Source organism: Opisthocomus hoazin, chromosome 5 (genome assembly GCF_030867145.1).
Source record: "Opisthocomus hoazin isolate bOpiHoa1 chromosome 5, bOpiHoa1.hap1, whole genome shotgun sequence".
Classification (NCBI taxonomy): Eukaryota; Metazoa; Chordata; class Aves; order Opisthocomiformes; family Opisthocomidae; genus Opisthocomus; species Opisthocomus hoazin.
The window spans coordinates 11,492,406-11,780,763 of record NC_134418.1 but is presented as its reverse complement, the minus strand read 5'-3'; the positions used below and the strand labels follow the sequence as shown (position 1 = coordinate 11,780,763).

At 41.1% G+C, this 288,358-nt stretch overlaps 3 protein-coding genes across 7 annotated transcripts; 1 reads left to right on the top strand and 2 right to left on the bottom strand.

Moving 5' to 3' along the window:
- Positions 1 to 139,692: 139,692 nt before the first annotated feature.
- LRPAP1 (LDL receptor related protein associated protein 1) lies at positions 139,693 to 151,823 on the top strand. The gene is made up of 8 exons (XM_075420427.1): positions 139,693 to 139,910; positions 144,039 to 144,183; positions 144,523 to 144,647; positions 146,048 to 146,168; positions 147,072 to 147,230; positions 147,779 to 147,861; positions 150,616 to 150,792; positions 151,104 to 151,823. Exons 1-8 carry the CDS (start codon positions 139,731 to 139,733, stop codon positions 151,167 to 151,169), a joined length of 1,056 nt encoding a protein of 351 aa, XP_075276542.1. The 5' UTR covers positions 139,693 to 139,730; the 3' UTR covers positions 151,170 to 151,823.
- Positions 151,824 to 167,564: 15,741 nt separating this feature from the next.
- Positions 167,565 to 241,476, bottom strand: DOK7 (docking protein 7). 3 transcript variants are annotated; one of them, XM_075420425.1, is made up of 12 exons: positions 241,271 to 241,476; positions 241,082 to 241,127; positions 238,324 to 238,554; positions 234,332 to 234,532; positions 216,349 to 216,468; positions 209,150 to 209,257; positions 205,976 to 206,847; positions 183,819 to 183,861; positions 175,176 to 175,241; positions 174,049 to 174,120; positions 170,950 to 171,102; positions 167,565 to 169,280 (listed from the first exon to the last, which is right to left on the bottom strand). In XM_075420425.1, the coding sequence occupies exons 1-12, from the start codon at positions 241,322 to 241,324 to the stop codon at positions 169,144 to 169,146; spliced, it is 2,103 nt and encodes a 700-aa protein (XP_075276540.1). In that variant the 5' UTR covers positions 241,325 to 241,476; the 3' UTR covers positions 167,565 to 169,143. The 3 variants fall into 3 exon arrangements, with proteins under 3 accessions (XP_075276540.1, XP_075276541.1, XP_075276539.1); XM_075420424.1 differs by having other exon boundaries at positions 167,566 to 169,280; positions 205,976 to 206,850; XM_075420426.1 differs by lacking the exon at positions 216,349 to 216,468 and having other exon boundaries at positions 205,976 to 206,850.
- Positions 241,477 to 244,154: 2,678 nt separating this feature from the next.
- HGFAC (HGF activator) lies at positions 244,155 to 287,616 on the bottom strand. Of its 3 annotated transcripts, XM_009940915.2 has the most exons (14): positions 287,448 to 287,616; positions 285,839 to 285,893; positions 283,862 to 283,958; positions 278,194 to 278,267; positions 273,206 to 273,319; positions 272,037 to 272,168; positions 270,482 to 270,592; positions 258,043 to 258,217; positions 255,708 to 255,793; positions 254,517 to 254,757; positions 251,796 to 251,935; positions 249,541 to 249,681; positions 248,387 to 248,535; positions 244,155 to 245,831 (listed from the first exon to the last, which is right to left on the bottom strand). In XM_009940915.2, the coding sequence occupies exons 1-14, from the start codon at positions 287,511 to 287,513 to the stop codon at positions 245,661 to 245,663; spliced, it is 1,752 nt and encodes a 583-aa protein (XP_009939217.1). In that variant the 5' UTR covers positions 287,514 to 287,616; the 3' UTR covers positions 244,155 to 245,660. The 3 variants fall into 3 exon arrangements, with proteins under 3 accessions (XP_009939217.1, XP_075276536.1, XP_075276537.1); XM_075420421.1 differs by lacking the exon at positions 270,482 to 270,592; XM_075420422.1 differs by lacking the exons at positions 270,482 to 270,592; positions 272,037 to 272,168.
- Between the last annotated feature and the right edge of the window lie 742 nt (positions 287,617 to 288,358).

The window sequence follows — 288,358 nt, the reverse complement described above, 5'->3', positions numbered from 1 at the left end:
TCTGCGTATATTATATGAAGCCCTTCTTTTGATAACCCTGTGGCTTCTGTTAAATTGTCAGTTTACTGTACTCATGCCAAACCGCATCATACCAAGCGCATGGAGGGTTCATAGGCTTGTGATATCTAAAAGTCAGTAACATCAGACATGGCAGTGAAATTTAGAAACAGGGCTGTAACTTTCATGGCAGAGACAGTAATCCTTCCACACTGCTCAGCCCGAAACAACTGCTGGGTAAGAACTAAAGAGAAAGGAGAGAGTCCAGAGGACAGTAACGGCAAACAAAAAATGTGGAAAAATTTTTCCCTTGAAAAAATCTGTATAACATTGGGGTGGTTTAAATGTGAGAAACCTGTGAAGGGGGCACTGCAGGAGTGTTTTAGCAAAAATATTGTTTAAGTCCCTTCTGGATTGGTTGCGAAGAAAATTATGTATTTAAATAACTTCCTGGTGAAGATAGTCAGGCTCTGAATGCACTGCCTTGCAAGATCATGAAATAGCCATCGTTAATCCCACCTGTCAACAGGAAATGAATGGGATTATAAAAACTAGTTCTTCCCTTGGCTAGTTCTTTGCTCAGTTTATAATCCTTGACTTATTCACTGTTTTCTCCAACCGAATTATATTTTCTCTTGCAATTTAAATATACCAGCTTTCACACACTCATCTACTAAAGCCACTTTTTTAAAAAATGGGATACCATCTGGGTGAATATTTCCCAGTTTATCTTTGGTGCAACCATGCAACTCAGCCCAGAGTAGAGTAAAGACCAGTTCTATAGCAGCAAACACCACAGATCACCTCTCCCCTCAGTGGTATTACTGGAGGCATTTCTTGCAAGATGAAGAGTACCAGCAGTAGTTCTTAAGTAGTAAAGGAGAAAGGATTTTTCCCTGTCAACAGGAGGTGTGATTATTAAGTGGTTCAGAACAGATACCAGTAAGCCAAGCCCCGAAGCTGCAGCATATGCTATTCAGCCATTAACCAGTTGTCTTCCCATCTGGCTGATTCTGCCTGCAGACCTCAGAAACCTGCCACCCAAACCCCTGCTGTCTAACTTACCAAATTTATCTGAAGGATGAGCAACTGAGGAGAAACCTGTCAGCTTGAGGCAGTCTGGGTAGGAGGTTGGCTGTCCTTAGAAAGGCTATGAATGATGATGGAGCTAAATCTGGAGAGGTAAATTCTTCTGATGTGACAAGTAATCATGCGTGAGGTATGTATTGTTGGCTCTCAACTGAGAATGAAAACAAAATGTAGTGGGAGTGTTGTGATTAGAGATGCACTGAGCCAGGTGCCTGAAAACTCCACCATGTCAGCTGGATTAGAGTCAGTCCTCCACAGGCAAAGCGGTGGTTTTCATTCTTTGCATACAGGAGGCTTCTAGCTCTTTTTTGTCTCATCGTCAGCATCACCAAGGTTGCAAGAGAGATACTCAGAAGACAGGAGACAGTGGCCAGTTGCCTTTAGCCCTGCGGTGTGAGAGTCTTTCATTTACGACCATCTATTGTTGCCATGATGACTTGCAGTCTTCCTCTTGCCTTAACATTTATAGGGTAAGACTCATTTGCCTTGATGCTCATACAACAGTAAATTGAGATCTTCATAGTTTGGCACAATTTCTCACACTTCTCAGAAGTCCCAGAGATGTTTAGCAAGTGAAAATTTTGAAAAATGCATAAAACAGAGAATTTGTCCCATTACTTTATATTCCTTCCACACCTCAATTCGAGTGCAACACAGCTAAGCATCACTCCATACCCTCAAACACCTTCTGCTAACATTCCTGAACAGTACTGGCATGCACTGCTGGCTTGTTGGCAGTGCACACTTGCGACAGCTTCTAAAAACCCCTTCACAGAGTCATGATCCAACAATTCACTTAGGTCTTTGTTGACATCTATCAGAGTACTGTGCTGCTTAGGTGCATGTTCCACACGGTACAATCCCATGCCTCTCTAGGCAAGCACACGCCTCTTTGAGGGATCATATGCTGCCACTGTGTTATGCCTTAGTATCTTTCTTTCTTCTGAGGCTTCGGGAGTTAAAACATCTTCTCTTTTGCTTGCACAGCATGCAGTTCTTCCAGTTTTACTCTCCACATAACACACCTACATCTGGCTACCTTGAACAAATTCTGAGGGTTACGTGTGCTTCAATGTAAGGTGGTTTAATATGTTCTGCTCAGCTCTTCTCATCCTTAGAGATTCCTGTTCTGCTACTTTAATTCTCTCTCAGCACCTCTATCTCTTCCTTTGCTTTTATTTACTTAAAAATACAGTCTGTACAGCGTGACCCAGTTCAGGCTAGCTACTAGCATCAGTTTTTGGACATCCTGTGAAAAATCCAGCCCTAATAAGTCCTCTAAATTCATGATACGGCTGCCTTGTATATCATGATGTTGTTTTCTAGCCTTTCTGGGGGAAACGTCCTGTCCTTGTGAATTATGGCTAGTTCCTTTAGAAAACAAAACAATTCCCCAAATTTTCCTTTATAATGCTTTACACCCTTCTCCTGTTCAAGCAAAAAGGATTTGACCATTTTTTTCTGTCTCCTTTCCAAGAAGTGCAAGCAAGCAAATACTTATTATCTAATAAAGGGCCAGTTTACCCTTCTCAGCTAGGATAATAGGAAGGTCTGTCTCCAGATATTAAATTTCACTAAAATTGTAGGGATTTAGATTTTACCCTTTTATTATATTCAGCTAATATTCACCATCAATTCTAAAAATTAATAGGGAGACAGTTCTATCCACACACAGAGATCTCATTTCCTTAGGAAACCAGGCTAAGTACACAGTTCCCGCCCCAAGAGCGGAGCTGATGAAAGAGAAGATGAGTAGGAAATTAAGTAATGGGGAGGAGACCACAGCCATAACATTAAATTGTTTGAGGGATTATTATTTTCTGCATTTCCCTTGGTTAGTTGATCTTTTTCCCCTTTATTACCGACTTGCCATAAATGAGAGGTGATGCCACCTTTTCTGTGTTACGAGCAGCAATCCCAGCACACAAACTCTGTGACAGGTAGATCTTAAGAGTAGACAGACTGCCACAGAAAACTAAGACATTTTGATAACCATTTTCTTCCCCCAAAGTTGACCCTTAGAAGAAAACCCTTGGCACTTTTGACCTACAATGGCACAAGTTCTCAACAGGGAGACCAAACAAGCTACAGTATCTTTCAGGAGAGCAAGAACTGCTTCCCACTATGGAAAGACCAAGAGTCCCACATCAAACTTGCCTTCCACTCCTTCCAGTGTACTCAGGGAACCACCCCTGCCCGAACACTTCCCATATGTGCCATCCCTAGTCCTTCATCCCCATAGGTACCTACAGAGCCTGCTTGAGCCCCACTTCTTGGCAAGACCTGTCACATTCTAGCCAGCACAACCTCTCTGGCACAGCACTAATACATGACACAGCAAGAAACTTTCTATGTGCTAACTGCCTTCACTCCTCTCCGCTCCTCTCCTCCCTTCTTTAATTCTTCACCAAAATACCTTCAGGCCCCTCAGCCCCTTAACAATCATCTAAAAAAGAGAGTAGTTAAAGGTTTTGCAGTGAAAACTGGCAAAATGTAATTAAGCAGCTGCCAGTGATGCCTGCTTCCTATACTCCCAGCAGCTGCATCACGCTTCCTCGTTTTTCTCCCTCTGTCCTTCCTTTGATGCCCTATAATCTGCTGTGATCAGGCTGAAAATTGTGGTCATCATTCCTCATAAAGGCAGAGCCTGTTGGCTGTATGCTTAAGTGTTGCTGAACCCACTCAAACTGTCCCCGTGAACATGTAGTGTGTGGCTCTCTTTCGGGTCCCACACACAGGGGAAGGTCAAGCCTCCTGTCCTATTACACCGCAGTACACCTGTAGCTAGCTGACTAAGTCAGGTGGTATAAAGGTATGGGTTTTTTTTTTAAGCATCACAGATTTTACCTTTTTTCTTCATGTGTTAACAGGTATTCTTTTGTCTCTAAGGTTATCATTAATTTGTAATTTCAATATTATATTGTGTTCCTTGTTCATCTAATTGGATTCATCTTGTTTAGCTGTCTTCTCTCTGCTTCTAATAGTAACTTGTTATTTTTAACATTAGAGCAGCCTTTCCTACAGCCAAATTGCCCACTTCACATAATCTCTACTCTTCTTTTTCCACTGTTATCTGTTGCACCTTAATTATGATGGTTGAAGAGAACATATCATATAATTACATCAAATATGGGTTATCTCAACAAGGTGTTGTTCTAATTGTGGTCTTTGAACTATGCAGAGTCCATCAGATATTGTACTGGGTATTTGCCTAAGCCTTTCTCTGTGTTGACAAAGTAAAGTTACAACATTGCAGTGCACAAAGCACTGCTCTATACCACAGCATCATATTATAAAGCACAGATAGTAAATTGAAGAAAACTCTAAGAAAGCCTTCTCTTGTGCCGTAGGGTGTGCTGATATTTATTGACTTCTTAATTCTGTAGTTCAACAAAGCATTAGGGAATCCAAGCACCACAGAGCATTTATGTGTTTTTCTTTCATTAGTTGACTACAAAAAAAAAAAATGCTTGGTTTACATAAAACTGTAGATACAAAAACTTCAGACGTCTATAATTATCCCCACAGCTATTTTCAGTTGAGGTAAACAACTGATGAACTGCAAAATCTAAAGAGCTCCTACATATTCTAATCTTTGCTTTGAGAAAGTGGATAAATCTGCTCAGAATCCAGGGTTGGAGTACTCAGGTTGGAAAGGGAGAGATTTAGATTTGGGTCTTCCATCTTATATTCTTCTCATGTCATTGAAGAACTTAGTGCCAAAGGATGGTTTCCTCTTTGTGTAAGGGGGACTGTTAATTTCCACCATGGAAATGACCATGATACAAAATTTGTTCCTTTCTGAGCACAGTCAGAGGAATATCAGAGGTTCACAGAGTTTGTTAAAAGAAGAGGCAAAAAACATGTAACTTCAGATTATCTTGGTCCTTGCAACCCTGAATACAATGGGGACAGACATGCTAATAGCCTCATTAGTTGTCATGCATTTCCCTTCTGAGCAGCTGTATACAGCAGAAAGCATGAAGTTATCCATCTTCCTCTCAAAGCTCTGATTTACTTGGATCCCATTCTACTCTCTGCTTTCTTCCACCTCAAATAGTTCTTGCTGCTCCACTCCATGGGTAACTGTCTTGTTGAGATGAGATTAATGCATTGCATTTTGGCTTCGAACTTTTTTTTTTTCTCAACCCATTTCTGCAGTCAACACTAATGACACTCCCTTAGGTGCCAGCTGCGATGGTTTCTACTCATTTCACCTGTCCTGAAAGGTGATTCTTCCAGGGAAAGATTTCATATGACCAGAAGATGAGTATGGAATTGGCAGTGACAATCACTCCTTATCAAAATCTACATCTCCTCCCTCTCCTCCTAAAATTGTAGCTGACTTTCATACGATCCGCATGTGATGCTTGAAGCCCAGTGCCTCAAATCACCACAAACAATGGGCATCAGAGATGCTCTGAGACTTTTGTTCAGAAATCACAAACTTGGTTAGATGTTCTGTGGAGTTGTTTCTGTCAAACCCCAAAGTACCCCAAGGCACAGCAGCAACTGCCTGGTTGACTGCGTGTGTTAAAGTATGCTATGACTTTCAGGAAGGTAAATCCAGCAACACACCATCCAGACTGAAAAGTGCTTTAGGGTGGGTTGCCCAGGTTTACAGTACCTGCCAGGCAGCCACCTGCATGTTTAGTCACACTAGTACTTGACAGGCAGGTTGTCATCCTGTTACTTCTATTGAAACAGTCCTAAGTTTCCCATTCACTTGATAATTCTGAGACTGAGTAAAAGGAAGACATTGCCATGGGTTACAGTCACAGACAAGCACACAAGTTAGAAAAGGGAACTTAGGAGAATGGCATGCTGTCCACTGTCCTTATCCCTCAGTACCATTGCATTTTAATGGAGATCTACAGCTGAAGGAAATCAGATTAAGATGGACATACCTGTTATGAAATCCATGAGAGATGAGGTAGAACCATGGCTATAGGTACTACAAAGGCAAGGCAGTCCCCCGCACTTGAGAGCCTGCAGTATATATGAGATACGAACAAAAAACTGAACAGCAAACCATCAAAAGCTGTTGCTGATAACTGACCCTCTTTTCTGAGGAGTCATGGGTATGACTGTAGATTTAGAATATAAGCCTATTGCTTTCTATTTTATCTTTTTCAGACCAGAGATTAAGCATGTAATATCTGACCATTAGAACTGATTTCACACTAGGGTTATAACATATATAAACAATAACATTACAATCCCAGACGACTCATTGTCCTCTGTTTTGTGCTCTGAAGAATAACAGCGAGATAATGGCTTCTCGTATCTCTTTCTACAGCGAAAGACTCTCTGAATAAGCAGGCTGCTGGAAAATGTAAAATCAAGCAGCTGCATACTAAATACCAACAGCTGCAGAAGCACCCTGCTGAGCCATTGGTAGTACGTGCCACTCATGTTATGTAGACTTGCTTGGGAAGGAGATTTGTTAGACAGGCAGGCTACGAACAGAAAGAGAAACACTTTCCTTCCTGGTGCTGTTTTTAAATCCCCTCTTCCCCATCCTTTCATGGCTCAATTTGCTTTTTCATGTTAAACAATGGCAGAAATTTATATGATAATACTACTGACATAAAATCTATAGACATAGTTTCTCAAGTCATCCCTTGTCTGGAAAATCCCTCTCTCCTCAAAAGCAGAAATATATAGAGTTTCATCTTTTGATACAGTCTCTCTGTGACAGTGGTGGCTGTCCTGCATATAAGGATTTGTCAGGGCCAGCAGAAACTCTTCCCCCATGGCTGGTGGGGAGGACATGCAGGGGCCACCTGCAAAGGACAGGATTGTCCATGCAAAGTCCAGGTACAGTCCAGGGTTCCAAATAGCAGCAGCTCAAAAGTGGTGAACAGGACTTACCATTGCTGAAATGGAATATGAGAAACAGCAGTTGTTTCAGGCCCCACTGCTTTATTGTCCATCAAAGAACTCCCTGACTAATAGCAACCACTGGAGGACTCTGAGAGACCTGCTACTTACACAGAATCACATCTTTTGGATATTTGCAATGATCTGGGGATCTGAGCCCTTGCTAATATTTCCCAATCTCAAGAGTATAGGGAATGTCAAACCTGTTATAGGTGAGTTATCTTGAATCATCTTCAACTCGAGGTAGGTTATGAAACAAGGACTTCCCGAATTCAAAACAGGACAATGTAAGACAAAAAGGATGACAGAGACACAGGCACACAGAATCAAAAAGAAATAAGTTTCTGAAGGTTTAGATCAGATTTAAGGGAATGTCTTGCCTTGGGTGGTTCAGGTAACAAGCTGACAGGCTCCTCATAATCTTCCCAGCTCAAGATTTCTCACACGACTTGCATTCTTTTTGTTGAAGGGATTCAGCATCTGAGAAAACCACTGGCTAAACTGCTGTTCAAACTTTGAGAAGATCTTCTCCATATACCAGTCCTCACATTTTATAAAAACCTGTCAAGTGTCTACCTGACTTTAGATGCTGGCATGCCCTCCAGCACCAAAGAAGACACTCTGCTACACAAATTTTATATGATAACGTATTAATCCAAATCAGGAAGGTGGGAGCGATGAACTCACTGAATCCCGCAGACCCCAAGCAAAGGTAATGCCAGATTTGGTCCTTTTGTTCCTTAGGTTTTCAGTGAAGTAGGCTCTTGCCAGATCTGTCAGAAGGCCACTTCCTCTCTGTGCCATAGAAGTGCTCCTAACTGGTTCATGGTGGAAGGACTGGGAAGCTGGTACTACAATGTCCAGAGTGCCACAGTGGAGAACACCGCTGCAGCTGTGTGCTAGCCCGGGCTAAGGTGAGCGCACCGGATGACTGATGAACTGTGCTGAACTCAGATTATTAACAGATTAAAAACTCTCTAATTCCCAGACCATCCAAATCAAATTCTTATGACTGGAAAGCATAATGTGAGTCCAAAGTATGGTACACATCTACTGATCCAGACCTGGTGAATGATTTCCACAGTGTCGTGCTCTTATCTGGCCAAAGTGGAAGAGATGCATAAGTAGGAGAGAGAGATACAATACCAGGGAGTAACAGGAAAAAATTTGTTGAAGGTATCAATTTGCCTCCCCAGTTTACCAGACATCATGCTTTGCCCTAGAACAAGAAGATGCAATCAAGACAGTTTTGCCTGATATATTTGTCCAAACATCTTCTGAAGTGATGACACTGAACTCCTCTACCCAACTAGCCTTAACAAATAGGCCTTTAAAATGAACGAAGCATTTTGTTCTTGAGCTCCTGAGAGGGATTAAACATGACAGACATATTTAATAAGAAGAAGTCTAATAGGTTTATTCCTGTAATACAGAAATCTCTGCTAATTTCTGTGTACTTTCCCAAGGAGAGTAAAAAGATACATATTGAAAAAATCCACTGGTATAATCAGAGATACAGAAGTAGAGAATTTGGCTTAATATTTCCCACACAAGGATTGATTCTTGAGAACCTTTGACAGCCTCAATACTCCCACCTGAACTCTCAGGGTGGATCATCCCCAGACCCTTGGTTCTGGCATACAGTGAAAGCCCACTTAGAAGACTTTATTTAAGTGAAATGAGCACTAAGTAATAAACGTAAAGAGGAAATTCAGGTGGTACAAGTGCTTTAAAAGACATCTGTAAAAGAACAAAAACTGGATGTGTTTGCCTCTAAACTTCCGCCTCACAATAAACTTTCCCCCTCACAATGTGTACCAATATCTGTCTTCTATACTGGTATATAAATGGAATTGATTTTGGTACACCACAGCGTAATGAAATCATATTACAAGAATGTACACTCCAAGAACTCAAGGTTATTAAAGACTGACATTTCTAACATAGGCAACCTGGCTATCCTTTAAGGAAAAGCCAGAGTGCCATTTTTAATCCAGAAGTTTCCTGCCTGTCGTCAGTAATATTGCTACTAGCAGGAAATCTAATCTTCTAACAATTTTTACAATTCTTCCAAATATTTCTTGTCCATTAATCCACCTTATACAATCTAAAAATGTCACACTCTTTCGGGGCCTTGCTAGTGTTCATCTTCATTAGTGCCTTATTTGCAATATTCTTCATTCGGATAAATAGTTATATTCCAAAAAGAGTTTGAAAAAATCATCTCAGCATGCAAATAGGAAGTCTGACCACTGTTTCTGTCAAGAAAGACTCCAATTACCTGGTTGCTGTACCAGATTAAAGAATACCATTTTTAATCTTAGATTTTAGTCTTCTGCCAGCCAAAGAAGAGGAAATGTTCTGGATTTATAGAAGTACAAATCTGATCAAAACCAGGCCCTTCTGTCTATTCATACTCCATTTACTCTCCACAGTTGTACCACATCCAAGCCAAGCTCTACCTACAGTCATTTCAAGACTGTAAACTGACAAGCAGCAAGCAGTTTGCGCTGTTATGCTTTTCCCCGTATCCTAAAGTGGAGTTTCTGTGCAATATTAATTCCAGAGTTTTACTGCAATTAAGTAAAACCTGCTATGCTAAGGAGAATGGCAGGGACAAAATGTTCATAGATAGAGACAGATGTAATCTGAGCTTCACAATCGTGTCAAGCTGAATTATAGCATTTACCTGACAGTGATGTCTGCTGAGTAGTAACAGACAATAGTGTAAGTCTGCCAAAAAGGACCCCATTAAATGGGCTCCTCCCCAAGTTCTGTTTGCTCCACGATCTCTCTTTCTGCTTGTCAAGTCTTGTAAATGTCACATTTGTTAACTTAAGAAGGTATAGAAATCATATAACATTCAGCTATGAAAGCAATAATGAAAATAATGATATTACTTGATAATGCCCAGAAGAAAAGGCTCAGGTAAAATGCAATGATTCAGGGAAGAGTATGAGCTGGAGCCAGATATTCACTATAATTCAATGTTCAATGAATAAACAAATGGTATTCCTACCACAGTCATCACCTGAGGAGTAGCAACACAGAGACTGTTCAAGAGACTTGCCTTACCCAAGCGTTACCATGCCCTTTTCAGGATCTTTTGTCCTCCACCTATGAATAAAAAGAAGCATTTCATTGTGCTGCTTTAATCTTCTCCTGGAAGTTCTCATCACCAGGGGAACTGAATAAGTATGTGTAACCTAAGGTTGACTTTAAACCATCATATACATCACCTGAAGTTTTGACAAGGCGTCGTCAAACTGATCTAGTGGAGTATCCTCCCCCCAACCCCATCCCATTGCTGACCAGACGGACAAAGAGCTTTTTCCTGAATATGGAGACAAACACTAAATCTCTGCACTCTACACTACACTATAAAAATGAAAAGATAAAATTCACCTGCAAAGGTGCATTAGCCTTGTCTACTTCCAGAAAACACATTAACTATCCCCAGCCAATTCTTCCTTCTCTGATCAGAGGCACATGTGCACTTTCTGCTTCGGTCTGGCTCATTAAGGCCATCTCTTTTTCCTCCTTCTTTTTCCCAAATGCTGTGAAATTTAGAAATTTGTAAACTTCTGTCCAATTAGAGTGTAAGAACACAAAGAATGACATATGAATTCTGCTTTTAAAGAAAGCAACACCTTGAAATGTCAGCCACTTTTCTCTGCACAGTTGCTATGAGAATATCAAGACATCTTCCCCACGTCCATTCTCCTGGCCAAGGCATCACATTTAACGAAGTGCAGTGTTTGTTTGTTAAAACTCAGGAGTGCTAAACACTTTTTTATTCTTCTGATAAAGCCCTGACAAATAGCTGAATGATATACTCAAAGGTGAGAGAACCTGAACAGAAGAGAGGTGCAAATAAAGGGAGGTTGTGAGGTTGTCTTTTCTGCTATCTTTGCCTCCTTAGTAGAGAGCCCCACTCATGAATATGATTCCTCTTAAATTCCAGCTGTCACAGAGCCATCAGTGTCTTCATGCTGAATATGAATTTCCTGCTAAACCACTCACTCAACTCCATATTCTGTTCATGTCAGTAAATGGCTGTATAAAACAGCTTCTTTAATACTTGTGAATTAATTGCTACGTGTGAAGCAGTATTCCCACAGAGAAGATCTGAAGTTTGTTACCTTAGCAACAAAAGTATCTTAATTTAATATGTATGTGTGTTTATTTTCACATATTTCTTTAGATGTTTTACAGAAATTAAGATATACTGAGACATATTCCCAGTTTCTAACCCTAGGATTTTAGATTACGTGAATAAGAGTCAGAGTAGTTAATATCATGAGCAGGTCATACTGTTATTCACCTCCAGCTCACCTAAGCAGAACCTTCTCAAACTGAGACAGCCAGAGGTTGTTATAATTCTCAGCCAGCACAAATGGGCTTTGTCCTTCATTGTGATTTCTAGATTATCTGTTTCAGATAAGGCTAGTTCTGTGCTGGACCAGTTTTCCACAAGCTACACTGGTTGGTTGTCCACCAAATGCACTAAAATGCCACTTCCAACTGTGTGGTCTTCCAGAACCTATAAAATGAACTTAATTAAAAAACTATGTAAATTAACATTTCTATTTCGGACTTGGATTAATAATAAAGGAAATACACTAAGGGCTTTATATCTTTCACACCACCCGTAGGGTGTCTGGGAGTTCATTTTACCCAACAACATAACTCAGCTCAGCCTACAGTTTATCTAAGGATTCCTCCTAGAGGAGAAATCCTCATGTATATCAATAGTTTAAGCTATATCTTAAATTAGAACTCACCTAGTATTCTAAGACGTGGAATAATACAACATATTTTAGCAGAAATGATTAAGTTTCAAACAAATCAACATGTTATAAAGAATGTTGAACTTCTGTTTACAGCCCCGGTCAATGCAAACTATCCCTTCTGTACTCTATATTTTTCAGAATTTGGCACACTACTTTTTAATGTAAAAGTGTACCAAGACGATCAGGATGTTGCAGATATCTCAATAAACATCTGTTATCACTCAAAGAGAAGAAGAAGATGTGACGCTGAAAGCAGAAGCAGCAAGTTGTCACCCACAGCCAAAACTAAGTAAAATACAGCTGAGCCCCAAGGCTCACTTCTGCGAAGCGGAAGTTAGTGGCCTTTGGACAACTCTCTTGGAAAAATGTCGCTGGGCTGTGAGAGAGAGTGCATAGAATCACAGAATCATAGCATAGTTTGGGTTGGAAGGGACATTTAAAGGTCATCTACTCCAACCCCCCTGCAATGAGGAGGGACATTTTCAACTAGACCAGGTTGCTCAGAGCCCCATCCAACCTGGCCTTGAACACTTCCAGGGAGGGGGCAGCCACAGCTTCTCTGGGTAACCTGTGCCAGTGTTTCACCACCCTCATTGTAGAAAATTTCTTCCTTATATCCAATCTAAATCTACACCCTCTCAGTTTAAAACCATTACCCTTTTTCCTATTGCAACAGGCCGCTCCCCTAAAAGGTTTGTCCTCATCTTTCTCATAAGCCCCCTCCAAAGTACTGAAAGGCCACAATAAGGTCTCCCTGGACCCTTCTCTTCTCCAGGCTGAACAAACCCAACTGTCTCAGACCATCTTGACAGCAGAGGTGTTCCAGCCCTCTGATTATTTTTGTGGCCTCCTCTGGACCCACTCCAACAGGTCCAGGTCTGTCCTGTGCTGAGGGCTCCAGAGCTGGACGCAGGACTCCAGGTGGGGTCTCACCAGAGCGGGGCAGAGGGGCAGAATCCCCTCCCTCGACCTGCTGGCCACATTGCTTTTTATGCAGCCCAGAATACGGTTGGCCTGCTGGGCTGTGAGTGCGCATTGCTGGATCATGTCCAGCTTTTCATCCACCAGTACCCCCAAGTCCTCCATCCCCCAAGTCCCTTCACCCTCCAGCCTGTATTGATACTTACATAAGCTAAGCCACATAGGAAAATAAAAGGAAAAAAGACAAAACAAGAAAGAAGGGAAACTGCTAAGATAATAAGAGTAATTCGAGTGAGAAATAATCACGTGAAGCAGCATAAAACCCTGAGACAACATTAGCATTTCAGAAAAAGATATTCACCAGATGAACACAATGAACAGGCAATGGAGATCTATCCCCTTCCCCTCACGGCCCACCACCCAGCCCAACACAGATTCCGTGAGCACCCATACAGCAGTGAGCATTTTAGTGCTCAGCTTAGTCATATGCTAGTCCTAGCTCCTGCTATGCATATGACCCAATACGTAACTGTCAGGTGGCTGAGGTGACCCCTGCTTGCAGGTGTCTGCATGTGGTGAAGATGCCCAAAGAAGAGCGATCCAGCAGTGGGAAAGTCAGCTGCAGCACCCTGTGATAAACACTGCATGCCTGCTGTGGGGAGGGTAGGAGTCCCCCAGCGCTACTGAACGCTTCCTGTTCTGCTTGTCTTTGCTATCCTGGTCAAAGACTGTTTTATGTAAGTACATGTTATTGTTAAGAACTGTCCATTGAACTTTCAGAGGAAAAAATATTCTCAGACGAGACACCATTCCACATATTTTAGAAATGGGATAACTAGGAGCATGATGTTTGCTATGCTGGCTTTGTTGCAACTGGCATTTGAAGCCTTGGCCTCATCTGAGCCCATGGTGTTATCGCTCCTCAGTTACCAAAGTGTAATTCCACCTAGCACACTTTAATATGGTGTGTATCAGCAACTCTGCTGGGAATTAACATAACACAAAATTGATATTGGGCAATCTCTTCTTTTCTTTTTTTTGTTTTCAGGCAGCAACAAAGAGAAAAAGAAGTAGCACTCTGATGTGCAGTTAGGAACAAAGGACGATGAAACCAGAACACAGGCAAAAGGCAACAATGCTCCAGTGAGTGTCTCCAAGCCATTTAATTAAATTTCACACTGGCTTCCAATCACCTATTCCTGGTGGTGGCTTGAAGCAGCTGAAACAATGGAGCAGAATTTGTTCCTCTGTTCATTTTTTTCCACATTGAAGAAAGGAACAAAATGGTCTCAGCATGGGCAACCAAGAGGGATGTAGACTTTTGGCTTGAGCTAACTGGCAGGGAAACAAGTGGGGCTCAGGCAAGACACTCTTTCTATCAGTCTGTAAATCATCAGCTGAAAACAGCAAGGTTGCGTCACAGTCTAACTCACTTAAATGGGACAGACAGGGAAAAAGGAAGTATTACTGTTTGGCAGCAGCATTTCAGTCTGTGACAGATGGATTGTGCCACTCAGCAGGACCATGGTCCCTTTCACCCCACCGCAGAGTCAAGGAGACAAGCACACATAATCAAGCAAATGCATAAACTGTAGTCTAGCTTTCATGAGGCTGAACACTGAAGCAACGCCTCGAAAGACGGTCCTTGACTCTTATTTTCCAAAAATGTTAGATGGTGCTTGGATTTTTGTCTGTTGTTTGGTTGAGACCTTTTGGGGGTGTAGGGAAGTTTGTTTGTGTTCTTATAGATTAGGAGATGTGAAGAAAAAAAAAGATCAAAATCCCGCCCTATAGAGCAGTTGAATGCTCAGCATGGATGTACATAGCTAGAGCTCCTTGCCCCACCGTGCAGGAGGGAAGGCACTGGGATCAGAAGGAACAGAGCAGGCTCAAGGCTATTGCTCAATTAGAAGATCTTGAGCATGGGATCCCTCATTTTCATGGGTGCACGAATCAAATACACAGTTCTCTGTGCATCTACTGGCCTCATAAACTGTCCCAGAAAGGAATATTGTCACTTTGATTAAGGTTGACAAATCCAGCAAAATGCAGAGCAAAGTAACAGCTCTCTTTCAGCTCCAACAAGAAACTGTAGCATCAGCAAGTTCTTAATGCCCCATTGACTTTGCTTCTCCATGATAGCAATACAGATGGTACAGTGAAAAAACAGCATCGAGAAGAGCTACATAAAACGCAGAATTTCAGGACAATTCTGCAGAGTGTCATCCTGTTGAAACACATCTGTTCAGCTACAGAGACAAGCTGTGCTAGCTGCAGATTAAAAGAACAGTCTTAAAAAGGTGCACTAGCACTAGTGGGGGGTTAAAACAAACAGACCAAACTAGCAGTAAGTTTTTGACTTTGGACTAACTTTGACTCACATTAGAAAGAGTAAAGCAGAACAAGCAGCCTAAACTGCCTAATGGAGTGCATCTGAAAACAAGTTCAGCCATAAAGCTTTAGTCCAGTCAGGGATTATAGAGGGGTCTATCATGTTGATTTCATACCTGTGTGTATTCTGCAACCCTTTCTCTGTAGCATTTAAAGGAGTTGTTTAGCCTCACATTTACTAATGAGCCACATCCTGCCATTTATTTGTATGCTGAATTACTTACAAAAGTTCACAGAATTTTACACCTGAAACTGGCACGTTTAGGGCTCTGAATGTTATATTAGGAAAGGACCATAATGTGCATATCCCTCCTTCCAGAAGAAAGAATATAATGCACTACAGCTGGGTCTAGCAAAAATCAGCACCTATGTACCGCTGCTACAGGTGAGTGCAAACAAATATTGCAGTTCTTTGCCTTCTGTATGTGGACAACATCATATTGCATCTCTGTTCAGCAGGGTACTTCGCAGTGCTGCTCTGTAACTCCTGTGCTGCCTGCAGAGCTGGGCAGATCTATGGGCAATTCATAGGAATATCCAGGTAATGCAGCCAGCCACAGCTCAGAGTTCAAATGCTGTAAAAGGCTTGTCTTTGACACACACGAAAAATGGGGGAGAACTGAAGCCCTTTTGGAGTAAATGCTGGAGAAGAGAGAGCTGCCCAATTTTCATTTCTGTGTTGTGTTTGGTCTTGATTTTTTTAAGCGCAGAAATGCTAGAAAGAAAATAAAAGTTTTATCTAAAACGCTACACAAAAAGATCCTACTAGGCAAATCAAAAAGTGAAATCTCTCATCTCCTACCATGGATTAAAAATCATTTAGAAGCTATAGAAAATGGTAAAAAAAAAGCATTGCTTCCCATCACAGCAGGAAGTTTTTAGTGGTGTGCATTAATATAACAGTAATGGTAATGACAATGGTAGTCTAAGGGTGTTAAATTAATAGTAAATTAAAGTCATGTAATGTGTTTATAAATAATCAAGAGAATGGAAAAAATAATGAAATGTGAAATCTGTACTCAGCTGAAAATAATTTAGCGCAGCGGGGGCCAAAGGAGGGAGCAGAAGGGCTCCTGCTTCAGCTCCAAATGACAAAATATAATGCACAGAAAATGCACAGCAACCTATACGGAGAGGAGGGATGTTAAGTCCTAGGACAAGTTCGAAGAGACGTAAATGATATCAAGAAGACTAAAGCATCCTTGTGAAGAGCCAGTGAACCACTTCTCAGATGACAGTGGTACTTTAAAAAGTTAGCATGATATTAGATATCATGGGTAATATATATCTGTATACAAACATCTACAGATAACATGCTCTTATATGATGCCATTCTTTAAGCCCTTCATATAGCTCTATGCATAATCATGTGTTCAGTTCTAATCTCTTATTAGTTCAAAAAAATTTCAGGGGAAGTGGTGAAAAAATGTATAAAACCAGCTACATGTAAGACATTAAAAAAATCACGTCTGAGAGAAGCAGTGAATATTACAGAGAAGAGGTGAATCAGACACTTCCAATTTTTAAAGCAGACACTCATGTCTCCTCCTAACTTTCTGAAAAGTAGTTGGAAATCTATTTAGTCTGCAAATTTGAAAGAAATTTATTTTGAAATCAGAATAAACATACGCAATTCACTACTACAATTCAGAAAAGGTAGCTGAATTTATAGGTCAAAGGCGGCTTTGGCCTACTTAAGATTAAAAACACAACCAACCAACAAACAAAACAAAGCTTCAGAGCTTCAGACATGGGTATGATTCAGGACTGGAAAAAAAACTTTTAAATACCTATTTAATTAAAAATTGTCCAGACAGGATTTCTTACACTTTCCTCTAAAGGATCTGACTGCTTACAGAACAGGAGAGCAGAGTGACAGGTTTCCCCCAGAGTGATGTCTGCTCTTTTTGCCTGTGCTCCTAAACTGGGTAATTGGGAGATGACATAAATCTCTCTGACACTAATAATGAAGAAACATAGTGTATATGTTATTGCTTTTTCTTATAGATTAGTACAATCAGTTAGAGGTCGTGGGCAAACCTTTTTACAGAATCACTTTTTTGTACTTGATTTTTATTCCCTCCTGTTTCCAGAAGCAGAATAAACATACTGGTCCTTCACCGGACTATACCCTGCCCCTAAAAAATATTCCCCCCCCAGGGTAGTACAAAACAAGGGTAGTAGCTTGGCTCCCCCACAGCCCCACATACCACATAGGAAAAATGCCTGTTCACTAAGGAATTTTTCGCAGTCATCAGTTTCAAAGGTACCAGGAGAATACAGATGTTAATTTATAGACTGTAATAACTTGCATGATATTTCTTAGCCTTCTAATTTAACAGCCAGCTGACTTTTCAATTTTTAAAAAACTTTTTAAGAACAGTTTCTCATTTTCTCACAAAAATTGCAAGTGAAAATTGAGGGGGAAAATCATCTAGGCAATTCCAACAGGAAAAAAAATAATCATTTATCTATAGAAAAAAAATGCTATTAGTTGCTAGGTGACAACATTCTTACCTGTTCTGTCAGAGTATTTGCAAAATGCTTATAGCCAAGAACATGAATGTTTCAGGATCTCATCAACTCTGTATCAGGTGGATGTTTGCGGAAAGAAAGAAAATCGTGCTTGAGAAGTAAGACGATGCTGCAAACACCAGCAAGAACAAGGTAAATAATGAAGGAGGACCTATTAAAGTTAGAAATGCAGATGGAAGACCATGAAATGAGATTAAATTGATTAGAATGTCGTGCATATTGTGGGAGAATAATCAAAAGGAAAGGTAAAAGTGCTAGAGAGCTATCATGCCCACAGAGAAAGCTCTCTGATTGAGTTTGCAGTGCGAGATGAGAGCGGAAGAATAAAATTTCAGGTTTCACACATAAATTAAACATTGTGAAGCTGGATGCTAGCAGTATTCCAGTGCAGCAGCAGGTAAAATACAGGACTGACTTGTAGGAACTTCATCACTTGAAACAAAAAAGCAGCTGGAGGAATTCTAGAAAAGAGCAGAGAAACGGTGCCATGGATACCAAAATGTATTTATGCAAACAATTAAAATCATTATATACATCTTGATTAAGGGATTACTGAAGCGAGACACTGTGAAATGTCAACATATTAAAGCAGAGAAATGTACAGAAATAAAAATTTCACCAAGTTTTATTCTTCTAGAGGATTCTCTTAACTCTGAAAGCAAAAGCAAATAGTTTTGACATGTAAGAATCAACTAACATGCTCACTTTTTTATTAATGTACATCAAAATTAAATATGAATATTAAATGAATGAATATTAAAACAATTTTTGCTTTGATGAATTATGTGCAAAGCTAATCACCTCAAAGTTATGTTCAAACTAGTCATACAGACACCAAAAAGGGGAACAGAAAAACAAGAGGAGTGATTTCCCTGCTTCGGCAGCGGGGTTGGACTAGATAACCCACAGAGGTCCCTTCCAACCCCGATCATTCTGTGATTGTGTGATTCTGTGAAATGTGAACCGTGCTGTGGGAATTACTCTCCAGACCTTAACCTCACTTTGAGACACCGCTACCTCATTACTAAAAACTGATAGTACAGAAACCAAAGCCGGTGTAATCCTTCATCGCGGTAGGAACCCAATGGCACGACTGCCCCGGCCTGCGAGGAGGCTCCATGCGAGCCGCAGCCCTCAGCATGCGCCGGCAGCTCACCCGGCTCTGGTATCTGCTTGCAGAGGAGAAACCACCTGAGGGGTGGCAGCTCCCCTGTAGCTTTAAAAATATAGATACTAGAAAGCATATACTGAATAAATACCCCTTTCAAATAATTTAGGAAAACTACGGTAGTACAGTTCACCTATCAGTATGAGTTGTATACTTGGCGGCTGCAGGAAAATACTTGCATTCTCTCGGCCCTCCAAAGTGAGCACAAATCAGACAATCATAAACCAGGTGTTAAGTCTCATTTAAAATAGTACAGTACATTAGTTCCTGACTGCTTTCTTAATCACCTTTGTTCTGTACAGCGCATCTTTCTTAGTCATTCTATTCCCCTATACATAACAACCTCCATATAATTAGGCTGCTTTAAAGTTCTGCTATTTTGGATTAAGGAAGCTCCTCCTCTGCTCTTAGTGACAATTATTCTACTCTGTACAAGAAACTGGTTAATTTTTCCTAACAACAGAACTGACGTCCATTGTGATATCAAAAACGTTGTTTGATTAGCTAAATGGTGATCATTTCAGAAATCACTGTATGATGATTATCTATCTTTTTTAATACCATGCTTTTAATGAATTTATCTCCTTATATGGTGTCAGAGAATTCCTTGCTAGGCTTTAGGCCTAAATCTTAGTAAAATAACAGAAACTACATTGTTTCTTTAACACAAAAATCAAATATGTTTACCTTCACTGTCACTTGCCCTCTATGAAAACAGTTGGCATTGAAATGTCCGTCTTTTTCCTTCTCCATACTTGAATGTAATTTTTTTAACTCTGTAGCTGACTTCATGCTCACAAAACCTGATCTGTCTATGGCTACATAGTGGCCAAGGCAAGATGGGTCAAATGGTCTTATCATGGCTCAAGGCGGACAGACTTGCATTCTGAAAATGATTAGCATAGTGCCAATAAGAAATCCTTCTGGCAGCATCAGCAATTAAACAAACGAATAAATAGGTGATGCCGAAGCTTCTCCTGTCTTTGAAGGTTATCCGTGTCGAAAAATCAGGGATGCTGTAAAGTCTGTGTGCAGAGTAGTAAAACAGTGGAGGCTGCATTGCTACTGGCTGCAGTACTCTGCAGCTGGAGATCCTACTCTTTCTGAAGTGGTTTTACAGGAAAAAAAAGATGGAAACATACTTGCAAAAAATAAAGAAGAGTGCATGTACCGCTTACAGCAGATATTACCTAAATTGCAAGAAATATAGAATGGCAAACCATGAGGCCAATTTTCCCATGGCTCACTCAAACTTGATCTCTATAAAGTATAAAATATACTTCGATCATGTATTTCATTCAGAAGCAGGATATCTTCATTCTTTCATTGAAATATAATTGAATCAGTATATGCTGGTTTCAGTCTTTGTGTTGTGATTCCCAGGGATTTAAAACTAGCAATAATTCATGGCTGAATAGTATTGGTTCACATCAAAAGAAGTAGAGAGAGTGCCACTTTTCCATGGGAACAAACCTAGAAGTCTTGCTTGAACAGTAATATAACAGCAATGGGACATTTAATGTTGATGTCTGCAGATCATGAAATCTTAATATTCAAAGAACTGAGAGGTTATTTCAACAAACTCTAATTGCTAATGTCATCTACTCAGTGATGAGTTCAAACTCAATCTGAGAAAAGATGGAGCTGCAACACGAACCGTTTGTTCCAACATCTGTGTTGCTGTTCCGAGATTTCGTAGTAAACAAATACGCACAGTAAAATCTCTGCATGTCTAAGTAATTATTTCAGCTTTTTTTATGAATTGAGCACTAAGTGTTTCTGACTGGGTCTGCCAAACTAATCTTCAATTATACCAATTCATAAATGGAACAGAAAATATTTTCATTAATCGCAAAATAAATGTACTGAATATCAGCAAACCTCAATGTGACAGGAGTGCCTTTGGTTTTAGGTTCTCAAAGAGATAAAATTAGTGAATTTTATTGGCTTTATGTGCTACTTACCTTTTAAGTTTATCCTAAATACCTCCTCAGTATTTTTCCATGTACAGAAATTATGATGCCCCCTATACCACCTTATTTTTAACTAACATGAGCAGCAGTTTCAGGTTTATTATTCCCCCATTTGGAACATCCCTGATATTTTACTTTATCTCTCAGGAAATCCTTATACTTCCCCAATCTTTTTTGTGTCTTAATTATTTTTTTCCTTATTGGCCTCGAAGACATCAATTTTGATATCCCCTGGGTAAAGCAGCATTGCGTACAATCCATCCTCATGTCTCATGTCTCTCCATTAGCTTCTCTGTCCCATTCAACCAGAAAATAAAATTCCCAGTTGCTTTCCTGAGGCTAGAAAAATTTCTAGCTAAAAACTCCCCTTTTCCAAAGCAAAGTATGAAAAGTAACTGCAACAATCACAGAACAGTATTTGTTCCTGTCCTTAAGCTGATTTCTTCTCACTGACCCGCACCCTGCTGCAGATTTTAGGTTTCACTGTCATTGCCTCTGGTTATGTACTTCTAATCCACCAGCTGGTCTGGAGCAGCACAGCATGTGAAAGCTTTGGTCAGAACAAGGAAGCATATCAACTCCAGTAGCACACCACTTGTTTCAATTTTATGAGGGGACTAAGTCGCTTAGACTTCTCTCAGAAGAGAGGCCATTGAGCAGAAGTCAGAGAGGGCTGCTGACCTCCTCACCACTTATCATGGAGTAATAGAAACATAGAATGGTTTGGGCTGGAAGGGACATTTAGAGGTCATCTTGTTCAGAGCCCTGTCCAACCTGGGCTTGAATGTTTCCAGGGGTGGGGCATATCCCACCTCTTTGGGCAATTTGTGCCGGTGTTTCACCACACTCATCGTAAAAAATTTCTTCCTTATAGCCAGTCTAAATCTATTCCTTCTTAGTTTAAAGCTATTACGTCTTGTTCTGTCACAACAGACCCTGCTAAAAAGCCTGTCCCCATCTTTCTCATTAGCCCCCTTCAAATACTGAAAGGCTGCAATAAGGTCTCCCCAGAGCCTTCTCTTCTCCAGGCTGGAGAAACGCAGCTCTCAGCCTTTCCTCACAGCAGAGGTGTTCCCGCCCTCTGATCATTGCTGTGGCCTCCTCTGGACCCCCTCCAACAGGTCCAGGTCTGTCCTGTGCTGAGGGCTCCAGAGCTGGACGCAGGACTCCCGGGGGGGGTCTCACCAGAACGGGGCAGACGGGCAGAATCCCCTCCCTCGACCTGCTGGCCACATTGCTTTTGATGCAGCCCAGGAGATGTTTGGTCTGCTGGGCTGCGAGTGTGTATTGCTGGATCATGACCAGCTTTTCATCCACCAGTATCCCCAAGTCCTTATCAGCAGGGCTGCTCTAGTAATCTGAGTCCTCTTCCCAGGTAAACTGGGGTCAGCACTCTTCCTGTCCCTGGACAAGCAGGAGCCAATGGCAAGGATGCCCTCTTGAATCCTAGGTGTGTAGGAAGCCAAATCACTCAAAAGTGTTCATTGAAATTGGCTCAGTTTTCATTCAGCTCTTTCAAAATCCCAAGATGAGCAAAACAAATCTCTCACCCAGTTACAAGTTTCTGACAGGAACCAGTAGTGGAGGCTTAGAGAAAACAAGAAATGAATGGGGCATAGCACTGTGAAGTTTTCCCCACTGCATACTCCCACCTTCTGGCAAACTGCAGTTCAGAGACTTCCTAAACCAGAGCTTATATCTGTATCCTTTTTTTTAATGATTCATTTCTTTTGGTGAGTGTTTCTTTGAGCCTTTTTAAGCTTTGAAGGTACACTTCGTACTGTGGCAATGCAAGAATGGCAATGCTTCTGCATGGAAGCTGTGTTCTTTCTTGTATGTTCTATAAAACCATGTGTGATCACATCAGTTGCTACCCTACAGGTCTCATCCTGTGAGAAATAACAAACAGTTGTTCCTTACTCACTTTCTGTATGATATCTATGGTTTTATATGTTTCTATCTGTTCACCCTCCCTTTATCTAGCAACTGTTCTGTGCTTTTTATTATGTTCAACAACCTTCTATACCTGAGTAAGACCGACGATACACAGTATTCAAAATATGAACACACAGTGGATTTTAGAGTGCATAGTGATATTTTATGATTTTTTCACTAGAGTCTTCGTACTAATTGTTTAATACACTATCTGCCTTTTTGACCACTGCCGAACATTGAGTTGACATTTGTTTGAACTATCCACAAAAATGCCAAGATATATTTCCTGAATGGTAATATCTAATTTACAGCCCATTTTTCTGTAGTTTACTTAGGGTTGATTCCCTCCCTTCTCTCCCCTCCTCCCATTACTTGGCACAAATCATCACTGAATTTCATCTGCAAATGTATTACAGATCTTTCAGTCTCATTAGATCCTCTTGCAACTCTTCATGGCCAACTTTTGTGTTTAAAAACCAAAATAATTTCATACCTTCTGTAGATGCTTTCTTTTCTCTCATCATTGCTTTTCCAGATTCTTTACGAAATTTTATCATAGCATAAATGTTTCAGATAAGCTTCAGAGTTATATGACTGTAATTCTGAGCTTTCCTCCACCTATATTAAGATCTGTAAGTAGCAGCAGGGGGGACATAAGAAATATGGTAAATAAAAAGGAAGATTTGGAAGGAAAAGGAGTGAACAGAAATGTGTCTGAGACTGCTTATATATTAGATTATACCTGAGACTATTTTCAAATCAAATGTACCTCATTTCTTTTCCCTCTTTGCAACTCGTAATCCCAAGTATATCTAGCTGAAGCCAAAACTGTTGATAAAGGTGGGAACTGAGGGAAAAAAATGCGCCTATTCACAGGAAATTCACTGTCACCACAGTGCCATCTCCATCCCAATCAAAACCTGAGATTAAAGAGAAAGGGAAGGAATCAATGCAAATTGCTGCAGACAGCAATAAGTTTAGTCACCGGAGGCATTGCTGGTCAGGAACCCAACAACTCCTTTTGTTATCTAGCAAAAATTTTGCCACCTAAGTTTTTAATTAAGGTTAGAAAAATATTTTCCTCTTTTATTTATAGCTCCAGGTACATTGTTCAGCCTGTGGCAACACTCCTGTGAAAGTAAAGGAGTATTTCTTTGGTTTCTCTGGCACATCACTTACTCTGCTACTTGAACTCCATTCCCTCTGTGTATCCATTTTATAAAGCATACTTTATTTAAATGGTGGTAAAGCATTCCCTCCTTCTCTGGGTACCTGCTTCATTTAATAGCGAACACTTAAAAAGTTCAGCAAAGAAATGATATTCATTGAGAGGTGTCATTTTTTTCTTATCCCTCCAAAATAACATTTCATTTTTTTTCATTTTCTACTTATAGATATTTCTGTAGCATTGAATACCATAATCTGTGAGCATTTCATGAGCCATAATGAGCTCTCATAGCATCATCCTGGGAGATGCTGTAGACTTCAGACTGCTTCACCAACCAATCCCTTTCAGGCTCCTAACAAAATGAATGAGACAGAAAAATAAGGTAATTAAATGACATCGGTTCAGTACTGTGTAGCACATTGTAAAAAAGGAAAGAAAATCTATAACATTCAGCTCTTTGGTGTTATGCAGTGAAGTGCATAATATTTGCAACGCTCAAGACATGCACTGTGATGCTCTCAATACACACGTCTGGAAACTCTCCAGTTTTCACTAGTCAGAGAACATATTCACATTAAAATCCATTAATTTAATCCATTAAAGGCCATTAAAAACTCAGAGGATGCTGGACCATTCGTAACCTAAGCACTTATAGAAATCTTGTAATTGAGAAATCCTTACTTTTTACTGAAAAGCTCAGTCGTACCAGAGAAGCTTTCAACTCCACACCACATTTTATGGTTCATTTTTATGCTTTTAAAAATGAACTTCGTGAAAAAATGCCTGGCTCTAGTGTGAGTTTACAGATCAACTATATAAACTCGAGGTCAAGTCACTACAAATAACATCTTACTTGGTTCTTTTCTGGGTAACTCTTTCCTTGACATAATTTGATAAATTTATCGGTAAAGATACCAGTTGTTACTGTCTCTGTTTGTAAATGCAAGTCTGACAATATAGATCATACAGATTTTCCAGGGATTCAGTGCCTATTTCCTGCTTAAAAAATGAACAAACAAATGAAACATCTTATTTCTTCTTGTTCTCTCCTTTTTAAATCATATTCTCTGCCTACTTCTTCTGGTGCTTCCCCCCCTCACACCCTCATCTGTTAAAAGGCTCAGATCATACAGTTTCAGCCTGTAGGTCTCATTTAAGACTCAAACAAATCTTTAGGTATATAATATGTATAGAAACAGTTCATCCAAAACAAATCTTCTAGTTGTGTTACCTGTGAAAGCACTAGACTGTACGGCAGTTTTGTTAATGCAAATAACAGTGCAGTGTCCATGCAGGTAACACAGTACAAGTAACAGTAGTCAGTTCAAAAAAGATGTAGAAGAGGTCTGTTCCAAACCCTGCATCCGCCTGAGCAGTAGTCTGGGTCAGATGCACTAATATAATCAGATCTGTGCTTTTCTCCCTTGGTTACCTCCTCTCCTAGTCCCTGTGTTAGCTGTTTGTAACCATGTAAAAGTCGTTTAACTCTCCCACTCATCACTGCTTACAGGAGCATTTGCTGTTTCTCTGAGAACTTTCCTACTTGAGAGTATTTGTCAAGTAAGAGATCTCCCCTGCGTCAGTCACAGGCGAATCTTCTGGTTGGATACAAGAAGTAAAAACCTGGCTGCTTGCAGATGGCAGGAAACAAAAGATGCACATCCCTTTCTGCCCTACCTCTGCAGCTATTTGGAAAGTCCTGGGAACCCTCAGCTAGAGATTGCCTTAGCAACCACATGTTATTGTTTTATCCAAAATAATCTGTTTAGTCTTCCTAACAAATATAACTGAGATCTTGTGAAAGTCTATCAGCTGAAGCAAAATGGGAACTCTTTCCCTACAGTTATTTTCTAAGAAGTATTTCTGCTTTCCCTAGCATCAGATGACTCCACATAGAGTTTGGACTATCATTAGTTTCATATCACCCCATGAATAACAGGCTAGAAAGGTGTCACCTTGTAGGTGTCACCCCAAAAGAGACTTCTTCTGCCAAAGCAGAGCAGGCTGTTTCCCTGCTGGATAAATGACAGGGAAGGAGGATGGCATTGGATGTGAACAGTGGAAAAGATGGGTCTGCCAGCCAGGTGCACGGCTGCAGTTGAGTACAACTTCACAGCAAATGCAAAAGGGTGGTTTTTGGCAACACTTGTAGAATTCCTTTTCTCCAATTCCTTTCTTTAACCAAAGTCAAAGGCTTTTGTCTTGTGAGGTCTGCCTGTCTTTGCTCCAGACAACACTGAGGTAAGCTGTGAGTATGCTCCAGGATTTCTGGTACACTTTTAAAAGCATGATACTACTTTTATTGAAGAGTCAGAAGAAGCTGAAGAGACTAAGATGAATTCAGAATGGAAAAAGCTGATGGCTATCTGGCCGCTCAGCAGCTGCTATCACCAACTCAAAAATATCCACATCTGATATGTGTGCAGGGACATCCTACCAACATTCATTTGAATTCAGGACATTTATGTCACCTTTCCTCTCCTTTCCCACCCCTATCTAGTACCACACTAAAAGGTATGAAGCACTTCTATGTAATTAAATGCCATGTGATAAAAATTGTCCTAACCAGCATTTTCAAAAACGGGCAGCTCATAGACTGTGTTCCAAATGAAACCTTTAAGCATTTTAAAGAGATACCTGATTCGAAGAGGTTTAGTTTTTTGGTTTGGTTTGGTTTGGTTTTTCCTTAGTTGCCTATATAACAACATAAAAACCTGACGGATACTGTTGATACATTACTAATGAACTGCATTTTTCCTGTCTCTGAAAAGTCAACAGTGCAAATTCCCCGAAATTGTACTAAAGCTAAATTGAGAGAACAGAGGGGTACTGATCCTTATGAACATTAGCACACACAGTAATAACTCTATTTAATAAAGTATTATATTTTTTATTTTAAAAATGGACCCCTGTCTAGACATGTACTAGATCTCTGCAAGAGTTAATAACGTGTGAAGAGTAAATTGTATAGCTCAACCTTGACACTGGCCATTTTCCTGCTTTATTGTAATACTGTGAAGTAGAGAGATACACAGAGTAAATGTGAAACACTGTAGCAGGGGGAAAGAGCTCTGACAGCCTTATTGATTCCCTGTTTTTCTGATCCTTTTATTATCCACTGTTGAGCAGTCTAGTCAAAGGTGCTTAAAATTGTGGCAGGCTCCATAATACTGTAGATTTCTAAAATTTACACTGTAACTGCAAAACCAATTTGTTTCTCCCTCCCCATATCTGCTTTTCCGCCTCTTTCTTCCTTAGAGCACAATTGCTAGCATGGTATTTTCAGTATTCTGCACTACACAAATGAAGATGATTCCAGCTGAGTAATTTGGGGGCATTAATGAACAATACGGTAGTTTCCTTTCTTGGTTGAGCTCAGGTCTACCAAGTCCAGCAAACAAAGTCTAATGACTCCAATAAACACTGCACCTAGTTTGGGGTGTCTCAGGAAGGAGAAGAGGAGGGGAAAAAGTTAGTTGCAGTGCAAGGGGCAATCAGGCTGTGCTGTTAGAGCAAGCCCAGTACTCTCAAGCACTGCATCATGTCAGCATTGCAGGAGTGTCTTGGTAGGAGACAAAATGGATCAGAACTGGATTCTCACCGATTTTGCTTTCTGACGCTCTAATTAATCTACCTGCCCTTCAGCACAGTCCTTGCCCTCATAACCCTGTAATACGTGTACAAAAAAAACATCACTTTTTCCACGATCTGCGAGCTAAATAACTACTTAAGGGTCAACTCTATCTGTCTCAGATTTAATGTAATATTTAGAGGTCTCTCAAAGCCCTCCCACGCCTAGGCACAGGCAATCTGTGAGGCTGAGTTTGCTTAGACCTGGGTTATAGAGTAAAAATGATGATAAATCCTCATACATCTTTTTATTTCTCTGGAAATTTGAGAGAAAATAAAGATTAGAAACAGAAGCTGATTTTGTTTCTTCCTGTACATCATTGACAGAAATGCCTTTTAAGTTCAAGTCAGTCAAACCTAGATAAAACCACTGAAACAACTGAGATGATCGTGAGGGTCAAAACTGGCATGTGAAACCTTTGTTCATGCCACTGATGCCAAAGTTGTAAATCACTGACCTTGTGGAAGGCAGCGTGATGGTGAGAAGGTGAATTTTGGGAGAGAACACACTCAAACTCAGTATTTCTGTGAACACCAAGCACTTTTGATGAGGGAACCACAAAGATTTCATTAGTTTCGGACCTCAATACATTTCCATACAGCATATTTGTTCAAACTAGAAATCTCTTAGACCTTGGGTTGATTTGATGGAGAGACTTTTTGCTTTCAAAAAACCTGCTTCATGCAATAGGTCTCTATCCTGATGGTGCTGAGGGGCTCTCGCTCTTTATTACCTTTCTGTTTACCATTCAAACATGCTTGTTTGTATGAAAACTTATTAGAAGAACTGCTTATCTTTGAATATCCTATGCATATATAACCTCCAAATTAGAGATATTGCACAGCACACTCCCACCCTGCTGTCCAATTCTCACGGCTACTTACAGCTTTGTTAACCTGGAGGTTACCACCACAAAACACAACTTTCCCAGGAAAATGAAAATCAGCTTCATCCACTTCAGGGAAAATTTAAAAAATTACAGAAACAAGTCAAGGTGGCTCAAGCTAATGCTATTAGGATGGCTTAGGAGGAGGTTAGAAAACTAAACATACCTGAGAAGAGGTGATAGGAGAGGGTGCCAGTCTGTAAACTTACATCGCTTTTACTATCGCTTATATTGGGCTGATGTAATAGTCAAGAAGCTCCTGCAGCCAGCTTTGCACTAAAGCAGTTTTTGAGTAACCCACCATGCTCTGATGCTGAACTGTGGAGCAGTAACCACCTGCCAGGGGCAGCAGGAAAGCCAGAGGGAACACTTTTATCTCACGTCATTACAGCTATTTCTCTGCAGTGACTGTGCATTTTAATGACTGTTCTTTGACAAATAGCAATTAGTATGCTGAAGAGCTTGACAGACACCTAAAGAACCAGTATTTTTCTTATCTGTCTGAAGGAGAGGATGGAGTGATGAGTGAGTCGAAATCTCCCAGACAAGATGGAGAGGCAAAGGTGAGAAAGAAGGAATTTAAAAAGTCACCAGGGAATTTGAAAAGGCACCACATCTGAAAGGCAGGAAGGAAACATTGTACAGGAAAAGAAACTTCAGATGAGCTTTACTAAAGGAAAAAAAAGACAAGCAGAGGTCAGGAAAGATGGTTGTGGACGTGATCCAGGAGCTGCCTCCAAAAGGCTCATAAACCCTATCCAAAGGATGCTCCTAATCAGTATGACAGCAGTGAAAGCAAAATAAGTGTGTGCAGGCTTTTCTTTGTACACACCTCTTTCTCAGACAAAGCAAGGGGCAGTGATATTTTCAAAACCCCAGATAAATGCGTCCATTCCTCTGTTTGCCTGCATCTATCAGCAGTTCCATATCTGTTATGTTGATTTCCCAGCCTGTCTGGACTTCTGGGCAAAAGGAAACTCCGATTAGGGAAGTCCAGGAGCACCCTGTTACTGCAGCGATGAGGTAGTTTTGCTGGGTCTCCACTCCCAGGAGCTGGTGTTGGTGGTGTCACCATGCTGCCGGCCTCCTGCTCCCTCTCCACCCTTACCTTCTGTATGATTTTTTTTCACTTCTGCAATACCTTGATGTGCACATGCTTGGTGCTGGCTTCATGCTTTCAGCTGTACAGCAAAGTACAGAAAAACTTTCCAAAGCCCAGGAAACCCCAAAGACATGACATAGGAGCCCACATACAATGCTTTCTTGGCACTTCAGAGAGCCACGTGGGCCTTAAAAGCCTTCCTGGAAAATTTCTTTCCTATGATTTTTTTTCAGTTTTTTCCTCTTTATAGATTTTCTTTCTACTGTCCCTGGAGAACTCTTGTTTTCTTCAGACTTGGCAGTATAAAGAGACGACCCATCTTCTGCTACCTTTGTCGCAGTGAGGCACCTGTGACATGTGTTAGCAAGTTAATGTGTCTCCATGAGTTATATGGCTTAGAAATCCCACAGGCTGATATTGAAAACTTTTGATGCAGTCAGAACTGCATAATACTATTATCCATAGTCATTTGTAGTAAAAATTTTTATTCTAAACCTTACTTCCTGCTTTTGCAGAAACTTATGTCTGAGTCCTGCAGACACTCAAGTATGTGCCCAGCTTTACCTGGTGGATCGTCCATTAAGGTGCATCTGCACTACTACTTTAGTCCAGACTAGGAGGAAGAAGCAAATCTTCCAGGTGTCCCAGTTTCCCATGCTTTGACTCATGTGGTGGAGAGGTTTTTGAGAAGGAGGACCTCACAGAGGTCCAGCTGCAGAGCTGGTCCCAGCCACACCTCCGTCTCTGCACATGAACTTTTTGACATCCCTCGCATCAACAAAGCCTCCAGACTGCAACACAAGGATTTCATAATTCCAGTTGGAGTTTTGCTGGGATGAGGCTTGGATGGAGATGGACACCAGAATGAGCTATGCTGTGTTTCCTGCCTGGTTTATCACGGTGAAGAGCAGATTTCAAGTCCTGCCCTGGATTTCTTGGTTCTCAGGATATCAGTATTACTGTGCACACATTCCCAGGTCAGGAAGGAGAAACTCAGCACTTAAGCACTTGCACTTAATGCTGTGTTCCCTGTCACTTCCCATTCTGTGTCCTATTTGTCAGACCTGCCCACAGCTCTGCATTTTTCTTTAGGGTTGATTTTACAGCAAGCCTTACAATACTGTAAAAATATTGTTACAGAAATATTACTAGGAGGAAAATAATTATGCAGCTAAAAAGCAGCACATATATGCAAGAGTAAGGTAATTCCATAACTGACAGCATTAATTATGCAGGATTTTTTTGTTTTTTATTTTATCTTCCCTAGTGATAGATTTTATTTTCACCCTTTGCTGTCCGAGCAGAAACTCTTTTAATTCTGAATTCTCATAAGGGAGACACCCCAGCGTTCTTTTATGTAATTTTTAATGCCATTAACAATACCATTAAACTTCTTTGAACTACTCATGAAATAAGATAAAACTAAGACTAATGTTATGAAGGTCTTTTCCTTCACATACCCCTTCTTCAGTTTGTCAGGCCACAGCTGTTGTTTCTTTTAATTTCTGTCTGGGTCATAGAGGCTAAGATATGTAGGTAAAAATGAAAGTGGCAGCCTATATCATCTTCCACATATTCTATCACAGGAAGAGAATTTGGGTTTCCTGCTGTTTTCTCAAGGGCCATAACAAATTTCCATAACAGGGACAGCTTCCCAGTCTTTGCAACTTGATGGACCTGAAATGTGTGGCATTTAGGTGTAAAATTCACATTTGCCTCCTGGAATTGCACTTAGGTCCATCTCTTCAAGATCCGAGTCCTATTAAATGCTAAAGTGCCAATCACAATGCAGGAGTTAACACAGAACTAATTAACAGTAAAGGAACAAAAATAAAATCCAGCCCTGGATACTACCTTTCATTTTAGAAAAAAATAACCAGGATAAATAAACCTATACAAAATTGTTACTGATGTAGTTTCCCCCAGACAGTGGCAGCCTTAAACAACCCAACTACAAGGTGCTTTAAGGTCTGCAGCATTTCAACTCCCTTTCCCCCTAGATTCAGACAGCATATCAAATTCAACTCTTTACACAGCTTAAATTCCAAGCAATTCTTTGGACTTCTGTGGGTTTCACACCAGTATTGCACAGCTGAAATTCATTTAATAACCTGAGAGACCGCCAGTTGTCTTTTTCTCCCTCTCCAGTTTAACTGCACTAAGTCTGGACACGATAATCAAACTCCCATATCAGAGTTTTCCTTTGAGCTATTTGAGATGATGAACGACTGAAAAGTACCAGGGCATGGAGTGCCGCCATAGAACAACTAGCCTGTGAGCAATTCAGGAATAATTTCTTTACAAGAAGGGCATTATGGAATAAATTGCTTGCAGCACTCATGAAGCAAGGCAGGCAAGTACCATAAATCAGCTCTGAAATATAAACTGGGCAATTGAAAGTGGGAGTAATGTCGGAGTTTGATCTCGCTGGTTAGGTATGTCGTTTAATTTTGTGATAAATAAATGTGGTGGTCTGAAAGTGCAGAACAGCAACTGGGGTAGCAGAGGGAAAACTGGGGTTGGCAAGAAGAGGAGGAAATAGCAGTCCTCCTCGCCATGTATTGCACCCAGCTGTGAAACAATTCTGTTTAAATATCACCAGCAGCCAGCACTGCAGTCTCCAGATAAAGATAACCCAATTTTACATAATGCATTTGCAGGGGGCAGTTTTATGTTTTCTTGCTCAGTTCTCATTTTACTGGAAAGTCAAGCTGGAAGGGGAGGTTGGGTGGCTTTTTAATTGTTTTTTATTGTTGTTTTCTTTTTTCTTATTCTTTTTTTTAGACTAAGTTTGAAGGACATCATCTCTTGCCCTTTCAGCTCGGTAATCGAATCCCAGAGCATGGTACATTACCTTTCTGGCTGCACAGATAGACTGTTTGGTCGTGGTCAGATATAGTTGTCACCTCAACAATTCGGCACTCCTCAGATGAGTAATGAGTGGGTGTTAGGAAGAAATCAGGCTTTCTATTACATGTGGAGCTTTGTCCAAAGCTTCAGTAAGGAGTTGTTCAGGGAAAGACACGGGCACAGAAAGCAAATAAAATATAACTCAGAAACTATTTGAGGTATGTTCAAATATTTGAGTTCAAAATTATAAGAGGAATGTATGAACACAGAAAGGATACAACAATATTTTTATGACAATATAAAAAAATAAACTGTTATATGAGATCAGCCACGCAGCTCAACCACACTGTACTCATTTCTAAATATGGCTGAGAATGGTCTGCTTCACCCTCCCCACTGCTCAAAGGTTTGTATCTTCAGCTTCCCCTGGAGCTTTTCCACAGACACATTCCTGTTACTGAACAGAGTTCGTCCAGCACGAGGGGTTTTCTCATAGGTCACTGTCCTTTTAAGACTGCCACCATATAACACTATCACAAGAAATACAGCACATACACCTTAACTCACCATGTTCATAAAGCTCTTCCTAGAGCTGACATATTAATTAAAGAAAATCGGCAGGAACAGTGATATTCTAAATTACCTTCTCCTCCACCCACCCATGCACTCATACAATTATTGTCTGCTTGGAGGAGGGGCAGGATTGCTCCCAAACAAGGTTTTCATGCTAATAATTTATGATAAACAGCCTTACAGTGGTGTCACAGAATCTGAAATTCTTCATGTCTGCTTCCCCACCTCTCCCTCCGCTGTCCCCGGGGTGCTCTGCTAAGTGCTGGCTGCTGGATGAAGTGTAGCATTAGGGTATCAGAGTTATGATGGAAATTCATGTCTCTGGGAATTAGAAGACTCCTCTTCATTTAGCTTTGGGATGTGAGCAATAAAATGGTGATGACCGAGTCTTACCCGGGAGGACCGCGCTGCACAGTGCACACCGCCTGGCAAAGGCATTTTTTGATTACCACTGAGTTATGTCATAGATGCATAAGAGGAAATAAGTCGTCACAGCTCAAGGGCTAAAGAAACACGTTATAAATTGTTCTAATTATTTTCTATGACAGTCTGCAGAGAACAGCTTAAACGCCAGACGTATTTATGGGGCTGAGAAGAAAGCACGCAGGCTGGAACACACACTGTTCACTGAATACTCCGCTGGCTAGGAGGGATGATGAGCAGACTTCAGAGCGCCAGACAGAAGAGGTTGTTTTTGCTTTCCTCTGAGATGAAAAGCTGCCATACAGCCAGGCACTTTCTCTCTGTGACCCCACGGACATCACCTCCCTTTCTGCCCTGCGCAGAGCATCAGGCACAGAGCCCCTCTCCCGGCCTGTCTCCCGCGGCTTATGTCAAGACGTTCACGGAAGAGCTGCAAAATGTGGATCTGATCTCAGCTTACTTCTGTGTCATTTCCTTTCTGTCCTGGAGGTATTGGTACTGCCAACATGACTTCCTCCTCCTCTACATGTGATAAAAAACCCAGAACAAACCCAGAGTCATCCACATTGAAGATGCAGAAGTAGGTTTGGGGCAGGAATTCCCAGTTGCAGACTGATGCTGAGTTCATCTACCAGAGCAGACCCAGACTGTGAACTAGAATCTTCTTTTTCCCCGCTTTTTTTTTTTTCAAAATAGTAACTTTAAGGGAATAAGAGATCTATTTCCTGTGCCACCTAATCAGTTTTTAAAGCTGGATCTTCTTGTAGACTCAGTTTCAAAAAAATTTAACATTTTGGAAATACACTATTTCAGTTTTCTAAATTAATCCCTTTTTGAAAGCAATGTTTCAAAATGAAATTAAATCTCAGGACACAGTAAAATCTTATGTTTTCATGAGACCAATTTATTTTTCCTTTGGATTTTTGGTTGAAATCTATTTGTGAGATTTCAGCTTTGTCCTTCAATTTCAGACAGGGTAAACATCAACATTTTAATTATTTTTTGTTTGAAGATGTCAGGAAAATTATTTCCTTCCTGGACTTCCTGAGAAAGTCCTTATTGTAGGGCAACTGCGAAGGAAATATTTTATAGATTGTCCAGACTGGTTCATGCCCATAGTTAAGCACAGTGAACTTTATTAGGCAACAAGGTAGCTTGGAGTGATGTCTCTCCCTGGTAACATTGCAAGTGGAAAAATGAATTGCCTCTGAATCCACAGTTATTTGATATACCATGGAGTACAACAAAATGAATTAATTTTAAATCTGCAGGGTATGATTTGCTGCAGGTTTTGTTACATTAGTTCCAGATAAACAGAAATTAGCTATATATGAGTATGTGTTTTACATACCCTTAATATAAACATGCTTATATAGCTACTTTCTGTGATACATGTCTCTGCACTATGCATACAGCAAATACTTCCCAGCCCCTTAAATTACACCACTACGGAGCAAGCAGAGGTCTACATTTTTATGGTGGATTGACAGTAGGACTGATTGTACATAATTAACAGAGAAATCATACCACTGCCAGCTTAGAGGTTTTCACACTTGCAATGCAGAAAACAAGCCCATGCAGTGTACCAAAGAGCCTGGAACAAGGCAAGCAATTTGGGTGTATTGAAGAAAGAACAGCATTTATTTACATTGACAGAGATGTAGCGATCACTAACGTGCTTCCGGGCTCATGGAGGACTGCTTTGTTTGAACACCACTGTATTTTAAGGTGAGGGCAAACCAAAACAGCAGAATTTCACAGAAACAGCAGCTGAGCTTAATGGTATGGCATGCTTTGATTTGCTGCTGGGGTGAGATGGAGTCCCCTGGCTTATATCATGTACATCCTTCTTTTCTTTTTTATTTTTTGCAAGTTTTGTTTCCAATGATTGTGGACACTGGGCAAGCAAAGTTGACAGGGAAAGAAGAGCTCAGCTGATGACATTTCCCCAGATTAGTGCACGGCTGTTTGGACTGCTTCAGTATGAGTTTTATAACAGGATTGAAGAAAATTTCAAGCTAAAAGGCGAGATCCCTGCCTGAGAAGGCTGTGCTGCCATTCAGCGTGACCTGGATAGGCTGGAAAGTTGGGCAGAGAGGAACCTGATGAGGTTCAACAAAACCAAATGCAGGGTCCTGCACCTGGGGAGGAACAACCTCATGCACCAGTACAGGCTTGGGGTGGACCTGCTGGAGAGCAGCTCTGCGGAGAGGGACCTGGGCGTCCTGGTGGACGACAGGTTAACCATGAGCCAGCAGTGTGCCCTGGCTGCAAAGAAGGCCAATGGGATCCTGGGGTGCATCAAGAAGAGTGTGGCCAGCAGGACGAGGGAGGTTCTCCTTCCCCTCTACACTGCCCTAGTGAGGCCTCATCTAGAGTACTGTGTCCAGTTCTGGGCTCCCCACTTCAAGAAAGATGAAGAGCTACTGGAGAGAGTCCAGCGGAGGGCTACGAGGATGATGAGGGGACAGGAACATCTCCCCTACAAGGAGAGGTTGAGGGAGCTGGGCTTGTTCAGCCTGAAGAAGAGAAGGCTGAGAGGGGACCTTATAAATGCTTACAAATATCTAAAGGGTGGGTGTCAGGAGGATGGGGCCAAGCTCTTTTCAGTGGTGCCCAGCGACAGGACAAGGGGCAATGGGCACAAATTGAAGCACAGGAAGTTCCATCTGAACATGAGGAAGAACTTGTTCCCTCTGAGGGTGACGGAGCACTGGAACAGGCTGCCCAGGGAGGTTGTGGAGTCTCCTTCTCTGGAGATATTCAAGACCCGCCTGGACAAGGTCCTGTGCAGCCTGCTGTAGGTGACCCTGCTTCGGCAGGAGGGTTGGACTAGATGACCCACAGAGGTCCCTTCCAACCCCTACTATTATGTGATTCTGTGATTCTGTGATTCTGTGATTCTGTGAACATAAACTAATAATAATAATGATAATTACATCCAGCTGGAATTCAAATTCCCTTCTGAGCTCCATCAGTGCTGTTCATTAAGTGAGGTAGAGTTACAGCTTTTAACTTCTTCAATTCAGCAGCAAACGCCAGCACAACCTCGGGAGGATACGTGGTTACCTTTACCTCTTGAGGACAACAGCTTCTCACAACGCTCTTGAAATATGCATGTTTGCAAAAAGAATTAAAGCTTTTAATTTCTGATGTTCTTAAGGCCTAATCTCCTTTAAAATACCTGATTCTTCAAATTCCCTGTATGGCTCCCTCATGCATAACTAAGTATTACGAATGCAAAATAATCTTAATTAGCTAGTATGCTAATATTCTCATAGGCCTCTGTAGTCACTGAAAAACTCTCGTATTTGAAAAAGGGAGCTGCAAGAACATATTTTCCCCTAATACAGCACGAAAAGCTGTGTGAAACTAAGTAGGAGCTCTCAAGACAGAAGCGGTTATAGTTACATATTAATTCAATGGTTTTTCGCAAGCCAATAAAAACGTTTCATTTCTGTAAGTACATGGCAAGCTTATGAGTGTACTCGTGTGGAAAAGCTTTCCTGGTGAAAAAGACACTGCTAGCATTTCCCCATGCTCAGCAAGACAGATGAGTAGATGGACAGTCTTCCAAAGCACCCCATTGCTAATTTTCTAGCTATCCATAATATGCAGAGAGCAGGCCCAGAGGATACAGCCAAAACATAATAAACATAATCTAGAGCTTTCTTAGATGCCATCTGAGCTGCCATCGAACAGAAGAAAGGAAGCTGGTAAATACAACTTCCAGAACAGTTTCTTTGTGTTAAAACAATCATTATCTTATTATTTGTTGTGAGTTTTTTTTCTTTTATGTATTGTTTGTTCTGATTAACTTAGGTAATTGCAGTTCAGTTAAAACATATGCTTGTATTTTGAGGCATAAAAATCACACAAAAAACCCAACACATTGTTGGCTGCAATCCAGTCCTGTTTGGTCTCTATGATCTGGTGAGAAAAAATAAGGCTATGGCATTAAATTTGACAGAACTGAAAGCAATGATGAAAATTCTATGAACAATACACTTTTATTTGGATGGAAATTTAAAAAAATCTGGGAGGCAGACCCCAGGTAATTTTCTCTTGACATTTTTGTCATATTGTCAAGTTTTACTAGCTTCAACATTTTATTACACTTCTTGTTTTCTAAAAAGAAAGCAATTCCAACACTGCAGCCATTTTGCTTAAAATATTGAAATCCTTCGAAGCGTGAAATATTTTAATGTGGCTAAATTTTCCAGTAATATACACATTTGCTATATTAACTTTTGACATATTAGACACTTGGGTCTAATAATAAGGCGTACTGTAATACTAAACTCCAGAAGACACAGAGGCAAAATCCAGATCACAGAGCCATTCAGAGGGACTGCAGTCAAATTCTTCACAAACGTGCTTGCTTGGTGTAGCCTCGCTTTTAGCCATAAATCCTGACACTTTAAGCTCACATATAGATATGGACATGACGGTGGCTGCCCCACTGTGCACCACTATAGGGCACTGTCAGAGTTACTGTTCTTGCATTTCTGAGAGACATGATGGGGGAAGGAAGAGGAGCATGACGAGACTGAGCAGTGTGTTGGGTGTCAAGCCGGGAGTTGGAGGACTGGGGACTCACTGATCAGCTTCAAAGGAAGATCATAATTACAGCTCCTCTGAAAGCATATATATCTCAAAAGACCCCAAATCCTACATCAACATTTCGTACTGCTTTTGCCATATAATCAGCAACCGCTTTTCTGTAGGGAAGCAGTGCAACATGCAACAAGTGCAGTGATGCTGGGTTTTCCCCCCTTTCAGTTTGCACACACAAAAACAGATAGGAAAAATATTAACTTCGTAATCCCCACATCTAGCACACTTTTCTTCAAAATCAGAAGCAATCCACAAAAATGATTTAAAGGCTAAATAAATATCTTACTGCAGGAGATAAGGTTTAAGAAAGAGAAGTTTGGAAGGTTCCTTGACCACAGTACATAGGAAACTTTCACGGGTACTAGAGGATATTTAATCTAGGGGAGAAATGTATGACAAGAAGCACTGGCTAAACTGAAGCCAGACTCAATTTCAGATGAGGTATTAGGCACACATTTTTAACACCATGTTCATCTTCTGCCTTCAGATCAATACAAGATGCCTTTCTGGAGGATATACTTTGGACAAACAGAAGTTAATGGTTGAAAAAGGGGCATATTAGGAGAAATTCAGTTCCCAGATAAGATGAACTAAAGGTCCCTTCTGACCTTCTAACTATATTACTTGTAATATCAAAGATATCAAATAAATGTAGAATATTTAACATCATCCTTTTTGAAGGAAGGTGATCTTGTTTCCATGGTAACTTGTAGGCAAGCCAATAGTTGGTCACCACTTCTTTTTGGGATGTTGTATGTTTGTCCCCTAAATGCTGTAAATGTGGCCCTACTTTAGCTCCATCAATTTTACAAACTAGTTAATTTAAAAAAATAAACTATGTTTGTCGAACATAACAAATCTTCTGTTTGCATAAAATATAAGAAGATATATGTATTTTAATTTCTTCTGATGATTCGTTTCTCTTCTGTGATTCATAAATTCCAGCAGATGCAGCAAAAAGTTACATAAAAAGCTTTTTAGGGTAATTATGTCTTCAGCTGGAAATTTTGACATTTGTGATCTCTCTCTTTGATCGCTACTATTAATATCTCCTTAGCAGATATGAGTTGCTGCGAGTTAACTAATTGATAGAAAAAGCTGCTCGGAGTTGCAAGACTTTTCGCTTCTTTATTTCAGTTTAAGTGACAAGGCTGCACTGAACAGGATTATTATCTTTCCAGTTAATAGAATACTCAACAGACAGTGGTAAAAATATGACTATGACTAGCAAAAATCTGGGATTTTTGTCTTTTAGCTAGTATTTAGGTGTTTATTTATAGTGTACAGTATCTGCATTAACATAGTGCCTGCAGCTTCAGTGCATTTCACCTTTCTATTGCTTTAGAAGTGGACGAAGCGCAAGGTAACAGTCCTAACAAGAGATAGTTGGTGAGATAAAGAAATGGGACAGAGAATAAAAATACAGAATTTAAATTTCTGTGTTGACAGACAGAGAATTGGCAGAGGGAAGGATTCAGGCCATACAGCTGCATGTTTAGAACTGCAGTGTTATAAATGCAACAGCCACAGCTTCATGGAGCACCTACTGAGATAAGCAAATGGTACTGACCTTTGCCTATGGTTTCTTCATTGACCATACAGGAAGCCTTGGATGTTAGGTTTCTTAGGCAATTCAAAATCAGGCTGCAACAATCCACCTCAGAAAGACTAAGGGACTTTCCCAGCATCATACAAAAACTCCTTGGCTGAAGTGAGAAAATTGTCCAGCCATCATTTTGCTCCATATAATGTCCTGGGCTAAACTGCTGTCAGAAATTCTTCCTTCGATATTTTTCTCCCATCTTACACATCCAACCTGCAATTCTGTTTAACACATCACCGCCTCTTCTGATGTCAGATTTTGCAAAGCATTGTCTTCCCCAGGAAGCTACTTAGATTTTTAGGTAACTTCATTGAGAAGAAGCATTGTAGGAAATATTCTTTAGGAGAACTACATTATAAAAATGTCAACTCTTAATGTGGCACAGCATAGTTTTTCTTGTTTAGAGGACAAATTAAACTCTTTTTTGCCCTTTCTGTATGTAAACTAAAACAGACCTATTGCAGCCTTCAAACGCTGAGTCTAGCAGATGAGTACTACCTCTGACTAAATGCCATTCGCACACAGCAGACAGTTTGCTATCACACGAAGTATGCTGTTCTCTGTGTGCTGCAACTATTCCACTGGATGATTAGAACATTTCCTGATTAGCTTGAGCAAGCAGTCTTCTTCCTCTGACCATCCTAGTGAAAGAGCGTCTGTGCAGACAGCCTTCCCATGAATGCGGTACCCTTGCCTAAAACTCTGCACTTTTACTTTATCCCTGCTTGCAGCCAAGGAAAAAAAATCTTATATTTCCTACTGTTCACCCTCCACTTAGAAACAAACAAAACTTGAGGGAAGAAAACCACTGCCTCATTCAAGCACATAGGCCTAAGCATTTGTAAGTACGCTAACATGCAGATAAATGGAGTATAGACATGATGTATCACTCACTAGCATAACTGTTACAGTATGTGAATTGCTTAGATGTGACATGGCATGTCCTATTCTAGCACATAACTTTATTACTTTTTTATGGTTGAAACATCAGCTTCTTAATAGAAGTTATGCACCGTGGATACAGCTATTTATTTCCACATCCAGGAAAATTACAGATTTCAAATCTGCCCTCACTGTTGTATGTTCTTTTTTAAATAGCAGAGCATAACACTGATACCAGAGTTTCCATTTATTTACAAAACTGCTAAGCTTGTCATCACAACCCTCCTCCTTTACTTCCCACCCCTCACAAAACTGGCAAAAAAGAAAACAGAATTAGAAAAGAGAGTTTTCAGGAGTGAAAAAATAGATTCATTTTAGAGGCAAAAAAATATAGCTGTTATCAGTGTCAGAACAAAGACAGGCCTCTATTACAATCAGATGTATCAGACCGTGCTCCAGCTGGACCATGACACAAGGCTAAATCCCCTCTGATGAGTGGATGAAGCACCTTTGTCTGAGGACACCAGGCCCAGCCATGTGCTCTGAGCAGCAAAGCATCACCTACATTCTTGGTTACATTTGGGGGAGGAGAATCATCTTTTTTTCCCATATAGATTCCGCAGGAAAAATGAATGCAACTTTGGGGTGAAAAGCAGTTATTTGCTGTTTAATAAACAGAACAAACAGGCAGGAGTGAGGTGTTATGAGGCCAAGCGTTACTAGACTTCTCACCTCGACAAAGCCCCAGTGAATCGCTGCTGACTGGGCAGCTGGGCAGGGAGGAAGGTCACCCTCTGCTGCACCTCGCGTCGCTCATCTGCACCCTGCTGAATCTGCATCTTCTGAGTCTCTGCATTTCTCTTAGGTTTTAGATCTTCTCATGTGGTATTTTTGCTTCTGCATCCTTAAACTGTTAATTTTTACTGTCTCAGCACTTCCACTTTCATCTTTGTTTTCCACGTTTATTAGGGTGTGCATCCACAGCTCACAAAATTCATAACAAATTTTTCAGTAAAAGTCAGCCAAAAATCGCATGGCTCAGCTGCACCAGACCAGGTTTTGGCCCACAGACAGCTGAACTGGCTGAACCTTGGGCCAGGTGACACTCTGGCCACTTCAGTTGAAAATCCGTATGACCCTAGAGAAATCCTGATACTTATCAGTCTGTTTTCCAAAATTATTTCCTCTAGTTCATCTCCTCTAATACCAGTTAAGGCTGTGGCTGGCCAGGGCACAAGACATTTTCTGGGCCTCAGCTATTTTGAAATCCTCTTCCACCACATGTCAGGTCTGTCTGTCCCACTGTCACAACAGACATCACCTCTGACGTAAACACAGCAAAGTCCCACCGTCCCACCTGCAGGTGTCAGAAATTCAGGAAATGCAAAATCGAGGAAGTTCAGGTCAGAAAATTATTGGGTGGGAGACTAGATAAAATGTAAATCCTTCAGTACAGGATGACCAACCTGTGCCTCACCTGCACAGGGTTGAGCCCTGTTCCTTAAGGACCCACCGCTGCCTTGTCACTGCACCAGCAGGGAAATGTCTGCCTTTATTTCCATAATTGCTGCCTTGGTGCTGCTTAGCAATGCTTCTACTTTGATAGGAGAGCAATCACTCTCATTAGATGTCAGAGCAAGACAAGCAGAGTGCTTTTGTTTGGAGTACAGCGTGCGGAATGATGATTACGAGTCTGAAAGCCGGGAAGAGTGCTCCTGCAGTGAAGGGGTGCCCTCTTTGGAAATTAAGCAACAGACAGATGTTAGGACATCATTAAACATACACAAGAGCTCACGCTCTTCTTGCAAAAATCATTGCTGTACAAAAAATCAGCTAATTCAAGGAGGAATTGAAAGGAGTGTTTGCATGTTGAAATACAGGTTACTCAACCTTATCTCGTACGAAAATGCTGGACTGAAAACGAAGGTGCCAATGATGACCTTCCAGGAACACCAGCTAATTAATCTCAGCAGCAGAGACTTTTAAATGTCATCCAAATCTCATCCATGGGGGGCATGCCAAAAATGTTTTGTGCTTCTTCACAAGCTAACTCTGCTTTATAGGCAGTGCCTTCTTTCTCATGAGAGCAAGGGAGGAGTTCTGTCTTTCTGCCTTATGAAACAAGCAATTATTAATCGAGTCTGAAATTTTATTGACAAGTCATTGATGACAATGAGGTTCAAGCACACAGTTCCAGCCACAAGAGATGATGAAATTGTGTAGTTTTGTCTTCTGTGTATCTAGTGAACATAGCAAAAGATGAACTGCAAATCTAGGAAGAGGAAAGACTACTTACACAAGAAATTCAGATAGCTACAATAGTGACTGCCTCTTCAGATATGAAGTAAGAGTGGGAAAGTACAGTATTTAGACAGATGTCCCATGTAGGGGAACTAGGAGCAACTGAGAAAAAAAGATTGGGACAAAAAAAAAACTAAGGAGAAAAGACTAGGACGAGATATGTAAGGAAAACAGGACCTAGCTTCAGCAGAGGCTAAGAAGAGGCAGGAACAGATAGGAGAGGCTGCAATGATCAGAGAAACATCCCGTGATGCCAGACCTCATGTATTTTTCTCCTACTGGTGAATACTTCTGTAGCCCTTGGCAAAGTATGCAATCTTTTCCCTTATACTGCAAACTTTGACCAGGAAGCTGCAGTGGCAGCGAGAATGCATAGGCTGCCAGTTTTGTTATCACACAGCTGCATACGCACAAAAATTGCTACCCCAGGAATCTCCAGCTTTTGCACATGTAGTTACAGCATGAACGTGTTTTAGAAGCACTGTGTCCTTGCCCACAAAGTAGAGAACAAGTGTATTACCCTGTTCACTTACTTAATTGAGTACAATTATCTCTATGAAAGCAGAGGTTACTATCAAAGACACAGCAACAAAAAGTCAAACAATCATTGTAAATGTGGAAAAACACCTAAAGCAGAAAGCATTGTCCCCAGATTAAGAAAGTCATATTTATTGTTTGGATGTTTTTTTGCTATTTACTGGCTCTGCAAGTATTGTGGTATCTTCTTCCTAAGTGTTATGTTTATTGTGGTATTTTCATAGAATCATAGAATAGTTTTGGTTGGAAGGGACCATTAAAGGTCATCTAGTCCAACCCCCCTGCGATGAGCAGGGACATCTTCAACTACATCAGGCTGCTCAGAGTCACGTCCAACCTGACCTTGAGCATTTCCAGGGGTGGGACATCTAACACCTCTCTGGGCAACTTGTGCCAGTGTTTTACCACACTCATCATAAAAAATTTCTTCCTTATAGCCAGTCTAAATCTATCCTTTCTTAGTTTAAAGCCATTATGTCTTGTTCTGTCACAACAGACCCTGCTAAAAAGCCTGTCCTCAGCTTCCTTATAAGCCCCCTCTAAGTACTGGAAGGCCACAATAAGGTCTGCTTGGAGCTTTCTCTTCTCCAGGCTGGACAAACCCAACTCTCTCAACCTTTCCTCACAGCAGAGGTGTTCCAGCCCTCTGATCATTGTTGTGGCCTCCTCTGGACCCCCTCCAACAGGTCCATGTCTGTCCTGTGCTGAGGGCTCCAGAGATGGACACAGGACCCCTGGTGAGGTCTCACCAGAGTGGAGCAGAGTGGCAGAATCCCCTCCCTCAACCTGCTGGCCATGCTGCTGGGGATGCAGCCCGGGATACAGATGGCCTTCTAGGCTGTGAGCACACATTGCTGGGTCATGTCCAGCTTTTCATCCAGTAGTGTCCCCAAGTCCTTCTTGACAGAGCTGCTCTCAATTCCTTCATCTCGCAGCCTGTGTTTTGTCATAAACTTACTTTCTCACTTAGATTTAAAAAAAAAATAAAAAGCTAGTCTAGCAGTTAAGCAAACTCTTTACATCCAGGAAAACAGTAGAAGAAATCTGAATGTTCAGCTCCAATCTCTCCCTCTTGCAATGGCTGTTGTTGAGAATACAAAGCTACCTATGTAAAAGGAGTAATGACCTTACTTTATAGAGTTCATTAACAGTTACTAGGACACAAAGCAAAATTATTTTTAGTTGAAATGGCCCTTACATAGAATGTTTTTATCGTGTAAGAGGCGGGAGAAGGAAGACTTGATTCTGTGCACCCCTCTTCCCAGCAGAGTGCTGCCAGCCCGAACAGCCCATTCTCCCTTCCTCTAAAGGTGATGACAGGTTAATTTTTAGTCCCAATTACTTTTCCCCTCTCACTACCACATAGGAAAAGCTTTTTTCTTCCTCAAATAATTCAAATAATTTGACCCTCATCCCATCTTCATCAAACATCTCCTTACCAGATCAGATATCATTAAGAAGCCCCTCACCACAAAAAACCAAAGCTTTTACCAACAACCCACAAAATATCTTCCTCCACAGGAAGGAACAAACCCAATCAATATGTGTACTTAATGAAGACAAATGAGCAAGTCTAGGCCTGGCAGCAAGCAATCAGGGTGAGGACTAGGTGACAGAGGGTGAAGGATTTGGTGCAGCTGACACCAATCCAACTTCCTGAAGGGTCTGCAAGAGCCCTACAGTCTGACCGTGTGGTGTTGAGCAAGCTCCAGATGCAGAAAGCTGGGGAAGCATCATCACCTTGCAATACTCTTACCCCAGCTGAAGCACATCTGCTCAGCATCCAGTCCTTGCTCAGTTCTAGGGATGGGTTGAAACAGGACAACTGGTAAAACCTTTCTTCCACTCAAGGAAAATAACCATAGGAAACAATCAAGGAATACCAAGGAAATATCACAGAAATAGCAACGAAAGTAATCCTAGGTAGGAGGAACAAAGAAAATAAAACCTCATCTCTCAGTAAGCTAGAGTGCTTTCTGGCGACAGTCAGGAACCCCCACTGAAGGCTTTGTCCTCAACATAAGCGGTCTAAAATAACTTCTACCTCTTAGAAACTTGTCGATATGTATGCAGCATAAGAAGTCTCTTTATTTTTGTCACTACATATTTCAATGTAAATTGTAGAAAATATTTTACTACAGAGTTTAAAATGGTATATTATTAGCAAAAAGTACTAAAGAGATAAAGTATTGAGCTACACAAACTACAAACATTAGCATTACAGGGTTACCTCCCCCTGCAAGCTCAGTCTAGTCAAACAACTAAAACACTCAGTTATCTAGCATGGAATTAGCTAGTACCTAATACTCATTAGAAATAATTAAGTATGCTAACTTGATATAAAGATTTTTTTTTCCCTCAGATAGAATAGAAATAGTTCAGGCTGATGTGTTTGATAATCTGATGTTGTCATTCACCACGGAGATTTAAGCAATCTTAAAAGCCATAAGTGTGAAGCTGTAATTAACAGTAAGCTTCTGTTAAAGTCGTCCTTCCCATGGCTTTTCATGTCACTCTACTTAATAATAAGCAGTTGAAAAATTAAATTTTTAAGATTTAGATAGCAGAACTCTAGAATTAAATCTTTATAAGTAAACCTAGCACATAAAAAGACACTGCCAATTATATATTTCAGGTTAGTTCGGCTTTTGAGGTATTTCTTCACTCAGAGGCGTAAAGCTTGCTTGCTTAAAATTGAATTTTGTTAAAAAAATAGGATTTTCTTTGCCTAAAAAAAATAAAATACATGTCATTTGCAAAGGGCACAAGATGGGAAGTATAGTCAACATGGTGAAGGAGTCTAGTAATGTACAGAAGAACTATATGACCTTGAAAATGACAGTAATATTAAAAATGTCATGGTCAGGTCCATAGGGAACAGAAACAAGGAATTTTTTGCCACAGACTATAGGCTTCCTGTCTAGAAGTGACAATGAATGAGAAAAAAGTAGGTGTATCAGTCAGTCACAAGATGACTATGAACTATCAATGTGATGCAGACATGAAAAAGACAATTGTAATCCTAAAATATATCAGGCAAAGTATTTTCCATAGAGACAGGGAGTTATTAATGCCATTTTACAAAGCACTGGTTAGACTTCACTTGTTACACTCTACATAATCCTGGCCACTGATGTGGAAGAAAGATGAACCAAAATAAGTATAACACAGAAAAAAGATATTAACATGATCAGAGTAACTGGCAGCTAATCTCTGAGAGAAATCAGTGGTTTGTTTAACCTTGTAAAACAAAGGCTAAAATGTTCTCTCACTATAAATACATCAGTGAAGTAAAGACCATGCAAGAAAGAAGGTTATTTAAACTTAAGGACAATGATGGAAGAAAAAGATGACCCGACCCTACACTGATCATGCATGAGTGTAAACTGGAAATGAAAACAAGCTTTCTGAACTATTTTAAAAACACAAAACTGACTTAAATTGAATTTTTCACTAATGGGAGACTAGAACTCCTGGCATCTCAGTGTGGAAATGCCCATCATAGTTCTGCTGCTAACTTACATCTTTGAAAATCTCTATTAAGATGCTGCCATACCTTTCCTGGAGGCTACAAGTAGCTCTATAACAGCAGGAGGAAGAAGCAAGTAACTAGGAAATTCTGAGCCTGGAACTTGCCACAGCACTGGTAAATCTTTGTTTTCCTCTAACTGCCACTATCTCTTTGTCTGCCCAGGCGGCTGCCTCCAAACAAGTCAGCTCAGTCTCTCTGGAAGTCCTGCACACTGGTCCAGTTTCCAGCCTTAAGACAGCACCAGCATGGCAGCACGAGGCAGCCTGAATCAGTGGTGCTCTTCCCTTTGAGCAGCCGATCACCTCCCTTGTGCTGGCACTGGCAGTTACCTGCTCCTCATGCTGAGCTGCACAACTAGCAGAAAGCTATTCTTTTTTGTTTGTTTTAGTTGGTTTGTTTGGTTGTTTTCTTCTAGGTTAATTTTTCAGCTCCTACGTCTCCCCAGTCTAGCTCATACTGGGACCAGCCGAAACGCAGTGCTGGAGAGGGGAAATCATGTCTAGGCTAGAGTAGGAAGGGCAAAACAAAACCAGCGCCTTCTTAGGTCAACTTAAATTGTGTATTGCTACACCCAAATAGTACTGCAGTGCTAATTTGCTTTCTCTCCCACTTCTAACTCCATCATAAATTGCTGAAGCATCTTCCTGTTGGTCTTTTAAAAGTAAAAGAGATCAAATGAGAGCCATTTTGAGGCACTATGTGGACATCAAGAGTAGTTTAAGCTGTCAGCATACACAAAGCCAAACAGATATCCTTGATGTTACACACTTGCTCTTGGTTCATAGGCCCCTTTTTTCCAATCATTAACCCTTTGGGGCACTTCCTAATGATGTCCTCACTGACATCCTCGGGAGCAGAGGTTCCCCCACCATCATAGCAGACATTAAAAACTGGACCATTGTTAGGTGTTTGTCTTTTGGAAGCTGGCAATGGTTACTTGTGGATTTAGGAAGTCTGAAGCTCAGATTTTGGCTTACAGTTCTGGGCTAAAGGGCCAAATTAAAAAGTGATGAGGAAGTGGTTTTATTCTGGCAACGTTTCTTCTTCACAGCAAGTGAGCACAGCAGGGCCCTTCCAGACACCAGCAACAGAAAGCAGTCACTTCTCAGAAACCACGAGCCAACACTGCAAAGCTTAATTTCAAGATATAGCTTTAACTCTTTAGGCTGCACATACCCCTCAGCCAACAGCCAGCACAGTCCAGAAATTATTCTCTTTCCTGTCTAGAAATGATATGTGAATGTATTCATGACTTGATTATTTCACCATGTTCCAGAGATTCTCTGGCAAAAGACTATTCAGATCCCACTTAGTTTAGGCGATGAATATAGAGATACAGTGGCTGCCTTTGACCAGTCTTAGAGATTATGGCCCAATTGTAAGGCTGTCTAGTGGACTAGTTTTAATCTTACAAGCAGACTCATTTACTTCATGTGTTTATTTCCAAAGGAAAACTGGGAATATCTTTTCTCCCCGAGTGACAAATACAGTCTTGGGATATATTCATAAATTAGGTTGAAGTTTTAGCAAGTTTGAAAAAAAGGAAATAAAATAGGAGAAATTAACAAAATTCTATTTTGAAATTGCCAGAAATATTTTGCCTACATTCAGAATATTTTCTTCCCAAATTGTCTTGTTTCTATAAAATGTAGAAGTCATTAAGCAGTGTCGTCTTTCAGGTTACACAAGGCATATGAGGCCAATCCCTGTTTATGGAGGGTTTGCTCTAATTTTTGCTTCAGACATCAACGACTGGAAGGTCATTATGCATCTATCCCACACCCCAGAAGACTGACCTTGCTCAGTCCAGGATTAATCTACCCCTCCTTAAAGAGCAGACAGATGACTGGGTCATTGCACTGTCTGCATTGACAGGAGACAACCTAGAGGAACTTTGTTGTATTTGAGAGAAATGGATGACATTTATGTGAAGATAGAACAACCACAAGGGCAAAGCCCAGTCAAGTGGTAGGAACCAGAGCTGCTATGAGCTGTACTGGAAGGGGAAAAAAAACATAATTTGATTAGATGACAGCCATGGTGGGGTGAGGGAGGGCGTCTGTTTTCTTTGCACCTGTAAACCTCAGATGAGTCCCCTAGTTAGACAATTAACATAATTGGATGGATAAATCCAGTCCAAACAATTTCAGTGTTGGCTGCCCCACCAAGCAACTGCGAACCTCACAACTGATCCTTCATCCACTTTGGTCAGGCAGTCTCTCCACTAATTCTTGCAGAGAAAATAAGAAGAACTATTTAACAACAACAGTTTTCTCACGTCTATCCCATTGTAATTCCATTTGTCAGAAAACCTTATGCGAGAATTAACAAATACCATATTTCCTCGCTCCTGAGCTATGCTGCCTTGGCTTATTAATGTCAGCAGATGTTGTAGAGTATGAGCAGGAATGAAAGGCTAGTACTGCAGTCCTGCCATCCAAACAGATGGACATGAGGCAAGGCAGCCAAAAAAGCAAGCCATGGGCACCTAGGACAAGAATGCCCAGTTGTGGATGCAAAAGCTTTCAGTCCTAGATTGACTGTATGTCATGATCTGTATCACCATAACTTTGATTTCTTTTGAAGAAAGCAAACCACTGAACGGCTCTGGTGGTTTTACAAATTAATTTTTGGTCTAGTTGCACTACCTGCAATGCAGTATATTAATTATATGTTCCTTTAGCCAGACAGCCTACTAAAGATCTCTGTGAAACAAGTCATCAGCTTTCTGCAGGCTGGCTGAAATTCAAGTGTGTAAGTGACCTAGTTGCATAAACCCTGTCCAGCCGAAGAAACAGTAAGAGGCAGATAGCTTTCAACTCACTTTTAATGGCACTCAAAAACAAAAAACCATCAAAGTTTTGATACATTATATAACATTAGGGCAAAATTTCTAAAAACTATCTTTGCTTCTTCAAGGGCTTGAGGATGACAGCTAGCAGATATATTTACAGTCTTTTAAATTAATGATACCCTTCTCTGAGCGGATTTTCTTGGCCAAACATTTGTCAAGTTCAGAAAAGCCCAAACTGTGACTTGGCCTTTGTATTTCATGATCTCTCTAGTCTTCCATCAAACCAGCTCATCTTGGATTTCATATTTTCTTTTCACAGCCCTCATAATCTCTTTTGCCTACTTCAGCATTCTCTATTGTTTCCTCACTGTGGATAAACTATTAAAATAAAATCAAGATTCAGCCTTGGTCATTCAGGAGAAATTCCTTTCTGCACATGTATATATTTCAGGAAATATTTTATTTGGGCTTTTCTTTTTGAGTTAGATCTGAAACCATTAGTTTTTGCTATTTGTACCTACTCCAATACTCATTAGGCGCATCAGCTAGCGAGTTGGCAAAAGTCATGGCCACCTTATTTTTCCTCATTTGTATATTATAATTAATTTCTCAAATAAATTAAACACATTGTCTACTAAAGGTTTACAGCCTAACATAGCAACTCTAAGAATGTAGAAAAGCACCGGAAAGAAATAGATATGCTGTACAATGAAATTATTTTCTGAGAGAATAGTTGCAAACAGTGAAACAGTTAAATTGTTTAAACACCTAAACTGGTGGTTACACATCAAATAAAGACAAAAGTTCCAACCTTGTTTTGGTGAATCTATCAAAGAAAATCTACCTCCAGTGAGGAAGTCTCCACCCATCTATTTTTGCTCACATCATTACATTTTCTGATACTAACAGAACTGAGGTTACCTGTAGGTAACCAGCTAGCACAGGGCTGTTTCTTCCTCCAGTGCAAGCCAGGTATGCATTTGATCTATTTTTTCCAAGTTGCTTAGACAGCACAAACGATTGTATGCCTTACTGTCAGCTAAACTGCCACTGTTTACAGTGGCTGATGAAGCATATCACTGACAAATGTATGCTTTTATTTATTTATTTCGGTGGGGTTTCTCCCAATGGCTTTGCTCAGAGTAATTTTTATTCTCTTCCTGCTCTGAGAAACAAAATATGGTCCATAATCTTCACTCTGAACTGCTTTTAACATAAATGCATGATCTAAAGGGTGGAGGAGATGACTATGAGCTCCCTTTGCTCCTCCAGGGTTTCAGAAGTAGAATCACAAAAGCATTTGTTGGATGTTGCTTGAGGTGGGTACCCTACAGACACCTCTGGAAACCACCCGCGCAACCAGGTGTAGCAGTCCTCCATACAGAGGAAAACTTGTCAGTTATTTAACTGTAAATCTCACCATCTTTGAGTTTCCAGGTCAAACTGCACAGTCAAATGCCATGAGGAATCTATTACATCTCACTGCAGTTATAAGTCCTGTTTCCCAGAGACCAGTGTTGTTGCTGTTATTTATATTTTCTACCTTATAATTCTTTACTGAGTCATGCATCAGCCACTTTATTATTTAACTTCTATAGACTATTAAGCTATTACTTAGGCCTGAAATTACCCAAGCCTCCTCTATATAATTTTTCAACATTGATCTAACATTAATATTCTGCCTATCTTCTTAAACTTCCTTACAGACCAAAGCCCATTAAAGAGAATTCCTTGGTTGCCTGTTTAAAAACTCTTGCATTCAAGTTATTTTAGATTGCTTTTTGAAATAATTGGGTTTAATAGTAGCTGTTTTCCATTCCAGCAGTAACTGAGAAGAATAATAAGTACCTTCAAATGTACTCTGTAATACATTAAACAGAGACAAGAAATATTTGTCATTTACATCTCTGTGATCTGTATTGTTACTAACTTGACTACTTTCGCTATTTCTGTCCAATGGATGTTAGACCTAGCATTTCTTATTTGTCTTAATATATGTGTTTCTAACAGCATTCTCATTTCCTTTCCTCACTAATTTTCTTTGGTCTCCAGTGCCACATAGTTTCCCCAACTCCGAGCTCCAAGATCAACTGCATCTTTCCCCTACAGCTGGGGTAGAGTGACAATATACCTGATTTCCCAGAACCCTTTGGCCTGAGGGTTACAGAGCACCCCTGTTACACAGCGCTGGAAGGCAACGCCTGCAGTTGTACCATGAGGATCAAAAGCACTCATGAAGATCTGGTATAAGGGTGACTAAAAGTCTTAAATATCAGAGGTAGATATAATCTTGAGAGAAGAAGGTCCTAAAAAGAACACTTCTGCATTTCAGTTTAGAAAAGTTCACAATAAGTGGCACCAGAGGTTGGGGCCCCACAGCACAGAAGCACTGATATGCAGTATTTTCCTTCCTCTCCTCTGTGTCCCACCAGAAGCATACAGAGAATATTGAACCAGTATTAGGATGAAGATTCAACCTGAAGTTAATGAGTGGCTTTATTTCATCTACTTTTTCTTTACACATTTGCAGCCAGATTATGTGGCTCAAGCTGGAGGATGCAAATGTTTTTAAATTATTTTTTCCAGAAACGGAGATGATTTCAGAGGAACCAGGACAGGCCAGACTGGGAAGTATAGAGAACAAGGTACTAGGTCGATAGTCACGTTGCTACCTCGTCAAGGAAGTTCTGTAAAAAACATTTCCTTTAGATATCCTGAAAATAGCATTCTTTGCTCCATGGAGGCTGCACTCAATAGTTGCTACTACTAAACAAAAATATTTGATCTCCGCCATCTGCACTGTTAGTGAAATGGTTCTAAGTGGATACCTTTCTGTACATACCACATCTTCTTGGAAACTAAGGGTTTTCTTTCTCTGGCATTTATTTTCACTTTCAAGTCATACAAAATCATCAACAATGAAGGGAAAGTTCATATCAGAATCTACAATAATGTCCTTATGTGAAACCTCATACAGTTAAAGGCCAGGGAGAGGTGGTGGTAGTGTGTGTGACCAGAAATGATGGGAAAAATACACAAATTTAAGAAAAACTAATGCATATCTTGTATTAGTAGACTGCACACCATAAGGAAGATACAAATGTCCTTCACTTTTAGTCTAGACATCCTGGCATTCCAGATGCTCCTTAACTGATTGGAAGGACTCAATATTTTTGCCATACAAACAAGCTGGAAAAGCCACAAAGCTTTCAAATTACTTTACAATAAGAGTCCGGTTTAGTTACAAAAGAAATATGAGCTGTGTGGTAAGGTCATCATGTACATACATCCCAGTGATGCTGTTAGAGATGGCAAAATAACTTCTGACAGTGAAAATGGTGAAAAACACTATGAGGTCGCATCCTCTGAAAAATAGTTCTGTAGTACCAAGAAAACATGAAATATTCCTGTTTTTCTTGCACAGCAGGTATAATAGTGGATAAAGAAAAGCAAGGGTGAAGAAAGATGTCTGAAGATAAGCATTTCAGACAGGAATGATTCAGAAATATGTGTTCATGGTGCCCAGAGAAATTCCTGTATTTTGTAGCCTTACAGATTTGAACGGTTTATCTCTGTACATTTATGTTTTTTAGCTTATTGACTAGCCTCACAATACTTCAATGACTTTTGCAGACTAAGGGATTTGAGGTGATGAACATCACAGCAGCAAAACATGCACCAAACTCCAGTAGTGATTGTGTTTCCTATGCTCATGTTCTGAACTCCAATTACCATCTTCAAGGTTTTCCCGATGCAGCAGAACTACAGAAGAGTTTGATTTGTGCCAAATATATCCCAAATACTTCTAAAGTTCTGAATCCTCACCACTGGGGTTTTTTCCACAGAGAAGTCATTCTTTATAAGCTATGCTTTGTCAAAATTGCACAGCCACAGCTTTAGATGTAAAACAGCTTTACTGACTAACAAAGGCTTGTGGTGTTTCCAGACAGAGGACATGCCACAGCTTATTTAACTTTCTTTCTGGCTCAGGAAATGAAGATATGGATGTAAAAGATCATTCATAAAGAGTGGGGTTGTGAGGTAGCCAGAGGCGAACTAGAAGCTTAAAGCGAAGAACAGAAGTGAAATTGAAACCACTGTGCTAGAAAGATCTTGACCTCAACTGGCAAAAGAGACTCAAGTTTGGCTGAATCAGCTGAACTACATAGCAAATTATTCGTTTAAATAATATGACCATCATCCCTTCTTGGGTTTGGAGAAGCTGATAGAAAAGGTAAAGATCACAATAAAAATAAAATGTGAAAACCCAGTAAGATATATCCATATAAACATCATAAATATGGGTTTGGGCTTACCATTACAGTTTGAAGATCTGGGAATTCCAAATACTCCACTACAAAATCATTGTTTGCTGTAGTGTCTGCTAAATACAAGATGAAAAAGCTTTGAGAAGTTCACCTTCTATGGGAATAAAACAGAGGAGAGTTGATCTTGCTTTGAGTGAAGGTGTTCGGGTTACAGGCAAATGACAACTTTGCCGGCAAACCCCAGCCTGGGTTTGCTAACTGAGCGGGGCACAGAAAACTGTTCCACCCCAAGTTCAAATAAAGAGTGTAATAATAAAATTTGATCCATGCAGCAAAAAAATGAAATAAATATTCAAGTAATAAATATCATTAAAAAAAATTCCTTTCTAATCTTCTTCAATGGGAAGAGAACGATGATGGCAATGGTTCAGCTCTTTTACTAATTACCCCATTCCATATGCCTTTTAATTCATTATCATTGATCTTGCTCCACCTTGTACTGATGAAATAATGTATGGCACACACTTCCTGAATATTTTTTGAAAAGTTGTTTACATTGATACAAGTTCATATTATTTCTCTGGAATAACTAGTCTGTTGCTATTGCAATTTTCAAATAATCCAATTCAAAAGGCATTTTTCTTAAATAATCCCTTTAAATATATTATAACTCAGTATTAGGTACTGAGTATTAAGAGGACAGAATATACACAACTGAATAGACTAAACAGTCAGTAGAATAAATAGTATTATTATCACTGATATTTGAATCACTAATAAACACTTGAGTTGCTAGTTTGATGTTTAATCTAACATTTAAGTTACCAGAAATAGCTCAGCCTAAGAACAGTTTAAATGTACTTTGCTTCAGAGATCTTAGTGGAAATTTTTGCTTCCCACCATACATTGATGGAAGGTTATCTCTGTCAAATGAAATGGTTGCTCCCCTTGCAAATTTCTGTTTCTTGTCTCTCATGCAGATGGCTTTTCTACAACTTACATAATTCAACAACTCAATTTGAAAAATAGTCTTTAAAAAGTGAATCTTCTTTTTCAATCTTACATTTGTCTTGTCAGAACAAAACCTGAGAAGCCTGTAGATGTCCTGTGTGCTACTGAAAAGTTTAATGTATTTTTGAAAGTGAGCTACACAACTTCCTAAGCCTGTTTATTGTCAATTTTATTCTAAAGGTTTGCAAGTCGTTAAGGTTCCTTCGTCCTCATTGCCACAAACAGCACTGGTAAAGAGAGTCAAACCAGGAAACCTCCTTGAGTTCAGAATAATTGTCAGCTTAGTCACAAATACTCTTAAAATTAGATTTGTACAGTGCTTTCTTTGGAATATACAACTAGATGATGTGCACATTCATACAGAAATGTGCACTTAACAAGCAAGTGAATGTGGATCAGTTCTGAGTTTACTGAATTTCGTTTTCCTCTGCCACCTGGGCAGGCCAGAGGGATTATGACAGATCACAACACGTAATGATCATTTAGATAGATCAAAAACAGACCATCTATGTAATGATCTGTTATGTAAATCTGTAAGTACTCCACCTCCAGCTTTGAAATGGGGGGAAAATTTTCCACAAAATAATTTTCTGCCATTACCTGTACCATCTAGAGTGTGTGAGGCTACATTAATCTTTCTGATAATGAGGACTGGATCCTCTGACCACTGTGGCATTGCTACTGATAACTCACATTGCTAAGATGTGCTGGCGTTGAGCTCCTCTGCTGCCAGTGACCACGGCACATCTTAGAAACAGCCCATCTGGTTCTGCCTGTCAGAACACATGCAGTTCTGTAAGAATAAGGAGCTGCAGAGAAACTGTGTAGGCTACAGCTTGGCTTTTTTACTGATAGAAGAAACAATATTGAACTAACTGTGTTAAATAGATGGGCCTTTTTTCCCCTTACAACAGATGGAAAATTAAATTCCTTTAAATGCCATTTTTTTCAGTGCTGAGCTACAAGCCAGCCCTGCTCCCTGAAGATATTTGTTCATTCCCCCCCCCTTCCCCGCTGCAGAAGGATTAAACTATTTCTCAGTGCAGTGAGCTGATTCATTTCATTCAGCCAATGCCATTCCTTTCTGGGCAGGGAAGTATTACAGATTTACAGTTTTCATTACCTAAGGCTGAAACTGTTAATGAGGTTTATGCTGGCTGCAGGAGGTTGAGCGAAGGCACCACTCTGCTTTTCATAGCTGGGCTGCAAGGACCCTTTGGAGAAGACACCAGACATGACTCTAGACCCACGCACACACTATAAATGGTTGCTTCATTTGCTCGATACGAGTACTTCTCTCCTGATTCACAAACCATGGTGAAACCCTGGGGCTTTTTATTAGAGCTGCACATCCTGACCCAGGTTAGACTATTTCTTTCCCTAGCAGCCAGTTCTAAATCCCAACTTTATGGATATGGCCATAAACCCACCATGGACCTCAACCCTGCAGGCCCTCTCACATGCACTAACTGGACTAATGTCCCTTTAAACTATAGTGAGGAGTATTCTTGTTTCTTTTGGGTTTTTTTTTAATTACCTGAGGAGAAGGAAGGAATCCCTTTTATATAGCAACAAAGTCCCTTCCCAGTCTGGCTGCTTGCTGCACCACTAGGAGATCTCTTTAACCAAAAGGCTCTGAGTTGAGCTCAGTGAGAAGCATCCAGTATTTTTCCTGCTGAAGTTGTGCCACTGTGGGAAAACAGCTCACAGGACTGGACTGGGAAGTGCAAGAGAAGCTGGCATGCATGCTAAGCCTGTCCCTCTGGACCTGCATGGAGCTTGTCCATGTAGCTCTGCAAATACCAGCTACAGCTCCCCATGGATCAGCTGCTGCAGAAATGGAGCTCCTCTGGGCTTCAGATGTCTTGGAGTTGCAGAGAAAATCCAACACCTTCTTTTGAGCAGAAGATGAATGTGTCCCACTGAGAGGGAGCAGGACGTGCTCCTTTGCGTGCAGGGACAGGCATTCTTGCAGCCTTCATCCTTCTACGGGTGGAGATGCAGAAGGTCCTAGGCAGCTCTGGGGTCATGGGCTGCCCCTCCCCTGTGGTGATGGGTATCCACAGCCATCAGCAACCCACAGACACCAGGGAGTTACAGAAGCTAAGTACTTATGGCAAAAAGGACCCTGAAAATATTTACTTGAAGTGCTTCCTCTAAGGTAGGAAGTTCTTTTGAGGTACAGGAGCAGAACAGCTCTATTCAAAGGCCACGTTACAAAGTCAAACCCAACCTCTGGGCTGTTGATGTAACCACTAAGAAAAGACTAACTGCTTTATGAAATAAGGATACTGGGCAGTTTTTTTGCCAAATCCATCTAACAATACATCATATTTAATATGATTGATTAAAACCTACATGGAATAACAGTGCTGCCCTCTTTTCAGCTTTCTAGCATATGACAGGACTAAAGATCTGAAAATATTTCAGTGTTAGTTACTGTGCCTGCCTGAACAGAAAAAGAGTGACAATAATTCATTTTCTAACACACAGGAAAGAGCCATTTGGACAAGACAGATGATATTCCTGAGTGCCAGGGAAGGAACCAGCTTCTCCTGCTTTGTAGTGTAATATATAACACAAACTTCATTTTCTTGGCTCGTTAGACACAAGGCTCTTTTGGAGCAAAAGATCAGCAGATTTGGTATCTCCACTGAAGGCAACCTAAAAGCGTTCATTGAAAGACCTCAAACAAACAGCAAGCTACAGGCATGGGACTACCACTAGGAATAGCAGAGGGGACAAGGAGCACTTGGGAATCCAAGTTTTCTTTATTTATGCATCTCCATCCTGAAAATCATGTATATCTGGAAAGTCTGACTTTCACAGACTTTCAGCTGTGAAGGTTTTGCCGGCTGTTATTATTTTAATCTGACAAGTCACCTACTCAGAGAATTCAGAGCACAAAACACTGAAAACCTCTATCAACTGGTTTTGCGTTGTTCTTTTTTTCATATGAAACTGAGCCTAAAAAATACTGAGTTTGTGTAAGTCAGCTGTGCAGCAAATGTGCTCTTGGGCAAGGCACTGGGCTGAAATGCTGTGAAGTGAATTTTGCTTCAAAGGATTTAATAGCCCAGCTGTGATCAAGAAGAAAACACGGTTAGTTGTGCAAGCATAATAGATACAGTATCAACATTCCGTGAATACAGCTCTTTAGAAAATACGTTTTAATGATACAGAAAAAAAAACCCCAAACTACTCTGGGACATTTTGATATAATATAGAAACAGATGTTTTACAGTGAGTAGAGCATTAAAAAAACTCCTAACAGGTAAATTTTGTGTAGCAAAAGCATCACATTGTGCATAGTCCTGTTGACTTTCTCACGGAAAAAAATTTAGCAGATTTTTTAAACAAAAAATCAAGTAGGACTTCACTAGAGTTACACAGCATGGGAGAGTAAAGCTGAATATTGGTTGATACTACCAAGGCAAACTATCCTGGTGTGACTAGGACTTCATTTGTCCTTTCAGTAATGCATTTTCTCTCACTGAAACTGAAAATAAATCCAGTGAAACGTAATTTTTGTTTAAAGAATAGGCTTGTATTTGCTTTGTAAAAGCTCATATCTGGGTTAATTTACACACTCCCTCTGGGTTACACTTTGAAATGAACATTTAATGAAGACAAATATATTCACCCACCCAGAAAAAATATTTTAATTGCCGTATGTCTGATATTAGCATTTTCCAGAAGTATTCTAAGTACATCAAGAAAACTAGCAATGTAGCAGGCGCTTGTATTTCATGCAAGGGTAGAAGATTAAAAATGGCGGCATCTCATGGAAGAATTTTAAGTGCCAGATTAATCAGTCCCATCTGAAGTCCATGCAAACATGCCTCTTGGCTGCAACAGGTTTTGGCTGAGGCCTTAAATGGGAATGTGGTACCACACACTTGTTCCTATAACCGTATGTATCCTGCTGCCAACAGGGTTACATGCCTGAGCTGTGAAACCATCAGAACTGTGTCACGATCCGTTCAGAGTGTGTGTACACATATATTGGTGGTTTTATGTGTGTACATAAGGAGTATAGGAAACAAGAAATAGAATTGTCATACAGTATAAGCTGCTGTTTTGTCTGGATGAGTTGCATTATGGTGGTAATTTAGATACAGTGTTGTGTGTCACTACTGTCATAATGAATGGATTCACTCCTGGGTAAAGGGTGAAATGATAAAAGGGGCCATATATGCTGGAGCAATAGAGTAAGAATCCCAAAAGTTGTGATTTGATTTTCAGTCTCTGCATTTTGATGATGCAGAGATCTTACTGAAATTTAACAAACACAACTCAAAATGTGAGACATTTAAAATTTCTCCATTCTACAGAAGAAAAATAAAGAATAGAAACTATCCTAAGTACAGCTCTGAAGTATGAAATACAGCAATTCTGAGTACTTAGTTAAGATTTGGTGGTACAGAATAGATTGAAAATACTAAAAAGTTTCAGACTGAAAATACCTATCTAAACTTGAGTAAGGGATAACAAAACAGATACCTTAGATGAGGTCCAAATTCAAAATGGTAATCCTGAAGGAGCTGATCATGGTAGAGAAAGAAACGAACAAGGCAGTGGCAGTCATCCCTGAACACTTTGTAACCCAGTATCTCCTGGAAAATTATATCCTGGAGGAATTACAGCAGAAGAGGAGATGCAAAGTGTTGGGGTTCTGCTAAACTGTTTTGTTTCAGAAAAGCATAAAGAGATCAGTGGAAGAAACTGATAAGTGGCAAATAAGGACAGGTACTACCGACAGAGACTGAAAACAGTCAGTGTGAAGGTCAGGAAGGTTAGGGGAGAAGCCTTACTTTGATCTAATGCAGGGGGAGGAATGATAACAGACCCAGACAAAGGTATATATTTTTATCCCTAACTTTGATCCAAGTGATATTAAGCATCACTTAACATGAAGCTTAACCTTACAGAGTTTCTGGTACCCTCTTGGTCTTTCTTTCACAAATACATTTGTCTTTGTAATCCAGTGCTCTTTGCTCCTTCAGTGTTTAAAGAGGGTTCCAAGCCATTGCTAAGGTAGATATCAGGAAGGAATCCACCTTGCTAGTTCAAGTCTGAGCCTGAATCAATCAGCATTTCATGCAGTCTTGATTTCTGTCTTCCATCTTCACTTTACCATAAAAAAATCACAAGGGAGGAACTTCTTCAACCTGTTGGCAATCAGAGGAAAAGTCTGTAGTGAGCAGAGTGTACTGCAGTGATGCTGAGAAGACACATCCTCTGACATCCTCCTGTGTAAAATGTTTCAGTCAGTTCATTCTTGCTGCTTAATTCCTCTGTCAACTCACATCAAACACATGGGAAGAACAGTAACAAGAGTAATAAGCCTTGTACGAAGACAGATGTCTTACCTCTATGTTCTGCTTGACACATTCCTCCTGAACTATGTATAATTGCAGGTGAGTTTGGAGGAAAAAGCCAAAGACATAAAGCCACAGGATGCCAGGCTGCAGTCTTCAGACTCACTGCAACCACAACAACCAGCACCTTCCTAATTTCGTCACCTTCATATTCACAGAAAGAGAATAAGCTTTAGTGTTTTGGATGGCTCGCTTCCCTGGGATCAGCAGGATCTTGCCTTTTCACTAATGACCATTCACATCATTAACAATGACACAACTGCTTCAGACCATACTGGGAAGGTCCACCACCGCACACTTCTGATTTGGTCAGTCTCTGCAAAAGCTGTTTCAAATCCCTGTCCAAATCAGGGACAGCGCTAACTGGAAGTCAAGTTTCCCTCCTCTCAGGAGATTGCATTACCTCCAGTTGTATGTGGTGCAAATGAATCCATGCCCCACCTCACTGCATTTGGTCTTGGTGAAAGATCTGCAGAGAGGGATGCTCTCTTTGCCTTTTCTAGCATCGAAGTCCTTTGTCAAGTCAGCCCTTAATGCCTGGAAATGAAGTAGATGCTTGAAGAGCAATGTGAAGAGAAATGTCTTTTTTTTTAATAAAATAAAAGATGGTAACAGAGAGTAAAAATGACCATGGGAGGATGCTGACATCAAGGCAATATATGGGTCCCACGGTGAAAATTCACCTTTCACTGGCGGGTTCTGTTACCCAGAATCTGCACTACTGTGGAGGGCAGGGTTTTCTTGGAGCTGTGGCATCAAAGTGTGATGGCAAGAAAGCAATACACTCAGAAGAGCTCTAACTGCAACCTGGGTATAGTTCTTGTTCCTGTCTAGAGTGTGGAAACCAGAGGTCTTGCACGTTCCTGACAAAGAAAAATGCCTCATACCAAGAGAACAAAGATGGCAGTATCTCCCCAAGAAAACTGTAAAATGTTTTCAGCCTATTTCTCTACCAGATGTTTTTAATTTGTTTTTACTTCACGTTCTGAAATGCGCTGCTCAGCCACAAGCTAGAGGTCTAAATGACAGGAAAAAAGCCTAAAATCCCATATGCCTTTTCTAATTTCCACCAATCACTGTACAAATCAGGGCTATTTGTTCCAGCTTCACTTGTTCTTCTGCACACTAACTGCACCTCTGCTAAAGATCTTAAATCCAGTTCTCTGATGGAAAGGGTTTCATTAATTACAACACACAATTTTGACATCATCACTGGGACAGTGGTCCTGGTTTCTGAGCTACCACCAAGTCATCAATTTGTGTGTGAACCATTGCCCTGTCTGCATCTGCTCCTTCAGTAGTCTGCGTCTTTGTGCCCTTACTGAAATTTCTGACTATCGTACATGCAATGAGTCATCATTATTTCTTCACTTAAATTGCTTCTTCAGTCTCTATCTGCTCCTGATAAATGAAGGGAACTCAAATGGCAAAACATGTTCACTCACTGGAATGGTGGGAAAAAAAGCAATAGAGCACCTTCTTGTTGTCTTTTTCATGCAAGACGATCATACAACCCCAAACAACCATGACCTCAACCAGTCCACAACTACCATAAACCAGGCTGCTTTTACTGAAGTAGGACAGAATCTCATACTGAACCAGACTCTGAACGACTACAATTTAGTCCAACATATCTCTGTCTGCAGCCCTGTCTCTCAAAGGTCCTTTTTCCCTCTTTTCATACATGCCAACAAGTTCTTCACTTCTCAATATGGTTTTAATACTAATATCCCCATCTATCCCATTGGTAAAAACCCAGTTTTTAAGATACATTCTACCCATGATTTCTGAAGCATATTTTTCTTTTCCCTCTTTTCCCCCCTTTTGCACCTCAGCAAAAGGACTTGGCCAATTTTAAAATGAAATTAACCATTAAATTTAAAATTTTTCAGTCAGCACTATATTAAATCTACCCAGGGAACACATATCCATAAATATTTAAGTAGAAAAAAAATAGAAGTATTTTAACTATTTTCACAAAAACAATACCCCTGTGACTGCACACACGTGCAGATGCTGAAGGACTTGTTCTTCCAGATACTTTGGTGGTTTCAACATGGTTGTATCAGACTGGATGCCATCTGTAACAACTCTTACTTGACAGAAATATGAATTGGAGAATGAAACAGTAGTACCATCCCTAAGAAAGGAGGGAAAACCGTTCTACACCACTGTAAGCACAATCAGAAAACAAACCTCCTGCTGGGAACAAACTTGTCTACTTGCTAATATGCTTTATTCTTGCTGAGTTGTATGCAGAGAGGTTCTGTGTCATTAGCTAACACAAATTCATGTTCAAAGATGTCTTTGAAGTGACAAACTTAAAATGACAGGGGATGGAAAAATAAACTGTGTACCCAGGAGGGCAGAGCTCTCTTTAATGATGACTGTAACTGTAATACACAATAGAGCAGAAATATTAGCTTTAAGGTCCATTGTGCAAACAATGTTCAATGAGTAGTTAGGAGTTAATGAATGATATGTGCAGGGATAGCTCAAAAAGTGCTAAATTCTCACGACAGGGCTCCTGATGCAGCGACGCTAAAGCCTATGACTTCTAGCATTAAAGTTCTCGGATCATACAGACTGTTGTAGCTCTTTTGCCAACAATGGTGCTGTGACGATTTGTATCACTAGAGAGTATGGCTCATGGATTGTGCTGGAACATCTCATATACACATGCAACATGGGGCCTAAATTAGAAAATGTAGGTCCACAGCAGGTAGAGTACCACAGTCATAGGGAATGGTAGGAATAAAGGCTGAAAGGGTAGGAGTAACTGATGGAATTAGACTGGACAAGGTCAGGAAGGAGGAAAAAAAGTTTATATATGCAGAGAAGTTTAAGCCTAATATGATATTGAATGGGAGCCATTTGTACCCTGAGCTTGTGCAGTTGTGCAGGCAGTGACCTCCGTCCTCTCTGCTCCCGGGAACTAAGCTTCAGCAGGATTCTCACATTTAGGGTGCTTTCACAACAGCTGGTCTGTCTGGGTGTCTTAAACCAGATCTGCCCTTACACAGGATTTTCCTAAAACCTATGATGCACAGCTGGGATGCATTAGGGACAGAGCCCAGTGCCGAGGTAAAAAGAAATCTCATGGCTTCAAGGAAAGCATCCATGTCCTGAGGCTGTGGACACTGGGGTAAGTACATCCTGTCCTCAACTGTAATTGGTGTGAGGCTCAACACTGGAGAATGTCTGTGAGTCTGCTTTGAAAACCTCCTGTTCCAAGTCAGGCTCCCAGACACTCTGTGGCATCTGAATTGGGGTGTAATAATGAGTGCCAGCTGGCAGAAATGTCAGCATCTCTTGGGCCAGGCAGCAAGACCTGAGCAAGTGCTTTGAGGATTGCAGTGGCGTATGACCCATGGCTCCAGTGGCTAGCATGGCGACAAGTCCCACCAGTCCCTCTGCGGATTCAGTCCTACACACCCAAATACTTCCGTGAATCTGAGCACTGAGCTTTGATCTGCATCCTCTTTTCCTCCAGTCGTGAGTGCTTTATGATTACTCTTTCATGTAGCCTACAAGGACTACTGTCAGTTATTGTTCTGTCTTCACTGCTTTGCGCACTTTAAACTCAGAAATTAAAGAACAAGAAGAAGTTACCTAGGGCATGAACTATAAGGACACATGGTATGCACCCGAGACCCGGGAGCCAACATCAGAATCAAGTGGCTAAATAGTTAGCAAAAGCATTCATTCTCTCCTTGAAATCTCCTTCTGAAGCACCTGAGAGACAAATTCTGTGCCTACAGTAAAAGAAGTTTCAAGGCAACTGGGTTTCAAAGGTGACCTGGTCTCACTTCAGATAACAACAACTGAAGGTAGAACATTAAGACATAGTGATTAACATTACACACATTTAGGAAAACTATTTGTACTCTTTCAGTAAGGGAGAATGTAAATAACAGCAAATAGTGAATAATAGCACGACTTCCTATTGAAGTTTTCTGACCATATAAGAGCTGAAGAGCATTCGATTAAAATGTGCAGCAATGCATTTAGTCAAATCCAAAGAAAGCATTGTTGCAAGAGCTCACCAAGATTTTATAGAGGAAAATTTCTTTCATTGGATAATAGATGCTGGTGGAAAACTAAAATAGAACTTCAGGAACCTGTTTTGACAGAATTGACTTCTCAAGTCTAGAATGGAAATACTGATGAATAACAAAGAAAGAAACATCATTTTTTACATGCTGTCCCATCAAACCAGCATGCTGCGCAGTGCACCTTGTTGGCATGTACAGCATGTTCAACACCCCGCTGCCGCTTAGAATTTGAATTTTTTTCCTCCCCTTCTTAAGCGAGTAGCGTACAAAATGAGCTGTGAGCTCATTCTGTCTGACACAGAAGGAAGCCTGCAGGGATAGACAATAGCTACTAAAGGAGATACCAAGGCAGATTTGGAAGGAGAAAGGATTCAGGCCACAACTTTGCATTGAAGTGCATATTTTGGCTACAAAGAAGAGGGAGCTTTCCTCTTCACAAAATGCTCATAAAATTTTTAAAGCGTAAATTTATTTTTAAATTGCCATTTTTTCTCTTTCTCAGCTATTCATTGAACGCTCAACAATGCTGAGATGGAATTAGCCATCAAAACAGACGCAGGAACCCTTAAAAAACGTTGCATATGTTTATATGCTGCTTTAGAAAATACTACATGTACTCCAAACACAGTGGCCAAAGAAAGCAGTCTTTGGTAGCTTTTGTAATATATCCCGTGCTGATTCCCATTCACCTGCTGTTGCATCTTGTTGAAAACAGAACCAGACATCATTACAGGTCTAATCCAGCATGACCATCTGTATAGCTACAAAAAGGATACACAAAGAGGTAGTATAAACTGTCATTGTGTACCCACAGTTGCAAAATATTTATACCACTAATCAAAAAAAGAGCATAATTTTAATCCACTTTTCATAGTGATGCCATATGAAGGGTGATATATCAGGCCCTTCACTTGCTCATCAGATAGTAAAAATCATAATGAGAAACATCCACCTTATATGTACCCATGATGCTGGACAGAATACAGCATTGTGTGCGATTTGGGAAGTATTTACAGATTATGATCTCTGACATTGAACTTCCTTCATGTAGTTCATATGATGTGTAAACAAACTGAACTCAGACAACTATAATAGAGCATTTTTGATAGCACTGAAAAGATTTCTGTAAGAAAGGGGACAGATTATTTAATTGCTCTGCAGTTAAAAGAATGATCACACAGTAAATCTCCAAATAAATTAATGTTACTTCCACTATCGCTTTATAAACAGAGGTTTGGACAGTTGCTGTGCTCTTCACATGCGGACACAAGAACTGCCTTCCTGTGCACTTTAAACCATAGAAATACTGCATAGCAAGAACAGTGAATCTCACCTATTTCTAACAGGGCTGGGAAACCTTGTGTGTCCAGTCACTCAACTAAATAAACCTTTTGCTCTCAAACAGGAAAAAGCCTGTGCAGGAACAGAGACAAATTCTGGAAGCAATGCTTCTTTTCATTTATAATGGGGCTTCTGGATTACCCAAGCTCTCCCATCAGGGATGGAAATAGTGTTAAATACTGTAGGAACGCCAGATGGATTTCATTTTAGAAACAGGCAAATTTGACACACAAAATAGAAAGGCAAATGCCTTCATTGAAATATCTTTAGTATTGTGGCATTTTCTGTCTATAATTACCAACCATTTTTTCTAATTGCTTGCTAGCCATGACCAGGCTCTGATGCGCTGACACAAAATTAGTAATATTTCATTGCAGTATTTGAGTGGTTCACAAGACTTCCTGGGCAATCTTTCTTTTCCAGAAATATGTTGACTTCCTGAAGAATGATGAAAAGATCTGACTGTACAGCAGTATAGCTGCAGTTATCTTTCATGTACTTAGATGTGTCATGTGTTAAAAGAATAAACAGTCCGATAACTGCTAGATAGAACTAAAGTAGGTCTAGAAGTTGTATTATGTCACAAAAATTGTGACAAGAGATGTAAAAAAATTTCTTTAGCTCAATCATTTTCACAGTCTGGCTCAGAAAAATGAAAACCTGAAATCACTGCTCTAGATGTTGGCCACTGAATGTCTCTAACGCTTTGGGGGAAATGGACAAATGTAGGTGTGAAAATAATGCTTTAAACACTGTGTTTTCCAGGTGAGGGGCCCAAAGCTCCTCCAGGCAATCGCTCAGATGCTTTTATCTAAGGCTGTTGCTATTAGTGCTCTCAAACCGTATGTTCATTGCCTAAAACAAATGCACCCACAAAACCAAGTGTCCTTAGTAATTCAGAGTCTGATCCTACCATTCCATCTAAATTGATGGGAATGTCCCCAGCATAAGAAGTTCAGCAGTTGTTCTTTATTTTTGGCATCTAATTTGCTCTCATAATGGAATTAAATGATGGGAAGTCAAATAGGAAACTCAGAAGTACATGAAGAACTGATTTAAACTGCAAAATACTTTAACGTAGCCTGGGGCAGTGCTGTAAGCATGTCCTGCAAGGTTTTCCTGTTAAATGTGTACCAATAATCTCAGCTATGTTGCACTTTCCAGACATAAAGAAGAGAGAGGATTATTTTCTCCTAATTATCAGAAGAAAACTATGTATTTCTTTGACACAGGATCAATTTCTCCTCCTGAAGTAGAATGAAGGTATAGGCAAAGTCCTCAGGTGGTATCCAAAAAGTGACAGTGCTTCCCTCATCCCTCCAGCAATTCTCTTCAAAGCCTTTGAGAGGAAGTAGGTTGGCACTGAGTTGAAGGTATCTTTCTCTCTTCCAGATAGTTTGTAAGCAGCTGACGGAGAAGGCAGCAGCAAAGAAACTGGAGGATGACTTCAGTCCAAACCAGGAGGTAGTTCAAGCCTTGGGTAAACCTCCAGAAGAGCCCAGCATCCAGGAGCATGAAGAACTCCCTATAGTCTCAAGGTGGGTGGGGAACCACCTGGGGACTTTGCTCATTTTCACTTTTCATAGCTATCTCCTAGAAAATACTTATTTTTAAATGTGACAGAGTTGTTAAATGGCATGTTTTGTTTAGAGATACCAGCTCTTAAAGGTCTCTTAAAGATACCAGATACTAGAAACTTTTCAGCATCGTAAATTTTCCTCCATTTTCCTTCAGATTTTTTTTTTCTGTGGTTTATACCTTAATCATTTTTTAAATTCTCACATTTTCTTGGTTCCTCCCTCTGTCCCAAATCCCCGTTTCCTTTTGCCTATGGAAACACTGTAGTTTTTAGCCACCAGACAGGCTATAACACATTCTAGGTGGAAGAAACCTCCTTTCTCTTACTGGTCGACCAGGAAAGTAAGGCATGAAAACCAAAGAAAAGTAAAAGCAAAAGAGGGACCTGACCATAGCACAGAATTAGCTAGACTATATCCTGCCATTGGGAGTGTGAACACTAGTTCTGGTACATTTACCTAATCTGTGTTTTATACTACCCACCCAGTAGCTAGAAAAGATAAATAATTCCATTGGACCAGGTCCCTCAACAAATTTGCCAGCCAAAAGGCAGGATCTGTCTGTGTCACCTACTTTACAATACAGATGGCACTGGCCATTGTCATGCTGTATATGGATATAAAAAAAAAGAAAGCTTCACTGAGAGATAATATTGAGATGCCTTTGTATATGTATTTAAGTTTACCCAAGTCTGATTGTATCAGGTGGGAAAGCTGAAAAATACTTGAAAATATAATAAGCAGTGGAGTCTGGTAAGTGATGACACTTTCATATTGAAATAAAAGCATGAAACAGGATTGGGAGATGCTGTGGCGGACTTGAAAGCATCTGAATTGTGTTTGGTCCTTCCAGAAATAGGGACCCAGCAAAGGAATGCATTTCAAGTGGTGACAGGTCAATGACAAGCTCTGAATTGCAGGCCTGAGTCTGAATGTGATATTGATGTAATGGTGATACGGTCTGTGCTGCAGAGAGAGCTGGGACATAGTGAATGTCTGTGGATACACGGCAAAGCTGCATTACTGGTATACACTGACACTTAATGACTAGTTTCACCATAGGGAAAGTTAAGGGCAATACTTTGTCCAGTCATGTTTTTAACTGCTGAGATTTTGGAAAAAAAATCAAGTACAGTGCTAGTTGGAGTGGGTATGACCAATGGTGAAATCACTAGCACAGGACTTGACAAAGACCTATAGAAGAGACATGTGCAAGTACCACTGTTTATGAAGCGCCACAGCTGGCTCACCGAATTTCAATAGCACCTGAGTGCCTGATTCCTTGAAATTCTCTTGAAATCCCCAGTACACAGTCTAATAAAGTGTTACAATACAATGCATTTCCAAATTATGTCAAATTGAAATTCAAACATGGCTGGCTGCACCAATACATACTAACAGAGCAAAACACTCATACCCCTAATCCTCCCTGACACTTCTGGTTTACATTCTTCTCTCCAGTGTCTCATTATGCACACTCTCACTACTCTTCTAAATTTTCACTGATGTCTCTTCTTCTTTATTGAATGCAAACATCTGGATTAAATCAACTAAATTCATCCTGTCGGTTTTGCATATACTCAATAGTGTTTAAAACAGAGCTCCCAGCTTCTCTATATTTTCAAACCTCAATCATTAAGAAAACCTCAACTCCCAGTTGGCAGTTTCACTGTCTGGGCATGTTCCTCTGAGTGACTTGTGCCGGAATGTAAAAACAATCACTCTGATTTGGTATTTGTTAACAAGCTGCAGATTCACAAATAAGTACAGATACGTGGCTGCATAGCCTACATATTTTATTAACAACAAATTGAACTGAATTGAACCTGAGCAAGCATTTCTTGCCAGGTCTGAGGCAGGCAGATGTGATTTGTGTTCCTGTGCTGAGCCTCTGGCACTAGAGACATTGGTGGGTTAAGGCCCAGCTTAGCATGGAAAACTTTGTCCAACTGCAAGACCAGCTCCATCACAGATGTATGTAATGGTTTAACCTTCCTATATCGTTTCTTGGTGTGTTGACACCTAAACCACATTCCTGACTTGCTTTCAGAACCATGCTTTACTGAGATCTCCTCAGCAGGGCATCTACACGGCACTACCAGAGCAAACAAGCTGCGTGACAATTGGTTAGATGGGAATTATCTCAGAAGCACTAAGAAATGCAGAAACTAATTGTGGAATAAAAGCTTAATAGAAATAAAACACAGGAAAATTCCTTTCTAGCCACAGAGAAGACTGGAGCCATCCTCCAAATCAGCAAGGAAAAGTATGCCTGTCAAGCATCTTTATAAGAAAAGGTGTTACCCTTCTCCAACATCACTCCACAAAAGCAAGTCCGTGTGCCAAAGGGGACAGGTAATCCAAAACTCAATGAACAACAGACGCTACCCAGAGGTTTCTGATAGAAAATTTTTGGTAAAGCCTCACAAGCCCCAAATGTACCCTGGCTACTACATCCACTCTCCATCACACTTCCTCAGCAGCCTTCCACAACAGCTCAATACCTTGATCTGCCTCAAGGCAACAACTCTTCTTTAGGACCCTTCTATATCCCAGGGGTGTATGGCATAGAAGAGTGCATCAGAGTGGAGCTACAGCAAATCTAGCCAGGCTGTATGAGAACAGCCTGCAAGGGGTTCTCCTTGTTCAAGAGAGGCCCTGTTTTATGCTACCCTGCCATGTTGTTGGGACATGTGGCTGTGAGATGGGCCTTGGCTGTCAGTTCCTAGCTGCAGCAAGCCTTGAAATAGTATCCACTAAAATTATAATTCAAGTAGAGAAGAGAAGCAGGACTGTAATCAAAATGGCATTGTTTCTAAATCTAGTATATCACTATCCCTTCTGTCTAGAAACACGTGCTATCCATCATTGGTGGCTGGAAGCCTTCTCCTTGCATACAGCAGTATTTACTGTCCCTACAAGTACTGAGAGCATTTTTTCTCAAACTTTTTTTTTTTTTTTTTTTAGACTAAGAGGGATCTTTGGAGACATTTTTTTTTTAATCTGAAATGGAAGATGATAGCCACCAAATTCTGAAAAGCTTATTAACTGGCCATTTTCAATGCCTAAAAATATTCCTATCATGTTCTTCACTTGCCATAATGCCTTTCAAGAACTTCTAAGATGATGGTGCAAACTTTGTGAAATTTTGACTGCATATGCCATCTTTATATAATCATGGCTTCTAGCCGAAATAGACATTCATATATTCACCCAAAAGAAGTGGTCACCTGAATGGAGAATTTCTGTTCAGGCCAGACTTGTAAGAACAGCATAAAGAAGGTCATACTGCCTCTCTGCTGGGTTTCATGTGATGGCATCACACAAAAACCTCTGCAGAGCTCTTCCTTCCCTCCCCAGCTCAGACCAGACCTGTGGCAACCTTTGGCTTTGAGAGGAAGAAACATCAGAAATACAAGAAAACTAAACATTGGAAAGCAGGACCAGAACCACCACTTGGTTCATACCCTAGAAGAGGTCTGCAGATGCCTTCTTTAGACCTCTCTTTGGCCTGAACACTGATGTTGGAACAAGTATGGGGAACAAAGACCCCTTTAACTCCCACAGGGTTTCTCCTGGGGTCAGTAAATAAACTGGACATCACCAGAGGCACTGGCTTTTATCACAGATTTCCCATCCTAAAGAAAAATTAGCAAATCTGCAGCATCTGAAGTTCAGCAAGCTGCTTGGTCAAGTCAGGGTAAAGGAAAAAGTACGCACCACTCCAGAGTAGCAATCTGCATTTAAGGTTATGTTAGATGGAAGATTAGGAAAGATTTTGAGAACAGACATTGAGAAGGGACCATGATGTCCTGCTCCTTCTCCAGCTCCTCTCTCCAACTATGTAAAAGCAGACACTGGATAATGCTGGAGGGCCCTTTTGCACACAATTGTTTTACTAGTGATTTTTAGGAATCCCTGCATTTCATGCCTCCAATCATTCTTTTCTATTATTATTTCTCTCCAGTCCCTGGCTTGTTTGATCATTTGAGGGCTCAGTTCCAGGGCTTATTCACCAGTAGCCACCTAAACCCACCAGAACCTGCCCCAGCAACAGAGAAGGAGCTAAATCCTTCCACTAGAATGCGAAGAACAGCCAATACAAGCTACACAGACTGTATCAGTCAGGCTGCGATACAGAATGTCTCAGACAATGTTTATTCAAAGGCTGATTTATGCCAGATGCTGAGTTACCCAGTACAGCGGAATAAAGCCACTGAGATAGGAGGTGTCAGTCCGCTGTGAGTTGCAGACACATGGTGCCACATGTGAGCAGCAGATACAAAAGGAAAGTACCTTTCTCTGTGTTTGTTTCATTGGATTAAAGAAAATATAGAGTTTGGCTTACTTAAGAAAAGCGACACCAAGCTGCAGTGCGGCACGTTTGGGTACCATGTGCCCCAGTGTGATGTGCTCAGCAAGGTCTTCCCAAGCTACACGACCCATGCCGTGCCCTGGGAGGACGCAGCTTGCGTTCCACTCCTGCGCTTCTGATTTTCCCTGCTGTGGTGGAGCAGGTGGTAGCTGGAGAAACGTGGGCACCTCACAAGGGCCACTAACCCTCCCTCATGCACTAGTCCCTCAAACATTTGCATATGCTGCAAAAGCCCCTTTTCATCTTCGTCATAAATTGGAAATTCAGTTCCACAGTAGAATACTTTTTTAAATGTATAAAAATATGATGCAAGCTGGACCTAGAAATTAGCCTCCCCTCCTGTGAGAACACAAGCAGTTTTGAAAAAACAGGTTCTTTTGATGAGATAACAAATATTTGGACAACTTTAAGTATTTAATTTTATCCCACCTTAAAATGACTGTAAATTAATAACTTTATTTTCAAGCAGTTTTCAGCTGGCAAATAGAAATCTTTTCCAAATGCTAATAAAAGTTGCTTCTAATACTGTCAAAACTTTTTAGAAGTTAATCTACAAAAATTCACAAAATGGGTATCCTCCTACAGCCACTTTTGGTTTCAGCTGATTATTGCCAGAAAAAACAAGCAGAAATGTCCTGATTAAGACTTATTATAAAATGTCAGGGAAGTAACGTCTGCAGGGATAAGAAGCAATTAAATGTTCTAAACAATCAAATGGAGGAAACTGTGCTCTGAAAGTCAAAAGTCATGGGGCCAGCAGAGAAAATTTGGGAAAAGGACAAAGGTGACTAGAAGTTAGCAAAAAATGGAGACTTTTTGGGACACAGCAGTGTGAAAAGATGATTAGTCTCCTTTGTGAAAAGAATAAATGGAGGAGAGAACAGAATATAAATAAAATTCCCAGAATGAAGATACAAGATATTTGAAGCTGACAAGAAGTGGAAAAGACATTTAGAGACTGGGAAGAAAATATTGAAAGTATCACAGTAAGGTGTCTTTGTCTTATTTCTCTGTAAGAACACTAAAGTTAGCTGCTATTCCTGGCTTGAAGACAGAAGGAGATAGCTGCAGTCCAAATGTCTCCACGACATTTTTAAGGTTGTCATCATCAAATTTCTAAATGCTGATATTTTTAGCAAATTCATAATTTCATGTATTTAGGCCATTAAAGGTACTTTGCAATTTTTAGTGCATGCTGGAAGAAACAGATCATTTATTTGTTGATAAATTAAAAAGGATGGGATTCCTTTGTGAACAAAAAGGTTTGCTTTCATTCAGATCTCAAAATGTGGAGGTCTATAGCAATAGCTACCACTTCATAGCCAAAAGAAAACAAAATGCATGGATTTTAATGCAGGCATATTTGTCTATACAATGGGGACACCAGTCATTGACATTCAAGTAACATTTTACTCTTCAGGAAAGGAAAGCTGAATCTGTAGATCAATTGCACACTTCCAAGATGAGTTGAATCAAATCCAGTCTGCTAAATTTTTTGCCATGAGATATTAAGCAGGTGAGAGAAGTAAGAAATTAAAATAAACTCTTAAAATATTGACAAGCTCGGAGTTACTGAGATGAATATTCTTTGCTTTTTCTTTAATTTTATACAATGGTTTCTCACATACCACTGATTCTATTTGTTTGAAAATATATTCAAGTCTTACAAACACTTTTGAAAATGCATAATGAGTTCGGCAATTTGCATAAAGAAAATTGTGTACAGACATGTCTCTGCCACTCTTTTTAATGTAACAGAAAGAGGTTTCTCCTCAGCTGCACTTCTTCCTTCCATTCTCTGTGAAGGATGAAGGATTCCCTTTGATCACTCTACACCAATCTTTTTTAACACTATGCTCACTTTAGGTTTGAATGCTTTGGTTATATCTGCCCTCTCCCATAGCAACATTAGATTTCATTTCCTTAATTCTGACATCAGTTCAAAAGCTTTGGAGATCCGTAACTGCTGCAGTTCATAGGAAGCGCATGACTCCTCCTTTCCCTCCATTCTGTGCCAGGCTGGATAGGTAGCAGGAACTCCTTCAGTATTAAGCCTTCCTCAGTAACAATACCTGTGTGATTTATAGTGTTATACCTTCTAGCAAGGCAGCTGCCTTTAATCTGTTCACACAGTATGTGGGGCAGGAAAATAAGTTATTTTTCTTTTCCATTTGAATGTCATGCTAGTGAAATATGTGGAAATGGTCTTCCTTTAATGAGTATTTTACAAGAAACATGCTGTCTACTCTCAGCTGAGGCCACGAAACAGACAGATGTGAAGACGGGAGGTGACCTGGGGTGAGGAGTGACATTCACACTGAGAGCCTCATTAAGTTTCCTCCTCAGCTAATTTGCTGCAAATTGACTGGTTTCTCTTGTGAGCAGCGAGGGCGCTTTCCGGCACAGAGGGGGAACAAGCCGGATAATGCGGAGGGCAATGCGGTTCAATAGACTAATCATTTTGTGCATGTGTGTGAGTCAGGGACTCCAGCTTTTGAGTACTGGCTCTGACACCCAACTGCCTTAAGGCAAAAGTCCAGCAATTCCCAAGCCCTGAAGCCACACTGCTACACAGCTCCGGCGTGCTCCATGCGATGGGAGAGGGAAACAGACCGTACAGCCTTCCCTGGACAACACGTATCAGAGATCACGTGTGTGGATGGAAGAAGGGCTCGTCCACCTCCCGGGCAGCAGCCTGTGTTTACGGGATTAGAGGACGTGATCACTACAAGCAAAAAGCTTTCTTTCCCTGCCTCCAGTTGATACTCTGACACTCAGAGCTCCCTGGTCTGCAGTAAGATTTCCTGGCAAGAGGGCTGTGATCAGCAGGTGGTAAACACTCCGCAAACATCAGTCTTTTATTTACAGTAAATTTTCAAAGTAGAATAATGCGCTTTTGAAACTAAGATCCTAAAGACACCTGGAACTGTGTCTGTAGAATAATAAACACATCATCTATGTGATTAATGGTTCTTCATTGTTCTTCACCCCACCTAGAAAGTCCAGGTACTTTCTATGACACTCCCCAGGAGACGATGCTTAACTCGGCACAAATCATTTTGATTTATCATGAGCCAATGCAGTTTGTCAAGATCAACTATTGTCAAGAAAGGGCTAACAGAGTTTTTTCCATCTTTTTGGTTTGTGTTTTTTTGTTTTTTTTTTTTTACTTTATGAAACATTTGGTATGCTGACACAAAAGATACCTGGAGCAAAACAGAAAACATGGCTCTGTTGGACTAAAGACCGACAGAAGAGGCTTTTTTAATCCTTTCACTGAAGCTGTGCTCCTGTCTTAGTGCTATTATGTGTCCATGCTTCCTTTTCAGTTGCTTTTTATTTTACAGGTAGACACAAGTGAGTTGTAAATTTCTAAAATCATTGTCAAGAGCTTGCTCACAAGGATGGAGTAAATTCCCATTTCATGTTCTGCACCAAACATAAGTCAACAACCAATGATCGTATCAATCTGTGTGGTCTTTTTGAGCTACTGTTATTCGCACTGATTTTGAAGCAAGCGGAACAGCGTCACAGATGCCAACTCCTCTGTGTGAGGGCATAGCAACATGACATTTTGCAATTCTAAACAGAAATAGGGAAAAAATTGTCTTGGTGCTAGGACCCCTCTTAAAAAGTACTCACCTTTCTAAATTGCATTGAAGAGAATACAAATGTGAAGATAAGAATAATTCTGTGCACAGAAATGATGAAATGAAAGTAACATCTTGCAGCAAAGCTGCATCCTCTCTGAAATAATCTGTAATGCTTTTTGGTGGCACTAAAGAAAAGCGTTCATTGAGGACCATTCTCCCCTCCTCTTTCCCCAAGCCTCAGTGAAACACACCTACGATCTCAAGAACTGTCTGTTCCTCTTACTGAAGAGTGAGAATAGTCAGAAAGTCTTAAAGAGCATCAGCTGCATTTGATATGGCACACATTCTCATCTCCTGCTCTGCCCCACAAAATACTCGCTACTGGTTAACCAGGAGCTCTAAGGACTCTGTCCACAGCTGGTTCTCTATATGCAGCCACTCACCCATGGACTACAAATGCTCTTTCAAGAGTTTGTTTTCCAATCTTACCCAAAGATGAGACCGACTCAGGCTTTCCCAGTCATACAGCCCAACTTTCTGTTACAGTTTCCCTGTGGTTCAGTTTTTCAGGACTTTAAAGGAAGCCTACCTTTATGCACTGGCAATCAGATAGCACTTGGCAGTGTTAATTGTTAAGCAACTTCATTTCAACAAATAAAAGCCATAACTTCTTATAACTTCATCAGCTTCTTATGTACTGTAAGATGTACTCATTGGTTAGGTATCATCCTATTGCACATGCCACCATTCACTCACTGCAGTGATAAATACTTTAAGGGTGAAGAGTAAGTACTTTAGAGGTGCAGTTTTTCTCATCCTAAAGTAGAAGTCTGAAGTCAGGTGAATTGAAACCTGAAAATTCGTTTCTCATAAAGGAAAACTGGAGTCACCAGTTCTGCTGGTGACTTTCTGTTGAAATGCTGATACTGTAAACTTAGAGAATGAATCAGCCTGGGTCACAGAGCTGTAAAGTTGGACATTATCCAAGCTTCACATCCTCCACTGTGAAACACAGCAGGTGTCTTGCGTATGCCTTTAGCGGCCCTTTGAGGGGGGCCTCAGTCACCTTCTTCATTAATGCAGTGTCTGAGTTCTTATGGCACACACTCTCAAGCTCTCCATTACTGCAATTGCATAATTAAAATAATTAAATTTCTTAATTTTCTGGCTTTCATACTATTAATTCACCCTACAACCAGATTCCTAGATCAGCAAAATCTTAAGAGCTTATTAATATCATTACAGCACAGCCCTGAATAGGGGAAGATAGAAAATATGATGTCTAAAAGAATAAAAAGGTACTATTTCAAGAGCCTTTTCTCTAGGATTACATTACTTTCTGATTTCTCGGCTCTCACCGCATGTGTTCTTGCCCTGGCAACTCTTCCTCAAATGTTGTGTAGGGCAGTCGCTCCTAATGTGCGACAGTGCTCGAAAAGGGCTGTTCTGTCACTGGCAGCTGCTGGGTCCATATCAGTACCTCACTGTTCCTGTGTCTTGCTGCTGAGGAGATGACAAGGACTAACAATGTTAAAATGCAGAAAGGATTCCTCCACCATGGTATGCCCAAATAACAGGAGCTTGTGCCTGAGGGGGTGTCTAAGATTGCTCCAATGCTGGGCAGCAATTCCTGCAGTTCAGCTCATTTAATGACAGGAAAGCTGAATTTGATTTTTTTATTTCATCCCAGGGGCGGAGAACCTTGCAACTCATGGGGAGTGGGCTTTGTTTTTTCAGAAGGGGGAATAGATACCCATGGTTTATGTTTTGGGATTATGTCACGGTATTATGGTTTGTATTACGGTGTTCTGTTTTCTCACCTGTGTTTGATTGACAGCTGGAGTGCTGAACATTGGACTTGCAAAGTGCTTGAAAAATCATTTCTCCTCCAAAAAAAAGAAATAGTTGTTGAAGTCCATTATTCCCATGCAGTATTTGTAATGAGAAATATTTCTTCAGAAACCGCTGTGTGTGTTTGGCAGTTTTATACGCATTTAGGTTAACAGCTTCCTTGAAATCCACATAGATAGAAAACATTGTTAAAACCACAGTTTAAGGCTATGCATCTCTCAACGGTTCTCTGGCATTAAGAGGCTACCATTAACAAAAGATTTCAAAGCGTGAAAGCAATGGCTGTAACCAAACCAAACAACCTACTTCAAACCATCAATTCTTCCACCTCTCACCTGCATTTTGTTTTCTAGGATATCTAAACTGCAATTACAGTGACATAAAGAAATAACTTGCTAGAACACAGGGTTTATTTTGGAGTATATTTTTAAGTAAACATACTGCTGCTTAGAAAGTACAGCTCCAATCGCTGTACCGCAGTAGATGATGGTGATCACTTCAGATCTTTGCACATATTAGTGTCTGTAGCCCCAGTCCTGCAAATCCATCTTGACGTATTTGACTTCAGTTATTCGTGGGGTGGGTTTGCGAAAACAGTGCAAGTGGCATTCCAGCAGGTTCTCAGGTGAGCAGCTGGGTACAGGACTTTATGTTTACTGCAGCCATTTACCAACTAAATGGTTTGGGGGCTCCTAATTCCATCATAGAATCACAGAATCATAGAATGGTTTGCGTTGGAAGGGACCTTATAGATCACCTAGTTCCAAACCCCTGCAATGGGCAGGGACACCTTCCACTGTGCTGATGAGTAACATAATGTTAGACTATGTCCTTACCACGTGTGGGTCTCATTTTGACAGCTGCCTAACGGGGGCCTGACCGGCTTGTAGTCAGCCATTAGAAAACCACTGACAAGACTTTGTCTTTGCACCTCACAATGCACATTGCTTTTCTTCGACTGACGGGAATAATCTTGCATAAGAAAACATCTTTGGCTAAGCAAAAGTTTCCCCTGCATCTCAGAACTGGACAGGCTGATACGCTAGCTAAAAGTGAGCAGCTTTCTACTGCTCTGTTTCCATACACAAATACTATCCAAATAGCAAAGGTCTCTCATGCTCTTATTTTCCTCTTCGAGAATCTTAAGAATTTCCCCAAAACTTGGTGAACCATATTATCTTCCTGCTATTTTTTTGTCTAAATTTCATATTCATTATCAAGGAATGGCATACTCTAAATGCTGAGTAGTACAGGTCTTGTCAACAGTAGCCAAACTGATCATGTTTAGTCCAGTGAAATTCATGATATTTTGTCTGCATGTAGAATAAAGACATTTCATCATGACAAACATTAGTCATCTGTCTTTTTCCTGTCCACAAGTAAATATATGTACCTGCTAGTTATCCGAGAAAGAAGAATGGTAGGGCTAAGCCCTTGAGATAACCTATTTATTCAGATCCCTAAATATAGATTTAGGTGCCTTGAAAGATTCTTCTAAATTTGGAAGCAATGTCCCAGATATCTGGGCTGGTATCACACTGTAAGTAATTAAATTCACCCTCAACCCACTACCAAAGAGGAGAAGTATCAGTCCCACTTTATACTTCCACTCTGGCTTTCCTTCAGGGGTGACGTACTTCAAGAAACAAATGGCTTTATTTACAGCTAAGATACTGTCTCCATCTCCCCTCTTTCCCTGCTCAAAAATTTCCCCAATATCTGAAGCCAGTATACTACCTGCAGAAAGTCCTTTGAAATTTTTTTTCATTACCTCAATTAGCATTTTGCATCTTTTAAGCCTTTGAACCAGGTGTAATTGGCATTCTGCCCTTTGTTCTTAGTGGGCTGCGCTTACCCCTCCTTCATTTTTTATCCACATAATGCCCCAGGTAGTTTTCCCCTTTCTATTTCACTTCATGCTCTTCCCCATTTCAATCTTTCTTTATTTCAGCTCACCATTCTCTGCTTGCCAGCAAGGTTTCTGTTTTTTTCATGCACACAGGCACACTAAAGGCAGTCTGATTTGAAATGTCACCTATAATCTTGTTTTTCATTTCAAGCATTTTATGAATTCTTCCAAAATTTGGAGGGCCACTTTCTGCTCTCAGTTTGCTAACGTAAGTCTCATTTTCCTCACAGCAGTAATTCCATATTGAAAATGGTATAAAAACCAGAATTTTGCACTAAAATTGTATTTGCTAGGTATTACAGTAAAAAATTTGTGTCCTTTCCCACAAAAAAAACTCAAAACCAAATAAGCTTAGATTAAGGCTTTTCCTTGTTTATTGAAGTAGTGATATGGAAGGACAGAAGCTCTAACTCTGAAAGGTAGTGCAGGAATTTATGTATATATGTATTTATGATAATACCCAAGAAGCCTAGCAAAGATCATGGATCTTTTTTGCTAAGAACACTAACACCTACACATACAGAAGGAGAGCTATTTTCTAATCACAACAGCATAAGCAAAACAAGGAAATTTAAAAAAAAAGTAAAATGAGCTGTTCAAGAAGCCATAAGGATCAGTGCTTGTATGGAATGTGGTCTCCACAAAGCCCATTCTCCGTTCTTTCCCAACCCAGCTCTCCCTCACTCGGAGTCTGATTTAACCTTCAGTCCATGTACACCAGAAGGAGTTTTTACTGATTCAGCTCTTCTACCTGCCATGATTCAGTCAACATTTTTCTTTCAAGCTGAAACTCTAGCTGAGTTATTGTGGCAGCCATCAGGCCATGTTGTAACATTTTAGTATCCAGAGGAGTAAGTTAGGGAGAAAAACTTCCAAAGTGTCTTTAAAATGTGTACTGTGTTATATATTGATAATCAGGGGGAAAGAAGGGCCCCCCCAAAAAATGCTGAGGTGTAGGGAAATACTCAAAATCTATCCATGCCATAGGTTTCCATGGTAGGAGTGATCTGAAGGAGCGCTCTAGCTCAGTCCCATCAAATTAAGGAAGACAGGAACATTTTCAGAGCAGGGTTCTGGCCAACCCAAAGCAGGAGGACAATGTTCCTGCTCTGACGGGGCAGTCCTGCTCAGTCAGTGTGTGCAGACTGAGGATGCACTGAGAGGCCAGAATTTTATCCTCAGTCCATGTGAATTGTACTTGTTTGGACCAGAAAGGCTCTTCTTGCAGCTGCTTGTCCAAGACGATGTTCCTCTGTTTCCGACAGTGATGCAATATATATCTCCACACATATGGAGGCCCACAGAAAAAGTCAGTCCAACAGCCTCTCAAAGTAAGTACGATCCCACACAAAACTTGCTTAAACCCTTCCTGACACAGCTGTAAAGCAAACAAAGGGGAAAAGAGGTGTAATTCAGCTTAGAACTGGGACAATTGCTTTCAAATTTGAAATAAAATCATACAGGAGTCTCAGGGATTTTAACTGTCTGAAAGACAGTGGAGTCCTTAGTGGCAGTTCTTAGTGTTGCCTTCATTTTACCACCAGTATGTGCTCAGCCAAATGTTCATATATTTAGATTTATTCAATCCATGCCTCTTAAGCCTGTAATTTGATTATGTGAAAGTTTAAGAAAAAACAGTGCAAGAAAGGAAGCTGGTTTTTAAACTCTCAGTACTTGCTTTGCAATGCATTTGGTGTTCTTGCTGGAGTGCAAGCTCCTAATTCAGGTCTGTACATAATAACCTCAGCTTTCATTTGGGGAGCAAAACATAAGTTTCCAAGTTGCTGTGGCTCGGGAAGATAAGTGGAAAATGTGCAGCCTAAATGCTTCCACATCAGAAAAACAAATTAAAAAATCTCAGAGGTGATCTGCTTTAAAATCACATGATTTATAATCTGTTCGGGCATCATCTTTGGCCTCTGACTTGATTATTTTTGTAAGCATGGGGCTGTAAACACTTCTTTTCCTATACAGGCTTTTAGCAGATGTCTAGCCTCGGTTCTCATCTTCCTAGGTTTTTTCTGGTCATAAAACTTTTGTTTAATTTCAGTGTAAAACTGGCCTGTACAACATTTTTAGGAATGTTTCTTTAACATCTGCTTATTATAAGGCATTTTAATATACTGTTGATGAAATATGATCTAGCTGGCATTTATAAACACCTAAATGGGGTGGTTTATTCTTATTCCTGATCTCAGTCAATATTTCTGATTTGAAAAACAGAAATCATAATAATTTTAATGCAAATGAAGTTACCTGATTCCCTCTCCATCACTGCACAATCAAATAAAGTGGCAAAGGAAATTACTGCAATTCCCTGAACTTGTTTTGCTATGCACAGAAACTTCTGAATACATATCGTGTGAGGCAGTAATTAAATTCCTAATTTATTTACTTCTATTGGGGCTGTATCATCTGAGCCACAGTCTTTTGGCAGGAAAACCACATGTTCATTATTATGAGACGCATAATGTCCTGATCTATTCTAGCTGCTCATAGATAATTTGGAGATTAACCATAAACACACCTGGGATTAGACAATGGCCTTACACTACTTAGAAATAAAGAGGCTATAGAAACCCCTGTGAAAATCTCTTATGAAAACATGTGTTGTTCATGAGGAACTTAAAACAGATATTTCTTCCAGAAGGATTTGAAGTAAAAGCAATATGAAAGCAGCAAAGGCTGGAGGAGAACTGCCTTTACTTTATACAGGTCCCAAACTGGGATTTAAGAGAGTGAGTAGATTTTGCAATTCCACCAGCTCTCAGGATTTCCTGAAAGTCTTTGAGCCTTTTCCAAGTGAGAGAGAGAATAAGGTGTCTGGCTGAGGGTCATTATCATGACCAGCCACGTAGTCCAGTGAGAAATGGCATGGCAGCAAAGGGTGAGAAGCAAAAGTCACTGGGTCACTGCCACCCATCTGTGTACTGAGATCACATTCTCCCAAAAGCCATACAATACGAGAACTTACACAACAATCAGGCCAGAAATGTGATGTCATGAAGTTTCGCTGGATAAGGGATACTTCAATTGTGAGGGCTTATAATTTTTCTCAACGGTCTTGTTGTTCTGCCAGGGTTTTTTGCATGCATGGGCTGTTTTTAAGCAGAGGTTCTGCCTGCAGATCATGCGCAGACACTCAGTACCTGTCCAGAATAAAAAAATCTGCAACAGTGGTTCCAGGTGTGGAAACATTTACTTGTCTTTTCCACAACTACCTGCACTTCCTTTCTACAACAAGTGCCAAGTTTTTTGTTGATTCAAAATTTGGACTCAGGAAAAAGATTGCATTTATCTTTAAAGGCAGCTCTAATAACTCTATCATGACTTCATGGACTTGTACAGCCATATCTCCTTTATTTGTCTTAATTCAAAAGGCTATAAGTGAATTTTAGTTTATTAGTGTCATATTCGTTGGGTTTTTTTGTGCTTGGGTTTTAATAGAGGTGTCTAGAAAAGAGAGGCTAAGAAAGGCTAAGAAAATCAGACTTAAAGATTCACTGATACATTAAATGTAGCTAACCAAAGCCTATGAAGTGATGAAAAGCTATATGATCGCATGAATACTTAAAATGTAACTTATTACTTAATAGTAATTAACAATTACTTGTTAATTATTAGTTATTAATTGTTAATTATTACTTATTAACAATTACTTGTTAATTATTACTTGTTATTATGTAATTAATTAAATTACTTAATAGTAATACACCAGGGAGGTGGTGGAGTCTCCTTCTCTGGAGATATTCAAGACCCGCTTGGACAAGGTCCTCTGCAGCCTGCTGTAGGTGACCCTGCTTCGGCAAGAGGGTTGGACTAGATGACCCATAGAGGTCCCATCCAACCCCAAACATTCTGTGATTCTGTGAATAGTTTACTTCATTATTTTGCTCCCATTACAGATGTTCTAGACAATTTCATTAAGAAACTGCCCTGTTCTTTCATTGTTTAGGTCTAACTGTGAAATGCGTGTTAGCTGCTAAATTGTTAGACTGATATGAATGAAAATGTTATGGTAATAAAGCATCCTCAGGCTGAAGTCCAGTGGTATCAGTAAAAATACCATCTGGGAATGGAAGTAAAGAATCTGAAACAGAAGACAGTGCCATGGACACGAGGTTTTCAGAACTTAGTCAAATGAAGAGTCTTTGGTCTGTTACAAAGGGTGTGAAAATACACGAGTGTTTTCAAAAAAATCATAAACTGCAGTGAGTTCAGTAGAGAATCACCAAGATAGAAATGGGGCTGAAGCACCAGCCCTGTGAGAAGAGGCTAAGGAATTTGTGCTTGTTCAGCCCCCAGAAGAGAGAGCCTCTGGGGACCTACCAGCAGCCTGCCCGGGGGCTCTTCGCAGTGGTGTATGGAGGGGCAACGAGACACAGGTCTGTCCAAAAGCAGCAAGGGCTGGATACTCCCAAAAGGCAGGTGAGCTGGGAACTCAGGGTGGCCCCAATGCAGGCAATGCCCTCACCAATGGGGCACAGCCCCATGACTGCTGGACACAGCAGGCAGAGCCAGCTGCTTCCAACAGGGTTCACTGACAGCCGCAGCGAGTGATGAACCAGATCCAGGGTCCCTCCACAGAGTCCAGCCAGGCGCAAAAGGAGACAGAGCCAGAGACAGGGCTAGAGACAAGGCCACAACACGTTCAAAGTGGCAAGGATGGGGTGCCAAGGTCTTAGCTCAAATGGGGTTCTCAGACCCAGGGACAGGAGTGGGGCTGGGGGTTCCAGGTGAGACCAGTCCTGGGCATTAAGCCCTATGAGTGGCCTTAGGGCCCTGACACAGGCATACATTGAAACCAGAGATCTTTAGAGTGGATCCAAGGAGAAGCCTTCTCACTGGAAGGACAGTCAAACAGTGAGACAGGTTGCCCAGGGGGCCAGTCCCTGAGCATCTTGGTCTGACCTCCCAGCTGACCCAGTTTTGAAATGGAGGTCCCTTCCAGTCGGACTTCTTATGAGGGTCTGTATTTCTGCAAAATTTAAATGACATCATTTAGCTTTATCTTAATTGTCATATTTCATATGTGAGTGTTTATATGTGTATCAGTGGCCTTTTACTTACACAGCTAAAGACACGGACAGACACTTCAAGAGAGGTCTACTACACATAATGTCTACAGTCAAGAGGCAGCGCAAAAAGGAGTGCAGACCAGATTTGTACCTTAATATTCATTTGTCTTGCCTCATGTAACCTGTATATGATACAAAGTGTTTTTATTTGTCTGTCTTCATGTTTTGAATGGATTTATCCTGTTGCACCTAAAAAGCTTTTGTATGCCTTTTGTACCCTCCACAGAATATTGCTCTTTCTTTGACAGTTTAGTACACTCTAAGATGCTTCAAAATAACATGCATTTCCCTATCAAGTCTGTGATTTTTCACTTGGTGAGACAAGTGTTGCAATGGCTATTTAATTATAATGGAAGGTAACTGATTGTCTTTTTTGCATTTACCAGCCGTGAATGAAAATGCTTCTATTAATTTGCTGCTGTTGCCACCGATGCACACAAATAGCTCTGATAAGAATACAGAGGAACCTGCTACTTCATTGGATGGGGGAAATGTCATTAGGGCAAAAGAAATGTGCTCCTTGCCCACAGTTTTTGTTTTAACAAAAAGCATAGCAGATGAGTATGTGGTTCTCACCTAGCAATATTTTATTGCCAGAATTGCTGTTTAATTTCAGATGTGTTCAAATCGATCAGAACAACAGGTAGGTTTCCTCCCCTCCGTGCCCACACCACTTCAGTAGGCATTGGTTCACATTTGGCAATTCTTTGCTGGTGTCCTGGATTGTCCCAAAGCAAACCTTCTCTGGAGACCCAGTCCACTGTTGTCTGCCTTGGTTTACCAAGGCTTGGCTCTTGTGGCTTCTTACAGCTGCCCTGAGCTCAGAATAGCAGCCTTTCCCCCCCCACCCTGTGGAAGTGCAAATGATTACATAAGGAGAACCACAGCAGTGAGTCGGGTTTTCAGACTGAAGGGCTTCCAGATCACCACTGGTCTTAATGGGAGCTTCAACTAGCAAACACTATGTTTGCTGCCACTGCTAAAGCAGGTGATTTCTTCCACTATATTTCAGGCACAGGAATCACAAACAGAAGACGACTAACAGCTGTTTAATGTCACAAGGGGTTGGGGTTTTTTTTCTTGCATTTATACACGTTAGACACAGAGGTAACCTTTTCTATGCAAGTTCACCCTATCTAGAACTACATTTATTCAAAAGGATTATTGTGATACCATCCAACAGACCAAATCGAACTAATGTAAATACTTTGACAACAGCTGGTTAGAAAAATTTAAGCCCTTTTCTATTCAATCACTTTCCTACACAACGATGTTGTACTTTTGTAACCATAAAATTATATTACATAAATACAACCTTCCCCTATCCCTTTTCTGCCTCATCCTCATTGATTTACGTCATACCTGATATCAGTTTATAAATTTCTTTAAGACTTGTCCAGCACACTGCTGAATGTTGATGGAAATAATATGAACTTAATAGCATGGCAGGTGGAAGATAATTCCTCTATATATTTTTCTGGCAATGTATGACCACTAATTGCAGTGCAGACTGCATATATGGTAAAGAAGCACACTAGATTCATTATCCAGGTTATCAGTCACCAGACCCAGCTGTATGTCCGATTTTGTATTTGGGGAAATAAAGCTATACATTTTTAATTGCTAAATATATGTTTCTATCTCTGATAATCAAGGTATCTGAAATCTGAATGACACAGAACTGTGACCAGTTCATCTGCATGCCTTATTTTCCTTAATGCTGTTCTCTAAAACAGCATCTTATTTCTTAAAGCATTAAGAAAAGAGCAGTCTAAACCTGTGCCTTGCATGTAAGATTCAAAACAGAGCCTCAGCTTATCCTCCTCTATGGACTTCTTTTGTTCTTTCATGTACAAGAGAGAGGGCCTTTCTGGAGAGGGGGAGCAACTTATAACTCCCACTTTCAATGGCATTCCAGTTAGACATTCAAAGATTTTAACTATGTTACTTCTCAGTTTTTCTGAAGGTAAGCAAATCCTTTTTTTTTTCAGTTTTCTTCAGAGACCATGTTTTCTAGCTTCACAATCTTTGCCACTGCTCTTGTTGATATCCTTCCTGCGTCGTGCTGCCCCAAACTGAATACAGCACTCCCACTACAGCCCGACAAAGCAGAAGGACTTACTTGTTTCACATGACATTTTATCAGGAAAAATGTTTGGTTTTTTTCCCAACACGCTTGCGCTATTGATTCATGCCTGATGTGTGGGCCATTCTATAAGATGGATCCTTTTCTTGAGGACATTTTTGCTAGCTGTATAACTGTAAGGGACTATTCCTGGATGAGCACAGGGCTTCATCCTCATCAGATTGCATCCTGTTCCTTATTGTGTCACGATCAGCTTAAATGCGCATCCAGCCATCCAGAGAATCTGCAAGGTGAGTAAACATCACTTCCATACCATCATTCAGCACTAAACAGCTTCACAGCCAGGTCAAATCTCTGAAGGTCCCTCATGACACCAGTCAGTGCGCAACACTTACCTACTTCTTTGAAGTCTTCAGCTAGTTTTGCACCCCTTACAGGTCTTTCTATTACAATTCGCTATTTCACAAAGAAAAGAAAGAGCCTGAGTTTTGAAAAAAATGCGGTGGGGAAAAAATTTTGAATAAATTCTGAAATTTAGAAAAATGAAAGAAGTAAAATTACTTATCATTCACTTATACAGTAGGATCTCAGGTATGCTGTTAATAACAGGTATCAGCTGTAAAGCCCTAAACCCTTCATTCAGTTAATAAGAGCTGTTTTTTCTCAACCTCAGAGAAGATGAGTTTTTAAAAAACAGCTGGATTATTAAACATTAACTCAGGTGCATCTCTGAAAAAGAAACCACTTACCTCCTTTGTGATTCTATTTACAATAAGCATAACTATTATCATATTTTGTCATTAAGCTATCATGAGATTTGGAAATAAAATCTGCTTAGTGGGAAAGGAGGCTTTAATAAAGACAAGGCTTATTTAAAGTTCATTATAACCATATAAGGCTATTTAAAAATTCCAGGTTCAGGCACTCTGAAATGACAAGGGTCATCTCTGGAGGCAGCACTGTTGCTAAGAGACTCAAGCCACAAAGTATCACAACAGCTTGTAATTTACTCTTTTTGTCAAAGGATGTTGAAGACAAATGTACTTGCCAGAATATGCAATGCTTTTACCAGGTCTGCATAATTTCACTTGAAAAAGAGGGACTACAACCTCACCTCATTGTCCTCTAACCACTCCCCAAACCCCTGAATTCACAGTATAAGGCAAGCTACACATTTCCTTTTCCTAGAGCAGAAGTATTTTGCAGTATCCCTTTGCTAGGTCACCCCACTCTGCTACAGACTCCTGAAGGCAACTGTCCCTAATGGGCGAAATAAATAGGTGCAAGGAATGAGAGCTAGCTGTTTAAAAGGCTGGGATTTAAAAGGCTGCCCAGTGGAGGAGGGACATGGGGAGTTTAGGAGGGAGCAGTTTGTAAGCTAAGGCTAAAGTGTTGCTTGGCTTGAAAATAGCTCAAACTGGAGGAGAGAACCTAGTCCCTTGTACCTGGTGGAAAAGATGTTTGGGGATTTTTGTCTGGACAGATGTGGCTGTGGATCAGCCTCCAGATGCATAGAAGCACCAGCTGAATGCGATAACCTGTTTGCATTTGTTGACCTTGGGAATGTAACATCAGAAAACAACCACCCTTCTTTGGGCAGTGCCCGCCAGTGCAATACTTCCCCTCAAAGGCACAGTCCTAGGACACCACCAGCCCCATAATGAACAAATATCTTCAGAAATTATTTTCAAGAAATGAAATGAAAGTGCTGAAGGCAGTCTGCCCTTAACACTGAAATGGCTACAGAGACCTGTGGGCACCTTGGCTGTGAGATTATGGAGAAGATTCCAGCACAAATGAACGAATACAGAGTAGAAAATAATGGAACCAGGACATCCTCACAGGAACAGGTTATTCAAAGTCTCTGTACCTCTAGATGGACAAATTCCAGGAAAATTCTAACGGGGAGAGAATAACAGAGAGATATTCTTAAAAAGAAAAGGAGAAGAAAAAAGCCAGAAAATGTTGCAACTGCCACAGAATACCGAGACACTTCCATGCTGAGATACTGATGACATGACACTGGAATAGACTGTTCCCAGGAAGGCTTTCAAGATCCAAAGAACGGCACGTAGCAGAAGGGAAGATGGGGAAATGCCCAGAGGGAGACACGCACAGTTGCTTGCACAGGTGACTACAGTTTTGAACTAATCTACTCAGATGGGAGTTGGCCTTTTCACTATTTACACAGCCTAGTTACCATGTTCTATCCAAATGTCTTGAAGAATTGCACTGCATGTATATTTTTCTTGTTTAGCAACAGATCTGAATATATATTTCCCTAACATCAAGTCAAACTTTGATTATTCCAAGCCAGCTGCCTCTCAGGGAATATCACCAAATAAGATTCTACAAATGATCTAATGACATGATAGGGAAAGTTTGTTTCCTACACATCCATCTGGGTTATTCACCTGAGGCTGGAAAATGTGTCACACTACCACATTTATCAGTTCTCAAAAAGTTAACCAAGAGGGGCTTAAGCACAGAAAAGCCCATATCAGTAACTAAATCATGTACAAACCGTGATGTCCCTGCAAGTGACAGTAAACAGGAAGCAACTGGAAATACTGCATTTTGCACAAGTTTAAAAAAATCATCAATTAAATATACCTCTTGGCTACCCTAATAACCTTACCATAAACGATTAACCAGTGCCTGCAGCCAGCATTTGGAATAGCATGAAACACAAAAAAGAAGTGCTTTTTGCTGGACCAAGAAAGGCAGTTTACCCAAATTGGGGGCAGAAAGAAGACATCTGATTCTGACTCTGCATGAACAGGAGAGAAGGTACTATCAGGTTAGAGGTGGGTATGTATGAAGGAGAAGAAGCTGGGCTAAGGATTCTGGGCTCTGTACTGATATTAATTGAATATAAGAGTTGAAAATATGTAGATTTCAAGTTTTATTCTTTTGTAAGAGCTTCTGTCTCTGTAGTTAGTTTTCGATGAACTGTCAGACTCTTCACTGGTATAAAAATCTTTAGTGGGCTGATAATGAGCTTTTATTAAAGATCTCCACTTTGGTTAAGAAAATACATTCTGCAGTCTGGTGTCAGCCAGAGAGCTTCTTTCAGTAGTTTCCCCTTTTCACTGGAAGTTTGGGATTGTATTTATTCCCATTACTGCAAACTGTGAGAAACATGAACACATAAACCACACTAGCATATCAAAAATATGATAGCATTTTCTTAACATTGCCTATATAGCTTCTGCTGAATCCAACCAGGATGAAGTCAAAATCCTCAGCAAAAGCTGTGAAATGAAAATCAGTGCAATGAATATTGATTCATGCTTCTTACTCTTTTTGTCCTTCCTTTTATAGACTCCTTCCTCTTGTCTTTTTCCCAGCTTCTTGAACTCCAGCTTACAGGCTAGCTACTTTGTATGTCTTGCTTCTATTCCTTACCACGTTGAGCACTGGGAAGTCATATACCTAAACATTGGTTTTGCCCAAACAGACACCCAGATGCAAACCAGAACACAAGAGGCTGGAAAATAAACCTCTGTCAGGAGTGCTGGATAATACAGAGAGGAACAGTCTGCACACTGGACAACTAGAGGGTTCTACAGTCTAAGCAGGCAGGAAATATAAATAATCAAGGTGCCTATAGGGTTAATAAATACATCTTATTTTGTGAGCACATGATGAGTGACATTCCTTATAAAATGGTCATTATTAGGCTTTAATAGCTCATACAGACTGAAGTGCTCAAAATTACTGAGACATTTGTCCTTAGGGAAGTACCTTGCTAAGAAAATGCTTCTTTTTTTCTTTTTGATTTTTTAAACAATGAATCATGTGGATTAATTAATAGCAAATGACGTCATTTTTGCAAGGATGCTTTGTGCTTTCACTCTGAATCTTGCCCCTGTATTAAGCCTGGAATGGCTTAATAAGTATGGCAGGTCAAACAACAGATCTGCTGTGACAGCAACAGAGATCCATGTACCTGTATGTAAGCCGAACAGTTTGTAGCTATAGTGCGAGGACTTTAAAGCCCTAAAGTTTAAAGCCAATTCTCTGACATGGAAAGCACAGGACAGACAAAGAGCTTAATAAAATGTTTAGACTGGATGCAGGACTTGGCTTAGCCTTGACAAATAAGTTGTCTGAATTGCTCTATTCTGTAGAGACACAGGAGCCAGAGGCATCCAGTACAGAATGAGCTATTTGTTGCTAGCAGCTCACCTTTGCAAGGGAGGCACTCAGCACCAGAGGCATAGCCAGCTGCTGGGAGGGCACATTCCGGGAACAGAGTCAGGGGAGAGAGATGAACAGCTGTGGAGAGAAGGATGAATAGAATAGAATAAACTATTTCGGTTGGAAGGCACCTACAATCATCATCTCGTTCAAAGAAGGTACCCTGTAAATGGAGATCTGCAGAAACCCCTTCATAACTTGATATCAACTCTGCTTGCTGCTCTAGAAGCCCATGAATGAAGATAAAAACACCATACAGCTACCACATGTGTAACTCACCTGCTGCACTAAAATATATTATTAGCTTCACAGGACTGAGGTTCTATTCCTAGAAGAAAACAGCAAAGTGGTTACTGATTCATTGTTCAACCTAATGGGTTTGCAAGGTCCCTCACAGCTAATATTGAGGAAGTCCCCTATGAAAACTTAAAAAGGCTTATAAGGAAGCTCCTTCCCAGAGCAGGGTGGTGAACTCTCTTATCCACTTTCCATCTCACAAAATGAAGCTAAAAACATATACTCAGACCTGGACTACAACCATCTGTAGCCCTGACTCCATGAAAATTAACAAGATTATCTCATATTCCTTCCTTCAAAGCTGTTTCTAGACTAGTTGCTATTATATAGTCATTCTTTACTCTTTCAGAGTGATACCTCTAGGTGTCTGGTGAGTGCACACCCGAGCAATCTCTTTGCCTGTAATACTCACATGACTTTGCAAGATGAGAAATTCCTGAACAATTATTTGAGCGGACATCTGCTGTGTCTCCTCCTGTGTTATACAGCCAGAAACTCCTCCCCAGGGCATTGCCTGTTCCTCGGCGAAGGCAAATTAAGGGGTTTTACCTCCTTCTCAATGCTAAACCAGCCCTGGCTCACCAGCTCCAGAGAGACGCCCAGAGCAGCAACAGAGAAGTTCTGTGGTTGCACTTGTCGCTGCCCACCCATCACTGTGGTCTGCAGAGCACAGTGTATCAGCAGCAGGAGGATACCCAGCTCTTGCTTCCAGAGGATGATGTCCAGAACTCAAATTTGCAGTCAGTCTCGAAAGCTGACCTATTCAAGCATATGCCAAATTGCTTTTAACAATGTCAGAGTTTGAAAAGTGTTCAACACTAATTTCAACCACGTATGCTGCCAAGGTGAAAAAACACTTGAGAGATCTATTGAAGCTTGGTTCCCCTGCACATCCCAATCCCTCAGTCCCTCATTGTCATTCGCATCTTGGTTCATTTGCATCTTAAACATAATTATATTCAGAGCAAGATCACAGTGCATGAATTCATTCCATATTTATCTTCCAGTCTCAGAAAGGTCATCAGTTCACATATTAGGAGCAGTTTTAAAAGTGCTGGTGCTTCAGCGCCTCGTTGTCAGGTTTCTTTTGACCTCACAGTAACTCTGCAGGGACTTGGGCTTTTGTCAGCGTGAGATTCTCTGTCAAACAACTCAGCATAGCTGTAATTATGAAGCCATTTACTTAGTACAGTTTTTGACATGCACTTTCTGATTTATAGATGCCTTGAAGATAATTGCTTAATTTCCTTAAAAGTAAATCTGAAATGGGAATACACTGGACTGTTACAGTGGTCATATCTCACTTTAACGAAAAAGATATGGACATGTTTTAGAAGTAAACAAACTATGGAAATTTAATTAGTATGGCCACTTAAGGCTGCTTGAAAAATGAATGAATATTGGTCACATTAGTGTGGGCAAAAGTGGCTTCCCTCTTGAAAAATAATTATGGTTTTCTGTCTAGCTGCAGCAAAGTAGGTGGGGGGCTTAGATTATTTTATTTGGTCAAAAGATGACAAGAATATTCAGGAAGTTCTGTACTTTAAATTTAGGTTCCTTTTTAACTAGAAAAATGCCATTTTGAAACAAAGCCAAAGTTAACTTCAAATTCACTGAGATGCAATACTTGCATTCTTGGATATGTTCCTCCACTTTTTGTGGCCTAAACTATTTACTAAGTTACATTTTTCCTGGAAAAAGCATCTTAGTTCTTCCCCTACAGTTCAAGTTTTAAATGAATGTATTTCATCCACAAAATAATATCATTCTGCCTCTATTGGAAGTATAAATAAATAATTTAAAATTTGTTGTGTTCAGAACCAATCATTTTCATCACTTACACAACCACACTGTATTTTGCTTTGAAAGATGTCAGCTATTAGTCTCCAATGATATGGCATCAAATGACCAGGCTGTCTTGAGAAATCAAAAAGCAATAATGGGCCATCCTCCTTAAGTGGTCAGGAGTAAAGTTATTATCTGTGTTTGCCCTTCTGTTACCATCATTTTTCCATCATACCTGTTTCCATTCCAAGCAGCTTAGAAAGGGAATATTTTATCTTGATGCTTGTCTTTTTCTACACTCTGAGCAAATGCTAAACAAGTATATGTCCTGCTTCAAGAGCTTACAAAACAGATGAGACACAGTGGAGAGAGAAATTGCACTAACAGACTAAGACACATGGCAGGTCAGTGGTGAAGAAACAAGTCCTTGAGTCTCCTGACTCGCAAGCCTGGTATCTCATACCACAATGTGTTACTGTAGGCTATCTTCTTTCCTGTTTGTCAGCACTGGGGCTAGAAGATTTCAGGTTGAAATCCAGGTAGCTTGGCTCTGTACTAGCTATAAAGAAAGAGACATTAACCACAAAACTGCATGAGCAAAACCACTGAAACAGGCAATGGACACATTGCTACTCTGCTGTCCCAGTGCTATCTTAATGACCATTTGATGCAGTATCTCACAGCTGCATCAGAATTTCCTCATTTTGAATGGAGTTAAAGCTGAATTACTTAGTTTAAATACAGAGGAATTACAAATGAGTTTAAAAGATACTCTAAGGCCAACATACCTCAAAACACTGGGAAAGAGTTTAAATTGCTCCAAGCAGAATGTGAACTTTTTGCGGTTGCTTGTATAACGATCACGATCGTTATCTTACATTTACAGTCTGACTTCCCAAACCAAAACCCATCTAAAATGCCACAGAGGATCTGAAATGTCTTGCTTTAATATCAAGAGAAAACGAGCACTGAGAAGTCACCGGAGGTATACAGCTGTGGCAGTGTGCTGTCCTTCAGAATATGTTATGTGAAATTATCAGACAAAACTTTGTCACTTCAGAATCGAATGCCCAGTTAGCAGGGATGTAAACAAAGGAAGCATGCTAAAAAAGAGGTTATTGAAAAGAAACTGAGCATTACTGAGGCAAGCTACCATTCTGTCCTCCCCACTGGGAGGTATTAATGCCATCTGACTATTCATCCATTCAGCTCTCTACGGTAGTGGAGGCAACACCACACCTTCAGGAAGCACCCCAGAGATCGCTGATTTTAGACAGTAGAGCTTTGATCTTGCACTACAGGATCCAATACACCATAAAGCCAAGTCCAGGAGGCACAAGTGAAAGGAAAGCTGAAAAAAAAACTCACAAGAAAAAAATCTGATCTTTCCAGAACTTGATATCCCAGTCCAACCAGAGCCCCCACAAAGGGAGAGACATCTCTCAGCAGTGGGAGTCAGAGTTCTGGCATCAGCTCAGAGCAGAGAGTTGAAAGATCCAGACAAGTGCATAAGTTGGATTTGTAAATAACAGCCTTATTTCTGTATGTAACAGCCTTACTCTGCGTCTTCCAACCCACTGGCCACAAGCACCTGAAAAGCCAACAACAAGTCTCTTGACCAATACATCCTCTAAGCATGGAAGCTGAAATATTCTCAAAGTAAGATGAAGATGATAGAACTTGCCAAATAGATGTTGAAACTGGCACACATCTTGAAGGGGAAAAAAAAGTATGATTACAGTAATTAAACCAGTATCACAATAAATATGCATACATTAGCAAAATTGAGCTTTCATGAGGGGTTTTAAGTCTGGAATGTCCTACGTTTCTATGCTTTTCTTTGCCATTTTAAAAATTTTTTAATATCTTTATTTAAAGCAAAACAATACTTTCCTTTCCAGGTATCTACCAGACAATTAAGGCTATTTTCTGAGTGACCTCCATGTATACAAAAGCCCTCCCTATGTCAGTGTCACACAGCTGTGTGTCAATGGTTTTCTCCACCGTTGCTCATTGTGGCTGGCAGCGAGCAATGTCCCCCTCCAGGGCTTCAGTCCGTTCTGTGCTGGACCCTTCTGGACATGGGTGGTGAAAGTCCTGGACATCCCTGACCCCATCACTGAGGCTGGGTCCTACCAAGCAGTCCAGAAAAAAATAAATCTATCACAAATAACTTCAAAAACTGCCAGTGAAGGCACTAGAGTCCTAATTTGTACAGTTCTGGGATATCTGTGACCTTTCTGAATTGAACGGGGCAATGCAAATGGAGCAAGACCAGAGAAACCTGCATGTCTTGTGGGGTTAGAATTATTTTTCAAAAATTGTATATTTTAAAATGAAGAATTAGCATAGAAAAGAAGAACAAATTCCTTTTGCATTAGTCATGATAGAAGAAACTGAAACCATTAAATGTAAAAACACAGCTAGACTGCAGATCCCTGCTGAGTGGGCATTGCCTATGAAAGATGCATAGCTTCCAAGACTTACAGCAACACAGGGGAAAGGACATCTTGAAACAAAACAGCTTCCACTTCCATCTTCACACAGGTTCATGAAGCTTGCCAGGATGCTCACATGTTCAGCAAAATTCTTTCTGAAGGAGGAAACGCAGCTGTTCTGAGAACACATTCGACCTAGGTCCAGAAAACAAATTAATTAAAATGTTACATCTCCATGGACACAAGAATGGAAAGAGATCATATAATTAAATCGCCTTTTGAAGTTGTTGGTTAGGTATGAAATCAGTAACATCCATTTTAAATGAAAAATTGAACTAAGTGTGCCTTTAGACAACAATATCTGAGTCTCCTAGAAACAAAGTTATAGGAGAATATATTGATAACTTGTAGATGACTACTTTGCCTTATGGTACATTGGATAATTAGTAACATCACTGCTGCCTACCATTATGTTTTTCTGCATATAAGTCATACTGGACCATCAGGAATGATCCTCCCGTGAAAGAATGCTGTTGTCAAATTCTGTGAAAACAGAATATTTCTTAATATTTCTGAACAGTCATATATTTCTTAATATTTCTTAATTTTTCTTGGTATTTCTTAGTATTTCTGAACAGTCATTGCATTTTGTCATCCAAAAAACAAGTTACCAAAATACCTGCTAAACTAATTTATCACGGCTGTACATGGTGTATTAGGCAGTACTTGCACGTCACAGTTACCAAAGGTTTTTATTCCTGAAAGTCAATGCCAAACAGATGATTTTATCACTTCTTCATAGTTCACTATCTACAACATCAGTAAGGTAAACATCAGCGTTATGGAAATAATATTCTGTTCCTCACGAGGAGGAAGGCCTCCTTGCCTTAGAGGAAACTGAAATTGTGTAATCTTTTGCAATCCTCATTTGAAAATAATTTCATTTTCAGTCCTTTCTGACTTCATAAATACTAATCAATCAGCATATTAATCACCAATTTCTTCATATGAAGCAATAGTTGTACCTCTACACACCAATTGTTCTGGCAATTTGATCATTTTAAAATGTACATTTAAATATGCAAGATAACATATACAAAAAGTAAGATAACATTTTGAAACTCATCTCTACACTACAAAGAACACCAAGTCCCAGTTTTAGGCAGTGCTCAGATCCCATATCACCCCCTCAGCGCTCCTGATGCTGTGGGTACCCAAAAAGTTTGGAAATGCAGCCCTCGCATATTCACCTCAAATAAGCAGCCAAATCGAGTGGAATCAGCAGCGACAGTGCAGTGTCCAGCAGGTTTCAGACATGAGATCAGATCTCAGGAACTGATAACACTTCAGGCTCAGTCCATATATTTCTAACACTTCCCCAGCTGATGGTTACACAACAGGACAGACATTTATTTGGCTGAAAGACTGTATCAGAGCTGTACTTGCTCTTTTCTCCAGTACAGTATGCCAACAGCGGTTACAACTGTGGATGGTACAATCCTACAGCAACTGCATTTGAAAGAAATAAACACAATCTTTATCCACCAATCCATCACTTGAAGATTCCAATGTAAAACTAGTCTCAGCTGGCCTCTCTGACATCTGACAGCATTGTCTGTGAATCACCACATCAAACTAATGACACAAAGCAGGTAATCGCAAATGTCTTTGTCTTGTCAGAACACAGCGCATCTTCAAAGCTGCACTGCATTCGTTCCAGTTGTAACATCTTGAGAGAAAAAGGTTCGTGCCTTGTGAAAGTCAGACAGCTATTCTTACACATACTACCTTATCAACTGATTTACTTAAATGCATGTTACTGATCTAAAGCCTGAAATCTGTAATACAGCAATATTTACTGAATGATACCTGGAAGAGGGAAAGTGTTCACACTTGCTTATTTTGCTCAAAAGCCCATAGGCTTAGAGGATGATCCTAACTGCTTTCTAAATTAAACAGCAGCTGTGATTTGATTGAAATGGCCCAAGTAATTTAACCAATCACTAAAGCTTTTTATTAGAATTAGAAAGCAACAAAGATAATCTTTTGCTGGTGACACGGCATCGTATTTTAAAAGATTCAGCACCCTGTGTACATTGTCCCTCTCCTAAGCTGTCAGGTGTATGCAGTATCGTGCTGTAGAACATCTGTTCAGAAAACATCTGATTCCTTCGTGTGAGCCCTGAAGATACCCTCTTGTTTCACAAATGAGTTTTCCAGTTCAGTCAAATAAAGAACATTGGTGAAATGTTAATTTCTAAGAACACTAGTGCTCCACCCATTGCAGTGACAACTAGAGAAATTTGAAACAAGCAATAGATTACCTTGGTAAACTCTCTCCACCTTGTGAAGCCCCCCAGAAATACTTCAAATACAGCTCAGCCCTCGTTTGTAATACATGCTCATTTTGATTAACGCTCTTCTTCATTTTGCAGTATAATTCACTATTCTGTTCACATTTGAACTAACACATGCAATATTTCACAGTCTTTTATTCTTCCTACAATGTACAAGGACTGCTTTTCTGTCACTTACTCCCAGGTGACTCCACCGGTAGCTAAGGAGACACTCCTAATTTTTGTCCACCAATACAAGAAAAAGACAAAATCAGACTCATAGTTTCCTCAGTGTTATTAGATTTATGATCTCCATGGTTTTCTGAATATTTCTACTTGGCTTATATTCATTATTTACTTACATCTGTTATTGCTGCAGTATCATTTCTGCAGGAAGACAAATAGAAAGAAGTCAGTAATGCCCTGTTTGGCCGCTCACATGAAGCTTCGATAAATTTTTCTAGTTTTGCTCAATATTTCCACTAAGAGTATAGTTTCTTGGATGCAGGTTGCTTCTAGAAAACAAAGTTAAAGTTTATTACAACATGAAATAATGATTTATTTTCTGCTGTAAGTCAGGGCACATAAAATATTTTAAAAGATTTTCCACTCTAAGTGCTAAGGCTTTTTGTTAATCTGCTGCAGTTTTGCAGTAATTTTAAAAGGTCACAGGCTTCTTTATAAACTTTATAATACAGTGCGCTGGCATCCTTCCACCAAGCAACAAAACGCAGCTCTCTGAAGTTGAATGGAGCAACGCCTATTTCTACAAAACATTCGGGACTCTCCGTTATGAGCACTACAGTTCTTTATCACTCTGATTTTCTTATTTCCTGCTCCATTTTAATGGCACAGTCAGGGAGATACTGTCAATGCAGAATATCTCCTTAATACTAAATAGAAAGAATTTGTCATTTCAGTTAGCTATTACATCTTGTTATTTCTGTGCTGAGGGATTAAAACCAATTTCTCCATATGGCCAAAGCAGCTTGTTAATAGACATTTTCTAGGAAGAGAGCTTTGTCTTTCTTACTGGGATCATATTGCCTATGTGTTTTGTTCTGTCTTTTGATTTCATGCCAAGAACTTTAAAGTCAGAGTGAAATAGCACAGAGGAAAAAAATTAAGTCTATCTAACATACCCTCCACTATAATATAGAGGTATTTACAACAAAAATCAATGCAATCAAGTAAAATGAAACTGCATGACAAGAGTATATGACAAAATATACCATAAAGTAAGGCCTAATAGGTGAACTATTAGGTTACTTTTACAGTGTACTGTCAGCCAGGACTCTGGTGTCCTTGTACTAAATGCTGCACACATACAGAGTTGCTCTGAAACCCTGACTGCAAATGTTACATGAGCTGGTACCCAGCCACATAACAGAGCTTCGCAGATTGCTAGCCAACACTTATTTGGGTAGATCAGAAGGAAGACTTGCTAGAAACTTGGATTGTCTCCTTGCAAATTTGACCTCTGGATTGAAACTAGGATTGTCTCCTAGCAACCTCCTTGCACCTCTGATATGTCAGGAATCCCCTTGCAGCTTACAGAGCTATAGGATGGGGCACTAGATGGGGCAATAAATTCCCAGTCTTGGCACTATCAAGATGTTGTACAGCTGCCCCTCATCCAATGCAAGGCTGGATATCTCCAGGTCCACTTAAACAGAGGAAGAAAGTAGTTCAGAAAATGGAAGCCTCCTAAAAAAAGGCACTTTGAGATGGATTATGGACCTGGCAAGTGAAGACTTCTGGACCAAGCCCTGCTCCTGCTGAGAACAGAAATGCTAGCAAGAACAACCCTGGGATCCCACTGGTCCAGTTTTGCTGAAAAACAATACTTTAACTTCCCAGACCTTCTTCTGTCAATAACACTGCCTGAGCAAGATAGATGTTAATTGAAATAATTCAGTTCAATTATCATTCAGCGTGACCTGGATAGGCTGGAAAGTTGGGCAGAGAGAAATCTGATGAGGTTCAACAAAGGCAAATGCAGGGTCCTGCACCTGGGGAGGAACAACCCCATGCATCAGTACAGGCTTGGGGTGGACCTGCTGGAGAGCAGCTCTGCGGAGAGGGACCTGGGCGTCCTGGTGGATGACAGGTTAACCATGAGCCAGCAGTGTGCCCTGGCTGCCGAGAAAGCCAATGGGATCCTGGGGTGCATCAAGAAGAGTGCAGCCAGCAGGACGAGGGAGGTTCTCCTTCCCCTCTACACTGCCCTAGTGAGGCCTCATCTGGAGTACTGTGTCCAGTTCTGGGCTCCCCACTTCAAGAAAAATGAAGAGCTACTGGAGAGAGTCCAGCGGAGGGCTACAAGGATGGTGAGGGGACTGGAACATCTCTTCTGCGAGGAGAGGCTGAGGGAGCTGGGCTTGTTCAGCCTGAAGAAGAGAAGGCTGCGAGGGGACCTAATAAATGCTTACAAATATCTGAAGGGTGGGTGTCAGGAGGATGGGGTCAAGCTCTTTTCAGTGGTGCCCAGCGACAGGACAAGGGGTAATGGGCACAAACTGAGGCACAGGAAGTTCCGTCTGAACATGAGGAAGAACTTCCCTCTGAGGGTGACGGAGCACTGGAACAGGCTGCCCAGGGAGGTTGTGGAGTCTCCTTCTCTGGAGATATTCAAGACCCGCCTGGACAAGATCCTGTGCAGCCTGCTGTAGGTGACCCTGCTTCAGCAGGAGGGTTGGACTAGATGACCCACAGAGGTCCCTTCCAACCCCTACCATTCAGTGATTCTGTGATTCTGTAACTCACCAGCAGCTCAGTGCAAGTGATGAATTCTGACCACCATGTCAGAAACACAGCTAAGGAAACTACTGGGTTGGCAAACACATGACAATCATTTGCAAAAATCATGACATGGGTAAGAAAAGCCTCTGTGAAAAAGTCAAGGTTTCTGCAAATACAGCTGTGAGTAGCTTAATATTAAAACCATCACAGGAGAATGGACAGGTCAAAGCAAGCTGTCCCACAGAGCTGTTCACCACCGACAGTTTTCCAAGCTCCAGGAAGGATTGTAGGGTTTGATTTGTAGATGAGAAATGAATTTGTAGGCTATGACAATGTAAATTAATATAAAACATACAAGAATTTGGGGGACACTTCTCTGAAATGGCAGAAGGAAATGCAGCGGCTGCATTTCAGCAACAAAAACCTTGCTTAACCTTTTTAATTAGCAGATAAGAGAGGCAATGAGCCAAATCAAAAAAATTAAATTTGCGGATTATACGCTCTGATGGTTAACCGTCTTGCTAATTGAAAGAAAAAACTATGGTTGACACAGAAAGAGTAAACTCGCCTACATTAGTGGCGTGAAAGCAAGAATGTGAGGGAACTTGCATACCTACTCTCTGACATTTTGCTTACTGCAAAATTCTTAGTGCCACAGAAGGTAATGACATTTAAAAGACTTCAAATTCAATAGTGAAGCTGCAAGCAAAAGCTATGCAGCAACTTCTAGAAACAGCTGAATGAGGTGTTTTGTGGGTGATGTGTGAATTCTGTCCCTCTGGATCTGTTTATTAATCTGAAATAGAAATTACAGAACTGAATGAATTCTACAGAAATAAGGTCCTGAAGGGCCTAATCACAGCCCATCAAGGTGGCTATGAAAGACTGCAATTTCTTTTAGTAGCTTTGCCATGAGGCACTAAATTAATTTGCTCTGGGTGCCTGTTTCTATGTTTATCTGCTACAAATATTCTAGCTATTCTAGCACTAAAAAATGGAGTAAGTTAATATTCAAAGAACGTGAACTTTGAGTCTATAATAATACAGGCTCCAAAGGTACTAAATTTTTATGCTAAAAATTGTGTTTCTTTTAACTAGGGACTGAGGAGAAAAAATTTGAGATAGAACTGCTAATCAAAAACATGCACTAAGTAAATAAGAAGTCAGTTTTTAGCTGCCCCTGGGTAGAGCCCACTATTCAGCAAATCATTATGTATCGAAATAGAGGCCAATGATCTATTCATATATAATCCACAAACAGAAAATTAGTTCCTGCTTACTCTGACCTATTTTCCTTCTTTACTTAATGATTTGACCTGGTCAGTTTAGAATTAAGTCCCCAGTATGTACGGTATGACTTCCATTAAATTTCCATCGTTAGAGAAAGTTCATACGTTGACGTTGATAATTCTGGCCCACCAGATCACACATACCCATTTTAAGAGCTTCTTGCTGAAGGTATTACTGCAGCTGAAAAACAAAGGATTTATCACTGCATATTGTTATGAGCCTGAAGAAAGAGACAGTCAGTCACCATCAAGCGCTCAGAGTCTTTTTTCAAAAAGCAGTTGCTTCCAGTAGTGTTTGAAGTCATTCACTATAGATTTAGATCACAATGTACAATAAGCCCCCTGCAAATGACAGACCATGACCATGTTGGACATAATAAGCCTATTCTTGAAACACACCATTTGCAGTTGTTTTCTAGCTAGACTTACCTAGGAAAGTTTATTATTGCTAATAAAATGCAACCTTCAATTTCAGGGTGTCATGAACCATTGAAAACCTCATTTTGAATGGTATAAACTACTATTGCTTCAAGATGCTTTTCTTTGTTTATCTCTTGGAGTTGTACCTGTTTACAACTGTGGAGAATCAGGACTACAGCACTTCTGCTACTGTCATTAGGAATGATTTCTCCCCTCTTGTTTGCTGTACCTACCCCTCTTTCCCAAGAAATTATGCCTGGTACAGATACACACTTCAGCTATTCTTCAGTTTTGCAGCTTTCCTCCTCTCTGTAGATCTTTTTCGCTGAACTGGGATCCTACCTTAGATATGAGTTATCTTTATCACTACATCCAAGACCTCCAGCCATCATTTTCATCCTGGATGCAGTCACTAAAAAGAATAATCAATCATGCTCAGTAGCAAGTTTATAAACTAAGCAGTACATAATTTTACGATTGAGCAAGCTCTGCTCAGCACCTTCCAAAATCTCTGCTGTGCAAAGGCCTCCTCATCTGATGATGTTTGAGACTGTCCTCTTAGTAACAGCACAATAACATGCAGCAGGGAAAACAGACCCTGGTGCTCCAAGGGAAGGTAACAACTAAAGGAAGAGGTCATTGAGGAATGGGGTTTTTCTCCCATATTTCAAATCCCCATAGAATTGAAACAGGCCTAGATTAACCTGCACACCTATAATAACACCACAGCTAATGATCCGAGCCCAGGGAGACAGCAAATTCAATGCTTCATTGATTTAAGCACTCATAGCAGCAGCTTCCTATTCTGCAGAAGAGGAATGAAGTCCTAGAAAGTCCCTTCTTCTCCCTCTTCTCCCTCTGGTTCTGTTCCATAAAATAAGCTGCTGCTTTGTGGAAACCACTGTGCAACAGTGAAGGCATCTGAAAAGGAACTTGACACAGGGACCTGTGGAGACCAGATTCTCTCTAATTCCCACAGTGGCAATGTGTGTTGGAAGAAGATTTTCCAGACCATGGGGAAGGATGATGAGCATTGTGTGCGTGGCTTTCCTCCCTCAACCTACCGTACAGACACTGCTGACCACATCCCATTGCACACCAGGATGAAAAGGAAGATTAATCTTGTTCACACCCACCTTGAAGTAATGAAGACAAAAACATGAAATAGGAGGGAAAATAAACATTTGGAAGCAAAAGCTGTTAAGAAAATAAATCACCACGTTTAATGAAATTCTATCATCACTGGAAGTCTCAGAAAAGACATGAGGAGTCAGTGACTGTGCACTGCCTCTGAGACTGCTGGAAGCAATGAATGACAGTGCAAAATATGCAAGAAGAAATCTTATGTCGACTCAAAAAGGAATAAAAAGATATCACAGAGGAAGTATGCAAATATATTTTAATCTTGCAAATTTTTATCTGCAAGAAAAGCAGTGGGGAGTTTTATCTACAAAATAGGACCATAAAAAATAATTATAATAAAAAAGCCAACCAGAAAAGATGTAGCTCCTGAAATGTTTTCTATTTCACTTTGGTATGAAAACTTTCTCCTGGTGAAAAGATTCCACAGCATGGAGTGTGCCTATTTTATGTGCCTGGAGTGTCAGGAGTTGAAATTTGTAACATGAAAAAAAAGAAAGAATGAAAAATTTCACTAGCTTGGGAATGCATATTACATTTACCTATGCACTACTCATTATTTACCTGTGCACTATTTGTTAGCAATTGCTTGCCTGTCTTTGGGCTGCAGTGGTCTCAAGTGGGATGCTAATCCCATGCCTGCAATTAGTTGTCAGGACAGCCAAAGGTCACCAGACCAAAATAACAAATTAGACATGCTGAGTTGTCGAGGCAGAAGTGGAGGCTTGGTAAAGCTGACACATCCTCTTCCCAGGAAGGTCTGGTAAATTAGTCTCCACCTCCATTCCAACTATTTCTGAATTTCCCAAGAAACCAGCCATTTGGCAACTACACAAAGCCAACATCTACTGTGCTCTGGGAAAAGTACCTCCTGAAATGCCCCAGTCATGCACCCACTTTCACAGCAGACTAACACCTTTCTCATCAGCTGCACAACTTCACCACGGTATCTAGGTTTGGTGCTTGCTCAAACCATAATATAAGTGGTACTACTCAGTCAGGCTGCCCTTAAAAATCTATTTGAGCCATTTGCGATTTACCACTTCAGCTCTGTCATCTTTCATGTCTTACTTTTTTCTACCACCTACAGTTTTCTTCCAGATGAAATGCAGCAAGTCCCCTACAGGGAGTGACTCCAAGGACAGGATTAACTCACGGTGCAGAACTGCACCATTAGTAATTTCCTGGGTGGACAAGTCACTGAGGCAAAGAGTGGATGCAGTTTCTGCTATAGTTTTGCTAACCACCTTTGTAAAGTGCTTTGAATTCAAAAAGCACTGGATAAAATATAGGTGTCATTGCTATTATTTTCTGTTAGGTGTCTCAGGGTGAGTACAAACCTGGCCCTAAATTCAGCAGTCATCACTTCATAACATCAGTATGTCTTCAATCGCTTGTTCCTACCTTAAGACACATTACAGATCCCACCTGGAGATTTTTATTCCCATATAAAACAGGTTATATGAATGTAGGAATGAAGGTAGGAAGAGTGGCACATGAGATTGCAGTACATCACTAGCACAGACACAGATCCGCCTAACAGAGAGCTGTGTGCCTCTTATGAAAAGTGAATTATATGAAGCTCATACAATTTTAACCCTACCAGCTATAGCATTTCTTTTAAAACCTACATATCAGTTTAGATAAATGACTTTGGGGAAGTGGGAACCTTGTAAGTCTCATCTCTTATTTCTGGGGGTGGCAGGCTGTAAGGCACTGCTGTGCTACAGCAGGGTAAAGAATGTGTGCCTCTTCACAGCCATGAAACAGAAAACATATTGCATTCAAATATGATTTTCCTAGAAGATTAGCAAATTTATTAGATAACAAGACACTTCAATATGCATTTTAATAGGATAAAAAAATAACATTGGTGAATGTCTGTTAGAAAACATTTATTGCAAAAGAATTTTAAAAAGGAGAAATTAGGAACTGGCAGACCATTAGTCAATCTTTTCCAGCATCACTGTTCTGAAAAGAGCTCGTTTTCAGAGCCTTGAGATTAAAGACTATAACATATCTGCAGCATGATATACCTAGATGCTATACCATGGTGACATACCTAGTTGATATACATGAATGATATAGTTACACCATGATATACTTAGATATCTAGATAGAACACGATACCCTGAAGTACGGCCAGCAGGTAGATGTCTATGTACAGCAAGCAGACCATCAGCCCCAAGGGATTATCTCCTCCCAAACATCTGTATAACCTCCTACTGTGGGATGTTCCATTACAGACTCCAACAGGAGTTAAATTTTGCAGAAGGAAAACAAGGAAGAAGGAAGCAGCAGCCAGCCAGCACAGTGCCAAGGCTAAAGATTTCTATCAGTAGCATATATGACCAAGAATCTGGCAGAAATGATGGCATGAAGAAAGCACAACAGTCCTGTGGCTGATGGAGGGGCAGTGATGTGTTCTGCTGCTGCAAAGGGTGAATGGAAGCATTAACAGAACTGTTTGAGCCACTTGCATTGCTTTGTAGCCATGGCTGTGGGGCGAGCCTCTGTTCTAGCTCTTCCACGCTATGCTTCTCCACATTGACTGCGTGATCTCAAGACACTCAGTCATGTAGATCACCATCAGCCACCAATGATTTTTGGCTTTACCCCTCACTGCCTCTTCATCTTTACCTACCTCATGCCCTGCCTCTTCCAGTGTCCTCCGATCACAGTTTTCTAATTAAAGCCACTTCACCATCTGAAGTATGTATTTACTCAAACAACTGTGTTCTGTTACCTCTATCTTATTTACCCATATCCCAGAGCACGCTTACCAGTACTTCTACTTGGCAGCTGTGTGTACATTTTTTAAATTAATATCAAAAAACAAATAGCTGAGGCAGGAGACTGTGCTGGCAAGACTAAATAAGAAGAGTTTAGAATGTAGGACATTGTGACATACTTTAAATTTTTATATATTTTAAATATAGTACAAAACAAATCTACAATTAAATCCAAGGAGAAGACAAAAGTGACTTATTCTGTGTAACTAAGTACATAACATCGAAGCTAGCAATTTTAAGGCTAAAAGAAATACTTTTACTTGCATAAATTTTTGTGGGAGTTAACGATTAAAATGAATAAGTAAAGAAAAACAAATAAAAATCATACTTTGTTTCTTGTCTGAAATCTTCTAGTTTCTGCCTGCAAAACTTGGATCTTCTTATACCTTTCTCTGCTAGGTTGAAGAGCCACCTATAATCAGACTGTTTCTCACACTAATTAAGGCTTTAGCCTTCTTCTGGATAAACTGAATAGACTTCTGGATCCTTTCACAGTCAGCTGTTGTGAATCAATATATTCTGAAGGGATAAGGTGAAGCTGTAAAAGAAGATGAGCAAAAGGTGATTTCTGAAGATCACTAACCAGAGGTTCACTAAGGAAACAAGGGCTGCTCCTTCACCATTATTCCTGCACTAGTGTAACATACACAGGCCCAGTTCACTGATGTGGCTACAGCTGCATAGCTCTTTTCTGCCCTATTCTCACTAAAGCTGGCTCTAGATATTTCCCAACCTAGGCTGACGGGCCCTTGCTCTCCCTGTAAACTGCTAACACATCACTATATCAAAGCCCTTGCTAGTGACAAATGCGTGATAAAATCCGATTCAAGATGTCAAGCACATTAATCCAATGTACAGAAAAAATGCCCAAGGAATGGCAGGCTGTGTCAGCCCTGCATATAAAACACATCACGGGAAAGGAGCATCATCTGGGTCACTTAGCAGTAACAGAACCATGCGTCACTCCGCTTCTTCAAGCTTGCATACAAAGCACACCTGTATGGACGATATAGGTCAGGGTGCTATATGAGACTCAGATTCATCTCCCACTAAAGTCAATAGAAAGAGTGTTTTAGGTTTGGAAGATCTCATAAAAGTATTCAATTTTGTGCACTTTGACCTGGAGTCACATTTGTCTGAATGCATACTCATACAAGCCAACATTACTCTTCGTCACTTTGTCAAAAACTAAAATCTGGAATGAGAATCTCTGTGAGGAACTGAAAGCCATACCAAATGTAAAGCAAAGCAGATGGCTGTCTACACTGGGAAGTACAATTTTTAAGCATCAGAACAAAAATATAGGCAAGTCATTTAAAGATGCCTTTTTTTTTTAGCAGTATTTCCGTTCCCTTCAAAATTGTTCAGCTAGAAATAAACGAACCTTTCTTTTTTTAACTGGTGCTTCCATCCTATTTTAAAAGAATAGCCATTTCCAGACACAAATAGAGAATAATTTATTCTGAAACATTTATTGTAGTATACTTACTGTTTTCCACTTAGTCAAGTTCCCTGATACTTGTGTATACAGTGTTTCTCATACACTGGGTTCTGCTCCTTCACTGGATTACTAAGCACTGCTATAGAATAAACAATAAATAACAGCAGCATCTTATTTCACGTATCTCTGTACATGTTTTCACTTTACATACTTAACTATAGAAATTGTGGCTTTAAGATTCTGTGTAGAGAATTAACTGGAAAATTAAAGTCCTACTCTGGGCACTCAAATACTCAAATTTTCTTTTGGTGTCCAAGCGCTGTCTGGGAAAAGACACAATCTCCTGACGGTTCCATAATGCTTCAGATTTTTAAAAAGCATCTAAACTGCCATTAAGTGAGCCAGCACTTTCTTCTACTTAACACCATTTGTGACACTTCATACCACATTTGGTCCCCAGCAGCACACCCACAGGATGGGAGCAGCAGTGTTTGTGCCATAGGGTTATACACAAATTTTGTATTTTCCTTAGAGGGAAACTTGGTTAGGGCTCTGCAGGGGACTGTAGCTGAAACTGCAGTGATCAATGTCAGAATCAGAACAAACATATGAGGCTGTCACACCTCAGGAACAGAGGAAGGGCTTTTAGAGCAAAATAAAGTTAAACTCCTAATTAAGTTTCCCCATATGCAATGCCATATCTATCTCCTACAATAAAACCATAAACAGAGCAGCAATGTCATCTCCCTGAAAATAATTTCCAGTATCACCTGTCACTCTCTGCCCTAAACCTTTCACTTTTGACTAGTGTCTTGTGAGTTTCTTTCAACTAGTCTAATTCAAAACATGAATGAGAGAATATCAGCACGGCACAGCCACAGCAATTTTATTTTCCGAAAACTGTTATTTGTAGACTAATGTTTCTGGGCTGTTGGGAGAAAGCATAAAATGTCAAAGTTCAGATAAGATAAATCAAAATATTAGTCTAGTTAAGTATTTCTCTGTGACAGTCATTATTCTTTATGTTTGTTCTGTGCATTTAAGATAGTCTGACTAACATTGTGCTGTTTGTGAAGTTTGCATTATCTTCTCAGAAATTTCAACATCCTGGCAGGCTTCTCTGTTCCAGTGTTTGCTTCCAGCACAATTCATTGTGGCTGAAGCTCCTGGAATGAAGTGCCCATCTATTGACGTCAATGAGAAAGTTGTCACTGTCTTCAACTAGCCCAGAATTTCATATTCATCTGCTCTGAAGAAGAAATACTGGTTGCACCTGGCAAAAAATGCAGTGCACTGATATGACTTGAGGAAGAAAGGTAGTATTGGGTAACATCAAAGGTCCATGTGGCCTAATATTCTATCTCCACAAACCACTAGCACCAAAATTCAGTACAAGGATGCTTTACCCTGACTTCTCACCTTCTACCTATCTCCTTTTCAGGGGACTCCTAGGCTATGTATGCTTTTCTGTGTATTTACCCTCAGTGAAGCTCTCTTCCATGAAATTGTCCAATCTCCTTCTAAGCCCACAGTAAATCGCTTTGAATCCAGCAGCCATAGAATTCTGGACAAGGGCGTTCACAAGTCTACAACCAACCAGGCAATGAACTGCTTCCTCCTGTCTGATTAGAACATGGTTCTCCTTATTTTTGTTCAATACTCCTACTTCTTTTCTATAAAAAGACAGAGAATAGTCCCCACCTATTTCTCCAAGCCTGTTGTGATTTTGTGGCTCACACTCCAGCTGCATCTTTTCTCATCAGAAGATTCCCAATTTACACAATTGTTCCTTGTCCAGAAGCCATTTCATGATTTTGATCTTTGTCTGCCTTCCCTGAACTTAATCACACCAGACCCTGACCTTCCCACCAAGTGGTAATGCCAATTCGGAGCCCATTAAGTGAAGTTCACATATCTTCCTACATTCATCAAATTATCTACATTGAATCCTAGCTGACGTTCTGTGGCCTGGTCATTCAGACCTGTTCTTTCCACTGTTCGTCACAGTCAGCTGTCACTTTTACTACCATGAATAACTTACTACCTCTGCAAACTTTGTGACCATATTCTTCCTGTCCTTTTTCCAGGCGACAAGAATAAGAATCCCCGGTATCAGTCTGGTGGGAATACACAAAGGACAAAGTTTGGTTTGGCTATGGATTTTAATATACCCTGAACAGGCAACTGGTAAGATTTCTCCTAGTAATTCCATGCACTTCACTTTGTTCCCCTACTGCTGTTGTGAAAATGTCATATTGTACAAAGAAAAACTTAAATTGCTGCAAAGGAGAAAATGCTTTATCATTTAGGATAATTAAAAACTGGAAAAAACTGCCTTGAAAACTGAACTTGACATCACTGGAGGTTCTTTAAAAAAGCTTACACAAGTATCTGCTCAGAAACAGCATAGCTCTATTTCTCTTCTCAGCTTGAGGCCATCGATGGAATGCAGTTAAACAAGCAGGCTTATCTGAGTTCATCATCTTCCCAGTGAGGAAATACAGCAAAAGTGTTCATATATCCCTGGTTAACAGAAGGATTTAGGATCTCTCCAAACATGATGTGGTTTTCAGAGGATCTGAACTCCTTCAGCTTTCACTAGCTTACAAACATCTAGGTATTCACAGTCTTTGACACCCTGGACTTCTTCTCCTGCTTTGAGGGCTACCTAAACCCAATTCTATCTTCAGCTATGCATGAATTAATTATTTCTTCTTTGATTACGTTCAGATAGGCAATTCATTTTACCTGTGAGATGAGGACACAGAAACATTTCAGCCTTTAGCTGATGTGGTGTACAGGGTTAGAGAAGAAAAGGTGTTTCCACGCTTTAGCTCCTGAGACAGAAGCGGGTTGTGATGAGTCTTGTATCTCTGTCTTTGTTTTGTAGAGGTGTTTTTGTTATTTTTTTCATCCTGTTTGAAATCTAGAGCATAAAGTCCCTTAAGCAGAGAAGGTAGCCTTCTCTTTTATTACTCAGTAGTTTCTGTGGTGTGGGGAAGCAGACAGCAAGGATATATCTGTCTTTGTGGATGTATTACATGAATAATGCTAAATGGAAAACACGTTGATTGTGCTGAATGCTAATTAAACAAGAACTGAATATCTCTGTACCTCCCAAGCACTTGTCAGTATACAGGCAGGAAAATACAATTACTTCTGTTCTGAATATCCCAGATAAATGGAGACACTCAATCTGGATATTTATATGTTTATATGACAAAGATGAGTAAAACAATAGTTGTAAATTTTAGACATTGCTATAAACAAAATGCAGCAGAGTATCTCTGCATTACGCATAAGATACTACAAAATGTAGTGATTAACCTCTCAGAGATTACGATTCTGAGCAAGGAAGTAAATAGCTGAATGTTTGTAATACCTGCATTTGAACACTGGCAGTTTCAGGGGCGGGGGGAAATCTTTTGGATGAAGGGTTTAGATGAGGGGGGCGAAAAAAAGTGAAATCAGAAGGACAGCCAAATATCCAGACAGTGCAAACTGGAACAATGCTGTTGAAGTCAATCAAGCTCTGACAACTTGCAGAAGCCAAAGTGCTGCTCTAGAATGTTCTCTGAACACAAATCTTTTGTGCTGCTCTGTCTCCCTTTATCAAAGCAGAAAATGCTCACAGAGTCAGAAAATTTATTAGCTCTGAAAGAGACACATTTCCATCAGCTTTGGGAAGATTTTGGACAAGTGCATGCCCTACAACTTTGAGAATCCAGCAGGCTGTTTCTGAATCTGGACTTTTTCGGCAAATTAAAACTTCTGATAGGTATTAATGAAAGTCTGCAACATTCCTCAGCCTCAGCTAGCAAACTGGATGGTCCTATAGCTGTGATACAATTAAAGTGCATGAAACGAAACCTAACTTCCAGTTCATCCATCAGTCACTGAAGCAGCGTAAAAAAGTCTAAGCTCCTGAAAATGAGCACATCATGGACAGAGATATGCAAATGAAAGCCTGTTTTTTTGGAAGGATAAGCTAATCCTTCAGTTGACTTCAAGCATTAAACCAAAATGCTATCTTGAAATTTTTTTCTCTTCACTAAAGCAAAAAGCCGTGAATCTGATAGAAGGCAGATTCTCTGACAAGATTTCAGTCCCTCTGGTAAAAGTAATTGTGTTGACATAAAATGTTCAGATCCCTGCAAAGCATTTCACTTCATGCCATATCACAGACTGATTTAAAAAAATTGGCACTACCTAAAATCTAAAGTTGTCTTTATCGAACTGATCGAAAACATTCAAATTATGGTTAGTAGAGTCACCAGCACATAAGGATGTTTTCAGGACAGAGCCAAAATAAAAAAAAGTCCTGGATGGTGCTATTATTCCTTGTTACAAATTGTTACAAGTGGAAAATCAGTTATAAGTTTGAAAGTGGCAGAGTTTTTTAGACACTAAGCCAAAGCAATTAACATTATAATCACTTCCTTACTAATGCAGAAATGGGTTTGCTTTTAATGATAACAAAAAGGTGTTCCTACTCTGAAAGACCAAAAAGGACCTTTGTGAAATCAACTGCTAACTTTCTTGCATAAGGCAGACTAAAAAACTTTCCCGATTTTAATCATGACTGAAGCAGAGCACACCCTTTAGAAAATCTGCATTCTCGGCTTACTATCACCAGTGACGGGGACTCCTTTAAACACTTCATAAATTGCTCTATTGACTAGCTGTCCTCATTTGTTTTAGTAAAAAACAAACACGTACCCACTCAAAATACAGCAATGATCCTCATATTTCTCCTAAATGGAATTACGTTCAAACCTCCACACTTCTTGGCAGCATTATTTGCCTGCTTGACAGAAGTGTCCTGGTTACAGTCAATGGCGTTTGGGAGGAGTGATAGAATTAGCACGAGGTAGGTGCTAGAATAAGTAGGAGGTAAGTGATAGAATAAGTATGAGGTAGTTCACAGCAGCCTCTGTGACTTTCAGAACAGGAGTCCCTTGTACTCTTGCTGCCTTCTGCAAGACAAAATAAAATGGGAACAGATGAATCTGCACCAGTACAGGCTTGGGGTGGACCTGCTGGAGAGCAGCTCTGTGGAGAGGGACCTGGGTGTCCTGGTGGACGACAGGTTAACCATGAGCCAGCAGTGTGCCCTGGCTGCCAAGAAAGCCAATGGAATCCTGGGGTGCATCAAGAAGAGTGTGGCCAGCAGGATGAGGGAGGTTCTCCTTCCCCTCTACACTGCCCTGGTGAGGCCTCATCTGGAGTACTGTGTCCAGTTCTGGGCTCCCCACTTCAAGAAAGATGAAGAGCTACTGGAGAGAGTCCAGCGGAGGGCTACAAGGATGATGAGGGGACTGGAACATGTCCCCTACGAGGAGAGGCTGAGGGAGCTGGGCTTGTTCAGCCTGAAGAAGAGAAGGCTGCGAGGGGACCTAATAAATGCTTACAAATATCTGAAGGGTGGGTGTCAGGAGGATGGGGCCAAGCTCTTTTCAGTGGTGCCCAGGTACAGGACAAGGGGCAATGGGCACAAACTGAAGCACAGGAAGTTCCGTCTGAACATGAGGAAGAACTTCTTCCCTCTGAGGGTGACAGAGCACTGGAACAGGCTGCCCAGGGAGGTTGTGGAGTCTCCTTCTCTGGAGATATTCAAGACCCGCCTGGACAAGGTCCTGTGCAGCCTGCTGTAGGTGACCCTGCTTCGGCAGGAGGGTTGGACTAGATGACCCACAGAGGTCCCTTCCAACCCCTACTATTCTGTGATTCTGTGATTCTGTGAATCTCACGCTGTGGAGCTATAGCACACTGCTTCTTGAGAGGCCACAGCCACACAGAAGAAATCCTTCACTTTTCCTTCCCCTAGTGCCCTGCATACATTGCCAGGAGTGCAGAGGTCTCATGCGATAAGAATGGATTTTAGTACCTACGTTGACTTGCTCTTTTCTTTGCTTATTATATAGGCAGAAGAACTAGAGCACTGAGTACATGCGAGTCAAAATATATGCCTACTCTTAAGAGAGGAACATGTGCCAAAACAGTGTAAACTTTTTAAATGCTCCAAATTATATGAATACTTCCTCTAACAGCATTGTGTAATCCACTAAAATCCAAAATCTATACACTCATCTGAGAGAAGAAATGTACTGTTGTAAGCCACCCTTTTTGAATAAGGAAATAACAAATATCTGATAATTAAATACATTAACATTATAGCAGTGCTCATTGGAACTTAATGACTGAATCTCAACACGGCAAAAACAGGATACCAAAGTCAGAGGCTCAAAAGCCCAGGAGAAAGAGCAAACACAAATATGTTAATAACTATTTACAGGGGTGAAAAATTTTACATTGCATAGAGATTTTCTAACATGTTAACTTGGCCTGGCAGAACTGACAAAAATTACATTACTAGGCAGCATTATCTCATGAAACGTCTGTCTGTGTTGCTTTGAACCTTACACATTTGACTCTTCCATTCCTAATGACAAAGAGGGTATTTATTTAAAACTCCAAATACAATTTTGATCTTTGTGATACCAAGCTAAAAGAAATAAATATATTTTTTTAAACTATTATATTTGCATAGTTACTAATGGACATAAATAACCACTCTGCATTTTTTTAAATTAGTTAAAAGCAACTATAAAACAATGCATATATTTCAAGTATTAAAAAGCATATTCCTGCAAATTACATTTAACACTTCAACCATAAAATGAATTTTCACTCAGTGCAGGAGAGCTATTGTGATCTAATGTGCTATCATTGTGACTTTTTTCTTTTGAAATCACTAAACATTCCTAGAGGTCAAATTCTTTGGTGTAAATCATTAGTATATTTGGTTTTATGCTGATCTTCAGTAAAGAGTGTTGTCTACAAAAGAGTACAGTCTAAAGCCCTATGAAGAGTTCAAATATACCAAACACCTCATTTACTGGGTCATTAAATAGCAATAAAATAAATTGCAATGATTGTTGCCTTTCTGAAATTGTGATGTACTTACAATTGTATAGGTTCGTTTCCAAAGCTCTTATGAATAGGCCCCATTTCTGTGAGTTGTAAACTTCTGCCTGACCTGATTTTTGGCACGTTGTTCTGAAATGGTCACAATTCAGCTGGGACAGCATATGACAAATGGTAAAATGGATGACTTACCAGGATGCTTAATATTTCTGTAAAGTTAATATCTCTTAATGCATAGAAAGTGTCCATAATCTATTTTTGCCACACATTTTTGCTTTAAAACCCACTACAGAAGTGCGTTCAACCTTGCTGCTGAAACTTCTCTTATGAGAGCAGGGGATATAACACATACACCTGAATCTTTCCTCGAGGGTCTAGTTTTAGACATAGAAAGGCAGAGTTGATAGAACAGAAGACAGCACAATGTGCCACAAAATGTTTGCAATTGGCCATTTGATCAGTAGCTTACATAGCTATCTGACACTATCCTGAAACCCTTAAGATTTTTTATATGTGTCATTTCATACATCTGCCAAATAGCCTTTTTAAAGAACATCTGACAGAGACATAGACCTGACATGAAGCAAAATGACTGCAGGTTTGTTCCATTCAAGAGGTTGAAAATTGTATTTTTGAAGTATCAGAGGAAAAGCAATACACCCACATCTCATTTTCAACAAGTTGAATCCTCTTTAAAAGGCAATACAGTGTTCTAAAAGCTGTCTTTATGGCATTTCTTCTTTCTTGAAGGAAGCCTCCCTACACAGTTTCATGTTATCAGTATGTCTTCTGGTCCTCCCCACCAAATTCAGGCAGGGCACTCACCTAGAATGAAGGGAGCATTTGGCTCGATTTTCTGTGTTTTATTAAGAAACCACCCTCCTTCTTCTGTCAGAACTGCTGCTGCTGCCACCCTTCAAATCTTCAAAAGGTATTCTGACAATTCTGTGGCACACAAAGAGCAATCACTTTTGTGTGCTGACCACTCTGAAGTAATATGTCACTTATTAATAAATAGTCTGCTCTGATGTAAATTGAAGTCAACACATCGTCTGTGAGAAAATAAAAAAATAATTACTCAAAAAATCAGAATTATTTGATATGTTTAAGTCAAACTCCTTATTCTAGCATTTCCTGTAACAATCTAAGTATTCATACTGGTGTGTTTTCTCTGGCAGTATTCACTCTCAAGTAAGGGCATTGAAATGTGTTGCTTTTGTATAAAGGATGATTGCTGTAGAGAGGTATTCACATAAACAGGTGGGAGAAGAAATAGGACAGCACTTAGATTTGTTGTGTACTGGTATACAACAAGTAGTTGCGAAAGGATGTGATCAGCCTGAAGCTATTAAAGCAATCTTAAATCATCAGCAATGATCAGCTTGGAGTCATTTTGGGTGATCTTGATGATACTAACCTCTTTGGAGATGTTTATTGAAAGAAGAGACAAAGCAAATATGTATTCATTTTGACTTCAAAAATGACCAGGCAGATCATGAATCACACCTGCTGTGAAGGCATGTGAAGCAAGCACTCTGTGATGGGCAGCACAGAGTTAGGATTTGGGGTATCTCAGTGTCTTTCCAGCTGGGAGAGAACAAGACAAGACACTGGGCCCATGAGCTCTCCCTTGGAATAGTCTTCAGACAAAGAGACTATAATCCCCCATGGTCTGAGCATTCAGCTGGTAATATTTATAAAAAGCTTTGAGACTGTTAAACAACAGAGGTAATTTAAATGCAGCTGAGGGACTAACCTTCTTTCATGCTTTCTTTGTGAGGATCCAGAAGTGTTATATAAGTACCCATGAGTTATTACTCACCAATCCTTATGAAGAGCATTAAGTATTAGGTCAGTTTTGAAGATGAGGAAAAGACAAAGGTTACGCTTGGTTTGTATTTCACTAATACTGATCTATAATGAGTGTAACAGGAATACAATATCCTTCATCTAACCAGGATAGCTCTTTATCGATGTTGTTATGCAAGTACACACTCAGACTAAATCAAGAGCACAGTGGAAACAACAAAACATTTAGGTCTGGATTTCTCTCTCCTAATTTCAGAAAGAATGATCTTCAAATCAGCTGGGTGAAATTAGTTACAATTAATTTTATAACACAAGCAAGCAAAAACTTGCTTTTCCTTTGTATCTGAGGCTGAAAAATCTGGACTTATCTATGCGAAACCAACCCGCTATGGTCACTATTCTTGCTTTTTATTTTAAATTCTACCTGAGCCCACTTATGTTTTCTCTCCTGTTCTATGGCCTTCTCTGGCTTAGATTCTTTTCTTTATTACACAGAAAGGAGCTTGGCTTTTAGAAAAGGGGAGACATTTCTGGTTGTACCAGATTTGGGTTAAGACCAAACAGTTCCAGCTGAAACAGTTCCAGCTGGCCAAGTAGCTAAAACTAAATAATGTATCCTAACCAACTCTCTCATCACAAAAAAAATAAAATTGCATGCTATTGAGGTAGGGCAAGACTGATATCAGCGTAAGACAGTTATTAGTACACCCCACTATCATTTTGTCCGAAGAAGAATCACACGGGTTTCTTATGGACAGAATATGCTTATCTTGTGACCTGCCTGACTAGATAAACTGCACCATTTGCTATGACAATTCATTAAGGCCACATATTCAGATTTTTCCAACTGCAGTTGTCCACAAAAAGTAAAAAGCAGACTTTTGCTATCAGGCTTGCACAGCTGTGGGACAATATATCTAAAAACTAGAGGAGAAACAAATTCAGAACTAGTGAAGACATGGAGATTTCGAAAACATCGCCCGTCATCTCAGCTGGAGCTCTTTCTTAGAGAAGTATTATTACCAAACTGAGTATCAGCTGCTGAATCATTCTATGAAATTCCTTGCAAGACGTGAACCATCAGATATGGTTGTAAAATCTGCAGTTGCAATTTAGGTTGAAGGCTTCTTCGATTGTAATTAAAGTCTAATTCTAAGAGAGGAAAGGTGAATTGTCATGTTTTCCACATAGTATTTAATTTTCAGATGCTGTTCCTTCACCTTTTTCCTCTGGAGGCAAGACTCTGGAGTACAAATTATCGAAAGAGAGCTATCATTTTGGATCTGACATAAAAAAATACAGGTGACTCATAGACACTATGCATTAGTTATCATAATCCTAAACACAGTAGATTGATTTTACAGTTTCTGGAGGAGAGAGCTGCAGTTTCTTTGAATAACATTTTAGCTTCAGTAAATAATCACAGGCACAATTTTTCAGCTCGTGACTACAATCAAGGTAAAGTACAAAGCATTTGGTAAGTGGCAGATGTCTTTTAAAGAATAAAGATAATCTGGGATCGAGAGCCAAAACCCAAGAATTTCACAAGAAGATATAAAATAGATCTAATCTTTCAGTAAAGCACTGAATATGGTGCAAAGCCCGTAATACTGTCTTAAAATTGAGACTTAGAAATTGAGGCAAAAATTCTGAGATAAGTAAGGAATTAGAGTGTTGACAGGGATGGCAGGACTCTAAGTTTTTGAGTGTTTAAAGAATCAGCCTTAGAACTGATGTTAGGTAATGTTTTCACAAATTACCTCAACCAAAAGAAAAGTATGCCAAAGACGTTTCCTGGTGACACAAAATTTAGACAAAATACTTGAGTACGTCATATGAGAAGAATAGTATGAGCTTCAGGAAATAAGCAAAATACAGATTTCAAACAAAATACAAACTTAATTCCACAAAGTAAGATTTTACAGACAATGACAAAAATTTCCAAAATTTTCTGAGCTGCAGACAATGTAAAAGGAAATTGACAGTTTGAATCTAGTTACGATATGTACTTGATAGGTACTTGTTGAAGCAAAACCAGGTTTTAATACACTGGTAATGATTATTGATATAATTTAATAATTTTATGCTGTGAAGCAGTAACAGAGCTTCATACACATCCACTGTTTAGTATTTTGATCTAGTTTGTAACAGGAAATTGTAACTTCAACATTCTTAATCAGAGTTCATGCCTGTTTTTTGACTGATTTCCTTTGGAAATAAGACCTATATGGTAATATCATCTGAGTATCTTCCCTAATAAACTGTGGCACTATTGGTGATTTTTCTATTCAAGATGAAAGAAGAGTTGACATTTCAAACATGATTATGCTCTTACTGTCATCACAAAAAATAGGTGGCAAGAAGGAGAACAGAGATTCCTGAAGTATGAACCCATGATCTCAGACAGAAAATCTGCAAAGCAGAAAGACTTCATAAAATCTCCAGCTGTAGGAAAAGCTTCATGTAGCATCTGCTACCAAAGGACTTAGGACTTCAGTCCTGGAGAAACATCATTCATTTTGCAAAAGATATGGTAGGTATGCCAAAACACACAACGATCTTCTGCAGATTCAGTGTAGGAGTCACGGTAATCTGCCACTAATAGGGGAGTGCTGGTGCTCATGGCTGGTTAAATGGATAGTTTCTGAAGCGCATGGCTGTGAGATACATTTAGAAAATCATTATTTGATCCTCAATTGCAAGAGAGCATGTCAATGTTTTAGTGCCTTCCAGGGAAAGAGTAACAGCAGACTGAAGAATGTGTATCATGTATTAACATATTCACTGCTGTCTTTTTGTATTTTGTGTGTTTACCCGCTTTGCATGCTTCCTTCTCCTAACCATTGGAAGTGGTTGCTCTTCTTTTCTTCCCACAGTCTTTCCACAGCACTGGAAACAAAATATGTTTTCCTCCATATGGGAGGAGGCTGCCTAAATTTCCTGTTATCTAATCTAATATTTACATTGTTGATTTACAGTGTTTGTGTAAGAACCTCACGGGTACTGCAAATTATACAATGCTGTGGGATTGATTTTTAACTATGTTTAATTTGTTAATGGTGCAAAGCTAAGAAATAGGTTTTTGTAAAGTATGTTCTGATATCTTCATAGGGAGGAACCAGTTAAAGACACAGTTTAACGTATATCTTAATTTGGAAGTGAAAAGGGTGGACAGGAAGGGTCAGTACCAGCTTATATAGCCCAGCAAATATCAAAAATAACCAGCCAAATTAATACCTGAATACTTTCTAAGCATCCAAACAGCCTTCAAAGTTACAGTACAAATGACTACCCAAATCAGTGACTGGGATTACCAGGCAGCATTTTAGAAAAGGGAGTCTTCCAAACTCATCCTCAAATGCCACAGTTGCATTTAGAGGGAAGAGGAAAACCTTATGAGTACATCTAGTGAGGTGCTTACCCAGAGATGGGAGACAACTGGCAAATTACAGAGTGGAGATTCTTGCATCTTAAGAGCTAAGACATATTTTTACAAGTTTTTAGAATTCTGTGTGGAAGATACAGGAACTGCTCATGAGGATTTGTGTTGTTCGATATATTCTAAAATTGTGTTTATAACCTGTAATTTAACATTTTGCTTTCCTGGAACAAGCATCTTCTTTTCTTCCTTACACCTTCTGAGTCTTGAAAGAATGTTCATGTGAAGCTAATGAAGTTACCACACAATCACCCTTTGGGGCAAGAAAAGTAAGCAATGTCTTGGTGATAGTGGTGGTCTGGAAAAGCATATTGAGTCACTTAAGAATTAGTAAGTGTTTCTTGTGCCACTGCACAGGATAGGGTAGAAATCAATGCTTCCATGGGTCGGAGGAAGAATCTATTTAGAAAGACTGATTTGGACTGTATAAATCGGCATAACACAGGGACATGAACTAAGAGAAAATGGAGGTTCATAATAGTGGCATGGTCAAAAATAAGACTAACACACTGGAATACTTCAGAAGAGTGGTTAAGGTCACCATCACTACTACAGGTGAGTCAGACAAAATACTGGGATCTGCATTTCATTGCTATGAAAGGAAGGTGGTGCAATAGTTATGGTACAAGGCTGAAGTTAGGAACCTGCGGAGTAATTAATAAATTTGTGACAGATGCCCTATATTTGCTTAGGGACTGCATCCATAAAAAGGCTGAAATGCCTTCTCCCAAAATTTGGCCCCTCACGACTGCCACTCAGCTTCCACCTATTGATGAGGGTGCCTAAAATGGCCAGGACTGCCTATACCTTGATGAATATATACTTACCTTATACATAAGGTAAGTACCTATCCTAGCTCTTAGCCTCATTCAAGTCACCATGTAGCACAGGCCCCTCCCTGTCTCACTTGCAGTATGGCTGATATTCTCAGATAAAAACAGTCAAATAACAAAACTGAGCCAGAGAAGTGTGCCGTCTCTGTTAACTCACTGGTCTGACTGTCAGAGTGTTCACCTAACCGATACATGATTTGTCTTCCTTCCTCATTCCTGTATGAAGATACTTATAACACAGAGCTCACTCACTTGCAATTTCTTTAGAAAATACGGGCTTCTTCAGAACTTCTTACTAAATCTATGATTTTCCAGGAATAATTTAGAATTCTATTGGAAGAAGGAGACCCTTACCCAGCACATGTTCCCAGTATTTCTCTTAGGTACTCAGCGACTGGAGTCTAGCACTGACCTCTCTCAGGGAAACATCATAGCTACAAGGCTATAAAATCATTCTCACAATTATTTGCCATGGTCTAGTAAACACTTCATTATTTTAAATACAGTGGAAGTGCGACAGGAGGAATTGAGAGATGTGCCCCGTACTCAGGTCAGGGCAGCTCTTGCAAAGCAAGGGCTTCTGCTCTCCTCACGAACTGCCCTTTCTCATGTACTATACCTTAAAGCAAACTTCCCAGCACAGAGCACCTAGCTGCAGTAAAGCCACACAACCCTCTGCACAGATGCCCAATGACTCCAGCTGACTTTGCCGGGACAGGTCTGGGACACAGGTAAACGTTCCTGTATTTGCTGCCCCTATAGCAATACAAATACCTGATAGGTATTGTCAGGCTCCACTGTGCAGCTGCATTCATTATGAAAATCACACTTTCAACTAGAAATTTTTGGCTGCTGAAAGAAGAAACTCCTTAATTCTGACTTGATACACTCCCTGAAGGATTCTTGGTTGTTATTTTTTTTGTTCCAGTTGCTTCCTTGTTCAGCACAAATGCAATAGGCACCAGGCTGCCAAAAAACCTTCATTGCCCCCAGTAATTGAGTACTATCTCTTAGGCACCTCAGTACCAGTCACCTTGGGATTAACATTTAGCCCACAACAAAGTAGCTGAACTTTAATTCCCTTGCTCATATGAATAAAGGCCCTGAGTCCATGATTAAATCAACATGTTTTTCAAACACTCAGGAGCTGTGAAGCATGTTTTGTAACACCAGCTAAACGTGAAGGTTTAATTTTCAGTTAAAACCTCCGCAACGTGGTGTTTCTTTTTCATGGGGGAGACTGAATTGATAGCTATCCCATCTTTACTTGCCAGTGTCAAACAATATTTTCTTTGGTTTAGAAACAAATGCAATTCTAACAAATTTGGCAGATCTGATGAACATCCCATGTGTGTCTCCTAGACTAAATTTAATTAAACATTTCCCTTTTCTCCAATAAAATAAATCTATTAAAAAAGGTAATTCTGATGTTTCAAAACTCCTGAGAGATTTTTTCCATAATTTGGGTAGATTCATGATCTTGCAAATTAATACTACTTCACTAGACATGTCTTTGTACTTCACAAGGGTCTATACAAGCTGTAATTTCTGATAAACCAGGAAGACAAGACTGGAACTTGAAATATATGGAGTTATTTATCTGTGGCTATGAACATCTTCCACAGTGAATGTGTCCCACTTAAGATGATCCAAAGTCTTTTTACCATGAAAATCACATCTGTACTTCTTTAAATAAGTCATTCTTTTAACTAGAGAATTAAGCGATGACACATGCTCTTAGATGGATTTGTAAAATGAGGTGCTCAGAAACTGCTACATTTGCAATACAAAATTAGAGGATTTTTCCTCTAATTGCAGACCCCTTCCTAAACTGTTCATGCTAGGAGGACTTTGTGTTTTCCCCACATACAGTACCCTCATAGTCCTAAACATTCTGCTTGTCTCCAGAGACTAAAGCCCTAATGTTCTCAGGGATCCCGTGGCATATTTAATTGGTGAAATTTATATGTATATTCTATTGTGGTGAAGATGTAACTTTGCCCCTTTTTGCTTATTTTCAGTAAGCTAAAATGAGTAACTTTTTGTCTGCAGATATACCACATGCAGCACAGCCAGAAAGCAAACAACCAAGAGCAAGAATAGGAATTTCTTGTCTGTATCATAGCACAGCTATAAGTAAGTGAATTTTACTGATAATCTCGTACAAGGAACTTCACCAATGTGTTTGGATCTTCATTTTTAGTGAGTGTTCTGAAACTGTTCTTTGCAAAATCCTAATGTCAGCTGAATCATTATTTCGCTTCACGGGAAAAATAGTCTGTGTTTCCCTGCTGTTATATTTAACTACGCTGTAAATTTCTACTACAGACATATCTTTCCAGGGGACAAATAAAGTGCAACAAGAGAATTCAGCCAATTAATTGGCTTTATCAGCCTGGACATCATTCAGCACCTTGTAGTTTCTTTTTTTGTTTACAGGAACACACAAAGTATCTTTCTGTGTATCTGCTTCTTCATGGTCCCAAACTAATTGGGCCAATGTCTCACAAATCACCTCATTGGCTGAATATTCCTAGTCTTCTGATTTTAATCAGGGACACATGGTGCATATCAACAGCCTGCTTCATTACGCCTGAAGAAGATCCAGCCTACTGTCCATTTTCAATCAAATTGTATTTAAAAAGAATAGCAACTTGACCTTCTGGAATCCTGCATAATAGTTTTAAAAACTTAAGCAGCTTTTTTTTTCTTCCTGGAATATCTAACTAACAAATGGAAATAAGCACCCGTTCTTGCAGTATATCACCAAGGAGCAGCCTTTGACATGGTGTTGGATCCATTAGTTACATCTCATGATGACAATAACACCTGACAAAAAATCAATTGCAAAAGAGTACAGAGTTATGTGTTTCTACAGCTTTGGAGCTTCCTGTTAGCATTTTTTAATAGAAGAACCTAGAAGCCACAAAAAAAGAGTGAGCCTGACCAAATCGCATTAACATGAGAGGGCTCCAATCCCAAAAGGCTCACCCTTTAAACTAACAACTGGAGGCAAGAGAAAAATGATGAAAGGCCTTGCCAAAGGTAAAAAGGAGGTCAGTGACAGAGCTGGCAACAGAACACACATTTTTTATTTTCTACGAGGCCAATTCAAATGACCAATTCTATTTAGGGCTACAAGGATGGTGAGGGGACTGGAACATCTCTCCTACGAGGAGAGGCTGAGGGAGCTGGGCTTGTTCAGCCTGAAGAAGAGAAGGCTGCGAGGGGACCTTATAAATGCTTAAAAATATGTGAAGGGTGGGTGTCAGGAGGATGGGGTCAAACTCTTTTCAGTGGTGCCCAGTGACAGGACAAGGGGCAACGGGCACAAACTGAAGCACAGGAAGTTCCATCTGAACATGAGGAAGAACTTCTTCCCTCTGAGGGTGACAGAGCACTGGAACAGGCTGCCCAGGGAGGTTGTGGAGTCTCCTTCTCTGGAGATATTCAAGACCCGCCAGGGCAAGGTCCTGTGCAGCCTGCTGTAGGTGACCCTGCTTCGGCAGGAGGGTTGGACTAGATGACCCACAGAGGTCCCTTCCAACCCCTAACATTCTGTCATTCTGTCATTCTGTGATTTATTTCTCCTTAATTCCAACTCTGATTGAAGCATCTATTATTCTAAGATTCTTAAGACATCCCTGAAAGGCCACAAAACAGCCAAGAAGATTTTACCATCAGCACAATTTTCCTCCACTTCAGATTACAGGGGCTCTTTTTGTCTACTTGTGGTGACAGCCGTTGTCAGCCAGTACAGTTTTGTGCATGAGCCAAAAGGAGAACTGAATTAGGAGCAATACATTAGATACCCAAAGACATCACTGCTCAGGAACTTATAACTACTACATGAGATTTGATAAGCATCCTGTAAAAGACTGAATAGAAAACTTGAGAAGTTTTTACTGTAAAATATCAGCAGTTCTGGGGAGGCTGAGAGAAAAAGAAAAATCATGCCCCTCCAGGATGTGCTGGCCGTGTTGCTGAAAACCTCTCTGTTCTCCTAAGTTGATGCATTGTGTTGAACAGCTGACTCACTAAAGTACACTCGTCTTTGTAACAATAAACATCCGTAATTCATGTGCCCCAAGGTTTAGAAATACGATTTTTTTCCAGATTGAATGTTACTGTGGCTTGTGTAAGTGAAAAGTGACAAAGTGCTATCACGTTTCTAGAGCTCAGGAACAGACCCACACACAGTGTACTTTTTCATCACCAAATGAGATGAAAGAACAAAACAAAAGCAAACACGACAAAAAAACTCTGGAAAAAAGATAAAATTATTCACTAAGAACAATAGCCGTAACAAAGGATAAACAGAGCTGATTTTAGTATATATAATTGATTATTAGAGGCTTTAAATGTCCTTGACCTATATAAATACAACCGTTCTCTAACCTATAAAAGTAAATCACCTACCACTCTCCAGCCAGGAATTCATCTGGCAGAGGCAAGAAAACTACCCTTAATTCAGATTCAAATAATTTTGTCTTTATTGACAGATTGGTCAATGAAAGTCAATCCATTCTTTCCGGAAGTGCATTTCCTTCAAATAGTCCCCCACATGTAGCCGAAGGGCTACTAAAGAAAGAGGGAACATAATTAAATCTCTCAGAAACAAAGTGCACAATGTGGACCCTACGGGATATTTATAGAGGGTCCTCCAGGGTCCTGGGTGATCAGAAGCCTAACTTTAAGTATCCTAACCTGGGTGCTTGGAAGTACCATTCTCTTTTCATTGCTGACAGAGGGACACTTGGACTCGTAAGGCTAAAGATAGCCTTTGTGAATGCTAATTCTTCTGTCCCACCTACCTTCAAAAACCCAAGTGTAGATAGTCAGGTGTGGTTTTCCCACACTTAGACCAAAAATGTTTGTGGGTAGTTCAGCTAGACTGCTAAAGGCATCACGATCCAGCAGCAACAAGGCAAGTTATTCCTTACTGTTCTTCTCGGGTACTTCTTCATGAGCAGCAAACTAGACACACCCAGATCCCATAGCAGTCAGCTGACGCTAATCACACCCAGGCTAGACAAAATACGCAATTTTTAAGTGAAGGTAGTTAGGCATTTCAAAGACTTACCAGATAATATAGTGAGTTTGTTATCACTGGAAGTCTTGACACAAAATGTAGTGTCTTTCTAAAAGCCATGTTTCCCATCTCAAACAGAAGAAATTATGCTGGGATTATGGACTTCAGTTCTCTGATTTGGCTTGTACAAGACGCCCAGTGAGCCAATCCTAATGATCTCTTCTAGCCTCTAAATCAATGAATAAAGAAACAGCAAATATTTCCATGATTAGCCAGAAAAATAGGTTGCTTCCACTAAACAGAAAGAATAAAAAGAATGACAGAACTTGGGTTTCCCTACTAACATTCAGAAGTGGGACAGAAATAAGCAATTGAGGTAACAATCATTGTGAATTATTTTAAGAGTAGAAGAAAATGATAAACATTAATAAAGGAGAAAAGGTCTACCATTGCTTAGCCATCTTCTTCATCCCCATGCAGGGCATTATTTTCTGTGTTTTTTGTTGTTTTGGCTGATGTCCCCTAAAGGTCACAACGTAAGGTTATCTTGCCGTCTATATAAGGCTGCTGGACACTCAACAGATTTCATTGTAAGGGCCGCTTCTCTGACATTCTACTGACATTTGACTGCTCGTGACTTCTGCCGAGCAACTTCTTCTGACAGAAAACCTGTGCAGATCTATCTATCTATCAATACACTACATGTGTGGCAGAGAGTAAAAAAAAATCTCAGGAAGAAGTAACATCAGATTCATCTTTAACTTGACTATTTTCACACATTTTAAGTGTTAGAAAACTGACACTCAAAGACTCAACACAGCACTATTCTAATTCTTCTTCACTATTTAAGGATAAGATACCAAAGTGTGGGATTTTTAACATAGTGGTTCAAGTAGAAAACGTGAGTGTGGAGCAAAGTGAGAAAGGGACTTACGTAAGTACATACAAAAGTGCACAAGAGACTTGGATGACTGGCTGTTTTATCTTCATTATACATACAAATTAAGTGATGTGTAAAATGAAATAAAAGGAGTCCTACCTAAGTGTCTCTTTCAAAAATGTAGATTCCCCCCCAAAAAAAGCTTACTCAGCCGGGAAAACTTCTTCACATGATGGTTTGTATCACCACTGCCCACCCTTCACCAAAGAGACATTGGTTGTCACTCACCAGAAAGAATTCCTCTCCTTTTATGAGCACTTGAGGATACCAGCTCCCAAAATGACTCCAGCAGTTTTCAAGGTGGTAATTGCCAGCTTGGGTTACAAGCACTGCAAAGTACTTGCCATTTTCCTTGGGTTCCTTATCTCCTTGCCAAAGCAAGCACCTCGAAACTGTTAGATCTCCTTCAGTTCCCCTTAGACAAGTTTAAAAATAAAAGCAACAAAACTTCTTGCAAAACAAAAGACTATGTTCTGGATTATGAAGCTGAAAACACTTTCAAAAGTAAAGCATAAAATAAATAATTTGGCATTTAAGACATACCTGACACGAATGCTCTTTCTTCTCTTAAATACATTCCGTGGAAGCACAGCAACTTCTAAAGAGAAACTAAAGAGAAGGGTCTCATTTACATTTTGCAGGCCCATCAGAAGTTGTGTGCAAACTACAGCCTGAAAAACATCACTCAGAATAATTGTGTTTCAAAAAGGGACCTCTTTGAGCCTTTGTTCAGAAATAGCATCTAAAAGGGCAGCAGCTCAGTAGCATTCGTTCTCTGAAACGTTTTCATTTCCAGCTGACCTAAAAGGTTAGCTTGTAAGCTAGCAATCTATTCTTCATAAATATGCCTTCCTAACTTTTAATATGATTTCAACTTTTCTTGAAGACCACTCCTGGCATAATAATAACACAGAAGAGAGAGTTGGCCCTTAGATAGCTTCCTGTTCTTTTCTGTCCTTTTGGGGCGTTCAGCTGTCTCCAAACTCAGGAGATACTCAGACTCTACAAATTACTTCCATAATAATGCTTAAGTACTTAAGTATGTTAAGTGATGTATTACGTACTCAAATGTACTCACATTTATGACTGTGCCAAACACCCTTCTCACACTAACTCTAAGTCTGCATAAGCCAAGTATTCCACTCCCTTTAAAGGTTAAATCTGCTAGTCTCAAAGCACTCCTAGCAGATTAATCTTCATAGAGAACACCGTGAAGTTTCCATTTTCTTTCATAAGACCCAACAGTGGTACCTCCTACTCATCTAAGAGCCAGAGCAGGCACGCTCCACTATCTCATCTGCTTTGGGGATTTAAAACCCACAACACTTGCTTCTCTGGAGAATCTTCTAACTAATAAGCCTAAAGGGTTTTACAGGAAAGATTTATCTGACCAGCTAAGAGCAAGGGCATGAATCAATGACCCAATAAGTGAAGAGTCCTGCTCCTATGCCTGGGTCCTAGTAAAGAAGAACATGCTGTCAGCCACTGGGGAAAACAGAAACTTTCTTAAGGAATAAAACAAAAATAAGATCCACTCTTCATAGCTAAATACTCCACTAACAGTGAGAGTCACACACTCCCAGACTCTCACCATTTTCAGTTAAAACTCTGCTTACTTCAGTTTGAAACACCTGCATGACAAGGGACAAAAAGTCCTCCACCAGCACCATGAGGGGCTGCCATACTCACTATTGCACTGCTTGTGTCACCTCTTGGTTCTAGCCTCCAATTCAGAGTGTGGACGGAAGGAGGGCATAAACCAGTATGAACCTAAACCAAGGATGGAGAAGCAGTAGCTCCTTAGATCTCACCACAGCTCTCAGTTTCTGTGCTGCAATTTACTCTTCTGAAAAGGAGGATGACATTCACTGCAGTGTTGGGAGGACTAGCTGGTCATCTCCTGCAAATATGGCTACAGGTGTAAATCCACTTTCTGATCAATATGACTTTGATGAATTAAACTTGATCAATCCCGTTCCCCCTCAGGTACCTGTTTGCAAACCAGATTTTCAGTGAATAAAGCATGTCAAATTTACTATAGAACAGTATTGCCCTCCTGTGGCGAAAGACTATTCTGAAGAAACGGATCTTATGAGGGTTCCTCTTGATTTACTTATTTGTTTGTTTCTCGTGCACAGCTTCAGACACACTGGACAATCTTTCTGAAAGGAACTCCAAACTGGAAGACTAACCTCCAAACCCCTCCAAAAAGTAGATCCAAAGTTGGGTTTGGCCTGTTATGGCATAGTAGCTGAACAGAAAGAGTAAGCAGTAGACATGATGCCAGTCCCTCTGGCTCCTAACATTTCTCCTGATGATGTTATTCACAGCAGAAATTATCTGCATTCATCTTCAGTGGTCATGTTGAAGAGTGACAGCATCTTTTTTTCTGTGCACCACCAATTAATCAGTCATCTTCTTCCTTAGATCTACTACTTTTTTATTAATCCGAAAGTCGAACCATATGCTGCCCACTTTCCTCCATCCGTTCACTGGGAGCAGGCATGGACCTTCCAGATCTCACCTAAAACCCATGTAAGTAAACAGATTCCCTCTGGCTTAAACGTCTTCTGGATCAGGTTCTTAATGACTTAGTCAGACCTAACATATGTGTCTGCAGACATGCACAGCAGTAACAGAGACTGCAATACAGGTCAGTGACTGACACAAAGCTTCCCATGGCAAAATCAAGGTCCCCCAGGGTAAAGAACTGATGTTCAAAGCAGAAGGGATCATCATCCCACCCCTGCATATGCAAAGTATTCTCTGAAATCCCTGTAACTTAGCCAAATAGTATAGCTTAACCAACACAGTTACAACTTTTTCTTGGGCAAAAGTCTTGGAGACAATAAAAGCTTCGTAAATATTGGATCAGCCACACACCTGAGAGAAAACTGTTGCAATAAAGAATTTATATATGCAAATGACAGGATGAATATAGCTTCAAGCAGTCTAAATTCTTCACCATTATGTCAAAGTGCTGTTGAAAATCAAGTTACAGTTTCTGTGAAGATTAATTGTACTTGACATATTCCATGGAATGTGCTTGACCTGATCTATTTTACCTGTCAATAGTCAGTTAATATGACTCCACTTTTCTGTCCAGCTGTCAAGGCTGGAGAAATACGGATAAGCATATCTATCTTTCTTTTATGATTGCCAGCTACACAGTGCAAGAATGACTTACCTTTTCCTCCTCCCAGACGGTCTTTTTCTGACAGACACTGTCAGTGCTGCAACAAATTTGAACAGAGTACTAAAAGTAACTATGGTGATAGAATTTTAAACTTTTAACCATGACTATGCATGTCTGACCCTCATGGCTCTTCTGAGGCATGGAACAGAAATAGTCCCATGTGATCAACATTCCTGATACAGAAAAACAAGAGTCAAATCTCATCACTAACTCTAAGAAAAATGTGGCAAAGACCCATGTTCTAGAACTGAATTATTTTATCTTTAGGGTGTGGTGAGAGGGAGGAAGTACCCTATCAACTTTAATAGCTCAGAATCAACTTCAAGACAACATATGTGGCTTTAATCCAGTCTGACTTCAATTTACACATACGTTTCAGTATTTCCTACACTGGGATTTTTGTGTTCCATTCAAATTGGAGAACCCACTCACAAATAATCCATATAGCCAGAGAAAGTTAAGGAATATATCTGTGCTCAAAAAACTAAAAGCATTTTAAGTTGTTTCTGGAAAACACATAGCCCAAAACAGAGGATGAATAGGAATCCCGGAACACAATTAACTTAGCCACAGCCGTAGTTTTTCAACGCACTGGAATGCACTTAATGTGTATTCCATAACACAGTTTTTTTTTGGTTAAAATAAAATCCAACTTCTCTTTCAGATAAGTATTGACAGCAAATTTTCCTTGCTGCTCAATATTTATTTCCGATCAATGAATTTTAATGATCAACTCAAGAGAAATAGTATCTGCTTAGCATTAGTTTGCAGAAGGGTCTATAGAACTTGATGGAAAATGAGGACTTCATACCCAGCTGGGTACATATAGACGGAGGGCAGGATAAGTAATAATTCTCATTTTCTTGGAAATATCTGAAAAGGATTTTTACCTGTGCTTCACTTCCAAGAACATTTTGTGCAGATCAAGCATACAGAACTGCAGCCTTGGAAGGAAAGAGAATGTTTGAAAAGGTTTTATCAACAAGGTCACAGTGAACACTGCTCACTTCCTCATTAGTTCTGTATAAGAAATGTTTATAGACACATGCCAGTTAAGATGACACTAGAGAAATTAGGCTTGCTAGCACTTGATTTAATTGGGCAGATCACCAGTGTCTTTTGAATGAAGGTATAAAAACAACTGCATTTTTACAGCTCAAGCTTCATTGCTGTGTTACAGCAAGGATGTTCACTGGCCACATCTTTCAGCAATATGTCCTTTAGCACAGATGAAGACAAAGAGACATTCGGGACATTCAGATTTCTTCTGGGAACCCTGAAGACATCTCCCCTTCCCTTCTGTATACCTTCTTCCTAACCCTGTGGCAGCGAACAGCCACGTTTGGATCTTGCTACTCGCTCCCAAGAGCAGCAGATTTTTGATTGTTCACTTTATTTATCCATGTTTCCTGATCAGTTTTTATTTTGGGTGCTATCTAGGAAAAACAAATAGAAATTATGAAGTGGCTCACATTTAGATTTCCATTTATTTATAAATTTGGCTAGTAGCTTTGTCATCTGTAGTGCTCGATATTAGTTGTGCTACATTTAACACTATCCAGAATTATTCTTTTCATTTAACCACTTTTTCCCAGAAAATAATTTTCTTGACAATTACACTGATTTATTTTTTGTTGGTAGTCCATCTTGCAGAAGCAAAAGAATCCAGCTGGAACAACTGAGTACAACAGCAGGATACCACCAGCTAGTGCAGTTGTGTCTGTCTCTCTTCTTACTTTTTGACCCAGACTACAGCAAAGAATGTCACTTCATTGTCCCTCCTGTAGCTCGTGCTCACCATATATCTTATATCTGTAAGCTCAGTACTTCTTCCTCTGATGTATAACCCTACTCGCACTCCTTCTCCACAGCACATCTCTACTTGGATAACATGTATTTCAGGCAAGGAGTGAGTCTCTTCTTCTGGCTCATAAGTTATTTTTCAGGCTGTCGTAACACTGCAAGCTAACAAAACGATGACAACTGCTCTCATTCTTGAGACTGGTGTGGCCTTATCTCCCTTTACAATTGTTGTCCTTTGGGGTTCATTCCTCCTGAGCAGATGTTCAGCCACTGCTGCTTAGACTTTTTACATTTGAATGCCGCATAGTCAATAAGGATCACTAAATACTCTGAAATCAGCATTTGGTTGGAGAAGTCCTTCTAACTCAACTGCAGTCTCTCCCTCCTTGAGGAATTTCTCGGTGAGGCCCACTAGGAAGCACTAAGATCTTAGACATAGCAGGTGATGTAGATATTTTCTAGCTCTGAAATCCAGTCTTCGAACGTTCCACACGAAGATTAATGCATTCAGCCGGACTAGAAGCTCCCATCTGTTTGTTTGGCTCAGTTTTCTACAGCTCCCATGACCCTTTTTCTGCCTAAACAGCTGAAATTTCAGGAACAGTGATGAGAATGAAAACTACTCCTTTTATACTCTCGGGTTTTCATGCCAGAGCTTGTACCATTCTGAAATGCCAAGCCACCTTTGAAAGCTGCTCACCAAAAATTCAATTCCTCATATAACAGTAAGTTGAAACATATTGCTGCTTCTGTGTAAGAGTTCTGATAACAAATATGCCAGAAAAGAAAATGTTTCCTATAGGTCTCAACAGTTATAAAAACGATACTGAGCCACGTCTGAATAACGCAAACCTGTGACATACAAGCATTTCTTGCACATCTAGAAAAAGAGTGCCAGAAGTTCAAGTAAGTTTTGAAAGGTATAGGTATCGCTTGGTAAAATTTGAAAGCTATATATGCAATGAAGGAGGAATGGGTGAGACCCCACGGGGAGTCCTGCATCCAGTTCTGGAGCCCTCAGCACAGGACAGACACAGACCTGTTGGAGAGGGTCCAGAGGAGGCCACAAAAAGGATTTGAGGGCTGGAACACCTCTGCTGTGCGGAAAGGCTGATTTGGGGCTGTTTGGCCTGGAGAAGAGAAGGGTCCAGGGAGACCTTACTGTGGCCTTGCAATACTTTAAAGGGGGCTTATAAGAAAGATGGGGACAGGCTTTTGCAGGGCCTGTAGCGATAGGACAAGGGGTAACAGTTTTAAACTAAAAGAGGGTAGATTTAGAGTGGATATAAGGAAGAATTTTTTACAATGAGGGCAGTGAATCACTGGCACAGGTTGCCCAGAGAGGAGGGAGATGCCCCCTCCCAGGAAATGTTCAAGCCCAGGCTGGACAGGGCTCTGAGCAACCTGATCCAGTTGAAGATGTCCCTGCTCATTGCAGGGGGTTGGGCTAGATGACCTTTAAAGATCCCTTCCAGCCCAAACTGGTCTATGACCCTAAATCTCAATTCACCACAGCAGCCAGAAGTCATCTAGAGCTGTAGTCAAGAGCACTAAAACCAACTGCCAAGAATACTGAGTACTTTGTTTCTTCCCAAAACAAGTCAAGGTTCACTTGAATCAGCTGCAAACATCAGCTCCAGAAGGGTAGAATTCATAAGCTGGTTTTCATACACTGATCTTTACCATCAGCCCTAAACAGTTTAGCTAAGGAAGTAATTTCAGTAAGATACTAGCAATAGAAAGCTGTTAGCACCTATGAGAATTAACTACTCCAGAGAGATGTTTTGCAATAATATTATACCAACACCTGCTTTTTTCTTTCACTAGAATTAAGTGCATAGAAGAAAGGATGCACTTTATGAGAATATATATTTAAAAATAAATTCCAAGCTGGTTAGTTCTCTCTGACATTCCAGTAATTCATGTTATGTACATAGGTAAAAAGTCAATGCAATAACGAACATTTCCCCAGTTAATCTTCTCTGCATGTTATGTGATCCATTTTTTTGAGTCCGGCATTTTTTAACTTTCTGCTTAAGTGCACAGAATTAAATCCAAGGAAAATATGAAGCTATTTCAGAAAAAGAAAACAGTTCCATATTTTAATTTAAATGGACAAAACAACTAAAAAACAAACCAGAACAAAACGGTTTCATACACCCTACAACAGAGTAGTTTTCCTATGATTCGGACTTGGAACAAAGCAGACCTAAAACTTCTGATGGTGGAAAAGGACGCATTATCTGGGTTTGCTTGGACAGGGAACTGAGAGTCACCCATGCATAGAATCACAGAGACAGATGCTGCGACGAAGACTGCTCCTCTGAGCTGAAAATGGAGTTTGCACAGAGGAGGAAGGTTTACAATGGTGTCTCAGGTACAGCTGTAAGCCTCCAGGCCGTCTTAGAAACAAATGCATAAAGTGCTTTTAATATAACTATGACTTTCCATCACAGTGAGCTATCACGGACTCCTTAAGGGAGCATCGGAGGAATTCAGCTCCTGTTAGCCCTGCTGAAGTAGTTGAAACTGATGTCTAAAAGCTGACTGTGACCTTGGTCTGAGATTTACAGAACAGCACACAGTGAAGGAACAGGCCTAATCCCTGGACAAACAGGACTGCGTTTTTGATGAGAGATTTCAGCTCAGTTAGTCCAGATGCATATCTCTGACTGTTTTGTCCTGGAAAACCTAAAGCATACCTGAACAAATGCCCTTTAATTTAAAGCGAATTTGAGTGTAAGGAACTATATATCTCTGGGAAAATGAATGTATGAGATCCAGAATGATGATTCCTCTTCTGTTATTAAAAGAAAGCAGAAGAAGAAATAGGATCCCTCCATGTTTACAAAACCATACTGAGAGGCAGGCACCAGACACAGAGAATGTTTTGTGTCACTGAGAAAAGACAATCAAGCACCTCCAAAGCCACCTTGATTTGGAAGGTTCCTGTGCTATCAATTCCTGACATTAACCACAAAGTGGTTTACCTGCACAGACGTGGATTTTTACAGGGTCAAAAAAATTTTAAACTATTAAGACCTAATACAAAATACAAATTAAAACCTCTGATGCAAGTAGAGCCAGTAGGATTGTACACAGTGTTAAGGTACATTTGTGGCTCCTTTCGCAAGATAAGGCTGCAGCTAACTGCTGTGATATGTACCACAGGGAGCTTTGGTCTGCTGGCACCATTAAAATGGGACAGACAGATGCTTTCAAGCCAGTTTTGCCTTCCCATCACATTTCTTACACTTCTTTGGGACTGAGTCTTGTCATTTAGGGAGCCTGCATACTCTCTTGCAGAACAAGACAGCTGATTTTAACTCATGGATTGAGGATGTCCAATTGTCTTAGATCAGCCTTGACTGAACTCTATTATTTAGCACACAAAACCAAGGGAATCACAGAATCCAGGGAGAGGGCACCCACAACTTCTCTAGGCAATCTGTTCCGGTACCTCACAACCCTCACAGTAAAGAATTTCTTTCTTATAGATAATCTAAATCTACTCTTATTCAGTCTAAAGCCCCCTCTTGTCCTGTCACCACATGCCCTTGTAAAAAGTCCCTCTCCTGCTTTCTTGTAGGCCCCCTTTCAGATACTGGAAGGCTGCAATCATGTCTCACCAGAGCCTTCTCTTCTCGAGGCTGAACAGTCCCAACTCTCTCAGCCTTTCCTCACAGGAGAGGTGTTCCAGCCCTCAGATCATTTTTGTCGCCCTCCTCTGGCCCCGCTCCACCAGGTCCATGCCTTTCCTGTGCTGAGGGCTCCAAAGCTGGACACAGGACTCCAGGTGGGGTCTCACCAGAGTGGAGCAAAGGGGCAGAATCCCCTCCCTCGACCTGCTGGCCACGCTGCTTTTGATGCAGCCCAGGATACGGCTGGCCTTCTGGGCTGCAAGTGCACACTGCTGGGTCATGTTGAGCTTCTTGTCAACCAGCACTCCCAAGTCCTTCTCCTCAGGGCTGCTCTCAATCCATTCTCCGCCCGGCCTATATTTGTGCTTGGGATTGCCCCGACCCAGGTGCAGGACCTTGCACTTGGCCTTGTTGAACTTCATGACGTTCGCACACGCCCACCGCTCAAGACTGTTAAGGTCCCTCTAGATGGTGTCCCTTCCCTCCAGCGTGTTGACCACACCACATAGCCTGGTGTCATCAACAAACTTGCTGAGGGTGCACTCAACCCATTGTCCGTGCCACCAACAAAGATGTTAAACAGCACCAGTCCCAATACCAACCCCTGAGGAATGCCATTCGTCACTGATCTCCACTTGGACATTGAGCCATTGACCACAACTCTTTGAGTGTGACCATCCAGCCCATTCCTTATCCTCTGAGTGGTCCATTCGTCAAATCCATGTCTCTCCAACTTAGAAGCAAGCAGGTCATGTGAGACAGTGTCACATGAGTTGCTCTTTCCTTATCCACCAGTGCAGTAACCCCATCGTGGAAGGTTACTAAATTTGTCAGGCACGATTTGCTCTTAGTGAAGCCACGTTGGCTGTCATCAGTCACATCCATATTTTCCATGTGCCTTAGCATAGTTTCCAGGAGAATCTGCTCCATGATCTTGCTGGACACAGAGGTGAGACTGACTAGCCTGTAATCCCCGGGTCTTCCTTTTTACCCTTTTTAAAAACACGCGTTATTTTTCCCCTTTTCCAACCACTGGGAACTTCACCGGACTGCCAAGACTTCTCAAATATGATGGGTAGCAGCTTAACATCTTCATTTGCCAATTTCCTCAGAACTCGCAGATGCACCTCATCAGGTCCCACGGACTTGTGCACCTTCAGGTTCCTTAGATGGTCTCGAACGTTCTCCTACAGTGCACAATTTCTCTGTATTCCTCCCAGGCTACCTGTCCTTGCTTCCACCCTCTGCAGGCTTCCTTTTTGTGCTTCAGTTTGTCCAGGAGCTCCTTGTTCATCCATGCAGGCCTCCTGGCATTTTTGCCTGAATTTCTTTTTGTTGGAATGCACCGCTCCTGAGCTTGGAAGAGGTGATCCTTGATATTAACCAGCGTTCTTAGGCCCCTCTCCCCTTCAGGGCTTTATCCCATAGTACTCTACTGAGCAGATTCCTGAAGAGGCCAAAGTCTGCTCTCCTGAAGTCCAGGGTAGTGAGCTTGCTGCGCACCCTCCTCGTTGCCCTAAGGATCTTGAACTCCACCATTTCATGACCACTGCAGCCAAGGCTGCCCTTGAGCCTCACATTCCCCACCAGCCCCTCCTTGTTGGTGAGAACAAGATCCAGCATAGCACCTCTCCTCATGGGCTCCTCTGTCACTTGGAGGAGGAAGTTATCATCAATGCGCTCCAGGAACCTCCTGGATTGCTTATGCCCTGCTGTGTTGTCCCACCAACAGATATCGGGATGGTTGAAGTGCCCCATGAGGACCAGGGCACGTGAACCAGGGCTGCTCCTATCTGTCTATAAAGGCCCTCATCTGCTCGGTCTTCCTGGTCAGGTGGCCTGTAGCAGACCCCCACTATAATGTCACAAGTTCCTGCCCTGCCTTTAATCCTGACCCATAATCTCTCAGTCGGCTCCTCATCCATCCCCAGGCAGAGCTCCATGCATTACAGTTGGTCACTGACACAGCGGACAACACCCCCTGCTCGTCTCCCCGGCCTCTCCTTCCTAAAGAGCCTGTATCCTTCCATTCCAACCCTCCAGTCATAGGAGGCATCCCACCACATCTCTGTGATGCCAATGAGATCATAGCCCTGCAGGTGTGCGCACGTCTCTAACTCCTCTTGTTTATTCCCCATGCTGCATTCATTTGCATTGAGGCATTTAAGTTGGGCCCCCCATGGAGCTGTTATACTGGCTGGAGTTCCTTTGTGCTGCCCTTCAGGTGCTCTCCTGCTGACCTGTGATCCTTGTCCAGGCTCCGGGCATCTACTACTGTGACCAGCATCAAACTGATAGCAGCGGGATGGACCGAGGTTCCCCTCCCCTGGCATCTTTAGTTTAAAGCCCTCTTCACCAGCTTGGCAAGCCTATGGACTGAAGATGCTCTTCCCCTTCTCTGACAGATGGATCCCATCAGCCCCCAGTAGAGCCGGTTTTTCAAAGCAATTCCCATGGTCTAAGTAGCCGAACTCCTGGCTGTGACATCAGTCCTGTAAACATTTGCTGATTTGCCAGATTCGAGTAGCCCTTTCAAACCCCTTCCCTTTGACCAGGAGGACTGACAAAAAAACTACCTGCACTCCAGATACCCTTACTGCCGCTCCCAGGGCTCTGTCATCCTTCTTGATAGTCCTCTGACTTCTTCTGGTCCTATCATTGGTGCCCACGTGAAACAACAGCAATGGATAATAGTCAGTGGACTGTACAAGGCTTGATAGTCTCTTGGTGACATCCCTGATACCAGCCCCCAGCAAGCAGCACACCTCTCGAGAGTGTGCATCGGGTCGGCAAATGGGTGCCTGTGTACCTCTAACAAGAGACCTGCCTACTACTATCGCCCAAGGAAAATGTCAAGATGTTCAGGAGGGTGAAATCTAGAGTGGTTACCACCAAAATGGTATTATTTACTCACTGTCAAAAATAGGCAACGTACCAGGACTGAAGTTGGTACGCAAAGGTACTGTGGTAACTCAGATGAAGCTACAGGCAAACCTTGACTATGTGGAGACCGATTTATAAATTATTCTATTCTTATTCTGTAATATTTAATAATCAAAAGTTGTGAGGTTGTTATAGACAAAAGGTCAACTACTGGAAAAAAAAAACCACTCCAAAATCCAGAAAGTAGAAAATGCTAGACTTCATAGATGAGAGCAGAACTGTACAGAAATCTGTAACTGGGGGAAGTTTTGAATTAGGTAGTACCCGAGCTTATTTATCTTGTTTGCTGCTACATTCTTCAGAAAGGCATTATACTATTGCTTCTCTTCCAGACGGATAGGGAAGGAAAAGTTAGTCTTTCATTGAACGAGCACTCTTCCAAGATATCTGCTAAGATGTGGTTAATTTGGTAAAGCACTAAATAGTGCTAGGATCTAGATTAATCTTCTTCTAAATGAGGAAAAGTATAGTTATAGCACAGATATAACAGGTGCCTGATATCTAAGATTAATCAAGAAATACGGTTATGATTAGATATCTTGGTTTGGGCTTCTTTTCCTGTCATCATTTCACTACACTTCAATGTGTACTTCAATGATCACTGCAACTGCTCTTCATTGTAATGTATACCACAATACTTTTGCCTGCTTCTACAACTTAATCTTATAGCAACAGCTTCTAGGTTCATATAACTGAAAATCTCTGCATTGACTTAGGAAAATGTGGAAAAGACGTTTATATTGCTTACACGGCAAAAATGAGAGTCCAGTAAAAATCCTCCCCAAGGCATTGTTTTCAGAAATCTCATTATAGTTTAGGCAATCTATTTGTTTTCATACGACTGATTTATAATGCATGAAGGCTTGGTGTTGACAGTACTAGAGAGTTCTGCTTTAATTTGCTCAAGGTCACACATGAGATCTGAGGTGAATTTATGAAGTGAACTTTTTCCTCCACCACCAGCTAGGCTCAGGAAAGAAACCCCACCACTACCTTTCTAAACAAACTCCACACAGAAATGCTCGGCTATGCTGAAGACCCCATATTACACAAGCTTTGCAGTGCGCAGAAGAGTATTCATCAAGAAGACAAGAGAAGGAAGAGCTTTCTCCACTGCTTCCCCCTCAGGAACACCCACTTAGAGTGTGCTCTGCATCTCCTGCACTTCTTTCACAGCTGCATTCAAATTTAGCAGATTTTTTAAAAACTGGAGAGGATATAAACCAACCCTGGATTAAATATTGGGCATTTTCATAGTATCAATGTTTTTTTCTTAATACAGCTTGACTTAATCCCCTCCAGAGATTTCCCGTTGTCTACTGCACTTTTTGGCTGAAGACGAAGTGCTGCGAAGGGAGGCTGGCACCATGCAGAATGGGGCACTCCTGCCCAAGAGCTGCCCTCTCGGCACACACCACCAACCTCAGGGCCATACCCATCAGCTCACCCCTCAATAACAACCCCATCTACCCATTCTTACGTTTCTCACAACCCTCTTTCTCCCCACACCATCAAACCCCTCTGTGCTGTCCTGGGCAGAGGCATCCTCCAGTGCCACCTCCAAGGGCGGACAGCGTCCTTCTTCCCCTCACAGGGAGTAACGGGAACCTGCTCTCCACTCTTGCCTTCCACCCCCTCCTAACCTGCTTTTTCTTTATACTCGTGAACATTGTACTAATATCTGAAAACTTTGCTCAGTCAGAGGGCTGGTGTTCAAACCCATCATGTCCCCTTTTCTTCCCATAGCTGATAGCAACACCTCGCTGAAGGACACACAGGGTGCAGGAGAGCGTTCGCTGTAGCTACCACAGGCTTCAAAAAAAAAACCACTCAGGAGAACTGCCACATTCAGCATACTTCCACATTTTGTGGAGCAAACATTCAGGAGAATGACACAAAGCCACCTAGGGAGAAACAGCCCAAAACTCATTCTTCTCACGCTCCCTAGACCCCAAAACAGACGCTAAATTTCCGACCTAAAATTGGATTTTTAAGCTCTTTTCTTCACAGCTGCACCCCACGCCCTCACCCAGGAGGAGGGCGGAACCCGCACCTCAGCGGCCGCCCGCCGGGGCGGGAAGCCGTACGGCATGCCGGGACTTGTAGTCCCCCGGGCAGCTGCGGGCGGGAAGCCGCACGGCATGCCGGGACTTGTAGTTCGCCGGGTAGCGCGACATGGCTGCGCCGAGGGCGGTGGCAGCTTTGGGCGCCGCGCTCCTCCTTGCCGCTGGCGCCCAGGCTAGCAAATACTCCCGGGAGGCCAACGAGGGGCTGGCGGCCGCTGGCGCCAAGCGGCGGGAGGCCGGGGAGTTCCGGGTGGTGAGGCTGAACCAGGTCTGGGAGAAGGCGCAGCGGGTGAGTGAGGCGGCGCGGGAGGAGCGGGACGATGGCGGCGCTCTGAGGAGGTGCTGCGGGAGGGCTCGTGAGGAGACCCCAGGGTCGGGCTTGGCCGCTTCGGACCCGCGTTCTCCGTCAGCCGCCCCGGGAGCTGGGTGACGGCGGGGGGAGCGGCTCGGGCGGCGCTTGGAGCGGGGAACTTGGGCGTGAGGAGGTGCCGAGGCTGTCCGGCCCCGCGTTGCCTCGCCAGGCCCCGGCGTGGTGTCGGGCCTGTGGGCTGCAGTGGCTTTTGCTGAGTTCTCAGGGCTGACGGGCAGCTCGGAGCAGGACCCGCACAGCTCAGCTCCCGGGGGGCCGCGCAGGCGGCTGGGACCAGCAGAGCTGTGTAATAGCAGAGCTGGCTGTGTAGTCTCCTCTCAGGAGCTGTCTCCTTCCCCTCTCCTGCCATGTCGTATGCCCATGTCATGGGAAGCGTTGATGTTCCCAGGTTTAAATCCGGCAGTTAAATCTCATGCCCAGGAAATGGCAGAGAGAGTGAAGTCCCTCTGGTACCATGGAGGGTTTGAGACTGGTTCCTGCACTCGCTGTTGCATGCTTTTAGCCCTTTTGTTACGGGGCGTGATGCTCTCCTTTGTCTGAAGGCAGTGGCCTGAGTTCCTCCTTTGCACAGGACAGGAGCTCACTGCGCAGGAGGGTAAGAAACCCTCCACCTTGGTGGTTGTGTCAGCTGTGGTATTTCATTTATACCAAGTGATGTAGGCACATGTGGGAGGACCAGCAAATGGATGTCGCCATTCCCAGATGAGAGCCTTAATTTTGATGGTGATACTTGAGTTTCACTGTGAGCTGAAAAAATATTGATTTAAAGTGAAAATACAGTAAAAATAATCAGTTACAGTGGAAATATTTAATTACAGCAAAGCAGAACAGCTCCAACAGGAGGGGAGGAGTGCACTGCACACCCATATTCATGTCATAAATATTGTAGAGCATGGAAGTTAGGATTGTGGCTGGTAAAGGTTCACTTCTTTCAGGCAAAGGAATATAGCTAATATTAATCTTGGATTTCCTGTGTCCTGGATAGGCATTCCTCAGCCTGAGTGATTGAATTAGAGGCAGGAAATCCCTAGGTTTAGTAAAAAAAATAGAACTCCTGCCATAATGCTGTGTGGTTATATCCAGCTTCCCAACATGCCAAAAGAAGGTATTATAAATACCTCATCCCTTAATGGGAAAAGGATGGGATGGGGGATAGGGCAGTGTGTGAAACTCCAGCTGTGAACTGACAGCTGAAGAAGAAACAACATGGAGACTAGAAATAAACTATAATGATAGTATTGTCGGTTTTGTCTGATTTTTCCAATTACAGTCTTTTCTATTTTTCATACCTGGATCTTCTGGAATTCAAATTTGAGATGCTTTACATCGTCTGCATGAAGTCTTGCTGCTCAAGATGCAAAAATGTAAAATGTAAAATGGTGTTAACTCTGTCAGGGTAAAGAACTAAGCTTTAGTAACTTCTATATGTGAGAGACAGCACCTACTTGAACTTAATTTGCCATTATATAAATTTCACTTTTGAGTACAATTGACACCCAGCCTATGTTTTAGAAAGTGATTTTTCAGTGTGTCTGGGCAAGGTTTGAAATAAGAGGAAAACTAAGCCTATGTGTTAGACCTGCTTTGAAATACTTGTGTGTGCTGTTGCTGAACTCTTTCCTTCGTTTTGGTAGTGGTGGAGGTAGTACTAAAAATAAAGAACTCCTTTGTTTTTACATAAAAGATAGATATTGCAATTCAGCATTGCAACAGACAGCTGGGTGAGCAGTCCTTCAAGAAAGCCCCCAAACATCTCTTGGTGGGAACCAGGAGCTGGCAAGCCAGTGTTCCCTCCTGTTTCCCTGAGGGTAGAAGGGAGGGAAGGTTTGATCTTTCTTCAGCATCCCTCTGCATAGGTACATGTTTTATTCAAAAACTTTAAAAAGTTATGTTAATACCAGAGTTGTTCTTAGCCAGACCTTCATTCTATAGTTATTTGAACCAATGACAAATACTCTGTAGGTTTCACAAGGTACGTGGTTTGGCCTGCTGGTCTCTAACAGTTGATCTACTGTGCTGAGGTTGTTGCCATTGGTGTAGTTCTAGCATCGCTTGTTATAACGAGATGTCTCCAGTCTTTCTGTTTAGAAGTTCTGATATTCTTCTCTGGAGCTTTTAGAAAATGTTAAATGAGGTTGCACTAACTGCAGAGGAGTATCTAACATAAACTGTATTGTGTAATCTTTTATACATTAGTGTGTCTCTGATGATAAATTTGTACATTTAAAAGATTTTGTTGTCCTATATTTACATTATTTAGGAGTTGAATTAGTTGTTATCTGAGTTACTGCTGGTGATTTTTTTCCTTGATTTGCTCAGCCTTACAACATCTTAAAGTCCATGCTATTTGAATGCTGACATTGGAGCACAGAACTACGGAGAAGTTCAGTCATTTCCTTCACTATTTGTAGGAATAAATCTTCCTCCTGAAGCATCAGAACATGATTCTTGTGAGCAGAGCAGTGTTACCTGGTGCCAGTGCAGCACTGACACTCTGGCTGCCCAGGCTATCCTGCTCCAAAAAAGCAAATAAGTACATAGCTGCTCCAAAAAAGCAAATAAGTACATGAATAAGTTTTTTTGACTTTACACGTACTAAAAATTGCAGCTGAAGTGGTTCCTGCTAAGTGCTTAGCTTTTATCAGTTCCCCAGAAGTACACTGTGTAGAAGACAATAGGGAGGCTCCTTTGCTTAGTATTAGATCAGAAGTTTTAATGTGTTCTATTAATTTTATATTTACTTGTGATTCTGACTACTCTGGATTTTAGTAAATTATTTCAGTAAGCTAAGTGCAACATGCAGAAAAAAACATTAGTTTAAAAATTAAAATAATTGTATTCAGTAGCACAAGACTAATATGACCCTAAGCTGAAAGCAGAAACAATATTGTGCATCAGTTCCTGAATTCCTGTCAATAAGAATTTAGTGCGTTAGCTCAGAAGAACAACATTTTTCTTAATTATTTTCAGATAACTTGCTGATATTCAAATGAATGGCTGAATCTTGTCAGTATCATTCTGATGTTTAAAAATAATGCTGAGTTCTGAGTCTGTGTTTATTAAATGTACTGCTTTCTCACTGAAAATGAGGAATTTTATAATCTGTCATCTGTTCTTCATTACAAAAAAACCTTCCAGTCGGGAAGTTCAAAAGATTAGGCAATGCTGCTTAGCCAAGTACATAGTAGTCATTGTCTCTGTTCCTGTTTTCCCTGTATTTGACAAAATTTCAAGCTGACCTAGCGCTTTTTTTCCCCCCCACCCCATTGCATTAGCCTAAATATGTTATGTTTTTGTTCTTTTATGTGGGACAGGAGTACCTGTAGGTTGTGTATGTTCTTAATGCACATAAACCATGTTAAGAAATGATCTTAGAAATGCATGCACTTTGATAGTAAAAATTGCTGAGAAGTGGTTCTTTGACCTGCAAGGCCATGTTCATTGTCCCGGTAGTCTGCAAAACCAAACTGACAAAATTTACTGACTCCCTATAACTGTGTGGTCCACAAGAAAGCACATGTGTTGGCAATGACATATTGTTTGAGACATTTGATTGTTACTGCTTTTTGTGAATTAGTGAAACTGAACTTTTTTTTAATTTTTTTTTTACATTCTTTGTTATTGGTACTGGACATTTTTAAAGTAGAATAGTTTTTACAAGGTGGTCCCATTAAAAGTGGAGGAAAAACCCCACTGAAGTATTACTTGAAGGAACACCAAAGAAAGACACAATTTTTTAACTCTTACGTGATTTCACTGTTACCCAAGTAGCTGAAGAGCTGAGAAAGAAGGCTACGGAATCACTGTCTGTTACCACTAGTATTCTGGGGGCATTGCCCTGTTCATAGGCAAGAGATATTATGTATGCAGTAGCTTAAGGCCCTTAAATTCAGATGGATACATAGAGTAAAAGAAAACAATGCTGTGCTGTATTGGCTATGCATCTATACTGGCTTCTGAGGTAACATTGCAGCAAGAGGTGACTTCACATTGCAGCAAGAGGTGACTCCAAGTAACTGAATACAAACCTTTCTCTGTTCTTGTTAGCTTCATCTCTCTGCTGTGAAACTGGCGGAGTTGCACAGTGATCTAAAAATACAAGAAAAGGATGAGCTAAGCTGGAAAAAACTGAAGGCTGAAGGGCTAGATGAAGATGGAGAGAAAGAAGCCAAACTTAGACGCAACTTAAATGGTAAGGTATATCTTTGCAGAAGGAGGTTAAACTTTGCATCAGACATGTGCGTGGTTAGATAGCTGTGTTTGAACCATTGAATACTAGGTTGTCTTTCCAGACACTGAGTACACGAGTTCTTTGCAGGTAACTAGGGAGCTGTGGAGGCTAACAAGTTCCTTTGCTCCTTCTTGTTTTCAGAAGAGGTCGTTAAACCTGGGACCTCTGTGTCTTAAACTGTTAGCTTTTCCACTGTGAGCTGCAAAATCTAGCTCTGCAAGTCAAGGATTTAAGCAATCTCTCATCTTCCATACATCTGTACTTGGTTCTAATGTTTCTGTATCTTCTATTCCCCTGAAGTCATTATGACTAAATATGGAATGAATGGAAAGAAGGACTCTCACCTAGTTGATACCAACTACATTAAAGATGGTACAGAAAGCGATACACTAGAGGATCCAAGACTGGAGAAATTATGGAGCAAGGTGAGTAAGATTTCCAGGAACCAGAGTGTAGGAAATCAGTGTTTCTTCGCTGAACTGTTTTCTGTGTCTTCTGAGAGCCCCCAGACTTGGAATTGAATAGCTTTACTACGCTGTCTTTAAGTACTGGCCAAGCTGCTGTGCTCTGTAGCTCACATCTTTGTGCCCTGAGGGCATCCCACCTGCATCCAGCTCAGCATATGTGGCAGGTTCTCTTTGCCAAATAAAGCACCCACATCAGTCTGCATGGAGGAGATAAGATCCTGGGTCCACTGAGGACAAACAGAGCTTTTCCTCAAATTTCACTGAATTCATGATTTTCCTTTTTGACTGTTAGGCTGTGTGGTAGTATACCTTTGTTGTTTTTCCTGTTTTTCGTGTTTCTGTTTCTGGTCTTTTTTTAAAAGATGCCTGTAAAATAGAACCATTTCATGGAGTGTTTAGAAGTTAAACGTGTGGTGGGGGATGTTAAATAACAATTTTCCCAACCTGCTATTCAAGTGAAATTTTCCAGGATTTGCATTAATGCATAAAAAAATAGAAAGTGTACTGTCAGTCTGGACAGTTAAAACTGGTGAGGTCATAATCATCAAAAATTAACTGATTCAGATTTTAAGAAACAGGTAGTCAAGTAAGGCAAAGAATTCTTGCAGCAGTCTAGTGCAGTGGTAGGAAAGCAGAGAAAAATATTTACTGGGTTTTAAAATGTTAGTGTAAGCAGGAATGTCTCTGTCAAGGGACATGATGTCATGTGCTTTGAGGAACAGTAAAGCGCATCAGATAGAAATATTCCCTAAGCGAAAAAAAAAGGGAATTGGGCTGAACACGTATCAAAAGCATTCACTTTTGATCATGCATTGCAGCAAGTCAGTCACCAGATTTGTGGGCAGTGTTGCAGCTGTCTGACATGGGCTTCTCTAATTGCTAAAAAGTAGTCCAGTGAGGAACAAATCACTGCAGAGCAAACGCACGACAGTGATAAAATCTTCACTTGCCTGTAGAGTAAGATTTCTTCTGTAAAGACTGTGCTTGATACCAGGTTGCATCCCTCATGCGAACAGTCCCCTCACAGTTGCATGTGGAGCTCTATGGCCCTTATTTCTGTATCAAATTGTTTCCCATAGAATAGAAATGACAGACACTTTTCACTGGGTAGTCCATAGCCAGTCTAGCTTTATAAGTCTGAAGCAAACTGCCTTTTGACATGATTAAAGCCACCATATCCATCAATGTCTAAACTCTGCCCTCATACTCATGTAAAAGAATTTCAAACAAAAGATCTTAAGGAAAAGGTGGACTTAATAATTTTCTAAACCTGGTGGGAAGTGGGAAGAAGTTTTGGCAGTTGAGTGCACTTAAAAGCACTTGGCCTGGGAAGCACAATGAGCTCATGTTTCTTTCAGGCCAAGACCTCTGGGAAGTTCTCTGATGAGGAGTTGGATAAGCTTTGGCGAGAATTTAAGCATCACAAAGAAAAGATTCGTGAATACAATATTCTGCTGGAGACTGTGAGCAGAACAGAAGGTGCCTGAACATTTCTCTGATGTTTCAAGATCAGTACAACTCTTTTCTTTGCCCATTGGCTCCACTGTTTCCAAGTTTCTTTGAAATTCCTGAAGTCTGACGTTTCTGTCAGAACAGCTTGCAGCTGCTGACATTTTCTAGATACTTGCTGTGTTCTGCATTAGCTGCCAAAAATCTTGCCAGCTAGTGAAAATGTTTTCTCATTCTGCCTGCGTTTCAAGCAGAGAAGATGCCATCAGGTTAGCAATGGTGGCCATAGTCGTTTACTAGAAATTCTGCATCAAGCATAGATGCACTGCTGCAAAATGTGATTCTGAAGTCTGCAGAATATGCATGTTTTATCTCACCAGCTGGGAACCCAAGAGGATATCTTTGAATATCTTGGGCACTGAGCCTGAGGTGTATTAAAGCATCGGGGATCTGAATCCAGCCTGCTGTACTAATCCTTGCTAAAATTTTGTTAGAGCCAAAGTATTCTAAGGCTTATAGGCAGTTTGATGTTTGCATTGTACAGTCCAAGTTGGAAGCTACTGGCAGTCACTTCAACAGCAGATGTCCTGACTGGTTTGTAAAATGCCCAGGGAAGAGGGCATAGGACTCATCAACCATCCCTGTTTCATTTCCTTGGGATATTGCCAACCTAGGAAAATAAGAACATTTCCTCACTAAAATCTTGGCTGGTGGCCAGCAGGAATGAAAAGGCTGTAATATTCTGTAATATCGCCCACCAGAGCACAGAGGAGCATTGATCTTAATATTGACCTGCAAAAGGAATTACTGCTACTTACAGCTCAAATGCTAAGAACTTATCATCTTACATTCACCTCATATATGGGGGATTTCTGGAACTTTTTACCTGTCAGGGTTTGGCCCACAATCAATAGCACTTTTCTTCTTCAACAGATATCCACAAGAATGTTATCAACCCATCTGAAGAGAACCTGGTGAAAGAGGAAATCTTGCACAACAAACACAGAGAACTCAAAGACAAGCTAAGAAGCATCAATCAGGGGTTTGAGCGTTTGCGTAAAGTCAGTCACCAGGGATATGACACAACCAGTGGTATGATACGGTGGTTTTTTATGCTTATTTGGGATTAATTTAATTAAAAAAAAAAAAAAAAAAAACTAAAAATCAGTGGACTAGTGATAAGATGTAGTCACAGTATCACAGTACATGGTGTGACCACAATGGGCTGAAGAGATACAGCCAGCCTTTCTGTTTAGAAGCCCACACTTAGAGGCCTAATGAAGGGAGAACAGCCTGTAGCGACCATAGTTCTGTCTTCCATGCCCCCAGGAGAAGGGATGTTAAGCCTGCTGCCCCAGGAGGACAGCTAAGTGAGACAACATGCAGGGCAAGCAGGGCTATTATTCAGTTCCAAGGGTTATTGGGTTTTTTGCTTTTTAAAAATTATTTGCTACAGCAATACTATAATTTTAAGTACTTCGATTTTTCTCCCTTTTCATTTAAACAGACATATTAGTAATGCAGTGCTTAATATATCTGTGTTGTGTGTGTGTATGTGGGAAAGCATGCTCATCTTGCATAGAAGCTGGGCATAAAAGCATTGTGTCCAGATTTTCATTTAGTGGTATGTGTTTGTTTAGAATTTGAAGAGCCAAGAGTGATTGATTTGTGGGACATGGCCAAATCGGCCAATTTCACTGAGAAAGAACTTGAATCTTTTCGGGTAAGTAGAATTCCAGTTAGATCTCTTATCACAGAATCACAGAATGTTCGGGGTTGGAAGGGACCTCTGTGGGTCATCTAGTCCAAGCCCCCTGTCAAAACAGGGTCACCTACAGCAGCCTGCAGGGGACCTTGTCCAGGTGGGTCTTGAATATCTCCAGAGAAGGAGACTCCACAACCTCCCTGGGCAGCCTGTTCCAGTGCTCCGTCACCCTCAGAGGGAAGAAGTTCTCCCTCTTGTTTGGATGGAACTTCCTGTGCTTCAGTGTGTGCCCATTACCCCTTGTCCTGTCGCTGGGCACCACTGAAAAGAGTTTGGCCCCATCCTCCTGACACCCACCCTTGAGATATTTATAAGCATTTATAAGGTCCCTTCTCAGCCTTCTCTTCTTCAGGCTGAACAAGCCCAGCTCCCTCAGCCTCTCCTCTTAGGAGAGATGCTCCTGTCCCCTCATCATCCTTGTAGCCCTAAATACCTTATGGAAAGGTATTTTCCCACATAAACACTCGATATTACTCTGAGTGCAGCCACTTCTGTATTGCACTTCAGACACCATAAAAGAAAGTCATGCTTCTTTCGTAATATTTCAAATATATAAACATGTATGGAATTAGTCATATGCATGGTTCTGTTATAATCAGCAAAATGAAAATTCTGAATCCTGTGAAAGAAAGTGTTGCATATTTTAAATCTTTGAAAGATCTGCTTGTTTGTTTCCAGTGCACCAGATTTCCCTCTCTTACCCCATGTCTTAATGTAATTACTTCTTGTGGAAGCAATGTAGTCTATATACCCAGAAATTCCCTTCTCATGCCCCACCTCTTGCACTGCTAACTTCCTGTGTTGAACTGACCCAAAAGTACCATGATAAAGACTGCTTTCCAAGGATATATTATAGAAATTAATTCCTGCGGGGTTCATATTGGTTTTATTTAACTCAAATTACCTTGAGAAAACAGTTGTTTTTTTTTTTTTTCATCTGACTCTTGCCTGTTCATCAGAACAGACTTTGATTGATAGCCTGGAGAAGTAACTCTTCAGGGCTGCTTCATGGAGTTGCATGTACTTACAGTGTTGTCTTAAACTTCAAGACATGGCTAGGGACACCTTGAACTTCTTTTCTGGATAATGTAATGAGAGAGTTTTAACTGCCCAGGACAGGGATTGAAATCTGTCTCTCTGAAATATCAAAGATGCATTGTATTTCTTTTAACTCGCATGCAGCCTGATTCTCATATGAAGCAAATATTTTGATTACACTGATTTCAATGATCCTGCTTTTATGAGTGTTGGAGGAAAGCCTGCTGAAACCTGCAACAAGGCTTCTGCTGACCTCAGTGGGAGATTTTGGTCAGGACTGTACAACTTCATGAGAGGTACATTTGGCCTTCATATCTGCCGCAGTGAAAAAGAAGAACCCAATTCCATAAGCAAGAACACATACCTGCTTATTAATTTTACTGTTCTAGTAGAAGGCTTCCTTTGTGCAAACCCTCTTCACCAGACCAAACCTGTCTTGTTATTGTGTTGGGACATCTTAAGAAAAGTAAGGCACTAAGAATCACAATGGAACATCTGTCTATTTAAAAAGTCCATGAAAGCAGAATTAAAGAAATCATGTGCCAATTCCATTCAGCCTTGTTTGAGCAGCTGAAGTTGTGTCTTCTCCTGACTGGCCACAGTACCAACCTTCGTAAGGGTTTCGTAATGGAAGACACAAGTGCTGCTCTGCTGCTACGTCACCTGAGAGGAGCAGCTAAAATGATTTATGAGAGCAGTAAAACCCCAAACTGGGTTCCTGTACGGAGTACCTAAGACAGACTGGAGTGTTCTACAGCAATAGGAAACTATTTTCTTGTCAGAAATGTTGAAAACAAAAGCCATTTGCTTTAAAAACTGAGTATCTGTTAGAATGATGGATTTTTATTTTTTTAAATTGTCTTGAAATGAGGGGAATTTTGTCAGCCACCAGGACTGAAACACTCCAGTGGCCAAAATTAAGTGGGCTCTGTCAAATGGGGATTTCACTGCAAGATTTGTCCAAGTTTTTCTCAATGTAATGCATAGAACTGCTGCCATAAGTGGCATAACAGTTTGAACTGTTCAGATCCTCTTCACAGAGGACATGTCCTGAGACACAGAGAAACTGAATTTACTGCCTTGAAGTAGCAAAACAAGAGCATGCTTTGGTGGGTAGAGACATTACTTGTTCTCTGGTTCCCCTTGTGGTGTACCGGGTTATCTGAGGACCATGTCTGATAAACACCACATTTAGTCTGGCCACTGTCTTTAGGACAAACTAGGAGGTTTTTTGTTAATTTATTAATTTCAGATTCACCATAGCAGACTGCAAACCCAGAAAATGTTTAAGTCTGAGCAGAAAATAGCAAATCCAGGACCTGATTTTTAAAAAGAAGCTTCTCTTAAAAGTTGTCTGTCTCCCTCCCCCAAGTCCACTATTCTCATGTATAAACCTTTATTTGGTATACATAGCTATCATCTCCTAGCACCTGACAGCCATCAGCAGTCTCCTTTTGAGGACTTTGCAGTGGGTCGTTTTCAGCACCTGCCTTCAAAATTGGACATCTGGGTAGTGATGATAATGTGTTGTCCAGACATTCTCAAGAGGCAGGGAACTGAAAAAGCTCTCTGTGCTTGGCTTAGTAGAATAGTATTAGGGATGTCTTGGCAAGAAAAGAGAGAGGAAGCTTTGGAAAGCAAGTCCTGTGAAGCTCTGTGTATTTATTGTCTTAGGAGGAACTGAAACATTTTGAAGCAAAAATTGAAAAACACCATCATTATCAGAAGCAGTTAGAGATTTCACACCAGAAACTGAAACATGTAGAGGGGACTGGAGATAAGGATCATCTGAACAGAAACAAAGAGAAATATGCCATGCTGGAAGAAAAGACAAAAGAACTCGGATATAAGGTCTGTATAAATCCAGTGTACATACATGTTGGAAGTTTAACTCAGTAGTGGAGGGTATGTGGATTATCCAGTGCTGATTTTTAATGCAATTTGAATGACTTCCAGATAGGAAGTTTAAGGCACACCTGTGCTCCATGTTTAGTACAGGGTACACATAACTGTTTTTTGTAGACCTGATTCTAAAATGCCTGAAATCTCCCTGGTCTCTGCCCGTCCTGTTGTCATATATACTGATAGCAAAATCTGAATATATGATATTGATAATTCATTGTCTTACTAAAATTTATTTGATATGTTTTGTTTTCTGCTAGGTAAAGAAGCACTTGCAAGATTTATCCAGCAGAATCTCTCAAGGCCTTCAACATAATGAATTATAAAACTTTGTTCACTTTCGTGGGATGAATCTGTTAGTACAAAACAGATAATTTGTTTTTTGAACAGGATTTACCAAGGAGTCCTTCCGAAATAGTAAGGATTGAACAGTGTTGTCCTGTAAGAAAATTTTTTTGGTCCACTTAATTGTCAGTTTTGTATTTGCACTATCAAATCATTAGACTATGAATTTAAGTAGCACATCTCATATCATCTAAATCTTACATCTGAATCAAGTAACAGCCTTTGAAATAAGCAGTCATGTCAAAAGGAAAAATATGTGAACTCTTGAAGAATTCCTGCCAGTAAAAAAAGCTGGTAGTCAGGAGAGGTATTGTGTTCAGTGAAAGCAAACACTGAGGTACAGGAAGTTAAAACAGAGGCCAGAAAAGTCTTTTAGTGCCTGGCCTAATATGTTTCCTACTGAAGGTAACAAAAATATTTCTACTGACTTTGAGCAGTGGCTCAGAGCTGCACTGTATATGAATCTTTCGTGTGAGAGGGGGAGGAAGAGTAAGGAGGGAGCAAGTATTGAGGTCAATTCACATGATTTAGTTATACACTAACACATCTGAAGTTACTGAATGTATGTGTACAATTACCGTGTTCATGGTTGCTTGGTTTTGTTACGCTTAGTCATTAAAAAAATCAGAACAAGATACTGGTGAGGCTTTTTTTTGTTCCCTCTCATTTAGTGAGAAAGTAACCAGACCTGGTTGTTGAGCATGTTGCTTTATGCTTTAAACTGACATTCACTCGCACATTAGTTTTTAAGACAGAAAGGGTAGTTCTGCACTGTAAGAGTGTGTTTCTATGTTCTGAATAGGCAGAAGGGTCTCCAAAGCAGCTTCTTTCTGAGCACGTATTCCACTACAATCCCCAGTAAAGATGATTATCACTTTCCCTTTCGAGACTAGATTTTTCTGTTCTGCATCAGAACTTTGGCAAACATTAGCCATCTGGGTTGACTTTTCTATAATAATAATGCTGACCCTTTATTTCTAAGAAGTCTTTCACATGAAACTGTTCCAGGAACAAGGTTAAGGCAAAGGTCCAGCGTAGGTAAATCATTACAGCTGCTTGGTTAAGAAGCTCTGTCACTCACACAGTGCAGCGCTGTTGTGTGCTATGTGAGGAAGCTTGCCTCCAGCCCTGCGTGCTGTACCCATTCCATGAGAGATACTGAAGAGATTCGTTCAGTCAGAATCAGCCACTCTGTATAATATTTTTCCAGTTCCTGGGTCCGTGGTGAGTTAGAAGTAGTATGGTCCTGTGTGTAAAGACTACTTTAGAATGTGCAAGTGATCTGAACCAAAACTGTGGTAGCAGTCTTACTTTGAGGTTCTGAATATGTTACTTCGGAGCAGTAAGCTTTTTTTTTTTTTTTTTTACTTTTTTATTTTAATGTAAGCTAACAGTTATTTATATTCCAGAGAATCAGTCCATCATGAGAAACACAGGTTACCATTAATATTAGCAGTCACTTTAGAGATGGTTCAGTTTGTGTAGTTTATGTTGCACGTCCCCTTTGGTTAGTAAGCTAAAAAAAGTAATCCCCAAAATAGCTAAAATCCACTTATGAGAAAACTGGTTTGTTTGTTTCCTAGATGCTCCACACCATTTCTTCCCCAGACTATCACTTTAAGGGCTCTTCAGCCTTCTTTAGCACAGCAGTAGCTGCATTGTCTTACAGGTTTATCTTCATCATTTTCAATTTTTCAAGGTGAATGCAAATAGAAAAGTGTTCTGTACTGTGTGTGGAAGGTGCAGGCTTCGTTATTTCTGTCAGTTTTCCCTTTCGTAGAGTAAGACAGAAATGCACGTGCCACAGGTCGGGTGGGTGGCTGAAGCTTGGATGTGGAGAGGCCCACACCGCTGGCTCCTGGGTGAAGAACCGGAACACATGTCCCGGTTAACATCAGCAGAGGAGAGGAGCTAAGCAAAGCCCTGGAATCTGAGCAGTTCCTGCTCAGCAGCCTTGCGGGGCTGTGCAAGGGCGGAAGAGCTTCTGTGAGCATCTTCAGGTACTGCTGGTGGGGGAACTCTGCTGCGTGAGGGAAAGCAGCGCAAGTGTCTCGGCGTGCCATGAAGGCGGGCAGAAAGCCGGGTGTCATCTTCAGTGTGTACCTGAACTGGAATATGCTTCTTTAAGAATTTCTGAAGGATTTTGGAATAGCACAGGGTGCGGGATTGGCAGCACTCATAACCAGGGTCAGATCAGCAGTGGAAATCGTTGTCTCCAAGTGCAGAGCTGCTTCAGCGCGGGCTGTGACAGAGGCGATGGCTGTACCGCACGGCGGTGGCTGTACGGTGTCCTTACCCACCACGCCGTGACAGTAATCAGGCTCAAAGGCCAGGCAGGCTCCAGCAGAGAATGCCTGGCAAGCACTTTGAAGTACAAGAGGCTGATAAAATATTTACACGTCACAGTAATTTCAAATTGGGAACGATCATCAGTGGCTAAGGTTGGGGAGAGAGGTCAGCACAGTCACCTCACTTTAGTTATTTAACACAGCTGTTAATGAGTCATTGGGCCCAAAGGTTGGTCTCACAAACCTGGAGAAAAAATAGTATACCTGCAGTTGCTGCCTCTGCATCCCTCTTCTCCCTGGAATAGTCTGTGGCTAGGTTGGAGTCTGCAGCAGCATGGAGAAAACATTAGGAATAGCCTCCACTCCTGTCCAGGCTCTTTGGGCCTTTCCCTGCTTTTTGAGGTCTGGAGACAGTGCACAGGCTAGTGGGTTGCAAAGCCTGCTTCCACTCTTGTTTCCGCAGGCTGTACCTCACACGCATCGATACACGTACAAGTCAGTTCATTACTGCAGCTTTTAAGCCTCCAAAGACAATTCGTATGTTATTTACAAGAGTGGGTAGTCTCTGAGACAGTAAAGATTAAAAAAAGAGCTGGAGTCACCACTCTTGTGTTTCTGTAAAGAGCAGCAAAAATACAAAGCCAAGAAAAAAGGTGTAAAGGAAATATGCCTACAGTCCTGTGCCTGGTGGAAGGCAAAGAACGGAGTTCATTGGTGAGACTGCGGGGAAGAGACAGCTGAATAGGAAGGAACCAACAGCCTTGAAATGGTGATTGAACCTTCTCTTCCTTAATTGGTATTTTTTCTGATCCTTTTGTAATTATTCAAATCACCAAGTTTTTCAAACCTCTCTGAGAAACAATTTGAAATACAAAAGTGGGAGCAGAAGAAGGAGGAAAGAACTGTATTTCTTAGGAGAAAAAAAAAGATCAGAACGTTTTATGTTTTATATGGTCTGTCAAATTATGCCCTGAAAAAGAACCTCAATTTAAATAAACGCATCAGTGATTTCACGTAGGACAGATTTTTGTTTATTAAACAGGTTGGGGGTGGAAAAGAGAGGGAAATAAATACACAAGGTGTTAAATAAAACAAAAATAACCAAGTCCTCCTTAAAATAAGCACAATGTCCTATGTGCTGGTAGAGGAGCTGAGATGAAAGAGAAAGCAGTACGCAGACATTAATGCTTATCACGTTCACGTAAAAATAATGGATACATTGATATAACATGTAGATATTTTGTTCCTTCGCTGATGTGTTAACGTATCAGAAAGCTGTACACATCAGTTTTGATAAAACTGATCATTTTCTGTCTCAGAGTTTGCCCGTCAATAGCTGGTCTACTGTAACTTAAACCTGGTGATTTCTATAGGGCAAACTGAGCGTTGAATCACTTTGAAATAAGCCTCCTACTAAAATAAAATGTTATTTAATGTTCAGCAGTTACAGTTTTCCAGGCTACTTACTTTAAAGAGGGAAGGGAGCTACATTTATTTTAGGAAGAAACACACTGGGAACTGGAAACCTGCATACGAAACCAAATAATTTGCAGTGCTTGGCTTTAGATCTAGGAGTCTAACCTCAAAATTCAGATTTCAGTTTCTAATTCAAGAAGACATCTGAACCGGAACTGCTAGCTGAATGGTCCTTCAGTGGGGAAGGAGTCCGTTCTCCAGCCCCAATTCAAACCCAAGTGCTGGGACTCCCATTTACAGCTCCGATTCTGCCCAGTCACAGCGTGGAGTCTTCGTTCACACCAGTTCCTGGGGCCACTGCTGATGCAGTATTTGCCCCACTCTGAAGTTCAAGAAAGCAAAAGAGGAGTGAGAAGAACTATGGGCAAAATGTGATATCTTGGAACGGAGAGGTTTCCACGGCAAGAGCTTAGGAATCAGGGGTTACTGCTCATTGCAGTTCAACGGCAGACGGCTGGCAGTGGGAAATGCAGCAAGTTTATCCCGACTTTTGTTAGGAATTTTTCAGGTTTTACCTTTTTCCTGATCTGTACCAAATTGACAGGGATTCTTACACAAAAAACCCGTTCCAATAGTCTGAACACCTTCCGCACAGGTAAATGCAGCCTGGAACACTCGAGTTACCCTGCTCCAAGCAGCCGATACACTTTATAGGGGATGCATATGCCTTAGACAGTGTATGCATTAGCCTTAGTTCGCGGGTGTTGGTAAACACTTACCACTGATCGATTGTTTCAGGTCTTGTGCAAACTGACCCTCATTCCCCTGCTGAGGAATCAGCTTTGCAGAACTGCGAAACAAAGGTTTCATTTGTGAGGAGTTATTAATTCAGGATAAGAACATGATTTTCCAGAGATATTCCTAAGAATTGTTTTCCTTCTCATTTTATTGCCATCTGTACAAAGAGCTATGCCTGAATTTTGGAGAGAAAAAAAACCCAGCCGACATAACCACCTAGGACATCAGAAGTCCAGACCAAAGGATTGCTGCAGCGCATACCTAGGATTACAGAAGAAACAGGAGTGAACATGCTTAGCCACACACAGACAGTGAGAACAAACATGAGTTCTCTTCAGCTCCCTCAAACCAAGGAACAGAGCGACTCATCCTGCTCGGCTTTGACCGCTTCCAGCTCCCCGGTGATGCTGCGGAGGCTGCGAGCAGGGGTAGCTGACAGCCTCGCTGCTTGGCCAGCAGGTTTTGTGTCACCCGGTTGCTCTTGGCTCTGCCTGCGCGGCTCAGGCCAGGCACCATGCTGAGACGCAGACAGACAGTTCCCACCACCGTCCCAACTGACGATGTGGCCAGCTGCAGGCTGTAACTCGCACCTTGGCCGCTTCTCAGCCGGATGGACAGCGGTGAGAAGGTCTAAACACGTTAAATGTTGTCAGTGTACGTGGGGGCTTGGCCAGAGGTACACACACTGAGAAGAGCATCTAGCGTCAGCAAGTCTCAACAGCAGCCCACCCGGGGCTTCAAGTCCAGTCACCGCCGGAAATGCCTTGTCGCAGCTATCACTTACGGTCACTAGTATTGTGCATTCACCATAAAAAGCACAGAGATAGCAAAAATTCATCTAAGACCAATTCCTGGGCTTTCAGGAGACCCGAGCCGTCTCTAGCAAACCTCCCAGCCTTTGTAAATAACACTGGTATAGCTGAGCACAGGGCTAGATGCACCTTCATAGAATCACAGAATCATTAAGGCTGGAAAACACCTCTAAGGTCATCAAGTCCAACCATCAACCCAACACCACCATGCCTGCTAAATCATGTCCTGAAGTGCCATATCCACACGTTTTGTGAATGCCCTCAGGGCTGGTGACTCCACCACTTCCCTGGGCAACCTATTCCAATGTCTGACCACTCTTTCAGTAAAGAAATTTTTCCTAATACCAAATCTAAACCTCCCCTCATGCAACATGAGGCTGTTTCCTCTCATCCTATAATTTGTTACTTTGGAAAAGAGACCGAGCCCCACCTCGCCACAACCTCCTTTCAGGTAGTTATAGAGAGCGATAAGGTCCCCCCTCAGCCTTCTCCAGACTGAACAACCCTAGTTCCCTCAGCCGCTCCTCATAAGACTTGTTCTCCAGACCCTTCACCAGCCTCGTTGCCTTTCTCTGGATGTGCTTCAGCAACTCAAGGTCCTTCTTCTAGTGAGGGGCCCAATGTCAAGTTAGGGTGCTCACTGTTTCACAGCAGGACCCAGCTCCCGCCATCCCTCACCCAACACACATACTAAGCTTACATATACTTTCCATAGAGGAAAAAAAACAGCCACGGAGGCTAATTCCATCCAAGGTCTAGACCACGTATACAGTACCAACTTGAACCCTTTGCGTGACTTGACGCAGGGGCAGTGAAGCACACGCTGGCACATGTGGAGCGTGATGGTCTGCTGCTTCTGCTACTTTAGCGTGAACACTAGCATTTAACCATCCCACAGCCTCCACTCCATTCCTGACAGAGACAGTGCCAGCATGTCCTCTGCTTGACTGAGGACACAGCAGCAATCTCACCTGCTCCAGGAAACTCCGCTCCCTTGCTACACCCACATGCTGTGCAAGAAGCAACGATCCAGCTGGCTGCCGCGATTGAGAGACGGGACACCGCTTGATGCAAGCAGGATGATCGTTTTATTGTTCTTACACACATACATTTATACAGATCAGAAGGTAGCGTGTTTTAAACTGATTGGTTAAGTTTCAAACTAGGCACCTATTGATTGGTTAACACAGTTGCTAATACAGACACATTCTTTTCCTAAGCTCATCTAAACTAAGGCCATGCAGACACATTCTTTTCTTATCTTATCCAAGGCCTTGCTTCCTCCCTCAGGATGGCTCCGCACTATCTCTCTTCTTCTCAGGGTCAGGATGGCTGGGCACTAACTCCCTTCTTCCCAGGGTTTATGGCCCACAAGTTCCAACACATCCTCCCTCATCAATTGCACCGCACTGGGGGCCCTGCTGAGGCCCACATCTCCCCCTTCCTGTTGTACAAAAAGAATTCCTTTTACTGAGTGTGTTATTAGTTTTTGTAAACACTGCAACAGGCATGGAAGGAGTAATAACAGAAAAATAAAAACAGCTAAAGCATACACTGCTGTCTTTATAGCATGTACACAAAACCCATGGTTTGCAAGTGTTACAGAAAAGACACGAAACTTTCGTGACTGCTGTTTCTATATGCTGGTTCATACAGTCCTTCTATGTTTATGATTCTACCGTCCTGATTGTCCTGGTCCTCTGGAGGAGGTTCACCAACTTGCTGTTCTGAAGGTTGGTCCCGGGTGCGATCCGATTCGTCCTCAGACGGTTGTGGTAACGATTCACGGAAAGGCCGCACACTTTTTGCTGGAATCCATCGGGGGCCTCTTTCTGTGGAAACACAAGCATAACCTCTGCCCCACGTGATAAGGGGGTAGGGTCCCATGATCTTACCTGTTTCAGGATCTCGAATCAATACTGGGGCCTTGATTGTTGCTTCAAACGAAGCGTTTGTATTAAAATGACGAACTATCGGAGGGTTGCTGTCTAACAGAGAACAATTTAAAAAATTAAAAACATGTAAGGCTTTCTGTAGACGCTCCTCAGGGGTAGCAGTCCCTACTCCCTCTTTTTGTTGTTGTAATAAACGTTTCAGAGATTGATGAGAGCGTTCAATTAAGGATTGGCCTGTAGGGGAGTGAGGAATGCCAGTAACGTGAGTAATCCCCCAGGAGTTAAAAAAGGTTTTTGTTGCGGCGGACACGTAGGCAGGGCCGTTGTCCGTCTTGATTTGAGAGGGTATACCTAAAGTGGCAAAGGCACGCATTAAATGTTTTTGAACATCACGTATCTTTTCTCCTGTGTGGCAGGAGGCAAATAGGGCACCAGAAAAGGTATCAATGGAAGAGTGAATACATTTTAGATGACCAAATTCTGAAAAGTGGGTTACATCGGTTTGCCACAGTTGTAAGCTCTGCAGTCCCCTAGGATTAACCCCTCCCGCTACCGACGGAAAGGAGTGTTTTTGACAGTCAGGACACACGGCGATAATGTTAGTTGCTTGCTGGGTAGTGAGGTCAAATTGGCGTTTAAGACCTCCAGCATTCTGGTGAAAAAAAGAATGGCTGAGTTTAGCCTGTGCTACGCGATCCGGTAATACTTGCACTGGTAACGTAAGCATATCAGCTCGTCGATTCCCTTCTGCAATAAAACCAGGTAAAACAGTATGTGCCCTGATGTGCATAACAAAATAGGGATGAGGGCGCGAGTCCAGGAGGAAAATAAGTTCCTGCAATAAAGCAAACAATTCAGAATGTGAGACATCACGTAACACAGGTGCTTCAGCCCGTTCAACAGTTCCTGTAACATAAGCTGAGTCAGTAATTATGTTAAGCGGTGTGGACCACTTTTGGAAAACTCGAACAACTGCGTTCAGTTCTACTATCTGAGGAGAACCAGGTACAGTCTCTATATCCGAGTCCCATTGTCCACGTTGGTCATCCCACCATAAGATGACCGATTTATGCGACTTTCCAGAGCCGTCCGTAAACACGGTGAGGGCCTGCAAGGGTTGGTCACTTCTTTTTGGCCTGGACAGAAGACGAAAGTCAGCATTGAGTAGCTTATGAGATGGCGGGTGAGAAGTAAGTTGTCCTGTATAGCCAGCTATTGCTATACTGAAGGCATCGGATTGTTGGTGGAGCCACTGTAAGTAAGTACTTGCCACAGGCAAACAGATGCAGGCAAAGTCCATTCCTGATAGTGTCAGCAAACGTTGCCGGGCTCTAATGATTAAAGATGCAAACGTCTCGTGCTGTGTTGAAATAGTCTTTGAAGACTGATTCGGTAAGAAAACCCATTCGATAATCAGCAGTGGGTCTGATTTCTGAGAATCCCACTGAAATATTAGCTCATGAGGTTGTCGAGCGGGGTTCAAAATAATCAGAAAAAAGGGTAGCTCGGGAGCCCATCGGTGTGCTTGTCGAAGACTAATTGCTGTAGCAACCTTTTGCAGGGAAGTAGTGGCTTCAGGGTCCAGACTGCGGGGGGAGTGCAAGTCAGTGTCCCCTTTTAGCAGTCTAAATAAAGGACTTAAATCTGCATTAGAAATCCCCAACAGTGGTCGAACCCAATTGATTGTTCCCAATAATTTCTGTGCATCATGTAAATTTTGTATGTCTGTCTGTATCTGCAGATGTTGGGGAATTATAGTTTGGGCCCTGATGCGCCAACCTAAGTATTTCCATGGAGATATTTTTTGAACCTTTTCCGGTGCAATACAGAGGCCTGCCGAGTTAACGGCAGCCGTGACAAGGGCTACGGCTTCCTCCATGACTCCATGGAGTTGTGCAGCCACCAGGATGTCATCCATATAGTGATACAACAAGACACTAGGCATTGTAGTTCTAACAGGGGTAAGTACTTTAGCTACGTACCACTGACAAATCGTAGGACTATTCTTCATTCCCTGTGGCAGCACAGCCCACTGGTATCTTTGCAATGGGGCTTGCATGTTGACGCTTGGAACTGAAAAGGCAAATTTAGGAGCATCGTCTGGATGCAGTGGGATATTAAAAAAGCAGTCTTTGAGGTCAATAACAGTGAAGTGCCAATCTCGAGGGATCATAGTAGGGGATGGGAGTCCTGGTTGAAGGGCTCCCATATCTTCCATAGCGTCATTAATTTTTCTAAGGTCATGGAGTAAGCGCCACTTGCCAGTTTGTTTCTCGATGACAAAGACAGGTGAATTCCAAGGGCTAGTGGAGGGCACGATGTGCCCTCTTGTTAACTGCTCCATGACTAATTCCTGGAGGGCGCAAAGCTTTTCCAGAGGGAGGGGCCATTGATCTACCCAAATAGGGTCATTGGTTTTCCAAGTTAATTTCAGGGTGTCGCGCACTTCAATGGCCCCACCTAAAAATGGGTCCGAATAGACATTCCCCACTGAGACAGTACGTCGCGCCCCCACAGAACCATAGGAACAGGTAACACAAAAGGCTTAATAGAAGCCGTATGCCCTTCCGGACCTTGGATTTGGATTAATTCTACGCTTTGGTGGCTTTTACCAGTTCCCCCAATTCCAGCCAATGTCTGGGAAACGTTAGCCAGAGGCCATTGTGGAGGCCACTTGGCCTGGGATATTACTGTGACATCAGCTCCAGTATCAATAATCCCATTTAATATTACTTGCTGCCCCCCACGAATAAGGGTACATTGGTACACAGGTCGTTTCTGAGAAATAGACTGTACCCATAAAATTTGTGGGTTCCCCGTAGATCCAAACCCTCTCTGCCTTTGTTGAGGTTGGTTAGGAACTGGGGAGTCCGTCACTGTGGGAATCAATATCAATTGTGCTATACGGCTGCCTTCTGGTACCGTGCAAGGAGGAAACGGGGTCCATGCCATGATTTTAATTTCATCAGTACTGTCAGAATCAATAACCTCTGGTAGTACAAAAAGTCCTGACAAGGTGGTAGATGATCTTCCTAACAAAAGCGCTTGAGTTTTTGGGGGTAGGGGCCCCGAAACATTTCTTAACAATAAGTGAACCGAGGAATCGAGCAACGTTACTGTGTGGGAGGTTGCCAGGTCCAATCCGGCGCTACCAGCTGCTGTTGGGTGGAGACTTGAGACACTGCTGGTTCCCTCCGTGGGGGCTGGAACGTCAGCTGCGGTACTTGTGTCTGCGCGCGTCGCTGCCCCGCGCTCCGCGATCGGTTTCCCTGTATCGGTTGACCCTGGAAATCATACTTAGACCGACATTGATTAGCATAATGATGCCCTTTTCGGCATCTAGGGCAGACCCCAAGGGCCTGGGGCCCGGCACCAGCATTGGTAGCCAAACAGTTCCTTTTCAAATGACCTGGTTTGCCGCAACCATAACAGTTCCTGGGCCCCCCAGAGCTGTGCATGGCCGCGAAAGCAGCAGCCATGGCTTCAAATTTATGATCCATAGTGCCAATTCTATTACAAGCCTCTACCATTTCCACCAGTGTGGGGTTTGGATTTGGGAGAGATTTCAGTAACTTTTTACAATCCACATTAGCATTTTCTACAGCCAATTTTAACAACAAAATCTCCCGCGCTTCCGTGTTGTCTATCTGACGCTCCAGAGCTTGCTTCAGCCTGTCAATAAACTGCATATAAGGTTCCCGGGGGTCCTGGGTAATCGTAGTGAAGGTTTTTAGCGGTTTTTGTGAGTCAGGAACCTTAAAAAGGGCCTTGTTTAGCTTTTTCACGAATCGCTTCAAGAGCTTCCCGTGGGATATCCCGGGGTTGAGCCACCGGATCAGAATACTGACCCGTGCCAGTAAGGTGCTCGATAGTCAGCGCAGCTATAGCTGCATTGCCATGACCCACGTAAGTCATGAGAAGTGCCTGGAGTCCCCCCCTCCAGTGTGACTCCCACAGGGAGTACTGTGTCGGAGTCAGTAACAGTTGCGCTAAAGATTTTAAATCATGCGGAGTCATAACATAAGTGTCGAAAACAGAAGACAGCAAACTTGCAAAATACGGAGACGAAAGCCCATGCTCAGTAACAGTACGATGCAGTTCCTTAATTACCAAGAAAGATAAAGCCTCCCACTGAACCCCCCGACCCTGATAGATCACAGGGGCTACAATTGTTTTAGCGATTTCTAACTCCCCCTCCTTCAAGGCTTGGCGTTTTATATTAGCCCACACATCGCGCGGGTTAGGGGGGTAGAGATCTGGTTCTGTTTCCGGATCCACCGGACCCGGGTCAAAAGGATCCCCCTCTGGGGGGTATCTCGCAGCACACACTCTTAAGGGTTTGTTCTCCGGCAGCACCGGAGGCGCCGTGGGAGAGTTATCCTCCTCCCCTGCTTTGTCTTTATGATTTTTCTCTTGCGCTTTTAAAGTCTCAAAAACACTCCTCCACCAGGGGAGCATACGCTGCGCTTCGGCGTTGCCTGTCGTTGCCGCGTCCCATAGTTTCACCCCCACATCATCCCAAAGTTCCCGCATAAAGATAGTAGACGCAGTTACGGTGGGCATCTTCACTTGTACCCATTTAAGCATTAGTTTAAGATCATGCCCAGAAATATTCTTTCCATGTTTTTTAAGGAGAGCTTTCATAAGCTCATATACGTCTCTCTCTGGGGAAGACGTCTGACTTCCCATGTTTCCCACAGCTCACCTCTCAGCTCCGGAGGGATTGTTTAAGCCGGCTCCTGCTTCCTTTCAGCAGCTCATTCAACGTCCTGTGGGACTCGCAGCATGCCACGCAGATAGGTGGTTTTTCTCCGAATCACGTCGGGGTCACCAATTTGCCGCGATTGAGAGACGGGACACCGCTTGATGCAAGCAGGATGATCGTTTTATTGTTCTTACACACATACATTTATACAGATCAGAAGGTAGCGTGTTTTAAACTGATTGGTTAAGTTTCAAACTAGGCACCTATTGATTGGTTAACACAGTTGCTAATACAGACACATTCTTTTCCTAAGCTCATCTAAACTAAGGCCATGCAGACACATTCTTTTCTTATCTTATCCAAGGCCTTGCTTCCTCCCTCAGGATGGCTCGGCACTATCTCTCTTCTTCTCAGGGTCAGGATGGCTGGGCACTAACTCCCTTCTTCCCAGGGTTTATGGCCCACAAGTTCCAACACATCCTCCCTCATCAATTGCACCGCACTGGGGGCCCTGCTGAGGCCTACACTGGCAGTCCCCAGCGCTGGCCCAAAATGCATTTTACAGCCTCAAACACTCTCCTGTCACCCCGTCGCTGCCCTGCTCCTGTCAGTAGGGTAGCGGGCAAAGCATGACTGTTGCTCTCCATCTGTCTGCTGACACCTGCCTACTTCTCCGTCAGACTCCCAATACAAATTTTTCCTGTGCTTCCCGATTTGCGTCCAGTACTGCTGACTGTTGGTAGTAAAAGGACAAAGCGTTACAACAGCCAAAGGCTGGCCACGGGGCACATCTTCCGACTGCAGCAGACAGGGACACCGATGCGTGAGGAGTCCGAGCAATTCATCACATAATAAAACTTTGGCATCCAAGGGCCGGATTCCTTTCCAAGCATGCAATCTGCTCTATTTTCTGTATATGAACTATCTATAAATTGCCAGCTCAGCCCACAGATGAGCAAAATTTAACTTATACAATAGCAGATGCTAAGGCTTTTTTTTTTTTTTAGGGATTTCACAACAGTATAATGTAATGTAGAGACAAATTACTGTCATGCTAAATCTGCTTTCTGTTCCCACCTCCCCACTGCACATTCCTCAAATAAGTTGACACTTATTATTTCAGTAGAACGGTGATGTTACATACGCCTCTGTGTACATGGTGGGATAATAAATTTGAATTATTTCTAGATGCTCTGATGCAGACAAATATTTGAAAGCAAATAAGTTTTAAAGTTAACTTTCACTCCCCCAAAAGTTTTCACCAAACTCAAAGTGTACTTGGCAGCTGATCTTTCCCAAACCTACCCACTGTCTTATAAAGCTATTTATTGTATCAGAATCCAGGATGTGAATTACATGTATTTTCCAGTCACATTCCAGCCTTTCAGAGAAAAGTCTGTAGGAGAGTTGGTTTCACTCTGTAACCCACTGATCATCACTGTCCTAAGCCTCAGAGTGAGCCTACCCTGAAGCCTGTCAGCTTCAGAATAGAATAGAACAATTTCAGCTGGAAGGGACTGACAACCACCATCCGGTTCACCTGCCCGAGCACTTTGGGGCTGACCAGAAGTTCCAGCACGTTGCTGAGGGCACTGTCCAGATGCCTCTGGGACACCGACAGGCCTGGGGCATCGACCCCTTCTGTCCCAGGGTCTGACCCCCTCTCGGTACAGAAACGCTTCCTGGTGTCCAGTCCAAACCTCCCCGGCGCAGCTCAGCTGTTCCTGGGCGTCCTGTTGCTGGATCCCGAGGAGGAGAGCTCAGCACCTCCCTCTCCACGTCCCCTCCTCAGGAAGCTGCAAGGAGCAATGAGGTCTCCCCTCAGCCTCCTTCTCTCTAAACCAGGCAAGTCCAGAGCCCTTGGCCGCTCCTTGCAGGATATCCCTCCAGCCCTTTCCACTTGGAGTTGTTGAATTTCACCCCATTAACCATTGCCCAGTGCTCACATCTATCCAGAGCCCTCTGCAAGGCCACTTGTCCTTCAACAGAGTCAACAGGACCTCCCCGTTTGGTATCGTCGGCAGACTTGCTAAAGCTGCATTCCACTCCTGCATCCAGGTCACTGATACATACATGGACCAGAACCAGCCCTAGGACGGAGCCCTGAGGAACACCGCTGGTGACTGGTCACCAGCCAGATGTAGCCTCTTTCACTACAGCCCTTTGAGCTCCGCCCTTCAGCCGGTTCCTCACCCAGCGTGCCATGAACCTGCTCATCCCACAGCTGGACACCTTGTCCAGAAGGGTGCTGTGAGGGACAGTATCCAAAGCCTTACTAAAATCCGGAACTACATCCCCTGCCTTCCCTTCATCCACAAGGCAGGTGAACTTATTGTAGAAGGATATCAAATTGGTTAAACAGGACTTTCCCTGTCTGAACCCACATTGGCAGTGCCTGATGATGACTGCATTATTCTGTAAGTGCCTTTCAATTATACTCGGTATGATCTTCTCCATAATTTTCCAGGAACTGAGGCTGGACTAAGAGCTCTGTAGTTCCCTGGTCTTCCCTCACACCCTTCTTGTAAACCGGAATAACGCTGGCGAGCTTCCAGTCAGCAGGGACCTGCCCAGACTCCCGAGACCTCTGGCAGCTCATCAAGCAGGGTCCTGCCGTACCATCCGCTGGCTCCTTCATCCTCCTGATGAATCCCGCCAGGCCCCATGGACTTGTGACCATTCAGCTGATACAGCTGGTCAGGGAAAGCATAAAACTGAACTCATCAGAAACCATCCAGATTTGTTCAAAAATGTCACTTTTTCTAAGTTCTAGAAAAGACTCAAGTTTGCAGAGCTGGTCCTTACAAATTTCCCTTTAACAACTTCTAATTCTTCCATCCTTACTTGGCTTTGTTGTATGACGTTAAATTAACGTTTCCTTTCAACCTAGATTGCAAAATAATGTTCATATGACTGGCAAAATGAGAGCTGAGGATCTACCCAGAGAAAAGGTGACATAAAAATGTAACAGCACTGTCATCTGAAAAAAGTGCTCAATGTGAACAGAAATGAGCGGCTAGCAACACAGAAAATTCTGCATCTTCTTCCTGTTGTCATTTTAGCAAGAGTTGTGTGTTATCCCAGACAAAGTAGGAAAGGTACTTACCAAAGGGTGCATCTTTCAGCATCTCATAAAGAAATGTCAGCACTCATAATTCAGATTCAAGTACAGTTTTCCAGGCTACACTAACTAAAACTGTTTTGTTTACAGCAGAGAGGAAAATGAGGAATTTTTCCAGGCTATTTGCTAAAAACAACTCTCAGGGCAGATTTTCACACATATTTAGATGCATAAAGACTCCTACTGGCATTTTCCACAATTAGGTGCCGGAGTGCTATTAAAACCCCGACAGCTATTCGCATTGTTGGGCAATTAAATGCCTCCAAGCTCCAGCACCCCATCCAGCAGCACATGTTCATTTGGAGAAATTCCATCATCCAGATACTTGCATATAAAAATGTTCAGCGTCTATGAACAACGCCATAAAACCCACTGCAGCAGTAGTTACATTTGGCAGCAACCTACTGAGTAGGACTATCAGAGAGAAGGATGTACGTACGTAACACACAAACGGCTGTGCCCAAACACCGTGCTTGCCGACAGCGTGTTTTCTTACCTCTGGGAGCACTGCCCCCAAACTGGTGTTTCTGCACTGTTAAAGTACTTCAAGAACATCTTAGAGAAGTATCATCAGCCACATCACATTGTTTTGTTCTTCAGGTAATTAACGCTTCATACTCCTGGTAAGGGCAGGAGAAGATCAGACTCTGGTAGAACGCTAAATTAAAAATGAGCAAAGCCTTCATTTTTAGCAGCAGAACTTATTCCTCCTGTAAGGCCAGCAGCAATCTGACTAACCTTAATTGTTCTGTCAAATCGTTACCCATCCTGCAAGTCCAGGATTCCATGCAAGCAATGTTGAGCAGCATGCAGAAAGGCGGTCTTTGTAGAGAGCCTGGGTAATATATTTTCCTGGTAAATGGATTTTTGCAATAGAAATATTGCAGCTTCATTATATCATGATGAAAAACACTGCATTTCAGTGCATCAGGCACGCTATGCTCATTTTAAGTATTAAATATAAATATGCACATAGCAAGATACTTAACTCTGCAAGTCCTCCAGTGGAGGATCATTAACTGAACAGCAGTTCAGTTAGGTAAACCTGGTCCCAAGGAGCTGTAAGTCCAGGCCATTCTGGTTGTACTGAATATGTGTTTACAAAGCAGATCACCAATGTCCACTTGTCAAATAAGAAAAATCTTTTAAACTGAGAATCTCGTAAGAAATATCTCTTTTCCTTTCAGAAACATGCTAGGCTGATAAACAGAAAAGTACATCTCAGCGCAGGACATATGACAATGGCAGTTGTCAACTCTCAAACACATTTTTATTTATTTGAGAGATTTCTGATATTTTACATTATTTTTGAGGCTACATTCAAATAAATTTATAGGTTAAATTCTGCCTCTAAAACAAACACCCGCCTCTCCTTCTAAGTCACTTAGTGAAACCCTTACTGGCACAAAGCTTCCACTCACCGATATGGATTTTAATGCATATCTGAAAAACAGAATTGGGCAGTGATATTATATCTTAAGAGGACACGGTCAAAAAATCATTATACCCAAGATATTACTCCCGATAACTTCTGGAAGCCAAAGTTGATACGTTATTTCAGGCCAAAATTTTGTTTTCTTCGTAATTACACTGCTTTGTTAGTGTAGTGTCACTGCTGTAACATTTTATTTAAATAAGATTTTGTATCAGGACAAATACATAGAACATAAGAATTACATGGACAATGCAACACAGAAAACTAAGTTTTGAATTATACAGTTTCACTGTACAAAAGCAAGATGTCACAGACTTCTGGCTAAACCTGTATTACAATAGAACATCCTGCTGTGCCTGAATTCTGTAGCATCTCTGAAGACATCATCTGCTTACACAGAACTGGTTTTATGCTGTTTAGGGACAGCAGAGAATTATTCAATGAAAGTCTTAGATTCAAGGTGGATGATCCAATTTTCATGCTGGTTTACATTAGGGATAGTTTTGGAGATATAAATAGACTCAATTTTCAAAATGAGTGTTTCTTTTGAGTACCTTGATTTGAAGATATCCTGTGTGAGAAACCCGAGACCTCTTTTCTAAGTGATACATATGTTCAACGCCAGAAAAACTGCTAAGAATTACAGGTACTCATCACCTATGAAATCAAAGCCCATGGTGTCTAAAACAGGGTTTCTAAGAATAGAAGCACTGAAAATGTCCCTTCACATCACTTTCCTTTACAGGCATAATTAAATAACTTGTTTGTGTACGCTCTTGTCTGTATGCATGCACATATGCATGCATATACACTGCAGCTTTTAAATCTGAGCAAATTTAGCCAAAGCTACAGAACTCTTGGTGAGGTATAAAAATGAATTACCTATAGGTAAAGCAAAGCATGTCCATAAATAAGGATATAAATTGAACAAAACTGTGCCTGCAAAAAATCAGGCACTGAATTTTCTTGCTTTTGTAAGAGTCCATGAATATATTAATAGAAGTTTTACATATTTTATACACTCAGATATATACATATATTTTGTCAGTAATGTGTGCTTACATACATACATACGCACACATGCAAACCTATGTGTACACTTACCACACACACACACTCACATTCCCTTATCTGCACACATTCAAGTTCTTTAATTTTAAAGAAAATGCCACCATTTAATAAACACTGGAATTGGTTCCAGGTTCTCCAGGATTTTAGAATCGTAGAAAAAGGTAACTTGCATCTGTCATTGCATATGAAAAAAAATCTGGACTTTGCAACCAAATTAAAACAAAAAGAAAGACCACACACACCCCTCAGGCTACCAGCTTTCCAATTAGGAATCAAGGTATTGGAATGAATCTGGTATAAATGCAATAAGCAATGGCAGCTTTTAGTATGAGTATTTTTTACAATACATGTGAATATTTTGGAAGATAAATTAGTACCAATTTATGGTGAGCAAAAAGTCCTTTCCTAGACAGGTCACTGCTGAGCCCCTTTTTTCTTCTGCTCTAGCTCCTGCAAGCGTTCCTCCCGGCACTGAGCATGCTGCGTTCCCACTTTGTGGGCTGTCTCGGTGGCTGCAATGTCAATCTGTGCATATCGGCATGATCCACTTGCTGAAAAAGCAAATAAAGCCCTGTAAAAGACTATACGTTTCCTATATTCCTGGGTAAAACTGGCGCAGGGTTAAGCTATCAAGACACTTCCTCCACAGATTTCCTAGATGGTCTTGGTCCTGTCTTTAAAGCAAGCTCTAGAAAGGGAGTAAGATGATAACCACAACTAAAAAAAAATTTTTTAAAAGTCAAAAGCTTTGTTATCTACAGATTTTACGTGTTTTAGCTATCTGGTTTTCTTCAAATAAGCAAATGAACCACTTGTATTTCTGCCCCAGATTTGAATCTCCACCCCTACTCCTCCCAGCAGAAGACAAAATTGAGCTCAGCTCCCCCGCTTCTGGGAGACTTCATCAGCAGGCTACTAGTCAGTACATGAACAACATCTGGTATTTGGAAAGAAAACACCTTTGGTAGGGCAGTTGGCAGGGATTCTTCTTTGCCTGGATTAGGCACTCTGTGAACGTTTACCAGATCAACCACCTTCAGCCTCAGACAGAATGACAGTTTAGTCCAGTAATTGGCAACACAGGAGATAAAAGCTGCTTAGTCTGTTCGGGAGCCAAACAGTTCTGCATAGGTGCAGACATACAACTCCAGAGGCTGGGAAAACCTTAGTATGAAAAAATAAAATATTTGTGGTCATTAAGAGCACCTTCAAAGTTATACAACTTGAGCTTGAGAGAGTAGTTGACACTTAGGAAATCTTTTGTCAGTTTGTGGAAGTTGGCGCTTCGTTCTTAATGCCTTGGTTTGCTGTCTTTGAAATGAAGATAAAACATTGCCTTTACATCTCGACAGGATGGTATACACAGAACTACATTAAAGTGTGGGAGAAGCTTACAATTACTTAACTAGAGCCGTATAAACAACCCCAAAAAACCAATGGGAAAGGTGCTAGCATTTCAAAGTTAATTAAGTTGCTGAAATTAAAAGTATAAAAGTTCAAATCCAAATAGCTGAAAACTATACATGGAAAACCCATCAATACCAGATGTGAGCAATTAAATGCCAGATCCTGATTAGGGGCTTTCTGTGAGGAGGAATGCATCTCTAGATGACAACACATGGTAGGTATAATGCATGTTTTTGTACTGATTGTCCAAGTTAAGCATAGAAGTAAAATACCCAGATCCAGACAAACGAATTTAAAAAAAATATTTTTTAAATCAAATACTTGAATTGGCTTCCTCTCTGCAGCATTTTCACACATCTCTGTGGAGAGCAGATAGAAGAACACTGCGTTCTATGCTTCAGCATATGCTGCATGGCTTCAGAGTCAGCATCTTCAGGAGCAAGCCCTGTACACCTACACCCACAGGCCTGTTTCTGAAGCCAAGCAAGAAAAATTAAGTGTAGTTCTAATACGTGCAACGAAAATCTTGAGAACACAAAGCAAATTACCGTCTGCCAAACTCCACAGACACAGAAATGTTCACGTTTGATGGAGTGCATATACAATGCACCTGTCAGAGGGACGCAACATCTTATAGAACCTCATCACTTAAAAATCTCCAACAGAGTTGGCAATTACAACTGCCTCACAAACGGACCAGTGTTCAACTCCTCTGTTAGCAGGAGTCTATGGATAGGTGAGAAATGAAAATTCCCAATCCAGTCTGCATTACTCCTTCCTTTGCTGTTTAAATAGTACTGCAGACTTCCTTACCTCTTATGCTTGTGCTGGGTTCTTGAAGTTCCAGTTCCATGTAATGAAGTTGTTTTTTGGAAGTAGGGCTGACAGGAATATTAACATAGGTGGCTGTCTCGCTGTGGGGTCGATCTGATGCAGGGACATCAGCTGAATAACCTACTGCCCCTTCTAAAATAAGTAACACGTTGTTGTAGACACTGTTTGTAATGACCAATGATGCATTTCATAAAAACGCAATGTTCCATCAAATGTTCTGAAAGCAAACGTTCAGCAGCAACAACTTAGCCTGGCAAACAGCACATTCCTCAGTTGTAGATGGAACACGAGAACACTAAGGTTTCTACAGAAAAGATCCTGCGAGAATGAGCAAGTCAGGATCTATGCAGAAGACCACAGACCACAGTCAGTGATCTCACTGTGTTGTGACAGAAAGCAAGCGCTATGCAGAGATTTTCAAACAGAAGCAGTGTATGCACAGTGCTTTCAGCTCTAACTTAGGTTAGTAAAGCCCTGTATAAAGTAATCTGTTCCAGGAAGATGTGGACTCTTATATCATTCTCAAGAGAGCAACCAAAGTCACTAGAAGTTCAGAGAGTGTGTCCTGAAAACAGGGACTGAAGAACCGTTTAAAGCAAGGGGAAGGCAAGCTTCAGAAGACAACATTGACAGCTGAGTTGAAACAGACAAAAACGATGCCAAGTGGGGACAGACAAATAATAAAATACTTCAATTGTAGGAAAAAAGTAGAAGATCAGACAGTAGGAAAACCTTCTCTAATAGTAAAGATCACAAGAACATTAGAGGAAATCCCACAGAGGCTGAAGAATTTCTGCATCTAGAAATTTCTAAAAAAGAGATAGACTAACATCTACTAGGAAACAGTTTTCTGTAAAGTGATTCTGACTTAAAGACAACTTTTGTGTCTACTGGATGAATTCTCAAGACCTCTTCCAGCCCTACTTCCAGTTATTCTAATCTTGCCAGAAATGAAACTAAGAGAAAAGGCAGAAGGTTCCATTCACTGGCCAACCAGGCATTTCAGCCCTCAGCCTCTGAAGTGACATCGGGCACCTATATCTAGTTTCTCAATCCATGAATACCAAGAGAATTCCTAGAATTGCCTGGACTACAGGAGACCCAAATACAAACCCGTATTCCCTTTGTGCTTGGGCAAACCTTTGAGTCACATTCTCATTGTCCTTCTCAGCAGGCTAGTAATCACCTGCCTGTCCAGTCCAGTTGAAGTTCTTACCCTTAAATGCTTTCTTCTGTTAAGTCAATTTGGGACAGATGAGCACAGAGGACAGATGGCATCACTTTCAGGTTGTCCCTTCCAGTTCCCTGATGTTCTCTCATTAAGCCCTTCCCTGTCCGCGCATAAAACTCCTATCAAAACTTGATTTGTCCAAATCACTGCTTTTCTTTCCTGCCCATTCAGACACTGTTGAGACGTGAATGGAGAGGCAGTAGGTGATCAAGGCTTTTATGGCACAGAAGAGAATGACTTCTTTCATCCAACCAACAGCAGCTGTGAATAACCATTAAGAGGAACTTTTTCTTCTTCTTGGACTGTATTAAGAATAGCAGAGGTAGCTCATACGAAGTTGGGCAACAGTAAGAGATTTCAGGCTACAGTAGGTACAAAGATAATGTAATGTCTCCAGGCTTAAGCTGTTTAAATCAAAAGAATCTACTGTGCAGTCCAAAATTTTAAAAGCCTGGAAAGTTGGCCAATTTTCTGACAGATATTCGTAAAGAAAACATAGGAACATCCACGAAGTAATCAAACATTTTTCTGACTGTCAGACTTCAAGTTGTTGTTCCAAAGCCAGGTGTTAGAAACAAAATGAAAAGGTAAACAAACAAACAAACAAAAAAAATCAAACAGAAGAAATTTCTATATCTTCATCAAACATAATTCTCAGAAATTATTTTCAATTATTGTGTCTAACGTATTTCATAGGAATTTGGCCTAAATGTGCCAAAAGGGATTCAGCAGAACCATACTACTGAAAAGCTGCATCCCAGGTAGTTAAAGGTGTAAGCAAATGACAATCTCAAGGACTGATAGTCACGAACAGTCATGAAGGAAAAGACAATTTTTGAAGCCTTTCTATATATATTCAGGGAGCTGAATGTCACACCTGATGCAGACAAGCCCAGTGATTTTCCTGAGAAGGAAAAAACCACACATGGAGAAAAATATATGAATTGGTGGGGCTTTGTGCAAGAAAAGCAAAAGAAACACACAGAACAAAGAAACCCCTGGCAACTATCAAATATTCTTCTCAAAGAAAAAAAAAAAACAAACCAGGAAGAAAGTTGGGCAAACTGGAATGGAAGGAAAGGAAAAGTCCTCTGTTGTTTAGACTGTGCTGTCTTAGTAGAAACTGTGCTTTTCTTTGTAAGCATAGAAATACTTGACTTTTCGTTTTCCCTTCAAATTAAAAAAAAAACCCCTCATTAGACATGAAAAACTGGCATATATTTCTTTGAAGAGAAAGGTTTATTTGAAAAGCACAAGTAAGCAAAAGCTCATCCTAAGAAAACAGGGCAGACACACAGAGCCATGGACAAAGACAGTGCTTTGGAGCAGTCCGTTCTGGGTGAACAGAGGTAGAAGATGCTTACAAGAGAGGTCAGAGGACCAATATTCGAGATCATTATGGAAGGAGGATTCGAGAGAAAAACAGACCAAAATGTGTGGTTACAACATTCTGAAATGGGGGAAAGGGGGAAAAGGTAGGAAGAAAAAAAGATAGTAAGTAACAGGAGAAAAGAAAGGAAAAGACAGTATAATTGGGGAGGGAAGAAGAAAATAATGTTTGAAAATGGTGGTTTACCCTTCTTTCAGCAAGTGTTAGTTATTCATATTTTCTACCCTGTGTAGGCACCATTCTGAGAAATGTGCGATAAAGAACACAGAAAGAAAACCAACACCATAAACAAAGCCCCAAGATAAGTGTGTGTGTCAGCATGCATGTAAAGCTGACACATTTAATGGGCACGACCTCAAAAAAAGTGTTTAGAAGACATCACAACAAGAAAGGAAATGCGAAAAGAAACAGATGTTAGTGTCCTCTAATGCAACTGGCTGCAAAGATCTTTACTCACCAGGTTCCTCAGGGCTAGTAGGAGTTCCAGGTTCTGCAGGAAGTGTCAGCGTCTCATAACCACCTTTAGAACCTAGAATACAGGAATATCGTCAATTTGGATTTAGGAATTTGCACAATGACAACAAAGCGTATGATTTTCCAGTTTTGACTTGTAACCTTCTAATTTGAATAATCATATTGAAAAATCTCAGAAAGTACAGTGGCTACTGTTGACTGTTCTGTGGTGGTATGTCAGCATTTTCTAATGAGTGTAACAGCAAGGAAATAAACGTTAGGACATTTTTACAGGTATTCACATTGAAGGTCACTGAAGTCAACAGTGTGTTTTGCTGTACATCGATGGGGAAGCAAAGCTGTCTTGAATGCATGAATCAGGAAGAAGTGCGTGGGTTATCTTGGGAGCATCTGGAAGACTCTTGTTAAAATTCCACCTCCAGCATGATGGATAACTTCTTGATTTCTGACAAAGCTCTGTAGAAAATGCTTAAACTAGCCCTTCCAAATATAACTTCGCTTTCCAAGTGCAAATCATCATCTTTGCAAGAAGCCAGGTTGCACAACATCACCAGTTCTTCCAGAGCACAAAGCTGAAAAAAGATGCCTAGGTTCTCTCATGATCTCAGACTCCATCCCAGTTCAAACAAGGCAAGCTAAAAAGCTATGCCCATAGAATGAACGTATTTGGATTAATTTTGAATGATAAACACTCACAATTTTGTCTGCTGGTGTTGTTTCTTTCTCCATTATCATGAAGTATCTTTAAATGTGGTGGGGTTTTTTATCCCTACCACATCATTGCTAAGGTACAGGCTTGCTCATGGCTCAAGGTGGGGTTTTTTTGGTGGGTGCCCTCTGTTAAAGTTCTGGCAGCATTTTACTACTGTGAATAAGATTACTGCCTATGCTCTGACACTTATCTCATCTGTCACTGCCTCTTCTAAACCTATCCCATCTGTCACTGCCTTTCTAACAAAATCCCTGCAAAGCAAAAAACCCAAAGAAATACATAAGCCTTACAATAGGGAATCAAGTCATACATTACCTTTAACATTTTCTGAATTTAAAATAGTTTAATTTAGTTTAAATTTACATGCACACACATACCTCATAACCACTTCTACTTACCAGCTTGGAGACTGTGCCCTCTATGCACTTTCAAAGACCCAGAAGTTTCCATGACAGAGGCACCACCTGTTTTCAAAGAGAGATATTCACCTTAAATCTAAATACCTGTTGCTATTATTACATATCTGCTGTGCATCAGCATTTTTAGTAGTTGTTTCTGAAACATGAAGAAAACTGTCAGTAAGAATTACAAGTCATTGATCTTCATTTAAGCAGTATTTCTCTTTTTTTTGCTAAATTCTTTATCCTGAGATTAGGGCATTATAATCTAATTTTGTTGTTTTTCTCCCTTTAGAAAGAAAGGATGCCTTCTATAGAACTTCAGGATACTGGCCTCCCAGTTTGTGGCAAGTACTACCTCACTCACAGAGACAGTCGTCTTGAACTGAGAAGTAAAATGGCAATGAAAACTGAGTGGGCAGCTGCCTTTGCAATGCATAACATAGATTTGGGATCCACAAATCTTGAAGTGTTCATTAAAATATCATCAGACTTGATCCAAAACCTATTAAAGTTAATGGGAAGAACTGTATCACACTTCAGTAGCCCACCATCCAGTTTTAGACGTGCAGACACAAACTGGGGCAGGGTGAAGGGTAGGAAAAGGGTCTGGCTTCCATGAGCTTTGAATCCAGGCCACAGCTGGTTCTTGTGAAGCACTGTTCCCACTGTCGCAGCCAGGCGAGCTTTACTGAGGGCATGTCCGATGGCACGGTGGGTCACCTTTCCCCATCCCTGTTCAGATCAGCGGGAAGCTGTCCCAGGTATGGTAGGAAACGTGGAAGTTTGAAGAAACAAGAGCTAGCAACTCGGAAACCTACAGAGTGGTCCGCGTGTAGTGGGCTTTGTCTGCACACACGTACCCCTTCTTTATTTAACCAGCAAACTAATCAGCATTACACCTGCCTGCTTGGCTAGCACGATCCCAATCCAGCCACGAACCGCTTGTCTCTACCATTGTCACTGTGGGCACCTTAATCAAGATGAGCAGCATTTACTCCCTCACTCGAATAATTTCAAAGGAACTTCCAGTGCAAGTAAAAGGGGCTTAACAGAAGCGAGGTAGGAGGCTGCATTTGTGCATGACCCTGTGCTGGTGACAGGGCAGCTGTGCCACGTGCTGCTGGGTGTTGGGCATCAGGTGTAAAATTGTCACTCTCTTCTGAACTGATGAACAGTCTCTAAGCAGGTGAGACATTTCTCTGCAAATTGTTTTTAAAATAGCATCCAAAAATTACTGTAATTCTTGCACAACATGAAGAAATTCTATAAAATAAATATCAGTCTCAAATACCCAAGACATCTGCATGAACTAGGAACCTAAAGAAACTGTCGATTTCTTAATTTTTCCCCAGATAAATTATACATTCATACAATTTTTTTCTAATTCTACTAACTTCCATGCTTGTAAAATTATTCCTACATCTTTATAAAATAAATCTAAACAAAACTATGTATGATCTTGTTTAATGAGGAAAATGGATTAAAAAAATAAACACCTATTTGAGAGTGCACAATTGAACTAAAACCTTTAGTTTTGCAGTATTTGTGTACACAAAAGCATGTATAGGGTAATCCAAAGGTACAACAATTTTCAAGCATACCATACTGAGAAACTGATTTTGTATTTTAACAAAACCTTTACATACTCTGCTGAGGACTTAACCACTAAAAATATTGTTTGAAATTTTGTTTTTAACAAGACTCTTGATATAAATAAACACAAAAATAGGACAGAAGGTATGATGCCCTGGACTAGCTGATATACTTATTTTCCTTTTTCTCCTCTCAGAGCATCCTGTCTCTGCATTATTAAGAATATCAGAATATTCTTTATGCAGCCGAAAGCCTTGCCTTACTTTGAAGATTATGGCTTTATGCTAATTGCAGCTTCATCACAAAACTGGTGAGGGGTATTTTTCTCCCTCAAAAACTTAATGTAATTCAGTAGATATAATTTCACAGGAAACATGGATTTTTAAGCAACATTTTTTGGATTTTGGAAAAGTATACAGGACAGGAAAGGAGATTTAAAACAACAAGATATTCCAATCCATTTATGGTCAAGTTGAACTTTTCCCATTTGGAGCTCGTTTAAAAGAACTATGTTAATGCTTCAGGATTTGACCTGTTGCATTTTCCACATTTTCAGATCTGGCAACTAACAAATATTTACATAGCCGAATCTCTTATGGAATTTTTCTGAAGCTTTGAACTGTGTTGTATAAACACATGTCAACAGTGATCAACCTAGATATTTTCTTCCTTTCTTCCTTTTTCTTTACAGCTACCATATAAACTGGTTTGTTTCTAATTTATGAATCCTAGGATAATACTTGCAGGAATGGAAAAAGCAAGTTGGCAAGACAAATTTCTGAACGTATAAAGCCTCCAGCAGGAGACAGACTCTCCCATCATTCTTTTTGTCTTGCAAGGGATTGTTAACAATAGTTTTTTCAGTTTCCCCTGCCATCCAGTTCTGTGTGGCTGACTCACTCAGGTCTGTGTTAAAACTGAGTAGCTCACCAAGAGAGTTATTTCTGTTCTGCTTTCCTCAGTGTGTAAGAGGAAGAAGATATTCAAAATGTGACAAAACGAAAATATGCTGCAGAATATTTTGCATTCCTACATATGATTAGATTCAAACATCTGATGTCGCTCAATGAAGACAACCACTATTTGAAACATTTTTCTAACTTCATAGTCATTTCTTTATGCCCACCCTTCAAAAATAAGCACAGTTTACAGCATGTGCTACAAGAAAGAACCACAAGAAGAAACATGCTATAAACTGAGTCCAGACAGTTTGCATTTTCAAGTCCTGTCGCCTATCATTACATGGCCAGTGAGCAGACACACGCAACACTACATTGCCCTTACCAAGCGATCACTTCTTACTGCCCAGCCTCTATGCCTTCATGGAGTATGTCACAAACTCTGCAGGTCTGGGCTATTAAATTTGCTGACAAGAAGTCAGAACAGAAGAATACACTATGCTCTGTGATAAATTCTTGCTTCTTACTGAATTAAAACTACCTTTATTACGAAGTACTTTGATCCACTCAGGCAAGCAACATTTCCATCTCCTCCTTTGAAAACAGATACCGTGCTTTAAGGAGCATCCAAAGCCTAGAGCTACTGACTGACAGGAGAAATACTGCGAGTAAACCAGAAGGGTTTTTGCTGTAAATGTAATATAAGGTTTCCTGGTGATGTATAATTACCCTGTAAAACTTCCCTAAATTTGTTACTTTTCAATTTCCAAAGTGATTAGTGTGTCCAAAAGAATCACAGAGGATGTAATTACCTCTAGCTGTTATTCATCTTCCCATGCTGTAGGGCCACTCCAGCCCAGCCTCCCATCCTTAAAAATGCAAAAGTGTTAAGCTAGAATCATTACCATCTTCCTCTACCAGGAAATTTAGTGTCTATTTTTTGAAAAATATACCATCAAAGATGCTTTACATTTGCGCCAAAAATCTTGATGCATCTGAAGCTCAGGATCTACACTGGCCAAGAATGAAGGTCACATAATGTGTTTCCTTACTATGACTATGTTTGCAAATTAGGTTCCTCATCTTTGTGTTCTAGAAGACCGGGACATGCAATTTCCCCAGATCTCATCTGTCAGAAAAGGCATGGGGAAGCAAATCAGGGATACAGACAAGGCAGGACTAGAGGGTCACTGTGGCATGGACTTACCACCTGCTGCCACCTCCAAAACAGGGAACAGGAACCTGCTGGATCTACTCAGCCCAGAGGATGAAGCAGCAGCATTCGGTCCATTCACTAGCACACGGTTTCACCAAAGCGACATTTTTTTCCCCCACTCATGTCAGGCCCCTAGTAATTCAGATAGTCACTAAGGCCAAGGGTTAGCTCATAAAATGCAATACGTATTTTAATCAGCTTACTTGTTCTGAGCTCCTATTTTTCTTCCCCTACAGAATTATTTTGAGTGCACTTATAAAATAAAGCACAATCAAGAAAGAGCATGTAATATCATGGCTGAATTTCATTAATCAGTTTCTCATTACAATAATACTCTTCTATTACAGTTTTTAGCCCTGTGAGGTAAGACTTGTTTACGGTGGACACTGTTCAGCACGCAGTCCTTTATTGGCTCAATAAAAGTACCATAGTGTACTATGTCCTCCTACATCTGAAGAGCTGACAACACATTTCCTGAAAGAAAAATTGTGAATTATAAATTATTTTCAACTGAAGCATAACAACCAACACAGTATGGCCCAGATTCTTCTATCTCACTGCTCTCAACTAATTCCTTGAAAGATTACTCCTAAGCTTGCAATAGAAGTATCAGGCTGCATAGGTTTGCACTAAAAATTTAAAAAATGCATGAAAGAAAGCCTATTTTTCCATCATAAAAGCTAAGCTGTCAGACAGCTGAGTTCATTTTCAGCACTCATCACCTGTTACATACTTAATTTTACTCTTTCTTTTTGTCTCCTTACCTTGACTTCCTATCTACCTAAAAACAATTTAATAGGGATGCAATGTTCATAATCAGCATTCAGCTGACATTTCAACTGAATTCCAATCCGCAGCATTGCTTTATGTTTATTCCTTAATGCATCATTTCAGAACATTTCACATCAAGCAATGTGTGTGTCTGGTATTACAAGCAAAGAGGCTGTCAGATAGCAAGAGTGTCTGTTGCAATGCTGAATTTGTTCCTGTGGAATATGGAAAAGAATGGAAATGCACAGACAAAAAAAAAAAAGAAAAGAGACTTCAAGAGTCAGAAAATTTAACAATATTAACAATATCATTCCAGGGGAGGGTATTTGTTAACTTACTTTCCAATTCAGCTATTGATTTGTGTAATGCCAGAGCCTGCGGCACAGAAGTACAGGGAGATCAGATCTCCAACTATAGAAGTTTAATTTGAGTGTCGAAATGCCCAAGGTTGGGTCTGGCCCCTGGGGAATACCTAGGCAATCAGCCTAGCTAATGGGAAGGGACAAAAGTGTCTGAAATATGGTGCACAGAGCCTGCACGACATGGCCCCTCTGGGGATTGCAGAGGGTCCCTCGGCACTTCTGCAAACCCATTCCAGCACTCAACTTAGCTTCTCTAAATAAGAGTCTTGGAATTCGGGCTGCTCAGTTCACTTGGAAGTGTTGGCAACAAAGGACAGAAATAGCAGCATTTCCTCCCCCCCAAAAAAAACAACTTAGTGGTTTAAGCATCATTCATAAAACTGGAGCTGTGAAGGAGTTCTACTCAACTAAGAAAATCCAAATATTTTGAAGGGGAGCCTGAAGACAATATAAGTAAGAGCTGAAGGTCCCTATCTAAGCTGTTGCAATGAACTAGGAAGGAGGACAATATTTAAAGAACAGGCCTAAATCACAGCAAGAAACAACACAACTGCTAGGAAATACATTCTAAACATAAGGATTTTGGATGATTTAAGGTGGATTAAGGATTCTTATTGCAGAATGTGCTAAGCAGACACCTGTCAGACACATACACAGAAGCACATCCTAACCTCAGGGCACAGGCTTGAGCTAGAGGACCCCTTCAGCCCAGTTTTTCCTACAGTACTCTGATTTATAGTACCAGAAAGATAACCAAGATAATGATGAGCTCTTCAGCTCACTGTTCTGTGAAGGAACATGCTGTCTTTCAGTTTCCAACTCTCAGCACTGAATGGAATGTGCATCTCATTCATGATCCCTTAATTCAAAACACATAAGCAGCTCTTTGGAAAAGGACCTATATACATATCTCTGAAATTGCATCCACTAGATCGTGCTACAGATTTCTTAAGCATTTGCGAGAAACTTTGTATAGGTCCCATGAGAAATTCTTAGGCCAAATTCAGTGCCTCCAGAATCCAGCAGTCTCAGAAATCAGGAAATCTGAACCACATTTTTGAACCCCTATCCTGCCATGATATTTTAAGGTCCATAATAACCAGAAAGGCAGTCTATTATACTTAAGAGCAGGCATTCCCACATCATACAGTTCCAAAGAATCCCCTACCTTGATCTGTAGCACAAAGCTATGATAAAAATGGGAACATTTTCCTCCTACAAATGCAAACAATCTAATTCAGTCTCTCTTTCTAATCAATCTTTACAAAGTTATAAATAACAAAGGCAACTAAATTATTTAAACCAGGATTAAATGATTCACCCCAACTTGGTTTTTTCCATTTAGTAATACAATCCTGAATTGTTGCTGCATTGACGAACACTTTTCAGCTTGCCATTAGAATTAGACACATTTCTCTGAAGTCGCTGAGGCTATTGCTCAGCATATATAAGTAACAGTAGAAGGAGAATGTCATCACCCACATTCACTACCAATAAACTGAACAGTATTTAAACAATCGATCCTGACTCTTTAACTCCATTTCTTGCCACAGAACTGAGGCATTCAAGCGGAAAAATATTGTACAGAACACATGGGCACCTGTAGCACTGGAAGAAGTGGTTTTGCATTCACACAGTGTATTTGAATGAAGATACAATACAATCCTTTCAGTGATAAAAAAAAGTGTGTTTATGACTAAGTGGACTGCTACACTAGCAAACATTATAGCTGCATTTTGGATCCTCGTACAATCATTCATGCTAGTAGAGGTATCTTTCCAAGTACATGTGCAAGACAGGTTTTGAAAGTAGTTGCCTCAAATTAGTGTGCCCCTATGTTATTCTCAACAATGAATTAAAAAAAAAATCATACTAGAGAAACATACAAAAGTTCTAATGCTGTTCCTTTAGTCCAACAGAACTGTTTGAATGACCGGGCAGCACCCAGAGACCTTCAGTTAATGGCTTCGACTACAGATGGTAGAAGCAAAACATTTAAAGACTACAGTATTATTTTGAAAGATTTCCAATCTTTTGAAAATTCATTTATACTTTAAATGTTCCCATATATGAAAGACAATACTTTAAAATTAAAAATCTGAGGATAATAAAAATGCAACGAGACAGAGAAAACGGGTTTCTTTTGTATTATGAAATGTAGTGTAGTATCAAAGAATAAAGTTTTACAGTCAGATAATAAGACTATTTGAAAGATGAAACCCCACAAAGATAGTAAAAAACTCCAGTCACTTTAGATGCTGCATTTGCCTAAAGCATTTATATTTATTCCAACAAGTATTCAGCTCTTCTCTTATACACTATTTCTCCCAGACATGAAAACCTATCCACTGAAATTTCTTCAGTCTTGTGTTCTCCCTTTCTGTTGATCTAAAAATCTGTCGTGTATTTCTAAACTTCCAATTCGTTTAGTGATAGGTTTTATCAAAACAGCTAACTCCTTCATCTGCGAAAATAGTCTGAGATTAAGTCTTTGTCAGCTATTGTTTGCATCCACAATTAATTTGCCACTGAAATTAATGCAGAAATTATTTTGTACCCACCACACAGAGCTACAGACCTAAGTTCCCCTGTATTTACACACACTTTAATTGTAAGTGCTCTGGTTTATATAGGTTGATCAGAGGACTAGAAACCTGAGTACCAGAAGGAAAGATAATATTAGAGTTAATGATCCAATTTGTGCTTCTACTTACACGTCTATAAATCAAGAGTAATTCCACTGACTCAAGTGGAATAACTAGGAACAAGATCTGCTAAATATTTCTGGATTTTCTCCTGCTAAGACAGAAAAAGGAATAAAGTTACTTATGACCTTCTCCAGAGACATCTCCTGATCCTAGTTACCTTACTGGGTTTGTTCAGACAGGTATCAGTCAGGTATACTTCTTTACGTATTTGCCAAGGTTTTTAAAAGCAATAAAGAAACCCAAGCACAAAGAGCCGTTTGATGTCTATTGGAAGAAGACAGCCTGAGCAATTTAGTGGATTTGCTGAATTCTCAGGTAAACAGTTTAAGAAATATAAAGACTTTTAGGATACTAAACAACTTCCTTGCACAGATCTCTCTAAGGAATAAGATGGAGACAGTACACAAAACCAAATGCTTACAAAATGTTATCTATCTTTGAAGTGAAAAGATGATACAAAAGGTGCCAGACCAGTCTGGCTACATTAGACAGAGAACTCCAGGTGACCAACACCTTCTACTGATAGGCAGATTTACAATGAAAAGCTAGTCAGCATGTTACCTGTGCCTAAACAATCTTTCCAAGGCCAGATACTCAGCTTCCTCCCTTTAATGGTTTTGTTGGTCAGTCAGTAGTTCCACTGACATGAGAGAAGCATCTCCATGTTTCCTCTGGTAACGATCCATTCCTGTGGTTTTGTGTTGTTAGAAAACTGGGTATACACACTGAATGTATAAATCAAGTCTCCCCTTGGTGTTAATATAGCCTAAAAAGAACACTTTCTTGACTTTCTTCATCTATATAAGTAGAAGAAGCACTAATCAACTTCATATGGAAGCTGACAACTTTGAACCTCTTTAGATCACAAAAGAAATGGAAAACTAAACATATTAATATTTACAACCAAAGATACTACAGATTGCAATGTATTTCATCATTGCCAGTCATGAACTGCAGCCACAAAGCCAACCACAAACAGGATACCTCTCAGTGTAGTCTAATTCTGCCTCCATAAATCTTCTGTTTCTCTCATCACAATTAGGGACTTAAACATTATTCTTTAACAAAGCAAATGACTTAATGGCTCCTACCTGGTAGAGCTGGTAAGACTCCAGACTGTAATACTGCTGTTCCCTAAAGAAAACAGAAAATTTTAGAATGAAAAATCTTCACAAGAAATAGAAACTTTACAAATTATAGGAAGACTGGCAGAGAAATCACTTCACCATCACAAAAGCTTCACAGGTTTTAAAATCCAGAACCGATGCAAAGGTGTTCAGACCTGAAGGTGTTTAGAACATGCATAAGTAAGCTACAAAACTTTTGTGTACCTTGGTAAAGGCTAACTAACTTGGCTTTGGGTGCTTTGCAATAACCGTAGCAGGCACCTTGAAGCTTAGCTCTATTGAATCAGTCTTGAATTAAACAGCAAAAAGAAAATTTGATATTCAGAGGCAGATGATACCAAGTTGGAGTAACAGAATTAACATATGTAAATTAAGGCCATGCCTATATTTGCTTAAAATGGTAGGTGCCACAAGCAGACCAGAGCTTGGCGTGCTTCTGACTCAGCTCCATAAAACCAACATATCTTGTCCTAGAGCTCTGATTGACTTCAGACTGCCTACAAACCTCATCTACGACATCGGAGTCTTTCTAGAAAAGCTTTGTGCCATCTCAGATGCTTCATATTGCTCGGACCATGGGGGTACAGTGGCAGCCAGGGCACATCAAAGCGGTCAGGCATAGAGTACCCGTGCCCATTCACACTTAAGAGGAAGCATGTTCCAAAACATGCTTGCAGGCCAGGTTTCTCCCCAGCTACACTGTCTATGTCATTCAAAGCTGATCCAGAGGGCACTCTGGCACTTCCATCTCCAGATGGTGTCGGGGCTTCTCCTGCACTGCACCATCAAGGCAGGGTGTGTGGTGAGTCTGGTCTGTGCTACTGGCCACCACTCTACCAGAGACACCTCTTGGATCTCTGTGACCTTGGTGAGATAAAGAATTCGTCATCATGATTCATTCTTTTCAATAAATAAATGTGTCTTCTGGAATTTGAAGTGGAAAACCACTATATACCTATTAGAGCTGAGCAAGAACACTGCCTAATTCCAAAGCAATAAGTTTCCATTTTATATAACACCTGACAGTAATTTTCTTCACCTAAATGCACAGACTTGTGACCTCTGATAACTCTCCATTTCCTATGTTTTCTTATTGCCAGCTTTTCAGTCACACTCAGGACTTCACATGTATCTTCCCCCTATACAAGCACTGTATTGATTTCCCAAAATTTCTCAACAGAAAACAAAATAGATTATTTATGCATTATCCATGTGGAAGTCCAGGTCATACTAATTGCTGCACAACATTTTCTTAAGCCAAACATATTAAGATGTAAAGTTCATTAAAGGTGACTATCATGAAAAACTGTCAGTGCTAGCAACTAGGTCCAACTTCAGCTAAGAACAGGGAAAGGCTTTTTTTGATTTTGACAGACTTTTCAATGAACACGAAAAAGATTGGAAAAAAATTACACTGATTCTGTTTCAGCCAATAAAATTCACATTAGAAGACCTTAATTGTAATAATTGGGGTAGGGGGGTGGTGTAATTTTTTTTTTTTTAAATACAGTTTTGAAATCTGCAACATAGAATGCTTTCAACAGTGGAATAACACACAACATGCAGGATGTTTCCGCCTGACCCTATTGCAAACATGGAATCTGCAGCTTTGGTATTGAGCTTTTATCATCGCTGAATATTTTAATATACGAGACACTGAATTTGAGCAACTGTTTAGAGCAGAAGTAGAAGGAAGGGGTAGGAAATCAGAAATATGGTGAAGATTTAATTTCTCAAACAGAAAAATATCCCATAGCATTTCAGAAAAAGAGCATTTTATTAATTTAACCAGAGTGGATGTTATTTGTTTCTATAGTTAATCTGTGCCCCCCACAGAAGTTGCTGCTTTCATCTGGGGAATATGCAGAAGTATCTGCATAGATCAAGGACAGAGGACTCTAGAGTCCATTATTAGTAATATACTGTATATTTAGGTAAGAATATTTTTCCATTACAATACAATTGCTGTGAATTTTTTGTCACTATTACTTATAGCAGACTTGAAAAGTGCTTTTTTCCTGCCCTCAGTAACTTGTTGGGGGTTATCTAACACACAATAGAAAAAATAATTTCCCTGACTTTGGTTATGTCTGTGAATGTAAAGCAGATTATGCTGCCTCTGAAGGTAGCATCTTCCAACTTACTTAACGGAACAGAAAGTGGCAGACTGCAGTCACGAAATGCATAAAAATTGTATCTTGTTAATGAGAAAGGATCTCGCAACTTTGTGGCAAATTTTTTACTTTTAAAAACAAAGCTTTTATTTTTTTGGCAATTTGTGGCATATGGGGGGGGGGAACTGTGTGTTACTTAATTTACAAAGTTAATCAAAAATTGTTTGGGGAAGGTGGAAAAAAACCCCTCTATCTTTCTCATCTTTCTCACCTTTGCCTCTAGATTCATAACAGCCTTGCTGTTATTCAGGACATGGGCCTGATGCATGAAACTAGATAGTAAGTTGGAAAAATATTTTTAACTCTCTTTGCATAAATGCGTTACACATCAGAATATCCTAAATTATGGAAAAATTATGGACAGAAATAAAGCAGAAAACCTGAAAGGAGATTGAAAGCTCTTTGAAGAAAGAATGGCATTTTGGTTCTTTGTTTATACGTAATCTCCCAGACAGAAGTCCTCTTTCATCATTGCAGATGTTACAAGCCACAGTAATGCAAAGAAACAAGGAATAAAGTGAATATTTTTATGATTGGTTTCTTCTCATCTTTTAGCGAAGTTATTTGCAAAACAGCATATGCTCTTACTTGCTAAACAGCTCTGCTCTGCTCGCCCTGTAAACTGAAGTTATAACTACTTGATTTAGTTGCAAATTAGTTTTGCTGGTTTTCTCACCTCTCAGCGTTGCACAATTACAGCACTTCTGCAAGAATGAGGATTAAAGTCAGCAGTACCAAAGTGTTAAAAACATTTCAGTTGCAGAAACCTTTTTTCAGAGCTGTGCTGCTTAATGTGAGTTAAAACTCAATCAGTGGGGCTTTCTGACCTCTGAATGTGAGTGAGAATTCAAACCATATCTGCCTTTTATTCTGTGCATCATATATGATATGGAAATAACTGAAAATTAAAGAGAGATCTTTTTGTTAACATGGGTACGGTTTGTTCAACAACAGAGTCTTATTTCATGCCTGCAACTCCTAGTTACTCTTATAAAATAAATTCTAAAAAGTTTTTCATAAAAATGTACAAATTAGATAAGATGAGAAAATGTATAAAGGCTAGACAGATAAGATCAAATAAATACTCTTTCAAAGTCATTTAGAGATTAGATTATACTTGACAAAGAAAAATGCAAAAAAGCTAAAAGAAGTTAGATGTGTGAAATTACACTAGATGTGGGACACTGATAGAATACCACTGAAATTATAGCGAACAGATGAAAAACAACAAATAACTAAAAGAATCAGATATGATTAGATAAAAAAATGAGTTTGAGATAATAACAAAAATAAAACCAGTCTTTTGTTATTAAGTGATTTTTCCAGACTGTAAGGTTATTGTCTTCATTTCCATTTCAATATGACATATTCTATTATTTCTGCAACTCTTAGGCCTCCTGCTGCAATCCTTGGTAAGAGAGAGACTTTACTCACTCACAGCAGCTACCACTGAGGCAACTCAGTAGAAAGAATGGTATCAGAGACTTAAAAGCTACATATTTTAATTCTACAAAACTCAAACAAAACATGCTTTTGTCTGTAGGAGAAACTTTTAAAATTATTATAGCATAATGTACAAATTTAAATACATGGTTTTCAAATGCAAAGTATAATACAGACCTCAACCTACCACACAATTACATCGAAGAAGAAAAGGGGTGAGTGACCTCACTCAAATAATATGCTTTTGTTATGCCTGCTATGATATTCAGATGACAACTAACAAAGCAAGTATCTAAATCCTGAATATCTCACAATATGATTCATAAATATAAGTAAATATCTTTCAAATGTAGGTTCTTTTATCTGTGACCCACGAGCTGAGTGATGAAGAATGCGATGCATGGTTGTCAGTTCAAACAACCTCACCACTACAACACCCACAGTAAACAGATATGTACCACTTGTATATCACCCATCATGAGCAACATATCCAGGGCTATTTTAACTCTGGGAGTGATCTGGCTGCTGTCAGATGACACGCATTTTTGATGTTCTGCTTCCAAATATCTTGGGTAGCGTTCAATGATAGATGTTAGGAGAACCCACTAGTTTAATATGCTGGATCATTATTCATAGATTAGCTCTGTTGCCCTAAACAGCTAAACAGAACCTAAGCCTTGGCATTTATTTCTGTGTGTGCAAGTAACCGTCACAATACATAACCTTTTTTACAATCAAAATGGGATTCCCCCTACCGTGTAAATTCGGTGTCTTTGTCTTCCCACTCCTTTTTTTTTTTTCTTTTAAAGTTCCACTTCATTTAATTCAAAGTTTCATTCACTTTAGATTTCATTAAATATATGATTTACTGATCAGTTCTCGTTTAAAAAAATTACCAGACACAACTATTGTCCCATATAGAGAGCAGTCGCGCCTACCTACTATTCTCTATATACTCAAACCACTTTCCATGGACTACGTAGCCAATCCTGCTCTGCTGCAACTAACAGGAGTTTTAGTCTTTGTACGTGAGATTGCTTCCAAAGTCCAGATCTTCCAGTATAAGCTCCACAGCAAGGAACAAATATTACTGTACTGCACAATTACCTCTTGGAAGTTTTGCAAGATTCATAGTGACAAAAGGTGTCACAACTGCTTTGTAAGCTCAACTCTGTGGTATAGAAAAGGAGCCAGGAGCTTGCAAGTCAGAGGGACAGAAAAAAATGACAGAAAATTCTGTCGTAAGAGTAATCCCTCCCATTACTGGCTCTGAGGGTAGAAACTCATAGATAGCTGTTCCACATAAAACACGTTATTTTCAAAGAACCAAAACATTTTTGTTATGGTTCCTAAAAAGGAGGAAACCACACTTCCAAGAAAAAGTAGATCTGCTTCTTTAGATTGTAATGCTGAGCTGGGCTCCATCATCACTGGCAAGAGGAATAAAATGCCATTTGCCTGATAACTGTCAACATTTCAGACACACCTCATCAGTTACAGCTTATGTCATTCCCTTTGTGTATCTTTAGAAATAAAGCTTTTCTTTCAGCTCATCAAAGTTTGGCAGCTTTTCATAGCTCCGTTATTCTGAACCTAGGAAGAGCTAGATGTACAGATTTTTAGGTGTCATTTGCCTTAGTCTAAGCACATGTGTGAAGTTTTGCCCCAGTCTGGGTCTTCAGACTGGAAGAAGAAAGGCTGGACTTAAATGAGAGGGTCTCAGCTGCTGCTTCTTATGAAAGAGGAATTCGTGCTCAACAGCGATGGGAGCAGCTATTTGCACTGTGAGGTTTTTATCCAGCCCACACCAAAAATGCACTCATAAAAGGAGAGGACGGATTGTAACCTTGGTCAGCTGCTTAATTTGCAGGAAGAATATATCTAGACTTTTTGTGCTCTCCTTGCCTTTATTTTAAAGCTATTGCGCAGTATCAAGGCCATGCAAAACACCCTGTTATGCAACAGAAGACCACCAAAATCATGACTCAAAATCCAGAGGATGGTCCCCAAAACGTGGAAACTGTGAAGCAGACTTCTCTCACAATGAACACTTTCACGCCTGCTGCATATAGCTGGTGGCCTTTCCTCACAATCCCTCTGACTGCTACACCTAGTTTGTATGTAGAGAGAGGCAGCAGATTACACTTACATTATGTAGTTTATGACAATATTATCTTGAACTGTCAGCAACTTCACGAAGGAGCAAAGGACGCAACAAGAAATTCTGCATGAAGATTTTGAAATTAGCATCACAAAAACAGAAAGTGTCAATTGCTTTTAGAAAATGGAAAAGAACATGTCCAAAGTTCTGCAAAGCTCAGGTCTTTCAGCAAAAAGAAACCAGTTCCTAATGCAACTGACAGTTAAGGTACTTTCCTCATGAGGATTAAAGAGTACGACTTCTGCTTCGAGCAAATCACCAGAAAAGTTTAAAGCTGGAATGCTTAGGCTGCCACAGGAAAAAAAGAGTTCCCAGGAAAGGTCAACGAATACAGACACATGGTACAACCTTTAAAGGTCATCTGCTTTTATGGGCTGTTGCACAATGCCTAGCAGTTGATCAGGTTCTGAACAAAAGATGCAAAATTGTTGAATTCTGTGATCCTTCGTAACAACTCCAAATGAAACAGAAACTCCTGTCCATGGCATGCTTCAGGTGCAGGGCTCCAATTTCAGCCACAAACTTCTGATTACTCAGCTTCATCTGTCGCAAGCCAACTGTCAGCTTACAGAAAGATTGCTGAAGTCAGTTCAGAAACATCTCAGTTTGCTCAGCCAAGCTCAAACATCAGCTATTTTCTGAAGCATGAAGCTGGCGATTGCAGTGGCCCTGGCAAGCTGTGCTCTGTGTCACATTAAAATACACCTCCTAAAACCTGTGGGAGACTCACAGCTCAGCTCATCTGCAAGTCACAGGTATTTAAACAAGAGATGAGAAAGAATGGAAAGTATTGTTTAGTTCTAGTCCAGATTAGTGTACCCGTCTTCTCCCTCTCACGTTTTTACAGAGGAACTCTTCAGCTGTGATTTTGATATGCTTCTGTTGAGAGGAGCCTTCTGCTTCTTGCTGTGGGCCACTTGTCACCCAATCCAGAATACAACCGTTGGCATCAGAATATGACCATTAGTTCCAAAAATGACGTGTCTTTCCTTTAGCATGCTCTGAAACTGCCCGCTCAAGGGAGATGAAGAAAAGCTGGGCTGAGTCCTCTGCCACGACTGCCACAAAAGCCGGTACCTGGCTCCAGCTGCCTGGCCTCCATGGTGAGACAAATGCCGTCTCCAGCTGCCAGGTAGCAGCAACAGCCCCAAAATTCAGACAGTGGGGTGGCAGTGCTGAAGGGTCACATTTCAAGCTCTGCTATGGTATTATACGGGCGTGGGCAAGCTGACACAGCAACACAGAACATGATTTGCTCTTGTCTTTTGCTTTTCAAGAAGTGACCTAGAATTGCTACGTACCAAATGGTCACTCCGGAGAGTGTGCTGAACAACTGGACTGTAATGCAATTACATGGTCACATATCATTTTTTCCACAGGACATCTGCCTCGTTCACTGCACAAGAGGGACACATGTGTGGGTAAAATCAAGCTGGCATGAGCAACTGTAAATCTGTCAATTCCTTAACAGCGAGCAGCTTAACTTCTCAACCTAAATAACATCCTTTTAACATCACATACATATCTCATGATGTACAGAAGTATTCTGACAGAATTCTAAAGGAAACAGCTATGCAATACCATGCAATACATACAAATATCTGGTGAATATCAGTGAAATTTGTGTGTATTTCCAGGCACTACTACAAGTCAAGCTTGCATACTTGTAGACAAAAAGTCAAGAGTGTGTACAGCTGGCCCAAAGCAGTAACATTCACTCCAAGTAGACAGAAAAGTGAAGGCAAAAACACCAAACCATCATAAACTGTCCTAACACCAATATCAGCTAGACAGCTTGTGGTTACAGAAAAATGCCCAAAACCACAACAACTTAAGAAACATACGTAGAATAAAGACACTCTGCCACCTCCCTCAAACACAGATTTTGGTTGCATCTTGCAATTTTTTAAACTAATTTCATAAGGTTTGAGTTTCTCATGCTTCTTCAAAAAGATAGTACAATGGTTCCAGATCAAACAAGATTACTGAATACTTCTGTGAATTTGAGAGTCTGTCCTACTTAACCACAGGTAAAAATCAGCAGCGCTGGTTTCTGCACAGGTGGAAGCACTTCATTACTTCGTGGAGGTTTTGTAAGTTCAGATACAGTGACAAGGTGCAGAGAGAGATATGCAGTAGCAAACTCTCTAGGTAGATCTGCACAAGCAACTCAAAAGGAAAGGTGGACAGTAATGATTATAAAGATTGCTGAACAGATGATCTCATCTAAGCTTCCTGACAGACCCCACAACACAAAGACACCGGAGCATGATCAGAACCCATGTCACTCCCACATCACAATACAGGAGGACTTTCATAGCAGGAGCCAGGAGTAGACAGGAATTCAGCCAGCCAGAAGAAATGGCTAAGCCAGACATAGCATACAGCCTCAGAGACCAGTTTTAATTCAATGTATTTGATAAACATGGCTAGAATTGGTGCAGGAGTTTGAAGGCAGGAACTATAAACAATTCTTCACATAAAATAAAAACACTTTATGCAAATGTCACAGGGTGTATTCATCAAACATGACAAATGGGGCATAGCATCTCCTGATTTCAGAGCACAGAACCCTAAACAAATACAGCTGTGAATTGATGCTAGATACATAATCAGACATATTAACATCAGCCTTCACTGCCTCCTCTTTCATCAGGTGTATCTCACAGCAGTCATTCTGCCACTCAGGACACAAAGACTCCTTACGCAATTGGCATGAAAATAAACCGTCAAATACAGTGAGCTCAGAAATTATAACTTCTTTTTCTCCAGCTATGAGGTTCCTCTTCAGAAACATTCAGGCCTAAGATCCAGGGCAGATACCTCTGATATACTCTTAAGGTTAGTGTACTGTATATTCCTAGGGCCAAAATACAGACAGCCAATTCCTCCAGGTGATAAAAGTCAGATACATTGTCCTCCCCCTAACTCCTCGGTTGAGCTGTCATGATTTACAGTAGCAGAAGTTCTGTTCCGGGATTTTAAGGAAATGAACAATTTTTAATTTAAGCATAAGACACACAGCAGATTTTCTAATTCAAGATAGAACTGACAACATTTTAGAGATGTTTTAATAGCACCATTAGGCTCCTTTTTCCCCTTTTCAGAGCCTTGTTCAGCTAGGCTCTCATCTCCAAGGGTACATACAGAAACTCCAGCTGTAATGCTTAAGCAAAAGCGTTCAAACACACATTGGCCCTGACTGTTGAAGGTTCAGCAGTGCACCCACAGCATTGCTTTAACCATTCACACTGGCACAGGTGAACACAAGTGCTGTTATTCATAATGCAGCTGAATAATAATGCATGCAGTAGCTTTAGCCGTGCAAAAAGACAGAATGTGTTTCTGTTTTAGAAGTGGTAAGGCCTGTATGAACAGGTAGATGTTTATTAACAAGAAAAATCAATGTTAACAATAATGAAATATATATTTGTATTCTTATAGAAAGACAGTAAAATTGCAGGCATCTGTGACTACAGCTGTATTTTAACATGAAAAGAAGGTTATTTTAAATTGAATATAGTTCTGATAACTGGGGGGAAAACATCTTTTCTATTCATGCCAAAAAAATCTTTTTCTTTTTTTTTTTTTTTAAATGGAGACCAGCACTTCCAGAGTCCTATCAAGTGCAATAACAGTATCATGTACACAGTCAAAGAGGCTTCAGTTCCATGTATTCTGGCTTATATTCCATATATTCCAAATTCCAACAGGGGGTAGCATTACACTATTACAAGAACTTTTGATATTTAAAATACACTCAGTTTCCCACATTTGCTAGTCTTAGCTTCCTTGTGCAATAGATCTGTTAATTTCCACTCATTCTGCACCAAGTGAAAACCACCCAAGGCAGAGACTCCAGCAAAACTACCATACCACTGAAAATAAGGCTCAAGTGGGGCCCAAACAGGCATGAATAACAGCAGACTTGACTCTGCTGTGCAGATAATGAGCAGTGTGGTGTTCTCATCTTCTTCTTGCTCAGCATGCAAAAGAAACAGAAGAGGCAAGATGCACATAGCCTGGATGCAACAGCTTACATGATTCATTTCTTTTGTATTTTAAAGTTCACAAGACTAACTGTGCCACCACTGAGCATCTCAGTACTGCAGAAATACCCGTGAAATTAGGAGGGCTTGACAAGTGGGAAGTGCTGTTCCACATTTTCTTAGAACATCACATCCCAATAGAAACAACGGAGTTCTGCTGCAGTAGCAGCGTTAACCCGTTTCAGGATTTTAAAATTCAGCACAAAAGTACTGATTAGCAGGAAGGTTGGAGAGACTGAAAATAAATGAAAAGGACAACAATTAACATACATATATATACCCACAAAGGGATTCAGATATCCTTCATCTTTTGATTAGCAAAAGAGTGATTTATGGCAAATTTACACCAGAAAAGACATGTAAGACAAAAGGTCCAAAAATCCATTCATTTCTTGGCACTGAGACATTCCTTCTCTGATGAGGAAAGGGGATGAGCTTCAACCAACATGCATAAGAGACATTACACATTTTTCAGTGACAAATAGCTCTTATGCCACTGTACTGCGAAGTTTCCTAACTTACCACAACTATTCTTGTGCAAAACCTTCTGATTAACAGAAAATTAATTCCATCAATTATGCAAAACTGTATAAAGTATCCATTTTACTCGAGTTTTCTGTTTACAATAAGACTTTAAATTCAACTCATCTTTTCATGAAGAAACGGGATTTTTTTTGCATATACAGAATTGAACTACAATGCTACAGCTACAGTGACAAACAGTAAATACAGAAGGGCTGAAATGTGGGAATACTTCAAAAGCTGGCAAAGTGAAATCTCAGATGCTAGAGACATATTAAACCTACCTCTACAGATTCTTAGACATGCAGAAAGTTTATGTTAAACTGTAATTACCATTTAGAAATGTTCACCTAGTAACTGCCCTAAGAAGTGTCTGTTCCTCCTTCTACTTCCCACAAAGAGTGCTGCTCCTTGGTGAGAGCTTAGCTTGTGCTTGCACTAAAAATACACTTGGGCCTGTTTTGTAGCCAATGGAGCCATGCCAGTTTACATTAGACAGTTATTTGATTCCTTCCTTCCAACCCATTCCACACAAAGTCATGAAGAAAAGAATCGTTGTTATAACCTGTGCATCCTGCTCCACACAAAGAGAGAGCTAGAGTGGGCTTACTGATGAGCCTATGAAGAATAAAAGTGAAAGCCTAGCGATATCATCTTCACATTCATTTTCCTTCTTTTTCAACCTCACATTTACAGCTAAGGTTAGTCAACTTCTCCCAGAAAAAAATGATTAGCAAGATAATCAATGATCATCACTAGAAATAAATGGATGGAACTAGAAGGACAAATAAGGGAGAGAAAGCTCAAAATAGTAAAATTAAGACGTGTTTTCCTTTATCCCCAGCCCATCACCGAAATTATGGTTTGTCAAAGGTAATGAAACTATAATTAAGCTGCACAGCTTCAAAGGATACAGATACTTAACTATGCATGGGGGCTGTTCACAGCCTTCTCCTATATCAGAGAGCACTGCTATAAATGATTAGGTATAATTATTTCTGTAGTTTCCCAAAGCTTTCTGTAGCAGTTATCTCCATAGCACATGTGTTCTGCTTGACTTTGTGTGTCAAGGAATGAGATGAATTGGCAAACTTCATCTGGAAATGTTTTCCTAGTGCTACAGAAGATTCAAGTATACAGTTACTAGCCCTGATATACCCCACTTAGCACTTCTCTGTCCTTGCAATAAACCAGAGGTTTATATTTCCTTAATATTTTCCGGGCTCAAATTTCTTGTACTTTCAAAATTGCTTCCAATCAGCATTGAATTAGCAGAGGATTCCACAGAATCCAGACTGCTGCGGAGGATGTGGCTAGAGGAGAGGGAACACAGCCAGAGTTCATGTCCCACTGATTCCCAGCTGTTGAAACAGTCATGTCAGTTGATTGACAGCTGGCTGCTGCAGTTTGTACTGTGAATAGCCCAATATCCTCATGTGACAAGACTTAGGAGCACAAAGTAAAATTTAAAGCCCCTTTTCCATCTACCCTTTGGACTTGTGTGGGATTGACTTGCTTCAGAGAAAGTCTCGAGGACTGCTTTCTTTCACCTACCCAGCTTTAGGAAAGGAAACATGGAAATACATAGAAGATAACGCCAAGGAAGACACGCAGGCAGGGCTTGTGTGCAGTAAAGGCACTTTACTGCAGCCTCGAACTCGTATGTAAGACTCTGGTATTCACTCACCCTGACACGGCTGTCATTTACCATATGGATCACATGAACAGTCACTTGTGTTGAGCTTCACATCCCCATCCCGCCCAAGGAAGCTCAGTCTAACTTTTACACACACACAAAAATTATGTGTTGTTACGGATGTATTAATGCCTCAAACTTCACTGGAGCTGAAGCAGAGGGGATGGAAAACCAACATTAGATCCACATAATGTTTTTCCCCACAATTCTGTCTTAAGCCCATGGGTTGAATACTGCCACGGGCTCCCTGAGGCAAGTTACAGTTTTTCAAGCGACCCTTCAAGATTCAGAATGTTATTCCACTAGCAAGGATGGCCAGAATGCAGGGAGGTCCTTCCCTCCACTACGTCATTTAGGAATGGAACAGAAAATGTTGTTTGCAAGTGGTAAAAAGTGGGGTAAAGAGCATTTTTGTAAAAAGGATTTGCTGGGTTGCTCAGGTGCAGTAACTTTAAGGTTTCATTGCATTACCTTGGTTCTGACCCAGACTTCCTACACTTCGAGCTGAGTTTAGCCAGCACCACAGAAACTCAATGGTGAGTATCTACTTACTTGAGATGGGACAACTGACTAGCTGAAATACTTCTCTGCAGATCCTCATACAGCTTGAACTGCTCCAGAACTTCCCTGTGGTCAGCTGCTCCCACACCTCTTACTGCAGAAGAGCTCAAAGTTTTACCCAATCCCTATTCAGGCAAAATGGCTTTTGATCTCAAAAAAAAAAAAATTTTAAAAATCATTACATAAAAAAAATCGCAAAGTTAGATTTGATGGCATGTGCTTCTCCAAAAGAATTTAAGAAAAGAATACATGAAGAAAACACAATTATGTTTTTCTTCTCTTCCTCTGTTGTTACAGCTTGGCTTCAATTTAGTCATATCCTCAAGCATGTTCTTGATATCTTGGTCCTTTCTAAACGTTAAAAAATTCTTTAACCCTCAGGCTAACCCCATACTTAGAAAGAACTGATTTTCAACTGCCATATCCTCAGATTCAGAATTTCTGAATCCACTGAGTGTAAAGGTCACTGCATTAATAACTTCTTTCCCGTAATTGCAGTTTCTGAAAGACCACATTCTTCAAGCTCAATTTCACCACACACAAAAAAACTGTTGAAATAATGTATTCGGTGCCACTGCTATGTTATCTTTCATTTAATAGAAAATCCCTCTGAACTATTTGTTGAACTTCCAAAAATTAGTGATAGGCTTGCCAGCCTTCAAAAAAATAATGTCAAGCAGCTGCTCCATCCTGGCAACTTGATTTTCTTCTTTAGTAACTCTTATTAATGAGTTCCTTTTCTGTCCACAGTTCACATGAAAGGCAAACAACTTTCTGGCTCACTCTCTGTAGGCTGGAAAAACATCACTTTTAATATCATCTTTAGCACTTCAACAGAGCTGTCCGCATCCAAAGTACTGTAGAAACACCATCCCATCAGTCCGGACAACAGCCTTGGGAAGTAAACATTACTCAGATACAGATATTTCACAAACAGATAGACTGAGGTAAGCTGGTCAGAGACACAATCGTAAAACCACAACACAAAATTCCTAGATCAGTCCGTGTACCAAGTTTCTCACCTCTGTGGCACACCCTGGGATTCCCCTCCTAGTCAAAGTTAGATGGTGCCCAACACACCATCATCTGCACTTTGCCATCACAAATTCCTGCTGGGTGTCTGCATTAGACAACAAGCTTTACAGCACAGCATGCGGGTTTGTGAAACACATCAACACTAAGCCAGGCAGGGCAAGAACACCAATGTTTAGTATGGATTCCTCCTGTATTTCCTGAGGTCCAGAGAAATCAGCCTCACTCTTCCAGTCTCTACTATGTGGCTTTTTGCAGAATTGCCTTTCTTTTCTGCTCTAGACAAGTTCCTTAGTATTTTAGCAGAAGCATTCCTAACCATGCATAATAAAGCAATACATAAAATTGCAAGGAAACTTTAAAACAGTCCATCGTGAAAACTGTTTAGCAGGCATTTCTATACCAGAATGACTTACCCACATTTTCTAACCCTCTTGCCTATGGAAAGTATTAATTCTGTTCCAAACATACAAATATTCTTCAGTGATTCATTCCTCAAATTGGTTTCAGTGTATTTTTTTGTGGAGCAGGTAATAAACAATTTTCAGTGGATTTGTTGCCGCACTTGCCATTTTCATGCTAACAAACACCAGAAATACATTACCTGTATGAAGATGTTGTTACCATATTATTAAACTTTACTAAGCCAGTATTAGGAAACACTATTTGCCCTTCATGAATGAAGTAATACAACTTGGTACAGGGTTGCACAGTTATATTAGAAAAGGTAAGAATTTGCCTGCATCACAACCTCTACGACTGGTACCTTAGGGATCTAATCTGATTACTAGTCCATATGGGATATTATCAGCCAGACTGAAAGTATTGCCATAGCTATCTTGAAGTAGTCAGTATTCTGGGAATCTTGAATTACTAAAACTGATTCCACTCATAGGTCTAGTCATGAGTTGTGAAGAAATTTAAACACAGTTTGTGTAATTTTGTTGGAACATATTTCATCCTTGTAATTTATATATTTCCAGTTTTCAGTGGCTCTGTCAAAAAGGGTTGGTAGGAAAGGTCACAACCCTACTGAGCATCTATTTTCAGTCCTCTCATCTACTCACAGCAAGCTGCTGTAAACCCTCCAGACATCCCATCCAGATGATTGCTATCCTACTGACACTCGCCAATTCCTTCTGAGCCATGCAATTACTTTGATATCAGTGACTGTTAACCAAAAGTGAATATTGTCTGCATAGCCTTCTTTAATCCATGATTTTAAAATACAATGTTGGTGTACATTACAAACATTTTGCAAAAATGCAAGTCAAAGAATTGAGTGTTTTTTAAAATAACTTTGTTTATGATCTTGCAGAAGGAGGTGAACCACATGGGAATCAAACCTAGAAATCCAGGACTGCACTGGAGTTATTTCATACAATTGTGAAACAGTTTGTGTTGGGAGGGAGCTTTAAGGTCATTTAGTCCAACACCCCTGCAGTGAGCAGGGACATCTTCAACTAGATCAGGTTGCTCAGATCTAGTTGCTTCCCTCCAAGTTCAGCTCAACGTAACCCATGTTTTCCTAATCACTTTTTGTGATTTCTTCCTCTGCAGGTGAATTTTACTTTCTCCCTTTCAGAAGATGAAGACAGAAAGCGTCTGCTAACACTTCATAGTATTCTGTAGAATTTTTCCAGAAAGAAATGGACTTTTATTTAGAAAAAAAGGAGACAGAAAAAAACCCTTCCATTTTCCATTGGCCACATTCCAAGCAATCTGATGAGTCTCTCTCCAACTGAATCAAAAGCAACAATGCCACAAACACTGCATTCTGAAGGGAGTAATTTTTTTCCAGCCTTTACTGTCAGACTCCTCCTCTTTCAAAACATTTATTTCTCTCTCTCTTCAGAAAAGCTATTGCTCCCAGCAGAGGAAGAAGTAGCCATCAGTTGTAGAAATAACAAAAGCTGTTTTCCAGCTTGATACTGTTTCGGGGAGGAAGTAGATTTTTCCATTTGCTCATTCTTATGGTTGTAAAAGATCAATACTGTGGTTTATCAATATCTTCACTGGCTCTTCGGTAGAAAAGCAATCCAGCAACATTTCTATTTAGTACAGAAGAATTAATTCTGCTGAGCTATGTTGTCTATATTCCCTCATGTAGGAAAGTGCTCTTTTCTCTTGACATTGTTAATATCATTTCACTTACCAGTGCTTCTGTGGCAGGCACTTCTTTTCCCATTACAGACCATAGCCTGTCTGCTCCACTTAGTGCCTGATCCCAAGAAGTGCCAAGAGCTTAATTCTTATTATTCTGAACTCAGATTGGAACCTCTATTCTTAGCATAAATGCTGGGGGCATTCCTTCATGATAGATGGAGAGTATCTTCGGTACTGTTTTTTAGATAAGAGGTAAGACAGTCTCCTAAAGTGCCAAAAGCAAGTCAGATCGACACAGTTCTGGTCAGGTTGGCATGTCCTGTATTTTACTGCAATGTCTCAAATCCTGGCATGTCTTGTATTTTACTGTGATGTCGCAAATCCAAAGTCCATTAAGTGACCTCCTGCAAGCAAAGCTTTGGAAGAACCAGGTCACTTCTAAGAGCCCTCATCAGCAACAGGAAGGTAAAAGGAAGCTAGGTCTCTTGCTGATTTTTTGGGAGTGAAGCCTATTGCCAAGAAGCATTATAATATTGTACAAAATAGCAGTGGTAAAGTGAGAAGAAAAAATAAACTTCCTTTCCCTGTGAACTGCTGATAAGCAACATCTCAACACAGTGCATAAGCAGACCCAACAGCACCTTAGTATGAGGATGGGAGTTAACTCTGTGATAGACTTGGGATCCTGGCCAAAACTACAAAAAGGAAATAAAAAAGAAAAACAAATCAAGCTCTAAGCCTGACACTACACTCACCTCTTTTATGCCCCTTTCCCCTGCCAGTTTCAACTGGAGAACACACTTTTGCTGCAATTTTTGATTGGCACAGTGTTGTGTGCTTTTGTCAGCTCAACCAGCTCCAGAAATGACTGTATTTCATTGTCAAGGACAGCAACGATCATGGATTTCTTCTATTTCAGAAAGATGTTGTGGGGAAATTGATGTATTTAAAGATGCCTTTGAATCTGTGAAAAGCCCCAAAATAATACTACTTCACTGCAAAAATTTCAGAGCCTTTTACAATAAGTAAAATGCCAGATTGCCAAATCTCTGTTCAGTACAGTCACCTAATTCACTGGTGATACATGTGATACTCACTGCAGGTTAATGTATCACAGTCAGGACTTCAAGAAAAACAACTGGAATTAAATCCCAAATGCAGGTTTTCTAATTCATGCCAAAAGCCAGTAGTACCCAGAATCCGTGGTCATCAAAGCATACGGAAGCCTTACAAACACACTGTCACTCAGTTCAGTAATACTGACGACTGACTTCCAGATTCTTCTGAGGTGCAAACTGTTCCTGTTATAGTTTTGACAGTGCGTGTGTTGCCTAACTGCCCAGAGCTCTGAGATTAGACCAGAAACACAAATCGAAACACTGTTGTCGAAGACGACAAAAGCATCCTTCTCAACAGAGAATTTAGATAGCCTGTAGCTTTCTTGAAGGTGGGAGTAAGCATAATATGTTACAGCATCACACATCAATAATGTAAAAAAAAAAAAAAAAAATCTTTGAAGAGAGATGTAAAAGGTGTGTAAATAATAATCATCATGTTCTTATACTTTCAGAGAAAGCGGGGAAATAAATATACCGCAAGATAAACACATAAGGTGTTCAGTCTCATGGGAAAGAGGTAATCGCTCCAACAGAAAAAAAATTAGCTATGTTAAAGTTGTATATAATAATATATTGCAATTTCTTTACTATTTTAATCTACATTAGAAAAGTACCTGATTAAAAGCCAAAAAAAAGAAAACATTCTCAATTACATGGATGTGGCAACGTAGTTTGCAGCCCCTATGTCTCGAGTCTCACTGCACAAGTTCACACCTTACAGGCCTTCTCTTTTACCACTTTCAAAAGCAGCATCTACAATGGAAGGAGACACACCAGCTAAGTCCAGGGTTAAGGGTTTTGTACAGTATTTGGAAGACCAAGACTATATTCCCAACCATCTACAGGCTGTTCATGACATGGTTAAATCAGTCCAGGCAAGACCACAAAACAGGCCTCAGTTCAAGCTATTTAGAGTTCAAGCCCCTCGTCTGCCTGAGGACACATCAGCCTGGTTTCTCTCTAGGCTTTGGCTCTCCTTGCTCTACAGCGCACAATGGAAACACAGATATTCATAGCAACGCCAGATCTAACCAGAGACTCTGCAGTTGCAAAACGTTGCATGTGATTAACAAGCCCTGCAGGGACATGGTGCTGCACGATTAAATACACTGAGTAAAGCGCCCTCTCCAGGATCACAGTACAGACATGCACGTGCCTTCTCTTAAAGTTGCAATGCAAAATCAAGCAGTTTCTACAGAACAGACTAAAATAGGTAAATTTCCTACCAGCTAATCAAAGCATCTCCCTACTTAAACCAAGATCCACATCCCCCCATGGCAGGTACCAGATCTCCCTATATTGTACAGGGAAGGGTTCTTAGGTGCTCAGAGTTACCCAACAAAACCCCTACTCTTCTGTGCATCATGACCACAGCATTGCCGTATTTCCACTTACTACAGATTCAAATTTTGAGGCGCACATTTACTGTGGTAGCAACGACTATACAAATACCTCACAGGGGATATGGGTGGACCGGCTCCTAATCTGGGACCATTGGCTCCAAGGAGGTTTTGGTATTTTTAAATGATCAATTAAAATAGGTGGCTGAATACCAATACAGGATTGATGACAACAGCCACACACAAATTGACACTTTCTTTTCTCATCCATCATAGCGAGTTAACTACCAAAGCAGTAACCAAGCCTATATTTCTACATACATAAGAACTTCCACTGACATAAATATGAGTTTAGGGTGAGCTAGAAACGCATAAAAGTCATTTCTACTAATAGGCAAAGTCATTCCTACTAATAGGCACATTTAGAGCTGTCAACAGTGATTTGAGTATAACAATAAGTAGTGTGAAGAGACAGCCATAATCATTCCATATTAATTCAGCTTACAAGAAGATGAAGGTCAGGGGACAAAAAGCAAAGTAAAACTAAACCCAGTACTTGTCAGATGGAAAAGGACAAAAACAGTTGGAAAATAATTTTATTTTTCAGACTTCTAAGAAAATTTACAAACAATGGTGGTGTAAAAAAAAATGACACCCTATAAAAAAGGTTGACATCATTTCTCAAACTATAGCATCAAATGAAGTTACAGAGCAACAAGCGTACAGTGAAATTCTATTTGGCAAATTAGTATTAGCTAAGTAGTTGAAAATGTAATAAGTCTAATAATAAATCTCTACAGCTTTCTCAGAAATCCCATAACAATCCAACATTCTGAGCTTAAAATATGCTTACAATACACAAAAATTCATCTCTGCAATCATCTATAGCACTGAAATCACCTAGGCAAAAATTACATAGCAAAGGCACAGCTTGTGAAGTTTGTAAAGGACATCTTGAGCACACTACAAGAACATACAACAGAAAGCAAAACACCCTGCATGCTTGCTTATTAATCCCCAGTATCTAATATGAAATAAAATATAGAAATAATAGAAGTAATATTTAGTGACTTGCTTCACGCTCATTCTATTCTTCATCCAGAGTGAAACAGAAAGTCTTCCATGCCCTATTTTCTGTTTGAACCTTGGCACTTTCCCAGGGTATGTTCTCCCTATGTTCACCATCGTCCTTGTCATTAGTGGACCAGGTGGTTCTCAACCTAGTCAATCCCAATCATGAACGCCACCATGCCTTCCACATATGCATGTCTTTACCCTGCAACCTGTCCCCAACTCTTTACATGCTGAACTCCAACACACACAGACAACGTGCCCAAATCTAACCTCGATTTGCCAAAGTTTACATACAGGGCAGAAAACAAACCAATGCTTGTATCCTTTATTACTGCTGTAGAATTTCCCCTATTCAGGTCACTCACTTTAAATAGCAGGCATTTAAAAACCATCAACACAATTTAATTAACAGCTTAATTTGAAATGGCAAAGGAACTCCAAACACTGGCACACTAAAGCTGTTTGAACAAGAATTTGAATATAAGTGATAACCTGGTGTCTTCATTAATCCATGAATCAACTGCTCCTGGCCCTAACTGCATCTTAAACATGTTCTGTTCGGAGCACAAGGAAAAAGAATGATTTCTTAGCTACAGCCTATGGGTTTGTGCTTCCACTATAGTCATCATGAGAAAAGCCAAAGAAGTTGTCCATTAAACACTGCTAAAATAACTCACCTTGACGGTTCAGGACAACGTACCAAAAGGTTATTTTTTCTTTCAAAAGTAAAAACAAACCCATGAATCATTCCATTTAATGAGCCTTCTTTCCCGAATGCTTACAAATGGGTAGGGAAAACAAGATAAGAAGCAGATGTACATATCATATGCTAAAACAAGAGTTAGTAAGAGTGTTGCACCAGTGTTTCTCTCACTAAGTTTGTTTAAATATTCACAGTTCCTGAAATTCTTGCCAACTGATATTCTTAGGGCAACTAGAAGCACCATGAAACCTGACAGCACTTCGCAATAAAAGATCTGGGTGTGTATGTTTTTGGGGTCAACAGACAGTTAAAGGAGAAGTGATATCATTTAGCCTTTAATAGCTTTGAAGATATACAGTGGAATACTCACTTTCAGCTTCCTGTATGCCACAGATGTCCAGGGTAAACTTTGACAAATTCATGTCTAAACGGACAATTCAGATCACCCAGAAACATTTAGACCATGTGAGCTAACTGTACCTTAACTAACTCTTTCCTCGTTGCCTATAGCAAAGCCATCTTGGAGTTTTCTGATCCCAGAGCAGAGCCCTTCTAGGAATCAGTCTTGTGCATTTTTCCAAACTTCTCTCTAACTACAGGCCACAGACACAGGAAGGCAGCAGCAGATACACTGCTGTGCACCCTGCTGTCTGCGCTGCAGAAAGTGCAGAAGCAGGAGGCCGAATCTCAGGCCCTTGAATCCAGCCAAGCTCTCCGAATTAGGCTGGAGGCCTTTGGTGCAGGTGGTTGGCAAGGATGGTCTTGGAAGAACACTGATCCTAACGATCAGTGGGGGCACAACCTTAGCCTGTCACACCAGTGCCTCCCTACCTCCCAAATGCTGCGAGGACATGACAGAGCAACACCCAAGGTGCTGTTACAGAGGCTATACAAGCCTCAGACAGACAGCATTTTCTAATTTTTGGACATGTGAAGGCAGTCGATGAAAATGCATGAAATACCTCATGAGAAGAAAATAATCCCTCAAGTTTATAATATTTTAAGTTTTCTTTATAACTTACTGTACACTCAAGCCGTTTTCATGGCAGTGATTTATGCAATCCCACATGCTGAATTAAAATGTACACACTTCAATGGCAACACTTCATTACTCCAACAAAAGCCTCTCTTGATGAATTCCCTACTTCACACATTCCTTAATTTGAGCACTCCCTCTAGCCTTCCCAGTCTTTCAACAGCTCACCAACACAAACAGCTTTACCTTCTTCTAGTTTAGCAAACACATTCACCAAAAAAGTCTTCTCCAGAACAGGTAAAAACAGAAATTTTTTCTCCATACAGCATACAATTAATGTATAAAGCTTACTGCCATAAAAAGCCAAGAATTTAGCAATGTTCAAAAAGAGCTTATGGGAATATCAGTCATAGTAACAGATACTGGCAAATGTGTGTAGAAAGGCATACGAATCTCCATGCCTCAGGTTTTAAGTCTTTACATGACTGGCGATCAAAAATAGTTTTTCCTGCAAATACACTGTCCTGGTAGTACACCACTAATGAGTTTTTGTATCCCTCCTCTAAAGTTTGGCCAGTTATAATACTGGATTAGTTGATCTGCTATGGATTGCCATGCTAACTTGGCTATCTTCTCTTTCCCCAGTGAGAAGCTTTACTAATCTGGCTTCTTGTGCAAGATATGCTAAAAAACAAAAAAAAAAAAAAAAAAAAGGAGTATCAATAAAATAAAAACATGTACTGTGGTCACCTGAAGAGCAGCACATACTATTTGGCCTCCCTCTTTCTTCTATTGAAACACCAACACTAAGACAGATCAACGTCCTTAATGCTAATTTACTATTAGATGATAAATTCAGCCCTCTGTGCCTGTAAAGCTTCTGTCTCTCTCACTGTAAGCCACTCACATACAGCCAAACCAAAACTGACTAATTTAAAAGTAGCGACTGATGGACTATTTTGTTCAGTGTTTTCTTGATCAGGCACAAATTTTGGGGAAACCATGTGCTAAGCCTCTTAACTTGAGCATAAACAACACAAAAGTTATTACCTGTTTAAATTATAAAGGAAATAATGGTATTTTTGACTTGCAACTTAAGTCATTTTAGATTAATCATGCTCTATTAAGTAAGGCTTGTTAGCATGTGCTCAGTGTTAGGTATTTACCTTTAGTCCACCACAGATGGGACAAGCTGAAAAAAGAGCTCTTGTCATCGCAAGGTGGGGGCTACATGTGTCACAGGGGTCAGATGAGGCCCCACTAGGTGGTAACAACTCACTACTTTTGGAATCTGACACCTGTCCTTGTGGTTTGGTGTCTGACCACCTCGAAACAAAATCCACATATGTCTCATCACTTGAGTCCTTGGTGCTTTCTGCGAGTAAGCATGAAGGCCTCCCTCTGTCCTGGCTGCACTCAGGTACCGGCCATGCTTCCAAGTGTGGTAGTAGCAGTTTTGGGTCACTAGCACCTTGAGGTGGCAGGGCCTGGTCCTTGGGTAGCGTGGAATCTGCACTCTTTGCTTGCACATCTTTAGAAGCTGCCTGTAACAAACTCCTGGGTATATCGTAAGTATGTCTGAGAGAGCTGGGAACCTGATACTCTGATCCCGCACCTCTCTGGGGCTCACTGTGAGGACAAGTACATAAATTCTGATCCGAAGGAAAGCTCAATGGCAGGCTTAGCAATGATCCAAATTCATCACCATGGCAAATGTCCAAGCTCCCAGCATAGGAAGAGAAGCTTCCAGAGTAAGAAGAGTGACTACCGGTAGCTATTCCACTGTCGGAAGAACTCTGACGACCTATTTCCTGTAGCTGTCTGGATCGGAGGAGCTTTGGAGGTGGTTTTGTGGCGCCACGTGCCCCTTCTGGAAGAGTCTTTTCTTCCCCAAGATGAATGCCCTTGGCAATTGCCAGTCCGTGACTCTCTTGAGAAGTGCTGGCTGAGGACTGTTCAGGCCAAATTGTCAATCTGCTCCCAACACTAACATCTGAGTGGCTAGTATCTGAGGACGAGCTTGACAGACTTCTATCATCTCCTAGAAAAGAAGAAAACACGTCAACCTATGTTTAAAACACAATGGACAGACCGAAGCATGTCAAGTATGCACAAACAGAAAGGACTCTGAGATTTCATCAGCTTTTTGTACATGGATCTTCAGTCAGGAAGCCAGAATTCCTGCAATAATTCCTATCCCTACAGGAAAAATAAAATGAAGACAGTATGTTACCTTGCCAATGTACCACCTTGTGGAACATAATGAATTCAGGGCTGAACTTTTGGAGTTTATGCACTGAGTTCTCCCCTTTCAAACCATATTTTACTTCCATACAGTTAACTGGTTTTATTTTAGATACTCCTATTTCACAAGAAATAGTCAAAAAGTCCCATGCTCAGAATAGCTAAGGATGCTCTAAAGAAAACTTTGTTACTGTACCCCAAAGCCATAAAAGACATTTATAATCAAACATTGGCATGAAGGGGCATAAGGACAAACATCACACAAACACATACACAAAACTAACCAAACAAACCCCACTTTCTTGTAGCGGCACATATAGTCCACAAAGTTATTTCCTTCCTTCTTAATAAAACCAGTGTGAAAACAAAGGCTGACAGCAGGACATTTTGTAGGTGATAATTTTAATTAATTTTAATTAATTTTAAACCTTGGGCAATAAGTTGCCAGATGGGGTAGAAAGAGAAAAGGTCCACTGCAAATTGTGACCTGAGCTTCTGGTGTTACCAGGCTATTTCTGTTCTCAGGTGTTGAGGGAAAAGTTTAGAACAATTCTCTTGCTCTTCATGGAGTAATTCTTGATATACACTATCACAAAATAGCAATGTTTATTCCATGAAATCTAACCCTTTCTTTTCCCCAAGTGCCTATTTCATGATGCTGGCTTGTGACCCCTGCATAAGTGTAACTCCTGAGATTGAATTATACAGCTGTCTAGATGCAACGCATGAATTACAAAAATATTAGTGTAGTTCTCAGCAACATGCCCAGAAGAAGAAATATACTTGCTAAATAAAAGTTATTCTGCTTACAGAAACATCTGTTTTTATTGAAAAAATAAGATTGTTGAATTTATTTGAAATCACTTCTCTTAGACAAATATTTTAGGCACTTTAAAACTCTGGAAGGGAAGCTCTCCCACAGCTTTGAAGAAAATGCTCTAACTATGTAGAGCTACATGTTCTCCAAGGCAGTGGCACAACCTAGATTCAGACAAATGTCCTTTCACCAAACCTGCAGGGACAGTCTTGTTGTAATGTTTCCCATAAACACAAATATTTAATTTTCCTATGCAAAACTCAAATAACAGAATATTAATTTCTTACTCTAGGATTCCTCATTTTCTGACGATTATAACATTCTTAGGAGAATCAGGTCATAAATTCAGGTAACCTCAATCAGAGAATGTATACAAAGTTGGGCCATGTGTTTTCTAACCAGTGAACTGGACAAAAACAAACAAACAAACAAACAAAACAGGCATGCTTCTCTATCAAGTGTCATTTGTTTTCCATCAGTTTTAGTAGTTATATGCTAACTAAGAAAAACCTGAGGAAGTCCCAGTGGAATTTAGTCACAAATCACATTACTCAGCAGTGTCAAGACTAAAGTAGCCATGGACATCATAGAAGCACATAATTAAGCTCTTGAGGATCTTCACAGGGCCATTTTCAGGCTTGTAGGCTTTAGAGTCAAGAGCAAAGCAGAGGTTTTGAAGATCTAACTTCTGCTACCAAACAATTCAAATGGCAGTTCAGAGCATAGGCCCTTTTACAGATCCAGTGCTAGACACCAATTCTACTTTGATACACAAACCACTCAAGAAGGGACATGCACAGATACCACCATGAAGAACAAGAATAATAACACTTAGAACCAAAGCACAGGAATCCTAGGTTTTACTACAAAAATCTGCTGTAAGCCTGATGTGTGAACTATAGAAGTCAGTTCATCTCATAGGCTGGAGTGAGTCAAGCACTTCAGCAGATACCAAACTCGATGCCGACAACTCTTTTGAAGTTGCACATGCACAAATTTAGTAGGATTCAACATACTAAAGGATTTTCCCGTGTTAATAGCATTTGATCCAAAACTCACTCTACTCAGTTGAAAAACTCCAATCTACATCAATGGACTTTAGACAATGCTGTTAAACAACTGCCCCACAAACAACAGCAGCCAAATCTAGTATCTTGACCATTTCTCTATCATTTTTCTTTTAAGCTCAGCATCTTATAATTATATATATATGCTCATTTCTAAAGCCTGAGAAGGGAGGAACACCATTTATTTTTACTTCACTAAAGATATTTCTTACCTCCACTGCCCTGGCGACTTGTATGGGACAGCAAGCTCAAGCGCTTTTCTAATTGCAAAGCTTCATGAGCCAATCTTTCTTCTGAATAGGCTGGATTTGTACTTGGATCTTTAAAAAGAAAAAGAAAATAAATAAATAAGAAAAAACATGGAAAATATATAAAAAGAAGAAAAAAAAAGACATTCTTATGTTAGATACTCTTATATTTGATCTACTACAGGAGAGGGAAAATACTGATCAGAAAATGTATGGGACAATCTGCCTTAAAGCACATCCTGGAGAAATGTCACATAATAACTTAAAATTTTAAGTGTCAAAGACCTTCAGAGATTATATCCAATGTCTCGAAGAGTTACTACCAGGGACAGAACCCTGAAAAGCATGGCACCAAAGGCAATAGCTACAGAGATAATTAGCACCCAGCAGGTCGAGAGGAGCTGAAAACTAATATGTGACCTGTAAAATGTGTCTCGACTTCACTAAATTCATTGGGAATTTTATCACTGAGAAAGACCAAATTTTTCATCCTACAAATTTGCAAATCTACATCATAAACTCTGAGTCATACTGATTAAACTATTTGATACCTTCCAATCCAGAGCACCTATTTACAATGACATTGCTCTGAAGTTTGATGTTCAGAAGGTCATTAAGTTCAGAAGTCAGAGATTAAAGAAGCAACTTGTGGCTCTCTGTCTTCATGTGTAATACAGACAAGTTAGAATGGTAAAAAATACTCCTAAAATGTACTGTCAGGGATTTTCCCCATACATTTCAGTGAGTTTGCCATTCCAGATGAAATTACTTCACCAAAGAAGGCTCCTTCTATTCCAATAGAAAGACCAAAAGTTATACAGAACATGCATGGAAGAACTTTCATCAGTAAAACAGGCCAGTTTCCTCTAAACTATTTTGTTTCCAGCCAGGCACAACAATAAAACAAGATGTTGGAAGTAATCATAACCATTGTTCCAAGAGAAATCTTACAGATTTCTTCAAATAGCGTTGACAAGTGTATCATGTTCACTGTTTGCAAAGGATATGGTCTGCTAAATTGTTCATCATCAGAAATTTTAGTAGCTCTTATTAATTACATAGGTAAAGGAATTAACGACAGATAAACCAGATTTGCATCCTCACAACTGCTGCTCTTCTACATCTGATCAACTGTGTAGTAGTAGCACACCACAAAAAACTTTAATAATTGATCATTTAAAAAGAGGAAAAAAAGGATTAAAAGGGCTACGCATTGCTGTGGTTGAGTTAGTAAGATAAAAAAGAGCTGAAATGATGAAAGAAAATTTTTATTTTCACCCCAGCTATTTCAGTTTTAAAAGACTTGTGCTTGTTGTTGTCAACACAGCAGTCAAAGAAAACTGTGGGGAAGGAGCATTGCCAGGTGAGCTGAAGCTCCATGGGAGTCCCTACATTACTAATTACCTGAGAAAAAAGCTGCCATATCTCTCTTCCCAAACTGCATTCCCTTTCTGACCTGCCCTGGATAGTTCCAAGTGCATCAAGGGAGCAGAAGTGACAATGCTGAACTTTCTTTCCCATGTAGAGGGGGTCTGCATCTTTAGCGGTCTGCAATCTGGATAAAATTAGCAGAACAAGCCAGACACATACACAATGCTTCTATAATAGCATATGTCAGAAATCAAAGATGTTCTACCAGGGACAAGGCAACAACGCCTGTGACAGAGTCTGTGAATTCTGTGCCTTCCAGCTTGATGTCAGTGTCTGACACCTTCCGAACTTCACTTTGGGAACTGAAAAGAGGACTGTTTGATACAGATTATTTTGTCAGGTCTCCATTCCTATTTGCCCTGCAATACAAGTCATATTAAGCATTGACTAATTCAAACCTGTGTAACTGCTTACTCAAACAAAACACCCAATGCTTCCCTATGGACCTCTGCCAAAGGAAAGTACAAGATCTGGCCACCAGCACCTATGGTGCAACCCAGACAGGTCTATGCAAGGATCTGCTCAGTGGCATACAGTGTTACAGGCTGCTGCTTGAATCTATTTTTTAATGCCCTCTGCTCCACTTACTCTGCTGTATCTAGTTAAATGCCCCTATGTCCAAAAATGTACAACAAAGATGTTCTACAAGCACTTTGAGTATAAGTTGGCATAACAGGTCAGCAAATTAGTCAAACCAAGATGCAACAGACACTAACGCTTCCCACAGCAAGGAACAGTCAGTAGGAAAGATCTTTCCACTTTCCTCAGAATATGATTGCTTGCTAAATATAGATTTTCAGAATGTTACTAGGGCACATACACAACTATTAGTTTTTTAGTAACTGATATCCCTCTTACAGACAGCAAAAGACATAATTTAAAGAAAAAAAAAAAGAGTCAAGCAACAGATCTTGCAGAAACAGCCTATAATAAAATACAAGATGAGGAGGCAGAAGGGAAGTTGAAGCTAATCAGTAAGTTTGTATGTCACAGGTTCAGTTGCGTCTAGAAGCCACATTTCCTATCAGCTACACAGCTACAGAACACAACAGGTTTCACCCAACAACATGAAATCTCTAAGCGTACTGTCTGTCCAACAGGACTGAAAATTTCTTGGTCAAACTCCCCCTCAAGGATTGTCTATGTATAAAAGGTGTGTATAAAATTGGGTTCACAGTCACGTGCTGGGACCTCTCATTGCCCAGTTTCGTGGAAGATTGGTGAGAAGAATCCTTTCTCATCGAGTACTAGGAAATATCTAGAGAAACAACTTCAAAACCTGCCAAATATATATAGACTGAAAGACTTAGGCAGATATTAAATACTGTCCATCAGTCTTACTGAAGTCTTTGTCTTGTGTTTAATCTTCTCTGCTAATAAGCAAGACTTCCATGGAAAATACATAATACCATCCTCCAGAAGCAGCAGATTCTTATACCAGTATTTTTGGTTACAGGCTACCAAATGCTAATCACGAGGTTTTGCTACAAGATCAGAAGAAAGACAGAAGTCACTGGCAGCCACCTTTTAGAGACTTGTTCTTACTGTAAGACATAACCTATGACCTCCTGCCATAGGAGTGTAGAAATACGGCTTAAAAAAATGTAAAAACAAGGGTTTTTTCAACATTAAAGTTGGATTTGTTGGCATCATCCTGCACCTTGTGTATGCATGATACAAAGCCTCTAAATAACTGTGCAGTAATTTGCTAACTCAGGAGGACAGAAGCAGCATGACCAGTACTGAGACAGCTATCCAAGGAAGTTCAGACAGCTTCTGCCCACACAACATCCTACAGTTGCTCCAACAACTCTAAGAGCAATTAGGACCTTCATTTCCCAAACTCGTAACAAATGTATCCTATAACGTGTTTTACTCCCATGGAACCTAGGCAGTTAGATTCACTCAGGTCCTTCAATTAAGAGTGCTTTATCATCTTCCAAACAAAAATTGATCCCTTGCTATGTCTTTTGTGCGAGGCAATGACTGAAATCTTCTTAAACGGTGCTTTGGGGCAAAGGGGAATGATTATATCAAATTTGACTGGACTAAAAATGCCTCTGATGGAGACATTTATTTTTATATTACGTTGGTGGATATTCATTAAAGTCACATCAGCTGCTCATCGTGGGAGATTTTGAATATTTTGGTAACATACAAATAAATTGTCACAGTAATTCAAAGCTCCAGGGTTGTTCGGTAAGCACCTGTCAGGAAAAAATTTATTGTATCAAGTTAAGTCAGCAGCTACCTAAGATATGCTTGGTTATATGCATCTTTAAAATGCAACATCGGTTAATTACTTCATTAAACAAAGTTAGATAAGTTAGGCTGAACATCTCTCCTTTCTTTCTTCTTTTGTAACTGTAGGCACATTTGCAAATCAGGCCTGGACCCTCACCTTCATGCTAACATCTCCACACCTTGTAAGATGTCTGGAGGAATGAAAAGATGTCCTAAAAGTTTGAGGAGGATCCACTTGGTACAGATACTGCCGAAGGCAGCCACAGAGCTGTCTTGCAATGGCTAAAGGTGTATCAAGCTTCAACAAAAAGAAAGAGCATCAGATAGATCCTCAGCAAGCAGCATTGCACACTCTCCAGTCAGTCACAAATCAGCCTGAAAAAGCTTCCTAAATTAAAAGAGAGCATCAAGACTATCAACATTACACTTGGGGGCTTTCCAGACTGCAGGACTAGACTGTCCCGTAGCCTTAGCCAGATTTAGAGAGTACTGATCTGCCCACTGATCAAAGATGTCACTGATCCGCTGTTGGGCCTTGGCAGTGTTCATGTTTGGCATTCAAGATGAATCTTGCTAGCGAAAAGAAAGAATTCAACACACACCTGATAAACAAACATTTCTCAAATAATATGCATGCAAATTCAGTATAGGTTAGAAATCATGCAATCAGTGGCTCATTACTCTGTCAATACCTAGACTTCTGTCAAGACAAGAACTTAAATTTCTCTGGTCTATTTTCTAAATATTTTCTCAAGAAAAAAAAAGAAAAAAAAAGAAATTATGCTGCAAGTAGCCAATTACAGCAATTATCTTCCAGCAAGTCACTGGGGAAAACAAGCCGAAGACATCTGTCACTCATTTGAGTCCTTATTTAAAAGGCTACAGTTCCTAAAAACATCTAGAGATACCTACACTACCTTTGCATTCCCACTCAATGCCATATGTCTTAAATTTAAGACCTGATCACGCAGCCTTTAACAAATCAAAACCTCTAATCTGCTAATGGAGCTACCAAGAGGAGTGTTTTGGTACCTTTTTTCAGAATTAATGGGCTCCCAAAATAAGTACAACACCATAATAAACTGTAAAACTTCTACATTCTTTTCCTTTTCCATTTTATTTTGGATGTACACATAATATAATTATTTTTATCAGGAGAATATTCATATTCATTCGATATCCATTTCCAAAAAGTCACAGAATTAGTCAGGTTTGAAGGGATCTCAGGAGTCCTCCAGTATAACCTGCGGCTCAAAGCAGGTCAGCTATGAGAGTTTAGACCAGATTTTAATACCTTGCAGTAGTCAGTCAAGTTTATGAGTTCCACTGCACAGTATTTTCATTACATATTTTATAGATTACCTAATAAAATACATACAGTAATCACATACCTACGTTATAAGAACACCAAGCTTTTAAGGAAGTAAGGCATACTTTTCCAAAACTACAGTCCTTAAAAGAAGATGTGAATATTGTATTTGAGCAGATATCCCTTGCACATGCCATTTACAAACTCCTTGTGGATACTGGGCATTTTACATTTGTTTCAAGAATCACTATAGCAAGTAAAAGTACGAAAACTGGTAATTTTCCAATCTTCTTCAAACCAGTCTCTATAATTTCCAACTAATTTCATGCTAACACTTCAATATTTCAGCACTCCATTTAACCATACGTTTGAGCTGTTTGTACATGAAGCCACTTGCTCCATTCATTATCCTTTTTCCAAAGACAGACTAACCAGATGTTGACTGCACAACATCTCTAGATTGTACTTGTGCTGTGGGCTTTGGTGTCCAAGAACACTGTCAATGTGACATTTTTTTTTCACCTCATTACATTCTTTTCTCTGTACAGCTGCCCTTTGAGTGTTTTTCTTTCTTGAAGATACCTAAGAGTTATTCAAGCATATTTGATGTTTAAGCTGGAAAGGTACAAGTAACAGCAAGAAGCCAAATTCAAATAGCAAACTGTGGGGAGAAGCCTACTTCCTATAAAAGCTTTTAAATTACACCAAAACAGAACGTTGCACATATAAAGCACAGTTGAGGCTGTGTAGCATTCTGCACTGCAGTAAATATGAATAATATTGACTATATGTTTCTGGGTAGAATCCCCAATCTGGTAGTTTTGATCTAGTTACTAGTTATCTAGAGTTGATAACTAAGATGTAAAAGCAGATTTACTTCTACATGCCTCTAAAAAAAAGATTTTTCAAAGAATGTGCCATCTAAAATTCAAAAAAAAATTAAAAAGACAACAGAGTAGTTGCTTGTAGGCTTAATTCTTCTGGACATAAATTTTTATTAAATGAAAGACTTGGGAATTGTATATGTGTAATACAGTTTTAGATATGCAGAGAAATATGCATTCAGTAGTAAACCTTTAACTATTGGCACTGGGTGTTGTGTTTTTGTTGTTGGTTTTTTGCTGTTTGCTTTTTTTTGAACACTCCATTTAGTTGAATACTAACACAGATCATCATACAAGAAGAATGAGGTTTTATTGCCCATTATTCTGCTTGATTATTTTATTTAGTTTGATGTTACAACTATGGGAAAGAAGAGATGAACTGAGCCTTGTGTCTGCCGCATTTACCTTAACTAACTTCTCATAATTTATTTTCACAAGTTTTACATCCAATTCTAATCTTTTCCATCACATTTCCTTCCTGCAATTATCTTAATTATGTAACAGCAATAAAACCCTGTCAAAAACCTATTAACTGCCTAACACTTAAACAGAAACTATTTCCCACAGATCCCACCTTATCCTTCACCATTCTTGCAGCCTATTCCCACTATATCCCACTGCCAATGCACAGATATTTTTCTTCAATCTCATTTCCACACTCTTGCCCTGTTTGACACAGTCATTCCAACTCAGTATTATATTTCTTGATATACTAAAGTCAAAAGGCAACAGGGCTTACTACAATGCCATCTAATTTCCTCTCTGAACATTACAGCGCATGCAGCATATACCACGAAATAGGAAAAAGAATTTGATCCTTGCCATCAGAAAAGCAGCTCAAGCTGCAAAACCAAAACGTGATGTGGAGGCCTGACAAAGTTTTCTAAGGTTGACGAGACTTAGTTCTAAGTGTTTTGGGTGAACTCAAAATGCCCTAGAAGTTAGCGTTCCATTAAACTATCAAAATAGTAATGCAGACGGGAATCCAAGTTGAACTGTTTAAGTTTAAAACTAAAGGTTAGGGTTCCTTTCAATTAAAATTGCCATATTTTAGTACTGTTAAATAAGAGTAGGGTAAAGTTAAAGATATTATCAGAAATATGAATGAGCCAGAACAGCAGGGGGAAACTGGGTACATCCAAGTCGTAAGTCTGTACGGTGACATTTCAGAATGAAAACCACTTTGTACTTTCTACACCCTTAGTGTCTGCAAGCTGTTCTTACAATCACAGCAATAAGTGCTAGACATAGCAAGTTCCTACTTTGCTCAGTTACTCTATACTTCCTATATTAACCTGGTAGGACTGGACGCAAACCAAAAGGGCCTTTTGTCGGGGAGATGCCACGGACGATACAGTCGAACAGAAAGCTGATCTGCTCTCCTTCAGCACAAGAAAGGAAAAAAACACCAGCCCCTGCAAGAAAGCACAACATAAATTTGTGTTTTTCACCTAGATATGTTAGAAATATATTTAGCTGTAGCTATTTATAATGTAGCAATCAAAAGAGTATTAAGTGCAAGCCATGAAAAGAAATTAACAAGACATTCTCCAGAGAAAAGAAATAAAAAGAAGAAATTCAGGTCAGCACATGCATACTATATCACAGACATACACATAAATTCAATAGCTACCTAATCATTTATGCTAATTTTCTGAGATTCAGGCAATTAGAGTAATGCCTGAGCCATATGCTCAACAGCTGTCTGGATCTTTCATTCTTATTTACCCCTAAAATTTTGTAGCTCAAATCTCAGCTATGCAAGTGTCAGGGATATTTAAAGTGTCTTCATCAAAATGAACCAAGTTAATTCTACTTTTACCCAATTTTAACCAAGAGCATCTGTTTATATCCCAATGAGTTAGGATTTGGTTATATTGCTGGGTTATATTATACATTTTCCTAGACTATGTCCTATGTGTCTATTATTAACAGAACGTAACATGACTCCACAAGATTTCATCAGATCTTTACCCTTTGCTCTCTTCTGATATTTTGCTTTCCATTCATTAAGAATAGCCCCAAGCAAAATTAGAATGAGAATCACTAAATAAACAAACAAGTTCTGAGCTGCAAGATACATGGCTACATGGACAACACACAAGACTAGAAATGCATCACAGAACCTTTTACTTGAGAATTGTCCCTCCAAATATTACTCACATCAGAGGGGGAAGTCTAGTTGATTTTTTTTTTACAATCTCAAAACATCAGCCGAAAGACCACCCCAGTAACCAGTGACTTCAGGAAAAAAAAAATACAATAACGAGATACAAGAGGAAATGGAATTAGTATATAGGCCTTGAAGCAGTGCTGCCAGTTCACCAGAGCCATGCACACTAGAAAACCACAATACCATATCTTAAACCTCCAGTAGGGTTTTACATATTACTTTCCTAGGGACTTGGGCCCTTAACCTGCGCATAAGTTGGACTTCTGCATGTCTCTAGCCAATTCTGAGTTGCATACGTATTTTTGCCAATTTTACTTAAAGCAGCAGAGCTGGTCTTAACCAGAATGCCTACATCCCCATCACTTTCCACACATACTCCCTGTCACATCCCACAGGATATTCATATTGCACTTAAGAAATGGCTACACTTTTGACTGCTTGACAAAGGGAATAATACAGAACGGGCAACAAAACAAGTTAACTATTTTAGTAAATTAGATCTAGCCAGCCAGCAGTAAACCAGCCACCTAGGAAAAGCATATTCTGGTCCACACTCTTTTGTCATTCTAAATTTATGTCACATCTAAGTCTGTGCCTGATCTGCTTAAATCTATTCCAGACAACATTGTTAGCAGCATCTTCATAACTTGATTTGTCACTCTACCACATTTGTTCCTCTTCAGATCTTACTGATCAAAACTTCTCCAGCCAAAGAAACAGAAATCCTGTTCCTAGTACACTTTATTTCATCTGGTGAACTGCTATATATTCAACAGTAATTAGAATTTACTCACTGGTAGAAGTTAAATCTATACTTAAGGGCTGGCTTGCAAATCATCTCTAGAGGAAAGGTCTCAAAGATGTTACTTGAGACTGAGGACAGACAAATATTAAAAACACTAAGCTATGTTTAAGCAACTGAAAAGATGAACACACACTAGTTCATGAAATGTAAAGACTACTTAACTCCACAATTCTGTAGTATTGTTGTCTATTATAGTTTTTAAAAACAACTTTGCCCTGCATTTTCTCATGGCACGTATACACACCCTGGCTTCAGTATCAAAGACCACCTAGGAGATTACAACACTAATCACACAGTCTGACAGGTATGAAAGTTTCTGGTGGTCACTCACTCACAGTCCTGCCCCATTTCCCCTCCCCAAGAGATGCCAAAGAGTCAGAGGACACTGTATTAGAAAAAGCTGGGTGCAAAGTATGTATTCAGGGATTATGCGAAATTCAGCTCTTCCTTTGAGCTGGCACCTTCTCCCCCCATGGAGTAGAGGGAGCCTAGGGAAATCAGTTTGCCTATTCTCAGATGGTATAACTCTGCCCCGTGAATCACACTGATGCCAGAACCCATGCCTTTGTTGAGGGAGTTGGGCAGCATAAGGCTTTGCTGGACTCTGAACACGAGCTTCCCATCCCATGCACAATAAGCAAGCAGGATGTAGAGACAACATAACAGAGGACATTCATATCTCAAGCACAGTGACATATTACACAGCTTGATAATTCAGCAGAATCCATGTAACATGTACACATCCATGTAACTATTCAGGAAGATTCCTCAAATATTTCTGCACATAAAGAGTATATCTGGACCACTTTGTTCTTTTATCACTATTGTCAAGAGTCTTAAATTCCTAAGACGCTCTACAAGTCTTTGACTGTAATGGAAGCAAAAAAGTGAATGTGTGCATATGAGCTGGCTGCTTAACTCAAAGGATGATTTCTGCAAAGACCTATCACACATTTGGAAATCCCAAAACCAAATGTGATGGCCTTTATATAACTAGTACAAACAGTGTATGCACACGTGCATGCAGATACAAATCCAGTACACACATACGCATAAAATACTGCTTTGTAGATTCTACTGTTCACATGATCACCATAATCGCTGATCAACTCTCACAAGAAACATTTTTCTTTCTTGCTTTGCTAGGTAGAACTAGAGTGCAAGGGAAGGAGGAAGTCTGGGGGGCCTGGCAAAAGACGTCAGGTGAGATGAATGAATAGATAAGGCTTAACTAAGTTATGTTTTAAAAGCATACACAAAAGCAAGCAATTACATTTCTTTTCTGCTTTCTTGAGAAAGCCGAGAAATTCACTACTAGAAATTACACATCTCAGTCATGTGTTGGAACAGATTTGGTGCACAGGCATTTGGAATCCAAGGAATATGTGGTATGCATCACTGTAATACCATGCAGCTGTTTACTAGACTGAAGAGCTCACTCACTCCCTCCATGGGGTAAGAGACTCGGTGAAAAGCAGCCTGCAACCACCTGTACAAGGCTGAAACACGAAGGCAGTCTGCTGTGGCAGTTAGCAGTAAAGCCTTGTACAGTCTCCCAAACATTCAAGAGAAGTTGCCAATTTCATAAAACTTCCAAGTATTATTAAATCTTGCTAATGTTTTATTTTAATACATCATATTAAAAAAGCAAACCCATGGGCAAACACACCCTCAAAATGCACAACAACCAAAAATTGCTTAAATCTCTGTACTGTGTATGAAAGCAGAGAGGAAGAGTGAGTCCTTTCCCATGAATTATGACTCCTAACAGGTGCCAGCCAATACTAGAGCCCGAAGACTTTTAGCTACAGGACAGGTATGAACCATGGCAGTTCAGTTCATGGCAATCATCATGTTGTCCAACCAGTACGTCTCAACCCTGGCCTTGAGCGACTCCCTTTAGAAGGTATCTCAGGCTGCATGGCTCAGGTTGCTCTTCTCTCTGGTGAAAACGACAGCAGGTGCTTCTGTTGGTCCCAACTAAGATGTGGGCATTGCTACTAAAAAGAAGATAAGAATGTTTGTTGTCTGTGCAAGGCCCAAGTAGGAGACAGCAACAGAACAATATCTGCACATAAACAGAAGCTTTAGTCTAGGCAGCCCAGAATCTTTCAAGAAATTCCAGACATTGTCCCAGTTCAACCACCTCTACTGCTTCTAATTTTCAAATGAATTCCAACTTGTTATAGGGCTCCTCCTCTTCTCCTTTGGCCCTTCCAGATGTGCTAGTAGTCACTTCCACTATTTCAGAACGATTTTAAGAGCCTATTGCAGAAGTCTTAGAAAGAAAAAAAGGGAGAAGCACCTAATTTCATCAAAACATGGAAAAGGTCACAGAAATACTCCTGCTTATCCTAGAACTAGCAGCAGCAGTATCATTTGTTCTTTCAAAGGGCACCAAGGGTCCTACAAGTTCCTCTCTTCTAGGAGACGCTGTTAAAAAACATCAGGTGGCTTCAAACTAGGCTCTGGAAGCTAATCCTGAAGCACCTGAACATTGGAGAGCCTGAATTCTCATAGCATTAACATGCTCTTTTATTACCCTACTTAAATTTTTATATTGACCTCCAAGTCAAGATTCTCCTGATAAGTTGTCATTTTAATCAGTGCACACTAATTGAGCTAGCAACTTAGGAAAGTGAGAGGCTTATCTTTTCAAGCCTGTTCCTTTAGTAAACTTCTCAGTTGAATCCTAGGTCCCAATAACTTTTTTTTTTTTTTTGCAAATTGTATGTGTGATTGAGCTTCAGCTACAGAGAAGCTGGGGGCAGGGGGAGAAAAATTTTGCCCCGAAGATTAATTTATTTGAAGCTGTCAGAAGCAGAAACAAGGATTTTCTAATCTCTAGCAGTACAATTGCATTGTTAAGAGCAAGAGGAGTTCAAAACATAAATGCTTTTTTTCCTGTTTAAGAATACATTGGCGTTACCATCTTGAAAATGCACCTAGATTTAACATTTGAAATCTCAGCATGGTCTCAGATGGTTTCCCTCTACCTGGACTGAGCACCAAAGCTTTCAGAGTTGAAGAAAACCTGTACTGAACAACTAATGCAAAAACATAATTAAGTACTTTATGAAAAATTTTGTGAGGAAGCAAGGAACAGAAAACTAAAACAGATTCAGATCCTTTTAGATCTCAGTTTTACCAAGAGAAATCTCCAAAAGTAAGCTCTGCTGCTGTTTGGGGCTTCATGTTTCTTTCACGGAGATGAAAGGCAATCTAATCACAAGATCATCAGTTCCTTTTAGCAAGGAATTTATTACAGTGGTATTTATTAATAAAAACTTAAACTCACTAATCCTCTGCATTCAGAGCTTCACAGGAAAAATGGGAGCAAAGATATAGTTCAACCTGTAGGAAAGTAACATACTGGTCAACAATGCAGTAGGACCCTTTCCAAAGCACTTCTCTGTAATTCTGGTCCCTATAACCAAAAAAAAAAACATTAGTTCATACTTAAAAAACAGGTACATAGGACAGCTACTGATAAGCTCCTGTATCTTACAGGGAAGATAAACAGCTGAGTTTGTTTAACCTAGCAAAAGTGACAGAGAGCATAAATAAATGCTCTATAAATATTTAAGGAGGTAAGCAACAGGGAGAGTGAGAGAACATAATGCTAAAGGACAATGTTGTTACTACAGTCTAGGACAAAAGAACACAAATATAGGTTGGAAATTTTTAAAATATTAAAAGATCATAGATATTAAAAAAATCTACAAAACTCAAGATCACATTTTAAATCTAATTCACACTTTCACTGTTTTTAAAGGATTAGAGAGTCATAATAACACCAGTGTTCAAAACACTGTTGGAACTTCATAAACAGTTGACAGTCCTTCAGAAGTCAGATTCTTTATTTGTGTATGCCTCACCACAAATTCAAAGACCATTTTAATTAATGGTATATCAAGAAATGCAGAGTACCTTCCTGGAACTAGAAAAGTTCCCCTTGAAAGATAAGGGACCAGTCATATTTGTTCCTTTTTACACCTGTATTATTTTGCACCAGAAATTAGTGTAACCTTGGTGGAGGAAGCATAACACAGGTAATTCAGTGTTTCAAGCTCCATCACCTACAGTTTCACATTTGTATCATCCATCCACATTTCCTACTACACATTCCTTACTTGTCTGGCATCCTTGCCTGTGGATTGAACCATTCAGGTTTTCTGCAATGTGGAAATAAGATATAGCAACACTCAATAAGCCCAAATCAGTTTAAGTTTTTGGAGCACAGCAATTGCATCAAATCTAGAACAAGTTACATGCGAAATGCCACAATTTAACTAAAGAACGTAAAAGAAGGGCTATTTATATACTCCATTATTTCTGGGCTTTGTTATCAACTAAGATTTAAGTTTGGGAACTAAGAATTTAAGTGTAGGAGCAGTGACCAGAATCTAGGGTCTGTCCCTGCAGTCGTGCTCCCAGTCTCAAAGCTACAGACACTTATTCTGTTTTTCTCCTCTGATCCCAGTGACATTTGCATGCCTGCTTACACAGCGAAGCAACTTCCAGGCCTTGTAGTGGGCTGTTCTCTCTGTGGTTGCCAACTACTCCTCAAGAGGAAAACAAAGATTTGAAGCCCCACATGCTGAAGCAGACCAGGAACCCAGGTTTCGCACTCCATAGAGGTATCACAACCAGAAAAGACATACAGAGCAACACTACCACCACTTCAGCTTTTCTAGTGAGGTTTTAGAGTGTCCTCTCCAGTTAGGCAACGCACTTGGAAAAAGATTCCACTTCAGCCTGTTCAGGAATTTATCTGGAAGAATCCCATGTGATAAAGTCTTGTTGAGAAGTGGAATTCAGGAGAGCTGGCTGATTTTCAAGGATCACTTCCTGCAAGTTCAAGCCAAGCAAATGCAGCAGGAAAGCCTGCATGGATGAATATGGGACACCCATACAAAACTCAAAGATTAAAAAAAGTACACATATGGTAGAAAGTAGGGTGACCAAGATAATGCAGAAAGAATACAGGCACACTGTACAAGCACACAGGAACGGGGTTAGGAAAGCCTAACTCTACCTGGAATTGAATCTGGGGAGGGATGTGACACAAGAAGGGTTTCTCCAAGTCCAGCAAAAGGACTGGACCAGTAGGTCCAAAAGGTCCAGTCAGCAAAAGGCAGCAGCAAAAGGAAGAGGACAAGGTTAAAGAACATTTAAATAAATTGAACATACTCAAGCCCATGGGGCCTTATGGAATGCATTCACAGGTGCTGAGGGAGTTGGTCAATGTCATTGCAAGGACACACTTTTTTACCTTCGAAAGGTCATGGAGTCTAGGGGGTGGAACAGTGTGCCTGAGGTCTGGGTGGGGGGGGGAAAAGAGCAGACATCACTTCTATCTTCAAGTAGTAGGATTCAGGGAATCACAGACCAGGGAAAGCGATAGTGTGAATAATCCTAGAAGCCATTTCCAAGATGCTGACTGGGAGCAGTCAGTATGGATTTACAGAAGGGAAATAGTGCCTTTGATAAAATTACTAGCTTGGTGGATGAAGCAGTAGATACTGCGTGCTTTGACTCTAGCAAGGATTTCAGCACCATCTCCTACAACATATTCATTGACAAACTGATCAAAGACAGACTAGGTAACTGAACAGAGAGGTGGACTGAATACTAGCTGAACTGCCAGGCTCATCGACAGCACAAAGTCTAGCCGGAGTCCAATCACTACTGATGTATGGAAGAGGTCAATGTTGGGGCTAATGGTGTTTAACATCTTCATTATTGACCTGGATGATGGGACAGAGTGCACCCTCAGCAAGTTTGCAGAAGATACAAAATTGGGAGAAGCATCTGATACACCAGAATATGGGAAGAAGTTGTTCACAGAGGTTATGGAGTGCTCATGCTTGGAGATATTCCAAACCTGATTTGACAGGGTCCTGAGCAAACTGCTCTAGCTGACCCTGCTTTTAGCAGGAGAGTTGGACAAAATCTCCAGAAGTCCTTCCCAACACCAAGCATTCCCTGACATTTAGGCATTTGTGACACCCATATTGGAAGTTTTTCTGAGCTCATTCTAAAAAAAAATTAGCTTCTTACTCTATTGTGGAAACTTCATAATAATTAGCATTCTATAATGCTGCTGCATAACCAGATCAGCAGCATCTCATCAGCACTTTAATAATGCAACTGCTACGTCAAATTCTCTGTACTAAAGTACCACTAATCTTTCAAAATAAATTAGAGCATTCATTTGTATTATCAAACAAGTAAGTAAAAATTGACAGAAAGTTATTTCAGATTAATATTTCTGTCCATTTACTCGCTAGCTTACAAAATTCAAGCATTGGTGTGAACTGGTGATATTCTATGTATTAAAGCATAAAATTTTCTTTCAAATCAATTAGCAGTAAATGAAAGTTCCTAGTATATTAGTAATGTTTTAACATGTGCTGGCATTTACTATGAAATCCAAATAAGAATAAAAAGACCAAAACTGTTATTCCCTAAACACTGTAATGAAAGTGAAATGTGCAGACTGAGGTGGTCTATATTCATCATGCAGGCTACAGAACATTTTTTTATATCACATAAAAACAGTTCCTCTTACTTGTCTGATTTTGTTTGGGGACATAGACAACATAACATGAAAAATACGCAGAGCTCTAGGGTAATATACTAATAATCTATTTCATTCCAGTCATAAATACAGTTCGTAACAGTACCTGGTCAATAATATAAATACATTTCACTACAAAACCAAATGAACACATTAATTTAGGACTGAGTATATTAGAACATACTGAAACATACCTTCATTCTTTACACTTACATCTTAAGTGCCTTGTTGCTGAGTACTTGGAAGTTAGATGACCTCAAAAGAGGGCCTATGGAGATGCTATGGTCAGATTTCTGGACACAGGCAATCCTCTAAACAGTAAACATCAAATGGATGAACACAAGATTTAGGCAAGCCATACAACTGAGGAGCATACATTGCATGCCTCAAAGAAAGGCTTTACAGGGCCTCCTAGGAAGATGTGGTGGAGATGCCTTCATGCAGATGAGAATCCAGTAAGAAGGAGACGGGCTCAGCCGTAGAATTTCTTGTTCCTTACCTCCTACAGACCACCTCCGTTGCTCATCTGCAGAGCTCATCAGACCATGCAGATTACTAGAGTAATATCAGTGGTCCTTACATCCTTGGGGAATCTTTCCAGGGAACAAGCTCTTGTGCTAAACACTAGAGACACTTCTTTATTCACCCATCGTTCCTGACAGCACTGTGTTTAGAAATTCAGCCTCACCCTGTGCACCTCCTTGCAGCCATGTTACACATTGGTGTGGTTTGGCTATAACAGTAACCACCACAGCAGAAATTTACTGGCTAGCTGCAAGTTCTCTACCACTACCCGAAAGGAGGTTGTAGCGAGGTGGGGATCGGTCTCTTTTACCTAGTAACAAGTGATAGGACAACAGGAATGGTCTCAAGTTGCACCAGATTTAGATCAGATATCAGGAAAAATTTATTCACTGAAAGGGTTGTTAAGTGTTGGAACAGGCTGCCCAGCGAAGAGGTTGAGTCACCATCCCTGGAGGTGTTTAAAAGACTTGTAGAGGTGGCTCTTAGGGACATGGTTTAGTGGTGGACTTGGCAGCGTCAGGTTTATGGCTGGACTCAATGATCTTAAGGGTGTTTTCTGACCTAAATTGTTCTATGAAGGTAATCAGCACAAATAAGCAAAGTACTCAGTTCTAGAAGTGCACCAAGCATTTTCTAAATTCTTTGGTTCAGGCAGCCACTGCAAAGATCCTCCAGAGAGGATGGATGACAAATAAGTCAGCACATTTCATCTCAATCTGCAAATATCCTTACTTTTATGCTTTTATGAATGAAAACCAGAGCTGAAGTCACATCCATTCATCAACATTACCATAAAGACCACATACACTAAGGAGTCTTAAGTGTCTGTTCTTTATATCCTTCCACAACACTCCTCTCAAAACTTCAGTATAGCTAAGAAACCGACCCTTCAGAGAACATGTATTGCAAATGTTTTGTCAGTCAGTGCTGAACAGTCCTTCTGGATAAAGCATGAAAGAAAAAAATAATTGGTTTTTTTGTTCGTGTTTCTTTGTTTATTTTTTTTTAAAGGGGAACGTAAGTCCTGGCATCCATCATTATTTTCTGCTAGTCATTTCCACTTTTGGATAGCCCTCAGAATATTATTTTGTCTCCTTCCATACTCTAAAGAAAGTCTGCATAAAACTGTCCTGGGTTTGGCCAGGACAGGGTTAATTTTCACCAGACTCCAGGAAGGGGCACAGCCGGGGGGTGGGGGCTGACCCCACCTGGCCAAACAGAGCCCGGTATTCCATACCATGGGACGTCACGCTGGGTTCCGGTGGGGGGGGGGGGGGGGGTGCGGCAGGAAGGCACTCGCGGCTTGGGGCGGGCGCAGCGCCGGTCCGGTTTCGGGAGAGCGGCTGTTGTACGGTTCGTGGTTGTGTTTTCTCCTTATTTGTATCGTTGTTGTTCCTGTTTTCCCTCTGTTTGCTGTTCTGTTAAACTGCCCTTATCCCGACCCACCAGTTTCTGCCTCTTTCTTTCCATTCTCCTCCGCACGCCGGTGGGGGGAGGGGCGGCCGCGTGGCGCTTTTGTTGCCGGCGGCAGCCGAAACCAAAACATTTAATTGGCGCCCAGACGTGGGGCACGGATAACGGCAGGGCTGAGCAGCGGGTGTTAAAACTGCCTTCTTACGTTTTGTTAAATTTTGTTATACGCGGTTTTCTGTGTTAAATAGTCGCCGGTAAAAATGTTTCTGGCTTTGATCAGATGGCTGTGGTTTTTGAATCCTTATTTGCAGTATGTATTCAATGCCGTGCTGTTCATCATCGCTGGGAAAAAGATCAGGATGATAATTTTGCTGTACTGTACGATGTCGACTTATGACATGATAGCATCACTGTGCATGAAATTAGGCTTGTATTTGCATGCGGCTCTGCGGTCATTTCCGTACCTCGGATCCTATGTCTTAGATTTTGTTAATAATCAAACCCAGTCTGTGGGGAAAGCCGAAGGGGATACCTTCCCCCACTCTTTCGCCCCCCCTCTCTCCCTCAGGCTGGTCCTAACTGCTTTTGAGAATTTCGAGTACCCGTGGGATGCTCAGGGCAGCACTCTCCTTTTGTTATGCCTCCTGAATGGGTTGCAGGTTTTGTTTAGGGTTAAGCAAGTCGTTAAGAACATCGTGCAGAGACCTGCCCCGGGGCCGGATAGCTGTGAGTGGCTGGGTGTGTGGGACAGCATGGGCAAGTACCTAGGGCAGTGGACACCCCCGATGTTTTTTAAACTCACCCCTGAGCAAGTACAGAATCCGGAAAAACTAGTAAAATATCTGCAAAAAGTGTGCTGCCACCCTGGGAACTCCAGAGAGACACAGATCACAGCAACGTGCTGGGGTCTGGCCCACGCCTACCGAGCTGCCCTGTTTAACACTGTTCAGTGCCCTAAAGGGGAAAAGGGGGGAAACGAAGTGGCAGGCACTGTGACTGGCGCTGCCCCCCCAGCCGGCCCTGCAGCCCCTCCAGCCCAGCAGGCAGTCACAGCCCCCCCGACCAGCACCACCGCTGCCACAGCTGCAGGGTCTGCCTCGGTTTCCCCAGCGGGCACAGCAGCTGCTCCAGCCCCAGCTCCAGCCACAGGCACAGTGACTGAGCCCAATGACCAACCTGTGCAGGTAGCAGTCGCCCCTGTAAAACTAAAGAAAGACGCAAAGAGAGCAGATCGCTCCGGGAGGGATGATGATGAGCCAGGGTCATCGCGGGAGATAGAGACAGAGATCATCACCCGGTCCCTGTCCCTGGGCGAGCTGCGAGACATGAGGAAAGACTTCAGCCGCCACCCAGGCGAGCACATTGCCACCTGGCTGCTGCGGTGCTGGGATAATGGGGCCAGCAGCTTGGAATTAGAGGGCAAGGAAGCCAAGCAGCTGGGATCCCTGGCCAGGGATGGGGGCATTGACAAGGCCATTGGGAAAAAGGAACAAGTCCTCAGCCTCTGGAGGAGACTTCTCTCAGGGGTGAGGGAGAGGTACCCCTTCAGTGACGATTTTGTATGCTATCCTGGCAAGTGGACCAATATGGAAAGGGGTATTCAGTACTTGAGGGAATTAGCTGTGCGGGAGCTGGTTTACTGTGACACAGACAATGAGCAGGTACCCACAGACCCAGATGAACTCCAGTGCTCACAATCCATGTGGAGGAAGTTTGTGCGGAGCGCACCCTCCTCGCATGCCAACTCACTGGCAGTTGTAAACTGGAAAGGTAAAGACACACCAACAGTAGACGAGGTGGCTGTCAGACTCCGCCAATATGAGGAAAGTCTCTCTTCCTCCCTTGTCTCAGCCGTGGAGAAACTGGTCAAGCGACTAGACAGGAATATGTCCTACTCCCCACCTGTGCGGGCCCGCATCTCAGCTATTAGGGGCAGGCGTTTCTCTGCTCAGGAGAGGGAATACAGAGGCTACACACCCCGGGGCACCCTGTGGTTCTACTTGCGTGACCACGGAGAGGACATGAGGAAGTGGGATGGAAAACCCACCTCAAGTCTAGAGGCCCGAGTACGTGAGTTGCGAGGTAAAACAATCACAAAAGGGGACTCTGTTAGGAAAAATGCCGCTCCAGTTTCCAAAAGCCAGCTCTCCAGACCAGGTAGACAGTTTGACCTTGATTCCGATCCTCTGGAGGGGACCTCCAAGTCATTTTTACAGCAGGTGAGCAGCAATTTCTCTGACGAGGATTAGAGGGGCCCTGCCTCCAGCCAGGTGGAGGAAAGGGACAACCGTGTCTATTGGACGGTGTGGATTCGGTGGCCTGGCACGTCAGATCCACAAGAGTATAAAGCTCTAGTGGACACTGGTGCACAGTGTACTTTAATGCCATCAGAGTTCAAAGGGTCAGAGCCCATTTGTATTTCGGGAGTGACAGGGGGGTCCCAAGAGCTGAGTCTACTGGAGGCTGAAGTGAGCCTCACTGGGCAGGACTGGCAGAAGCACCCCATTGTAACTGGCCCTGAGGCTCCGTGCATCCTTGGGATAGACTATCTTAGGAGAGGCTATTTCAAGGACCCAAAGGGGTATCGGTGGGCTTTTGGCATAGCTGCTGTGGAGACGGAAGAAATTAAACAGCTGTCCATTTTGCCTGGTCTCTCGGAGGATCCTTCCGTTGTGGGGTTGCTGAGGGTTGAAGAACAACAGGTACCAATCGCGACCACAACGGTGCACCGGCGACAGTATCGTACCAACCGAGACTCCCTTCTCCCCATTCATCAGCTGATCCGCCAGCTGGAGAGTCAAGGAGTGATCAGCAAAACTCGCTCACCCTTTAATAGTCCCATATGGCCAGTGAGAAAATCTACTGGAGAGTGGAGACTGACAATAGACTACCGTGGCCTGAATGAAGTCACACCACCGCTGAGTGCTGCCGTGCCAGACATGCTAGAACTTCAATATCAGCTGGAGTCAAAGGCAGCCAAGTGGTATGCTACAATTGACATCGCTAATGCATTCTTCTCCATCCCTTTGGCAGCAGAGTGCAGGCCACAGTTTGCTTTCACCTGGAGGGGCATCCAGTACACCTGGAACCGACTGCCCCAGGGGTGGAAACACAGTCCCACCATTTGCCATGGACTAATCCAGACTGCACTGGAAAAGGGTGAAGCCCCAGAACATCTGCAGTACATCGATGACATCATTATATGGGGCGACACAGCGGAGGAAGTTTTTGACAAAGGGGAGAAAATAGTTCAGATCCTTCTGAAAGCCGGTTTCGCCATTAAGCGAAGTAAAGTCAAGGGACCTGCTCAAGAGATCCAGTTTTTGGGAATAAAATGGCAGGATGGGCGCCGTCAAATCCCAATGGATGTCATCAACAAAATAGCAGCTATGTCTCCACCAACCAGCAAAAAGGAAGCACAGGCCTTCCTGGGTGTTGTGGGTTTTTGGAGGATGCACATCCCAAATTACAGCCAAATTGTGAGTCCTCTGTACCACGTGACCCGGAAGAAGAATGATTTTGAATGGGGCCCTGAGCAACGACAGGCATTTGAACAGATTAAACGGGAGATAGTTCATGCCGTAGCCCTTGGTCCAGTCCGGTCAGGGCAAGATGTTAAAAACGTGCTCTACACCGCAGCCGGGGAGAATGGCCCAACCTGGAGTCTCTGGCAGAAAGCACCAGGGGAGACTCGAGGTCGACCCCTGGGGTTCTGGAGCCGGGGATACAAAGGATCCGAGGCCCGCTATACTCCCACTGAAAAAGAGATTCTGGCAGCATATGAAGGCGTTCGAGCTGCTTCAGAAGTGGTCGGCACTGAAGCACAGCTCCTCCTAGCTCCACGATTGCCGGTCCTGGGTTGGATGTTCAAAGAGAGGGTCCCCTCTACGCATCATGCCACCGATGCTACGTGGAGTAAGTGGGTCGCTCTGATCACCCAGCGTGCCCGAATGGGAAACCCCAGTCGCCCAGGAATTCTGGAGGTCATCATGGACTGGCCAGAAGGCAAAGATTTTGGAGCATCGCCAGAGGAGGAGGTGACACGTGCTGAAGAGGCCCCACTGTATAACCAGCTGCCAGAAGATAAGAAACAGTATGCCCTGTTCACGGATGGGTCCTGTCGCATTGTGGGGAAGCAGCGGAGGTGGAAGGCTGCTGTATGGAGCCCTACACGACAAGTCGCGGAAACTGCCGAGGGAGAAGGTGAGTCCAGCCAGTTTGCAGAGGTGAAAGCCATCCAGCTGGCTTTAGACATTGCCAGTCGAGAGAAGTGGCCAGTGCTCTATCTTTACACCGACTCTTGGATGGTGGCCAATGCCTTGTGGGGGTGGCTGCAGCAATGGAAGAAGAACAACTGGCAGCGCAGAGGCAAACCTATCTGGGCTGCCCCATTGTGGCAAGATATTGCTGCCCGGCTAGAGCAGTTGGCTGTAAAAGTCCGTCACGTGGACGCCCACGTCCCTAAGAGTCGGGCCACTGAAGAACATCAAAACAACCACCAGGTAGATCAGGCTGCTAAGATTGAAGTGGCTCAGGTGGATCTGGACTGGCAACATAAGGGTGAACTCTTTATAGCTCGGTGGGCCCATGACACCTCGGGCCACCAAGGAAGAGACGCGACATACAGATGGGCTCGTGACCGAGGGGTGGACTTGACCATAGACACTATTGCACAGGTTATCCATGAATGTGAGACATGCGCTGCAATCAAGCAAGCCAAGCGGGTAAAGCCTCAGTGGTCTGGAGGGCGATGGCTAAAATATAAATATGGGGAGGCTTGGCAGATTGACTACATCACACTGCCACAGACCCGCCAAGGCAAGCGCTATGTGCTCACAATGGTGGAGGCCACCACCGGATGGCTGGAAACCTACCCTGTGCCCCATGCCACCGCCCGGAATACCATCCTGGGCCTGGAAAAACAAGTCCTGTGGCGACATGGCACTCCCGAAAGAATCGAGTCGGACAACGGGACTCATTTTCGCAACAGCCTCATAGACACCTGGGCCAAAGAACACGGTATTGAGTGGGTGTATCACATCCCCTACCATGCACCAGCCTCGGGAAAGATTGAACGTTACAATGGGCTGCTAAAAACCACTTTGAGGGCAATGGGGGGTGGGACTTTCAAAAATTGGGATACCCATTTAGCAAAGGCCACCTGGTTGGTTAACACCAGAGGGTCCACCAACCGGGCTGGTCCTGCCCAGTCAAAACCTCAGCGCCCAGTAGAAGGGGATAAAGTCCCTGTAGTGCACATGCGGAACATGTTAGGGAAGACGGTTTGGGTTAGTCCTGCCTCGGGCAAAGGCAAGCCCGTCCGCGGGATTGCTTTTGCTCAAGGACCTGGGTGTACCTGGTGGGTAATGCGGAAGGATGGGGAAGTCCGATGTGTACCTCATGGGGATTTAATTTTGGGCGAGAATAGTCCATAAATAAATTGTATAAAGTTAGTTGTTAAATAACCCTGTCACTGTCTGTTATCACTGTTATAATTGTTATATTTTGTACCAGTAGTAGCATAGTAAGAATTGTCCAGATTAAAGAAGGATGGACTTTTTCGATGAAAACCTAGCAGAGCACAGCGATGATGGAACTGGACCTGGTTTTCAACAACTGGCATCCAGCAACTTCATCAAGATCAACATCTCCTGCAGACTGTGGGCACGGGCTGCACCAGATACATCAGCCGTGAGCTCCGGATGCAGCAAGTGACCGCCCATCACCACACATCACCTCTCCCGCCATGGAAGACCATAACGACAGATGGAGCCTGAAGTCATGGATTAAATGAACTCAATGGACACTTTAGAGTGATGATCCATAGACTAAGGGAATGATATCTGGAGACAGGAGAAGTGATGGTGATCAACTGGACAATGGGGGACCTGGGCATGACGTAGATGGTATGGAATAAGGGGTGGATAATGTCCTGGGTTTGGCCAGGACAGGGTTAATTTTCACCAGACTCCAGGAAGGGGCACAGCCGGGGGGTGGGGGCTGACCCCACCTGGCCAAACAGAGCCCGGTATTCCATACCATGGGACGTCACGCTGGGTTCCGGTGGGGGGGGGGGGGGGGGGTGCGGCAGGAAGGCACTCGCGGCTTGGGGCGGGCGCAGCGCCGGTCCGGTTTCGGGAGAGCGGCTGTTGTACGGTTCGTGGTTGTGTTTTCTCCTTATTTGTATCGTTGTTGTTCCTGTTTTCCCTCTGTTTGCTGTTCTGTTAAACTGCCCTTATCCCGACCCACCAGTTTCTGCCTCTTTCTTTCCATTCTCCTCCGCACGCCGGTGGGGGGAGGGGCGGCCGCGTGGCGCTTTTGTTGCCGGCGGCAGCCGAAACCAAAACAAAAACACATGCTTGGAATTCACAGGTACTCCATTTGCAATCAGCTATATACTCCAGAAATCAAGACATCATTTGAAGCCCTTATTAGTAAGAAATTACTGTCTTCTTCCTTTGAGGCACCTGCATCAAGATTCAAAGGAAAAACCAAATCCAACATATCACAGTGCCGCTGCACCTCTTCCTCAATAAAAATTATAGAGGCTCTGATTCCTTAGAGAGCCTCAGGGCTACAAATTAGCCAAACAGTTAGGTCTTATATTCTCTCATTTGAGAAAATACATCGATAATTTATATAACCTGTAAATTATCTACCTAATCACTGCTAAGGTGCAGATTCAAGTTTAGCCTGGGTCAACTGCACTATCTGCAAAGGAGGGGGAAAAGGTGTCTGTGCTGACTCCCCCTTACACTCTATAACCAGTTCTCTGTCTTACAATCTAAATCACACCGCTAGGAAACAAGACACTTGTGTTGCAGTTAACTTTAGAAAACAGATTTGCTTCCCCACAGGCTATACCTATAACCCATTCCTTCAGATGCTGAAAACTCTTCTTTAACTCCAACCTCTGAACTAGGCAGGGAAGAATTTGAACCAGAATCTTTCACACTGAAAACAAGTGTCTTAAATCAGGAATCAGGATATAACAGTTGAGTCCATACTTACCACCTTCATAACTCAGCTCCATACTTCTCAACAGACAAAACAAAAACCCTTCACTCCAGTAAAAGAGTCAAAATAAATTCTTTCCCCTTCCTCCCCAAATCTTGCCAAAAGTCTCAGGGAAGAATATCTTTAGATTTGGATCAACTTTGAAACCTTCTAGTATCTTAGCTACTAGGCTACAGAAACTAGCGTCAGCTTCCTTGTTTGAGCTTTGACCCCACAAACCTCATAGTCCCAGAAAGTGGCAAAGCTACTAACAGGAAAGGGAACAGACAGAAGTTCCTGATTTTCAGGAGCTATAAGTCCTCTATGGGATTTAGACATTCACATTTACACAATGAAAGCCTTGATGCCGCCTGTAACCTCAAAGCTCCCTATCATTTTCCCCTCTGGAAACAACAAAATAATTAATCATAATTTAATAATCTAAACATTAAACCTTCTTGCTTTCTCTCTTGCATGACACAAGCCATAAAATTTCATAACCTTATTTTTGCTTTGTGTCCAATAGCAACAGTTGACTGAGTATATTCTGGAGAGCCACAGGTCAATGTTCAGTCAGGACTCCACACAGTCACATTTCTACTGAACACCAGGGTTGAAGCCTGCAGAAATCTACTCAGTAGAACAGACCCTCTGATATGAGGCTGCCTGTATGACAAAGCAGCCTGGCTGATTCTGCAAACGCCACTTTGAATCAGACTAGCATTTACATTTCTACAAAATGTTTCAAACAACTTTTAGAAGACAGGTTCCATTTATACTTACAGAAGCCGCACCTGGTACCCCCTTCAAAGATGAATCCATTTGGGACAGCTCCATACCGACGCAGATCTGAGAGCTTCCATTGCCCCATGACACTAGGAGGAAGGTCTTTTGCAAGGACGAGAATGTCATTGCAGAAATGCAGGGTAGCAGGTCCACTCTCTAGTTTAGTGCCAGGTGCTACAAAAACTTGAAATCTATGAACTATCAGATAAGGAAGAAAAAAAAATTACTACAGAAAATAGAAGTAAGATACCGTGACTTAGGTTACACAAGTCATTCTGTTTGGCTGTGGTATGTGGACCAACCCCTGCCCACACCACGAGGCTCTAGCATAAAGAATCTAAGTAGAGCCCAGACGACTCCATGTGAGTAGCTGCAAGCTCTTTACTCTCTGTTATGCCAGTTTAGGATTGGAAAAAACATATCTTGGCTTAATGCTACAAATTATTAAGTTGTAACACTACATTAGTTTATCCTGTCTTCCAGGCTGCTCCCCATCTCAAATCAGTCAGTTATCCAGCCCACACTTCGGTCATCTCTCTTCCATCCTTGCACCACTACACGGGTTTCTTTCTGTATGCTCCTCTAAACAGCCTGCGCCTCTCTTTTCCTATGTGCATGCACACACACACAACATAGTGCCCAAGGAGCCCATAAGCCACAGTTCAAAGAAGTAGGCAAGTTCTAAAGAGAGCTCTGTCACTGACTCATTTGCAACCTTTAGTAAACTGCTTCGCTCCTTCCCTAGCACTAAAATGGGGAAAATTATGTTTTCTCACCTTTGTGAATCTTTTGGGAGTTGGTGATGGTAGATGCCCAGACATTCAAAATTACTACAAAATTAAGTGACTCATAGGTAATAAACACTCTTACATGTCAGTTAATTCTTCACATTTCACAGCCTGAACTTCAAATCCCAACCCCAGTATCCCCTGTATTTAGGTCCTTACCTAAAGTAGCAGCTGCTCTAGGCTGGTCTCCCACCTTCTCCAGAGCTGTTGCATTCTGAATAATAAGCTACTGGGAGCATTTCAAGGGCTCAAATCTCACAGTGTTTCAAAGGGAGCAATTTAAGTGAGCAAGCACCTCATTCTCAAACAACTGTTTTGACCTCCACTACTTCTCTAGTTTCTTTCATCTTGTGATTAGACAAAGAAAAGAAAAATTAAAATCTGTCTAGGCACAGAGAAGAGTTAGGACTGTTACATGTCCCATCAGAGGTTTTTGGTGGAGCATTTATCAATAAGCACACAGATTTAGCTTTTGGTTATCCAAAGATCATACAAACAGCTACCTGCCTATGAAACCTACAGGGTGACTTCCAGTCTCACTTCTTACAACCACTCTTTCCTAGTTCTTGCCTATGCTTCTACAAGCATCATTAATTTCAGCTAGGTCTGAATCTTGCTTCTCATCTAAATACTTGCTATATTCTTTCTTAGTTGCCATTTTAGCTGTAAGTCAACTCCTCATCAGTGACGTGCATTTGCTAAGTTCCCTAAGGCTCCAGCAGAATTAGCCACAAAGTCATCCGAGTGAAATGTGCAAGGAGACAGAGATAGATCTAACTAACCACAGCTCTACTTACAGCTTTGCCAGTAGTGCTGCTAGGGAGCAAATCAATAGTCACAAGATGTCCCCTTTTGGGCACGCAGCTGTTACACAACCTGCTTAAACATAACTATGAAAAAGATACCAAAATCATCTTAATGAATAATGTTCAGTAAGGAATCTATAATACCATTTGAACCCCACTGCCCAGTCAACTCTGCTCAGTACTTTGCTGGCAATTAAACCATAGGAGCAGAAGCATCAGAGTTCTTTCTGCCTCAGAAATGAGGAATGGAGCACACTCTTCACACAATCAGTTGCAAGTTACAACAGCTGCTGAAAACAAAGAGCTGCAGCTTAGATTCTAGACCACTGTTGAAAAAGACAGCATATCCAAATCTGGACAAAGCCAAAGTAGAGGAAAAAACAGATCTGGACACGAATTTTTTGCCGTACGCTGCTTTCTTAGTAAACTGTAATTTTATTTTTCAAAATGCCTCACAAACCACCTACTTCTATTCTGAAAAAAAAAACAGCCTGAAAACCTGAATACACCCATGAACAAAAGGCACTATTTCAGTTCCTTATTTCCTTTAGCTAATCTTTTCCTCTTCACAGCTATTCACTGACCTGCAATATGCTAACTTCCTCAACTGAGCTCTGGACTCAAGCACCCTTCTCACACCATACCTCAACTCGCTTAATTCCACTGTTTTCTCTAATCCTGGTTCTTTTATTCCAGGAATCACTTCCACATCATCTGCTAAAAACAGAGAGAAAACACTGGGAATTCCAGTTCAAATGCCTCCACTCTGTAGTCCTCATTCAAGAACAGCATCAACTCCTTTTTTTTTTTTTTTTTTGCTTCCCAGACTCTGAGGTCATCTGTCCTTAGTCTATTTTTATCATCCAGCCACCTTACTTCCAATGCACACAAAGGCATCCTTACTACACTTTAAGAAAACACACAAGTCACCATCCTCTCTTCATAGATCTCCACTCTTTTCTGTCTAGTCAAACTAGATTCACTCTGATTTGGCTTCTTTCTTGTAAATGAACCCGCTCTAAAAGGCAAAATGCTGAACAAATTTTCTATACTCTGGTCTATCCTACTTCCCCTGAGCTTTTTTGCAATTAACATTCTACAACTTCTTGCCAGTTTGACCTATTATACTTGTTCTCTTACTTCTTCATTTCTTCACTCCACAGACACTCTCTCCCGCTCCACCTTTCCTCCCTGGCTGCATACATCTTCATCCAATAGGCTCTATTCCTACCTCACTCACATCTTTCCTTTAAAAAACTCTTTGCTGCTTCTGCGTATCCTCCTATCATGATCATAAACCTCACACCCATATTGAGATTAAATACTCTGTCCATCCCAACATTGCACCAGTGCAAGATCATGAAAACTGGATCTACTCTGTCAAATTCAGAATTCTCTTTCAGGTTTTAGGACAAGTCCATGCTGTACATAGATCCCTAATCCAGAAAAGAAATAGAACTGGAAAACAATACAGCTACATCAAAGTGTACCAACTACTCCAGCTACTCATGCCTGTACTGTGCAGAAAACCACTCTAACCTTTCCCCTTCTGCAAGGCTTCATATCTGATAGCTCCAGGTGGTACATCCACAAATCTCTCTTCTGATACTTTTACATTTTATTACTGTAAAATTCCTAGGCCATTTTTCTATGTATGTACTGCAAAGAAATGAGTCCACAAATGCAACAGATGGCAAAGCATATGTAACAAATGATTAAGATGGCTAATGTGTGTCTCCCACATACCTACCCTCCTTCCCTAGTTATGACTAAACAAACATAAGACAGATACTATGGATTACCAACATTATCACTCCTTGCTCACCACTGTACATTTTAGAGCTGCTAACCAAGAAAATAAAATAAAAGGATGTAAAAGAGTGAAGTTAGCTGCAAAGACTGTGTCTGATGACACTCCTTATTGAAGATGCCTCTTCTTGAAAGGGGACACTAGCAGCAACAAGAATTATCAATGCAACACCTAGTATGCAGCTCGGAAAACTGGGATTGAACTGTCCAAGTTCTACTCTGGACACCACTCCTCTTAATTCAGGCTCCCTCTGAATCCTGTTATCAAAATCCCCAAGTAAATTGTAGGATCAGAAGTAGAAGTCTAATCACTTTGCTTCAAAGCTACACACTTTCAGTGTCAAAAACAAAAACAAAGCTAAAAGCTCTCATAGTTAGCTGCCAGTACTGGGCAGTACTGTAATCAAAATCTATCATAAGTGATACCTGCTTTAAGATGCAAGGGGAAGACCAGTCTCTTCCCTCTCATGTGAGTGACAGTCTTTTCCTTAACTGTACTTTGTTGTTTGCGTTTTAGCTATGCTTTTCCTTGCTTTTTTTCCCTTGGAGGGAAAAAAAAAAAAAAAAGTGAGAAGACAAAGGTTACCTTCCCCCAAACTGTAGCGGATTCGTACATCCCATGCACACATTGTTTCCTTGTTCTCAAATCCCAGCATCACAACCTGAGAGAGACAGATGATTGCAAGCGTGTGGTTCAAGCCCTCATAGGAGAGCCCAGGATCCAAGCCACAGATGTCTTCTAAGGTCACGCTGCTCCTCTCCTTATGCCCTTTTGCTCGTTCAGATTTATCCTTGTACACCAGCATGAGCAAACAGTCTAAAAGAAGCAAAACCGTCAGAGATAATGAGGCAGGACAGAACATAACACATTTCTCAACACTCTACTTCAGCACAAGAGTGCTTCAGACAACTGCAGGGTCAGTCTGATGAAGTCAATGTAAGAACTCAGTCTCTTTTTCCCAGCCCACCCCCAGGTAGTTTGCAGTCCTTGTTTTCAGGGAGAGAACATTGAAGGCATGATTCAAGGGTAACCTACAGGCTCAGAAATAAGGACGTAAGCAAAAAGTCTTCACCATTTTACTTTTCAAAAACCCAGTGGTTCTTCAGATACCGTCCCAAGTCTCGAAGGGACTGACTCACTAATCCTGAGCGTTAGGAGTTACACTATGGTAGCTGTTCACATTACAAACACTGAAGACCGAGAAGCTATTGTCATCTCTATTTCCATTAGAACATACTGAACCACAAATGAAATTCTTACAGTAGTTCACAGATTACTCAACTACTAAATGGTGAGCAGACGGCACTGCCAGATTGTTAGTGTCAGCTCAGGTTTCCCAGTTAAATGTTACACAGTAGCCATTGCTAAATAATCATTATGTGCCACACCTTTTTAGAAAAACAAAAAACAAACATTTGCTTGTGTCACCACTTCTTTTTAACCCCTTCCTAGAGGTGTTTATTACACAGTAACTATGAAATGGAAGAAAGCAATTCAAGTGACACAGTCCCCCAGGAAAAGCACATTTCACAAGCCAACCCAAAGGACAAGAAAGAAGGGAGTGCCCTCTCCCACTGTTTGCATTTGTACCCAGAGCACTCCGCTTCCCTCAGGTTCCTTTCTTATCACACAGCACCCAGCTGTAAATGAAATTAATGGTCAATATCAAAGCCGCAACATCCACAGGTTGAGCTGACCTACATACCGCAGAGGAGAAAGCCCCCTGTGCGCCATTTTATGAATGTCGGGGTGTGGTGCTGCGAGCCCTGGCGAGGTGCCCTGCGGCTCTTGGCCGGGCAAATCTCCAAAGAGGCGAAAAATGACCGAAAGACTGAACCGTCTGCTAGTGAAAGCAGAGCTTTGCATGGGCTCCCAATTGTTTTCATGCACCTGTTAGCGAAAACAGCTGCAGCTACGATGTTTAAGCATTCTGCGACACACTTGTGTGTCTGAAGAAAGAACAAGTATGGTTTACAGACCAAGAAAAGCAAATCACTCGGGGCTTTTTCTGGTAAACCTGGCTAATTCAGCTAGACTGAAAAAATATTATTTTTGAGGAATAAGTTCTGACGTTATCAGTCAGTAAGTTTTCAAAGCAAGCTCCCTCATTTTCCCCTTCAAACCTGGCTTACTCGTGTTAGAAATCCAGGCCCATATCCACATGTCTAGATACCAGCTCTAGGATCAGCAGATGCCCATTCACACGGGGAAGTTTAACAGATTCAGCCAAGTTACAGGCACTGAAGGCACTAACACGTGCATAACCGTAACAACTCGGGTAACGACGAGTTCAGCCTGAAGAGCTTCAATTGCTAAGAAACCTTCTGTCTACCAACAAACAACCTAGAAGGGATGCCACGACCCATTCTGCAGCAACGCAGATTCACATTTTCTAAGCCCAGGCAAAATTCAGCCCTGGAAAAACAGACTTTTGGGCCCAGAAGTTTTCCCTGTTATGAAACGATGTGGGAAACCTGAAACCTACTTCTCCCTCTCCGGCAGTAAAACAACAACTCTGAGTAACGTTTTCAACTTCCCCTTCAGAAGCATGGAAATGATTTTTTGGTTTTTTTTAATTCAAAATGTCATTTTATTTTTAAATTGAAGTGATATTTTATGTCAAAACACTGATCAAAAATAACTACTGAGCTTACAATGCCAGCTTTTTTTACTGCCACCAATCAGCCTGAAGAAACGATAATAATTTTCAGGGGAGGGGGGAAAAAAAAAAACACCAAAAGCATTTTAAACGGGAACCAAAACCAAATAGCTGTGCCCGGAGAAGTCACTTTTCCCTGGGGTTTCAGTCACCGACCGGTGCTGAGCTGCTGAAACCCGTCGCTCCGGCGCCGGACCCAGCGCCGGGCACGGGCACCGGCCAAGGGTCTCCGCCTTGCAGCCCAGGCCCAGAACCGGGCCCTGAGGGGACGGCGAGCCCCGAACCGGCCCCGCCAGCCGCCCGCGGCCCCGAGCCGCTGAGGGCCGCCAGCCCGCGGCCGTGAGGAGACGGCGGAGCCCTGCGGCTCCTCGCCCCCGCGTTCGTGACACCGGGACACACACACACACACACACTCCGGCAGCGGCCGCCTCCTATTTCTGGCCGCCTGGTCCGCCGCCAGGCAACTTATTCTCCCCCTCCCCCGATTAAAAGATTTAAACAAAAAAAAAGAGAGTTAAGGGGAGCGCCGGGTCGAGAGGAGCCCCACCGCGGGCGGTCTCCCACGGCAGCCGAGGCGGAGAGGCCCCCCAGCCGCGTCCCCCCGCCGCCGGGCGGAGAGGGCAGGGCTGCCCCGGCGCCTGCCTCCCCCCGCTTGGGACGAGCCCCCCTCCGCCGCGCCCTTACCTGCCACCGGGGAGGGCTTGCGCAGCACCAGCCACCTGCTCTTCCACTGCAACGAGAGGCAAAGGGAGAGCGTTAGCTAGGGCCGGCGGAGGGGAGAGCGGGCTCTGTCCCCTCCTGGGGAGGGGGGCGTCGGCCGGGGACCCCCGGCCCGCCGCGGGGCCGGACCGAAGGGGCGCCGGGAGCGGGGACCTTTTTTCCATCTCTCAACTTGACGTGACCCTCCGCCACCACGGAATCCGTCATCTTCAGTCATGATTCCGGACAGCTGCTCCCGGCTCGCTGCTCCCTCCCCGCGCTCGGCCCGAGGGGTCACTTTCAAAATAGCTTTATTAGGGCCCCGCACGGGCACAGGGAGCGACGCGGGCGAGCGGCCAGCGCGGCCGGCCCTCCCCGGCGCCCCCCGCCCCACCGGGCAGCGGGACGGGCAGGGGCCCGGGCGGCTCCGGCGGGGGGAGAGAGGGGGGCCCGGGGAGCTTTTCACTGGTTTTTCATTCGTGGATTTTCTTGTGGTGTTGGGTTTTGGGGTGTTTTTTTAATTACTCTTATTAATTAATATTATTTTCTCTCCAGAGTTTTGGTAGCGGCAGGCCCGAGCCGGGGCAGCCGGAGTGGGCGACAGCCCCGCGCCGGCCGCCTCAGCGTATCGCCGCCCCCCCCAGCGCCGCCCCCCCCGCCATCCGGCTCCGGGCTTTGCGGCCGACCGCCGCGGCGGCCCTGCGGCCGGGGGCGGCGGGAAAGCCCGGACCGGAGCCCCTCCGTCCTCCGCGGAGCGGGGCCTGGCGCCGGCGGCCGGGGGGCCCCGCACCCGCGGCTTCCTTGTGACGCCCAGATTTCTCTTTACAGAACTGTAATTAGCGCTCCCTTGGCTCCCAGCAGGCGTGCAGCCAACCACCCCGGATAAAAATACTCGGCTTTTTTTTTTTTTTTTTTATTTTTGCTGTGCGAAGCAACTGTCACAAGACAACAGCCCACTTACACCAAACCCCGAGCAGCTACAATTAATAGAAGAAGATGTGTTAATGATGTCCTCAGATTTATTTCAACGAGCGATGGAGTAATTAGAGTCCATTATTCTAAAAATACTCCTACTGCATCTTATTTGGCAGTAATTAGTTCTTCAGCCTTTTTTGAACAGCACCACAGCACATTTTTATTTCAATAGCATAACAGGAGGGGGTTTTAGATGTTTGCGTTTATTTCTTCCCTCTGAATCGGTCAGTTTGCATGGAATAACATATAATTTAATAAAACCGTCTTTAAGTGTGTTTTATAATGAGTTAGGGACTTGTTTGTTCAAGTGGCTCTGCATTCTAATTCAGTTCAGAGATGTTGGGAAAAAAATATCAGATAAAATTTCACTAGTAAATTTAAGACAGATTTTCATTTTAACCAAAGCCATAAGCCCTTGAAGAGAGGAGAAGAATACAGAGGGTGAGTTTCCACGGGGTCGTGCTCAACCACAAGGCAGGAGGTAGGCGGTGTTGGAGCTCCCCATAGGAATGTGGTGATGTCAGGGGTGTGGGAGGTCAGGCAAGGACCTCTCGCTTAACCTGGACATGTCCTTGCCACTCCTAGTCTAGGTTTGTGGATTTAATACAGGCATAGTCACCATACACCAGATGCTCACATGATGAAATTTGGTTACACCAGATCAATGCAGTAACAGTGGACAAACAGGCTGCTTTGAAAGTCACAAATTCATTTTAGCGTTTGAAGCATGACAGTATCGTCTGAAGATTTGTCATTTAGACCTTTGAGAGCAGAAATAGACTGCTTCTTGCGTGAACATTCAGTGTATTTAAAAAATATATTTTATTTATTGAATTGGTATTGCTATATATTGATGTAAACAGCATACATTCTGAAAACAGGACAGCTAAAAAACTCCACAGAAATTATCAGAAACACCAGTCTAACAACTTTCCTATCAAACAGCCAGCTTCTTCAGCACAGGACAGACATGGACCTGTTGGAGCAGGGCCCGAGGAGGCCACAAAATGTATCCGAGGGCTGGAACACCTCTCCTGTGAAGAAAGGCTGAGAGAATTGGTGCTGTTCAGCCTGGAGAAGAGAAGGCTCTGGGGAGACCTTAAAGCGGCCTTCCAGTACCTGAAGCGGGGCTGCAAGAACGATGGAGAGGGACTTTTTACAAGGGCATGTAGTGATAGGACAAGGGGTAATGGCTGTAAACTACAAGAAGGTAGATTTAGATTAGATATAAGAAAGAAATTCTTCACTGTGAGGGTGTTGAGGCCCTGGCACATGTTGCCCAGAGAAGCTGTGGCTGCCCTCTTCCTGGCAGTGTTCAAGGCCAGGTTGGATGGGGCTTTGAGCAGCCTGGTCTGGTGGAAGGTGTCCCTGTCCATGGCGGGGGGGCTGGAACTAGAACCATTCTATAATTCTTTATAGCAAAAGAAGACTGAGAAAATATGTATAACACCAAACCACTAGATTAAAAGCATGCAGTGTGGATGGACATCAATTTCAAAGTGAAACTGAAGTGAAACAGAACAAATATGCCTATTGAGAATGGCATAAGCTTTGTGTGGAAACCTGTTCCCAGTGAGTCCCTTCTGAAGAAGAGTAAGTAGTTCCCTTCATGTGGATTCAGTAGTTGTCTTTCAGCAGCAGGTACAGTTAGTCTTGTTCCACAGTCGCTTTCGTTTCATGGAGTTAAGCAAGCCAAACTCATACTGCAAATGGCCAGGAAGGGGAAACCCAGGCAACAAGAGTCTGCACCTTGTTTAGGAGTCAAGACCCCAGAGGTGGATCTTAGTTTCTCAAGCTAGTGTTTACTGCTTTAGAAAAACAAACTACAGACTTTGATCTTAGTATTCAGAGTATTTATATCGTATCTAAGCTCTTACATCTGTCTACTGGAAATTTTGTGCGACACTTGCATATAACTGGGAGCACCACCAGCTGAAATGGATCTTTATGTGTAGCTTTTCAGAAGCCTTCCAGCACAGGAAAGTGTTACTTCATTTTGTACCAGCTCTCAACCCGTTAAAGAACCTACAGAGAGATTCAATTATTTAACTGGAACTTTACACATAACAGACTAAGTCCAAGAAACAGAGGATAAACATTTTTATTAAACAGTTTACATAGTTTATCTAGATTCACATTTTTATATATTTGTACTTACACAAATTCAGGTTTTGGTTATTTTTCCTTAAAAGATTTAACTGCAGAAATCATTCACTACAGCTAAGAAACCCATGCAGACACTGCCAGTACTGTAAAACAGAACACATATCTGAGTATCTAGGCACCACTTTCAAATCCTGTATCTTAAAGAATAGCTTTGCTTGAAACACTTAAGAGAATTCAGAAATGTTCACTATCAGAGAAGAAATACATTTCACATCAACACTTCCAAATGTACACATCTGACATGGCTAAAGGTTCCTTGTGTTTAAAAAAAAATTTTGTAATCTTCCATTCGTCTCTATCAGACTAAATCTTTTTTGTTGAATCATTTTCTGCCTTTTTTGCTTACACAGCTGAGTCCACAGCCTCTAAACAGCTATATATCGTAATAATTTCCTTGATTGTTCCCATAACAATTCCACAGACCATGACAGCAAACCCTGTGGTTTACGATATCACCAAACTCCTCAGGAAAATACCAAGCTTCTCCCCAAGCCGCCCAGTTTGAAAATCTGTTAACAGAAACCTCCTTTCTGAATTGTCTAAACAGTTGAACAACTTGTTGGTACAAAATCTAAGACTTTTTCAAAACACTGTCAAATTTAAGAAACGTTTAGGCATTTATCATCAAGGTGAAGTATTTCCACTGCTGTCCTCAGGGTGAGGAGCGGCTCACAGTCTGCAAAAGGTCCTAACTGCATCGGCCTGAAGTCAGATGCACTGACTTGCAACATCTTTAAGCAAGAAACTTTGTGGTCTCAAGAAGTTTTGCATTAACCTTGCTGGAAAATTGCACACCAGATTCAGCAGAGCTCTGCAGCATGTTCCTAATTTTATGTCAGGGGAACATAAAAATCTGCTTACATATTTGGTTGAATCTAAACCTCAACCCTCTGTTTTTTCCCCAGAACTGGTTTGCTGCAGTTAGCTGAGGAGCAGCGTCACCTATGTTGCTCTATTGGTGTCTCATCCTGAACTTCGAGAGATCACTTCTGACAGGGAGGGAATTTAATTTTTGGTGCTTCTCCTGTTTATTTATGTATCTCATCTGAGAATACAAGGACACTGTTGTTATGGGTTGGTTTGGGGGTTGACAGCTCCACGAGAAACTGTACAAAAACATTCAAATAACTTTTTATGTAATCCACCAAGCAGACAAAGAGTTGTAGATTTTGGTAGACTCTCTCAACATGTTTGCTTTATTAAGCCAAATACAGACAATGCCATACGCTGAGCTATCCACAGCCCTAAATTTCTAGATCAAGCATGCTGACATCAGGTGGTTTAGGCCTACTTTTGGTGGTCTGGTTTGTAATTGCTACGAATTACCATGACAGTGTTCATACCAACTTAGAATAAAATATGCCGCTTTAATAAAACAGAAAGACTTCTGAACTCTGCTTCAAATGTTAGCATGCTTAAATCTTCAGCTACTTTTTCGGGGGGCTATTTTCTCATTAATCCAGTTTACATAGTTTGTCATTCGTGTATATACTCCAGGTTTGTTGACTCTGCCACAGCCGTCTCCCCAGCTGATAATTCCATAGAGGTAAGAGACTTCATCTTTCTCACAGGCCAGAGGTCCACCAGAATCTCCCTGTGTTGAAAGTAAGGAAAGATTATCTAATTTTATAGAAAGCAGTCAGAAAAAAGATCAGTTTGGGAAAGTCCTAAATTCAGATTTTTTGCATGTGAGATTTAAACAAAAAAAAAGTAATATGGAAGCAGTGGTTGGATGGAGCTCTGAGCAACCTGGTCTAGTGGAAGTTGTCCCTGCTCACGGCAGGGGGATTGGAACTAGATGATCTTTAAGGTCCCTTCCAACCCAAACCATTCTATGATTCTATGACTCTCTAGTCATACGCACCTCTAATATGATGGTGAGGTTTTTTAATTCCACATTGCACGGAAGTATGGAAATATCAGATTTTGTTTAAAAAAATGAAATTCTTTTAGATCCAGACACCTGCTGAAGAGCACAGTTGATTTGGGTCACTTCCAATGGGAGCAAGCAAGTCTTTGAGGCTTGCACGACGTTGTAAGACGGCCTCTGCACAGGCGGATTACACAAGGCAGAGAATATTTGGAGAGTTTCTCAATGCAGTTTACTGCAACCACCAGAGATCATGGAAGTTCTCAAAGAAAGGTGTTGCACACATACAGACTTTTCCATATGACTGTGGGATGCTATAATTTTATGTGGCGTATGGGGTGTTTGCCTCTGTTGAATTTGATGCTACTGAGCATTTACCCTCTTACTAAAACCATAAACCAAAAATAAGACCAAACTAATGTCTGATGACAGACTACAAGGAGGTTTAATTTGGAACATTTCATTTTATTTAAAATCTTGCAAGCATTCGGGAAAGGGTTTTTTATTATTATTACTCTTAGACTGACTTTCTGCAGAAACAAAAATGTTAGAAATTAAAAGAAAAATGTGACTTAACCAGTACTGGTGAAAGATGCCATGACTCTAGTTAATTAAGACTAAGGAGAAATATACTTTTCCTATTTAAAAAGAAAATCCCTTGAGGGCAAAGTAGGTAGGAAAATTGTGCTTCCTTTGTACTTGGAAATTTCTGTGATAAATGAGGGACATGAAGGGAAGTCTGGTATCTGAAATCAATTTCCTCCTCATAACTTTGGTATCAGTGCACTGATTAAAAAAAATAATAATTTCCAAGAAAATCTTTAAAAATTAATCAAGCAGAACATATCATCTACTTGTTTTTTCTTGATCTTGAAATATTTTTATACACAGCAGATGGTTTGTAGTTTCATTTCCTAAGCGTACACAGAAAACTCAGAGGTCAGCCACTTTCGTTGTGAAATTAAGAGGTCTACACTATTTCTCCTTAGACCACGCTACAAGTCTACTAACAGGAAAAAAAATGAATTATTGATTCACTGATAATGTTTTCAGTTCATGAACACTGTTCTTCAGCAACATCTGTGACTCCAAATCACTGTTTCTCAGACTTTGCAGCTCTCCGGAGCGCCTGTCTTTGTGCAGCTCCTCTCTCCTTCCATCCAGTTTCTTCTTTCTCCCTGTCATTCCTGATCAACTCTGGCGTTCCACGGCAGGGAGTAAGAACGAGCTAGAATGCTGCGTCTTGTATTTGCACTTGCTGGGTAAGTCAAGGAAAACTGAGCGAGCGAGGTAGTTTCTAGTTCTTTGGCTGGTACGAACGCTTGCAGCCAACAAGTACCATCAGTTCTCAGCCCTGGCTTAGAAACACTGAGCCACTGCCAGCTGCTGCCATTTCATTCTTGACACCTTTCTTTGGACACTTTTGTGATCACTATAGGGGTTCCAGCATGCAGAAGACATTATATTATTTGCTTTACTTAATCTCACTGCCAACTACTAGCTGTTTGCTGCCTGATCCCAAATTTATGTTAATAGAGCATAACTCTCCTCCTTCAAAATGAACTGAAGATAAAATCTGAAGGTTTAGCTAAGGAATAATCTGATCCTTCATTTAAAAAACAGTCTCAACTATCACCAAAACAATTCTGCACCCTCATTCAGAGCCAGAGTGTGACATAACTCAAAAAGAGATGCAAAGTAGTAAGAGCATGAGGTCATTCCATGAGGGACTGAAGTCATGAAACACAGCTTCCAATTGACTGATACTCTACATCATTAAATCCCATCCACTATAGTAACCTCAGCTCCTTCCTCCTCCAAACCTCCCCATGGCTCCCAACCTCCTGCCCAGATGTCCTTGTTTCTATTCGGGCAAGAGGCGGCAACTCAGCGATTTGGCTCCATGCCGGCATGTGCTGGCCGGCCTGCCAGTGCACCCCTGCCAGCGGGCCAGCAAACCGCTGCCATCGCGCCGAAAGCTCAGCCAGGAGTTAAAGAAGTGACTCACCCTCCAGTGCATAGCCACTGCCTTTCATGAAGCTAGGAGGGAATAAAATACCCTGAAGGTTTTTTGCCCTTCGGTAGAACTTAATTGACCTTGAACAGATCAAAAAATGAAGGTGGAAGCAGAGAGTGCAGTCACAGAAGTTTCTTTTCTTTAGGAACATTTCCTCTCTTTAGGAACACCATAATGTCAAAAGTAAGCACTGTAACACTGCAACATTTCTGGAGATAATATATATTTATATTCTCTGCCTAGAAATAACTCACAACATTACCTGACAAGCATCAGATCTGCTATCAAGGTAGCCAGCACAGAACATATTTTCAGTGATTTCTGTTCCATAAATTTCAGGGCTTCTGCACTTCTCCTCAGGAATAATTGGAGTCAGTGCTTCTTGCAGGACATTTGAATAACCAGATATATCTTAAAAAAAATCCCAGAGAGGAAAAGAAATTTTATAGAATGTGAAGAGTGTAACATTGAAATACATGCACATTACAACATATACACACTTAACACCTCTCAGTCATATTTGTGTTGTGGATCTTTTTAAAAGATAATAATTTTTCTAGTGATCAGATCAGTTTCTGCTCCTCCAGTCAGACTCCATGCCTTTTAAAATAACAGTATGCTATGTCCAGACATTAATCCAGTTTGGGTTCTCTCATTTCCTAGAGACTCAGGAACACTTCCCCAGTACTCCTGTCCTCTCCTCTTTCCTGATGTAATATTAAATCATTAATTTATGAAAGGCTCCATTACCTCTTTTCACCTTTAGACTACACATGTAGACCAGGACAACATTCTCTTATGCTAAATCTCTTACAAAAATGAGGCAGCCAACTCCCCCATCCTTCTCATCTACCTGCATAGCTCTCTGCTATCTCCACATCAAAGCAGCATGGCCAAGCCTCATAATCCTGAAATTTGTCATCTGAAAGGATGCACTTCTTAGCCCAAAGTCTATCTGGCTCTCTCCTACAGATGTTTTCAACATTTCTTGCTGGTGAAAGTAAACATTTCCTCCATCACAGACAAGTAAATTGTGTTCGATTTGCAGTCTTTGATACCTACCTTGAGAAATCAGGGGTAGGATTCACTCCACTAAGGTGTCAAGTTCTTGTCACCTACAACTAAGCTACTTGCTCCCCTCCCTGTCCACAGAGATCTAGCTAGCTCACAGCTCATCTTATCATAAAAACAGAGGAAAACATTTGGTCAAGGGACCACACTCCAAATTCCAAGGACTATAAAGGAAGTTCAGGATGATTATTTCAGATGTAAATGTTGTAAACATCTAAAAGCAGGCAAAAAGAATCCCACAAGAAGTCCCTTGGAAAATATTTTACCAAACTAACATATACTTGAGTATTATGTTTTAATTATAATCAGGTTTTTTCTACAGATACCAATTCTCATTTTACTCACTCTCATGCTTGTGTCCCCATCCACAAATCTGACATTTGAACTGATCAGAGAAAATGGTGTCACTTTCCGGCAAGCAGATGGGCTGAACAAACTGGGACTTGACGGCACAACGTTGGCCATTCTTCTTCAGCTTAATCAAAGCTGCAGAAAAGAAAATATAGGAGGAGTAAAATGACTGTTCCCTTTCTTTAATGGGATTGGCAGCAATGGGTCTCAGATACACCTTTAATTGTCCCCTAAGCCTCTCTTAATTAAGATATTTCAATCAAAGACAGACAGACTCATCTCAACAGCACCTGATTTCACAGCAAATTGAAGGCTGAAACATTCAGCTACTCCCCTTGTGGGAATACTTTTTTTATGCTCCGCTCACTGAGCAGATTTTTCCTCACTGCCTTTGTAGAGAAGAGGGAAGATGGAAAATATGTATGTCTCCTCCCACCTTAAAGTTAAATAACAGTGACATATCCACAACTTTCATCTGAAATAAGTGGGATGTGCAAGTGCTCACTGCTTCTGAAAGTCTGGCCACCTGCCTAATTCCAGTTTGATTATAAAAATTAATTGCTGCAAGAGCTGGTGTATTTTGCTCTCTGTGTTATCACTGAGTTCAGCAAAATTCAAGATCTTGAAAACTGAGGAAAAAACCCAGGATATTTCAATACCAAGCTTCTGAAAGATACAAAGAATTACACAACCTACACAACCCTTACTATTCCCTCATGGGGCTGAAAACAGTGTAAATAGAGCTGTGCAGAATCATGAGTTTGATACTGACAGAAGATGTCAAAAGTAGCAAAAACTGTAGCAATCCCCCTGTCTTTCACTGTAGAGCAACAGAGTGGGCTTTGTGCTTGGTGTAACAAGGGCAGCTTGTTGGGTTTGGACACACTACTCAAAGAGGACAGAGCTGAGGTAACACGGACGCACCTATAAAAGCTTCACATCAAGCTTTTGGAAGCTTCAGGTTTTCTGAGCACAGCTGCGTGGAAAGCAAGAGATCCCGCTGGATAGTCTGCTTTCTCTACTGACTACTTTTTTTGGCTTTTGCGGAACACATAAAGAGCATCTCGCAGGCTGAGAAGCCCACACAAACCGCTCTCCAACGCTCAGCAGCTTGCTCTTCCTCGCCTTCCTCCTCTTCCCCACCAACTCCACATGTTTCTGAATCCCCCCAGACTTCCAGCAATCACTCTTGTGGTAGTTTGTTTCCTTCAGAAAAGTGTTTTCAGCAGGAAATAACTCTTCTGTTGCATCGGTAGAAATCACCAACCGGGCAGAACATGCACCGACATCTTCCCCCTCCCCTGGTTTCTGTCTGCTTGTTTGCTTGCAGTGGGGCAAGTCTTAGGAACTGCATGCTCAGCTGACCGCAGATTTGGACACTGCACATCAGTGAGGCATGCCAAATTTCAGGGTAATTCATAAAATTACGAGATCTTAAAGTGCCAATGGTGGTTTACACCAGGATATTTCAGAGCAGAGTAATACCCCAAATCCAGTTTGCCTCCTGGTACGTTGTGACAGAGCTCCCACCAACACAGAATCTGAATGGGGTTTTTCACATAGTCAAAAATATTTATCATCTGGGAGCCAAAAAGCCAGTACATGCCTGACCTAAAATATCCCCGATGCCAAGCTGTTACACAGTCTCATAGACAAAGCACTCCACAGCTTGGTACTCCAGAGTGAGGTGCCGCCTTCCACAGGAACAGATCAGAAAAAGAGGAGCTCCTGTTCCATTGTCATTCTGACTCATATTATGAGGTCAATCAGCAGGGCATTTAACTTTTGACTGATATTTCAATCTATCTCAGTGTAAAAAATGATCCTTAATAACAGATTTTCAGAGCAGATGGGGCTATTATGTTCATCTAGTCAGATCCTCTATACAATACAGACAATAGAATTTTACCAAGTAATTCCTGCATCAAGCCCACAGTTTCTCCTTCAGTGGAAAAAATGCCTAATCCCACAAAGACTTCAAGTTATGATGAATCTGCCATACATCTAGGTAAATTGCTCCAAAGGCTAATTATCATAATTATTTAAAATTTGCAATGTATTTCTTATCTGAGTTTGTCTAGTTTTCAGATGCTGTTATAACTCTGGTAGAACTAAGAACCCTCTGTGCTCAAAAGCCTCTCCTAATGCCTATAAATTTTCCACTATGAAAGCAGTTTTTGACATATCATCAAAACTTGAAACTAAGTTGAGAAAACAGAAAATAAAACTGTAAGAACAAAACCACTCACCAATGTCATGATCAGTAGGGTTGAACACTGAATACTGAGGATGCAATATGTATTTTTCTATTTCAAATGTTTGTGTTACGTCCGTTGTTTTATTAAATATGTGCTGACCCAGAACTACCGTAATAGTGGACGTTAGTGGACTGTAATACAAAAGACAGAACAAGCAATTCTGTGATTAGCAGGTCAAACCAAACCTAATTTCCAATAGCTGTGTGTCCCACGAACTGTATATAACCTCAGCTCCCCACCACATCCACTATTTACCATCTCATAATGCCTTGACCTGTTTCCCAGGCTTCCTACCTACTGTGGGCCAGGGAAAAGAAGACTGATGCTACAGCGAGCCCCAGGCTCTGTGGGTCCTGATTAGCCTAATTAAAGGCTGCTGATCCTTAACAGAAATAAAAAGAAAGCACAGGCACTGCTGGCCAGCTGCTGTCTGGCTAACATGTTCATGGACTGCAAGCACTTCTTGCTCTGGAAACTTAACTGAGTCAACTTCAACCAGACTTTGCCAATGAGTACAAAAATTACTGAGGAAGAAGTGAGGGACCAAAAGACGAGTCAGTAGTGGATATCTCCTTTCTCTGCGAAACCAGGCTCTTAAAATATTACTGGCGTGGATCAAGATTTCAAAGGTGCTGTCAGACAAACAACTCAGGAACATCTGGGTAGCTTCCACTTAAGAGCTATCACCACTTCTGCTCTGAGATTAGATTGATCTCTGTTAAATCTGTTGTCTAGAGCCAAAAGCACCTTAGTGGAGGAAGGTCCCAAGAGCACACTGATCTAATGGGAAAAACCACACTCAGAGGAGAATACAGTTTTTGTAATTCACATCAACTTTTTCAGCCATTGATTGTTTACTTTAAAAAAAACATGGTTCTCTCATAGCCAGTGTTCTAGGACAGACAACTAATAAGAACCAGTGCAACAGCTGGGAAGAAAGGGACACTTGGGAATAATCAGGAAGTGTTTGGAAAGACAATAGATTCTCTAGCTTTGAAAGCAATGGAATTAAAATTTCATGCTTGCTTTAAAACCAATTTGATCTGTGCATGCGTGAGTCTACAATGAATTTAGTTCACACGTCTCTTCAACTTCAGAGCGCTCGTGTGTTCTGTTATCCAATACAGGAGTAGAAAATATCTGCTGTCAGGCATCACACATGGATGCAGAGTGGTCAACATCACTGCAGTTTCCCCAGGTGTGCTTCTGTGGATCAGTAGCGCCCATCAGCTACAAAAGCACTGTGGAGTATTCTCCAGTACCAAGCATGAAGCAATGATGAACAGTGATGTACTCAGATGAGAGGGATTCTGGCTAATTACAATGCAGAGAGCCGGCAGCTACCCTGCAACAAGAACTATGCTTATAATTAATGAAGCAAAGCACAAAGTTTATCTTTCTGTGACTGGAAAACAAGAAGACAAGAAAATACTCTTTGATCAATACGTAAGGCTAGGATTTTCTCAGTGTTCTTGCAGTGTTAAAGCAACTCCTTTGAAAATCAGATTTTGGGCCTGTAAAACAGAGTGGAAGTTTGCTTTCTGTGACAGTATTTAGGATAGATTTTAAAGGCACTGAATGGTTCTACTATGGCTTACAGGTGGTTCATTTGGGAAAACAAAACACAAGGGGTTACAGGAAAAAAAAAGAAAGGTTAGCTGCACAGGTATCTATTGTCGCCTAGCGGAAAACAGTTGAAATTGTAGCTAACTCAGAGGTACTCAACATATGGAAGACTGCGAATTACAATGCGGCAATTATGGAAAATCTGTATGTACCAAACCACCAGCTGGAAGTGGGTGGAAATGTCCTGAATAGCTGCCAAAGTTAGTAGCTATTTCACAACATTTGAAAAACAAATGCTTTGTGGCTTGAGCAGCAAATGCTTCAGTGCAGCATTCACAACGGTATTATTAGCTCTACAAGCTATCAGCGTATGTATTCTGGCACGGGGCTTTCTGTTTCTCTTGGCTTCTTTACTATGCAAAGGAACAATGGGCATGAAATGATGTAATATTTCTCCCGTCAGTGTGATTAAACTGAAAGCAGCAAAAGTGTTCAGCATTTGCAGAATATGAAATATTTAGAATAAAGTAAGAACATTCTATAGTCAATATTTTCTCCAGTGGCCCATAGCTGGAGGACAAAAAAACTCCAAAACCCCAAGACACCTCTCAAGGAAATCAGCCTCAAAAATTTAACAGTTTGGTTCTTCTCTTTGGCTTTTTGTAAAGCTCAGCCCACTCTATTTGTGTCAACCAACAGTAATTTATTGTCTCTAATAAATCCTCGCTTGGCTGCCTCAGCTTTTTTGAATAAAACACAGCAGTGAGTATAGTCATCTCTGTTACATCTCAAAGCAGGCATAAATGTTCAAAATGGTAACTGGGAAGCAGATAAATACTGATATGCCTGCACATGCAAGCTCCCATTCTATGCCCGGCTCAGCACTGCCTTATTCTTTCACTGAGGTCATTTAGCATCTTTGAGACTTCTTAAGGAACAAGATAAGGGCTTATGAGATGATAGGACTCCGGGCTATTTGTTAGCTTGTGAACGGCATTCAAATTGCCAGAAACTCCTTCTGAAACATCAGCTTTTTATAATCTCGTCTTCTTTCGTACTCATTTCAGTTCAAGTTTGTTGTGAGTCACAGCAGACGGTGACCATGAGGAGGAGAGGGCCTATTGTCAAACTAACTGGGGAATTTACCTGTTAGCAAAGCAGTGTGCTGCCGACACAACCCAGCAAGTCTGAATAAGGCTTCCACCGCAGAAACTGTCTCCAATATAAATAGCTGCTGTCCAGGGATGAGATCCAGGCAGAGATAAAGATCCCCCAACAATCCTAGGTCTCACAAAACTTCTTTTTTTGTGTCTTCTCCCACACGGTCTTCTGGTAACCACAGAACTGTCTTCTTTGTCTGGAACTGATGGCCTCCTTTCCCTGCTTGCTGAGATATAAAGGAATATGATGTCAGATATAAATGCTTGTGATTTCTCAGAATTGGAACTTTTATAGGAGTCTTTAAAAGAAAAGTTTGTTAAATTATCATAAACATTCACATACAACTCAGTCTCCTTCAGTTCCTCAGGAGACCTGCAAGACTGAAAGCTATGCCCGTTCCCAACACTGGCTACACATGTCCTAGTGTAAATTAAATCCACCTGTGACTATTCCTGGACACTGTTTCATTTACCAGTACAAATATAACCTTCTCTACCAGAGGAGGCACAACAAAATGCATGATACATCACACTTTTATTTTTGGATTCTGGACCAAGTTTTGCTGTTCCAATAGCAAGGACTGGGACACTTATGTTAATGTCATCTATCAAATGCATTAGAACCATAAAGGGGAAATAAAAGGACCACTTTATAAACTGACTTTTCAGATTACAACTCTGTTCTAAGGGTCAGCTTCAGTATTAACAACAGTTAAGTATTAATTTAGCAGAAGAACAGGATCTTTAGCTTAGATATTAAATACTATGTCTTACACATCTTCAGGATCCCGTAATCTAATTGCTCACAGAGGCCCACTCTCTTCTCTGGGCCCGTAATTCCCTGAGTGATGATAATTTGTACCAAAGCATCAATCATTTCTGACGCCTTGCATGTTCTAGTGGAAAATTTTATTATATTGGGATGATTTTGACTGAAAGCAGTAGTTTGACACTGCTGTAATACAGTATTTCAGGGCAAAAATCATGGATTTTATCACAACTCAAAAAAATGCAAAAGAAGCTAGTTGTTGTCATTTGATTTACTGCAAACAGTAAAAGACTCAACACTCTTGGGAACAGTAGAACATTCAAAATTACACAGTGAAAGCTTGTCCTAGTATCAATAAATCCTTCTTCATTCATTCATAACATGGATTTAAAGAGAGTCTTTACATACCACAAGATGGAACATCACAATACTCCCAAGACAAACTGTTGTCCTTCATGATGTAACACCATGGCTTCTCATCATCATCTGGATTTCTAATTAATTCAGGGGGAGAGTGAATTACAAGCATTAACCACAGTGTTGTTCCAAGCTCCCCAGAGGTTTTCTGCTTTTTCCTCTTGCACCGTGCAGAGGACAGAGAGGACGCTCAGGTTTTGAGCCATCTGACCAAGCGCTGAAGCACCTGCTAACCCCTACATGGGTGAGCAGCCTTTCAGCAGCATCTTCATGCTTAAAGCTAACCAAGTCTAAGGTTCTCTGGGACCTGAAATACAGATACATGAGTAAGCACCTGTAAAATTTGCCTACAATTATTTGGATGCATGAACATGTTCACATGGTTTAAATACAACCTACACTGAAGCAGTTTAAAAGATATCAGCTCAGCTATTTTCAGAATGAAATCCCATGGGAGAGATTCCTTTTTTCAGATGATTTTTTTTAAGCAAGGAAATTCCAACACAGGTAGATTTTTAGAAAATCCAAAACAAAAATAGCTAGCTAAAATGAATTTGAGAAGATCAGGTTCACATTCCCTGGAGAGTCTAAGGAGATGAAAGACTACCTCAAGAAAATATTGTTTTCCTCAGAAAGGGAAAAAAAATAGAATACCAGACACAGTTTAGCCTCTTTTTTACCTTGGTGTTAAACAGGTTTTGGTTTGACTCCATTAGAGTTTCTCCATGTTACAGTCTAATCTTCTTTGTCACTGCCATCTAAGTAACCAGAAATTTGCCCAGTTTACTCCTTCAAGAATACAGGGAAATTTTGAAAACCCAGGAAGATCTTCACCAGGCCAAGAAAAATAAATAAGATATTTCAGGGCTCCAGATAAACAGTAATTCTAATTTGAGCTGGAAACACAATTCTTTTAAGGTTCTTCAATATTTTTTTTTAATCTAACTGCTCTTCAGAAAAAAGATTAAAGCATTTTCAAATTCTTAGAACAGAAGCAGCAACACAAGTTGAGTCATCTTCCGCCAACAATGTTTCTAAATTAGACTATTTGAAGAAGAAGATATCTGCAGGATTATATAGTGTAGCAGAGACATCCCCAGAAATTGTAACAAGCTGACAAAAAAGTGAAAAGCTTTTTTCTCAGCTCTACAGAACATGAACACGTCAGCTCCTACACCATTTTATTCTTTGCATTTCAAATCTACAAGTGAATATTGTGCTTAAATGATGCAAATCGAAGGGATCAGGATTTATGAAAGCATAAAATATGTGCCTGATAATATGTCATGCTGTGCTGGGACACTATAAATCTCAAAGTTAAGTGCTTGAATCAGGACCAGGCCTTGGAAAACAAGCCGATCTGGGTTGAGGGAGGGTGTAGGAACTTTGTATTATTAGTTTGTGTTAGACAGAGAAGAAGAGCTACTTTCAGCATGCACGCATGCTTTTTATCATCAAACAAATTAGGAAGTGCAGTACATTCTGATTTTCCTGAAATACTGGTCTAATTTACATTGGGGGGGGGGCAAAAAAAACCAAAAAAAAACCAAAATCCCAACACAGTTCTGAGACATCAACCAGTAATTTATGGAGAAGCATATAAAGTTTACCACTTTTAGCATTTGCTCATCTCCAGGATTCTCTCTAAATGGAAACGTTTCCCTTATTTCTGAATATCCAATGAGCTCAGGAGGACCTCAGAAATACAAAGTGACTGAGGAGAAAGTGCAGACCAATATACCACAAGCTATTTTCATTATAGCTGAACAGAAAACTTCAGCAGAACAGTAGTTTATTATATATGTGGTTCAAGCAAAATTGAAACACTGTGAAACCTTATTTTGCAATAATTTTGCTTTGGAAAAAATCCAGGAAATAAATTCAACATTTCATTTCAACATTATTGAAACACAGTGCTTTTATTTTTCATTATTAAACAAGTTTTCACTTTTGAAAATATTTTCCTTTATGTTGCATATTTCAAAATGTAATAAATAAACAGTGTGTTTCTTTCTCCTTTTGGATAGTTGTTTATGGAGTCACTATGGTCTCATTTGGAAAAAAAAATTCCCAGAAAAAAAAACCAACATGGAATTTCCAACATTATTTTATGTCTAACCTTTCTTGGCAGGCTAAGCTATTGATCTAGCCTGTCTACCAGACCTTGTCTTCTGTACATTTACATCCCTCGTGGCAGGTTGTTAAAGTCAGTCTAGCTTTCCCAACACAGGGATAACACCTGCTTAGAGATTCCTGGCCCTTCTCCCTTCCACAATACATCCGTCTCTTCATGTGTAAATACAGAGCAAATGAGAACTTTTCTCACCTGCAGTAAGAGAACGGGCCCAAGCCAAGCTGTACTGCTTTCTCCACGCTGTTGACATGAAGCTCTTGGTAAAGCAAGTCTGAATTCCAAGGCAAACAGCTGTGTCCAGAAACGGTCGTCTTTGCCGTCCCTCTGTACTCCGTGCCATTGCCAACATAGCAGCGATGGCTAGGAACTGGTAAAGCAGAAGACACTGGTCAGGAATCGGTGCTAGCTACATGGTAAATATTTACTTCACAGCTGAGGTCCCAAATAAAAGCCAGTGGGCCCAAGTTTGTGCAGTGCCTTTCACCTTTCATAGGAACTGAATGCATCAAATGGGATGTTTTTTGATAACAAAAGAACCCAAGAAGTTAAAACTTCTGTTTAAAATTAGTAGTGAGTTAGCTTCATTTTCCATATGCACAAGTAACTATTCAACAGGCAGTACAGCAAAAACACAGACCTAAAATTTGTACTGCGTAAGGAAAATTTTAGTCAGCAATCTGCAGTGAACTCAGCAATATGGCTGGGATGCCTCCTGTCTAATTTTAGACACAGCTGAGCTCATCACTGGAGACTCCCTTTCCAGTCAATTAAGAGAAACAGGCATTTCTAGCACCAAACTGATCCAGCCTGTTAGAGGTTACTCTTCTAAGATGAGAAGAATCTTGCCATACACTCTTAACTACACTGACTGAATCTGCATTGACAATAAAGGCAGCTTAAGTCAACCAGCTCAGATAGATACCTGTGTTGTAAAGTAGTCAAAACAATCTTGCCCTGCCAGCAAGTGCTTAAAAGGCCGGATTTTGGAAAATACTGCTTTGTACGGCCTCATATGTACCCATACATATACACTATGCCCATGTATATTATATATATCTAGCTACATGTTACAAATACATGATTTTTGCAAAAATTGAACCAGTAGGTTGAATTTTCTTATTCAAAACCCATTTCTTTGTCACCTGCACATGGGTTATTTCTTCAGATAGGTCTGACACATACTTATTCTATGACCTGTATGCTCAGCTGCCAAGATCTATCAACAGCACATACCAGCATTATGGCTGAAAAACATATGGGGATGCATTTGTATACAAATAGCTACACCGAGCAGAAAGTCTACACCTCAAGAAACAGCTTAGAGCATCCCAAAGGAAACACAACACCATCTAATGTACAAAGAGGATTAATTGTGACCAAGCCTCAGAGGGTCTGTTATCCCACCCGTGTCAGCGTGACTTATCCTTGACATCTGCAAGACTGATAGAATCTTCTACACTTATAAACATACTTAAATATATAACATCATGATATTGCTTGACTGCTGAAAAACACACTGTGAGGATGATCTATCACACTGCAGAGTGTGGACAGCTATTGCCAAAGATCTGCTTATTTTGACAGAATAAAGTGACACATGAAGCAGGGCATACAACCAGCACTGAAATAGTGAATCACAGCAACAAACTACTGATGTCAATTATCCTCCCAAGTCACCAGTGTAGCAACAGACCTCAAAACCACAAGCAAGCATATGGCATAAATTTGGGAACTGGTGGTCGAGAAGTTTGGTGTGAGAACTTCAGTGTGAGTTAGCATACAAATACTTAGCAAATTGGCTTTCTAGCTTGGCCTGGCAGACACTTCTGAGATGGTGAGACATTTTCTCCCACCCGCCCCCTGAATCAAAATCCTTTTATTTCATTAACTATGAATATAACTTCAAATCAAACTCTTATTGTAACCACAATCTAGGAGCTCACAGAAGATATCTTGTCTATCATTTGTGTTGCTAGCAATAGTAACCATTTCTTGGCAATCCTGCCATTTATTTTCTGGGCAAGTTGCAAGTTACGCTGCTTTGTTTGCCTGAAACAGTGTCATGAAAATACCACTATCATGCTGCATGCCAAATTCTTTCCTCTATCCAGGGAAGTGCCAGGTGCTTTTTTTATTTGTACTGTTTTTATTACATTCAGAAATGATTTAGAGTTGACTACTTTTACGAGGATGGAACAAGAGATTCTGTTTGAGTGCAGAACCAGGGACATATTCTGCAATACCAATAGTTTGGACATCTTGCAGATGGTGTTTATAAGTTTTGCTCATCCTTGTCAGGCTTAAAAACCAATGCATCTCTGTTTCGTCAGGTCTGCCAGTCATTCCTAAAGCTGCCAGCAGATTAAAACTGGAAGAATCTAGCCCCTTTCTAAATCATCCCTCATGTTCTCCTCCTGTAACTAAGAAGTTTGGATTGCATATTACTCTTGTTGAGACGAACAGTAATATCTTTCAGACAGTTTTTTGTTTCTTTAAGGTTGAATAAGGAGTATTTTGGACACAGGATTAGGGTGACTTAACCTCGTATCTTGTGGAGAAGCATCTAGGTTAACACAGTTGTTTCATTAGTAGCTTTCTGTCAGTCTGTTCTCCACTCCAGCAAGCTTTATTTGACTGGTTTGCAGTGGCACCACAGTACCCACATCACCACTCATTAAAGCGCACTTCATTATGTATCTGAGGCCATTAACAAGCATATGCAAGCTTAATACATGTTATCAGCTATAATTCAGGACAAACATTTTTCAGAAAAAATCTCTGCAACTCTTGCAGTCTTACAGATCTTTTGCTTCTAATACTCTTTTTTGAACTGTTACAGCACCGAAAAATTTCTTTTTTCCTTTTTGTCAAAAGCAGTGTGTAGGTGGTCTGCTTTCAGCAGTTCTTAATGGATTACTCTGACTGGGAATTGTTTGTTCTCAATTCTTCTGCAACTTCTCATAACTCTGAAATATATTTATTTTCGTATGTGGAAGAAAGTAATGGAGGGCATAATATATGTATTTTTCTTGTTCATTCACTTCCCTGTGGTACTGTCGATCACTATGTTAAGAGTAGAAATGGCCTAAACTTTCAGATGATGAAAGCTGTGATACAAACACGGATTCAAGTTGTTCTGCAGACCTGTGCCACTGTCATCACCGTTCTTTTCTTTCAGAAAAAAGATTCATTAAAATTTAAAACTAGAAGTAATTTCCTGTTATGTTTTATTTTTAAAATCCAAGAGGTTTAAATAGCTTACATAAACATTCTAGTTAGGATGGCATATTTTATCACCATGTTACACCAATTCTTTGCCTTTTAATTATTCAGTAAAAAGCACTTTCAGGTCTTAAAACCAAAAGCAACCTGAAACAGCAGTTATCCAACCAGTTCTAACTGTTAACTTCCTGAAAACTTTTCACAAGACATTTTGTCGCCATATCTTGTTTCAGGTTCTGTAGTTACAAACCAGAACATTTTTATGAGTTTCTTTTCAAAGTTTTCCTGTAGAAAACAATGTATCTTTTAGCTTGGCTTTCCCCTCAAACATCTCATCTGCATTTTTCCTAATGTTTTTGAGCTTTGACTGTATTTTCCTTCTAGATATGAATAAGCTGTTTCATTCTGTTAATAAAAATAAATTTTCCCCCTGATGATCCTAATTCTGGGACAGGATAGTTTTAAATAACCTTTTCATTCAGTAATGCTTTGTTTTCTCCCTGACCAACCTCTGATGCTTTTATTAAATACAATGTTAGATGAATTTCTACATCAGCTGATGGCAGGAAGGGAGAGGAGAGAAGAGGAGAAGGACACAAGTGTCCTCTTTGCTTAAAATTGCCTTTGCAGGAGTCTTCTCCACTGTCTTAATTATCAGTTATCCAGACGGTAGTGTTCTTTAGAAAACCATAAATCAAGCAAAACTTTGGTGGAGAACATCCTCTGTCCAGAGCTTCCCTGGAGCTCATGTTCACTTCTGTTGCAATGCCTCAGGAAGCTCCAGAGCCAAAGGCTCAAGTGCCTGCCCTGCGTCCCCTCCACTTCAGCACTTGCTCGGCAGCAGCTGGTTTGCTAGTCAGGGCGTTCACATCTGCCTGAAGCCTTTTTAGGGTATCTAGCAATTTGTATTTCCATCTCATCCTGTTTCATCTATTAACAATGAAGATGAATAGCAATGAACAACGATATTTTATGCCTCTGCATAAGCTTACTGCTTACACTGCCTCAACATTGCAGGACGCGTTTCTCTCCAAGGCATCTTCTACAAGCGTATAAAACAAGTTTCCTTCCTATATGAGCTCAGGCTCATCAGATGCCTGCAGAAGGGTCCATCAGAAGTTCCCTGATCTGCTTTCCTGGGTAGCCATGAGATCCCCTCAGACATGAAAGGTGTGAAAGTCTTTGATTTCGGGGAGCTATTCTTCCCCTGCTGCAAGTGCAGCAAGCCACTAGTCTGAGCTGGCAATAAACTTGTGACAAAAAGGAGTCACCAGTATTCATAGAGATTGCTCTTCCAGGCACGTCACTTCATCAGATAAAGCGCTGAAAAACTCTCAGGGATTTTGAAAGCAGTAAGGCAGGTATTGCTGTACAAAATGAAACAAACACCACGCAGAGAGCTTTGAAGGATGTCCACATTAACCTAGCACCACTTTTCATCACCCTTCCAAAGGAAAATTTGAATTATTACCAGAACAAACTCTCCCTTCCCGTACCACTGAAAATCTCTGTAAATATCTAGGAAGGTGGCCAGGTGGGCACAGACTGCGCTGAAGAAAGCAGTTGCCAAGCTTTTCACTCTTTAATGGTGAGCATGTGAAGTGTAATGCACAGGAAATTGCATGCCAGCAGCCACAAGACTGGACTGTTCCTGGCTTGAAGAAAATTGCTTCACATTTTCATACACTAACACCTGGCTGTGAAAGTAAGAGTAACAGTACCCACAGTAACTTTCAGAGTTTGCAAATCAATAAACATAAAAGACAACTGAAGTATAAGGGAAGCTATATATCTGCATAGCTATATTTCAATATATTTCAACCATACATTTACAATATTTATCTAGATTTCAACATTTCTGTTTGGGCTTATGATTTAATACAACAGCAGATCATGCACATCACTACTCCATAACAAATCATTGATTCAAATAGTTATGTTGCTTTCTGGTTTGTTGAATAGCAATAAAAACTCTGGACTGACAGCACCTAACACTGGAATAAATCCCTGCTGAAAACATAGCCTGATTATGAAACACACAAACAACCTGTCTGAGCCAAAAGCTAGGCAGAAATGTGGAAAATCTGGCATCCTATTGTAATGAATTAAGTCTAATATAAACTTAATATATAAAACAAGGATGGATTTAAGAATGGGAAAACAAAGTTATTTACCTGGTTTAGTGGAAGGTGTCCCTGTCCATACCAGGGGGGTTGGAACCAAACGATATCTAAGGTCCCTTTCAACCCAAACCTATGATTCTAAGATTTAGATAGCACAGAAGATCTCTTTAAGTTGCATTCTAACATAAGGATGGCATGCTCCAGTCACTGAAACTAGACATATTTTTTAATATACTACTTCTTCAAAGTATCTTTGTACCTTCATGCTTGCAAATACATAGGTGAACTGCGCTAAATTGAACAGATTTATGTTTCTTATAAAAGCTAATGTACAAAGCTATGTTCTGAGTATGTTGAATTCTTTCATATAAAGGTTTAAACCCAGGAATCTGTAAACTTTGCCAGTATTTCCTTATAGCTTAAAAAAGCAATATCCTAGATAGCAAGGACTGGCTCTTTTTCCATTTCATTTTTCTGTTGATTATCCTAAATTCTAGCACAATAGTTACAATTTACAGAGTCATAAATGCAATCAAATAGGTAAGTATATAGAATTAAAAGGAGCCATGTATTTAGGAAATAGGTTGTCAATAGCTAGGGGAAAGAAATTCCAGTAGAAACAAGCAAATCTCAGTGCTATATTACTTTGACAGATAAACAACCTGTTGCATGGACTACCTTACAGGATTATCAAGAGTATCTGAGTGCCTAAATCATAGTAAAAGCTTTCATTATTTTGAACATACCTGTAGGTCCGTATGTTTTAAGAGTATGACCCAAGATAAGTCTCTGGACAGGAAAAGAAACAGACTGTCTAGCAATCAACGATGATCAGTGGATGAGCAGTTGCTCTGTAGAGAGCCAGGAACGAGAGGGGGTCTCTGGAGCACCTGAAGCACCCTGCATGGGCTGGTGGGAGAGACAAACAACGCAACGGAGATCTCTGCAGTAATCCAAGGGGTGAGCTGAAAGCCTGTAAGATGGTGTACCACGTGTACCGCATCTTCCTTTCAGCCACCTTCCTAACTGACACTTACACAACAAAACAGATTGCATGGACTAAGCGATGTCAGCCCCTGCATATTTCAAGTGAAGATGTGCCCTCTATAAAACTTCATTAACTGATACCACTGTCATGTCTCAAATAAATCCAGAATAGGATTAAAAACACCTTTCTGGCTTTGAATTAACCAGAACCCAATAAGTAACACCGCTATGAAGTCACTCACCCTATCATAAGAGTAAGGACTAAGCAGCTACTTCATCTTAGCAGCTGCTAGTATTAATCATATTAGTTTATAACAGGATTGCAACAAAGATTTGTTATCTAAAAGGTCACCACCGTAGGAACACAGAAAGCACCACAGAAACCTTAGTGCCCACCAATATCTGAAAAAAACCTTTCTTTGTAAAAACAAAGAAGTCCTCTGCTCACCTCCAATCTACTTCTAACTGGAGAAATCTTTGCATATTCCTTGGTATTTGCCTTATCACTCAATTCTTATAGACTTAATCCTTGCTATATGCTATACTGCTGGCTATATAGCTCATTAGCTTTCTCCTCTCTAGCCCACATTTGCCAAGATGTCAGATGTAAATGACTAATCCATAACCTCCAGGCAAATGGTGCTCCCTTCTTCATTTGCGTTTTTTCTCTAGATCAGTCAAAATCTTTACCACGATTCCTAACTCTGTAAAGAAACCTGGGAGATCTGAGTAGCCTCTCTATTATTGCTTACACATATCACCTCCATAAATTGCATTTTACAATTATTGCTTTGCGAAGCCACAGTTATCACTAGTCTTCTGTCCAACATCCCCCATATTGGCACTATCTTAGTGCAGTGAATCAGAGATGGGTTCTTAGTTGATAATGCCATGCTCACTCACTTCTTCATCTTCCAGTCCCTCCTACCATTTATCATTGCAGGCAACAGTCTACAAGACCTAGCTTTTCTCCATGTAACTCCAATATTATTTGAATTCTTTTGAAATAATTCAAAATCTGATAAAAATACAACTCACCATTACTATTTCTGTAGTGGTGCCCTAGGCTTTCTCTTCATCAACCTTGCCTCATTAACCCTTGCCCTGCCCTCACGCAACCTCCCAGGGGACCCATAAAACTTTACCCCTGCAAAACATGTAGTCACCTCTCCAAGCCATGTCAAACCAGAATGATATTTTTTTGTCTGCCATTCCATCCATTCTTCCACAGACATGGAGGAATACTAACCTTATTCTTTTCCATGCTAGTTTTATTACTAACTCAACTCCAATGCTCCGTACATGCAAACAACAAGCAGCAACCCAGCCTCACTTACAAATCCTCTTCAATTCTTAGTAGCAGACCTACTTATCCAAGCTCAGTGGGGGACTGACTGGGTGAATACTCATTGTCAGCCACCCGACCTTGTTATTATACTTCACTCTACTTTTTTCCCCCCTCAGGATCCTAGAAAATAAGAAAATAAACACTAATCCAAAAGGATTCTGGTAGATTATAGAATAACATTGGCAAACACAAACCAAAAAGTTAAGTCTCACTATCTTCTTCTGTCTTCTTCAAAAGAAAAAGATTTAAAACTTTCCCTCCAGCCTCCAGAGCTGAATTTCCTTTATGAAAGTACCTTTTTGGTAGAGAACTGCAAACACCTTATTTCAGTAAAACAACCACTAAAAAGGTGGGTTTGCTGTCATTTTTACTTCTTTTATTAACTCAAACTCCCACAGTTTAACCCTCAAAGATGTGGCCAAGAGAGTTTTTTTCCTGTATGTAATTATATCTTCAGCTATTCTGTCATCTTCCTTTTCTAAAAATCTTCAACCTACTGCTGACATGCAACAACACATCTCCTTATATAACCATAAGCCTTCCACAATTAGCATTCCAACTCATATCTTCTTTAAAGCTATGGTACCCCTCTAATTTCATTACCCGTAGCCAAACTAGGAAAAAACCCCCACTAGAAAACATAAAGAGTTTTCAAAAACACCTTCAACAACTTCTTACTTCATCATGACCAAAATACTAGCAAAAACATTACTGCTGTTTAAACCTTAATCCAAAGAAAACTCAAAATATATAATCACCTGTGCAGTCCTCCCAATACTCTCAAACCTACCACCTACCGTAACCCGCAACCACAGTGACACTAATCTAAGCAGGCTTTCCGTGTGCCGCTTTCAACCTCTTCATTAGTTTAATCATGAAAAGCACCACAATCTGCCACTACTCACCCATCACACTGATTTACTTTATTACATGGCTACCTTATTTTTGTAAGTAGTCCCACAAAAACTCACCCTGAGCTGTTGCTGAGTCTTAATACAACAAATAGGCCAGAAACAAAGCCCAGCTAGCCATGAAGAACAATGTACCACACAGTGATTAAAGTATTTCTACACCCTAAAAATCCAGTTGAAAGCAGACAAACCATTGAAATACGTGGTGTTAAACCCCACCTCACTTACTCGCATGTGACTACCAGCTGTTCCTCTGATCAACAGCAACAAAGCCCCCTACAGAGACTAAATGTTTCCAGAAAGCCTTGGCAAGCAATTAAACAGAATAAAGATACCCCACTAACATACCCTCCAAAAAAATCAAGCATAAAGCTAAAAATACAAATGAGAGCCTCAAATTTACTAACAACCCACATCCAAAATCAGTACCAAAGCAATGGTAAGAAGGAAATGCTTTTGCTTAGGAAACAGGGCAAAATATATATTAGTTTTCGCTTGCATATCAACTAAGGCCAATAGTATGACTGCAAATGTGTGTTTTCAACCACAGAAACCTAAAGGCACTAATCCCTTAAAAAAAATTCTACATCTCCTGTCTTCACTCTCCAACTCCCTTTGACATCTGCATAAACACTTATTATAATGAATTATCTGTCCTCTGGTCAAATAGCTCCTCCTCTTTCTTTAGCTGTGTGTCCCCCTGTGTTCACTCAACATCTCTACCACAGCCCCTGTCTGTTCAAAGAAACATAAAATATCAAAGTAATTTTACAATTACATGTTTATATCCATTTGTCATAAGTAATCACCTGCAATGAAGTTCAACATTTCTGAAGTTAAACATTTCCCAAAAAATCTTCACAATTACCTCCACACTCTTTATACCTATTGCAATTGCAAGTGCAACTATTATGAATTAAACTTTATTAAAAATGCATCCTTGAATAATTTTAAACAGCATCAGTTTTGGGATGGATTTGTTGGTGATGTATCTAATTTCCTTTGGAATTAAACTTCACAAAACTGTGTTGGAACATTTTTTTAAAATGCCAGTTCTTTCTTTAGTACTGAACGTTTCTTCTTTAAGGGCTAGAAATTAATGTATTAACACAAAAAATAGAATTCTATATTAGAAACTGTCTTTTGTATATTGATCTCCTTTGTTACAGATATATCATATGTTACTGTTGTCACCTCCCATATTTTCTTTTTAAGTCACCTCATAATTTGCCAGTAACTGCATGGCCATTATGATAATGGCTTGGCTATATATATATATATATATATACACATATATGCAATGATTGTTTGCAAGAGAACTTTAAGAACAATGACAAGATGATTTCTGAGTCCTGACAGGGACCTCATAGGCCAAAAAAAAGAAGGAACTAATGGACAGATAAATAGGTATCTGTAAAATCCCAAAAGTTATGATTATTCTGTTACTCACTGTTCAAAGAGGGGAAATAAAATTACCAGGCAGTAGGTTTTAAGCTAACAATAGAAAATACTGTTTCTCATCACATCTATTTAAATTTAGGAACTTCTTGGCACGTCATGCTGTGAAAGGGAAAAGCATAAAGGATTTCTAAAGAGTTTAGACAAATTCATGGAAAACAGGTAAAGGCCTATTGAATATGATGGTCCAGCTGTCTGCTCAGAAACCCTCAACCAGGACAAGTGTTTCTCAGTCATTTCCTGCCACTTACGTTACTCCTCAGTCTTCTTCTACTTTACAAGTGCTTGAGTCACGGTAGTACTTACATTGATGGACGGCACTTCATTTATTAATCTTTTGTAAATGTGACATCAAGATAAATTAGCTGGTTTTCCATTAGAAACATATGAAGACTGGTTATTCTTTGCAGAAGTCAAGGGCAGATGACATAAGCAAGACCTCAAACACATCACAGCCCAATAACATTTTGGGGTACTTACTGCTTATTGAAGTGATTCTTTTCTTTTTTTTAAAGAAGAAGACTTTTTGCATCACAACTTGGGTTTAAGGTTGCCTCTATAAATGAATAGTTTAGAATACAGTACGTTTTGGAGACACTGTAACTTTCTCTGAATCAAGCATTCTAACCACAAGCTATTCAGACTAAGGGGTAACCTCACAATTCAGTCCTGTTAGACAAGGGAAATTGTACAAGACAGTGCAAAGCAAAACAAAGAAAAAAAAACAGCTGTGCTCACAGCACCAAACTGAAGGGTTGAAGAAAAAATTAAATCAACATATAACTAAAAATCAGTTGTGGTCTGAGAGCACAAGCTCCCCAGAATGCCATTGCCCTCATGTGATGGTACTACCAGGTCTACAGACCTCAGTACTGTTTTATTTGGAGTAATTTAGAATTACTAAATCCTGGCAAAGAGGGTTTTTTTCATTTTTAAACTTGTTTGCAAGGCCCTGACACATAAACCCAATCCTTCACTTCCTATTTTGCATGGGGGTGTTAGGCAGCCGAACACAGATGGATTGTAAGCATCTACAGATATTTGTTTAGCAAACCAAACATTTGCTTTATTATTTTCAAGTAACCAGAGAGCACCTGCATATTTCTTGTTCTCAGCTAGTCAGACAGAAACCAGCATTACAGCTATAACACTGTCATCCCGATATTTATAATCCAGGCCATGCTGGGTGGATGCTTATGCGCAGTGTTGCCACTTCGGGCAGGGGAAGCTGGTAACGAAATAGGAATCTGGAAGCAGTTTTATTTGAAGTCGAGCAGCATGCAGTCCTCCTTGGGACGCCAGGTCACACATGCGCTGTGCATATGCAGCCCCTTGCCCAAACCATCGTATCAGCATTCGCAGTGCCTCGGGCAAATATCACTAGGGCTGCTAAAGGACTAAAAAACAGAGCTACAATGTTGTTCCTTAGGAGAGACTTAAAAGTCACAAGCCCATTTTGCATGATTCGTCGGGTGTCTTGTGAGTGAAGGTTCAGGACCTGTTCAAACACCATTCAAATTGCCAGTTCACTCCTGCCATTTGTTATTGCAGCTGCACTGCTGACCTCCCAAATGGACATTTTTTCCCCAGCTTGAGTAGCTGGCTACACCATTTGTTAACCACCAGAATAACATGAAAGAATATCAGATACCAATTCCAGTGTTCATGAGCGTGGTTTTTTACCCCAGCTTTCGGACCAACTAGGTTCCCACTGTAGGTACCGGGGGTCTTGTCTTCAATTGTGATGAGCCCTGAGATTTCTATACTCAGAAGATACAGCCAGTGAGCTGACGGGATCACAGGCTGGCATGACTGAAGGTCTGTTATAATCTATGCCTAAAACCTGCTGTATTTGAAAAGTAGCTGCTGATATAACTTGAGGATTTAGCATGCAGGTAAGCTCTACAAGCAGATTTAACTGCTGCAGTGAGAAATGTTAAATCTTCTGGAGGAAAATTATGTCCAAAACCATGCAGCACCTAATGGGAAGCCACACAGAACTAGCACGTAGGAACAAAAAAGCAGATTTCTCTTCCCACCAGTGCAAGTAAGGATTTCTAGGTAAGCTGTACTGGGCTAAACGTGCTATTCATTGAAAGTACAAGATAACCCAAACAAAGGGTGTGCATTTTATCTTTGTCTACTTCCCACAACAACCTAGCACTGCCAAATACAGTCAGCTGCTAGATTTTGTCAGAGCATAAATCCCTGCTTTGTGAGGGGAGAGCATAAGACACCTGGATCTGCGGGCAAGTGTTTGCACTAGAGTGGAACTCTGATCCTGAAAAATGGAAGCACACACTCTTTTCATAGGCATGGGTAACTGGATTAAAATTTCTGTGCTTAATTTTCCATTGAGTTAAGGAACATGAATAAATACTTTTAGAATCAGGGGCTCAGTAGTGAAGAGTGTGTTATGTTTTACACTGGAGAAATAAATTAAACACTTGTTCTGTGCAAGTATTCAGCTATTACAAGAAATGACTGCAAAGGCAGAATACAACATAGAGGCAAAAAACACCAGCTTCGCTCCCAGATGAAAACTACAGATTCTCTGCCTGCTGGTAGGCTGTTGTACTTACCAATATTGCAATACTTTCCTGCATAATTTTCTTTGCAATCACATACTATTTTCCCACTGACAGTAACCATTTTACATTCTCCACCATTCATGCAAGGATCGTGAACACAGCCTACAAGCAGAAACCAAAGATCAAACCAAAGATCAAACCAAAGGTACAAACTGTTCAAGTGAATCTGTCCATTTTAACTTACTTTAGTACACCTCCATGTATATGCATTTTGGGGAAGTTTTTCCTTTTAACTCATCTCAGACCTACACTTGATATAAATTGAAGAAAAGGAAAATATGCTGATTTCTGCCCACTGAGGTCTGTCTCATTGTTCTCACTTTTATTGGACAAAGTGAGCCTAACTATTGAAAAATATTATCAATGAACAATAGGTAAAATGGAGGTGGTGATTATTTCTACTAGTGGTGATGCTGGTGGCATTAGCATTTCTTTCTGTACAGAGGGTTCTGCCAATCCCAAGTTTGCCACTGAGCTACATTAGAAGTTACAATAGCGTATCTAGCAGGGAGCTCAGTTTAATATTTAGGGTCTGTGACTGGGAAGTATTAAGCCTTATCAAATTTCCCAACCCTCTCATGGACTTCTAATGTCCTAGAAAGCCACCAACTGTCTCCATGCTTTACTTTCCAGTTCTGTAAGGCGGGAGTAAAAGCACCTACCTATTTCAAAGGGCTCTTTTACTCAGTACTGTAAGTTACTTGGGAGTCTAGGCAGGGTGAAAGTCAGCCAGACTGAATAACTGAATTTGTATACTGAATATTGTATACTGAATATTGTATACTGAATATTGTAACTGAATATTGTATACTGGAGCACATACAATAGGTGAGGCATATGCTTTGCTTCCCACCACCTCTTCTTCCAAAAGGGAGGTGCTGTGCTGGCTTCATCAGACAAGTGACAACCCAAAGCATATGCCCCTCAGCTAGCTGGCCAGCTGTGTCAGGCACCTGGAAACCCCAAAACAAGAAGGAGGCTTCAAAACATAAGCATCACCCTGGCCAGGAGTTGGTATGTCAGGTCAAAAATCACTGGGGCTCTGGGGCTGACGCAGGGCAAACAGGATCCTGGAGGTGGGTAGAGTTTACGTGCTGGCAACTCAGGAGTGGGATAGGCTTGGGAAGAAATCCCAGAGGTGAAACAGCAATTGTAGGTGTGCAGGGGAAGTGCAGAGGAAGGTGTACCTCTCAGGCATGTTACAGTTTTAGAAGAGAGCTCATAAGGTCAGAAATTTTACCACTTCTACTGTATAATCTGTTGCCTGTTCTTACATGCTGCAGTTCAGGATTGGATCCCTGGTGAAGAAAGCACTGAGCTGTGTCCCTAAAATTCAGCTCAATGCATACAATTGCTTCCTCAAATACGGGTCAACACGTTGAAGTGATTTTCTGGGTCAGCATTACTGCTCACTCATGGAAAGGTAATGGGAGGGCGCACGAGCTGTGAGAGCAGCATTACAGTGTGTAACACCGCTCAGGCTTTGATATCCTTACTGTCCTTCATCCCCACTCCCAGCAGGCTTTAATACAAAACGGTGCCTTACTTCTGTGTTCGACGCCCTCACACTCGATCTGGCCGTTCACACACACGCACTGCTCCACAGCTCCTTCTTGGACTCTTGACCAGCTCATGCCCACATCAAAGAACTCGTAGAGACTGCTGTCAAAACATTTCTCTAAAAGACAGTTTGAAAAACAACACAAGCTTTCTGAGGTTATTTCTCATGAGGAATGGAACCACAGTCTCCATCACTTCCTGCTCATCTGTTTTTTCCTGTTGAGCAGATACATGTTTGTTGACAGTGTTCCTCAAGCAAGCCAGCCTCCACAGCGTGGAGGCACTAAGCCGCTACAGCAGCAGCTCCAAGAACCTTGAGGAGGCTTTCTCCTAAAGCCCTGTGAGCATGGCAGCATCACCATTGCTTAAGCCCTTCCAAAAGATCATTCAGGAAACACAGCAAACAGAATCAGTGGTATAGACTTGTATCTGTCCCGCTTCCCTGCTTCATCTGCAGATGATGGGCTGTGCTAGAGACAGTGGAGCACCAGGACTGAAAAAGGTTTCTTTGCTGGTGTTGGGAGAAAAGTCTAGAGCTGTGGGGAAAAGCAAGCACAACTGAAAACCCTCAGTGTAAAAGCCTAATTCCTTTCTTGACACGCAGTAAATTGGGAGTGACACCACCATAAAACTGGAAAAATCACCCAAGCAAAGCCTTTTGGCCTGTCCTCTTTGGAAATGATCCCCCTGAAGGTGGAGTAGCTGCCCAGATGTAAAGCTGACATCACAGGAAAAGCTGTAATGGACCCAGTGTGCATATACAGAAGGGATAAGGCACCACCTGAAATTCTGCTGTTTTTTCATGTCTCCCTGCCCTACTGGATGATATTATTAACCATTTCCAACTATATAAGTGATATTTAAATCTTAAAAACAGCAAAGCGAGGGGAAGAGGCTCTTTGTGTTTCCCATAGCTTAATACCTCACTGGCTCAGACCATGCTTTGATTTGTAGCTGTATAAACAAGCTATTTTCAGCTGCCCTGTCAGTAATTGATTGTCTGTCATAACCATTTGGAAATCCGCCCACACAAACATTCATGCTGCAGTGGTCTCTCCCATCACAACAGCACTACCTTTTCATTAAGCCAACATTAATGAGCTCTACTTACTGCTCATATGTCATGTTGAAACACTCGTGGAAGAAGATACTCACTCATCTGACAGTCGTCGCCCGTGAATTCCTCAGGACAGGTACAGTGGTACATCCTATGGCCATGAGCAAGAGAACAGGTCCCTCCATTTCGGCAAGGGTTATTTGCGCAGTGATCTGGACAGGTCAAGTAAGAAGTTGTTGTTAATAGGTGCCAGAGAAGATGTACTTTGTTGTGTTCAGTGTCAGCTTGGTTGCCCAAACTATGTTGGTTCAATGCACAGTGGTTTCAGTAAGACCTATTGATTTAAAACAGTGTTTATCCAACCATTTTACACCGGTTTTGTTTCCAGTTGTATAGCACCTATATTTATCCAGCTTTTAAAAACTGTGTAGTAAACCACTGAGCTGAACCTGCTTCTCCAGAGTGGCTTGTCCGAAGGTGGTAGCTCCAGGCAGGAGTGAAGCTGCCAGAGCTGCCACTGCGGTGGGGAAGAAGATGGGCCAAATGCCCACAAGATGGAGCTGTGCCTTTACACTGGTTTCACCAACGGCCGGATTACGCATCACTCTTCCAAATGACACAAGGGACAACCCTCGACAGAAGAATCTGTTACGGGGTTTTGGATTTTGCCATAACAAAGGGACAGCTGGAACAAAGGAAAAAAATTTGAAGTATGGAACAAAGGAAAAAATTTTGAAGCCAAACAAGGGCACATCCAAATCAATCAGGCCCAGCAAGATCAAAGTGGACCAGTCTAATGTACCTCTGCTTTTTAAGGAATTTTCTAAATCATGCGTTGGGTGGGAGAAGAGGGGGGTGTGCCAGGACAACTTTCTCATCCCTGTGACAGAAGCCTTACTCGGCACTGTGCGATGCCAGAGGTGTAAGAGCCTTGCAGGCCAGCCGTTGCTCCTCATTTCAGGCAGCGTTGAGCAGTGTATCTCCCCTGGAGTTGGCCAACATCATGTTTCACACCCGCTGCAGAGCTGGCCCAACAGCTTGTCTGCATTCAAATCCTCTTTATCAATGCTAGTCAAACTCTGTGAGGATAACTGTAGCGTTACTCAATCCAGGTGCTCCTTCAGCTGAAGTGTGTGGTCCCAAACATGGGTTGCGACATATAGAAACACAGGCACACACATACAGGGCTGCAGTGAAGGCACAGCCTGAGCCTTGCTGCAGTGGTGTAAATGTGAAGGTTCCCCTGCACAGATCAAAATATTTACTTCAGAACAGAGCAGTGTAATTGATGTCAGATAGCAGGCCTGGGTGTATTCACCGGTAGTTTCACTCTAGGATAACATCAAAGGAAAGCAAGTAAAGGCAGTGACTTTTCTAATGCTCCTGCTGTTTGATAGTTATGAAACTTTTAGTGATGTAATGTTTCATCCAAGGAAAATCCTGTGCTTCCTATTCCTGTCATACCCAAATATGACTTGATCTTCAGGCCATCGTCAGGTTCAGTGGTGCTCAAGTCATTTTTTGTACCCTTGTTAAACCTGCAAAGAGCACTTCCAGTCCTCCATTTCTTTGCCAGTTGGAGTCCCTCACTGCAACCCACCCACCACTCCAGCCTGATTTCCCCGGGGATCCTGCATCCCTTCTCACTTTCCACAGAGTCCAGGAACAGCTTCTACTCATAAGCAAATGGACACATCACAGTTTCCTGCAGGGAATCCTGCCCACCATTAACTAGCCATTAACTGGGGAGTGCCAAGTCCCTGCAAGCTCAGCCAATGCCTAAAGCCACCCAGCAGTATCTCCCCACCCTCACGGGAAAAACACTCTGTGCTTGCTAGCAAGCACCTTGACTTCAGCTTCATCCCTCTGAGGCTCTGCTGAATCAGCAGTAGCCTTGTCTCGCTTTTCTAACCATACCTTCCCAGAAAAACTTTCTGTTTTGGTCACCCACCTTTCCCAGAACTGGGACTGCTCTTCCCCAGAGCCCCTCCTGGGATGATGCCTCTTCCTCCTGTCTGCGCAGCCCACACCACTCTACTTCTTCTTTCTATATCAGTCCAAATATCCCTTAAAAAAAAAAACACTTTCTGGCACTTTTCTTCCAATTCTAGGCCTCCCTGGGGTTTTGGCCATTTGTTCAAGATTTGCAGCCATTCACTGCAGTAGTCCCAGCAGATTGCCCAAGATCTGGAAGTCCCACACATAGGGGCATTGCACTTTTATGCATATGTACAAACTACACATTCACAGCCCAGTTGGCCCATGTGTATGAAAGGGTTCCATCAGGCAGATACTACACAGGGTCTCCACAGAGATCTGCTGGACAGGAGGGGAGGATCCTCTGGGAACCTGAAGGCAGCGATAAAGCTCCCACGGATTTCAGGGGAAACAAGCACCCTGAGTGTTGCTATGGCCTGCTCTGGCTCTCTACAGTGCAGCACCAACATCCTCCTGCAGGAGAGCCTTCATACCTCAGCTTCACTTCATTCTGAAGCTAAACACTTTTTGGTTAAACTTTCTCTTGAAGTTGGGAGGTGTATTTTTCTGGATCAATGCCTCCAACACTTGCTTAGCACTAATTTGTAAGCAGCTCCAACCATTGCAAGTCAACTCCTCATGTACACACAGTATTCTTGGCCTGGAGAGAGCTGGTCCTTCAGCCTTCGCTTTCAAGCAGTTCCTTCCCCATCCCAGTTCACACACTCCTCACCAATTTCTCATGGACCAAAGGATACTCTCTCCCCCCAAAATGTAATTTTTTCTTATTTTTCAAATGTCTATAAAGTGATTGAGATTCCCCCAAGATTTAATATATTAGGGGGTATTTTTCACAGCAAAATTATATATTTTCCACATTTTAAAGATCAGCATTATGTAGTTTTATTGGTTCCTTCTTCCTAGCTATCTTCCCCAGCGGGTGAACTTTCCTCCCATTTGCTTGAAATTCCCTTCAGCCATTGTGCTGCTCCCTCCTTTCAACCTCACCATAAACCTCTGCTCTTCAAGCTATGGCTGGTGATCTGTTGAAACTTTTCCAAGTCCCTACATAACACTCTCTGCCTAAAAAAATAAGTGGATATATGGTCCTAAATAAATGAACAGCTAAAGATATTTTTATTTAATTTTACAAAATTCTTAATGCTTTCAGAAACGTAAAGTCTTTTTTTTGCAACAGTCAGCAGTGATCTCTTCCAGCTACTCCATCCTTTTTTCTATTTCCTTTCTTCTCTCACACATATAACTCTTTTAAAAGCCCCTCACTGGTGCTGGGGTATATTGACAGCGATACACCTCAGCGAGGGGCAGGCAGACAGGGTGGCTTTCTTGTTGCAAACCACCCTATCCAATGCTGTGGTGGGTAACAGACAAAGGTGAGTCAGAAAGCCCAAAAAAGTTTGCGGGCAGCCAGCTCTCTGCAGAGATGGCTGCGTGTGGGGCTGGCAAGGCCACAGCAATGGGCTGAGGGAGGGACAGAGGTGGCACAAGGCACCGCAGAAATGTGATGCCAGCCTCAGAGAGCTCCTTCTTCAGCTACAGGAAAACCTCCCTGAGTCAGCCAGCCACCACCATGACAGTCAGTGCTTCAATGGAGGATTAAAGCAGTCATGAGTTATCGCTTCCAATGTTTTAAGCTCTGGGAGGGCACTCATGAATAAGTGCTTGCAGCCTTCATAACCAGAGTCTTCTAAGGATGAGGTGTCTATAAAGTCTGCGTTCGTGTCTGACATACATGCATTACAAAGGCACATGCACTGCTGCTTCTTTTGGGGCTAGGTTATTTGTCTTTGATCTGCTGTTAATCTGCTTTAAAGCCAGGCTGGAAAATAATTTAAAGTTGTTAAGTTTAAAATGATGGTGCTGTGTACTGCTTAATTTTAGACTGTCAGCATGATTCAGCTAACGTTGGCTTTTCAAGTGCTCTGGTAGATTGTAATCAGCTTGGCAATGAGTCTCCTGACATGACAGAGAACTCCCTGCAAGGGAATGGTGGAAAAAGCCCTTTGCTGGAAAGTGGGAAGTGAACATCTAAGGGCATCTGGTCATATCGTGCAGACTAAACAAGACAGGTCACATTTGAAAGTAGGGCGAAGGAGAAAAGAGGAACATGATCAGCATTTAGACACAGATCCAGATAAAACCTCGAGGGCATCAAATCTATCAGTGCAACATCTGATTTTTCAGTGCTCGTCTGGCACTGTATAAATTGAGAGTTAGATATAGAAGTTCCTTATAAAATGAGATCACCCAGCACCCAGCTCAGGAAGAATTAAGCTAGGGAGACAGAGACAAGCAAAGGCCAGCCATCAAGGTACTGCTGAGGACAGGGATCCATGTTCCCCACCAAACTGCTTGGGACATGATGCTTTCACCCAGTATGTCAATTAAAGCAACTTATATAGAAAGGAGACTTTGCTGCAGACCTTGGCTTCCCGTTTTAGACAGACTTTCGCAATGAGGTTAATTGTAGCACTGGAGTGTGGCGACCACACAAAGCCGTAGCACCGCTCAGCTAAGTAACCCTTTCGTTGTCCCTCAGTACTCCTGCAACGAATGCATCTGTCCTCTTCGCCGACACAGTCCAAAGCTCAAGGAAGTCTGGCGTTGAAGGCCTGCTCTTTACCCTGAGATCTCAAGGAAGGACAGCTGGAAGTGATGCCTGTGTGTTGTACAGGGTGTGAAATGTTTCTATACCTTCTAAAAAATTAACTGCTTCAAAGAGACAGTAAATGCAGCTGATTAAATGAGGGAAAAACTAAAAGGTACATCCAAGCCATGAGGGAGGAGAAGACGATCACCTCTGTGCCGGCTCCAGCCAGGAGTTCAGATTTCCATGTTGGCATTAGCATATTTTCTCTCCATGACTTCAAGTTTGTCAACAGAGAGTGAATTAAAGACTGTGTGATATTCACAGTCCAATGCTATGGTTATGCAGAGTCACAGCGAGATCCTGGAAACAGCTACTGCGAAGGCTTGTTCTGTGTACACCAAATAAAAGTAGCACTGAAGGCACTGTCCATCCCTTCTTACCATAGGTGGCAAAGTAGGAGCCGGGTATCTGGACTAACTCAGCAACGGCTTGCCTTACCTGAGTAGTCTTTGGGCAACAAAGCGCAGTGTCCCCATCTCCTGTCCCGGTCATAGTTATGTGTTGTTGAACACCTGAAAAGAATTAAAGGTGCAGTTTAGTGCAGCTTTAAACAACGTGGATGTTTGCACCAAAACTATATGGCCTTCGTTCTTCGGCAACCTGGTAATTCATGCTTTTTTTGCTAATTAGCTTCTGTTTCATTCAAAATCTCTTAAAGCCAGAGGAAAAATATGCTGTTGTTTTTGTTGTTATTGCTGTTGTTGTTGTTGCTGTTAAAGATGCTCTGCCCCATTTCTCTCAAACAAAATATAGATTAAGAATGGGATGTGGCAGCAGGACCTGAGATCTCCAATGAATCCTCCAGAAAAAAACAACCTCCTTTCTATTTCTAATAATAGAAAATGAAAAACAGAAATAAAAACAAAAACCAAAGCAAATAAATTATGTCTCCTTTACTCATTACAAAACAAGCAGAACAGGACCTAACCCATTTTTGATGCCTGTCAGTTACTTTAGTAGTCTCTGGAGGCAGGAGACTGTCCACAGAGGGACTTTTTCCTAGCTTTCAGCGGCAAATTTGTTTTGTACTCGGTTCCTTCAAAGTATTTCTATCTTTTAACTTGCCAGACGAAATGAGGAAATAGCTGACATGAGGGTGATTTCCAAATACAGGGATAAAAACTCTCCTTTTTTGCAGAGCTGCGGGCTGAATCCTGCACATCATGCTGCCCGTGGGAATCCTACCAAGACAAACTTTGACAACTCTTTTGTTCAGGCACTTTCCTTGCCCTCATCAGTCTGCTATCTCCAAGGCTCCCAGCACTCCAAGGAGTATTAAGCTGCTATTCTCCAACTGCTGAGGTAGAATTATAGGCTTCCCTGAGGCCACACAGCAAGTGTGTGACTGAACCGAGGCTGAACCTTGGAGGTCCACGTTGTATCCCAGTGTGCCATCCACCAAAACATGCTCCCTAACCAGTTCTAATGCAGCATAATAAATATCAGCTGCCAATACATGTGAAAATGGGTGGCTACATGGCATTGGAAGAAATAGGAATTTGCTTTATTTAATGTGCCTGATTATTTTTATTATGGGTGTTTTTATCGTACCTTGAACAGGTGTGTTATCAAATATATTTTTACCCTAGGACGTCACAAGCTGGAATTAAATTTTATTATAAGGCATGCCTACCATTTTAACTACCCTATTTTGCTTCTTAATTAGATGTTATGCAGTATTTAAAATGCTTTAATTCCTATGCAGCATCTGAATAGGCCACGCATATTAAGTCTGGTGACCTCAATTACATAAAGTGCACAAAAAGAAAGGTGCTTGGTAGTCTAGGGCAGATTAACTTGACACTTTCTTAACAAGATGGTTTTCTCACAGGCATTAAGGCCCGTGCGACTCTGCTGGGTGTTAATGGAAATATTTCTGTGCTCCTTTGGTGGGAAGTGGATCGTGGTTTTTTACAGGATGGTCTATTACACATGAGGATTAAGGTGAAGAGTAAATTAAAAGTGGTTCTCGGCGGTACACTGTTTGTGTCATTGTTGGCAAAACCCTCTCTGATTGAACATTCCGTCTGTGCCAGCCATGACAGGGAAGGAGAATCCTAACTTTTCTGGCTGACTGAATTATTGAAGTAGCAGAGCGATGTGACATTGAGCAGCATGGGAGAGTCAAATGGAAAAAGTCCCATATACATCTGTAGTATTCAAGCAAACTCTGATCATTAGGGGGGAAGAAACAATTTATATGCAAATGAATACTCTCTGAAGCCTCTCCAGCAGCAGCTAAGTTCTAAGCAAATGGAGAATTCAATTTTTCCCCTCTTAAATGTTTTTTGTAATCAGAGCCCCTGACAGAGTCTTCTTCCACCAGCTTTCCACAACCCACTGGTCCTCCCACCCAATGCCCTTCACAACCAGTCCCTCCTTCCCTGTCGCCTCGCAGGGGCTACGAAGCGGCTGGTCCCCCCTGCGATGCCAGGCTGCCTTCTCAGCGCCAGGCTTCTTGCACTGTCACGTAATCCTTTTATATTTTCCGTCATGTATCTCTCACTATCTGGGAGAAGCTCAGCACATCCTCAAAGCTACTTCATCAGTCTGCCTCCTTTTCTTCTTAAAACCTCTTCTTTGCTGGGAGGCTTACCACAAATGTGATATTTCAGTCTCACAGGTTTTACCTCCAGAAGTCAGACCAATGAAATAGACTTCTTGTCTCTTTATGCTACTTGTAAATGGGCCCACTCTCTAAATTTATGAGGTAACAAATGTCGCTACATCAGCTTGTCGCATATAATCATTAATAAAAAAGTGAAAACTTAAACCCACAGATACTGAATTAGGTACACCAGAAAAATCCTCTGCTAGAGATTGATTTAAGTGACATATTAAACCCACGCATGGTAAACAGCACAGGATTGGATGGACAAAATGGTGTATCATAGATGAGGTGTCACTGGTAGGCAGGATAAATGGAAAGAGGGCTATTTCACCCACTCAGAGCACTGAGAGACTTAATAATAGGATGTTTTGGAGATCAAGCAAAGCCTCAGGCCACAGCCAGACTGGTGGAAGGAAAGAGCTCTGCTGTCACATCTGGTACTGTCACCGTGTTCGAGGCCTGGAGGTCCCCTCAGGCCTGTTTAGGTGTTGTCCTGACCACGTGAGACAGCCAGACTTCGCCTGACAACACCAGAGCATCCACGACCAGCACCAGCAAAACCCAGAGCCTGATGCTTGGTGTCTCCTGGCTCAACTCATATGCCCTGCTCCTTTCCCAGGCTGGCATAAAATCTCCAGTTTGTAATCCAGCTGGCCAAAAAGCCCTCCTTTGCACTGTTTTCAGTCTGTGGCCAGAGTATCAAATCTTCCTGTTCCCAGAGAAGATGGTAAGATCATGCCCTTCCTATACAGGTTCTTGCAACCTGCCACAAGGACCACACGTCCAGCACTTGAGCACAGGATAAGCCTTCTCCAGGGTATGAGTCAACACCTTCCAAGTCACAGCCAAGATCTGAGCCAAAATCTGCTCCTGCCATTCCCCTCGAGCAGAATCTCAGGGGAGCCCGTCCCACCGTGGGACACGCGGACAGGGTGCTGGAAACATCCCTGAAGCCACAGCTGGGCTGCAGTTCAGACCATCCTGCTCTCCAGATGTTCGTTGCACCTCCAGTTTGTCTGTCCCTACACTGCTTTGTGTTTCCGGAGGTACCAATGAGCTTCAGGAACAGTTCCAGCTACTTTTTTCTCTTCAACATAAAAGGCAAATTTACGTGACATCTTTAGTGCCTAGTAAGAGGCCTCTGAATAGGAATTTATCTGTGAAAACAGATTATAATTAAAGGGAAATGTAATACAGGATGCTGTTAAAGGAAGTTTGTTATTTGAATACTGCAATTATTTTGTCTTCTTTCCTGTGTTTTTGATAAGTGTTTATAAAGATACAACTTGTTTGCTGGTCTCAGAGTAAGTAGAGGGAGGTTTCTGCGGTCAGGACTCTGATTTATATTGAAACATATAATGTTAGAAATGGACAAGATTATGTCTGATTGCCTTCCACATTTAGCCCTTTGAATCAATCCAATAGCTTTCATAAATGAGATATCCAGCCTTGTATTGGGATAGACACTGCTCTTAGATGCTTTCGAGCATCTATCTTTTTGTTGAACTTAATATGATGGGCTAGCACACAATATCTGTGTCATATGTAGTATGAGAAAACATATACTAAAATTAAAGCAAACTGGAGAAGGCTCTGGCTCACAGTACAAAGCCCTGCTTGTAGTCCTACCTTAAAGTATGACTTGAGGACTAAGGACATGGACTCATTAAGTGCATAATCCAGCACTCTCCTGGTCTGGTCTCCTTGCATTTGCCCCCAAAGAGGCAGGTTGCATCCAGCATCCCATCATCTCCATCCCTACTAGCAGCTCACAGGCAGGCAGGAGCAGGAAGGACACAAGTCTTGCCCTCACCTGCTGCCTGCTGGGTCCCCTGGGATCAGTTATTCAGCATCAATTCAGCATGGGCTAGGGCCAAGTCACACAAAAATGCACAGGGCAGGTTTCCTGACTCCTATTCAGCGCTCTATTCCCGGCATCTCTGTGCCTGAAGTCAGACGCTAGGTTGTTTTTACTTACAAGAGAAGAGTAAACACTGGCCAGAAGGTCAGCCATGGGGTGAAACGTCCTGCCAAAAACCAAACAACTCCAGCTGTCCTCCTCCCCATCTCCCGACTTTAAAATGGCTTTTAAAAAATCGGAAGCGTAAGAGCACTTTGTCCAAGGCCAGCTCTAAAGTGTGCTCTAACCTTGGATCCCATCCATTCATGGGTTTTTCCATTTTTTTCATTTCTGTGGCCTAACTGGCTACAAACCAATACACAGAGTGTCATGCATTAACAAGATCCATCTTAAGCATTGCATGAAATTAAGTGGGTCCAAAGGTCCAACTCTTTGTGGCTACAGTATATCAAAGACAGGGTTCAAACTCAAAAATTATTCCAGTTCCCTTCCTTTAGTTAAGATATTCTCAAATTCTTTTTCCCTGGAGGCTTTTCTTATCTGGATTGTATCTATGGATGTCGGGGAAATTCAGAAGTGGTCTCCTAGCCTGAAGCTCTATGCCTATTTGTGTAAGAAGATATGTGTTGTGTTGTTTACATTACACCAGCACTTACACTTAAAACAGATGTGCCATCAGAAAGAGGACATAGATTATGAAAAAAGTAGACAGTCCAGTGTGAAAATGAGAGATCTGCCCTGCATGGGCGAGTAAAATGAACTCTATTAAATATTATCTCCACCCTGAAAACATGCAAGTATGTGCCTTTCACATAGCTCATCCGTGCATATATTTTCACATTTATTGGTACCTATATATTCCCTGCTCTGTTGCCTTTGATTTCTGTTAATACATGCCCATTATACAGGTTTGCCTACAAAGCTCGCCTTGTTTATTCAGTGCCTGCTGCAGTAGGGTTCCTGCCTGACTGCCCCTACCCCAAAATGAGTAATGAACACTTTCAACAACTTCCACATACTTAAAAGAATAACCTTTGCCCCCAGTAAGGAGACCTGGCCTTAAACACACTAGCAGAATAAATCATTACCCAACAAGCAGGAGTAATACCTCACCTCTTAGTACTGCCCTGTCCAAAAGGGGTCTGGTGCCATTCCAGACAGAAATTAGAGATACGGGGCAGGGGGAACAACTTTCCTCAAAATCAGCTACAGTACAAGTATGGTCCACACGAAGCAAACAATTCCTTTAATAGAGCGTCATATCTCACCTATGTCTGTACCTCCCGTTTCTCCCTCAGCAGAGGGTTTCTGTCAGGTCATTCTCTCAGTCCTGCTCTTTCTGTACAAGCTCTTCCCGCTCCTCTAAGTTTCAATTCCAATATGAAGGCCAAGGAGGAAATATTTCTGCAGTTCTTGAGCTTGCTGTGGTCCTGGAGACCTCACGCCTGGGCTCCTTCCCCTCTGAGGACAAGTCTTGACCTGAGAGCCATGACTATAAGCAGAACTGCACGGCTCTCCTCGGTCATGACACTAAGCTCAAGCTCAAGTTAATTATTCTAAAAACAAGATTAAAGCACTAAAAGGATGACATTTTCCTTTGAATGCTGTCTCATTTATGAGCAATGTTAACTTACCATTTCTTTCGGGAAAATAGATTTGATAAACACGAGTGATAAAACCTTCCACCGTACCGGAAAGGAAATTTGCATAAATTTCCATCCTCCGTAAACACTGAAATACAAGAATAAAAAACCTCATCATGCAGCTGAAATCCAACCCACAGGTATATATATTATATGTTATTATATGAAATTATGAAGATAGATATCTTCAAGTTTTTCAGCTGTATTTTGCACTCTGTGTCTCTGCAACTTCTAGTGCATAAGAAGAGGCTTCAAATCCTACGTAATGACCGAATCAACAGAGATTAATGGGCTCTGTGGTAGAATAAAGATCTCAGATGGTTTCAGCTCGAAATGTATTGCAATTTCTGGTACAGCAAATGCCAATTATATTCATTAATTGCAATTATCATTTCTAATTATGTAGTATTGTAATAGCATATTAAATTGATTTCTGAAGTAGTATCCTTTCAGGCTCCATATCACGTTGTAACATCTGTTTAAAACAATTAAGGCACCAGACAGTACGAACTGAAATAGAAACAGTCAGGAGAAAGAAGGTTTTAAAGGATGGGGGAGATGACAGATAATTTTGATCATACCACCTTCCCCTTGGGATAAGCAGATTCCTTACAACTGGGGAGAAATAGACGGGACTGGGTTCTGAAAAGGGCAAGTTTTATGTTTACCACGTCAGTGACGGGATTCTAAGGCAGGGTGGTGGGAGTCTAAGGAAGGGTGGTGGGAGTCTAAGGAAGTCGAGTGGGAGCCTAGCAGAAAAAATCCTTTAAGATGAGTCTGCAGAATGGAGACTGAAGATACAAGAGACAATGAAAAACTGTCAGAGCTTATTTAACCACTAAACTAAAAGCAATCAGTTCTGAGAGCCCAGAGTGTGAATGGGAAGTCAACCACTGCTGCAGGAGAGCAATGGAGCGTACAACCGAGCTGGCAGCACAGTGCATTTCCATTTCCCCGTGACGATGTACAACCGCTCCTGGTCCTGAGCTTACCCCGTCCATGATGGCTGGGGCTCCTGCACACCCTTGCGACACCTGTTAACCCTCACAAGCCCACACTTGTCATCTCCAAGAGCTGCTGAGGCCAGTTATTAGCATTCTGGAAAAAAAATAACCTGTTGCTGTGGTCCTAACCCTTCCTAACCAATTGGAATTATGGTCACTCCATCTGCCCTAGTCGTCCCCTCATCTGTCAACATGAAATAGCTACTGTTAGCCCCTCGGCTATCCTTTTTCAAGCCTGGTTTTCACTGTCTCAACTAATTGGGCAAATGTTCAAATATTTACCTTCTCTGTCTGATACCTCCCACTATAAACAGTTGGGAAAGTTGTGAAAATGCCTCCATTCAGAAGACGTGTTGCATCCCAAAGGCCACTAAATACTGCGCTAAGCTATAAAGGCACCACTAATGGCCCGATTCATGTAATCCCTTACTGCTGTTAGGGACCCAGGACAACAAAAACTTTAAAAATGGATGTCTGCAATGCCTGTGCATAGCCAGGATGTCTGATTGTTTAGGCGCCATCAAAACAAATGCAATGCAGCAAATTGTATGGGACTCAAACCCTTCTCCCACAGAGAGATCAAGGGCTGTGGCAGAAACTGAACCTACATATACAAAGAGTTTACCTACTTTAAAGTCACAGGGCAGATGCAGCTCTGACTGATTTAAAAAAAAAAGGGAGTTGCAAATCTACAGCCACACTGTGTTATGAGTGAATACAAGCCACTCCAGCTCAAACTAAAACCCCATCAGCACCCTCCCATTAATCTGCATCTGAAGGAAAATTACCGGAGCTACCTGAGCTAATCCCAAATTCCCCTCTACACAGAAATTAATATTGGCATAACCACTCCATAATCCTTATTCGTGTTGAAACAAAGACAGGCTTACTACTGACTTGCACAGTATGTATGCAGACAGGCAGATTGTTCTTACGATGTAACCTACTGGATTTTACTTTGTACCTTGCGGGCGAGTGAACTCGTGTTTTGAGCCTCTTCCTGCCCCAGATTTGTAGTGCTACAAAGAGAAAAAAAAAAAAAATGTGGATTGGAGACACAAATTCACTCTGGGAGCCATCCTATAGAGACAAACGTGCTTTCCAGGGTGCCCTGAAACTCTGTTTCTCCCAGTGCTTCTGCAAAGATCTCATTATTTTTGTGTGACTTTTGCTGGGGCACAGTCTGGTGAAAGAGGGTAGACAAACACTGGCTCAAGAAAGGTCTCTTCTAAACCAGGAAAACCCAGCACAGCACAACAAAAGCCAAAGCGCTGCTCCATTACATCGTTCTATTGCCAAGGGACACATCTCCTGTTTCTCTCAGCAGGAAGCGTATACGCATTCTGGGGCCAGTTCACAGTTACAAATAATATCCCAGCATCTGACTTTTCCTGCCATTTAGCTGTATCCTCCAGGGCACTAGTTAAAAAAGCAACCTCTACTTTATTTGGGTTCGCCGATCAGCGAGCCAAGAGCACTAGGCTGAGCTGATTTTAAGCCACAGGAAATAATAAAATATGGTAATACACAGAAAGTGCTGCTGCCACCAAAGGCGCTGACAGCTGAACTGTAGCAAAATAAAAATATCACAAAAGCAGTCAAAGATGCCGCACATCATGAACATAGACCTGGATAGGGGACGTAACAAGTAATGGATAAGACAAGGATGTTGCTAAGATATATAGGGAGGGCTTGAACAGTTCTGAGGAAGAAACAGTTTTTGCATGCTGCACTGACTCTGCCGGCACTGAGCAGTCTCCAACAGCTTCAGTCACGGCTGATCTTTTCCTAGGCACCATGGATATTCCTCGCTGCTCCCACATGCAATGTCTCAGGAGGCACTTCGGTACTTCCCTGGAGCAGTTAGGAGTATAGCACCATTTCAGTATATCTGAGCGAGTTTTAACCTAGCTAGTGAAATAAGGCCAATCATAAAGCCACCCAGCTGGGGGTCCAGGCTATCAGCTCTGCTGCTAGTCCATGGTGGATGACAGGCCGTGGTGGGGTTTAAGCAAACTACCAAAGTCAAATCCTCACAGCCATGCTCAGCAGCGCTGCGGGTGTCTTGCAGACATACCCCAAAAAAAGACACAAAGCACACGATGAAAACACTGAAAGGCATGGCATGAAAACAGGGAGAGGTTTGAAAACAAGGAGATGGTTACCTAAGCCGGCACATTCAGTTACCAGGTAGCAGTAACGTCTGCTGGGGCAGCACTCTCCTTCCACACTATTGCCGGTACCTGTTTGTGTCAACACACTTCTAAGATGCATTTTCAATGTCAATTTTTGTGGTCCTTCCTCCCCTCCCGTTCTTCCTCCCTAGCAGGATGGGCATTGATGTAAGAAAGTTCTTTAGATGCAGAGGCATATTGGACCAGCTATCCTACAGGTCCCCCACTTAGTGAGCACTGCTGTGAGCCTTCATCTAGCAAATCCCTTCTGTTTATCACTTGAAGCACTCTTCCTCTCGGTCTGGTCAGCAGCTTTATTCATCCAACCCCAAGGCAACATTGTCCTGCCAGCCAGCACGTAGGTGATCCACCGCTTCAAAAGAGAAGAATCAGACTTACCATCCTTGCACAGTCACTGCTCAGAATCAGAGCCAAGACAACAGTGAAATGAGCACAGACTTTCATCTTTTCTCTCCTCTCGCAAAGGTTTTGCCTGACAGAGGGAAACTTCCAGGGCTGGGCTGACGCGGGAAGGTGAATCAGCAACAAGCTTTCGCAAGGCACTGTGATTTACTTGACTTTAGGGTATTTTAGTTTTCTAAGTAAGCAGAGCTGTTATCGTTGTTAATCATTAATGTCTCTGTGGGTAGATGGGAATGCCATGTAGCGAGATACTCTCCCCAGACCGCAGGGAGTGAAGAGTTTACAAAGTGCCTGACCCTCAGACATGATCGCCAGTGTACTCAGCAAGCATTTAAGGCCTCCAGAGGAGCTGATCCAACGTCGCCTGTAATCAGAGATGATTTGCCTTCCAGACATTTCCCGTCTCTTTCCCTTCAGGAGCTAATTAAAAGTATGGCAATAACAAGGAGCTCCAAGCAAGCCCACTCAGGAGATGACATTACATTGCAAAATATGGACCAGATCAATGCCGATATCAGACACAAGAATTACTCATTAACAGATGGTTACCTGCCCAGCCATGGCTTACAACGGCAGCCTTTCAGCAACAGACTGGGGAAATTAAAGAGAAAGAAAATAGACAGTAATCTAACAAAATGTTGCATGTACCAAAAAGCTCCCTTCCACGGCTGCCTGAGCAAAGCTGTGTCTGTCTTGCTTGGCTGAGACAGCTGCACTGCAGAAGCATTTCTAATAGGGATGCAGAAGGTATTGCTAAAACTGAGATTTCACCAGTGGAGTCTATTTCAGCCCCACCCTGCCCCACAACCAAAATCCACAGGTTTGGCTGGTGGAACTGTGTCTATTCTTGAGGCTCTTGCCAGCCATGTCCTGTCAATCAGGGACCA

Bases quoted from the DNA above. Each gene is read 5' to 3' on its own strand.
- HGFAC (XM_009940915.2), bottom strand. From the start codon at position 287,513: ATGAAAGTCTGTGCTCATTTCACTGTTGTCTTGGCTCTGATTCTGAGC. The intron at 270,593-272,036 runs GTAAGGCACCGT...TTCTGCTTGTAG, and splicing joins TGAGGGCGTCGAACACAGAA to GCTGTGTTCACGATCCTTGC. The intron at 254,758-255,707 runs GTATGTAAAGAC...TTTATATCTCAG, and splicing joins TTGTGATGTTCCATCTTGTG to CAAGCAGGGAAAGGAGGCCA.
- LRPAP1 (XM_075420427.1), top strand. From the start codon at position 139,731: ATGGCTGCGCCGAGGGCGGTGGCAGCTTTGGGCGCCGCGCTCCTCCTT. The intron at 139,911-144,038 runs GTGAGTGAGGCG...TGTTCTTGTTAG, and splicing joins TCTGGGAGAAGGCGCAGCGG to CTTCATCTCTCTGCTGTGAA. The intron at 147,862-150,615 runs GTAAGTAGAATT...TTATTGTCTTAG, and splicing joins AAGAACTTGAATCTTTTCGG to GAGGAACTGAAACATTTTGA.
- DOK7 (XM_075420424.1), bottom strand. From the start codon at position 241,324: ATGACGGATTCCGTGGTGGCGGAGGGTCACGTCAAGTTGAGAGATGGA. The intron at 209,258-216,348 runs GTTAATATAGGA...TTCTTTTTAAAG, and splicing joins TTTGCGTCCAGTCCTACCAG to ATCCAAGTACAAATCCAGCC. The intron at 174,121-175,175 runs GTAAGTAGAAGT...CCTGTATTCTAG, and splicing joins AGGGCACAGTCTCCAAGCTG to GTTCTAAAGGTGGTTATGAG.